Source organism: Ruditapes philippinarum, unplaced genomic scaffold (genome assembly GCF_026571515.1).
Source record: "Ruditapes philippinarum isolate M1 unplaced genomic scaffold, ASM2657151v2 ctg1069_1_1_1_1, whole genome shotgun sequence".
Classification (NCBI taxonomy): domain Eukaryota; kingdom Metazoa; phylum Mollusca; class Bivalvia; order Venerida; family Veneridae; genus Ruditapes; species Ruditapes philippinarum.
In genome coordinates, this window is record NW_026851644.1 from 1 (window position 1) to 205,133 (window position 205,133).

Here is a 205,133-nt window from a genome sequence, read left to right on the forward strand (position 1 = left end):
CGTCCGAAAACTTTGCTTTAAATGACATCTCCTATAAACCACTGAGCCAATTTCATCCAAACTTCCCCGGGAATTTCCTTTTGGTGGTCCCCTTTAAAAATTTTTCAAAGAATTTAATTCCATGCAGAACTTGTTGCCATGGGAAACCAAAAAAAAAAAAACTTTAAATATCTTTTTTTAAAAAAACCAAAAAGAGCTAAGCTTAATATTTGGCATAAACTTTCTAGTGATGTCTCCCAAGTTTGTTCAAAAAAAACCCCTGGGGTCAAAATTGGCCCCCCCCGGGGGGGGGGTCATTGATTTTCCCTATATGATTAGAAAAAACTTAAAAATTTTCTTTTAAAAACCCCAAACTAGAGCTAAATTTTTGCATAAAATTTCTAAGGGGAGTCTCCCAATTTGTTCAAAAAAAAACCCGGGGTCAAATTCCCCCCCCCCTGGTTCATATTTTCCCAATCAATATAAAAACTTAAAAAATCTTCTTTTAAAAAAACCTAAGGCTAAGCTTAGAATTTGCATAAAACTTTTCAGTAAATTTCAACCAATTTTGTTCAAAAAAAGCCCGGGGGTCAAAATTGCCCCCCCCCAGGGGTCATGTTTTTCCCCTATATGCATATAGTAAATATTTAAAAATCTTCTTTTAAAGACCCAAAGACTAACAAAGATATTAAGCAAAACATCTTTAGTGAGTGTCACCAAGTTTGTTCAAATTAAACCCTGGGGCAAAAGGGCCCCCCCCCGGGGCATGATTTTCCCTATACGTATAAAAAAAACTTTAAAAAATTTTTTTTTAAAGAACCAAAACTAAGTTAGATTTTGGCATAAACATCTTTAGAATTCTCCCAAGTTTGTTCAAAAAAAACCCGGGGGTCAAAATTGACCCCGCCCCAGGGGCATAGATTTTCCTAATGCAAAATAGTAAAAACTTAAAAAACTTCTTTTAAAAAACCCAAAAAGAGCTAGAGCAAAAGATTTTTAGCATGAAACATCTTCTAATGAGTGTCTACCAAGTTTGTCAAATAAAATCCCTGGGTCAAAATGGCCCCGCCAGGGGTCATTGATTTTCCCTATAGTGCAATATAGTAAAAACTTAAATAAATCTTCTGATTAAAGAACTCAAGACTAGAGCTAATATATTAGCATGCAAAATGTTCTAATGGTGTCTACCAAGTATGTTCAAAATAAAAACCCTGCGGGGGTTTTTCAAAATAAAACTGGGGGCCCCCCCGGGGGCCCCCGGGGCGGGGTCCCATTGGGGATTTCTTATATTGCTATAGCAAAACTAAAAATCTTCTGGAAAAACCCAAAGCTAGAGTTTAGATATTAAGCATGAAACATCTTTAAGTAAAATATCTAACAAAGTTTGTTAAAATAAACGCCCGGTGCGGGCAAAACTGGCCCTCCCAGGATATTCATTGTTTTTAACTATAATGGTTTATAGTAAAACTTTAAAAATCTTCTTTTAAAAACCCAATGAGCTAGAACTAAGAGTTTAGCATTGAAACATCTTTTTATGGTGTTCTACCAAGTCTGTTCACAATAAACAAATAAAAGCCCTTGGGGTAAAAATTGACCCGTGTGGTGGGGGGCCTAATACAGGTGAGCTACCTCAGGCGCCATCATGCCCTCTTGTTTTTTTTGCCAACTACTTGCCGAATTAAATGTTTTATTTTATGCCTGTAAACACTAACTGTAAAGCAAGGTTGTTTACAAATCGTTCTCAGGTAGGTAAGGGAGCTTAGAAACTCCCGGTGTCCCAACAAGTTTTGACATGTGCGAAGCATTCAAATATTTTATGTATCCGCATATTACAGAAGACAGACAATATGATATTTTGTAAAACTGTGTTTGCATAGAGCTTACTGCTCCTTTTCTAACCAGAAAGAAAACAATATAACACAATGAAGAAGTAAGACACAAATAAAATATTACACCTCTTGGCATTTGTCATAGGCTACTGTATCATTATAGTGTAGCAGAAGAAAGGTTACAGTTGAAAAGACACTGTTTTAGTACTAAAAATACTAGTTTTGTGGTGCAAAATATTCCCTTTTAATGTATATTTAAATTAAAAGCCCCTACGTAAGCTACAGTCAAAATTGCCTGGTTTGGTAAGTAAACGTAAAATTAAAAAAAAAAAAAATCTTCTCTAAATCTACAAGAGCTAAAGCTTAGTTTCCATAGCAACCAGTGACTTCATAGCAACCATTGACTTTTCATAGTAAACTGTAAGTTTTCATAGCAACCAGCAAACATTATTTTTCCATAGCAACAAGTGAATCAACCAATGAATTTCATTATTAAGCAGCACTTGAACTTCCAAGGGAACCATTTATTTTGTGTAGCAAACAGTTTCAATTTTTATGGAACTGTTGTTCTCCCTTAGCAGTAGCAACCATTTAAGTTTTTACTCATGCACTATTTCAGATACAAATATGAACTCTGTGATTTAAGTTTAAGATTTTATTTCTGCATCATTCATACCAGTAGTTTACAATATTACTTGTTCCTTGTCATGGAGAATATTCATATTTAGGTTAGCGATATCAGGGCCATCATGGCCCTCTTGTTTATTTTAGGGTCATTCTATTACAAAATCATACTATTCTTTGTTTTGCTAATTAGTTGTGTGTTTTTTTCCTGCAGATTTTAATAGCAAAATGCATGTATTTTTAAAATAGTTGAATGGCGAGTGTTATAATGAAAATTACTAAAAACTGAATTTTGATCAGCAAAGCATTTGGACATAAATTAAGGACTTACTGTTTTCACCAAAATGCTAAACTAGTACATTACATACATGTAAGTAATCAGTTGGACTTTCTTTTCTGCATACATGTATGTATTGTCAAATACGCCATTGTTCCTTTTACTAACACAAACTTTTAATTTACTTACAGGTGCTAGAGAAATAGATTTCAGCATGTCAAATCATGGTAAGTGTTACAGAAAAATTAATATTGTTTGAAATTTTATTACATTATAGAAATAGTAGTTTGATACTTTCATTGTAGTTTTGCATGTAGCATTGTCAAGTTAACCTATACTAATGTTACATGAATAGTTTACTCTATTGTCTTGAAGGCTTTGCCTCAATGTGACCATTGACCTTCAGCATTGAAGAATTATGTCTTTCTCTAGGCTCAGGTCTCAGGCGAGCTCTCTTAAGGGCTTCAGATGTTTTTTCCCCTATGAGTTCTAACAAAACATTTAATCTTACATTCCTCTTTATTCTAAATCCTAATTTGTTGATGAAAAGTGCATTAATAATGATCAAAAGTAAATTATTACGTTAAGCTATTTTCTTTTAAGGTATATAGACAGTTAAGAAATTTTTTTGCCAATTTTGACAAAATGGAACGATTATTGTTCCTTTTTTTATCAATGTGAGTAGAACCACCAAAGTTTTGTAAGTTCAAGCTGGGTAGCTTCCTCTCATGAATGAATCCAAATTGAACCCAAAGGGGTGAGTAAATGCTCCAGAAAGTTTTATAGGAGCATAATAAATATGATATAAGGTACCAGTTTTTAAATATTCTTATAAACTAAAGGGGAGGGGGGGGGGCTGCGGGTCGGGGGGCGGACTTTCGTTTAGTGTTACAGAATATTCTTGTTGAAAATATTTCTTTTTAATGTTAGCTATTTTTAATTTTACTCTTTTCTAGACTACAGTCCAGGTGACCTTGTATGGGCTAAGGTTGACGGTCACCCTTACTGGCCAAGTCTGGTGTGTAATAGCCCTCAAGATCACACACATTCCAAGATTACAAAAAAAGGCATTCAGATTCATGTACAGTTCTTTTCCTCACCATGGACCCGTGCTTGGGTTAAAGTCAAGTAAGTATTGTCAGTATATTTTTTTTTCGGTGATGTTAATCGTAGATAACTTTTGCTGTATACACATTTTAGCATACCAAACAAGGCTTTTTTTATTTTTATTTTTTTTAGTTCGCTTTTGTTTTTTTATCTTTTTTACATCAGTTTATCTTTTAAAGATCAGTTCTATTTGTTTGTTTTTGTTGAGACTTTGTATACGCTTAGTAAAGATTGTCCATTCTGAATAGTTTCAGTTTTTGTTTTGTTTGTTGTTATTTATTTTTTGTGATTTTGTTTTGCTTGTTTGTTTGTTTTGTTTTTTTTATACAACAGGAAGGTTTTAGTTTTACATACACTTATACAAACATATAACCGATATTTTTACTACTTACTTTTGTTTGAAATGACATCACATTGGTTTAAACATTTACAAAAAAATGTATTGTATATGGAGACATTTGTTTACTACTGACAGCTGTTAAATTTGTACAATGTGCATTTGAATAACATCAGTTTGATTGGGAGGTTGTGTCTTAATAATCATAAAATCTATATCAATCGTCTGTGATCACTGTGGCTGTGAAAATATACTTGAGTAGATGTTTACCATGTTTACATTGTAAGTAAATTATTACAAATGGAAAAAATATTTACAATAGCATGATACAATGTAAGTATAAAATTATGTGTTAAAGGGACTCCACTGAGGTTAAAAAGCCTAAGACCATAACATTTGAATTTCTTACATAAATGAGCTGGGGCACTTTAAACAGAAATATATGCAAAGATAGTTAAGAAATATACTTTGAAATAAATTGAAAATTATATTTTTATGCTTTTCTTAGCAAAGTGTTTAAAAGCTTTTCATTTTGGGTCATTTTTTGTACAACTTGAACGATAAAAATATTCTGGAAAAAGGAGTGCGCAAATGACAAAGATTAGTGGTCTAAACCTACATAAAATGGTACATTTATCTGGAAAAAATATTTTCAGTGCCATCATGTCAAAAAACCTCAGTGGAGTGAGTCCCTTTAAGTGCTAAGATAATGTTTTCTTTGGAGAAAAAATGTGTGTGTGTTTTTTGTTGTTGTTTTTTTATTGATATTAATATATAATGGAGTAGCCTTCAATTCACTCAGATCTTGAATCTAATTTTAGATGAGTTTATAACAGAGAATTATTTTTTCATAATAATTCTTAAAGGGACTCCCACTGAAAGGGTTTTGACATTGAAGGGACTGGATATATTTTTATCGAAAAATTGCATACTTTTTTGATATATGTCTTGACCAATATGTGTGTGCAAAAATTTTCATATTATTCGCTTAACTCTATTTTTTCCTAGAGTAATCATTTTAATTGTGTAAACAGCCTAGAAAAGAAAAAGTGTTTAAATGCTTTTAACTCTTATTATAAGAAAAGAGTTGATTTTCAGTTTAAATCTGAGTATTTTTTTTTTAAGAATTTTTAAGTTCCGTGGGAGACATGTATTTATGTTTTTAGGCTTTTGGAAATCGGTGGAGCCCCCTTTTTTAAAGCTCTGCGCTCTTCAAGACTCATGCCAATTTTTAATGATAGTTTATAGGAGTGTTTCAAAATAAAAAAATATAGTCAAGAATCTTGCATTTAATGGCTAGAAAAAAAATAGCCATCTAGCCAAAACATGCATTAAATGTACCATGTGACCCAATTTTATACCAAAAGTTTAAAAGTGGAAATTTTTATGCCCCCACAATGTGGGAACATATAGCGTTGCACTTGTCCGTCCGTCCGTCTGTACGTCCCCGAAATCTTGTGAATGCAACTCCTCTTAAACCGGATGGCAGATTTTTGCTTAAACTACAGGGATGAACAACCTAATGTGTAGAATGGTATAAAGGAAGGGAATTTTGCTCGGCGACCAAATTTAACAGAATTATGGCCCTTTGTTGATTTTTTCACTATATACTATGTAGAAATTTTGTGAACGCAACTCCTCTTAAACCTGATGGCAGATTTTGCTTAAACTTCCTGGGATGAACAACCTTAATGTGTAGATGGCAGTAAAGGAAGGAATTTTGCTGCGACCAAATTTAACAGAATTATGGCCCTTTGTTGATTTTTACACTATATACTATGTAGAAATTTTGTGAACGCAACTCCTCTTAAACCGGATGGCAGATTTTGCTTAAACTTCCAGGGATTAACAACCTTAATGTGTAGATGGTAGTAAAGGAAGGAATTTTTGCTGCGACCAAATTTAACAGAATTATGGCCCTTTGTTGATTTTTAGTTTTCAACTTGTAGCACATGTAGTCCAAAAAATATTTGACCTAGAGTCATAAGATTGACAGAACAGTGGCGTGTGGGGGCATCCGTGTTCTATGGAAACATTTCTAGTTTTTTCACTATAGAATCTGCATTTGATTGTTACTATTTTTAGAACATAGCAATTATTTTATGTGTTACAGAAGTGTTAGACCATTTGCTGGTAGGAAGATAGATGACTGTAAACCGGGAGGTATTTTCTACTCCAACAAAAAAGCTCTCTGGTTAGCTGTTGAGGAGGCAGAGAAAGCCGAGTTCATGACCTTGAAGGTAATGTCACATCAATGTCAGGTAATGTCACATCAATGTCAGCTCAATAACTTTATACAAATGTTACTATAAGGCATGCTGTCTTAAACCTAGTAGAGAGGATGGTCATGGCCAGTAGATGACCTCTAATTTTTTTAAGGTCATTAGGTCAGAAGTCAAAGTCACAGTGACACTTAGTACACTTAGTGGAAAATCTTTGTCGGACCATTAGCTTGAAAAGAATATGCTTTAATAGGTTGTGAAACTTGATGGGGATATTACCCATGGCCGGTAGATGAACCCTATTTAATTGATATAGGGTCATTATGTCAAAAGGTCAAGGTCACAATGACACTTGTGTAATATTCTTGTCTGATCAATAATTTGGTTTGTTTTCCTGTACCCATCACATTTTAACATTGCACATCTTAAAACAGTACATACTTTGTGTGTGTAATACTCCAACATGTGGAGCTCGTGTGAATATGACACAAAGAAGGGTGCAATTAGTAATCTATATAAAAACATTAATGGGATTTATAACCATATTAGGCAATGTGTCACTGGTACATGTATGATTATTATAAGAAACAAATTTTTGTATAATTCATGCAGTATCAAGTGAACAGTGACCTTGAATAATACTTGTATTATTACTGGCGGTCATTCATATTCTTTTATGTTCCCCCTCCCCCGCCCAGTAGGAAAATTGTCAAATTTTTAATCCAGAGAGGTTGGTTATTTGATTCTTGGACAAGGTGAGATCTCTCAGTGACCATTAATCTAGGACATTGAGTCTTGAGGTCATTTGTCCCTTACTGATGATGCAGAAATCATGTGGGATTAGTAGTTGCTCACTTATGGAGAAACTTATAATTACTGGTTAGTTATTTAGAAGGGCAACCAAGTTGGATGGACCGCTAATATCAATAATGTGTTAAAATGGGCCTAAAAACAGACATGCATACAATTCGTCCTCTTTTTTACTGGCAAGTTATCTGGAAAAGCCACCAAGATGGATGTACCGCAAATACCAATAATTTGTTAAAATTGGCTTAATAAAACAGACAAACAAACTTGCAAATAATTCTCATATTCTAGAAAGTGTTCATTTTTCTTGGAAAAGGTTAAGAATATATCAGTTCTATGTTTGATAAATAAAGAATGAAGGATTGTATAAGCTTTTAAGAATGGTTAAGTTAAACCTAAAAAAAACTGCAAATTTTACCTCCCCCCCCCCCCCCCCCCCAGCTAATTGAGCGCGTCTTTTCAGAAGAAGTATGGCTGAAAATGTAAATCTGCATGCCTCTAAATCAGCCAAAATATTTCAAGAAAATCAACGTTGAGATAAATGTACTAAGATTTTAAGATGTTGTTTCACAATTTAAGAAAGAATTTTCATAATATATGCAATTAAAGACTGATTTTGCAGTATTTGTCACCATTATTTCTACTTGTGACTAAAGCTGTTTTTTACTGCTTGACTAATGCAGTAAGAGGTATTTTTGCATAATCTGACAATTTTTTGGGTAATTTTCATAGATTTTAAGTGCTGTTTTCTATGTAAAATTACCTTTTTTTGTTCGCTTGATGATTCTTTACTTTTTAATCTATTTTAAAAAAGAATTCATGAAAATAAGCAAGGATCTGGAGTCATGCTGCTTTAATAACAATTTTTACAAGATCATTTTATATTATGAAGAATATGTAATAATTTGAGCCGTGTCATGACAAAACCATCATAATGGGTTTGCGACCAGCATGGATCCAGACCAGCCTGCACATCCGCGCAGTCTGATAAGGATCCATGCTGTTTGCTATCAGTTTCTCTACTTGTAATAGGGCTTGTAAGCGAACAGCATGGATCCTGATCAGACTGCGCGGATGCGCAGGCTGGTCGGCTGGTCTGAATCCATGCTGGTCGCAAACCCATTATGTTGGTTTTGTTATGACGCGTCTCACTTTAAGAGTATGATCATTTAGGAGAGATTACAACTGATGATTGCTAGTCCATGCAAGGATGATGATGAATCTGATGATGAAGAAGACGATGACGACGATGATGATTATGATGATGATGACGATATATTGAAGGACAACAAAAAGCACAAGCCTATTACAAAGCAATCTACCAAACAGCCTCAAGCAAAGAAAAGGAAAGCTGAAAAAGGTAGGATTTTAAACAATTTTTTCTATTTAAAGTAGTGACCTTGACCTTGAACCCAGGGGTCACAAAGCCATAATCTAGGTAAGATTACTAGTAAGTAATTATCAATATACAATGTACATTTACCTAAGATGTCTGAGTAGGTACAATGCTAAAAATTGACAAAATTAGGTAGTTTTTATAGTTTTGATAACATTTTTCATTACCAATTATTGGTCAATCACCATTATATTATTCAATCATTTAAAATATATTTCTGTCTCAGCTAATCATGACAGCCAAAGAAAAAAAAGAAATGTGCATAATGTCACTAAATGTATATATCTAATAATAAAGGAATTGTCCAATTTGTTACTGTCCTGTAACTGAGCCAAGTTGTACAGACTGATTTTTTTATATGTTTGACCTTGGTTTATGTCTCAGTATCATTCAAAGTAGTGTTCAGGTATCACAGATGTTACAGAAACAGTGATCAATTGTTTGCACATCTGTTCTTTATGTAATAATGCATTGAGTACCTAACAGCTTGCAATTTGAAAAAGTGTCTTCTTGCTAAGTTCAATATGGAGATCATCCTTTTTGTAATCCAAGGGTCACTGGTATGATCCTTGAGTGAGGCGAAATTTCTTCAGGACAACTTGTAGGTGGACAGTCTTAAGGTCATTTGTTTCTCACCGCTAAGTCAGACATGATATGGGATTAGTATTTGGTCACTTGTGCAGAGAAATTTCGTAATTACTGGTAATAGTAATCTAGGAAAACCAGTTATGTGGACCAGCCACTGAGATATGAACAAAAATTTGTTAAAATAGTTATAAAATACAAACAAACAAATGTTAAAAAATGTGTATAATAAGTAATAAATGGTCAAGTATTGGTAAGCAGAACAAAAGAAAGCTGCAGTATATGGTTCATATATTCAAAATATTAAGCAAGTTACAGGTTAATTTTGTATATAAATATTTTAAAACCAATCACAGGTTAATTTTGTATATAAATATTTTAAAACCAATCACATGTTAATTTTGTATATAAATATTTTAGAACCATTCACAGGTTAATTTGTATATAAATATTTTAGAACCATTCACAGGTTAATTTGTATATAAATATTTTAGAACCATTCACAGGTTAATCTGTATATAAATATTTTAGAACCGTTCACAGGTTAATTTGTATATAAATATTTTAGAACCAATCAAGCCCAACAAGATGAGGAAGACATCTACGAGCCCGCAAAAAATGAAGATGACATCTTCTAACCCTCCAGGTATGTTTTATTTTCCTTGGAAAAATGTTTTCTCACTTTAGCACATCTAGAAACTTCTTTCACTACATGTTTTAATTGGCAGAGGTTTTAATTAAAAGATGTTTTAACTGTAACTAAAATGCCTCCAGATAACAGTATAAGGAAAAAATCACTAAAACAAAATTTGTTAATGGTAATCGTGTTGAGTGATATTAGCGAATGATAGATATAAAGTGTTGGGTCAGTGATTTAGTTGAATAAATAAGTTTTAAGATGCATTACATGAAAACTTAAAACAACGTTACATTTCTTACATTAGTTTGGAGGTATACAAGTTATAAGTTTATATGACTCTAATAAATATTAGGGCATTCTTCATACATGTAGCTAGGTGTTTTCAAATGTAGTGATTGGAATTATTGGTTTAAGTTCAACTAGAAATAATGATATTTGAACTCTTGGGGGTGAGCGGTGGGGGCAAATTTTAATATGTGCATATAAATCCGCTTAGAAATTAGTTCTTACAAAGGTAATATTATCTAAAGATATTTGTTCACTTTATCAACCTAACATATGTATGGGGTGCATTAGATTCAGTAGTTTAACCAGATAGAGTTGTACACATGTTTATAAGCTGCACATGTTTTGTTTTTTAAAGCAGCACGCCTCCAGATTGATTACGGTATTTCAATGTTTTTAATAAAAAGATTTTTCATTTTTTGTTTTGTCAAGCGTACAGATAAAGTAACCTCAGCTGGCATAAGGCACTTGGATTACACTAGACCTAGAATTTGTCAAAAAAAAAAAAGCATCTTTCACTAAGTAACAGGGTAGAAATATCAAGATGTTAAAGGAACTCCACTTATTTCTAAAAGCCTAAAATTTTAAATTCTAACATAGATAAAGTGAAGCAATTCAATATCAAAAGCCCTGCAATGGATAATAAAGAAATATACCCGAAAAATAAATTAATTTTTTTTTGTGTGTGGTTTTTAGCCAAGTGCAATGATTTTCATTTTTGGGTCATTTTGCACAATTAAAATGATTTTTCAGGAAAAACCAGATGGGGGAATGATCTGAAAATTTGCAGACAAGCTATTGGTCCAGACATACGTCAAATAGAACATGAATCTCGGATAAATATTTCTAGTCTCTTCACGTAAAAAAAACTCAGTGGAGACCCTTTAACACTAAATTCAGTCATACTTTGCCATACATCTTGTATAGGAGTGTGTGTAAATGTTTATAGATTTTAAGAACTTTTATTAATTTTTTTTTAAACTTAAAAATTTCTCATCTGAAGGCAAGCAGCTTTAAGAATTGTTTTACTAACATTGTTATTACAGTATCACAGTCATTTAAAATTGGAAAATCAAGGATTCCCAAGCACTGGAAGACTGCTTATGTCTTGATGAACACAAATGATGTACCAGAAGATCTCACGCCAGATAATTTTATTACAGTAAAAGGTAAAATTGAATATGTTGTAATGAACATGAAGTGAACCCAAGTCACTTTATAATGTAATGACTGTATAGTGAAATAATGTTCCTTTATAATGTAAAGACTGAAACTGAAATCATAATGTAATTACTGTGTAGTGAAATCATGTCACTTTATTATGTAAAGACTGTGTAGTGAAGTCATGTCTCTTTATAATGTAATTACAGTGTCACTTTATGATATAATGACTGTATAGTGAAATCATGTTCCTTTATAATGTAAAGACTGAAACTGAAATCATAATGTAATTACTGTGTAGTGAAATAATGTCACTTTATAATGTAATGACTGTGTAGTGAAATAATGTCTCTTTAAAATGTAATTACAGTGTCACTTTATAATATAATGACTGTGTCTTTTAATAATGTAATGGCTGTGTAGTGAAATCATGTCACTTTATAATGAACATGTAATGACAGTGGTGTGAAATCATGTCACTTTTTAATTTAAGACTGTGTAGTGAAAATCATGTCACTTTATAATGTTATGACTGTCTACTGTAGTGAAATCATCTACCTTTATAATATAAAGACATGAAGTGAAAGCATAATGTAATGACTGAAGCAAAATCATATCACTCTTTAATATAATGACTGTGTAGTGAAATCATGTCACTTTTTAATTTAATTACTGTAGTGTAAAATCATGTCACTTTATAATGTTATTACTACACAGTGAAATCATGTCACTTTATAATATAATGACTGTGGAGTTAAATCATGTCTCTTTATAATGTAAAGACATTAAGTGAAATCATGTCACTTTATAATGTAATTACTATGAAGTTAAATTATGTCCGTGTCACTTTTTGCTGTTTTAAGAAACTATTGGAATGTATTGAAATTATGTCACTACCTCTTTTTAATGTTTAACATGACTACTGGCATTTAGTGAAGTCATGAAACTTTATTTTAAAAAGACAAGGAAGTGAAATTATATCTGTCACTCTATGCTGCAATGACTATGAAATGACATGTTGGCATTGTCATTTTGTGTTGTAATGAATGTAAGATATAAAGTCATGTCATTTAAGCAGTACTGACTATAAAGTGAAGTCATGTTTTGCAATAATGAATTTAAGTTGAAATGTCACTTGTCACTTTTTGCTTTAATGACTGTTAAAAAATTATGTCACTGTTAATTTATGCTACAGTATCATTCTATGAGGTGATGTCATGTCACTTTATAGTAAAATGACATAGAACTTAAATCATGTCACTTTATTTTGAAATTACAAAGAAGTGAATTCCTGTCACATTATGTTGAAATGACAAAGAAATTAAATCATGCTACTTTGTGTTGAAATGACAAAGAAGTTAAGTGAAATCATGTCACCAACCTTTCATGCTAATTTACATGGCTAGAGATATGTACTGAAATCATGTCACTTAATGTTGAAATGACAAAGAAGTGAAATCATGTCACTTTATGCTGAAATGTCAAAGAAGTTAAATCATGTCACATTATTTTGAAATGATATAGAAGTGAAATCATGTCACTTCATGTTGAAATGATAAAGAAGTCAAATCATGTCACTGCCATATTATGCTGATTTAAATGACTAAAGGTATATATTGAAATAATGTCACTTTATGCTGCAATGAAAGTAAGTTGAAGTTATGTCATTTTAAGGGGAGCAATGGCCTAGTGGTTAAGGTGTCTGCCTCTCAACCCAGGGATCATGGGTTTGAGCCCTAATCGGGTCACGACCATGTTTTTTCATATGACACCAGTACTGGTTGGTTCCACTCGAAAGTGATTAATATAAGTTGCAAAAACTTGTTTCTCAATCGAGCTTAAATAAATATGTTTAAACCAATGTCACTTTAAACTGTAATGACTATGAAGTGAAAATATATGTATGTTTCTTTATGCTGTAAAGAATGTAAGGTGAAGTCTATAATAAAAACTATATTGACATTTAAATAAGGAAGTTATGGTGTTTCTTATCAAACTTTTATCTTTATACAATGTCTTTGTTTCCCTTTTCTTAAAAGACTATATCCCCCTTATCTGATATGTAGTTTTACTAACAATGTTGAGAGAACTTGACCTTATCTGTTTTGGTAAAATCAACTGATGATAATATATCATTGCATGTATGAGGCTTTACAAATATTTTAAGATTTTAAGATTCGGAAATCTTTCTTTTTTAAAAAGATTTATATTATGTATTTCAAGGTTAAAACATGCAGGTTTATCATGGTTTACAAAAACAAGTTAAAGTTTAAGAAAATAAACATTTCAAAGTTTTTAAACAATCCTTTTGTTTACTAACATTTCATTGTTTAAAAAAGGCAAAACAGTAAGTTTTTAAAAGATGACAATATTGGATAATTTTCAAATGTTTTTTTTTTTTGCTGCAAACTTATGAAAAATTAAGATATATTATATATTATAAATGCATGTAGTTAAAATGTAATATATTAAATAGCTTTAATCTGGTTTGCTTATATTTCAAGATTTACTATTGTTTTCATGTTTTTGAACTGTTATGTTGTTCACAGATATTCTAGGGGTTCTACTTGCTGTATTTCTTTAAAAAAACGTTATTTTCTTTACTACAGATACAATAAGATTTATAAATCCAAGAAAAATATAAATTTTGATTTGATTTCATGGTTTAAAGTTTTGCTTTACTTATAGGCATACCAAAAGTTTTCAAGGTCTTACAAAATATTGTATTTTTCAACCTATGAAAGAACATAATATGTAGCATTGAATGATCCTGATTCAAAGTATTGAACTGAAAAAAAATTGTTGATTTTTTTCCAGTGTCGGTCATGTTGTCCCTCTTGTTTATTTTCGTGTAACTACTTGAAATGTTATAATGTTGGTTTGAATGATTTATTTATAGCATTGCCTATAAAGAAGGAACATATTGAGCTAGAGCTGCCTGAAGAGAGTGATGAATACAATGATTTAGATTCAGAAGATGAAATTCTGGACTCCGATGAGGATCCTGGATGGTCACCAGGTAACATTTTGGTATAGTTAAAAAATGAACTCTTAGTTTTGGCTATATACAATTAACAGTCTACTATAAATGTCTGCAAAAAAGTGATCCCTCAGAAGCATTAATATAAGCAAAATTACTTGAAAATTGCAGACTTGGTTTGATTGAGTCTGTACATAATAATTAAAAAAAATGACTTTGTTTGTCAGGGAAGTCATTAAGAAGGAAAGCTTGACTACTAACCTACTCACTCTTTAGATAACTAAAAAAGTAGGATGGGGACCCTACCATTTGCGCTAGCGTAAATTTTCCTTCTTTGCCTTAATATGGATTACACTAATCCCATAAACATCTATAACTTTAACATTAATATCATATGAAATTTTAAAATTACATATTTCTTGCACATCCTAGTACTAGTAAAATGGTATAATTTTTATGTACACAGAAGTAGAAAAGTCTGATGATGATATACTTGAAGATGAACCGGATCTACCAGACTCAGATGATGAAAGTGTAGAGGACTCTGATGAAGACCCCGGCTGGTCACCGTCCAAGGTAAACAGTTCTGTATGATATCATATAGTTTATTTTGATTTTATAATGGGAAGTCATCACTTTAGTGCAGTAATGGGTTAAGTAATAGAAAGAGCATCAAAACAAATCATTGGGCATGCTCTGGAGTGCAGGTAACTAATACCTGCACTCCAGCATGTATATGTATATGATTTAACTCTGTTACATTTTCAACGGAAAGGTCCCCAAACTATGATACACCTCCTATTAAAGTAAAATAATGAGTTAACCCATTACTACACTAAGGTGACAAAATGTCCTACTCATGTTGATGTTAATACAACACAATGTTACAGCTTTCCAACGGTTTTACACCTTCACTTATCATTAATCACTGAAAATATTCCAATATATCTCTTTTTGGACATAATTGTAGGTTACTGATCAAGATGCGAGGTCCAAAAGCTCTAACATGGACTTTAGCTGAATATAACCCCTATTGTTTAGTATTTTGTAATCTTCAACTTAAAAAAACTTAGGTGGTTGCTTTTATTTTTATAGTTAAGCAAAATTCCTGGTTAATGTTTTGCATGAAAGTTCTATATCCATAACCAATGGAAGTATGCACTTGAATATACACACATTTCTTTATATATTGGTCACATTCCAAGATCCATAAGTATAATTGAATTATTTGTCTTTATTTAAGTGAATTGGTCTATAATGGTAGGTCTGTATACAATACATGTATCTGTGAAATTTTTATGGAAAAGGATCCCATTGTAGACCAATCCACTTTAACATAAAAATTTCTTGATAATGTTTTGCATGCAAGTTCCATCTCCAATACTACTGTGAATGTGTTCACTTGAAATTCCACATACATTGTACCTTCTTGGTGTTTCAATTCGATCCATAGACAAGACCAATAACCTTTATATGGATTGTCACTGAATTATTCCTATTTTTGAACTGAGATAATTCCTACATGGTTCTTAATCTACAATCATGCACTGAAAACAGTTGAGCACCCTGTCTCTGTCGTAAAAATTGTCAAGGCAGCACTTCTAGTCATCATTACTTTTCATCTCTGTGTATTATACATATGGTACTTTGAAATGGAGAAATTATTTGAGAAATTTGTGACTTTATAGTGACAGCTTGTTTTATAAATGTGGAAGGAAACTTTCAAAGTTTTCCATGTACATTGGCCAGCCACTAGTCATTCATGGTTTGATAATGACCTATTGATCATTAAGAATGTACCTGCATTGAAAGTACTTCTTATATAAATGCACTTTTTCATTTTTAGAACAAGAAACAGACAGAAAAGAGACCTAAACAATTTAGACTGATAGGCAAACAGAAAACTGGACAAAAAACATCTCCTAAATCTAAACAAAAATCAGCACCTAAAACCAGGTAAAATGATGGGACTGGAAATAATCTTTTTGAGATTATTGTTCCATTGATGTTGTTCTAGACTGATAATTTGTGTGCAAAATTTCAGATCATTTGCTCACTTTGTTTTTCCTGAATAATTATTTTAATTAATTGTGAAACTGACTCAAAATTGTAAAGTGTTGCAACGTTTTTACTTAACATAGGTTATTCCTTTACTTTTCACCTTATCTTAGCATTCCTATTGCTTTAACAGCATTAGACCTTTCATAACTTGCCTGTTACTGCTGCTGGTGTAACTCTCTTAGTGAAGGTGAAGTCTTTTATTTTCATAAAGCTATTTAACTAGCAATCTCATTAAAATCAGATCATCATTTTTGCTTCGTTTGCCAGTTAGGATATGGTTTTAATGAGATTGTTTAGCTATATATATTTTACGACTCATTTGTGTTAGTGTTAACCCTTAGCCCCCCTTGTGGCTGAGGGGTTGCCTTTAAGTATCGAGGCATCAGAATTGCAGCCAATATTTATCCCTTAGTGATTGTCATAGGCAACTAAATGTGTTTTAATTACTGATGTCTATTCTCCCTTAGGTCCAGCAGGTGAGGTGGTTTTGATCCCTGGTTTTGCTTAAAGTTTGTAACACCGAGGTTAGTCAAAATCATCTCATAACAGTCTCCTATTTTGGTGCCATATGACCTTAATTATGTTGGCGTGCAGTAAAACCAAACTAACTAACCTTCAACCTGTTGGTGGGAACTGATTCTGTGCAACCAGTGCAGACCAAGATCAGTCTACAGTTTGCTATTTAGACTGTACATTTGTTAACATTTTCCAAAAAAGATGCATGGTTTTGTCAAGATTGAAAGATAGACAAATCTATTTAAGATTAATAATTAGGGTGGTATGAGTTACATAAAAATGGAGGTTAAATATTTTATTGACTCATAATTTTAGTCAAAAAAGTACGGCAACAGTATCACAGAAGAAGACCGCATCTCAAGTAAAGAAAACTGCAAGTACAGTATCAGACAAACCTGCAGCTACTAGTGGCAGTGCTGTACCTGCAAACAAACAAAATCGTAATGTTGTAATTACTGATAACAGCCCAACAGGTTTCTTGGTAAGATATTTATTATATTTTATATAGTTTATTTAGGGATTGATTTTTATCACACTTGTGACTCACATGGATTCATTCTTGTGAGGAAAGGGCAACTGAGGTGTACCTTGACTAGTAAAGCTGCAAAATGACCTTATGACCTTTATAGTGTCTGTGTGATTTAAACCAGGAAAAAAAACCCTAAAGATTATCTTATTATTAAAACAGTCATTGTTCATTTCCACTTTATGACATGCTTGTGGCAGGTTTTCTTTCAGGACTCGATTGAATTTAAGTTAGAGAATAGAGAGAGAGCTATCATACTCACCATGGGGCCGGCGTCTCCCTTTGGTTCAATTTTTGTGTGCATGTTGGTATCTCCAAAAGTACTGAAGAGAATGGGTTGAAACTTCACACACTTATTTAGTAGATAATAGGAGCTCACTTTAAAAGATCCATAGCTCTAAACATGGACTTTTCAGAAATATGGCCCATTTTGAATTTCTGAACTTAGAAAATTTTACATTATCCAGGCTCTTGTTTTACTACTAAGCACTGAAAATAGTTGAGCATGCTGTCCCACTGATTGATATCCCTTGTAAAAGAACATGATTCTAGTTGGTAGTTCTGTTAAAATATTTTTAAATGTATATTATTTTTGTGTATATGAGTTTATATGAATTTGAGATTATTTGTTTAGACAGTCTTGTTTTGTTTTCAACAGCCTGAAATTGGAGACTTTGTTCTGGAAAAAGAAGAATGTCAAGATGGAAACATACCATACTTGTGGCGTTACAAAAGAGGTGGTCTTATACAGAAGTATGAACGAATGGAAGAGGATGGAAAAGTCTTCTATCAAAATGTTCTTAGTGTAAGTAATTATGTCTTTGCTAAAGTAATTATGGTGTGAAAGATTGCAGTTACTGTGGAATGGATTTAGGTGGAAATATAGCCCTTGGTGGACTTACAAAATTCCTGATTAAAGTTTTGGTTTGAGGTATTCACTTGAACCTTTACACATCCCTTCTGGTTCATTGGATTGTGGATCAGTATCCAAGAGCCATAACTCTAGCATGGATTTTTTTTCTTCTGAATTATAGCCCTTTGTAAACTTAACATTTTTGATGATAATAGTTTTGCCTGCTGTATTTACTTCACAATTATATGTTGAAATTCAGACAGGTCTTCTAGATAATAATAATAGGTTAATTTCCTAACTTATTTTTCAAAACCTTTAATATAACAAAACTGCTATATTTATACACACCCAAAAATGTACAGAATTTTTTTTAACAATGCAGAGAAATTTAGCATCCATGTCCTTACTCCTATGGATATATTTTTATTGTTAATTTTTTTTTTCTGTTATATTTCAGTTTTCAGACTGGTGGGCTTGTTTTGCTCATAGATATCAGAAAGTTGAAACTCAGACGCTATATAGGTACAAAAATCTAGAGAAAGTAGAAATAACTAAACAGCCTGTTATTGAACCTGTGCCTGAAATGTAAGTTATTTATAGTTTTGGCAATAAGTAATACATGTACGTTACTTTGCTTTAAGATTGGGTTTTACGTTGCACTGACACAGCATAGGTTATATGGCTATGTTCCAGCTTAACTGGTGGAGGCAGTCCTTAGGTGCCTTTCTGTGCATTATTTTAGTCATGAACGTGCACCTGAGTAGAACCACTGATGTTTCGTAAGCTAGCTGGATAGCTTCCTCACATGAAAGTATCCTATATGTCCCTGTCAGCATTCTTATCCACAGCGGTACGGGGCAAGTGGTTTGAAGTCAACGACCTTAAATTGGCAATAAGTAATACATGAACATTACATCATATATTAGGCTAGCACCTTGTAAAGTTTTTGTGTAATTGTAAAGAATTCAACAATTCTGTCTTACTTGTTTTTATTTCAGTTTAGGAAATAAGCAACAACAAAAAATTTCAGAGATTAAAAAGTTTGACAATTCTGCTTTGGAATTGTCTTAGGGCATATAATAGAATTCAAAATCCTTTTCTTGCTGGCTTTTTGCATTGAACATAACCTTAGCTGTCTTTTTTACCTGCACCCATGACTTATGTCAGTGGCCAACCAGTTATACCATATTGGCTAGCCCATCAGCAGTATTTGTTTTGTCATTTTAATTTTTACCAGAAAGCAAAATCTTGATTTCATAATTTTTAGCGCATCAAGTCCAGCTGCTCCGAAAGGAAATTCTTCCCAAAGTACTGATAATAACAACAAAGAAACTACCAATAATAAAAATAAAACAACAGAAAGAATGCAGGAACAAGAGATTTCCTCTACTACTCAGGACACTGGTACAGATATCCCCGACAGAGCATTCCAGGTAAGATAACTCTAGAATCATCAATCAATACATGGTAGGAATTATCTCCCCTTTTAATTAAACAAAAGACATACATGTAATGGTCAATAACTTAATTATTCCAATAAATTCGTTTTTGTTAGATGAATTTGGTATAATTTCTATAAATTCATTTTATGGAAATAATTCAATATTCTTTTTGGATTCATATTCCTCTTTGTTTCAAAATCAGAAGTTTCATTTTAACCTCAACTGAGAACAAAGTGTGTTGTCACTTGTTTTACATAAACTGTAATAGTAAACATAAAAAAACCTCCTCCTCCAAAACTACAATGCCCAGGGTATAGTTATTTAGCATGTACCATCACTTTGTGGTCCTTAACAAAAGGTTTATAAAAATTATGCCCCTGGGGTAAAAAAAATGGCCATTCCCCTGGGGCCTGTTAATTTATGGAACTTAAATACACATTTAATAATTCTTTTATTGATTTTGCCTTGTGGATACAAAAATTATATAAATCATACTTACTGGGTGAAAAATGAAAAGCAAAAATTACCTACTTTTGCATTGAAAAATTATGAGGTGAATCTCAGGTGAGTGATTTCAGGCCATTATGGCTCTCTTGTTTGTATTTCAGATTGGTCAGTTTGTTCTAGACATGAAAGATAAGAGAAATGTTGACAATTTCCCAATTTGGAAAATAGAAAGCCAAATTCTACTGAAGAAATATGAGCCAGTGTTTAAAAATGGAAGAATGCGTCACAGGCCAGTGAAAACAGTGAGCACTTTTAACGTTATGATTTTTGACAGATTATGTGGTTGTCAGCATACAACCATTAATATACAGTCATATAATCTGTTAAAAATATCTTTAACAAATTGGTATTACCTTATAATTAAATTTGTTGATAGAAAATTAATAAAAATTTGAATCAGCTACCTGTAAATATATAGAAATATAAATGTTTAAGATTATCTAATGAAAAATTATGTAACAAATACATATATGTGTGTGGTATTTCTGTGTGATGAAATTTATATGATATTTCATTATAAATGTTATAATTATGATATAACAGCATGATGAAAATGATAATATTCAAATATCATAATTATTTCAGTGTTGTGGGTGAAATTATATTATTTCAGTATTAAATGACTATGTATATTATTTCAGTATAATATACAGTACAGACTCTAAAGAGTAACACCTTTTAAAGGCAACGATTTTGTTTGTTGCTCTGCAGAGTTGTTGCTTTTATTGGAGGTTAAATCTGTTGCGAAGTCTTAACGTTAGAAAATATAGAAACTGTTGCTGTAAAATAGTAGTTTAAATATTTCAGTTTGAGATTATTATGCCTTTTCAGTACAGCATAATTATACTATTTCAGTAAAAACTAATTATAATATTTCAGTATAATGATTTACTGTTATACTTACAGTCAGCTTCTTCATTATTTTTTTTCAAGGAATTTCATAAACTTAAATAGTATGATAGTCATAAAGCACCTTGATACATGTTTTCTAGATATTATGATTTGATCATTATTGGCAACATTTTTAGCTTGACTATTCGATAAGAATAAGAAGAGCTATTGCAGTCACCCGAGCGTCGGCGTCGGCGTAACCACTTATGTTAAAGTTTTTGTAATAGTTCAAATATTTTCAAAGTCCATTGACATATGGCTTTGAAACTTTGCACACTTGTTCACCATCATGACCCCAACCTGTAGACAGGAGGAGGTAACTCTATCAAGCATTTTGACAGAATTATGCCCCTTTTTCGACTTAGAATTTACGTTAAAGTTTTTGTAATAGTTCAAATATTTTCAAAGTCCATAGACATATGGCTTTGAAACTTTTCACACTTGTTCACCATCATGACCCCAACCTGTAGACAGGAGGAGGTAACTCTATCAAGCATTTTGACAGAATTATGCCCCTGTTTCGACTTAGAATTTACGTTAAAGTTTTTGTAATAGTTCAAATATTTTCAAAGTCCATTGACATATGGCTTTGAAACTTTGCACACTTGTTCAACATCATGACCCCAACCTGTAAACAGGAGGAGGTAACTCTATCAAGCATTTTGACAGAATTATGCCTCTTTTTCGACTTAGAATTTACGTTAAAGTTTTTGTGATAGCTCAAATATTTTCAAAGTCCATTGACATATGGCTTTGTAACTTTGCACACTTGTTCACCATCATAACCCCAACCTGTAAACAGGAGGAGGTAACTGTATCAAGCATTTTTTTTACTATCAAGCACTAAGAATAGTCGAGCGTTGCTGTCCTACCGACAGCTCTTGTAGTATGAGATAATTATACTTTTTCAAGATAATACATATATATATATATATACTTTTTCAGTATGGCATAATTATACTATTTCGGTAAAAAATAATTATAATATTTTAGTATAAGATCATTATAATATTTCAGTATGAGATAATTCTGCTATTTCAGTATGAGATAATTATACTGTTTCAGTATGAGATAATTATACTATTTCAGTATGAGATAATTATACTATTTCAGTGTGAGATAATTATACTATTTCAGTATAGGGGATATAAAGATATCAGCAAGCATTATCTGAGTATAACAGTAAATCGTTGTATGAATGAACCTGGTGAAGAACATGTGGAGGTTACCGAGGATACGAAACCAAAAATTACACTCACTTCTACGTAAGTACATGTATAATCTTATTTACTATATGCACACAAAGGGCATTTGTATTGTTAAGTGTAAGATCAAAATATATATTATAAGCTATTCAAATTCTGTCAATAATAGTTCTAGTACAGTGATATTGTATTTTGATAGGGATTTGGGGGGGGGGACTCAAGCTTTGATTAGTGTATGCCATTGACTGGGCAATTTTGGCTGTGCACAACTTTTAATTAATTTTATCATGGGATTTCATAAATTTTTATAAAATGAATGCCATTAAGTGCCTTGAGACATGTTTTCTGGATGAAATTTTAGTGATTTCATCATTATTGGCAAAATTACAGTCTTTTGTTGTTGTTATTTTTCTTTACATAATTATGCAATATTAGAGAAAATCTGGTTTTGTGACAATTTCATATTAAATATAAGAGGCAAAACATGCCTTTATGACAATATTATGCTAAATATTAGTGGAAAGACCATGTTATAATGACAATTTCATACAAACTATTAGCAGAAATCCTGATTTTATGACAATTTAGTGCTAAATGATATTAAAGGGAGGAAAACCTGATTTTATGACAATTTAGTGCTAAATGATATTAAAGGGAGGAAAACCTGATTTTATGACAATATTATGCTAAATATTTCTGGAGAGGCCATGTTATAGTGATAATTTCATACAAACTATTAGCAGAAATACTGATTTTATGACAATTTAGTGCTAAATGATATTAAAGGGAGGAAAACCTGATTTTATGACAATATTATGGTAAATATTAGACAGAAAACTTGGTTTTATGACAACATCATGCTTAATATTAGACCTTGTCTTATGACAGTATTATGCAAAATATTAGAGGCAAAATCAAGTTTTATGACAATTTCACACTAACTGTAATATGGAAAACCTTGTTTTATAACACTTTCATACTAAATACCAGAATTAAGGTAAAAAGCTAGTTTTATGGCAATATCATAGTATATGTTTTAGTTAATTTTCTGTATTATTTTACAGTATGGAGGAGGAATATGAGAAGAATCCATTGTTACGTCATTTCTATGTTTACATGCAAGTGTTCTTAAGTCAAGCATTAGAGCCAGGATTCCTGGATGAAGTCAGAAAAACAAATGGTATGTATGGGTAAAATGTAAAGGAAAATATATGATGAAATACCAGAAATTTGGAGTTTTCATACAGTTTGATTTGTTTTCAAAAGAATTCTTAGATTGTAAACAATTTAAAAAAAAAAGCACAAGAACAAAAATGTAACATCTATATGATATTATCTTCTTTATTGTAGTTCAATGTATGCTAAATCATTGTAAATGTTGTTAGATTGTTATGCCCCCTGTACTTTGGCAGGGAGGGCATAAAGTTATGTCCTTTTAAGCACTTCATAAAGATGGTTGATAAATGCTTGACTGCTGTTATAAAGTGGCTTTTCTGACAAATCTCCATTGTTCATATTCACTAGATCAAATGTTATATATAGAGCCAAACTTTTAATGTGTTTGCTTTATCTCTCTTGCTAGATCCTACATACATATTTCCTCTGGGAGAGATAGATAAAATAGTTGACCAAAAAACTGTAAATATTGAGAGAAAAGTGAAGTGGACAAATAGAGTAAAGGTAAGTAACTCCTCATGAAGTTTTGGGATGGATTTGGTGGGGTGTAATTTATCCTTTTTTTAGGAGAGATTTAACCTTTTACCCCATGAGCATATTGCGAAAAATGGCCTTTTTCATTGAAAAGCCTCCTGTAACAAGTTCAAACTGCTATGAAACTATGAAAAATGCTTCAATACTGATGAAACTTGGCACAAATTTGTCTAGACCATAGCCTCTGTAACAGCATGCTCAATCGTAAATGTCCTGTTACCATGGCAACGGGAGGACGTCTCAAAATTGCCAAAAATCACTATTTTGCATTGTTTTTTTCCATCAAAACTGATTTCAAATTGCTGCAACTTCTCAATGAATTGAGATAGAGTAAAAGGCTTTTCAGCGTTGGTTTCTAGTTACCCTAAGATCAACCTGAGGCCATTTTTAGCCTGTTACATGTCCAAAATTTTCTTGGCGATGAGAGGGACTATCGCCTCCCTTCAAACCCCCCAAACAGAAGGGGGCACATCACCCTTCTGGCAACCCCCTGATGTAACATTTGGATGGGGGTGGCGCAAAAGAGTGGTCACTTTTTTTAACTATTGGTCAATGGTCAATTTAAAAGATCTCTACACTCATATTATTGTTATGTTTACAGGATGCTTTGAAGAAATGTCCGTATCTTAGAGAAGTAAACAAACCAGATGATAAAAGAAAGTGCGAGGTTGGTATATCTAGATATTGGTAAAATACAATTAAGATAGAGCTTGAGACAGGTGTTCTATACTTCTGCATTTGTTCCCCATTTCAAGTTGAGTCATACCTTTACCGATAAAGAGTTATCTTAAAAGACTTTAGTATACAGTAAAAGTCACTGAAGCACAAAAACACTTGCTCGCATGGCTGTGGGTTTGAACCTTTGAAAGTCATAACTATTCTTTCATATGAGTACACTATCTAGCTAGCAAACAGAAGGTTGGTAGTTGTACACAGGTGCCTTCTTGTGCTTAAAGTAATTAGGATTTTATATTAGACATGGGCAAATTATTTGAAAAAGCTGGGACCAAAACTATTTTTATCAACGTCAGACAGTGCAGTAAATGTAGTGCGGGGAACTAATACCTGCACTCCAGTTAATGCACTGTACATGTATGGGTATACATCTTATCAATATTTTCAGTAGAAAGGTCTCCAAATTATGATACAATAAATTTGTTATTTTTGGTCTTAGGAAAAAATAAAAACCATCTTCTTGCAGCTTAGTTTGATAGTTTTTATTTCCTGTTATGCTTGTCTTTACCCTTAACCTGCTGAATTTCTAAAATGGATTTCTAAAACAAAAGTCAATCACATTTTTTTGGCAGGAGCGGAGGTCTTTTATTTAGAGATTTGAAATAATTATATGTTAAATAATATATATAGTAAATATTTATATATTGACATTGTTACATTATTTATATATATTGACAGGCTTTAGCTCACAGTGATGAACTAGTGGAGGAGTCAGTGTTTCTGTTTGGATCAGATTATGATAAAGATACATTAAAACACTCAGGAAATAGTCATCCATGTCAGGTAATTAGTTCTTCCCATTATTCAATATCTATTATTTACATTCAGTAGCTGCTTCTTATTTCTATAATGTTCAACTGTCAACAGTGTATTGACCACTGTCTATCCAACTAGCTTAATGATCGTTGGTCCTTTCATGCCTGAAATAATGCACTGGAAGGGCACCTTAGGTCTTCCTCCATTAGTAAAGCTGGAAAGTCATCAAATGTCCTTTTCAGTATTGGTGAGACACAAAACCAAACTCAACAATGCATGCAGCCCCCCCCCCCCCCCCCCCCCCCCCCCCCCCCCCCCCCCTCAAAAAAGGATCAGTGTCTAATATTATATATCCTGTCTAAGATGATTAAGTATGACCTGTCAAAATTTAAATGTTAGATTGCTCAAAATACATGTAATTTGGATATGAAATAAATAGGTCATATAATAAATTAACCTACAAAGGTCTGTAAAATACAGGATACTTTCATTTTACTTTGAGCTTAATATATAAGATTTTAATGTTAATGGGGGAAAAAGTCCGAGTATATAGGCTTATGTTTCATTATTTGAAAAAGTACAAAGTAATTATAAAGTTGAACTTTGTTTTATTTTCAGGAATTTAAGATAGGAAAGACAGCTGTGAAACATATGAGTACATATCATCAGCTGTGTCACTTCAAATATAACCTCTATGATAAATGTTTAGCAAAGGTAACTAATTCAATAACATCATATATTCTTACATGTTGTCAATGATTTATGTAAATAAAAATTCCTGAACTTTCATGAGAAATATAAAAAAATAATAAGATGTTAGGAATTATATCTATTTTCCATGTTTGTGATAAACTTATGGTTACTGTTTTGGATTTTTTTCCACTGTAGCATATTTTAGAAATATATTTTAAACTCCCCTTTTCAAAGAAAAGCTGAGCTATTGTCATAACCTACTCAGCAACATCGACATTTTTTAAATCTTTATGGTTAAACTTTTTGGTTGTAGTTTTGTTAATAGTCATTAAGTTAAATACGAACAGCATTATACCGGTTTACCAAGCAGCAATGAGAAAAATAAAGCATGCATTGCTGCTCCTCGGAACAGTCATGGTGAAGTTTTAAATTAATAATCAATATTCATAAAGTTTGGCTAAAAAAAACCCCTAACTCAACCTAATTTGATATAATTGCCAAATATATTCATGAAATATTTATGTTTTTTTGGTGACCATTTTTTAGATCAAATTGATTCGTGACAGTAAAGAAGGTGGTGTGGAAGTGGAGAAGATAATGGATGAATGTCTGGGTAATAAAGCATGGGTCATTCAGGTAAATATCTAATCTTTGTGTAAGAAACACAACATCTTTTAATATTGTTTATTGCTCTATATGTTACAAATTCATTGAACCATGTTTTCTCGTAGAAAGCAGACTTGAAAGTTGTTTTAGCTAGCTAGATAGCTTTCCGACATGAAAGTTCCAGTGGGATTCAAACCCGCAACAGTGGGGCAGGGAGCAAGTGGTTTGATTTCAACACAATTACTCTGTCATAAACGTCTGTACAATCAGTAATGTTTTGTTTGTTTTTGAGTAGCGAATGTCTTTCCAATGAACTGGATCAAACATAGCCAAACAAAAATTGCATTCATGTGGCTAACAGGTTTTAAGTTTGCATCACATGCAGGGCAGAAATTGTTTCAGATGCATTAGCCTATTTGTGTAATTAATTTAAAATGTTTGTAAGTAAGTAAATATAAATATTTGAAATTTTGATTGCTGTTTATTTAAAAAAAAAACTTGTAATTTTTGTATATTTCAGAACTTTGAGGATTTTATGACACTGGTGGAGATGACGTGACTTTAGCGACGTCACCAAAAGTCAAACTTGCTTCCAACGTAACTCATGACATATACTTAATACACACATTACAATGTACATGTACTTACACAGGGATATTATGTCAGTAGTGTAACTGTAGATATAGTTAACACATCTATCTATACATGTGTATGCACGTGTAAAGTATAAACATGTGCATAAGGTCATTAAACGATGTGACTGTATTGCTTACATATCATTTTTGATATTTTAGTGTAAATTTTGTGCTCAAATGTGTATAGCTGGATATGTGAACCAGCTATCTTATCTGTCTACTTATCTACTTGGATCTTATTCAGAATATTGTTTTATCAGCTTGGTTTCCAAGAAAAAGTCAAGCTATTAATATTGCTGCATTGTTGATGTTGTCATGCAAAAACTTTTATGAAGCCCATTATTCAAACAGCCAGAATACTGAGCAAACTGACTGATCTTTTCCCTACTAGTAAATCCACTAAGATTTTTTTCATTAAATTTTAACCATCAAAAAGATGTATTTTTAGAAATTAAATATATAACAATGCATTTCAGTTTGAAATTGTAACTCTGAATGTCTTTGAATATAGATTTCAGATTTGAACAGAGAGTGATCTACCTGCCCTTTGTGTTCAACATCATATTCTATAATTATATAGACCGGATTTATGTTTTAATTGAAATTTTTTACATGTTTTTTGGCCAAAAGTATGGTTCCTCTGTTAATATACCTGATTTATGTACACATGTATTAATTCTGAGACTTTGCTATTATAAGCAGAATGACTGATGATTGATAACTAAGATAGATGAGGATATAAAAGTTGGAAAGAAGCAGATAGCTTTCAGAAGTGGCGTTTTTTTTTGGCAAAAGTCTTGGAGAATTTGTTTTGACTATTTCTTTTTACATGTGTAATTGCTCTAATTATGACATTTGTTTTATTTATGCATGTCTTAATAATGTCATTGTTTTTTATGCTCGTTAACTGTTTTCGGATTTTACTCTTTAAAACAATGTCATTGAAAACTGAGGTATGTTTGTTAATATATATGTTCATTGTTTTTACCGCGTCAACATGAGTCATTGAAATTATTGGTAATGTCGTGTATTTAGTATTTTACTCAATCAATGTATTTGTATTTATCATACTTGTCATATAGTTTACTCGATAATGTTCAATTCATGTTTTACTATAAATGTTATTGTTTTATCATGCTGTCAATTCCATTAAAAGGGTTTTTACTCATAATCATAATTTCATCATAATTTACTCATAATGTCATTGTATTTGTCTCATAATGTCATTGTATTTTACTCATTATCATAACATCATCATATTTTACTTATTATGTCATTGTATTTTACTCATAATGTCATTGTATATAGGATGCCATTGCATTAAGTTCATAATATTCATTGTATTTTGACCCATGTCATTGCATTATTAAATATGTTTCTCTTTTCTTTTGTCACATTCTGACATATAAACCCATTCTCAATGACAAAAAAAACCCCTACTTTTTTCCTAAAACGGTGCTAAGAAATGCCAAATAGCTAAAACATCATTACCTGGGTGATTTTCTTGTCGTTATATTTACCTAATTCCATGACACAAAAAGTCCAAATTGGGCATGTCTGGATACATATGCAAAGGGTGAGAGAGAAAAAACATGTCTATGCATATAAGTTGATTGCTTCATTGTATTGTACTTTGCTGGTATTTTTGCTGCTGTTTAACTTTAATTTTGATAATGATGGCATTATTCTCAACTTGACACATGTATATTTGTATAATGGTACTTTCTTCAAGGTCTGATATTAACTTCTTCATTTAGCTTTCTGATGTAAAATTATTTGGTGCCTCCATGCTTTTTATATTTTTTTGTCTTATATTTTTAGATAATTTTGTAAAAACATCTGCTTTTGTAACAAATATTTTTGTGTATTTTATTTGTCATGGAAGACTGTTTCAGAAACAGCATTGTAATGATTTCAGGTCAATTAAGCACACAGTATTAGTGTTACAAGTAACTATGCCATCTGTCCATACTTTTGTTTGACTCGCTTTATGCCAACTGTGTCCACACTTCTCCAAGTTACTTCATGCCAAATGTGTTCACACTTCTTCACCACACTTTATGCCATCTGTGTCCACACTACTCCAACTCACTTTATGACATCTGTATCCACACTACTCCAACTCACTTCATTCCATCTGTGTCCACACTTCTCCAACTCACTTTATGCCATCTGTGTCCACACTACTCCAACTCACTTTATGACATCTGTGTCAACACTACTCCAACTCTATGACATCTGTATCCACACTTCTCCAACTCACTTCATGCCATCTGTGTCCACACTACTCTAACTCACTTCATGCCAACTGTGTCCACACAACTCCAACTCACTTCATGCCATCTGTGTCCACACTACTCTAACTCACTTTATGCCATCTGTGTCCACACCTCTAACTCACTTCATGCCAACTGTGTCCACATTACTCCAACTAAGTTCATGCCATCTGTGTCCACACTTCTTCACCACACTTTTTCCATTTGTCCACACTTACTCAGCCATTCATTCCACTATTTAGTTGGACCAGATTGTATACATATTTGTTCGACTGTTTAAATTTTGCCTTTTGACACTGAAATGCATTAATCTACAAATGGATTATTCCAGTTTACTAATTTACTAATAGAATCTTCTGAATCAAATTTTGGGCAAGTGTTTACAAAGAGGATATTGAATGAGTAGGTTTAATACTAAATTTATTGAACGAGTTGAATAAAATCCTATTATGCGAGCCTCTGGCGAGCATAATATTGTTTTATTCAACGAGTTCAATTTAAGTATTGAATCTACATGAGTATAATATTCTATTTATCACATATATAATATAAGAATGGTAAACTGTTAACAAGAGAGTCATTTTTATTTGACACGCCTATAGTGTAACGCTAACATTAGCTCGCTTTAATGCTATATTTATAGCGCAAATGACGTCACGTCAAAGTATTATTACACTAGTGTAATATCGTTTAGTGTAATATCATTTTTTATACGCCCGTTTGAAAAACGGGACGTATTATGGGAACGCCCCTGGCGGGCGGCGGGCGGTCGGGCGGCGGGCGGGCAGCGTCCAATTTTGTCCGGAGCATATCTCCTACATGTATGGAGGGATTTTAATGAAACTTCATATAAATGTTCACCACTATGAGGAGCAGTGTCGCGCACATGAACCAGGTCTCTAGGTCAAGGTCAAGGTCACACTTAGAGCTCATTGAAAAAAATGCTTGTCCGGAGCAAAACTTCCACATGTATAGAGGGATTTCAATATTACTTGGCACAAATGTTCACCATTGTGAGGCGGAGTGTCGCGTGCAAGATTCAGGTCCTTGCGGCCAAGGTCAAGGTCACACATAGAGGTCAAAGTTCAGATAAAAATATGAAGATGTGTATATGGACCCATTTAGTCATCATTAATTGAGGGATTGTAACACAAATGGTCATTATCAAGACTATGGCTGTGATACATATAATTTAGGTCAATATATACAAGGTCAAGGTCACTAAAGATGATGAAATATCCAGATTTTGTAAATAGAATTTAATCAAAGGGAGACAACAAAGTTATTACTTTGTTCATAAATGACTTACACAATTACTCCCCTTGATCTAAAAATAGAATTTAATCAAAGGCATGAAATAATCCTCTTTCTTGGACTTGAGTATGTTGTAAAGAATGTAACATTTATTTACACATGTTTCATTCATTGGTCAAGATTCTTAACTGTGATATAACTATGGTGTTCTGTAGACTTGGTATTTGTTCATAAAGATCATACAGTAATTACCTTATCAAATGTAAATACTTTTCTCATAGAAATTTAATTATATTTTAATTTTCAAGTAAATATCAGTTCAGCTCATTCAAAGATTAAGAATTGTAATGAAAATGTATTTCCCTAGAAATTAAAATCTTAAATCAGAATTTTTTAGTTATTAAATTACATGTACTTTTTATACGCCCGTTTAAAAAAAAGATAAAAATATGAAGATGTGTATAGGGACGATTTAATCATCATTTATTGAGGGATTGTAACACAAATGGTCATTATAATGACTACGGCTGTGACACATGTACTTTTAGGTCAATATATGCAAGGTCAAGGTCACTAAAGATGGTGAAATATCCAGATTTTGTCTGGAGCATATCTCATACATGTTTGGAAGAAATTTTTATAATACTTTATGGAAATGTTCACCACCATGATATGTATTGCTCCATGCATGATCCAGGTCTCCAGGTCAAAGGTCAAGGTCACACTTAGAGCTCATTGAAAAACGCTTGTCCGGAGCAAAAACTTCTACATTCATAGGGGTTTTCAATATAACTTGGCACAAATGTTCACCATTGTGAGGCTGAGTGTCGCATGCAAAATTCAGATCCTGCGACCAAAGTCAAGGTTACACTTAGAGGTCAAAGTTCAGATAAAAATTTAAAGATGGTTATAGGGACCATTGAGTCATCATTTATTGATGGATTGTAGCACAAATGGTAACTATCATGACTACAGGTGTTACACATTTAATTTAGGTTAATATTTGCAAGGTCAAGGTCACTGGAGATGATTAAATATCCAGATGTTGTCCGGAGCATATTTTCTACATGCATGGAGGAATTTTAATGTTACTTTTATAGAATTGTTCACCACCATGAGACGTAGTGCCCTGCACATAAACCAAGTCTCTAGGTCAAAGGTGAAGGTCACAGTTAGAGCTCATAGAAAAACACTTGTCTGGAGCAAAACTTCTACATGCATAGAGGGATTTCAATATAATTTGGCACAAATGTTCATCATTGTGAGGCTGAGTGCCGTGCATAAAATTCAGGTCCCTGCAACCAAGGTCAAGGTCACACATTCTGTGCATATCTTCCCTATTGATTTGTTTTAAGTTTCATTTAACAACACAGTGCAAAGAATAAAAACTTGCTTGCTAGATAACACTTATCCATAATGCCCCCATCTCCATCTAAAGCTTTTTCGTAAACGGGCGTATTTTGTGACTATGGCACCCTTGTTATAAATGGCTTTATTGCACTCCTGCAACACGGTTAATGTGATAAACTAATTTAACAGGGTATGGGTTTAACACTCTTATTATGGGCAGCAGTTGTTTAGCCGGTTAAATGTTTGCCTCGCAACCTAGTGATTGTGGATTTCTGCTCTTCCTGTGTCAACACCATGCTTCCTCATATGACACCAGTACTGTTTAGTTACACAAATCAGACTTGAAATTGGTTGGAATAAGGTTCAAGCTTTCTTTATAACCTAGCTAAAATAAATGTTTCAGTTAAATTACATCCTTGTAAGATAATAGGTTTGTTCTATCATTGTAGTAACAGTATTTTTACTTCTGTCCCTCATCTACCCCGTCAATGCTGTAGTTTATACTAACAAACTGCATAGGAATATTCATTATTCGTGATTGTTACATACCATTTAAAGCTTCTTTTATTTTTTAGCTCGACTATTCGATAAGAATAAGTAGAGCTATTGTTGTCACCCGAGCGTCGGCGTTGGTGTCTGCGTCGGCGTAACCACTTATGTTAAAGTTTTTGTAATAGTTCAAATATTTTCAAAGTCCATTGACATATGGCTTTGAAACTTGGCACACTTGTTCACCATCATGACCCCAACCTGTAGACAGGAGGAGGTAACTGTATCAAGCATTTTGACAGAATTATGCCCCTTTTTCGACTTAGAATTTACGTTAAAGTTTTTGTAATAGTTCAAATATTTTCAAAGTCCATTGACATATGGCTTTGAAACTTTGCACACTTGTTCACCATCATGACCCCAACCTGTAGACAGGAGGAGGTAACTGTATCAAGAATTTTGACAGAATTATGCCCCTTTTTCGACTTAGAATTTACGTTAAAGTTTTTGTAATAGTTCAAATATTTTCAAAGTCCATTGACATATGGCTTTGAAACTTTGCACACTTGTTCACCATCATTACCCCGACCTGTAAACAGGAGGAGGTAATTGTATCAAGCATTTTTTTTTACTATCAAGCACTAAGAATAGTCGAGCGTTGCTGTCCTACCGACAGCTCTTGTTTAAAAATATTCTTTCAAAGAGGTTGCTGTAAAATTTCAAAAACCAACAGTCATATTTTCTTTGTGTTTACTCAGTTTGTTCACATATGACAGTCTTTCAAATAGATAGAACCTGTTACCCTGCAGAAGAAAACAGATAAAGTCCCATCTTGATTTGTTTTAGTGTATTTGAGATTCAAATCAAGCTTCTGTTGTGATATACATGTACACATATTGTGTACAGTCATTTGTAATAGTTTCTCAAATTTTGTATTATTTTATAAAGTTACAGTAGATTTTGATAATCTTTTTGCTATCTTTTTTTCCTTTTTCCATGGTCATTTTTTTACTATTTTGTCTTCTCTTTCCACAATCATGGTTTTATTAAATCAAAGTAAATTTGTCTGAGTAATTTTAGAGAGAATTATTTGTATGAAATTGTATTCATAATACAACATTTATGTTTACTACATGTGTTTTTTTTTAAACTGTAATAGATCGTTTTAAAGCTAGTAGAGAAATTGATTTTTTTATTGTTTCAACAATTACATTATTTGAGACTGTCAGCTTTTCTTGGGAGGAGGGGGGAGTTAAAAATAAGTTCTGACTGAACAGCAAACAGTGCAGACCATACTGATGTGCTTTATGATCAGGGTCTGCACTCGTCATATAGGTATATTTTTGTAGCAGCAAGCAGACTACGGGTTAAATCATTTGTAGACAATTATCATATAGGCAGCCATTTTTTGTGACGATAGCTTATGAGCAAATAGGTAGTCATTGGAATAAATTTCATGAAAACTAAAAAAAAATCACTCAAATTATTTTGTGATTGATGACCTTATGTGCAAGTTGTTTCCGTGGTTACAATGTTTACACTTTTGAACATTCCAGTTAGATCAGTTAATATGGCAGGTAAATACATTGTGTTTTTATGCCAGTATATTAGTGCTATGTAAACAGTGTATAGTGCTGGAGATTTTAAAGATATACATGTACTATGCTCATCCTTGAGTAAAATATTTTAATCACAGAAATTTATTGAAATACATGTATGAAATTCTTACTGAATATGTACAATTTGAATAAAAGAATGAGTAAACTATGCATGGGAAGCTGCATTCCCTATAACAGGTCAAGCAAAGTTGGTACTATTTAAAAAAAAAAAAACCTGCCATTTTTTTTAAATAACAATATATTCATATTCATCTTTTCCACTTATAGTGTGTTGAGATTTAAACACAACATATCTAGTTTGTGTGAAGTCAAAACATGTTTATTATATGTTTACATAGAGACTGTGTAGCAGTAATCAATATTTTTTAATATCAAATTTGAGCATAGTATATCTTTAACAAAGTAAACAGCATTATTGCCAGATTCAGTTTTCTTTCCAACCATTTAGATTATTATAGTGGTTTCTTGTTTGATGCCAGATTAAAGCAGATTTTTAAATCGAAATGCTCACCCATATAATTGTTTTGTGAGAAGCACCTGGCTAAAAAAATTTTATTTTATTATTTCTGGTTTTTAAAATTTGGATCAGAACATTTTTTGATAATTATTGACATGTACCATACTGGTAAGACAACATGGTTATGCTTTATTTTCAAGGGCAGGCTTTTATTATTACATTGTAAAGCATACAGATGACTAAACAAGGGAGACAATCTGTTTTATGTTGTGTTTATGTAAAATCTAAAGTTGCCTTATTTGTTGTTTATGCACAAGTCAATTGTAGTCTAGGCCCTCCGACCAACGGGGAATGGAGTGTACTCTAACTTATGGGTTTTCAAACCCAGTCCGGGACCATCAGTTGGTAAATTTTCCACCAAATACCCCTGCAATGCAAGTTAGAAATTCTGGCTATTTTGGTGCCTAAACAAAACTACACATTGCCCTGGTAGTGCAGGGACATATTGAAATGAATCCTCAGCTTATTTTCCCCACCCTTCCCTAGGGGTGAGGGGGTCAGATCGTGTAACAATTGATTAGTGCATGTTTAAATGCTAAAATCATTACTGCGTGTAGTTTAGTCATAGCCATTATTTTTGTAGCTTCAGAAATGTCATTTTCATGGTTTATAAATTTGTCTTCTTGTTTTTTTGGTTTTTACTGTGAAGACTTTTTAAGTCTACACAGGTGATTATTAGAAATGTTTTTTTAAATCTTTGCAATAAAGTTTATGAAATATTTGAGATGTATATTTTGATTATTTTATCTGTGTATGTCTAGTGATGGCACTGGCATTAAGTAATGTTTGAAAGTCCCACCTGATATTTTTCTTTGATGTCTGGCATTAGGTCCGATGTTCATTTGTTTCTCGTTCTCGCTGCTGATTTAGAAATCATGTGAGACTAAAAGCAACTTTGCGTAGAAATAGTTAATTATGGTTAGTTATCCTAGAAAGACAGTTAGGTAGAATGACCGGCGGGATATGGCCAAAAATATGTTAAAATTGACATAAAAACAAGCAAACCCTCTCCAATCACTTACTACAATGCCACAATCTATGTCACGTGATCAGATGTTGTGATCAGATGTTGCCTTACGTTTTGCAATGATACAGTCTACATCATTCACAACCATTAATATGCAGAATATTTTATTTGTTCCTTAAGAGAAATTAAGACATTGTATAGAATGTATTTATGAAAAAGACAAAGAGTGTTTCTGATAGGACACGGCCATTATCATGCACATGTTTAATTACAATAAAAACCATATATATACTGTACAAAACAAGATTTTTTACCAATAATTAATTACTAGAATATGATCCAATCTTATTTTAATATGAAAGCTGTTTTTACAAAATGTAGATCTTACTAGTAAGGCCCCTGGCATCAAAATTGGCCATATTGTGGCCACTTCACTTAGTTTACATAGACTTGTATAGGAAAACATAAACAGCAGTGTTATGTCATAGAGCTTAGATAATTGGCAGGAAGTATTGCATTGTTGACCTCTACAAATGTTATATAAATCGTGCTGTTATGGTAAAAAATTGCTCTGCGGCAATGTGTCCCAATTACCTACTTCTGCATTGAAAAATTATGTCCTCCTCTAGCAATGGATATCGGGAAAGCAATCAATGGTCACCGTGACCTTGTTTTCCTGTTCTGATACATTGTAGTTTTGAATGCAATCAAAGAAGCCTTCCAAGCAAGTATCAGGTTCGTCATGATCGTACCTATAAACTTTCTTGGAAATGGAAGATATCGGGAGACACCCCGCGTATACCTAGGAGACAGGGAGTAGACTCGTTATCCCCTCGCACGTCTCCCCAAGTAGACCCATTTTCTTGAATATAATTACACAATGGCCGAAAACTTTAATATAACTTGTTTTGAAAAAAAAACAATCGTTCATTTTTGGTATTCTATTACAGTTTCCAAAAAGTTACTGATTGCCCATATAGCTATGAATACAGTTTGTCTTAGTTAAGTTAGACATGTACAACTGTATGTCTGAATATAATAATGTTTTCTCTGTAACAGAGCTCTACCAAGGCACATTGAGGAGGCTTTTCATTTGACTAATTCTAAGGATAGAATAAAAACTTAAAAAAGAAATATACATGACTTTTTTAATCTGCACATCAAATTTTACAATATTTATATCTAAAATAAAAAAGTACACTAGATTTAGCAAAAGAAAAAAAAACAACATAATAATTCATGTATAATTAGAACTACTAAGCAGGATAATTTACGAAAGAAAATATCCCCCGTCAAGTCCGCGCCTCTTGAATGTTTGCCATCTGATTGGATCATCTTGTGGTTCGAACAAAAAATGCGCGGGAAACAAGAAATTCAGAAGCCAATAACGTCCGTAAACAGCACGTACTTTTCCGGACAGGTCTCGAGAATCATATATATCTATTTTGTTAACTATTTCAAAGGAAGTATTTCCAGTTGTTATCCATTTATATGCTTGAAATAATGAGAAAGTACTGAATATCAGGTAAACTAACAACATCCATCCTAGAATAATAAGAAACGCATCTCTATAGTGTACAAAGCCGAGTAATCCCCGCACAATAGTTACAGGGTAAAATAAATCGTAGTATTGAACTTTCGGCACCACAATAGAAAATCCATAAGGTATGGCATGCACGGATGCAAAAAATGTTGCAAGCACCGCATAAAACAAAAATGTTGAAAAGTAACGAAGATTTCTGTATCCTACACACGTTGCTGCCACGTAACAATGGTGGTCTCTTTTCAAAATACATTTCTTACACAAGATACAATGATGAGCACGGGGTGGATTGGGTCTGTTACACGTAATACATTGAGACCAAGTAAAATATGGCATCACTGATTTATCTATCCCTTCCAGCGTATTAGCTCTAGCATTGGTACCGTACTCAGGCTTGCATTCATTTTCCTGCAGGGACATTACATCTTTACGTTGTCTACTAAAATTAACGCTGCAGTTTTCCCTCCCGTCGTAGATTGGCATCCCTCTATCAAACAGAACCGGCGGGGCTCCGTATATAGCTGGATCGTACGTCGAGTCAACAAATGTTAAAAATAACCAATTAATAAACAACTCTGTGGCTAGAAAACATCCTAGACATTGAACAGCTGTGGTGACCCAGGGGTCGTAGTCACTGTACAAATATGGTATTGCCCGAAACACTCCCCATCCGGCAATGCCGACAAGAGCAAATATGTAGCTAACTGGTGCTATGCGATTTAAAATCCCCGGATCCGTAGCAACGTGAACGAATCCTTGTAATATTCTCTTCGGTAAACGCAAACATGTCTTCATTGTTACTCGTTATAAACTGAAAATATAATGGAAAATGAATTAAAGATTACGGATTGTTGAACATCTGACAAACAATGTTTCTTTTTAAATTAATTAAATAGTTACACAGGTAACTAATAGCTGTCTTTTTCTGTGCCACTCTTATTATTTACGTCACCATGATAAAAAATTTGTAGATTAAACTTTAAAAAATGTAAATTTAGTACAATTTGAAGATTTATTTAACATTTTTGCACTCTTAGGTGTGGTACTCCACCCTACAGAAAGAGAAAAACATTATTATTTTATTTTCGTAAACCTTAACACTGAAGCGTATATTAAAGAAAATCGAATTTCAGCTTGTAAAAATACATACTAACCTCACAGCACTAAAATAAGGAAACAATGTCAGTGCAATCAATTAACTTTATTTCTATATTAAATTTAAGTGTTTCTACGCGTGAAAAAGGTAAGTGGTGCCAGGTTCTTTCAAATACATGTCCATGCATATGGTTTTATTACCATTCACCATTTTTGCAATGCTAAATTCCCATAGACCAATGGGAGTTACTCTTACTGTTAATTCAAGTAAGAAAATTGTAATTATTTCACAGTAAAAAATAAAAATAAGCCCCTATAGAAACACTGTCTCAATGAAGTATTTGTTCGGTGTAATAAAATAAATAACTCATAGGTTTGTGCGTAACAGCAAAAATATCATCCCTCGTAAAAATACTGTTACCCGAGGCGTATTCTCCTTGGGATGGTATTTTTGCATGGCGAAAAACGCAACCTTGCGAAATACAGCCATTATTGAATACAAGCGTACGCATTTCAGGGCAGTGATTTGAATTGATTACCTCAACAATATTGATCAATTCTTTTCATGTTGATTCTAGTTCTTTACAGTGAAAAGTTATATATCAAACTGTATTTAAGTGAAGCGATTTTACTTCATAATCAATTCAATATCTTGAAGAAAAAAATCGTCATTGAGAACAGAAACTAGGGCAATACAGTATGACAAATACGGAGTATATTAATTAACAAAACTATACTGTAGTGTAGACTATTAGTATGTTTAGCCAAAACTGGAATTCAGAAAACATACCTCAGCATTATATTTGTTAATCCATTTCGTTGAAGATCACTACAAGTGCCATTCGTATATAAATATTTGCATAACTTTAACAGAATATTTAAACGAATCAGTTCAATCACTGTTTATAGTGTGATACGCGAATTTAGAACAGAAACGGAAACCACGTGCAGTACATAATTTATGACTACATCTTTCATGCGATATTTTTCTGGAGGAATCAATTAAATAAGACATTGAATTTGTATGTGTACAACGAATATTTATTGGCAATATTGCAACAGCGCACAATTTGTATATAAATTAATTAAATATTACTTTATCTCCTAATAGAGTGTATAAAGGTGTATTCTTTGAACACATATGTGAAAAGCATAACACTAGTATCTTTAGGAAGCAAATTTTGTTTTCTAATCGAGTCAACACGTCTTCTCTTTTTTAACTTAGTTTAACACTCCATTTTCTTTTGATATGATTGTTAGCGCGTTTGTATTCATGACGGTTATTGTCTACGCCTTTATATACGGCCATTTTACTGGATCGTCGACAGGCTCGAACACATAATGTAACGGGATAATAAAGTTTAATATCCAGTAATTTCCGAACACAGATCTTAATTTACCAAATATTCCCCTTGTGTCAGTTAATTCCATTTTGTATCCATTTTCAAATGTTGTTTTTCCAGTATTTATTAATTCCGCAACTACTTGAAGAAAAGAAATCGCCCACATCAAAAATGCTAACAGAATCCAGCCTAGCACGATGAATATTGCGTGCTTCATGTCTATATAACCAAACATTGCACGTGTAACTGCGATCGGAAATATGAAGTCAAAGTAACTCGTGTAAGGTAGCACGTCATAATAATAGTAAGGTAGCGCATGTAACGTAGCAAAAGTTGTGGCCACTGCACCCCAGAATAAAAATACTGTAAAATGTCGCATATTTCTATAACCTATACAAGCTCCGGACACAAAGCAATGATGGTCTCGCTTCAAAACGCACGTGTTACACATGGGACAGTGGTGACATCTAGGTGGACGTGGTCTATTGCAACGTAAACATGGTGTCCATGAGAAATATGGATAAGCAGTTCTTTTAGGCGGCTCTTCTGCGGATGTTGGCATCTCAGAAGCAACATACATAAGACTTCCATTGTTGCCCATATCTATAGCTGTTGCATCCTTCCTCCCGTGGTTATTGATTATTCCATTGTTCTGATTTTCGTCTGCTTTATCAAGACGACTTATATTCTGACCCATTAAAACCCCGTCCGGCATGATACCGTCACGGAACGGGTTATAGCTAGTGTCCACATATCTAATGCACAACCAGTTTACTATCATTTCCATTGCTAGGAAACAACCAAGCAAACGCACGTAAAATATCACATTGTCACTATAATTTTCATAAAGGTATGGTATCGCAAATATTACTCCAATTCCGCCAACACCACTTAGTCCAATGGCGAAACAGAACTGAGATATTCTGTTAAGAAACCATACATCGGACACTATCCTGAGAACCGCTCGTTTGAGTCGCCGCAAGTCATCTTTTATTCCTTTACTCTCGCTTGGCATCTTCCCGCCTGAAAACGTGTCATGTATATCAATATTTGATTCACTTTGAAGACATAGACCTACTATTTTTCTCAAATTATTTTTAACTTTATGATACATGTTAGTTTATTTGAAAAATTATATCATAATCTTCATTAGTATTGTTTTTCATCTAAAATATACATTTACATGTATATGAAATAAAATACATTCGTTTTTAAAATATCCCATTCTAATACATGAAAAATCACGTGACGTAACTTTAAATAAATTAACTTACCCTGAAAATCCCACTTCGTGAACTATCAATATGAAATAACCATACTTCAAATGTGGGAAGTGATTTGCTAAAGAACGTGTATATACCGAACTGTATGGAAAACCAATACAGCGAGAGATCAATGACTATGAATGTATTATATCTATATACCTTGTTAGACTAAATAAGCTGGTCCGATATTGACTAGTCGAACCATGTACCCCGGGACACATAACAAACTCTTGTTTACACTGACGGATCGATTTTTAGTCAATCACTCTTGTTAATCATGTATCGCGTGAAAAATATATTGACACGTTCGGGCAGGTAAAATGTTTAAAAATAAGATTATTGTAGAATATGGTTATGCATGGATAGTTTAGTTGTAATATAATCAACAAGTTTGCAGATTAGTCTGTTAGAATGCTCATCTCCGTGACATACAAGTAAACGATCATATTTATATTCATTGTTCGATTTCTTTTTAATTATGTTAAAAGCATTTTAATCAAATTTAACAAAGTTACATTTTTACACAGATAAGAGATTCCATTATAATAGTTCAGCTATTTTTTTCCCCATTTACAATATTAGTGTGGATTTCATTTTTTTTATCATTAAACTTTCTTGAAAATAAATCTGTACATGTGCCCACACTGATTCAGAAATACCTGCGTATTTTTTTGTTTTTACGTTATTTCTAATTTCAAATCTGCAAATCTGTTGAATTAAAGTAACGCCGTAATGAGATTTGCTGCGATAAACGTGTTGATGTATTATAAACGACCACATAATATCGCCGTTATGAACATTTGTTACGATAACCGTGTTAGTACAAGTATTATATTACCAAATTGCATCGCCGTTATGAGCAATAGTTACGATAACCGTGTTGGTACGTGTATTATAAATACCATATAACATCGCCGATATGAACATTAGTTACGATAACCGTGTTGGTACGTGTATTATAAATACCATGTAACATCGCCACTATAAGCATTAGTTACGATAACCGTGTCGGTACGTGTATTATAAATACCATATAGCATCGCCGATATGAACATTAGTTACGATAACCGTGTTGGTACGTGTATTATAAATACCATGTAACATCGCCACTATAAGCATTAGTTACGATAACCGTGTCGGTACGTGTATTATAAATACCATATAGCATCGCCGATATGAACATTAGTTACGATAACCGTGTCGGTACGTGTATTATAAATACCATGTAACATCGCCGATATGAACATTAGTTACGATAACCGTGTTGGTACGTGTATTATAAATACCATGTAACATCGCCACTATAAGCATTAGTTACGATAATCGTGTTGGTACGTGTGTTATATATTCCATATAACATCGCCGTTATGAACATAAGTTACGATAACTGTGTTGGTACGTGTGTTATATATACCATATGGTAACATCGCCGTTATGAACATTAGTTACGATAACTGTGTTGGTACGTGTGTTAAATATTCCATATAACATCGCCGTTATGAACATAAGTTACGATAACCGTGTTGGTACGTGCGTTATATATTCCATATAACATCGCCGTTATGAGCTTTTGTTACGATAACCGTGTTAATGTTATATAAACACCACGTAATACCGCCGTGCAATAATCGTTTTAACGTAGGCCTTTTATAAACGCCATATAATATCGCCGTTATCAACATTTGTCACGATAACCGTGTTGGTGTATGATAAAAACCGCATAATATCGTCGACATTTGCAGTCATAACCGTGTTAGTGTATTATAAACAGTACATAATATCTTTGTTTTGAACATTAGTGACATTAACCCTGTACATAGCAGTAATTTCCGTCCGTGTAAGTTCAAGAAGTTCACCCTTTAATTAGCACCAGTAAGTAAGTAGCTTTGAAACAATCAATTTGTCTTTCCATTGATTATCATATAAACAATGCATACCATTTGGCATGATCTTTATTTGTCTGGAAGCAATTTGACACAATTCACTTAATTAGTTGTTTCCGATCAATACATACTAGATCAACTTATTGTTCAAGAAAATAAAGAATAATATCAGTTAAAGTGGAACTCTGCAGGACTGGATATTTCTAACCTCCCCTGTAAATGTGTGTTAACTAATATTTTTTATATTTTAATTTTCTTCGAAGAAAAGTTAGAAGTACAACATGTGACAGCTGTAATCAATATTAACGATATCGCCGTATCGATTTACTGTTTTATCGATCGATTACCGATATAAATTCAAAAATCGATAACAGTTCTTAAATCGATAATTTTACTCAGAAAAACTTCATGAAATAAGTAAACAGTATTCTGGAGTAATAGGCCCATGTTTGGTCCCTATGACGGTCATAAAATAATCATATATAATACACAGTAAAATAAATAATCGCAGTTCTTTTATATGTTTTTGTTTAGTTTATATTTTATATTCCTATTTCACTTTTGTCTTCACAGCGAAGGAAAGTATCTCAGAAAGAATGCAGACGACATAAACGACATAATAGAAACTGTAAATGCTATAATTAATGCACATTGCTTGAATAACAATGATAAAATGAAAATTGATGTATGAGTGGAATATAAATGGTAACATTCGATATTTCGATTCATGACCGATATTATTTGTCATTATCGATATATCATCGTTATGCCTTAACAGCTTAACATATATGTATCACATGCCAATGTCAAAGGCTGCAAAAATAACTAAAGATGAATGTACATTATCAATAATTGTTTTATTTCAAATAAATATAAGAACACATTTCTTATTTAATTGATGATTGGATAAATAAACACACCATCTTGGTTAACATTTAGATAAAGAACACATGCACAATGGGGGCAAGAGCGATGACAAGTTCAAGCATGACACATCAATGCAAAATGGAATAAAAGGCTTCAATATTTTGTATCACTAATTAAGACACCTTAAGCAAATAACCATAACCATGGTGTAAATGAAAATTATATGACGAAAAATAGAAATACAAACATTTAGTGCAATATTATATTACATCACAAGTATCGGAATTATTCTTTAGAGAGTATAGTTGTTAATAAATATACCATTTGTCAATTTTATTAATTTCACTACGAATTGTAAAATGAGCCGTGTCACGACAAAACCAACATAATGGGTTTGCGACCAGCATGGATCCATGCAGACCAGCCTTTCCCCGTTGATGAATTGTGACATACTGGGCGACAATAACAGTAATTTCCATAAAGTCATATTTCATAATTGAGCCGTGTCTGATCAGGATCCATGCTGTTCGCTGTCAGTTTCTCCACTTGTAATAGAATAACTGTTGATAAGCGAACAGCATGGATCCTGATCAGTCTGCGCGGAGGTGCAGGCTGGTCTGGATCCATGCTGGTCGCAAACCCATTATGCTGGTTTTGTCATGACACGGCTCAAATCATTTTCTTAAGATATGGATAACAAGATTGTTTCATTTTAAGTTTAAGCATTGTTCTCGCAATGTATATCAGACCCTTTAAGATTTTTTAAATTTCCAAAGTCTGTAAAGTGTGTAATTGAATTAAAAAAGGGGTTTTTTATGAAGCCCCTTTTGATATGTTGACTGTATGTATGTCGTTATTATGCAAAATCAAGAAAAATATTCAGAGATTAAGGACTCACGAAGAATCCTTTTCGGGTAATCGAACTCCTTTCATGAAACTTGAACAAACCTGAATTAGGTTTACATTTTGTACCAGTCAATTTTGTGATCTCACAATTTCCGATCCTAGAAACATACTGCCGGGCACACTACTTGCGTTACCGTAATACTCGTTTTACGGGCTCGCTGAAATCTTTTATTGAGGTTACGCCTTTACAAATGGCCAGTTTATTGGATCGTCATCAGGTTCATATAGAAATTGTAGAGGAATTATGAAGTTTAATATCCAATATTTGCCGTAAACTGATCTTAACTTATCGTTCAGATTTCGTCTGTCCGTTAACTCCATCTTGTTATCTGCTTCGAAAGTCGTTTTACCTAACATTATCAAATTAACAACTATTTTCAGAAAAGAAGTAGCCCAGTACAAAAATGTTATTAGAATCCAAGAAAGCGTAACGAATAACGCGTATCTTAAACATATGTATCCGAGTAAATATCTTGCAATAGCCACCGGAAATAGCACGTCAAAGAAACTCGTGTTTTGTATCACGTGATAATAATAGTACGGGAGTGCGTGCACAGTTGAAAATATAGTGGCAACTGTTGCCCAAAATAAAAACACTGAAAAATGTCTGAGATTTCTATATCCAATACACGAACCTGCAAAGTGGCAATGGTGATCACGTTTCAAAACACATATATTACACTGGGGACAATGATGACACCGTGGTGGGCGTGGCCTATTACATCGTAAACACGGCGTCCACGAAAAATACGGATAAGCAGTCCTTTTGGGAAGATCGTCGGCAGTCTTTGGCATTTCTGTAGCCACGTACATCACGCTCCCTGACTTTCTTTGATTTAAACCATTCGTTTTACGTTTGTTTTCATTCACTGGTTTACTTTCCGGAACACTTGCAGGCAATCTACTGATATTCTGACCCATTTGTATGCCCTCCGGTAAGGTACCATGACGGTCTGGATCGTATCTATTGTCTATAAATTTCATGCACAACCAATTAATGAACATTTGAAATGCAACAAAAAGTCCAAAAGCACGTGCAATAAGAACGGCGGTATCACCGAAGTCTGTGTAAAGATGAGGTATAGCGAAGAGAATGCCAAACATAGCTATTCCTACAAGACCAATTATAAAGCAAGACTGTGAAAATCTGTCCAGAAATAATACATCATTCACCAGTCTTCGAAATCTTATCCGTAGACCACCTATCATCTCGGTGCAAAAGTTCTGCATTTTTCTCCTCTGAAAGTGAAATGAAAACAATATAGGTAACGAACTTAACCAATGTTTCATGCTATATCAACACACGATTAATATAAAAACAAATCGGTATTAATTAGATAGCGTTCAAATTATATAACATCTCTATAAATTACATGTCAATTTACATGTTTAAATGTAATAAAGCGTACCGGTTCCGTAACTGAATACTAATATCAAAATAATGAAATTCAACTTAATTAGATTAAATTAAAAAAATAACAAACAACAATAACAACAGAAACAAAAACAACCCCATAACAAAAACAAACATTACCTTCAAATGTTCTGACTGTCCTGTGCAAATATTTATCTTCAAAGCGTGTCATGTACAGAAATGTCCACGATATTTAGTTATATTAAAGTTTAAGCTTCGGTTTGGAAAGATAATATTCCATTGTTAAACGATTTGTTGACATATAATGTGTCATAACATGCCTTAAACCTCTCCGGATAATTAAAGATAGATTAATAATTCAATAAACACAAACTTGCCTTTTATAAACCTATTGGAAATGTATCTACTTATGTTTAAAAGGACTTCAACGAGTTTAAATATACAGGTTTAAATATAAAGGTTTAAATAATTGATAAAAGTTTAAATGACAACAAAAGTTAATTATAAATAATAAACATGAAATTTATAGTAAAACGATATTTCTGTTAATTTGTTTAACGTACTTAAACTCAAATTGATTATGTACAGAGAGATTTAAACTTGTTTTAACTCGATGAAAATTTGTACCCATATGCATGTACATGTATTGTTACTACCCGACAAATAAATAAATACAATCGCATCATCTCGGCCATTTCCGTCAAACTTCGGATAAGGACAAGTAAAGAACGGATGTACCTATATACGCTAAGAAACTGAACATGTAAAACAAATAGTACTTTAATGCCAAATTTATACCAATGTATCGAGTAAAATCCACCTAAATTATGTATATTTATTATAACAATACATTATTTACATATGATTATGGTTGTAGAAACAATTCGGATTCGATTATAACTGTTCATCAATAGGCATTTTTAAATTGATTATGGATGTCAAACACAATGTCAAGTGGAGCGGTGCTCTAGTTATTAACTGGTCTATTCTAGCCAGAGATCCTTGGCTCGAACTCTACTTACCTCTTATGCCAGCAGGACTTGTTAATTCCTGGGAGACGACCAAAAGAGGCATTAAGTTCAGTTTTTATGACAATCAGGCTTATATAGATATACATGTATGTCACATAGTGAAAAATGCTTTTGTCATAACAATTATTTCACATTGGCTTGATGTATGAATCATTTCTAGGTGCATTTTATTCCACCTAGGTGTTTCAAACAGTCTGTAAGAACAAGTAACGGTTAATGTCATTGATGATGTTTTGATTAAATAACTCAGGAAACGTTATAACAATTATTTTACGTATGGAGCACAGGCTATATTTACATCGCGAGTATATGTATAATTTACAAAAGATGGCCATATTTAAGAAATAGTGCAAATCACAGGACCTTACAGCATTATAATGACCTATCAGTTAGCCCCAAACCTTTAACTTATCGAGCTTATAAAACTATTTTCAAACATCGAAGAATATGTAAACTATGAACTGTAAATATGTGTGCACATTACATGTATATATAATCATTTAAATATATATATTCATTTCTTATTGAAAAAATTGACTTAAACTGTATAGAAAATAAATTTCTAATTACCTCCCTTTATTTACATAAAATGTTTAATTCGGTAATATATTTATAAATAATGCTTTTTGGAACTTACAAAATTGATAAATCTTCATTTGAACATTATATGTATGATATAAAACATAAAAAAATTGTGTTACAGGATCTTTAAATGTTTTTGGCTAACTAGGAGGCCACACTATAACATGTATAATGTTATGAGGACCGAAGTACATGTGTGCTGTTTCTTATATTAAACCGCACTTTCCTGGAACATAATCATAAAAGTTATATTAATTCAATCACATAATACAATTAGAGAAGAAAATCTGCAGATAAGTAAGTTACATCAATACTGCTAACTAAAATTGTCAGTCGGCTCGCATACGAAGATTAAAAAAAAATATTAAAAATGTCTTCGATTATAGAATAGATCAAATTACAATTTGACACCGAAACAATGTTCCCCGAGTATCTTGCTACGTGAATGGAATAGTAAACTAGAAACAAAAACTTTCCATTCATATACCAATGATCCACGGTGTATAATCGTTCCGGGCTGATTTGGAATACTTTCCCTTTCCTGAACTGATTTGGATTTATTGGCACCGGTCGATCCAGATAAAATGAATTTTTAGCTTGACAAGGTAAGAAAATATATAAAATAAACACATTTACATCTTTAAGGAACGGGAAAATATTCCAAATCAGCCCGGAACGATTACGCACCGTGTGATCGTGTTCTATAATTACAACAGATATGGCTCTCTTTATATGGCTACGTGCTGAATTCCACTTAATATTTCCTACATTGTGTTTTAATAATTTAGATGATAAAGAAAACGCCTTATGATGACCAAGTCACTGGTGGACTATTGCTGAAAGAGTATTTTCATTATCCCCCATGAACCTAGTCTGCAATGTTCACGTAATTTTGTTATGATTAATGCTTCTGAGGGATCAACTTCTTTCCAGATTTCTTTTTATCTTAACCAATCGAATGGTGGGTAATTATCTTATCACCTAAGAATTACTTTTTGTTGCACTTTATCACTTTAAGTCGCAAAGTCGCAAATATAAGGCGAAGCCATTTAATGCAGAACGAACTTTCAGTATGGTGGTAACAACGATTGACTCTGTTTGATGTTTCTATTACCTTTTCTTTGTATGGATTTTTACGTCGCACCAACACTGTCATATATATATGGCGACTATCCAGCTTTAGTGGTGGGGGAAAACCTCAGGTGCCCGTCCGTGAAGTATTCTGGGCAGAGGCAGGTACCTGAATAGCTTCATAACTTTTCAATAACTATCCAGGATATAAAAATAAACAAAACAACATTGTGAAAATGAAATGCCAATTTATTGTAAATAAAGCATACAGTCAAACATATACATGTATAAAACACTGTTGACTAAATTGTACCTAAATATCTATGCAAATACATTGTATGTACCTAAATATCTATGTAAATATCATGTATTTTATTTTTGTAAAATACGCATAAACGTTTAGTTTAAAAATACCATAACATTGTTTTTTGTTTTGTTATTAATATCATATACAGTTTTAGAAATAATTTTAGAGTGTTATTCAGAATTAAAATATTTACTTTAAATATGAGGCATAGATATGCTTTCTAAAGAACATACTTGTTTTGTATGTTTGGCGAAGCATAATATCCCATAATCAAATAATTAAATTACTGTGTTATCTGCAATCTAGAAAAAGGGCTAACAATTTGAGAGCAACAAAAACATCAATACATGTGAAAATCGTAGACTGTTTGATTGTGTAAGTGAGTACACAGTACACAGTTTACTATTTATATATAATTATGTATATATACAAATTATAGCGTCATAATTCTTTAAATTTCACTGCTGTTCACATACAAGTATTTTAATACAAATGTTAAAAGTATCAAAATATCTTGACGTATGACACAGTTCCAGCGGAACCAAATCAACCAAAATTATTTTCGTTTCCAAAACGAACGACGATATTTTTTGGGGAAATTCAAATAAAATGAGACTCTGATCAATTTATAATTAAGCTTTAACTATTGTGGACACAATCTGCCTACTACTATTCTTGTGTGTAATATTTCTTGTATTTGTTTATCTATAATTATCAGATAAAAATGAAGAATTATAACAACATCAATAACGTTAATATTTTTCATTTGTCAAATATTAATTATTCATATTTTTGTATAACTGTCCGTCCGTAATGCAATCGGTAGTCAAACTTTTACTCTTAAAACTTACGACGCACAGATCTTTGTAAAAAATCAGCGACATATGCTAAAATAATATGTACTAGCGCCAAACTGTAAACCGAGACTGTAAACCGCGTCAAATACATGGAAAAACGCTCCAGCGAGCATCCTAGAATTCCGGGGGAGCATGCCCCGTACCCTTTAAAGACCAAAATGCCCGCACGGGCCTGAGTTTCCAAAAACAACTATAAACATGCTAAACAGACTTTTTATTCATTTAATCAAAAAGAACGTCTCCATAATAATCTTTTTTTATTTCCTAATACCTCTTGGTAACATAACATGATGGCTTAAAATTTTTAATTCTTGAATGTACTAGTACTTGAGCTCGTGCCATCCTTAAATGAATAATTACAAACGCTAAATACAATAACATACCATCAACTTAGCAAGGTTAGTATCAGATGAGAATATGCATATGCAAATCAATGAAAATCAAACTTTTTCAAAAACGATATGGTTATAAAATGTAAATTGCAGAAGGCATTTTTGCAAATGGCAAAGTAATGGTTCAATAAGATAAATAGCATTTTTGTCTTGGTGGCTGTATGGAGACATTCCAGGTTATTTTCTGAACTGGTTTACATTGCCTGGTGTTGAATGAATTCTTCTTTTATTTCAGTGAAAATGAACAACATACAGCCGAACCGGAGAAATAGTAAGGCTTGCTTTCTTATAATTCAGTTCTTCCGCTAATAATAATAATAATAATAATAATAATAATAATAATAGTAATAATACAATGTAATAGTAATAATAATATTGATAATAATAATAATAATAATAATAATAATAATAATAATAATAATAATAATTTATTTATTTTTTACACTTTTCGAAAGTTAATGAATTTGCCATATAGAAGAACGATCCTTTGATTATAATCTAATGCTCTTTGGCAATTTTATTTTTATGTTAAATTTATTTTCAAATCTTTATAAGAAAAATTATAGTGATTACATACATTTTGTATGGAAGTCAAATACTTTTTTGATTACATTTTGTAACATATTCGACACATTATTGCACGATATGCTCTTAGCTCTTCTTTTTACAGTTGTTTTACATCAAACATGCCCTAGTCCATCATTAAAATATTTTCGAAAAATGTTTGATGTAAGCAAATGCTAATGGACGTGAACGTAGACTGCACACACCACCATTGTCCATGAACAGACTCATTTAAACAGATCCTAAAACCATTTTATTATTGCAATTCTTGTCGATTTTAAGGTTTCCATGTCTTTTATTTAACTCACTGTTAGCCTTGCTTAAAGTTTGGCGACAGACAAAAAAAGAGGTGTATGTTACTTTCTTTGTATTTCGATACAACGTTTTTGGCTTTAATTTGACATTATATGTGATTCTTAACGCGGTTTATATTATCAAAACACTTACATCCTTTCAGACGACAATATGAATGTTTTTCTGTCGGTATTTGGAGCACTTGTGATAATTCTACGAAATTTGAACACGCGTTGCTTGCGAACGTTGAGATCATCAACGTAAATTGTAAACTTAGGTGACTTTTTAAGAATCTCTATAATTTCCTTGAAATCTTTTGTGTCATCGACGGTAAGGTTTTCAAGACATACATCAAACTCATGTTGTAAATTTTCTATAGAGTCAAAAAGTAATCGCAATGCGGTGGTTGATATTGTCACACCTGTTAATGTAACCAATCTCACATTTTCTGAATTCAGGCTAATAACTCTATTGCCCAAGTTGATTTCTCGAAAGTGTATATAAGCTATTTGCTATAACTTTGGAAGGGATTGCAGCATTGCGCAAATATCGTCATGTCTAAGACAATACAAAGTCTGAAGTTTTTCTGATTTTTGAAAATCTGAAAACATCTGCGTTAGAATATGAGACGATAGCTTTCCAATCCAGCACTCCTCTAAATTCAGTGCATTCATCTTTAATGACATTACTGGTACACGGTCTAATCCAAAAACTTGAAGATTAGTGTGAAGTGACAAATCTAATAAATGACCTTTACACTTATGTTTTCTTTGCTCTCTACATTCTACATAATACAGAACTATCTGCTTCATTTCAGTTTTCCTACTGAGGAAGTTAAAAAGCAAATCCATGTCACCGTGATCCAAAATCAATGACGCAAGAGTTATGACTTGCAAATTTTTCATACGTGATATTATCTTTATATGTTCACGTTCAAATGTTGATTCTCTATTGTGGTATATGTAGGATGTTTTTCCAAACTCGAAAGAACACAGGTCTAAGCAATGTATTGTGTCTTTATTTTGTCTCAATAAAGACTGAAGAATAAAAACTGGTGGGATGCTCCTTAACTCTAACTTTTCGAGATGACGGATATTTCTAACACCGAGTCCGTCTAATACTCGTTTAGCTTCAGCACCAGAAGCACATTCTCTGATACACAAGGATCTAATACATTGAACGTATTTTTCGACAGAATGGCTTACAACTTGAATGTTTTCATCCGATTTTGTATCCGAGTCGATGATAATGTCTTCAAGTTGAAAGGTTACCTCACTATGACCACAATCAAAGCTTTCCTTTGAACACTCAGTTGCTACACATTGATAAAATTTGACAGCTTTGGATTGTTCATCTGCACATCTTACAACGGAACTCATCTTTCTGAATTTGAAAATGCCGTCCTCTTTTTCTGTTGAAAATGATGGTTTAATAATTTCGCTTAAAAATGTTTGATTAAACCCATTTACAAATAAGAAGAAATCAAGCATATATGAATCATCAGATGTACAGTGAAATTTACTGATTACTGATTGTTTTGTCACTTTCAATATTCTTTGACCATGTTCCGATTGTGCATAGAGTGCTGCGAAGAACATCTGAAGTGATTTATTGTGAAACGTAAAAACGAAATGCCTAAAAGAAAATTGCAATGCGGTTTTGATCCTTATTAAAAATCCAAGCTTTAAGCATGTTTCAAGAGTTTCATTTTGCATGTATTTATCTATAATTGCCTTTTCAAATACAGAACTCGAGCTATCGATTAATAATGTTTCAAAAGCTAACTTTCCAATACAAAGGAGAAGCTCAAAATTCCTCTTACATTCATCATGCCACTGTAAACACGGAGGGCACCGTTCCAAAGTACGAAAATTGCAATTCAAATACCTTATCTTATCACGGCATCTGGCCAGTATCAGACTTACCATGCTGCAGTATAGTTCACATTTTGTTCTGCCTATAGTTTTACCGTCAAACAGCAAACACACAAGCTGCAAAATGATGTATGGATTGAATAGCAAGGTTTTATCAATTTTTGACGAAACAATTTTATTTCTGATTTCATCTTCTGATTTTTTATGAATGGTTTTACTATTCATAAAGGACACAGCTTTTGTAATAAGCTCACTAGATGTGTTTTGGTCTAGTTCGCATACGTTCACATGTCTATCAATCTGTCTACTTTTTAAGCCCAACGCATTGAACTTCCATTGACTGGAGGTCGTAATAAATGTGCAAAGTGGTCGATCTATCCTCCTAGGAATGAGGTCGGTTTTACACTTCGAACATTTATCAGGATGGATCCATTTGTCTAGCCCGTCAAGCATGATAAGGCATTTGTGATTATGTAAAACGTCTATCAAAAAGGTTTTGGAGTAATGTGCGTATCTTGATAATTTGGGTATGATCTGCTTTTCAATCATTTCGTCGATGTCACAAATATTGAAGCAACTTTCATCCAGTGGCAGCATGAACACACATTCAAATTGACGTAATGCATCAATATTTTCCTTTTCCTGCTGAGTGCACTTTTCCTTTGAATTTGATTTGCACCAAAGTTGGCAAATTCTCTTCAATAGTATTGTCTTTCCTACAGCAGTATTTGAAGTAATGTATATGTTTTTACATGGGTCGGACCCATTAAAGAGAATACTTCGATATGATTTGTTATAGATATCCGGCGGAGTGTCTTCAAGTTGATTAAAATCTTTTGATAAATCAACAGATTGAAGCTTTGGCTCGACATATAAATTTGAAAGTGCAACATCATGCTCTTCTATGAGTGGTGAAACGGATACTGTGTCGTACATATCTCTATAGTAACGAAGTAGGTCCTCCTTAAAATCTGTAAGAAATTAGATCATACATTCTGTATAATTATTCTTTAATAATCTAATTGAAATCCAAACCCTGTTTCTAAATTTCTATATAATTATTTTGCAATAACTTATGTCCGAAACTATATGTTGTAATAGCTCCGTGATGCGTAATTATTTAGACAGAACAGTTTGGAAAACAATGGAATAATAATAAAATATATTTAAACTTACTCTCAAACAATCGTCTAAATTGAAAATCAAAGATTTGCGGTGACATCATATTTTCTTCAGCTGCAAATAAAAACTTCCTTTTAATTCAAACGACGACAAGTGTATCCTTACAGAAGGCATGTTAAATTCAATAAAAATGATGACTGTCTTGTGATTCTTAATGGAAATCTGAGAAGAAAAAAATCACAATATCATTATGAATTCAAATATAATGTGTTGTAAGATTTTAACAAATACAGTGAAGGTGTTAGAATTATGTAAGCCCGTTATCAGCCCAAACACCAAAACTATAATTACAGACTCTGATTGAATAAAATAAATACGTGCATAGATAACAACCGCCAAACGTTCACACTGACAAGCACCAGTTTGTCTTTCAACTAGTATTAAGTGATTATCTTTAATACTCAAATGTAATCTCACATACTATTGTTATATGTTTATTTGCCCCGATGATTATACAAACCGGCAATAAATTAAAATGAGAAAATCCACTTAATGTCAATTATTTTTTTAGTATAATTTATGATCTATATATAAATGATTTATAGAAATGATAAAAAGTCCCGGAACATATATATTTAAAGGAAATCCACGTCACCGTGATCCAGATAAAGATAATATTTAAAACAATTATGATAACAAAATTATGCTAATTAAGTTATACACGTACAGTTACTAAATATATGTTGACGCATTTCTCCGGGTCTATCGCTTGAAGAAGTCGCGTTCTGAACAACTATGATGGTTTTGAAAGGTTTAACAGTCGATTGTATTTTTGACTTTGTTGTTTCTTTCACAAATTGTTTCAGCTTTTTCATTTCATGACCAGATGCACGCTCTATTTTTTGCACAGATTTCTTTACACAATTATTCAAGTATTTTGAGGTAGATTTATGCAGCTTCTGAATCTCGTCTTGTAATTCTCCTTTAATTTGCTTCGTCATTTCAATATTTGTTGCCTGTGTAGTCTTAATGAATTTAATTAAGGCATCGGTAATTCGTGTGTTTTCCTCTGCGTTCAGTGGCAAACCATTAATCTTTAACTGTAACAGAGAAAACTACCACTATTAATTTATAACGTATATTCCATTCCAATTGTTAATGATAACAATTTTTTCACATTGGATCGTAATGTTTTGAAGTTTTTTTATTAGGATTTTGTGCTGGGATTTACCTAGTTTAAATCCAAAATGAACTAACTGTATATAATACACTGTCATATGTACCAATTTTGTAAATATGTTAGCCTATATCAATTTGTGCGAAAACGCCAAACAATTTCCTAAAATCTGAACAGCTTCAATATATATATGCATCAAACAAAATTAAATTTCTTTCCTTTAACTATGACGTTTCTAAGATACCGTTCTTGAAATAATCGTGATTAAATGTGAGCATATACCCACGACCTTGTCAGTGTATAATTTTTTCTTTCATTCAGAGAATGTATAAAGCCAAACAACTTAGAATGTTTAAAGCCAAACATTCAATACATTAATTTCATGTTGTTCACATATCTTTATAACATATGTATAAGATGTAAATAAAAAAAACTTGTACTGTAATGTGCTACTATAACTTCCGTGTCTGTTGATAAAGAATAAGGTATGTATAACAAAGAGGAACCTTCAACAGTATTATGTTGGCGGGCCGGCTTAATAAATTTGTATATGTGTCAAGCAGAACAGTTTTACATGGAAAACCAAGAAACTTAATCTCACCTTTTTCAATTTGTTGACAGCCTCCTTAGCTTTGTTGTCAAGAATTAAGTACTTTGGATCAGAGAGAAGCTGTATCAATGTGCTAATGTGCAGAGCTAGGTCTGTATCTGATACTATAAGATTAGCTGAATGGCGAATGGTCCGTCCTATTTCACGTGCCTTGAATATTGAAACACATACATAGTACATTTAATACTCTTGAGTTCTTTCAAATGAGCATTTAATACAATACCATTTTTTAAAAGGAATATATGAAAAGTAGGAATGGTTTAATGTTCAACAAGTCAATGAATATTCATTTTGGATAGTTGTTCTATATTATTTTTGGATCAAACGTTTATTATTTCAGTTAGATATCTGGCCTACTGCTTAAAAAGATAAAATCTTAACACCTACCTCTACAAAGATGTTGGCCCTTTGGGAAAGATTCGCAGCTAACTTATTCTGGAATATCGTACAGTTGATAATCACATTGATAACTCCATTGAAATCTGTGTCTTGTATGGTCTGTACATTAGTGTAACCATCAAGAGACAAGTAGCATTTTAGAATCTGGAACGGATCACTGCAAAATTTCGTAGCATCGGCATTTTTCCACGATGGGTCTTGTTTCTTTTGTTTGTAGAATCTATGATTCGTTTGAATGTGATCCATCAGATCATTACAAATATTGTTTATGCATTTGATGTTCGATTTCCTGGCAGGAACATTTTTATCGTGAGCTTGACACTTTCCAAAGGGTGAAGGTTTACAGTATCCAGTGGTCCTACATGGTAATATATTAGCAGTTGTACAAGAATTACATGTTGAACCAGGTGGTTTATGGTTTTTAATTGCTATAGCAAACAATATGTCGGCTTGAAACTGTGTGATTTCATCCAATACAAAATCTTCAAGACCTTCCTTTGTGTAATTCAAAGCAACAAAGCTTTGAATCCAGTTTTGGAGACCCGAATCACTTGATTGTTGGGAGCTGGCAGCCATTCTAGCATAAAACCTATAAATAGCATACAAACTGTGTAGATTTGTTTCCAGATAATAATGGTCTGTTGTAAAAACGTTCAGTCCTTTACAAAAATTTAATACCTAAACGGAAAGGCCCAGATATTAAATAATACAAAATATCATCATAAGTGAGATGTATCGCTCAATTGCTATTGAAAGCAGTGAGTGTACAGAAGTATGATAAATTACCAAAAAGAAGTACATGTAAATCTATATTTCTATTTCCTTCGTTGCATGTTCTTTAACATTATACAGAAATAAAACTCAGAAACTGTTATTTTGATAGCTTTATTTGCATTGTTTAAATAAGCAACATTGCATATCCACCACAAAACAAAATCAAGTTGAAGTATATAGTTAAGTTTCTACGTAGCATTTATCTCTGGTTAATATAGTAAAAAAGAATTGGATTTAGATCAATTTTAATGACATGCAATGTAACGTCGACAGTAAAACGCCGGTTGCGTTGGTTCAAACCCCGTCTGAGACAAGCTGTTATTTACACCCATCGCTTAGTATGGGTTAGTGTCATGAACGGATTCGAATTGTTATGAATGATAATATTCCTTCATGCAACCGCGTAACAAATAGCTAAAGAATACCAGATGTCGTTTCCCGAAACTTGGCAGATGTTGGTTTTTCCAAGCTTATTCCACTGTATAAACAAGCTTTTAAAGCGCAAACGATTATCACCTCTTATTTCCAATGTTTTACTATTCATTAGGACAACACCATGGATTTATAACTACTGAAAAGTTTGTTTGTACAGACGTTTAACTGGGTAAGTAAAGACTACTATACTATATTTTAGCCATTTTCTGTTAAATGGAATTAAAATAGATTTCTATTATTCTTTTTTTATTGTTAATCACATTTGATATTTTATAACCAGCCAGTAGCTTTTTCATTTACAGCAAAGCGACATTTTAAATGAAAAAGACATCATTTCATTGAGATTTTATATGAATTGCATGATGAAGGACAACCCCCCCCCCCCAAAAAAAAAAACTATTTACAAAAATAAAAAGCAAATAATTTATCGTCGCAACGTCCATGAGAATGATAATGAAAATATATGTAAAAAAAGGAAATATTATTCAAAATTTGAAATTAGAATCAACTTCTACTTGTTTTATGGTACGTTTTGCCCTCCAAGAAAACTATGAATGTTTACGATGATCTTGTCTTATAAAATTTTTTGTGTAAATAACCGTTTACTTTTCTCAATACAGTTTTGATGGGCCTGATATCGTTTACAAAACATTACCATATTGTATGAAACTGCATTCAATGTAACACCAGAAGTAATATAAATCTTGTCATGAATTCTATGACCAGCAGATGATCACAGTTTTCTTACAGTATAAACAGTCATACTAAAATGTGAAAAGTGTAAAGCTTTGAAAATGCGTTACCACTTGAAAAATAGAACATACCACTCTGAGTCTCCTATAAATATTAATAAGTCCCAAACAGCTCCAAACAATGACTAGGTTTGAGTCTTTGGCTTATATTCGTTTAAAGATTATAGGCTAATTAATCGTTCCCTATAATACCTGGAAGCTCATCTTGGTGTGCATTTTCTTTAGATAGTAAATATGATTAAGAGATCAATTGTATATTAATTGGTTTGACTGAATTGTTCTAATGAATAGACCATACATTAAAACATGAACTAGACTTTGAAGCTCATCAATTCAATAATACAAAGCTTTTAAGTTAATCGTTGACTCTCAAATTTGTATATGTGTCCATAACAATTGCAAGTGCCTAATCTTTTCGTATCTAACCAGTTGAAAATATAAAATATTTTTGTTTGAATAAAACAATAACTTGAGATACACAGATACTATTGACAATAGAAACGTTAAATGGTATTTATATCTAAAAAAGCTACTATTCCGCACATGGTGGTTCAGGTTTAACAGTTTCAAAATACATAAAAGGTTATTTTATATTGCATGACAAAAAAGATTTTATAAGAAATACCGACTTGTTAAAGTTTGGGCACGTTTATCCTCGTATTATCAGTATAGTTTTACAAAATAACGTATGCAAAAAAGTCAACCTTTTCAATTAAGTCTCTAACTTAGACATGTTCTCAAGTAAAGTAGTATAGAATATTATTTTAGACCATTTGGGACGAAAGATTTGATAAATTTACTAAACTTTTATATTAACACTGTGTGATATTCAATGTTACAAATTGGATCTCCTAAAAATATAAATGAAAAGGAAAATTCAATTTCGGCAGTAATAAGTGAATAAATAAATAAATAAATAAATATATAAATAAATAAAAATAAAAAAATAAATAAATAAAAATAAATGTTAGAAATAATATTGATTATAGTGCAGAAAACAAACAAACAAAAAAACCCGCCTAAACAATAATGATCATGAATAGAAATATTGCCTAATGCAAAATACTAATATGGACACTAACAAAATAGAATAATATCTTATTAAACTTACTTTTAATATATCCTTCATTTTAACATGAAACATGAATCGTAATTTTGTCGCTATACACAAAGAAAAAATTCCAGTGTAAAATTGCCAAAAACACTGGCGTACCGGCTGTTACACATATACTCCCTCCGATGAAATAATAAAACAAAGGCAACGGTAATAAATACATTATTCTTTTTAAATATTGTAAAGATAACCTATGGTCTCCGCCTAGTCAATATACTATGTACTCTATGTTTTATAGCAAATTAGTCACATATGAGGCTTATTTCTGGATTCCACTGTTGTTTGTGAATTATATACTGTCTTCAACTCTTAACAATATTTAAGTTAAATGAGACAGGATTAATATGCTAGCCATCTACTTTTTTTCAAAAATCTTCACACTGTTGTAATACTGTTTAAATTGACCTATTTAAGAAGTCCTTGCTGCTGGTGGGTAGTACATCTTTAATCTGTCCCTCAAGAAATGAGGTCTTTGAGAATACAAAAAAACCCAAACAAACAAACTGTTATAGCCAAGTATCAAAGCCAAGTATCTAAATATAATTATTCATAAATTATACGTATATGTTTATAATAAATCATTTTATAACAAGATTTACATTTTGTTGTCCAGAATTATTTCATAAGAATATCCAAATAATACATTAATTTTCTATTGTTTAAATCAATATTTGAAACAAATACTAAAAACATGCCTTTGTAGACTAATCCAATTTAAGGACACTTTTACCCTACATCCCTTAATACATTCACACCAGCAAAATCCTCCGGGAAAGAATTGTGTTTTCCGTCCGTTTTGGTTATGTTTCTCTAACCAAATAACAGTCTTTTCTGCAAACCTTATAACTATTACATTTTGTGTATAAAAAGTAGGATTTAGAAATCCTTTTGAACGCTATATCCTTTCAGTTTTATTGTCAAACATAACACGAAATATGTAACCTATAAAACAGCAAGGTAAAGAAGAATATGAATTTCCGACGACGAATAAAAACTTTCTGAAAACCTCCAAACAAAAAAGCCAACAAAACATCAAGGTTATATATTTCATTTAGTATGTTATTGAGATATAACTACCACTATTACATGATATCATTTAGAATGGTAAAAATGGTAAACTAAAACTTTATCGAAAATGGCAAACTTGAAAATGTAATATGCCCAACTTCCTGTTCTTAGGTTGCATACTGACGTCTATGCTGAACATTTTCATTATTTAAAATAATAATGTTGCTTATATGGTATATTATGATAAATGTTGGTACTTTAAGATACTGGTAATTTCTAGTTAGTGTAAAATCAACGATATTGCTCTTTGTCATCTGAAGTGCATGCATACCCTAATTGATATGGTTTATTGAATTTACAGATCTAAAGTGCACACATATGCAATGTCATTGTTATGGTTGAATCAGTTTACAACAGGCTGTATAATTATCTCAAAACTCTTGCAACATTATTGACAGTAGTTGTACAGGTGAATTATATTATATCACAGTAAAATCCTTATAAAAATTTTGCGTGGATATAATAGGATATTGGTAGACTAAGGCAGGGATTTTATTTCAACTTAAGTTCAAACTTACTTACTGCAGCTACTCTATTCCTAATAAACAGAAATCATATGGAGAGAAATATTGTAAACCTTTTTTAAAGATTAAACTATTAACTTTATACCAAACTTAAAACAGTTTAATGTAGAACTAATTCGTTTTCATAAGTTGTTTGCCTTCCACGTTGATGATGCTTTTGTTTTATAGAACATTAATTATCACCAGCTGTAACAAAAGCTTTAAGATCTTTAAGTTTTAACTGATAAAGACATTGATCTACTTGTTTGATAGAAAATCTTGTCTAAATATTTCACACCCATAATGCATATACATGCATATATATAGAATTTTACCCGTTTCTTCATTGTTTTGAGACCAATTTTATGCATTTACTTTTCCTGTGTAAACCTTGTTAAGCGCTCTTTTTGTAAAGGTAATTCTATTGTTTCTGTTCTTTTTTATGTAAATATTCTTCTGTATGTTCTAGTATTTGTGTAAGGTAACCTGCGTTCTGGATGTTTTAAACCATTCAACTTGGTATTTGTTGATAATCAATAAACCTAGCTACAATCTCACATAAATATATAAGATTTACTGCCAAATTCTATATTTATTATTTATATCACAACATGGCTTGGTTAGTTATTTTTGTGATTAATAGAGCTGAGATTTAAATTCGCTAATTTGTAATCGTCAGATCTTGGGCTAACTAACAGTGTACAGCTTATTATGTAAAATCGTACAATTAAAAATATTTTATGATTAAAGTTCTATGCTCAATTAATTCCCAGCATATTTCACTTTACTAAACTTTTTACATCACATTATGGCTTAATTTTAAATATTTAAAGCTTTTATGTCACCTTATAAGATAAAATCCCTCACTTTTTGTTGACATATTTGATCATACAAAGAAGCTGATGACATGAGCCAATGAGCTGAAGACACGGGCAAGTAAGCCAAAAACACGGACCAGTAAAATAAAGACATGGGCAAGTAAACTGATGACTTCGGCAAGGTAGCCAAAAATAGGGAGAAAGTGGCTGAAGTCACGGGCCAGTAAGCTAAATATAGTTAGATGTACACAAGGGCGGGTCAGCCGATCACATAGGCCAGTAAGCTGGATGGGCCATGGGCCATATAGGCTACGGCGCGTAAGCTGAAAAACGTATCTGATGTTACTTTAAGTCACAGATATTAGTCGAAGACATTAAATGCAGAACAAGGTATCAATATTGTGGTAAACTAGAAATGTGTCCATAGGACACGGATGCCCCCACACGCCACTGTTCTGTCAATCTTATGACTCTAGGTCAAATATTTTTTGAACTACATGTGCCACAAGTTGAAAACTAAAAATCAACAAAGGGCCATAATTCTGTATAATTTGGTCGCAGCAAAAATTCCTTACTTTAAAACCATCTACACATTAAGGTTGTTCATCCCTGGAAATTTAAGCAAAATCTGCCATTTGGTTTAAGAGGAGTTGCATTCACAAAATTTCTACATAGTATATAGTGAAAAAATCAACAAAGGGCCATAATTCTGTAAAATTTGGTCGCAGCGAAAATTCCTTCCTTTACTACCATCTACACCTTAAGATTGCTCATCCTGTAAGTTTAAGCAAAATCTGCCACCCGGTTTAAGAGGAGTTGCGTTCACAAAATTTCTACATAGTATAATAGTGAAAAAAATCAACAAAGGGCCATAATTCTGTAAAATTTGGTCGCATCAAAAATTCCTTCCTTTACTACCATCTACACCTTAAGGTTGTTCATCCCTGTAAGTGTAAGCAAAATCTGCCATCCGGTTTAAGAGGAGCTTTGCGGTCATAAAATTTCTACATAGTATATATAGTGAAAAAATCAACAAAGGGCCATAAATTCTGTTTAAATTTTTGGTCCAGCAGCAAAAATTCCTTCCTTTACTGCCATCTACACATTAAGGTTGTTCATCCTGTAAGTTTAAGCAAAATCTGTCATCCGGTTTAAGAGGAGTTGCGTTCACAAAATTTCTATATAGTATCTAGTAAAAAATCAACAAAGGGCCATAATTCTCTTAAATTTGGTCACAGCAAAAAATTCCTTCCTTTACTACCATCTACATATTAAGGTTGTTCATCCCTGTAAGTTTAAGCAAAATCTGCCATCCGGTTTAAAGAGGAGTTGCGTTCACAAAGATTTCGGGACGTACGGACGGACGGACTGACGGACGGACGGACGGACAAGTGCAACGCTATATGCACCCACATTGTGGGGGCATATAAAGCAATAAAGCAATGGTTGACTGTCAAGGATTTCTCGTTTGATGTTTTCAATTACCTTTTTTGATTGGCATTTTTATTGTCGCAGCCAAACACGGTAATGGTCATCATGGCTACCTTTTAGCTTTACTGGTGGATGAAAACCTCAGGTTCCGTCAGTGAATTATTCATGTACGGAACAGGCACCTGTGTAGAACGCACCAACGTTCCGTAAGCCTAGTTAGTATATAGACGTTTTTTGTAACTTTTCAATAACTATCCAGGATATATAAATAAACAATAAAACCATTTTGAAAAAAAAATTGCCCCATTTACTGTAAATAAAGCATTGCCAGTAAAAAACATATAAAAACAATTTTAACTATGTTGAACTAGATTTGTACCTAAAAAATCTATGCATTATATATTTTTAGTAAAATACACATAAAAAGCTTTAGTTTACAAAACACGCTTAACGGTGTTGTTATTTGGTTTTGTTATAAATTTGTTATCAATATGCTGTGTAAGAAAATAAGTTGATTTTTTTTTAAAAAACAGACTTGTTTTTGTACATTTGACGGATTCATAAATACCCCGTAATAAAAAAAATTGAAATTAACTGAAAATCAACGCTTAAAATGTATTTGCAAATCTGGAAAAGGGGCTGATCCCTGAAAATGGTTACTGTTTGGATTTTTCTGTTCGTGATGAATAGAAAAGTGCCCAGTTTTCAAATAACTATAAACATGCTAAATAGAGTGTCGTTTCACTAATAATCTTTTTTATACCCAAAAACTTCCAGTAACATAAATTGATGGCTAAAAAGCTTTAAATTCTTGAATGTATTATTTGAGCTCGTACCATCCTTAAATGAATATATAGTTCTCCCCGCGGGTACCGCGTCCTTTCCCATTCCGGTGTAATCAGAAAATGTTGTTCTTTACACACTGAACGCCACCGGATAGTTTTCACCATTAAAGTGAAAGTGCTGCTTTTTTGAATTTGGATAGAAATTGTCAGAAATATTTTCATTTTAAATAAATTTCTGTCAATGATAGGAAAATCCAAAGCTGCCCGCATGTGTTGAAAATACTTCTTTTTACCCCATATTCACGAGTTAAACTGATAACTTCATGTTCTGACAAGTGAAGGTCATCTGCTGAAACTGTAGTGACGTCATATTCTGTTGAAAAAAATTAAACTGAAGCCAAAAATGGCCATCAATTAACATACCACGGTACCAAAGTGTTCTCCGTTTAAGCTCCCACTGAAAACATGGCTGACTGACCATAGATGTTTCTAATTTAAATCATTGAGTTACTCTATGTATGACATGTGTATTTTAAAGTCAAATTGCGACAGTTAGGCACAATTTAATAAAATAGTAAATACAAGTTCTTTTTATTTGTACAATTTGCTGGAATTAATAAGAACATTGGTACCGTAGGGGACCATCCTATACAAAATCCAATACAATAATTGTTGAAACCATCAGTTTAACAAGGTAAGTAGCACATTGGGATATGCATATTATTATCAATGCACTTAATGAAAACCAAACTTTTAAACGTCATAGTTATAAAGGATATATTACAAAAAACACTTTTGCATAGTAATGGTTCAATAAAGTAAATAGCACATTCTTTTTCTTGGTAAAGAAAACATTATTATTGTTATTATCTGAACTGTTATACATCGCCGGGCGCTGAATGTTTTCTTCTTTCATTTTAGTGAAAATGAACAACACACAGCCGAGCTTCTTTCAAGTGAACTGAGAAATTGTAAGGCCTGCTTTCTTATAATTAAGTATTGCTGCTTATCTTGGAATTTTAACGGCATATCACATTGAAAATTCCACTATGACCGCCGTATGAACTAATCCAGATTTCACCATTCTCCGTTTAAATGTTGAATTCTGCCGATGCCTGAAGGCGTGAACGGTAGACTGCGCCACTAAAGTCCATGAACAGACTCAATTAATTTTGCCATTATTGACGTCCTTTAAGGATTTCATGTCTTTTATTTGACTAATTGTTAGCATTGTTGAAAGTTTGGCGTCAGATACGAAAAAAAATGTATGTTATATTTCCAGGGTACATTCTTTGTTTTTCGATTCCACTTTATTTTTCGGCTTTGATTTGACATTATTTGTGATTTTCAACGTGATTTATATTGTCAAACACCTACATCCTTTCAGACGTCAAAATGAATGATTTTGTGTCGGTATCTTCAGCACTTGTGATAATTCTACGAAATTTGAACACACGTTGTTTGCGAACGTTTAGGCTATCATCGTAAATTGTAAACTTAGGCGACTTTCTTAGAATTTCTTTTATTTCACTGAAATCTTTTGTGTCACCCACGGTGACGTTTTCAAGACATATATCAAACTCATGTTGTAAATCCTCTATAGAGTCAAAAAGTAGTCGCAATGCGGTGCTTGACATTGTCACACCTGTTAACGTAACCAATCTCACATTTTTTGAATTTAGGCTTATAACTCTATTGCTTAAGGTATTAGGACCCTAATGGGCACTATAAGGAACTGATAAATTTACATCATAGGTCAGATGAATACCTTAAAGTACACCCGTATGCAAAATTTAAACAAAGTTTACCGTACGGAAATCAAGTTATGGCCACTTTTCTGAACTCAAGCTAGGATGTTATGAGGGCCCTTTTTTAGAAATGAGGAACCTTTAAATAATCTGCGATAACTTTCTAATGAAAAATGTTTTCCCATTAATTTTTGGTAAGAAACAAATAGTACCATTCAGCTAACAATCCACATAAGCAAAATTATGGTTTCTACATAAAATTTATGAAATCTGTACAAAAATGTTACCCTACCCCACCCATTTTTACCGCGTGTCTGACCATTTTTCTACTTTGGGAGCCTAATTAAAAAAATTCTTAAAATTTACCCAAATGAGTGCCTGTTTTCAAAGTTTCCTTACATTTTTAAAAAAGTGTATTGGTTGATCTTGTAAAATATGAAATACTTTAACCGTCTAGTTTTGATTATATTACACTTTGAAAATATCAGGTATCATATTTATTACTAGATTTAGCATAATTTAGCCAATAAATACCTATATAAATTAAAAAATCAAAATTAAACATTTCTTTCTTTCCAAGTGGGACATGAGAGATACATAAATAATGTTAAAAGAAAAAAAAAGAAAGAAAAAAAAAGTTGACCCTTCTGGGGATTGAACCCATGGCCCTCATTTTCAATGTAGTTAACAGTAGTTCTAGCCTATTTGAATACTCTTCAACGCGGAGGTAATGCATTAGGGTGCTAATACCTTAAGTTTATCTCTCGGAAATGTATATAAGCTATTTGATATAACTTTGGAAGGGATCGCAGCATTGCACAAATATCGTCATGTCTAAGGCAATACAAAGTCTGAAGTTTTTTTGACTTTTGCAGATCTGCAAACATCTGAGATAAAATGTGAGACGATAGCTTTCCAATCCAGCACTCCTCTAAATTCAATGCATTCATTTTTAATGTCGTCACTGGGACACGGTCTAGTCCAAAAACTTGAAGATTAGTGTGAACTGACAAATCTACTGGGTGTCCATTACAGTTATGCTTTCTTTGCTATCTACATTCGATATAATACAGAACTATCTGCTTCATTTCAGTTTTCATGCTGAGGAAGCGAAAAAGTGAATCCATGTCACCGTGATCCAAAATCAATGACGCAAGAGTTATGACTTGCAAATTTTTCATACCGGATATTACCTTTATATGTTCACGTTCAAATGTTAATTCTCTATTGTGGTATATGTAGGATGTTTTTCCAAATTCGAAAGAACACAGGTCTAAACAATATAATGTGTCTTTATTTTGTCTCAATAAAGACAGAAGAATGAAAACTGGCGGGATGCTCCTTATCTCTAATTTTTCGAGATGACGGATATTGCTAACACCAAGCCCGACTAATATTCGTTTAGCTTCAGCACCAGAAGCACATTCTCTGATACACAAAGATCTAATACGGTGAACGTATTTTTCGATACAATGTCTTACAACTTGAATGTTTTCATTCGACTTTGTATCCGAGTCGATGATAATATCTTCAAGTTGAAAGGTTACCTCACTATGACCACAATTCAAGCTTTCCTTTGAACATTCAGTTGCTACACATTGATAAAATTGGACAGCTTTGGATTGTTCATCTGCACATCTTACAACAGAACTCATCTTTCTGAATTTGAGAACGCCGTCCTCTGTTTCTGCTGAAATTGATTGTTTAATAATTTCGCTCAAAAAATCAAAAATGTTTGATTAAACCCATTAAAGAACAAGAAGAAATCAAGCATATCTGAATCATCAGATGTACAGTGAAATTTACTGATTACTGATTGTTTTGTCTCTTTCAATATGCTTTGACCATGTTCCGATTGTGCATAGAGTGCTGCGAAGAAAATCTGAAGTGATTTATTGTGAAACGTAAAAACGAATTGCCTAAAAGAAAATTGCAATGCAGTTTTGATCCTTATTAAAAATCCAAGCTTTAAGCATGTTTCAAGAGTTTCATTTTGCATGTATTTATCTATAATTGCCTTTTCAAATACAGAGCTCGAGCTATCGATGAATAATGTTCCAAAAGCTAAATTCCAATACAAAGGAGAAGCACAAAATTCCTCTTACATTCATCATGACACTGTAAACACGGAGGGCACCGTTCCAAAGTACGAAAATTGCAATTCAAATACCTTATCTTATCACGACATCTGGCCAATATCAGACTTACCATGCTGCAGTACAGTTCACATTTTGTTCTGCCTATAGTTTTACCGTCAAACAGCAAACATACAAGCTGCAAAATGATATACGGATTGAATAGCAAGGTTTTATCAATTTTAGACGAAACTATTTTATTTTTGATTTCTTCTTCTGATTTTTTATGAATGGTTTTACTATTAATAAAGGATACAGCTTTTGTAATAAGTTCACAAGATGTGTTTTGGTCTAGTTCACATACGTTCACATGTCTATCAATTTGTGTATCTTTTAAGATCAAAGTGTTGAACTTCCATCGAGAGGAGGTTGTAATTATTGTGCCATGGGGCCGAACTCTCTTCCCAGGAATGAGGTCTGTTTTACACTTTTGGGAACAGTTACCTGGATGGGTCCATTCGTCTAGCCCGTCAAGCATGATAAGGCATTTGTGATTATGTAAAATGTCTATAAGAAATTTTTACGAGTAATGTTTGTGTCTTGATAAATTAGGTAGGATCTGCTTTTCAATCATTTTGTCAATGTCACAAATATCGGCGTCACTTTGATCTAGTGCCAGCATAAACACAAACTCAAAGTGACGCAGTGCGTCAATCTTTTCTTTTTCCAGTTAAGTACACTGTTCCATTGATTGAGACTTGCACCAAAGTTGGCAAACTCTCTTCAACAGTATTGTCTTTCCTACAGCAGCGTTTGAAGTGATATAAATGTTTTTACATGGATTGGGTCCATTAAAGAAAATATCTTGATATGATTTGATATATGTGTCCGGAGAAGTTTCCGCAAGGTGATTATAATCCTTGAACAAATCTATATGTTGAAATTTTGGCTCGACATATAACCTTGAAAGTGCAATACCATGCTCTTCTATGAGTGGTAAAACGGATACTCTGTCATACATATCTCTATAGTAACGAAGAAGATCCTTCCTAAAATCTGTAAAAAAATAAATCATACATTCTATATTAATACTCTAATTGATATCTAAGTACCATATCACAACTTTTATGCAATAAGTTATATTTCAATAACTCAGTGATACGTAATTATTAGACCGATTTGTTCGAAGAATGGAATAATAATAAAACCTATATATACGTACCCTCGCACACTCGTCTAAATTCATAATCAAAGCTGTGCGGTGGCGGTGAAATCATATTTTTTTCAGCTGCAAACAAGAAGTAAAAGTTTTAATTCGAAAACCGACATGTGTATCATTACAAAAGGCATGTTAAGTTCAATAAAAATGATGTCTATTTTGTAATTCAAATTTTCACCAACTTCTTTATGAAAATCTGAGGGGAAGAACAATCGAGTCATACACTATTTCATTATGATTTCAAAAATAATATGCTGTTAGATTTTAACAAAAGCAGTAAAGATGATTTGAGTTCGTTATTAAGCGCAAACACCAAAACTACAATTGCAGTCTGTTGTTGAATGACAAAACATGTGCATAGATAACAACTGTTTACAATAACAAGCACAAGCTTGTCTTTCAGTTAGTATCAAATAATTATCCTTGCTTTAATACTCAAACGTAATCTAAAATATATAAAAAGAAATCACCAGCTCATATTCAAAACAATGATAATTATAAAGTAGTTATACATTTACTAAAAATCTGTTGCCGCATTCCTCCGTGTCTGTCGATTGAAGAATTCATGTTCTCAACATCTATGATGGTTTTGAAAGGTTTAACTGTTACAGCTGACTGTATTTCTGACTTTGTTTCTTTTGCAAATTGTTTCAGCTTTTTCATTTCATGACTAGATGCACGTTCTATCTTTTGCACAGATTTCTTTACATAATTATTCAAGTATTTTGAGGTAGATTTTTGCAGCTTCTGAATCGCGTCTAGTAATTCTCTTTTGATTAGCTCCGTCATTTCAATATTTTTTGCCTCTGTAGTCTTAATGAATTTAATTAAGGCATCGGTAATTCGTGTGTTATCAACTGCGTTCAGTGGCAAACCGTTTGTTTTAAGCTGTAACAGAAAAAACTACAATTTTAATTTCTAAGTAGTCACAGTTGAAACGTCATCGTAATATATGTTTAGAAGCTTTTTATATTTATTTCTTTGCTGGGAATTTCCTAGTTTTAATTTTAACTGATAAATTGTTTGTATACAGTAGAAAGTACTTGAATGCTACACATCATTATGTATGTTACGAAACTTGATATGCCATTGCCTATTACAGGTATATATTAAAATACGTACCTGCTTATTATTAGAAACTGCAGTACTGTATCATTTCTTTTGTTATAAGTATGCTATCGTTATATCAGCAATGATTTTTTTGCATCTTACTTGCTAAATTGTTGACTAAATGTTACAGGGATTAAAACATACCAATATTATAATGTTTAATTAAGTTGTTCTAGTTTTGAAATTCTATTTTTCTCTACTATATAATTGAATACACCCTTTGCTGTTGTTTTTCAATCACTTAGATATCAGTATATGTATTCTTGTTTTTGCTGTTTTACTTTGTTTATCTTTTATAATTTAGCCTCTTTTTCTTTTAAGATTTAATCTTCAAGGAAAATATCTCACATTCAAGATTTTGAATTGTATTTGTATTTAGTTGTGCTTCGTATTAGTTTTTCTCTCGAGCAATTAAATGTTTTTGTTTTCTTCAATGTTATTATTCTCTTGATCGTAATAATAAAGCATTCACACAAAACACTTTTGTTTTGACAAACATTGAAGCTATATATGAGATGAACATGAGCAGCACAAGACAGGGCATAATACGCCCCAATGTAAATTTGTTTTCGTAATCAAATTTTGTTTTTAAATTAGGATATAGACCCAACTAAACCTAATTATCCTTATGAAACAATATGAACTTCAAGATGGAGGCATTTGCATGATTCGTAAAATTTTGTTGAGGTCATTTATATGCTATATGCAAAATTTAAGAGGCGTGGTGTTTATCCACAAAAAGAAAAGATAACTTTTGTAGAACTTTACAAATTGAGTTTTCGTCTCTCTTGTTTCACAAAATAAGCCTTAAATGTTAAATTAATTAATTATATAAGTTTATATTAGTCAAATCACCCCCGGACGTGATTAATATTAGTTTTGCAGAAGTTCAAAGGGTAATGCTACATGCTAAATAACTTAGCTCTTCACATTGTAGTTTTACAAAATAAGTGACCCAATGGTGTTCAATATTGAAGCAAGTGGCAAGATTAATATCATTTGTGTAGAGGCCAGCAGGACAATGCGACATATCAAATATTTAAACGCTGGTTATTGTAATTCACCAAAATATGAGTAAAGTGTGCTTTTCTCTGAAAAACTATAATATTAAAGAAGTAACCACGGAGAGGAGCCAATATCGACCTAAGGGAATGATTTTAAAAAGCCGATGAAGCATGGGTAGTATAAGTCTTCTTCAGCTAATGGAAACACGTACTGGCATATCTTCAAAAGTATCAATATGTTCGCCCATGTCTATTTGTGTAAAGAAGCGACACATTTAAAAAAAAATCTTAACTAATTACAATATATATATTACAATATATGCATGAAAATTCTTTCCTTTAGCTATGACGTTTCCATGATACTGTTTTTGAAATAATTGTAATTAAATATGAGCACATATACACAACCTTATCAGTGTATAATTTCTTTCAAACAGAGAATGCTTAAAGACAAATTACATTCAATACATTAATTTCATGTTGTTTTTATTATGTATGTATACGATAGAAATAAAACACTTAGGGAATTAGGTATGTAATAACAAAGAGGAACCTTCATCTGTATTATGATAGCGGGCGGGCTTAATAAATTTGTATCGGTGTCAAGCAGAACAGTTTAACAGGGTTAACCAAAACACTTAATCTCACCTTTTTCAATTTGGTTACAGCATCCTTAGCTTTGTTGTCAAGAATTAAGTACTTTGGATCAGAGAGAAGCTGTATCAAAGTGTTAATGTGCTGAGTTAGGTCTGTATCTGATACTATAAGATTAGCTGAATGGCGAATGGTCCGTCCTATTTCACGTGCCTGGAATATTGAAATTTCGTTGAAATGCACATTTAAAACAATACCATTTCTTAAAAGAAATACATGTAAAGTAGAAATGGTTTGATGTTTAACAAGTCAATGAATATTGATATTAGATAGTTGTTCTTTATTATGTTTGATCAAATATTTGTTATTCTTGTACTACTTAAAAAGTTAAAAACTTAGCACCTACCTCTACAAAGATGTTGGGCCTTTTGGAAAGATTTGCAGCTAACTTATTCTGGAATATCGTACAGTTGATAATCACATTAATTACTCCATTGAAATCTGTGTCTCTTATGGTCTGCACATTAGTGTAACCATCAAGAGACAAGTAGCATTTTCGAATTTGGAACGGATCACTGCAAAATTTCGTAGCATCGGCATTTTTCTACGATGGGTCTTGTTTATTAGGTTGGTAGAATCTATGATTCCTTCGAATGTGATCCCTCAGATCTTTACAAATATTGTTTATGCGTGTGATTTCAATTTCCTGGCAGAATCCGTTTCTTTGTGAGGTTTACACTTGCCAATGGGTGTACAGTATCCAGTGGTCTTACATAGTAATATATTAGCAGTTGTGCAAGAATTACATGTTGAACCAGATGGTAAATGGTTTTTAGTTGCTATAGCAAACAATATGTCGGCTTGAAACTGTGTTATCTCATCCAATACAAAATCTTCAAGACCTTCCTTTGTGTAATTCAAAGCAACAAAGCTTTGAATCCAGTTCTGGAGACCCGAATCACTTGATTGTTGGGAGCTAGCAGCCATTCTAGCATAAAATCAATAAATAACATAAGAAGTGTGCAGATTTGTTTCAAGATATGTAATGTATGTTGTTAAACAGTGCAGTTCTTTACAAAATCTTGAATACCTAAACGAAAGGCCTAGATATTAAATGATACAAAAAATCATCATAATAGATATGTATCGCTCAATTGCTATTGAAAGCAGTGAGTAGGTCAGAAGTATGATAACGTACTAATAAGAAGTACAAGAAGTACATGTAAATCTATATTTCTATTTGTTTGGTTTTTAAGTTTTTTTACATTATACAGAAACTCAGAAAGTTTTTAAACTGTTATTTTGACAGCTTTATTTGCATTGTTTAAATAAGCAACATTGCATATCCATGACAAAACAAAATCAAGTTGAATATACATTGTAGTCAAGTTTCTACGTAATATTTATCTTTTATTAATATATTAAAAAGAATTGGATTCATGTATATATATATTTAAACAAACTTAAACTGAGCAGATAAATTTAAATGATATGCAATGTAACGTCGATAGTTAAACGTCGGTTACGTTGGTTTAAACCCCGTCTGAGCCAAGCTGTTCTTTACACCCATTGCTAAGTATGGGTCAGTGCCAGGAACGGATTCGAATTGTTAGGGATAATAATATTCCTTCATGCAACCGTTTAACAAATAGCTAAAGAATACCAGATGTCGTTTCCCGAAACTTGGCAGATGTTGGTTTTTCCAAGCTTATACCACTGTATAAACAAGCTTTTAAAGCGCAAACGATTATCAACCTCTTATTTCCAATATAATTACTATTAATTAGGACAACACCATGGATTTATAACTGAAAAAGTTTGTTTGTACCGACGTTAAACTGGGTAATTGCTGAGTAACTCTGATAGTAATGTAATATTTGAATAGGTTCGTGTTTGAAAAGAACATACATTTTGCTCTATGATTTATAGAAAAGCGACATTTCATTGAGGAGTTATATGAATTGCATGATGAAGGACAACCCCCCCCCCCCAAAAAAAAAAAAAAAAAAAAAAAAACTGTTTACAAAAATAAAAAGCAAATAATTTATCGTCGAAACGTTCTTGAGTATGATAATAAAAATACATGTAAAGAAAAGAGGGAAATATTATTCAAATTTGAAATTACTCATAAAAGTTTTGCTTCTACTTGTCTAAGGATTACGTTTTGTGCTCCAACAAAACTATGAATGTTTAAGATGTTCTTGTCTTATAAAATATTTTGTGTAAATGACCGTTAACTTTTCTCAATAAAATTTATATGTTTACAAAACATGACCATATTGTATGAAACTGCATTCAATGTAACACTAGAAGTAATATAAATCTTGTCATGAATTCTATGACCAGCAGATGATCACAGTTTTCTTACAATATAAACAGTCACGCTAAAATGTGAAAAGTGTAAAGCTTTGAAAATGCGTTACCACTTGAAAAATACCACTCCGAGTCTCCTATAAATATAAATAAGTCCCAAACAGCTCCGAACAATGACCAGGTCTTAGCCTTTGGCTTCTATTCGTTAAAAGATTATAGGCTAATTAATCGTTCCCTATAATACCTGGAAGCTCATCTTGGTGTGCACTTTCTTTAGATAGTAAATATGATAAAGAGACCAATTGTACAATTTTACTGAATTGTTCTAATGAATAGACCGTACATTAACACATGAACAAGAATAAGAAGAACAAACCTTTTAAGTTTACCGTTGACACTCAAATGTGTATACGTGTTCATAACAATTGTAATGTGATCTATTGCAAGTGTCTAATCTTTTTGTCTATAACCAATTTAAAATATAAAATATTTTTGTTTGGATAAAACAATAACTTGAGAAACACAGATACTATGGACAATAGAAAAGTTAAATGGTCTTTATATGTAATAAAGCTACTATTCCGCACATGGTGGCTCAGGTTTAACAGTTTCAAAATACACAAAAGGTTTTTTATATTGCATGACAAAAAAGATTATATAAGAAATACCGGCTTGTTAAAGTGTGGGCACGTTTATCCTCGTATAATCTTAATCCGTTATCAGTATAGTTTTACAGATCGAATAACGCATGCAAAAAAGGTCAACTTTTTCAATTTAGTCTCTAACAAAGATATATTCTCAAGTAACGTTATTACAAGTATAAACATATTTTTAGACCATTTGGAACGAAAGATTTGATAATTTTACTAAACTTTTATATTAATACTGCGTGATATTCAATGTTGCAAATTGGATCTCCTAAAATATAAATGAAAAAAAAATCAATTTCGGCAGTAATAAGTGAATAAATGATTAAATAAAATAAGTAAATAAATAAATAAATAAATAAATGTTAGTAATAATATTGATCATAGTGCAGAAAACAAACATACAAACACCCCCGCCTAAACAATAATGATAATAAATAAAAATATTGCCTATTGCAAATACTAAGATGGACACTAACAAAATAGAATAATATCTTATTAAACTTACTTTTAATATATCCTTCATTCTAACATGAAACATGAATCGTAATTTTGTCGCTTTACACAAAGAAAAAATCCGGTGTAAAACTGCCAAAAACATTGGCGTACTGGCTGTTGCACATACACTCCCTCCGATGAAATAATAAAACAAAGGCAACGGTAATAAATACATTATTCTTTTTTAAATTTTGTAAAGATAACCTATGGTCTCCGCCTAGTCAATTGTTGTACTCTTTGTTTTAGGCCTATAGCAAATCAGTCACATATAAGGCTTATTTCTGGATTCCATTGTTCTTTATGAATTATATACTGTCAATATTTAAGTTAAATGAGACAGGATTAATATGCTAGCCATCTACTTTTTTCAAAAAAATCTTCATACTGTTGTAATACTGTTTAAATTGACCTATTTAAGAACTTCTGGCTGCTGGTGGGTAGTACATCTTTAATCCTTCCCTCAAGAAATGAGGTCCTGGAGAATACAAAAAACCCCAAACAATCAAACTTTTAAAGTAATCATATAACACACAAAAACTACACAGTTGCAAGATGTACACTTTGAATACGACCAATCAAACTAGAAATGACTAAAACTGGGTCACTCATAAGACTACAACAGGTTGGGTCTAACGGGGTGACACCCTATCACAGACTATAACACCACAGTTTTTAAGTTATATCTTTATCTATATAATAACTTGATATCAATCTTAAACCAATCCTAAACAGTGTAATCACGTCATCCAGTATGCAATTTATTCATGCAAGGCGTCAACATAACGCCATTTAAAATAACATGGATAAGGAACACCAATGTGAACAATATACAGTATAGACTAATTCATAAGAGTTTAAATTCAAAATATTTATTGAAAAAGGTATACAGTATCTTATACAAGTTTTCTTTCTTGAAATTTCTTATCTTTTTTTTTATTTAGGAACAGTAGGGTACGGAATACAAAAGCCAGATACGAAAATCTCCGCTTGGGAAATAGCGTTAGTGATTTCCATTATGTTGCCTTCATTTTGATGCGGAAAACCCCACTTTTCAGGCCTACGATCTTCGTGGTCATTTCATACATAACACTACTCGAAGCCAGTGTTAAATAGTCGTTAAACATGGATCAGACCGAAATTACATCTTAAATTCTCTAGGGCGCGGAAAAAATACATGCTTCGAAGCAATCTGGCTAAAGTTAGTGACATATACTTGACATACGAAAAGGTAGACCATGTGATCACTTCCTAAGGGCTTGATAAACATATTTGATATGAAAAGTTTTCGTGGCCGAAAAATCATCATTTCTTCTCCGTAGCAGCCTAGCAGACTATAGTTAGAGGTACAAACAAGACATATGGAAACGGCGAGAAAATACATTATAATATTATAATAATAATAATTATCACTTCTTAAAGAAGAGTTGCTTTTTTCGGCCAGAGACCGTGTTTTTTTGTGTTTTTTTTTACTTCCTGTGAAATATACAGGGAAGAGCTTATTTAAAATTTCATTGGTCATTTAAAATGTCAATCTATCATCTCGAAATCTGATTGGTCATTGCAAAGTTGTTAAAGTAACATAAAGAATGTTTCTGACATGGTATACGCGTCTAATTTCAAATTAATATAAAAGAGTTCTGGAAACAACCTATCCACATGCATAAGTTCTTTAACTATCAAATTAAATTTTAGTAATTTACGTTTTGTTTAACTGTGTCATCTCCTACACATTATGAGTTTCGTTTTACTATGCATCCTTGAACAGATTATTTTACGCTGCTTTAATGAGATAATATGCATTTTGTCAAAAATTAACGAAACCACCACTTAAAATGCAAACAGAACGTTTCGTCTCCAAACCAAATCGGTCCACTTGTAAAAATTGTTCAAGTTCGGCCGAGTATCTTTTTAAAGGTACTTCTTCTTTTCTGTATCAAACATGTTTCTTATGCCATGAGAAAGTGATTTTAATTAAAAGTATACAAGATTCATGGCAGCCTAGCCATCCAGCAGCCGGGGAAGTTGGCAGCTTAGCAGCCTTTAGCTATTGTCATATACTACACATATGAAAACGGCCGAAATGTATTATTGTCACTTCCTAAAAACATAAGAAGAAGAATTGATATGAAAATTATTTCTAGACCGCTGAAAAATAAATAAGCTTCATAGCAGCCTAAAGAAGTGACATAGACAAGACACACTCTGGAACGGACTAAATTTATTATAAATATTTCATTATTTTCTTATGGAATTTATGATAGTCAACGGTCAAATTAGGCATAACAAGAATCTATAAACGAGTTCTCAATGTCCACCGCTTAAGGGAGTTTTACATTAAGCACAAATTGTGCTGTTTCAAAGGAATGAGGTATAGATCTAGACTTTCAGTGCAAAATTTTGATTAATGCTAGATCTGCACATGCAATTCATTAAAGAAAAAAATAAATTCATTAGAGAAATTATTCCTGCGTATGTGCCAACAAAAATACATTTGTATAGTTGTAGTTTCTATTTCAAAATCACAAAATGTGACAAATACAAAATAAATACAGGAAATAGAGTATACTTCGAGTCCAGTCAATACTCAAGTTTCAAGCGGAGAAAGACGCAAAGATCAGTCTTTAATCAAAAGAACGACCCTCACCCCTTCCGTATTGTGTATTTAGATATTTTTGGATGAAATATTGAGAAATATTGATTAAATAAAATGTGCATTTTCATTTTACCGTAATTTCACTTTAAAAATTTATTTGTCACTGCAGTAAAACATATTTTCCGTATTTTCAGTGGTGTATTGCCGGACTACTTTCTTTTAAATTCAGCCAGTACACAAAATTTAACGGAAATTCTTATAAATTGTACTGTCAAAATAAAAAGAAATATATATATAATAAACAGGTTCATCAAGTTGTTTTAATACATACAGGATTGAGGTATGAACATTATCATATTTCACACGTGGATACCGTCACTCATGATTTTTTTATAACACTCAATGAAAAAGAATCCTGTATTTATATTTAGAGAACAAACATAAATAGCCAATAGAACCATCGATAGAAACATTCTGAAGGCTTTTCCAGTCGGTTGAAAAAAGAAAAGAACTGTTGCAGTTGTAGAAACATTTTGAAAATAACTAATTCTGAAAAGGTTGATATTTCTTGTGTTTATCTTATTTCATTTTATAGTTTGCAAGAGAAAAACAGAGTATTAATAGTGAAAAAAATGTGAAATTAAACTGGGTTTGACGATGGCTGCCAGGTTGGTTTATTGCGTCATAGCCAGAACCAACCGGACGCTCTGTCTCTCTCTCTGTGCATCTTTGTAAAGAGCATGTGCTGCGGTTTTCCGGGATCCTCCTTTAATGCCCACTGCATTTTCCAAACTTTAAGAGATGGAAAGTGTAATATATTGACTCGCTATTGGTCAGCTAGTATTAGCCACTAGCTGATAAGCCCCGCCTAAATTCACCTGGCATCACCTCTTTGTAGGATCATTAGTAAATAGATTTTGAAATCGAACGGCTGCGTTGTTTAATCTCTCTACCCATACTTGTCCAGTAACTATGATATAGCAGACATTACATTGGCGACGAGGATGATTGGATAATACTTTTCACTAATTCAATTAATTCTAGAGGACTTGTTAATAATAAGTTCAGTGATAAAGTTATTGTGGCTATTTTCAAGAATCAAGGATTAATATAAATTATTTCAAGATGGCATCTTTTGAACTGCCGACGCCACAGCCTTTCAAAGTTATTGGACAAAGTACCAACTTATCCAGTTCATGGGACAATTACATCAAACGTTTTGAATATTATATACAGGCAGCCGGAATCACAAAAGACGAAAGGAAAAATGCTCTCCTATTACACCTGGGAGGAGAAGAATTACAAGACATATATGAGACATCAATCCGTCAAGAAAATGAATATAGCCAAACAGTCAGGGATTTACCTCATTACTTTAATCCAAGGAAAAACATAGCATATGAAACACATATATTTAGACAGGAAAAACAACACTCAGATGAAACTGTAGACGATTACATTATAAGACTAAAAAACTCTCAGTATATTGTGATTTTCCAGAAGATACGGCAGACGACATGATTCGCGATCAAATTATAGAACATTGTACTTCAAAAGAATTAAAGATCAGATTTCTACGCGAACAAGACCTAACATTAGAAAAAATTCAACATATTGCCCGCACAACAGAACTTGCAAACTTGCATGCCAATGAAATACAACAGTCTACAAGAAATCAACACAAATTAGATTATACCTATCAAGATGACGTAAATCATGTTAAACACAAATCAACTAGACAGCGGAAGCAGTACCAGCTAAGAGCCAGACCAGCACCAAAACCGACACAATTCAAGAGTTGCTACCGTTGCGGAGGAAAAGGTCATTCTGGTCACGAATGTCTTAAATCTCGAAATATTACTTGTCGTAAATGCCACAAGCTTGGACATTATGCAAATATGTGCAAATCCCGAAAAAGCAAAGTGCACTACGTGAACGATCATCAAGAAAAGGTACATGTTCAACAAGAATAATGTGTATTCAACATAAATTCAAAATATCAGTCACCATATGTGCAAGTTGAAATAGAAGGAATTAAATGTAAATTGCTCATAGATTCTGGAGCTAGTGCTAACTGCCTAGATCGCGCAACCTTTGAAAAAGTGAAAACGAAATCAACATCACTTCACAAATGACATTCAAAGATCTACCCTTATGCTAAAAAAATACCTTTGAAAGTCCTTGGAATTGCAGAAATGAAAACGAAATTAAATGAAAAGGAAACTAAAATGAAATTTCACATTACTGATAAAGAATGCACACCACTATTAGGACAGCAAACTGCAGTTGATCTAGGATTACTTAAATTCTGCATAAACAATGTGAATACAAATCAAAATAACATGGATAATATTTTATCAGAGTTCAGTGACAGATTTCAAGGATTGGGAAAACTCAAAGATTTCCAGCTACAGCTACAGATCAACAAAGATGCTAAGCCCATTGCACAGCCAAATCGCAGAATACCTTTCAAAATGCGACAGCAAGTCAGAGAAAAAATAAAACAACTACTAGATTCTGACGTCATAGAAAAAGTTGAAGGTGCTACACCATGGGTGTCACCCCTGGTAATTATTCCAAAAAGCAATGGAGACATAAGAATTTGTGTAGACATGAGACAAGCAAATACAGCAGTTGAACGTGAACGGTTTGCAATGACGAACATTGACGAAACATTAAAAGAACTTAGTGGAGCCAAATTCTTCACTAAACTAGATCTTAAATGAGGTATCACCAGATAGAGCTCGACCCACAATCAAGAAAAAATAACAACATTTGTTACAAACGACGGGATATATCGCTATCGTCGACTTATGTTTGGAATTTCCTGTGCTTCAGAAGTCTACCAACGTATAATACAACATACACTTCAAGACATACCGAATTGCAAAAATATTTCGGATAATATAATTGGTATATGGCGCAACAAAAGAACAACATGACGCTATGCGTAAAGTTCTACAACGCCTTAGAGACAAAAATCTAACTCTGAACAAAAGTAAATGTGAATTCTGCAAGACAACCATCACATTTATGGGTCACACCCTCACCGCTGATGAACTCGTGTCACATGATGAAAAAATAAAGGCAGTGCTAAAAACAACCCCTCATGTATTCATAGGATCCGCATCTGCATCCTTGTTATTAAAATTGTTAGAAAAAAAGTACCGCACTTTGAAAGAAAGAAAAATGACACAAAAGTAAGAAAAGTGGACTCGTACAAAAAAATGAAGAAATATGCAGACAGACAGGCATATACTCGGATTATAACATATAAACTTGGACAGAAAGTGCTTATTCTAAACAAACCTCAAGGAAAATTAGACTCAAAATGGAATAATGAAATATACATTGTTATTGGACAAAAGGGAAATCAAGTGAAATTAAAATCAAGACACAATGACATTTTGAGAAGGCATATCACTCAGAACCGTCCATTTTACCAGAGAGAAACTGTCAGACAAATTCTTAATGAAAACAAACTGACCATACAGACTAACCATTAAACTAAGAAAATTAATGACATGTTTCAGGAAATGATTGCTTTAAATAAAAATTGCAATAAATGCTATCATTCAAACTACTAGAGAAAACATTAAGATTAATCAGTGTAATATTATTTCTGAGACTGTTTACAAAATGTCTAAACTTTATTGCTCTGGAAACGACGTCATGCGTCTTAGATAAATGACCACTATTATTTACAAATGACATGCCAGATTATGTTCATGATTATAATGCTTTTATTTCAGGGTTTTGAGTTCATGAACTTTTTAAACTACTTGCATGTTATTCTTCTGAGAAAAAGGCGGATGTAATATATTGACTCGCTATTGGTCAGCTAGTATTAGCCACTATCTGATAAGCCCCGCCTAAATTCACCTGGCATCACCTCTCTGTAAGATCATTAGTAAATAGATTTAGAAACCAGACGGCTGCGTTGTTTAATCTCTCTACCCATACCTGTCCAGTAACTATGATAAAGCAGACATTACAGAAAGCCTCTGCACCCAACTTGTACTGGGAAGATCCATGTCTAACAGCCTCTATCTCTACAAGTATCCGCCAAGTCTTGGTATTTTCCATTCTTGATCTCATACGACTCTTCTACTCTCTATACCTAAGGGACAGTGTGTTCCACCATTACCATCAACTTCTGAGACCTTGACAAAACTATGTCCGGCCGCAGGGATGTGTGAGTCTCTTCCTCTGGGATCTTTCGTTTCTTCCCAAGGTCTACCAACATTTCCCAGTTCTTATAATCATGTAAAATGCCAGTACTTGTTGAATTAGCAGACTTCTTCTTCCACTATTGATAAAAGATGTCCTGTCTGATTGAACGGTATGTCTATCTTTTTCTTTTTCTCAAGGATATCCGCCATTTCATAAAGAACTTGGTCATGGTGCCATGTGTATCGTCCTTGGGAAAGTGTGGTATTACATGATGACATGATGTGGCGTAATGATCATACATTTACGCAAAATTGAAAGCTGGGATCTTATGATATCTTCCACAATTTAAGATTTTTCGGAGAGTGAAGTATGTCGTAAACAGTTCTAAGGAGAAAAGTCAAATGAAGTGGTTCACATCGCCACACCGCCTGTACGGTTATCTTCCTCTCTGTTAAGTTCCATTTCACGCAGTTCCCCTGGGATCCATCTTGATGGCCGAGTTTCATCTTCTGTTCTCCTTAGTTCTGTCTGCACCATTGATCCTTCCGCCACTTTGTCAGAATCTCTTTATCGCTGTTTGTACTTGATACCTAACCCTCTACCATTTTTTGTTGTTCATACAATATCCTGGAGCTTTAAACTACTTTCAGCATGTTCTACTGCCTACTTCACTGATAATTTTCTCCCAGTTCTTACTTCAATGCCTTCACTACTTATTATCTCATCAGACCAGTCAATCATATAGTGTAAGCAGCAGCCGTGTTAGCAACTTTATACATTTCAACCAGTGAGTTGAATTGCATCTGTAGGTTTGACCACCACCTATATAAGCCAAAACTGGTGAGTGATGGAGGGAGCCGAGCTATCTCCTTAGATGCTTGCTAACCGACTGCTCCAGCTCCTCAAAGTTGGTTTCAATATAAATCCGAAGAATTGTTTGATAGTTTAAATATGATTAACTTTCCTGTGATTTCACTCCAAGTTTGCTTCGTTCTGTCCATAGATCATGAATAAATTGATACTCATCACAAGACAATATTTTTCTCGATTTCAATTATGCTTTATATAAATAACTGTATGTGTTGAATAAAAAATTTTCATGACGTGTAGTTGTTATTATCATTCGATGATAAATGACAAAAAGTATTTATGCTGGCATGATATACAGTCCCTCAATATTTCAATAAGGAATTGTCAGTTGCAAAATGGTATTGTGATCTTATAATGAACATTCGTCATACTATGACTGGTGAACCTTTCATACTTACAGTTTAGGTTTTTGCATAATTAACAGTCTTAAATATTGACAAGATGATCAGGCCACCATATTAACCATATGAGCAGTGGCTGAAATTTGATAAAAATAACAGTTATTATAAATGGCACAATGAACAAATCTTCTTATATTCATAATTGGCATTTACAATTTCAGGTATTTGACGCTTGAAGAAAAGCAACTAAAACTCTATCAAAAACATTCTGTCTACAGTTCTGAACATATCCTCCAAATCAGTGCCCTCAGCGCTTTGTTTTAATAACTTTTACATTTTCTTCTTGACCAACGTGTAATGTATTCTCGTATGATCACAGACTGCCACTCATGTTAATTAATATTTCCTTCACGTGACTAGACTCGTATGTCAAAATCTGTAAAAAATGTAATAATGCCAAAAGAATCCTACTTGTCAGCTTATGATTTTTAAATCCGATTACACTTATGTATTTTCTTGGTAAAGTTTATAATAAATGCATCTTATAAACATATGTTCCTTTGCAAAGAATTATTGATGTTTCATAATCAGATTTTTGTAAGCCTTAAACGTCAATAAAAAGGTGTTTACATGTATGTTAATATCCTCATTTCCTCTTTAATTGCCTAAATAGTGGGTGTCAATCTTTATTGTTCTTCCATCATATCATAATATGTAATTTATGAAATCTTTTATTTCATTTCGTTTAGTGACTTGAATACTTCTTTGATAATCTTAAAATGTGGACACATTAGATTCTTATACTTCAAATAGAAACTAATTTAAACCTTAATCACTGAGTTTGTGATTTTATATATAGTAGTAACTTTGATATCGTTTTCTTTAAATCTACGAGAGCTATTGCCAAGGTCTTGACATGAAATATTATCTAGTAGACCTCTGCTAAGCTATGGGGTCAAATAGGTCCATTTTGAAGGGGGTAATGACATTTCCTTCTGTTGCAAATACAGTCTAACTTGCCCATGCGACCACGTATATTAGGCGACTTTTGTCTTATGCGGCCAGTTTAAATTCATCCTCGATCATTTTCTCTCTATATCTATAATGTATTAAGCGACTTTTGCTCAACGCAACCAACGACCGCCAATTAGTCAGCTAATTGAGATCAATCTTTTCATTTAACGACCGCTTTTAACTGTCAAGTAATTGTGTTTTCAGAGAACAACGCCTCCTAATGTCACAAATGTCAACAATCAAAACACAAAATATTAATGTGTGAAAAAATATATTTCCCAAACAGTTTTAGCGTTTGCAAATAAACTTAAGTATACACGTGACGTGTATTATCCAATAATATCGATAAAACAATGCAACGCTCCGCCCCTACTGAGATGGTGTATTCGCTTCGCTGTCGATATTTAGACTGAATTGAATTAATCTGTGTCATTTTATGTCATGTACGACCGTAAAAGTAGAAACAACGAAAGGAAAATCTACATGGTTTCGTACCTAGTATTTCGATATTTTACCATCGTACTTTTGACTTATCATCGTACCTTTGACTTTTTAACATAGTGGTTTCGTTATTTCAATTTTTTTACGATCGAATTTTCGTGTTTTGATTGGTTTGAGTTATGTGTGTTCTCAATAACAGGACTCCGCTATAACATAACCGATGAGAATGGAATACGAAATAATTCTATGTACATGTCAACAAATGAGTCCCTTTGGACTTTTTGACTTAAAGTGAAAACTGGCAAAATATTTTCTTAACACGTCAAGGCTTATTGAATAGATACCACAAAGGGCAGAGGTAAATAGAAGTACTAGAAAAGAGTAGATATGTTAATAACAATTGGAACGGAACAGACAATGAAAACGCACCTACACTTAACCGAAAACAAACGAAAACAAAAAAAGAACAAAAACAAAAATCTCTTGTCTACATTTTTTCAAGGGAATATTATAATTTAATGCCACATGTCCATCTTATCAGAAGTACATTTATTCTTCAACATTTTGAATAGTGTAATCATTGATAACGACGCTGCCGATCAAAAGCAATTAAAAATGAAATCAAATCTAAAAAGGGAAACATTGCATCAATCCACTAAAACAGCTCTCCCATGCACTATTTCATATCGACATTCTTAATGTAACTACATGTTTTCACATACAATTATGCAAATTATTCCGATAATAAAGAATTTTCTTAAAGAAACTTCTCATTGCATTTGATAATAGATCGTTTTACGATAGAGTTTCGAAATTTGAGTAGGAAAAGTACAATATATTATTTAACAGATATAATGGTATTATCGGTATATAAAAAAGATAATTACAACCAAATTTCAATATGATGATACAAAGAATGAAAGAGAAAAAAAAAAGAAAAAATATGATACGATATTAAAATAAATAGACAGCGATTTGTAGTAGAGGGATTAGGAAAACGCTCGAAGAATAATCTTAAGAACTTTTTTTTTTGATGCAACACATGTTGCAATCTAGAAAATAATTTTCGTAATATGCGTGTGCATTTTTTGCTAATAATGTAAGCGTTTTCCTAATCCCTCTTTATTTATACAGAATAGAGTAATAATGAGGACTGCATGTTTTCGCATAAAGTTTTGGTCTATTCGATCATTGCTAGCTATAGTTACATATTTAGCTTTGCTTCGTTGTTTCTTTGATGAACCAGGAAGGTCTTTATTATATCGAAAACAAATAATAAAAGGAGATAAATCTTATCGTTAGTAATTTGTTTGCTGCTTATGTTTGTGGGGTTTTCACTTATTAACATAGTTTTTAATTTATTTGTTAAAATACAAATACATGAAAGTGATTGTGTCGATTATTATATCAAACAATGTTGTACAAGAATGGCAGTTCCGAAGATTTTGCATTATGTGTGGTATGGGCTAAAAGTCAAATTTGATTTTTATGGATTTCTTTGTTTTATAAGTGCTTTACGATTCGTCCGTCCCTGCTTGATATTGATCCATGGAAATATTTTACCGCAAGGTTTATATTGGAAGTTTATTATAAATATATATCCGAATATAATTCACGCTGAAAGACTTATAGAATCCAATTAAATATTCGGAAAGAAAGTGAAACACATCAATAATTTAAATGATGTTATTCGTATTGAAGCCTTGTTGAAGTACTTATGAGGGATGTTGACTTGTTACGACAGTATCCATGCACTATGTCTTATTTAAGACCACATTTTCACCTTGGTTCTTCGTATATTATGGCAGAACGAAGCTCCACGTTTATGCAAAAATGTGATTCCTACTCCTATGGTGCTATGCGATACCCTTACATGTTGGCTACACATTTCACAGATTTAATACACGTTGAAAATGAGACAATTTCAAGACCTTACAGTCCGCATGTTGTTGCAATATTTAAACATGGACTTCGTCCGTTTGATTGGTCAAAACTTTACGGTGTTCATCTTTACAGCAGAAAGAATGAGGAAGCTGAGAACGAGATGGTATTAGAGACCTAAATACAACGTTTGGAGCTATTGCTCGGCACATAATATTTGGAATTAAAGAACTATGCTCTAATTAAAATCCACTATAGGCAGTACTTGTATAAAGTTTTATTAATTCGTGATATTTACGGCCAATTAAGATTAATTCTGATTAAAAGAACGATATTTAAAAAATCACTAAATTGATAGTAGAAAATACATGATAAAATATAACGTGAATTTTAAAGCAGTTCTTATGTACATACTGTGTGACATTGCTATAGTGAAGCACAAAAAATGGAATACTTATTCTGTTAACAAACACTATATTGATTAAACGACCTATTGTAAATTAGTTGATGGCAACGCTTTGTGTCATTCATAATTGATGACAATTAATATGGTAGACTATTACCTGTACCAGAAAAAGAGCATTCCTACTTATAACCAATAGATTTGCTACGCAAGTTTAAAACACGTAGGTTACAGATAATGAATTTAAGTGCTACAGATACGACTTATATTAAGATATACGAAGTATATTAGGTTATTGCCTTGCAATTTCTGGAATAAAGGTATAGATGAACATCAGAATAACTGAGATAAGTCTCTATATCACAATCAATAAACAAACAGAAATGTCAAATGTTTCAATTAACCGATTTTACTGGATATCAGTTCTATTGGAGTTCGATATCGGAACAAAATTTAATTGAACTGGGGGGAGGTCGCTGAAATTTTAAACAAGCAAAATCAAACATTAATATATGTTTTTAATTCAATACACACTACATTGCAAGTATATAACTCTTAAAACATATCACGTTCAACCTTAACCTGCTTGAACCGAAAGTGATCAGCCTTTGCCACCATTATAAAGCCAGACCGGCGTTCATGCATATCTGTGCACTCCGACAAGGTTCTACACTTTCTGTATTTTGATATTATGATCTATTCAACATTTTCCAAATTCAAAACAGGAAATTTTCTTACACTAATTCAGCTCGTTAATGATATTTTTTCGACACACATTAGTTTTTTAGAAACACGGCTGACATATCAGTAATGAGAATAAAAGCTAAAAGAAAAATATCCCGGCATAATTGCATTTGAATTCTTGAAGCCGTACCTCCAATTGTACAGGTCTTTAAAACAGTTTGCCAAACGAGGCCCTTACTTGTAGGGTGAATACAACGCGTGACTTGTTGTGAAATGGTTATGGTATGACCATGTTTGTTAACACAATATATATACAAATTAATATCATTTGGGTACAAGAATATAGTTTATGTTATTTGAAAGCTATTTCACTGATTCCCCACCATTCGTCTCCAAAATGATCATACAAATAATTGTTGTGAGTAAGGTCAAGACAGTAAAAAGATAAAAGTTGAATTTCTCCGACATGATCACCATGTCTTCATATGTGTATTCAATATGTTCGTCTATGCTATCATCCTCTGGTTTATCAGTTTCATTTTCAGCCCAAGCGGTGCCTTTACTTTTTGGTAAGTCAATTTTCTCTTGGCTGACAACTTGAGTCTCTTTGATACCATGTACATCTTTTACCTCGGACAAGGCATCACCTCTGGGTCTTCGTCTGAAAACGAGAGCGGATTTAGATTGCAAACAATAATAAAATATTCGTTTGACTGATGCTGTTTTGGTCCTAAAATTGTATTAACGTAATGCTTACCATATAGCATAAGTGATATTTTATATGAAACGTTACATCAACGGTTTACTTCGTGTCCACGATATATGTATTGTTTTCACAACATACGTGTAATATCTTGTTCACAAAATATAATATTCTGTTCCAACGATATAATAACTCGTTTCGACAACAATAATATAGACATGTATCAGAAAATAAAAAAGAAATTCACATGATACCTCGGTAACTTCCTATAATACATGTAATTCACTTTACCCTGACATAATGAATTTCTTTTGTACGGATCACCAATAACCTAAAACAATTTAAATACAATTAAATTGCATCCGCCAATTTCAAACAGAAATCCATTTGCAGGAATTAGTGTGGTCGCTAAGTAAACGATTACTATACACAACAACTATAAATGTTAATAAAAGATAAAACAACTGTCATTGTATTACAAGTATCAACGGATGGAGGGTGATAGTTTACAAGGAGCCTTTGTATTATAGATGAAAAACAATACTTTGGAATTTGTACATTGTACTAAAATATACATTTCCTGCATTGTAATGTTAGAACCAACAACACAAGCATCACTAACGCTAGAACAGAGAGAGATTACTAGTACGAGTATTCTGGAACCAAAACTTAACAACAAAACAAACACAAAACCCTAAAAAACGTCCAGAATGACAAAAAATGAAAAATGTGAAAAGATCGGTTTGATTGAGCCTGTTTATGGACGATATTGGTGCAAGCTACCATCCACGTCCCACCTAGCACGGACTAAAGCAGAATTCACCATTTAAACAAAAACAAAATATGGCGAAAGGGGATCAGAGGATATGAAGTCTGCATATCACAGATAAGACGTCAAAAATGTTATTTAAGAAACATGCAACATATCCTAAGGGTGATTATACAGTATTCAAGTAGGAGGGATACTGGAACATTCCTGCAGTATGACCGATCTTGTTCTGACAGCTTATATTTTACATTTTGATATCGAAATCCCTTATTTTTGTTTAAATAAAAGCTTCAATTTCAAAACAAGACAAATAAATGACATAGATTCAGCGGAAAAAAATGAATACGAACCTGTATTTTGTTAGCTTAGCAAGAAGCCGGACAGTTTTCTTGCATGTTGTACCCATGATGTAAGTCTTATTATGGAGCTCATGAACTCTGCATACAAGCACCGTGACCAGTGTTTGTACAGAACACAGAATAAATGTCATTAATAAATAGACACCTGAAATTAAATATAATTAAATGCTTAATATATATGATAACTTGCATACAAATCATATCGATAAAGTCTGCATTTTCTTATTTGTCGTTTATTTATTGAATGCCGTTCTTCCTCAAATGAAAAGAACTCAGGGTTGCGTTTTATAGAAAGTGTCGTAGGTGTATCCTAAAGTCTAGGACATAAAACCAACTTTAGTACTATCTTAAGACTGTTTCAATAAATGTTTTTATCTTCAGTCAAAGACGGAAGAGGGCGTCCGTGGCCGAGTGGTTAAGGTCGTTGACTTTAAACCACTTGCCCCTCACCACTGTGGGTTCGTATCCCGACAGGGACTTTAGATTCTTTCATGTGAGGAAGCTATCCAGCTAGCTAACGGAACGTCGATGGTTCTACTCAGGTGTTTGTTCGTGCCTGAAATAATGCACGGAAGGGCACCTGAGGTCTTACTCCACCAGTAAAGCTGTAACGTCGCGATATGACCTATACTGTGTCGATGTGACGTAAAACCCAAAAACAAACAAAGACGGAAGACAAAAATTAAATTCATTATAATGCTGATAAAAGTCAAGAAATGCAATGACAGATTTTTATATTAACAAGGTGTTGTTGCTTATCTTTATTGCTATTCAGAAATTAAAAGAGTCATAAAATAAAAGTCTTCTATGAAATGTAAAATTGGCTCACTTTTGGTCTCAAGACTGATTTCAGACTAAGGACTTTCTATTTAACACAGCCAATGTGTGTATTATATACTAGCCAAAGCAATCAATCGCGCTATGATAGGATGATTGAGTACACAATTTTATACCGTGTTTATTATATATGTCATCGTAATTGATGGAGATAAGGCATTACGAGAAGTACATGTAAAAACAAAAATATCTGATAAACAAATGTGTTCATTTCATTTTTATAGTAATTGAATAGAAATAGAAATATATAAAAATAAATTCTTTTTTATCCAGTCCATATCTGTTGATGTTGTACTAAGTTGTAAACATTGGCTGCAAAATGATGTGTTCATCAATATATATGCTTTAGAAATTAAGATTGTTAACACACGTTATTGATGCATATATAACTTACTCAAAACGCAGATATGAGTTGATGTCGGCGGTATATTGTCTGAAACTATTGTCATAACAACCGACAATGACAATAAAATTGTCAGCGCAAAGCTAATCTTTTCTCCGCTTTCTACCGGCAGAATGAAAACAAATGGCGCCATCGTAGCAAGAATTATAACTGGGAGGAGCATGTTCAACAGATAGTATGAATACTTTCTCTTCAGTTCAAGAGTGAAATCTATTGCTGCCAGCTGGTAACCACTGATTGATCTAAAAACAATCAAGTTAAAACAAACATAACAATCGAGTTTAAAAGTCAGTGTATGTTGTCAGTTTCCGGACGCAAAGAAACAAAGTATTGACAAAAGGGGGAAGTAACAAAATATTACCGTTTAGAGATGCTGTATTCATATTTTCATACAGAAAACAAGGATGTTGTTAATCAATACGAGCATTTGCTTGAGTCAATAAAAAACGAAAAGCTAACAATACAAAACTGAAACCAATTGTTTTCATGCATCATATAGTATTAGTATGTTTTAACGATAAATGTATACTTTTTAATTATGTCCAAATGCTGACAGGTCTAAATAATGCTTGCTCGTACATTTACACTAAAATATTACATTTGCGTAGGCAAATGAGGGTACTAAAGGACTGGATGATGAAAACATATAAGAAAGCAAACCTGTAGAAATTTGAAAGACTCAATCACAACAAGTCTTCAATTTCATGGTTTTGCAAAACTCAAGTTACAAAAGTTGTTTTAACATTTCAGGAATATGTCAGTTTACAAAAGCAAATGTTGAGTGCGTGGTGGCAGCTGTTAAATATTGGTTGCTTGACGTTTATCTCAGTGTTCTGATAAATTCCTGGTTCTAAGGAATCATTGACTCCAGTACAAAATTAGTGAAGTATTCAATACAGGTTAAGCTGGTGCTAAAGGTCATGTAAGATGTTTCATTTTTCATTTTGAAACCTGTGCATGTTTATTGTTCATAATTGTCCCATTTTTTTAAAACAGTGATGTTAACACTTTGCTTACCTTGTTCTGTTTGTTACTGATGTCCCAGTGACTTCCCATTCGCCGTGTTCCTCATAAATGTCAAGGTTGATGGTTTGTGACATTGCACCAAGGTCTATCATAAATTCAAGAAACAACCAAGACGAAACCTTCAATAAAAATCATTGTTTTTACAACTTTACTGATTAATATTCAACAGACAAGTTTGTCAGTGTACTTGTGCAGAGACGAACACATTTGAATTGATTGTCTGCAAAATTTCGTTTTCCTTAATTTTATAACGCTATAAGAATTAATGAATGATGTTTCGAGAATTTTGTGAAAAAAACTCGATGCGTGCAACAATTCACTGCTCATTACAATAGCATCAAAATGCTGTATTTACATTTTTCAGTGTCCTGTTTGAATGTGTCATAATTGCTTGTCTAGTTTTTTTGTTTTTGTTTTTTTTTTAATGAGGGGTTAGACCAGTATTTGGGTCCAAAGTTTCAGATCATTCGCTCACTCTGTTTTTTTTTTATTTCAAAATACTGAAGGAAAATATCGCATGACTGTGACATGAATGGTGATACGCCTAAGGCATTGATTGTAGTAAATGTTGTTTTGAAATAATTATTTTTTCAGATAAATATGTTCTTTAAGTGGTGACAATTAATGTCAAAGCAATAGTAGGTGAAAAAAAATCTTACCACTAACTTGCAGCTTTGTGAATCAAATGGATAGTATTTAATGTTGACTGTGCATTGTGCTACAAAACTGGCAGGTGCCATCCATACGACATCCCCTGTTGAAGCCACATATACAGGAGAACTTGCGAAATCAGAATTGTCACCTAGTATCTTTAGTTCGTCAGCTCTGAAATTTGTTTATTTTTTAACAAAATATATACACAAGTTTATTCAGGTTAATGTTTTTAAACGATATAATTTCAAAATGGTATACACACACACACACACACACACACACACACGCACACGCACACGCACACGCACACACACACACACACACACACACACGATACAAACAGTATACGATGAACAAACAAGAATAGAAACTGTAAAGAAAGAAGAACAAAAATATAGTTGAAAATATAAATAAAAACACGAACGTTTAAAATGAGTGTGTGAGCGTTTATTAATATATTAAACTTTTCAGAAACTGGTAATTACATAAAATTAATATCGAATGTACGATTTTATGGTTTAAGAAACAAATGATTGAAAGAAAAATGTGAGGTTGGTTCTAGAAACCTACGCGTTGATAGGACAAGGCGATCTTGATTGTAACTAAAACATAACTTACGCATTACTCAAAACTAATGGCGGGATCCATATGTCAGAAAGTCTAAACATAGAAGCCGTTATATTTCCGTAATTTGAAGGTGTCCATTGCAATCGGTCATCCTTCCAGTCCTGAAAAAAAAACGTTTGAAATTATGTAGAAAAAGAAATATGACAACATAAAATGTGTATGTATGTTTTTTGTTTTATTAATTTACTAAAACTATTACTTAAAATATGATAAACAAGATCAACAAGGAAAGACTTTGTTTGTTTGATTAATCAGTCTTTCTTTTCTATCATAGATATGAGAAATTTAACTAATCTTTCAAGGTCATTGGACTGACTGTGTAACTTTGTTTGGGGATTATACATTTTTCCAACAGTATAAAGCCATGTCAATCCGTTAGTAGCAATTTTTCCGGCCAAAGGCAATCTAAAAATATCAGTTTGACTTCCTGTAATATCTACATAGAAGTAATGAATTTAAGAAGAAAATGTCATGGTATCATTGATAATTTTTACATTTTACATTGCTTTTTACTGCAAATTTACATGTGATTTGGTATCTTTTATTAAGATTCAGTATATTGAATAAGTACGCCGAATTGTGTATTACTTTTTGACGTCTCTTCCAGTAAACAAGTATACCTGGTGAAGAATTCTAGTCGTTTTATAAAACAATTATTATATTTTTAAGTTGAAACTGGAGTTGATTTCTATATTCAAACTTACATTTGTCATTTTAAAAGTATTGGGAGTCCCATTGGCCATTCTGATATAAAATGTAAAGGAAAGCTATTGTTTATTTTGATTATTTTTTATAACATTGAATGCACTGTTTTGAATGCAAAGCACGGCAAATCAATTAAAAATTTTTGCAAACATAAATTTTGCATATTTATGTAATACAACTACATCTTGTTTTGTTTTGTAAGATATATACTAATTTTCCTATATTGTAATTATAGTCACAGTCATATGGTAATTAGTGTATATGAGACATGTATATATTTTTATTGGAGCATTTGATTTGACCAAATGTGAGATAAAAACAGCTAATAGTTTTAAAATATTTATCTACATTGTAAAAATGGTGTAACATTTTTGTTAACTCGTGAAAGGTAAAGGAGACTTTTCTTGCAACCGTTGAACTGACACGTCACGACCCATATTTTCTGTATACATGGATATATGGTTCTTTTTATTTTCAATGAACCAGATAAGTGCCTTTAAATCACAATTGTTTACTTACAATTAAAAGAAACCCCATACTGAATAAACGTTGAGTTACAATGTCCTGAAAATATAGAATGAAATTATGAAATATAAAGTTAACAAACAACATATTTGCATGAAAACTGCCTTTCGATTTTACCAGTCAAACAGATTATAATGAGGCTATTTATACTCTTGTATCAAATTTAACGGACTGAATTTAAATCTCTCCAATGTTTTTTATTTTTATTCTACATAGACATTACAGAGCCCTGTTTTGCTCAGTATGAATAGACGGTTGTATCGAGGCTTTCTGCAAAGAAATACAATGACTGCATTGTCATTGATTCCAACACTTTTAAATGTTTAAAAATTGAGTATTGCTCAAGCCAGTGCTAGGGGGCGTTAGTGATGGTGCACTTTTTCATTGTCCCTCATGTACAAACTCAATCAAACCGAGTCTCAAATTTTCATGTAATTTTGTTGTGATTAATGCTTCCGAGATATCACACTTTATCCCGATAATTTCACAAACTGTATCTTTAATGTTGTCTTCATATTTTGGAGCATCCATTATGCCATAAATCAAACTGTTTTATAGTTAAGATTTTTGTGTTGAAAAATTTCACTTTCAAACACAGATAATATTTGTATATTAGTTAAAACGTGTTACATGTAAATGTAATTATAATTTAACAGCCGCTAGATAAAATATATTTTATCTAAAATGTCTTAATAATTTATTTTTATTCAACTATGATAAGTGTCAACTTTTTGTTAACGTACAAATTTGCTTAAATATCTTACCGACTTGAATGAGTTTTGGCGTTGTATGTTTTTGCATTTTTTGCAATGTCGAATTAATAAAAGAAAAACTGCCAAAGTAAACTTTTGCCATGAACATATTTTTCCTGTTTGCAATGGCAAATACTTCGTGTATGTTTTTGAAAACGATAAAATAAAGATTTGTTCTTTTAATCATTTAATAAAATGTGATAATCGTATTTGCAATTTAATAAAGCATACATGTATACTATTCATATTGATTTTTTTTTTTTTGAAGTTACCAAATTAAATGCAGTATTCTTGCAACGTTTCTTTCATATGCTCTGCAAGATTTATTGAATTATTGAATTATATTTTATAAAACACGAGGTATTACATTCCTCAAATAGTAATATGGAATAGAGCTAAAGAAAGCCAAAAAAATCGACAAAACTGAAACCTACCAGTTCAGTTATATGCAACAGTCCAAATTCCAACAAAAGGTTTGTTTGTGACTGTGGTCTTTGTTTCTTATCGTAATTAGCCAACATGTCTCTTTGTAACGTAGTTGTATCATTTACTGTGTAGACTCTCTGACTGGCTACTTCTTCTTGGAAAATGCTAAGACAACATACTGAAATGAACACATCGTTAACTTATTAAGATATAGAGGATATTTGTTTGTTTGTGTGTAAAGAAATTTAATTTCATCGAGTGGGCTTTAAAAACAGTATTCTCACGAGTGGCGTAGCCACGAGTGAGAATACTGTTTTTAAAATTCACGAGATGAAATAAAAATACATCTTACACAACAAACAAACAAATTTTCTTTTTATTTTATGCTTAACAACATGTAAAAACGAAATTTCCATAATTTTAACGTTGATAATAAAATCTGTTTTCCCGTAATTGCTTTATGGTAAAGTCCGAACAATGTTTAGATATTTAATTCATTTTCTAAACGTTGTCTATTCAGGTCTTTGACACAAAGTTTAAGCTTTTTTGTGAAAAAAAGAGTTGTTATTCTTGATTAATTAGTTATTTATCTTTACTACTGAAACATTTCAAAAGATTCTCTATCTACGAAAAAGATAAATTTGTAGGCAAAGACCAACAGACATGATAAAAAATTATATTTGTAATATAAATGATATTAAAAACTTAAAAAGACTTCATGTGCAGATCTACATGAATATTTGAAAAATTTATTCAATTGAAATGATGTTTTTAAATGTACAAAAATGTAACACATAATAAAGGGCGAATTGTGCACTAGTTGTGAAAAAATAAAACTTAGAACATGGCATATGAAATAAATACGATTCCTTTTAAACCTGGTATTGAGGTTCTGCTTATAAAAATATTGCCGCCAAATGCCGCAGTTATCAAATTTTAAATCAAATATTACACATTAGTATGAAGTGTGAAGATAATCTAAGGAAACATTAATATGGCTGTAAAAGTTGAAAATTACCACAAAACGTTATTTGACCCTGTTAAAGGACGTTCGCTAAAGTTGTCATAAAGTAAACACCTCCGTATAAAAAGACATTTACATTTTGGCGACAATATTGGATTTTTTACTAGCTGAATTCCGGGCTTCAATAAAATGAAAAAAACCTTTACTTTCTGTCTGTTTTTTCACATAAAGTTACCAATGATTTCAAGGATAACAAGTATATTAATCACTAGTATAATCAAAAATGATAAAATGGATGTGGGAACATTCACTTACTTTATTTTTCAACATTGGTTAGGAAACCTGATTTAAAACAAAGAGCTAATTGAATAGTCTTTCCTCAAAAAGAACTAGAAATTAAGCACATGTTTCAGTGCATTTCTTCTACTTTAAGCATATGGTCAAAAATGCACGATTATGTCACGGGTACTGGATTTTGTAAGATTGTTGATCACAGATGGAGTTTACATTAGGCACATAATGAAAAAACGGAGGCAATATATTTTTCGTCGTATTTTCTTAACGCGCCAAAGGCAAATTGTAACAGGAAACTGTTCCCAAGATCATATGTTTTAAGAACATTACGGTGAACAAAATGCCCCCAAAGTTAGTATGATAAAATTAACTGGCCCACAGCCTTAGAGAACGATAAAAATTGCGAATATAAGTGAAATGCTTGTTTGCCAATCCATGTATATTGTGGTGTAAAATGACACATGCTTGTGAATTTGTTAAAAGAAATATATTTAAACTAAAATTTGCGAAAACATGTGGCCGAACATTTCTACTTATCCAATGAACAAGTTTTCGCACTTCAAGTCAAATCGAATCTCTGAATATCAAATACCTAGTCTTATGATCAAACATGCAATCATCTATACTGATAACATTTCATGTTAAATATCAATACATTATATAAACCCTAGAATGTAACCTTTATAGAAATTTACAAACTAGTAATTGTTCTGTAATTGTCAACCAGGGATATTTATTAAACTGGACTTGATTTCTATCACCCCGTCAGGACAAATTATTTTTAATTAAGGACTTTATTTCTGAAAGAAACAAAATCAATTTTCATAATTGTCAATCGTTGTTTTGATAGATTGCATCGCAAATTGTCGGGTATTGCTTGGTGTATCAATAAATTCCGTACTGGTTCGCAAATATTTGCATTGTTTCGTTTCAACGTTTTTAAAAGGTGTTTCATTACAAAATATTGATGATTTCTATAATGCTTTATTAATCATGAAAAGTAAATAATTAATACCTAACTCATTAACTGATAACGGCTATGAAACATTACTCGTTTGTGATTCGTTTATGACATTCAATATTTTTATTGCCCACGTCTTTTATATAAGCAACAATCAATATAAATAATTAGAAAACATATCATCTACGTAGCATGAGTCTATAATGTTCTAAAAAGCTATTCGCTCTCATTATCCTGATAACTACCAATACGTTTTCAATGGAATTTGCAACTAACGTTAATGCTATATTTATCGTTTGAAAAATGTTTTGCATTCCTGTCCAGAAAAAGATAATAATTTATGAATTTATGCTTTAATCGAATCGTCAACGGGGATTTGATTCCTTAATATTATAAAAGAGAAGAATTTACAAAGCGCGCTTTATACAAACAGAGGTTGTCTGACTATAGAACATTTTTGCTTTTCTGAAGGAAGCAGTATAATTTCTCTTACAGTAGAATTAGCCCTTTATATTCTAGTAAAGCGTGATTTTTTATAAACACAGCACTTTTGACCTTAAAATTATATAGTATAAAATTATAGTAACCTTTAATTCAGCCCCAAAAGTTGAATGGACCTTAACTTCTGGCTGATTATTGTGACTAAATTTTGAATAAGAAAATACTTAGTAAGTTATATGTTAACTTTTAGATATGCGTAATTAATTTAATAGTTGAAGAACATATTATCAGGATAGATTAATAATCTTAATATATCCAATTTTAGTAACAAAACCACGCTTAATTGTCTAAATGGATTAGATTATGTTAATAGATTTATAAAAGATTAAAACAGATTAAAACACAGCGATATGGCCGGTATTTTAGATAAATGTAACAAAAACTTTTAATCTAAGGTATTAGGTGCCTTATGCAGAACCTCCTTCTGACAAATATTTATTTTCAGTGAGGATACTGAGTTTACTTGGTGCGTGGGTTCAAGCCTGTATTTGGGACCATGTGTTCTTACATTTCATTTTTGGGTCTTGGTAGATAATGGTTTATTTTTTTAATTCTTTTAAAAAATGTCAAATTAAGAATTTTTTGCAATTTGCTTTATACTTTTTACTGCTAATTGAGTGAAAATAAGGTATCTTCACAACTTTAAAGTGATAATGTCTACAATGGGCACGGCACATTTTACATAATTATTTCAAATATTAATTAAACAGCCAATAGAAATGTATAGTTTGGATATATTTTATGAAATGTTGCTTGAAATAAGATGCCGATAAAGTGCTAAGTGTTATTTATATGATGTTTGCATTGACATTATCATGTCTCAGTCAATCTCAGTTATTAATTCAGATATGATTTTCTTTGGTGTTGGTTGGTTTTATTTGACAACTATGGTTGTTTCTAACATCTTCTATAGTAAGATTGTTTGTGTCGAGAATATGATAAAGTTTAAAAATGTAAGGTTTTAGATGACTTTTGATTCATTGTCAATTATACATCAAATACCTTAACAAATAATAGCCAAGACAAAGAACGGACCTATAAGCCGTCTTTGTATGAATAACCTTTAGTTTGATAATTAAATCATTTCATAAAAATCTATAACATTTTCACAAAATTAATGTTCAGACATTCAAAACTTCGCTCACTGATTGCTGGCTGATTGTCTGATGAAACATATCATTTGTGCTTGTTTATGTCGGATTCATTTTCTTTTAGTATTTTATCAAATTAATTAATTACTATCAAAATGCGGCGACGACAGTTCTAATATATTTATCTATTCATGCTAAAAAAAAGTGGAGACTTACCTACAATGCATGCAATTACACGTATACCCATCTTAAAAGTTGTATAATTCAAGTCCAAATTACGCCGATATTATTTAAACATTTTAACAATCATATACTTATAGCAATAACGTCGTTTCCTTTTTACACTCTCACTGTTTCCATTTCAAGTGTGAAATACAATATCGATTAAATACGCCTGATCAAGTGTCACAAAAAAATATTATTTTATTTAAAATGTGTTTAGTTGTTTACTTGTAAGTGAAATGTTCTACTTAAAGCTATTGAAAGTTAAAGTAATTAATTACTTTACTATACTTTACTTAAGCACTGGATCTGCGCAGACTGACGTCATAATAATTCATTCATTGAAAAAAGACGCGCTTGTTAATTGAAATCGTTATTGGTTTATTCAAGCTTTCGGAAACGATCTTAATTACTTGTTTAAATGCATGTTTTCATTACTTTACATTGTTCAAATGTTCTGAATATTGACTAGATTAAACGAGACTAAGTACACGAAAAATCATGGCATTTTTGTAAAACAGGATTAACTGCGGAATGACAAGATTTATTTTGCCAGCACTTAATAAACATTGAAGTACATTAAAACTTCTGACGTACATTAGTCTGACACTTCGGGGCAGATTTTAAATTTCCTGCTTTGTTGCAAAACGTTTCCTTTTAGATTCTTGCAAACACATGGGAAGTCAAAAATAATAGCTCTGAAACAATTACAATAACAGATTCTTGCAAACACATGGGAAGTCAAAACTAACAGCTCACTTATGTCCTTGAATGAAGTCTTGCAACCCCAGGTTCAGGGTTTGATCCATACAGGGTAACAACAACCATGTCTCCTCATATGTCTTCAGTTTTTGGAAGCAGAAAGTGAATCATGTATAAAACTTGCAAAAACTTGTCTCACAATTAAGTAAAAATACTGTAACATCTGCAACTGCAGTATTCAGCATTTTCAGGGATACTTCTGAAGACATAAATTCTATGAGAATGTAATTCACTTTTGGTATACTGTCAAACATAGACAAGTCATTGACTTCTCACATGCCATCCTGAAATAACAAAAACCTGACTAATTATAAATGAAACAATATAGTGTATATGATGATTTTAATGAACAGAAATGAACTACAATTAAATTGTTATATAGTGTTGCACAGCTATTTGGTGCATATATAGTATTGTTCTTCATGTAAGAACTATGTAAGCAATATATTACAGTCTATATATCATGTACATGTAGCAGTAACATTCATCTTAAACATGACTAAAATAATCTAAATCTACATTATGTGCATGTATTGTGGTGAAGACACCTCACTTTATATTTCCATTATGTGCATGTATTGTGGTGAAGACACCTCTCTTTATATTTCACAAAATAGATTATTTAATATTGAATACTTTAAAATATACATGCTTACCCAATTGAAGTGTTTTTCTATCTTGACCAATACAGTACAGTTGATACAAAGTGATTGTCTTTTTCACTCCATACCCCTGGTGCTCAATAGGGCAAAGATGTCACACGTTGTGCCTCATTTCTAACAATAGTTTAGTATATTCATCAGCAAATAGATGAAATACCTATGTGTTCTGAAAATAATGTATATATACTTTAAGAGCGTAACATTGTTTTCAGTACATTAGACAGAGTATTTGCATAAAACAATACAGATAATAAGATCTCATCTGACATTGTATATAAAATGCTAAATTGCAAATAAGTTACATTGCTTCCAACAGCAATTCAGGAAATTTATCATTATCATTTTTTTTATAAAAAGGGTTGAGAATGGTCAGTTCATGATGATTATTTACATATGTATACAATGATTACAATCATAGTAAATCATTTGATCTTTAAAACAAGTTTCAAAACACACGTACATTTTCTTGTGGTCTTGAAGAATATGGCTATAACATTCTGGATATTATCTGCTTCAAAATTCTTATGAAGATGTTAAATGTATGTTGGCTGTCAGACCTAAAAACTACAACACAAACTATTTCATCATTAAAAAAGAACTGGCTCATAAATGTTAAAAATATCGTGGCAGCGGGGCTTCTGTTAGTGAAAGTTTGGGAGTCATACACTCCTTGATTTTGGCTTCTAAAATAATGCTTTTCCTTCTTTACCTATATTTAAAGTGACTTCCAATTACACACATTTTGCAGTCTTTGACTGCCAATGTTTGGAACTTAATGGAAGCCCTGCTCGTAGAATATGCATTATTGTATTTCAAAAGCAGCATGCAGTAGATCTACAGGGATAATGTTTTCTTTACTAAATTGGATCTTTAATTGTAATAGAAATTCATTTGTCAATAATTACAGTACTGGTACATTACTGTACAGTAGCCTTGTCATATATTGCCTTTAAAATTTACACTGACTTTTTAGAAATATTTTATACAGTATAAATCTACTTGATGTAGATCTATATCAAGCTCTTTCATTGAAAACAAACTGGAAAATATGTTAAAGTTGTGTCCAGTAATATATTTGTCCCAGTGATGTAGAAAAATATAAACAAAAATTAAGTGGCAACTTTTGTTTTATCACTTGTTTAATTTTTTCATTGCAGCCGGGACTTTTATTTATTTTGTAATGTAACCAATGTCTAATTTAGAAAATAAAGTTAACAATAATTTTCTATAAAGACCATGACAAATACAAATCGATTTCAATAAAAAATGTATCCCAAAAAATTGTCGGTCATGACCTGACCTAGATGCCTGCCATATTTATTTATAAACCAGTTCAAGTGTCTTGGTCCCATTTATTTAATTGTTTAAACTGTAAAAATTCGATGATTATTCAAAAATAGCATAAATAATTAAAGATGCACTAAACTTCATAATTATTTAATTAAACCTCCAAATCTGCAGTAAATGGAACTGACGTACATGTATGTAAATGGTAGAGACTCTACATGACTGTGTTTACTCGCTGACCTGACTCCTGATTCTAAATATAGATGTTTGGGTTAACAGTACATGTTTATCGTAGGCTGTTGAAAAATGGGTATACATAAAAATTGACCTAAACACCAATTTGTTGTTAATTTTCCACAAGGTAGAACATTTACACAACGTGTTGGAAGGGCGAACATTTAATTAACAAATATACTAATTAACTAAACCGATGATGAAAAGATAAAGAAATATTCACCGAAAAACAGATAATGAATTTATCAATTGGAAAAACAAACTACAAATAAGAATAACATCGTTTAATCACACAAATGTCAAAAAGCAAAACTCTACTTAGTGTCGGTAAAAAAAGTATATATATATACTTATATATCACTGGCTAAGCAAATTTCCATTTGCTTAAGATTCAAACTGTTATAGCCAAGTATACTAGCCAGTTATCTAGATATAATTATTCATCAATTATACGAATATGTTTATAATAAATCATTTTATAACACGATTGACATTTTGATGTCCAGAAATGTTTCATAAGAATATCCAAGTAATACATTTGTATTGTTTAAATCAATATTTGAAACAAATATTTAAAACATGCCTTTGTAGACTAATCCAATTTAAGTACACTTTGACCCTACATCTCTAAATACATTCACACAAGCAAAGTCTTCCGGGAAAAAATTGTGTTTTCCATCCGTTTTGGTTATGTTGACAGATTTCTTTAATCACATAACCGTATTTTCTGCAAAGCTTATAACTATCATTTTGTGTATAAAAAGTAGGATTTAAAAAACTATATTTTTGAACGCTGTATCCATAAAGGTTTTATTGTCAATCATATAGTTTATAAGCAAAATGCTTATACCATTTCCAAAACACCAGTCAGAAGTAATACGAAATATGTAACCTATAAAACAGCTAAGTAAAGAAGAATATGAATTTCCGACGAATAAGAAAAACTTCCGAACAAAAAAACAAAAACAAAACAAACAAAACTAAAAACATCAAGAATATTTATATCATTAAGTATGCTAATGAGATATAAAAAATGCTTTCTCATAACCCTACCACTATTACATGATATACTTTAGAATGGTAAAAATGGTAAACTTAAACTTTATCGAATATGGCAAACTTGAAAATGTAATATGCCCAACTTCCTGTTCTTAGGCTGCAGTGGGGAATGCATACTGACATCCATGCTGAACATTATTTAGAATAATAATGTTGCATATATGGTATATCATGATTAATGTTGGTACTTGAAAATACTGGTAATTTCTAGTGTAAAATCAACGATATTGCTCTTTGTCATCTAAAGTGCATGCATACCCGAATTGATATGGTTGATTCAGTTTACAGATCTAAATTGCACACATATGCAATGTCATTGTTATGGTTAAATCAGTTTACAACAGGCTGTATAATTATCTCAAAACTCTTCCAATATTATTGGCAGTAGTTGTACAGGTGAATTATATTATATCACAGTAAAATCCTTATAAAAATTTTGCGTGGATATAATAGGATATTGGTAGACTAAGGTAAGGATTTTATTTCGACTTAAGTTCAAGTTTACTTACTGCAGCTACTCTATTCCTAATAAACAGAAATCATATGGAGCGTATACTGTAAACTTTTTTTAAGATTAAACTTTTAACTTACCAAACTTAAACACTTAAAAGTAGAACTAATCGTTTTCATAAGTTGTTTGCCTTCCACGTTGATGATGCTTTTGTTTTATAGAACATTAATTATCACCAGCTGTAACAAAAGCTTTAAGATATTTAAGTTTAAACTTTTAATGACATTGATCTACTTAGTTTGATAGAAAATCTTGACTATTTACACATGCAGAAATATTCTAAATAAAATATGTTTAAACCAAATCTTGACTAAATATTTCACACCCATAATGCATATACATAATACGTATATAGTATGATAATTTCTTGATTAGTTATTAATTTAAATTAATTTTAAAGCTTTTATATCACCTTATAAAATAAAATCCCTCACTTTCTGTTTACATATTTGATCATACAAAGAAGCTGATGACATGAGCCAATAAGCTGAAGACACGGGCAAGTAAGCCAAAAACACGGACCAGTAAAATAAAGACATGGGCAAGTACACTGTTGACTTCGGCAAGGTAGCCAAAGATAGGGAGAAAGTGGCTGAAGTCACGGGCCAGTAAGCTAAATATATTTAGATGTACACAAGGGCGGGTCAGCCGATCACATAGGCCAATAAGCTGAATGGGCAATGGGCCATATAGGCTACGGCGCGTAAACTGAAAAACGGATCTGATGTTACTTTAAGTCACAGATATTAGTCGAAGACATTAAATGCAGAACAAGGTATCAATATTGTGGTAAAAAATGCAATAAAGCAATGATTGACTCTGTCAAGGATTTCTCGTTTGATGTTTTCAATTACCTTTTTTGATTGGATTTTTATGTCGCAGCAACACGGTAATGGTCATATGGCTACCTTTTAGCTTTACTGGTGGATGAAAACCTCAGGTTCCGTCAGTGAATTATTTCATGTACGGACAGGCACCTGTGTAGAACCACCAACGTTCCGTAAGCTAGTTAGATAGTTTTTTGTAACTTTTCAATAACTATCCAGGATATATAAATAAACAATAAAACATTTTGAAAATGAAATGCCCATTTACTGTAAATAAATCATGCAGTAAAACATATAAAAACAATTTACTATGTTGACTAGATTGTACCTAAAAAATCTATGCATTATATATTTTAGTAAAATACACATAAAAGCTTAGTTTACAAAATACCTTAACGTTGTTATTTGTTTTGTTATTTGTGTTATTATATGCTGCGTTAGAAATAAGTTTAGATTGTTATTGAGAATTTGAATATTCACTTTAAATATAAGACATGGATATGCTTTTTAAAATAACAGACTTGTTTTGTACATTTGACGGATCATAATACCCCGTAATCAAAATAATGAAATTACTGAAAATCACGCTTAATTGTATTTGCAATCTGGAAAAGGGGCTGATCCCTTGAAAATGGTACTGTTTGATTGAGTCTGTTCGTGATGATAGAAAGTGCCCAGTTTTCAAATAACTATAAACATGCTAAATAGAGTGTCGTTTTATATATTTTAATAATACGTTTCACTAATAATCTTTTTTATACCCAAAAACTTCCGGTAACATAACTTGATGGCGAAAAAGCTTTAAATTCTTGAATGTATTACTTGAGCTCGTACCATCCTTAAATGATTATATAGTTCTCCCCGCGGGTACCGCGTCCTTTCCCATTCCGGTGTAATCAGAAAATGTTGTTCTTTACACACTTAACTCCACCAGATACTGTTTTTACCATTAAAGTGAAAGTGGAAGAGCTGCTTTTTTTAATTTGGATAGAAATTGTCAGAAATATTTTCATTTCAAATAAATTTCTGTCAATGATAGGAAAATCCAAAGCTGCCCGCATATGTTGAAAATACTTCTTTATTTTACCCCATATTCACCAGTTAAAATGATAACTTCATGTTCTGACAAGTGAAGGTCATCTGCTGAAACTGTAGTGACGTCATATTCAAGCCAAAAAGGGCCATCAACTAACATACCACGGTACCATTGTGCTCTCCGTTTAAGCTCCCACTCAAAACATGGCTGACTGACCATAGATGTTTCTAATTAAATCATTGAGTTACTCTATGTATGACATGTGTATTTTAAAGTCAACTTGCGACAGTTAGACACAATTTAATAAAATAGTAAATACAAGTTCTTTTTATTTGTACAATTTGCTGGAACTAATAAGAACATTGGTACCATAGGGGACCATCCTATACAAAAACCAATACAATAATTATTGAAACCATCAGTTTAACAAGGTAAGTAGCACATTGGGATAGGCATATTATTATCAATGCACTTAATGAAAACCAAACTTTTAAATTTCATAGTTATAAAGGATATATTACAAAAAAACACAGTTGCATAGCAATGGTTCAATAAAATAAATAGCACATTCTTTTTCTTGGTAAAGAAAACATTATTATTGTTATTATCTGAACTGTTATACATCGCCGGGCGCTGAGTGTTTTCTTCTTTCATTTTAGTGAAAATGAACAGCACACAGCCGAGCTTCTTTCAAGTGAACTGAGAAATTGTAAGGCCTGCTTTCTTATAATTAAGTATTGCTGCTTATCATAGAATTGCAACGGCATGTCACATTAAAAATTCCTCAATGACCGCAGTATGAACTCATCTGCGGGCGTTTATAAATCCAGATTTCACTATTCCCCGTTTCAATGTTGAATTATGCCGATGCCAGGAGGTGTGAACGGTAGACTGCACCACTATAGTCCATGAACAGGCTCAATCAAATAAACCCTATAACTTTTTTAACGTTTGCCATTCTTGACGTCCTTTAAGGTTTTCATGTCTTTTATTTGACTCATTGTTAGCCTTGTTGAAAGTTTGGCGACAAACACAAAAATATATGAATGTTATATTTCCAGGTTACATTCTTTGTATACCGATACCAGTTTATTTTTCGGCTTTGATTTGACATTATTGGTGATTTTCCAACGTGGTTTATATTACCAAACACCTACATCCTTTCAGACGACAAAATGAATGTTTTTCTGTCGGTATCTTTAGCACTTGTGATAATTCTACGAAATTTGAACACACGTTGCTTGCGAACGTTTACGCCATCAACGTAAACTGTAAACTTAGGAGACTTTCTTATAATTTCTTTTATTTCACTGAAATCTTTTGTGTCATCCACGGTAACGTTTTCAAGACATACATCAAACTCATGTTGTAAATGCTCTATAGAATCAAAAAGATATCGCAATGCGGTGGTTGACATTGTCATACCTGATAACGTAACCAATCTCACATTTTTTGAACTCAGTCTTATAACTCTACTGCCTAAGTTGATCTCTCGAAAGTTTATATAAGCTATTTGATAAAACTTTGGAAGGGATTTTAGCATTGCACAAATATCGTCATGTCTAAGACAATACAAAGTCTGAAGTTTTACTGATCTTTGGAGATCTGCAAACATCTGAGATAAAATATGAGAAGATAGCTTTCCAATCCAGCACTCCTCTATATTCAGTGCATTCATCTTTAATGTCGTCACTGGTACACGGTCTAATCCAAAAACTTGAAGATAAGTATGGAGTTCCAAATCTAATAAATGACCTTTACAATTATGTTTTCTTTGCTCTCTACATTCGACATAATACAGAACTATCTGCTTCATTTCAGTTTTCCTGCTGAGGAAAAGAAGAAGGAAATCCATATCATCGTGGTCCAAAAGCAATGACGCAAGAGTTATGACTTGCAAGCTTTTCATACGTGATATTATCTTTATATGTTCACGTTCAAATTTTGATTCTCTATTGTGGTATATATAGGATGTTTTTCCAAATTCGAAAGAACACAGGTCTAAGCAACGTAATGTGTCTTTAATCTGTCTCAATAATGTCTGAAGAATAAGAACTGGTGGGATGCTCCTTAACTCTAACTTTTCGAGATGATGTATATTTCTTACACCAAGTCCATTTAATATTCGTTTAGCTTCAACTCCAGAAGCACATTCTCTGATACACAGTGATTTAATATGGTAAACGTATTTTTCGACACAATGTCTTACAACTTCAATGTTTTCATCCGACTTTGTATCAGAGTCGATGATAATGTCTTCAAGTTGAAAAGCTACCTCACCATGACCACACTCCAAGCTTTCATTTAAACACTCAGTTGCAACACATTGATAAAATTTAACAGCTTTGGATTGTTCATCTGCAGATCTTACAACGGAACTCAACTTTCTGAATTTGAAAATGCCATCCTCTGTTTCTGCTGAAATTGATGGTTTAATAATTTTGCACAAAAATGTTTGGTTAAACCCATTTACAAACAGGAAGAAATCAAGCATATCTGAATCATCAGATGTACCGTGGAATCTACGGATGACTGATTGTTTTGTTCCTTTCCATATTCTTTGACCATGTTCCGATTGTGCATAGAGTGCTGCGAAGAACATCTGAAGTGATTTATTGTGAAACGTGAAAACGAATTGCCTAGAAGAATATCGCAATGCAGGTTTTATCTTTATTAATAATCCAAGCTCTAAGCATGTTTCAAGAGTTTCATTTGAGATGTAATTATCTATAATTGCTTTTCCAAATACAGAACTTGAGCTATCGATGAATAATGTTCCAAAAGCTAACTTTCCAATAGAAAGGAGAAGCCCAAAATTTCTCTTACATTCATCATGACACTGTAAACATTGTGGGCACCGTTCTGAAGTACGAAAATTGCAATTCAAATACCTTATCTTATCACGACATCTGGCCAATATCAGACTCATCATGCTGCCGTATTGTTCACATTTAGTTCTGCCTATAGTTATGCCGTCAAACAGCAAACACACAAGCTGCAAAATGATGTATGGATTGAATAGCAAGGTTTTATCAATTTTAGACGAAACTATTTTATTTCTGATTTGTTCTTCTGATTTTTTATTTCTTGTTTTGCTATTCATAAAGGACACAGCTTTTGTAATAAGCTCACTAGATGTGTTTTGATCTAGTTCGCATACGTTCACATGTCTATCAATTTGTGTATCTTTTAAGATCAAAGTGTTGAACTTCCATCGAGAGGAGGTTGTAATTATTGTGCAATAGGGTCGAACTTTCCTCCTTGGAATGAGGTCTGTCTTACACTTTTGGGAACAGTTACATGGATGGATCCATTTGTCTAGCCCGTCAAGCATAATTAGGCATTTGTGATTATGTAAAACCTCTATTAGAAATTTTTCCGAGTAGTGTACGTGTCTTGATAAATAAGGTAAGATCTGCTTTTGAATCATTTCGTCAATGTCACAAATATCGGCGTCACTTTCATCTAATGCCAGCATGAACACAAACTCATAGTGACGCAGTGCATCAACCTTTTCTTTTTCCTGTTCAGTACACTGTTCCTTTGATTGAGACTTGCACCATAGTTGGCAAATTCTTTTCAACAGTATTGTCTTTCCTACAGCAGCGTTTGAAGTGATATAAATGTTTTTACATTGATTGGGTCCATTAAAGAAAATATCTCGAAATGATTTGATATAGGTGTCCGGAGAAGTTTCTTCAAGCTGATTATGATCCGTCGATAAATCTATATGTTGAAGTTTTGGTTCGACATATAAACTTGAAAGTTCTACATTATGATCATTTATAAGGGGTGACAATGTTGCTGAGCAGTACATCGTTCCATAGTGGAGGAGAAGATCGTTCCTAAATTCTGTAAAGAAATAAAAACACCACAAATTATATATTGATGATTGAATTGTTTGAATATCAATTAACGGTATCATAAATTCTTGTGTGAAATATGTTGTAATGTTACATTATTTTTGTGACTGAAAAGTGAAGAGCATTGCGATAAGAGAATATGTATGTATTATACGCACCCTCAAACAGACATCGATATTCGAAATCAAAACTTGTCGGGGACATCATATTTTCTTCAGCTAAAAAACAAGTGAAACCTATTTATCAGAAAGGCGACAAATATATTATTGCAAAAGGTTTATCAAAATTTAATATATGTAAAATACTATTCATGCAAACTAATCAGATGAATTTTTGTGAAAAATGCTTGTTTATATTTATCTAAAAACATATATTCATGTAATTAAAAATGCGACTTAAATCGTTAAACTTAAAATGGCTAAACCAGACATAATTATTATGATTTAAAAAATGTGTTGAAAGTTTTTAACATTACTGTAAACATGGGAAAATGATCTAAAACTCCGAGGTCTTTCTCCTGGGCTTCCGACGCTAATAGTTACTGAATGTCTCGAATGTCCCGTGTACTTAACATCAATACAGGTTATAAACGGCTTTGCAGCTGCATTTATTTTTGTTTCTGTTTCCCTTCCAGCTCTTTCAATTTTGTCCAATACATGATCGGATTTACGTTCTATTTTTTGTACAGCTTTTTTAACGTAATTCTTGAAGTTTGTTTTGGTAGTTTTCAGCAATTTTTGAATCTCTTCCTGTAATGTGCAGAATTGCAATGTGATTTGCTCCTTCATTTTCTCTGTCATTTCAATATTTTCTGCCGCCGAAGTCTTTATAAAACTAGTCAAGGCATCGGCAATTCGTTTATTTTCTTCCTCGTTAAATGGTAAACCTTTTGCTTTCAACTGTAATTGTAAAAAATGCCTTTTTGAATTACAATGAATATATTCCATGTTACGTTTGTTTTTCTTCAATGTCGTATTTATTGTATTTGTTGCCATTTATCGTCTGACTAAAAGTTATAGAATAACAAAACAAACCGAGTGAGAAGTTTACAATTGTTATAAAACTATGAAAAAGTACATATTGCTTTAGTCTTTTAAACTATAGTATATGCATTTATCTGGCGTCTGTATATATGAAACAGATAACCATGTATGTTAACAGTTCAAAGTCTAAAAGTAAATTTGTAATACAGATACAGACATCATGCTAATTTAAAGCAAAGTAACATATTACAGACTTCTAGTATGATTTAACACTCATTTCATTTGTTGTTAGACCCAGCTTATTAGTACAAATGTCATATATTTTGAGCGATTCAATTTGAACTATTTTGCTAAAAACAGCGTGCATTATGATAAATTAAATCATTCTACTTGACTTGTATGTGTCATTTTTATGAACAAAGATAATGATTGACATGTATTGTCCTATGATAATTTCGGGCGAAGTATCAGCAACACATTTTCTCCGGTGTTTTATGCGTGTGTATGGTGATTAAGGTGTGTGATATTCAAACTACACTTTCAGTTTGGAAACAATGTGAAAGAAAGACGAGTTGATGGAGTTTTGAATTGGTTCGTAATCAAGTTTCGAGTTATAGTCTTTTAAAAAACATTTTCTGTGTTTCATTGCGAAATATCTGTGTTTTCTATAAAAATATATTTGTTCTATATATAAAAAGTTTTCGTTTTATTTAACAGAATATAATAAAAAGATAATTTTGTTAGAACATTTAAGTTGTCTTACCCAACTTGTATTAAATATTTTTATGAGCACTAATATTTATTCTTTGAAACCCGCGAGTTGAAATACCCTTTTTTAAGTCGTTTAATATATTATATGTTATTTTGGTTTTGGAGTGATATATGTGGATATATTACCTGCTAAGATTTTATATCACCCGAGCCGTTAGGCGAGGGTGATATTTTATCTTGGCAGGTAATATATCCACATATATCACTCCAAAACCAAAATAATAATTTTATTACCCTTCCCCTGCCGAGTTTAGACGATTTTTTAAAAAAATCATTGCTGTTTCAAATGAAACGTCGAAATAAGATTCCCTTTAAGGTACCTCTTCGTCACAACATGACGTCACATAAATACATGACGTATTTTTCCCGTACCTGACGAACGTAAACAAGAGAAAAGGAGTAGTCTATTGAACGCACTTTTTTGTAATTAATATCAAGCTTTCACAAGGTCATATTTGTTTTCAATACTGATGGTAATATGTATCATTACTCTACTTTGGTAAATATTTATCATTTGACAGTTAAAAAGTGCTTGTAAATCGGAATTTACACCGCGTAAAATCGAACCGTACGCGCATCACCTCAGCGCATGTTGTTTACAACGTTGGGTACCCAACGGGGAAATTTAGTGTGTATATTACCCGTCTGGCTCGGTTATATCAATTTCTTTTGGGTGATCAATATCCAATCAAAAAGACGGAAAAAATCTGGAAGGGTAATAAATATATATATTCTTTTCTATTTTGCTATATTTAAGCGAAATAAATTTGCATATGATCATATTTATTTTGTATTTATTTCATACCAAATAAAGTGTGACTGCTCAAAGTATTCTTCTTCCATATCTTAACCTTTTTATTGTAATTTGTGGATTACAATTGATGTTTCGTATTTGTTGAGAAACTTAAGAATAATCATAATCTTGTCTTTCAATCACCCAAAATATGTATACATTCTACTTGAGTGTTTACTTGATTACTTGTGGTTTTTTTTAAATAACGAGGGAAATAACTGGCATTTATGTTTTACGATAATAGTTGTAAGAGTTGTGCTTGTTTATTGTTGCTCTCATGCAGTAAATTAATTTCTTTAATGTCGTTCCTTTGATCGCCATAATAAAGCTTAGTTACACAAATATCTTTTAGATAAGTTTTTAGTGAACTTGAAACTTAGGGGTAAAATAAGTACACGTACATTTGCACCGTGATGTGCAAACGATTCTACTAATTTAAAGGATAGGGATATGACTGCCGATAACGCAATTAACTTTATTATCACCATCCTTGATTGATATAAAAAAGGTTAGCAAACGAACGGATGTCACAAAAAGGGTGCTTGATTTGTATATTGGGCTACATCAATTTGCATCGGTTCTAAGCAAATTAAGTGTGACTGCATAAACAAAAAAAAATATTTTTTAAACTCACCTTTTGCAATTTGACAACAGCTTCCTTAGCCTTGTTGTCATACAATAAATATTTCGGATCAGAGAGGAGCTGTATCAAAGTGTCGATGTGCTTGGTTAGGTCTATATCAGATACTGAAAGATCGGCTGAATGGCGAATAGCCCGACCTATCTTACGTGCCTAGAATAACGAAAAACATATAATACACATGACTGCGTTAGAATGCCCATTTTAATACAATATTATTTCTTTAGGAAAGATGTGAAAAAGTAAGGCAGATTTTATGTTCAAAAAGTCAATTGATATTCATTTATTTATATTCAGAAGAATTGTTCCATATTATTTTTGATCACAACAATTCAATTAGATATCGTACCCAGTGCTCAATTAAGAATAAAAAACTTACATCTTCAAAGACGTTTTGGTCTTGGAAAAGTTTTGCAGCTAACTTATTCTGGAATATCGTACAGTTGATGGTCACATTGATAATTCCATTAAAGTCAGTCCCTTGTATGGTCTGTATATTTTTGTAACCTTCGGGAGGCATATAACATTTTAAAATCTGAAATGGATTACTACAAAATTTCGTAGCATCGGCATTTGTCCACGATGGTTCATTTTTATTAGGTTGGAAGTATCTATGCTTCCTTCGAATGTTTTCTCTCATATCTTTACAAATATTGTTTACGCATGGGATGTCTGATTTCCGCGCAGGATCTTTCACATTGTGAACTTTACATCTTCCAACGGGTGTACAGTATCCAATGGTCTTACAATGTAACAGATTAGCCGTTGTGCAAGAATTACATGTTGCACCTGGAGATAATTGGTTTTTAAGTGTTATTGCAGTCAGTGTGTCTCTTTTAAACTGTGTGCTCTCCTCCATTACAAAATCTTCAAGGCCCTCTTTTGTGTAACACAAAGCAACACAGCTTTGTATCCAGTTCTGGCGACCTGCATCACTTGTTTGTAGGGAACAAGTAGCCATTCTTGCAGTTTAACCGACAAACCACCTTGAAGCGTACCACCTATATATAAAATAAGAACTTTATATTTATATCAAACAAGTCGAACAAGTATGAATCCTGAACGATTCTTATATCCTGAATATACGGAAACACATGCACACGCACACCACCACCCACGCGCACGCACGCAGCCACCCACCCCCCACACATTTTGACAACAAATGTATATTGTGCTCTATGTAGATTATTTGCGTTTTCTGAGTCCAAATAATCCATATGAAAATCCTTTTATATTTGATCTTATCTAGCCTCGTTTTCATTTTCCGATTCCAAAAGTCTGATATCAAATCGATATTGTACTCGAAATCACCATATCTGTTAAATTATGGAAAACATTAATTGAATAAAAAGCAGAGAATTTATACATTGCTGAGTACCATACAAATAATATTGAACACGTTCACAAATGCACCTCCTATATTGGCCTCGGCAATTTTGTTTTGTTTTATCAGTGTGTCCTTATCCAATTTTGTTTTGCGATGTACTTAACAATTCATAACCCCATTGCATCAATATTTTACTTTCTTGTTCCTATAGAATCGTATTATGCCTGTAATGCAGATAATATTAGAACTTAAAGACGTTTTCGGGAGTTTTCATATAGACATATAGGCAAAATTAAAAGTGTTCAATAGAATTTCTTTAAACTTGGCACTTTGTTAGAATATGATAACAGGAACATTTTAAGCGAAACAAAATTGGGTCACCGTTTTCGTTCTTTTTCAACAGGAAATTTTTAACAACAGAAACTTTCATCTACAGTTTTACATGAGGTATTTTCGGCTTATTGATAGGAATGTAAACACACTGGTGGGTCAGACGAGTTTTTGAAGCAATTCAACAAAATAGTAGATTGATCTCCAAATAAATCAATTAACAATAGCTCTTAATTTATCACAAATGTCAAGTAGCTTTATATCGTTGACTCGCATGATGACGTTGGTGAATTTCATTATACCTGTCTAAAATTCAGGTAACAGTTTCCAATTGTATTGTTAAATAATGTTTCACCATATCAATATGACATGCAATTTTTTTATGATTTTTTTTAATGTATCATTTTTTTTGTTTACTTTACACGCTTAACATCCTAAATTTGGTCACTTTGAAATTCATCCTAAATTTTTCATTTCAGTGTGTGTTCAGTGTGTGTTCTACTTTACGTAACTATCTGGGACTATAATAATAACTACTGTAAGTCCCGGAAACCATTTCTCTTTAAATTTGACATGAAGAAACAAAAAAACAAAAACAACAGGATATATTACTACATTAGTCCCTTTTATACTATTTTTTTTTACTGTTTGTATATTTGTTACAATAATAATGAAATAAAAAAACAGACTATGTTCATTTGACTACTGTTTTGTATGTTCCAAAGAAAATACATTTAATATTCGAAATTCTAGTAAGCCTACCAAAGTTTATGATGAACAATGTCTTTCATATACAATTCTGACAAGTACAAATGTTGCTGCAATTGAGAAGCTCCGCGCAAGAAAGACATTGTTCATCATGAACTTTTGTAGGGATGCTAGAGATTAGAATATTAAATGTATTTTCTCTGGAACATACAAAACAGTAGTCAAATGAACAATGTCTTGGAGGTCTATCTACTATTTTGTTGAATTGCTAAAAAAAACCCTACATTCCTATCAATAAACCAATAACAACTCATGTTAAAACTGCAGACAAAAGTTTCTGTTGTTAAATGTCACAATATTCGGCAAATCAACATTCCACTCACACTACCATAAAAGCAAAATATAGAACAGCAAAAATTCGGGAAATCAGGGTCGACTTCTAGTAGGGTTTAAAGTATACTACTACTAGACCTGTTTACTGTCGCACAACGTCAAAATAAAAGCGACATAAAGTTACGGAAGGCAGAACTAGGTCGATTTAAATATTCACGGTAAAAAATGTCATAAGTGCAATGAGGGACCGGAAATAACCTAGGAAAAGACAATTTTAAAATTATAAAACTATGATATAACAATTCGTTTTCTATAAATTCATAAAGAGTTTATTGTTTGAATATGATTGCATTTCATTTCCTGCATAGTTCTCCAGTTCGTTATATATATCCATAGCGCAACACGAATGGCCGTTTTATTAATTCAGTCTATAAATAGATTTTCGGACTTTCATCTATTTGAAGTTTTCGAATTCATGTACAGCAATAAAACAATTATAACCCACTGTGTACTACAAGATAATCAATATTTTCCTGTAGAAGATACAAATGTAAGAAATAAATTACCGACTTTGAGTTTATTTTTTCTTTTGTCTTTTATACTGCCTTCCCAGCGATGTATGCGTGAAATTTGTTTCCATTCTCATTCATTAATTAGACATGCTGCGATCATAGATAATATAATTATTACTTTTCTTAAAAGAAATCGAAAGGAATTCTTAATTCCGAATTTATTTTCAGCTGTAAATCGAAGGGATTAATTGATAAAAATCGGGTCCATAGACAAAAAGTAGTGAACACAAATAGGTTAAGTTTTACTAATGTGCATGATAAAAGAAAGTTATGATAAAGTGTGTTGATTTTAAAGAAACATATCAGAAAATGATTAATTGTCTAAGAAATTAAAACATTTAGATTTTTTGCCAGCTGCTGTTTTTGAAAAAGGGGAAAAAGAATATTTTGCATTGAGAATGACTTCTCACTCAAAATCTCCGTGTACTCAAATTAAAAAAACGTGCGAGCCATGGGGCTCATAATTGTTATATTTGGTGGCAAGGTTGACGAAGTAATATTTCGTGAAAACGAATTAAGTCTCGGGGAAAAAAGTGTTGAAAATGTCACCTTAGAGGCTTCGTGTATACTTTTACGATTACAATACAATCAGCAAACGAGTCACGCGTGTGTTGTACAGAACACAAAAAATGGTGGCTATAGTCCGTCCCGAAGGGAATTAGTGAAATTATGCATGCATCCTGAAAGCAACAACATCAAGATAACAAAGAAAACTAAAGTTATGTGAAAAATATGTGTTTTAAAGCCAAATTTGAATGAAACCTTTCTTGTATTTTGGTCCTGTAACAGTTATATATCAGAATTATAACAATGCAGTGAATTCACTGTCTCATTAAACGAGTAAACGAACGTTTTTATGTATGAAATAGAAGGACCTATAATTGTGTGTAAAAATGTTGGTTTCCAAATTCAAACATAACCTGTATTCTACGATGTTTCACCTTTTTACCAAAAACATTACTATTCATTACATTGTTGAAAATTATCAGCTAGAAACCATCGATATTGTAAGAAAGAGAAAATTGTCAAATCTGGGTAAAAATTAGTGGTCTCATTTAAACTCTGAACTTGATCAAATGCAATCCCAAGCAAGACCTCTAAATCTACTTGATATATGCCAAGTTTTTGATGACAGTATCTCATTCAAATGCCTTGTTAATGTCCGTAAATCATGTTTCTAATTTTAATAGAGTAGATCAGTGACATTGAACTCGACCCTATGGGGACCAAAAGCAATTTCAAGCGAAGTCTCAACAAAAGCCTTCTTTAAACTATATCTCATTCTTGGCTCTAGCTATCGTCCAAAAACGACTTTTCTATTTTTCAGCTATTTTTCAGTAACAGTGAGATTGACCTCCCCTGTAATGGTCCAAGAACAATCCCAGGTAACCGTTACATTGACATTGAACCGAGGGGGTTTAAAGAAATTCCAAGCAAGGTTTTTACAAAAGATTGCTATATACCAAGAGTTTGATTATAATATCTCATTCCTTACTCCAATCAGAATCTTTCAGATCAGAAATATTTGAAAGACCCTGCTCTAGTTATTGTCTAGAAACCATTTTCTAAGTTACAGTGATTTTAATCTTGACCCATCCTCGGTAACCCAGGCTATTTACCATATACCAGTATCAAATGTAGTATATACGGATTGTGTACCGTTGGTTCCGCTCCCAGGGAATACAAAGTCAGTATCTCAAGTTTCCATAGGTTATGTAGTCTATATGTTATAGACAACTTTAATAAACTTTTAAAGCAGGCAACACAACCCAAATATCCAAGTTGGAATATTGTTACCGTGCAAATTTAAACATCTACAATGTAAGAACGAAATACCACATACAAACTAATAAATGGTCTGAACGATCTTGAAAAAGATAAAGGAACGTTATATGTCTGAATGAATGTGCTAGTACCTGTTTACATTTTACAACAACGTTGATTTTACATTGAAAAAGAGAATAAATGGAAAGCCAAAAAGGTCAATGCACACGGCAATGTCAGAAATTTAATATTCAAAAACGATTTCTATTCACATTTAAATAAATATTTTAATTCAAAATTGAAGAACAAACTGTCTGACAAAAGTTATATATTGATTATTTGCATTGTATTCAAATCTGAAATTGAGAAAACATTAAACAGATTTTTTTGACTGAAATCAATATCTGTCAAAAATGAAAGCCACCCATTCAATGTTTGCAGGCCCACAGACGTTCTGTAAATTTACACCACATATCAAATTCGCTTGATACTTGTTAAACAATAATCTTACAGTATATCCAATGAATTGAACATTTTATAAAAAATTTATGTATAGTTAAATTGAAAAATGTAGACAGACAATAGTCAATAGAATCGAATAGTGGTCTGAATTATAGTGTCATATGAAAGCCAGCGCGTTTTATCTTGAAACGAAAACGATGCAAAGCGGGACAGTACGATGGTGGCAATACAATGACGTAACAAGACGGTACGATGGTGACAGTCCATCGTACTGTCGTATTGTCAATAGCGTACTGTCGCACTGTCACCATCGTTCTTTTTCAATTATTCTGTCATCATCGTACTGTCGTATTATCACCATTATACTATCACCAATGTACTGTCGCGCTTCAACACCGTTCTGACGTTTTCCAGTCAAGCTAGGACAAACATTTCACTCAGCATGGCGTAGATGAAGATAAGTGCCTTTTAAATTATTCTTATGACATGGTCAACGTTTTCTCAAGGTTAAAATTTTATTATGTGCATGCTTAATAGACATTTGCGGCTTATAATGAGGAACAGGGATTGAGGATCGAAGACAAGTTATATAAAGGGATAATCTCAAAATAATATAACATTTTATATTAAACAAGGTTTCTATATAATGGATATTACCAGCATTGTCAACGATAATTTGTGTTTGTATTACGTGATATTGTCTTTGTCCTGAATAATATTATTCCTGCATGTGGCTTTACTTTAGGTGATGATGTCCCATCAATAGCCCTGACCGCCAAATGTACCCGCATTTGTTTAATGAGAACATCGTTTCAAATTAAAACATGGAATTTAAGCCTGGATCCCGTCTTTCACTGACGATACACTTATACCTTTTTTTTCAAAAATGTTCTGACGATAGTGTTTAGTGCCTTTTTGGGATGTTTTATTTAAAGAATAGTGTAAGTGTTCCGGGTATCTCTTAACGTAACTCGAAGAACTTGTATCTATGTGTGCATTTGAAATACATTTCAATTCTGTCACTTCAGTGATAATCATGGTGGGATTATAAGCAAGCAAAAATCCTAGTACCGAAATATTAAGTAAGCATGATTAAGAGAAACGATAAAACGACATAAATCATCATGAATCAGAACTTTACCCTAATCTGCACCAAATTCTTAATATATTTTGACATCGTATATAAAAATAGCTTTCAAACCCTGGTAATTGCAATAAAATTCATCATTGTCTATTTAATTTACTGATGCATTATGCTGATGTATTTTTAATATTCCATATATAATTTATATCCTCCATAAGGCTTTTAGTAGACAGTCTTCTTCGACTGAAAAAGGTTATTAGTTCAAGTCAAGTGATACCAAATACATGAAAAATGGTACTGACAGCTCCTGGCTTGGCGCTCAGCATTGAAATAGAAGTGAATAATGTTTAATATATCGAAGTCAAGCAATAGCCCACCTCTGTTCCATGTGGGAAATTACATCGTGCACTGGTAAGAGAACCTGCTCAGACCGAAAATTGCTATAGACGGACTATCAGTATATGACGGAAAAGTGTTGAAATATCTGGAAAAAGTGATCCCTCGGAAACATTAAAAACAGCAAAATAAATCATGAAAATGCAGACTCGGTTTAACTGGGTTGTACATGATGGAAAATAAACAGTGCAACAACCCTCACACCCCCTAGCATCGACTTAAGCGGGACTCAACTCTCAGCACTTAAAAGTGCTGAACTCAATTATCCTAAAGGACCAGAAAAATATAGTAACACTGAAGTGAAGTACGGGGCACCTTTTTACGACTGCCACACGGCACTTGACACCTGCTGTTTGATGTATAAATATCGCGTTAAACACTGATTCAGTACCTCACTCCATTTCAATTTCACATTTCAATATTTTCAAAATTATTGCCAGCGCTTTAGGCCTACAACGTCTTGATAGACGTCTTTTGAGTTAAGGATTAAGTGCCAAAAAAAACGCAGTTAAGTGCAATCTCTATGGAAAGCCCGGGTATCTAAACCAAGGGCAAGCTTAAGCGGCTCACGTGCAGCAGTCATTGCTAGGTCAAGCTCCGATAAATCTTAACAGATGTATAAATGAGGGCTGACCAGCAGCTTCACTCCCGCCTAGTCACGAGACAACTCGAACACGGACCAGGCCCACGTGAACTGCACAACCGAGGCCGTAGTCAAGACGTCAAGATTTCCGTGCTCAAACTACCAATCGTTATATCATCATCAAAGGACGAAACTATTGATGCACGTCAGCGCACTTGACAAAACAACCGTCAACGTAAACGACCATTGCTGAGCTTATGAGCAAAGTTCCGAATTTATGTAGGGAACTTGGCATCAGTTCGTCTTGCAATTACTTAAATGAAAATTAAGGAAAGAAACGCAGTTAGATATCCTGGCCTTATTTTTAAGTGCTCATAATATGTGTTGAGATAATCCCACAATATTAAACGTAACTGTTCCTCGATAATCGTTCCCGACATTATGTCGCAAATGTCTAATAGGAAGACGACAGTACGGTGGTTACTGTTCGACAGTATGATGGTGCAATACGATAGTAAGATGGTGACAGTACGATGTTGACAGTACAATAGTGACAGTACAACAGTACGATGGTGAAAGTACAATAGCGAGGTGGTGAAAATTCGACAGTACGATGGTAATAGTACGATAGTGACTATCACCATTGGACTTTCACCATTGGACTATCACCATTGGACTATCACCATTGTAATGTCGTGCTTCGCTGTCGTACTGTCTAAATTGTACTGTCATACTGTTACCGTCTTATTATCGCACTTTGCCATCATCCTTCGTGCTTTGCGCTTCATTCTTATAGAAAACTCACTGGTCCTATCAGAACAGCTTACTGAACACTATGACTAAAGAAATTAAAGGAGAGGCAATGCTAAAGTTTGATGACTTAAGTCACTATTTACTGTTTTACATTTTTTTACCTTTGTTTTTTTTACCTTTTACCTATGCTGTTTAACAGAAAACTTTTATTATATTACTCTTGATATGGAGTGAATCCAACTTTGCTATCAAAACATTCTAGCACTAAAGCTGCACGCCTCCAAATGAGCAAAGAAATATTTCAATATAATCAAGTCTGAGAAACACGTACTAAGATTTTAGGAAAAGTAAATAGATTAAAAATGATATTCATAATTTTCTTTTTGTGTGCGATTAATGACCGATTTTCAGTCTTTATAACTATATTTATACTGCGTTACTAACGCAGTGAGGACTGTTTTGGCATATTTTGACATCTTATTTTGGTAATTTACATGGGGTGTAAGTGCCATTGATAATGTGTAAATTGCATTCGATTGGTAACTTCACAATATTATACTGTTAAACACACTTTCAAATTTTCATGAAAATTAGTTTGAGAAATAAAATAAGATTGTATCATAGTTTGGGGACCTTTCTGTTAAAAATGTGTCCGAGTTAAATCGTATACATATACATGCACAGTCCGTTCACAGGAGTGCAGGTATAAGTTACCCGCATTCCTGAAGCATGCCCCCATTTTAATTTTGCCTTATTTCGGGGGTTTTCTTATTGTGGACGGGCAGAGAAAGGGGGGAAAGCGAACAGAAAATATCATATTCCAGGATGTTCCGTTCATTGTTTACATTTTTACCGGGGTTTCATAATTGTGACAAAAGGGGAACGTGCTTTTTATGTATTTGACTATGATACAAAAAGAGAAAGAACACCAAAAACTCGGGGAAATCTGATTAATACTCGGGAGCTACGCCCCCTCTTACAAATCAGATAGCATCGTGTTTCGATGCTCTGTCTATTACTTCTTCCACTCCGGTATATTTTTATTTATTAAGGTTTCCGACAAGACTGGACTGAAAATATTTTTTTCCCAAAATAGATCTTGAAAAAGGGCTCGGGGGCCCAAAATTTTTTTTGTGCACACTTTCCAAAATATTTATGAATAAAAAATTTCCCAAAGACAAACGACCCGGGGCTTTAAAAACACGAAAAAAAAATCAAATCGATTTTCAATTCTGATTATATATTATCTTTCTTATCTTTTGCAAAATTATATATACGTTTCTGGCTTTCCTGTGCCCAAGTTGATACATGTAAGAAGTTCAAAGTTTATGTTTTAGGATTGGAACGAAACTTTTATTTAATTGTGTATCTTAAGAATCCTTTTGACATAGCTTTTCATTTTATTTAAAGATATTTTACAAATGATACACAAAAAAGAAGAAAAAGATTAAACTTTACTTACTGTTAATAATCCTTCATTTTAGTGTGAAGTATGCGTCGAGTGGAAAGAATGCACTAATGCCAAGGTAACAATCATGTGACTTAATTTTTATATATAGAGACATGTTACTTATGCAAATGAATACGTAACCAATACGTTGACAATCTTATTATAACAAAGGAAGTATATCAAAAACATTTTCGATTCTTTTTTTTCTATTCCGATTTAAACAATAAGACGAAAAAAGAATGTGTAATCGAATATATTTCCAAAGCCTTGAGTTTTTATGATTAAATTTTCTATTCAGCTAGATGTGTTAAGCCGGGTCTAAGATTGGTTATGATTTGGTAAAACGTCTTTTCAATTGATCATGTGACTTCATTCTATGTATAGAGATGTATGCAATCAATGAAGAAATGGACTATACGTTGACAAATGTTAACTATGGAAACCTTTAAGCGTCATTTGAATTTTAAGCTTTACTCTTTATGTTTGAACGTTATGATTTCGAAAAGTATTAGGCGAGATTTTATGCTCATCGTAGATGACGAGGAAGACAAAGGCGAGAAAACAAGAAAGAAAATCATTATTTTATAGCTGATGATAAAGGTGTTTCGTAACCATATGTTTGCGTCTGTTTAGGTTGCACCTTTGCCATAAATGTTGTTATTGTACTTTGTGTGGCAGTTAAATTCTACCTGGAAAAATATGGCTTAATTTCATACATGAATTTGAAATATGAAATAATGAGATGTTTATGTTTGTTATTTAGGCAGATGAAATTTAAGCTAAAGTGTAGAATAAAATAAATAAAGACTAAAGAGTACATCCAGGAAATCGAAAGGTTAAAGGTTTATTAAAGAGACCCGGACTGATAAGTTTTAGAAATGCTTTGCCGTATGCGCAGGTGTAACGAAGTAAATATTTATATTTCGTTAATAATATCACACCTCTTTACGAAGTAAAGTGAACTATCTGTAACCATCTTCCGCTCAACCATCTCAGAAAATGAGCACTTTGAGTATGAAGCATGCACTAGCAATATTGAAAATAGTGAGAAATGAAGAATCCCTAAAGAACGCACAAAACGACAAAATTGAAAATATGAAAATATTGCAGACTCGGTTTGATTGAGCCTGTTCATGGACGGTAATGGAAAATGCTAGTTACCGTCCACACCCCCTAGCACCGGCTTAAGCAGTATTCAACATTTAGCATGGACTAGTAAAACTTGGAATTTTGTAACATCTGCTTGATTTGTTCATACGACGGTTATCATGGAACAGTCAATATACCGTAGCATGTTAGTGTCATTCCTTGAAAGTAGAAGAATGAGTGTGACCTAAACGAGAAAACAATGGGCGGAACTTAATAAAATTGAATTTTGAAAGGGGAACAGAAGTTATGAACTTGCATATCACAGATAAAATTTAAAAGAGCAGACCACATATCTTATGGGTCATTTAACAATATTCAAGTGAGGAATATTGGAAACATCCAACTAGAAAATAGCCGAATAGAAAGGACTAAAATACCACAAGCATAACTGTAGTGTAGGTCAATAGAAAGGCCATGAAAATGTCACATTTAGAGGTCATTGAAAAACGCTTGTCCGGAGCAAAACTTTTACATGCATAGCGGGATTTCAGTATATCTTGGAACAAGTGTTCACCGTTTTAAGGCTGAAGAGTGTCGCATGCAAAATTCAGGTCCCTGTGGTCAATGCCAAGGTCACACATTGGGGTTAAAGTTCTGATTAAAATATTAAAATGTGTATTCGGACCATTTAGTCATCACTTATTCAGGGATCAAAAAATAAATGGTCATTATTAGAAAAAAACCGAATAGAAAATACTATAACACCACAAGCACAACTAAAGTGAAGGTCAATGGAAAGGCCATGGAAATATCACACTTATTGGAACAAAACTGTTAAATGCATAGCGGGATTTCAGTATAACTTGGCACAAATGGTCACCGTTGTAAGGCTGATGATTGTCGCATGTAATATTTAGGTCCCTGTGGCCAAGGTCAAGGTCACACATTGGGGTTAAAGTTCAGACAAAAATATCAAAATATGTATTCGGACCATTTAGTGATGATTTATTGAGGGGTTAAAACATAAATAGTCATTATCCTGACTACGGGTGTGAAACATGTCATTTAGGTTAATATATGCAAGGTCAAGTTCACTAAATGTGATAAAATATAGAAATTTTGCCCAGAGCTTATCTCCTACAAATATGGAGGGATACGAATGAAACTTCATAGAAATGTTCACCACTATGAGAAGCAGTGTCATGCGCATAAGCCAGGTCTCTAGGTCAAAGGTCAAGATCACACTTAGAGGTAACTGAAAAACGCTTGTCCGAAGCAAAACTTGCTGCAAAAGCAACAACAGTTTCAAGCTTCCGGTAGATAATAATAAGCTTAAATAAGATGGGGTTTAATATTCTACAGATTTTCTGGGGGGGGGGGGGGTCATTTTTCTTCAGAGGGGGTCAGTATGTTTTAAAAAGGGGTCAAGTTTGTATAGATTATTGACCGGGGTGTTTATTATTCTAAATTGTGGTCACTTTACCCGTTACACCGGATGTCCGTGAAGTACGCGGGCTAACGGGCTAGCAATCTAACAGTATGAACTGAGCGGGCTAGCAGTCTAGCGGGCTAAACAGTGTGAACTGGGCGGGCTAGCAGCCTAGCGGTGTAACAGTGTGAACTGGGCGGGCTAGCAGTTCCTAGCGGGCTAACAGTGTGAACTGGGCGGCTAGCAGTCTAGTTTAGCGGGCTAACAGTGTGAACTGGGCGGGCTAGCAGTCTAGCGGAATGGCAGTGTTGAACTGGGCGGACTGGCGGGCCAGCGGGCTAAAATCTAAAACTTTATTGATTGAACATAAAAATGTTATGATACATTACCTGGCAGTGTGAAGTGGGCGGGCTAACAGTGTAGCGGGCTAGCAGTGTGAACTGGGCGGGCTGGCGGGCCAGCGCGGCTAAAATCTAAAACATAATTGATTGAACATAAAAACGTTTATGATACATTACCTTGCAGTGTGAAGTGGGCGGGCTAGCAGTGTAGCGGGCTAGCAGTGTGAACTGGGCGGGCTGGCGGGCCAGCGGGCTAAAATCTAAAACTTTATTGATTCAACATTAAAACCTCATGATACATTCCTAACAGTGTGAATAGGACGGGCTGACAGTGTAGCGGGCTAGCAGTGTGAACTGGGCGGGCTGGCGGGCCAGCGGGCTAAAATCTTAAACTTTATTGATTGAACATAAAAATGTTATGATACATTACCTGGCAGTGTGAAGTGGTGTGAAGTGGGCGGGCTAACAGTGTAGCGGGATAGCAGTGTGAACAGGGCGGGCTGGCGGGCCAGCGGGCTTAAATCTAAAACTTTATTGATTGAACATTAAAAACCCCATGATACATTTCCTAACAGTGTGAATTGGACGGGCTGACAGTGTAGCGGGCTAAGCAGTGTGAACTGGGCGGGCTGGCGGGCCAGCGGGCTAAAATCTAAAACTTTATTGATTGAACATAAAAAATGTTATGATACATTACCTGGCAGTGTGAAGTGGGCGGCTAACAGTGTAGGCGGGCTAGCAGTGTGAACTTGGCGGGCCAGCGGGCTAAAATCTAAAACTTTATTGATTGAACATAAAACGTTATGATACATTACCTGGCAGTGTGAAGTGGGCGGGCTAGCAGTGTAGCGGGATAGCAGTGTGAACTGGGCGGGCTGGCGGGCCAGCGGGCTAAAATCTAAAACTTTATTGATTCAACATTAAAACCTTATGATACATTTCCTAACAGTATGAATAGGACGGGCTGACAGTGTAGCAGGCTAGCAGTGTGAACTGGGCGGGCTGGCGGGCCAGCGGGCTAAAATTTAAAGGTTTATTGATTGAACATAAAAATGTTATGATACATTACCTGGCAGTGTGAAGTGGGCGGGCTTACAGTGTAGCGGGCTAGCAGTGTGAACTGGGCGGGCTTGCGGGCCAGCGGGTTAAACTCTAAAACTTCACTGATTCAACATGAAAACGTTATGATACAATACCTGGCAGTGTGAAATGGGCTGGCTAACAGTGAAGCGGGCTGGCAGTGTGAACTGGGCGGGCTGGCGGGCCAGCGGGCAAAACTTTAATATTTAATGGAATCACATTAAAAACACATGATACATTTCCTAGCAGTGTGAAGTGGGCGGGCTAATAGTTAAGCGGGCTAGCAGTATGACATGGACGGGCTGGCGGGCAAGCGGGCTAAAATCTAAAACTTAACTACATGTAACTGAACATGAGAACGTTATAATACATTACCGGGCAGTGTGAAGCGGACGGGCTAACAGTGTAGCGGGCTAGCAGTGTGAACTGGGCGGGCTGGCGGGCCAGCGGGATAAACTTAAATACTTAATTGAATCTACATAAAAGCCACATTATTCATTTTCCTAGCAGTGTGAACTGGGCGGGCTAACAGTGTAGCGGGCTTGCAGTGGGTGAACTGGGCGGGCTGGCGGGCCAGCGTGCTAAACTCTAATACTTAATTGAATCAAACATTTAAAACCTCATGATTTACATTTCCTAGCAGTGTGAACTGGAGGGCTAACAGTGTAGCGGGATAGCAGTGTGAACTGGGGCGGGCTGGCGGGCCAGCGGGCTAAACTCTAAAAACTTTACTGAATGAATATGAAAACGTTATAATACATTTCCTAGCAATGTGAACTGGGAGGGCTAACAGTGTAGCGGGCTAGCAGTGTGAACTGGGCGGGCTGGCGGGCCAGCGGGCTAAACTCTAAAACTTTACTGAATGAATATGAAAACGTTATGATACATTACCCGGCAGTGTGAAATGGACGGGCTAACAGTGTGACGGGCTAGCAGTGTGAACTGGGCGGGCTGGCGGGCCAGCGGGCTAAAATCTTAAACTTTATTGATTGAACATAAAAAACGTTATGATACATTACATGGCAGTGTGAAGTGGGCGGGCTAGCAGTGTAGCGGGCTAGCAGTGTGAACTGGGCGGGCTGGCGGGCCAGCGGGCTAAAATCTAAAACTTGCTAGCTTGCTACACTGTCAGCCCGATTGAACATAAAAACCTCATGATACATTTCCTAGCAGTGTGAATTGGACGGGCTGACAGTGTAGCGGGCTAGCAGTGTGAACTGGGCGGGCTTGCGGGCCAGCGGGCTAAAATCTAAAACTTTATTGATTGAACATTGAAAAATCTTGATACATTTTTTAGCAGTGTGAATTAGACGGGCTGACAGTGTAGCGGTGCATTCACACTGCCGGGTAATGTATCATAACGTTTTCATATTCATTCAGTAAAGTTAAAACGGGCTAAAATCTAAAACTTTATTGATTGAACATAAAAACGTTACGATACATTACCTGGCAGTGTGAAGTGGGCGGGCTAACAGTGTAGCGGGCTAGCAGTGTGAACTTGGCGGGCTGGCGGGCCAGCGGGCTAAAATCTTAAACTTTATTGATTGAACATAAAAACGTTATGATGCATTACATGGCAGTGTGAAGTGGGCGGGCTAGCAGTGTAGCGGGCTAGCAGTGTGAACTGGGCGGGCTGGCGGGCCAGCGGGCTAAAATCTAAAACTTTATTGATTCAACATTAAAACCTCACGATACATGTTACACCGGCTTATTTTGGTATGCACTTGTCGCATTAATAGGTTTATTCGCCGCTAGTATGCTAGGAGTGAACTGGAACAAATCACATTAATGCAAGTAAGGTGAAGTCTTATTATTGAAAAAATCTGATTAGAAATTTGATAAAAATACCCACACGGCATGTGTCGTTTCATAGTACCAACCATGTTATCGTAGCCATTTGTAACATATCATAACACTGATGTAATTTCATAGTGTAATACCTATTCTCGCTCTCTGTTCTTAAAATTTCAGAACAAAAATAAGGTATATTTTTCAACTGTGTAAGTAAGTAAGTATGAGTAGCATACGTATGTATTTTAAGTACGCTCCACTTGTTAGATCGTTTTACCGGCGTGTTAAGGTGATTAGGATTGTTTTTCAAGTCATGATTATGTGATTGTTTGACATCTAAAGTTAAAGTCAAAGTTAAATGTTGATGCTGCACATCAAAGAAGCCGCCAAATGATATGAACAGTCATGGGTAATGTACAAAAACAGCCTTGAAAACTGTTTTCTATTACAGTGGAATATCAGAAACACTAAACTATTTTCTTGGTATGCTATTGCTGTTTAATAAGTTGCATATTTTTGTAAAAAGTAGAACCTAATGCATAAATTCACAAAATAATGCCATGTCTGAAATTCCGAATAATGATGGCGACATCACGTATGGCAATACGTAACTTTAATTACTTTAACCTGTAGCAGGATAGACTAACCCCGTGGCGACAGATTGCAAAGCTATCACAACCTGGCTTCGCAAGTTTCTCTCCTTTTTATGCTACTTATATATGTAGAGCTGAAGCTTGGACTCACTTAGTTTTCCTTTATTATAATGTGTATCAAGTAATTATACAAAGTAACTACCAAACTCTATCAACAAATTTACTGTAATAATTATAGTTTATATATACTTTTAATAAAAATGACTTGATCAATAGATGAGAGATTGAGTCGTAGCATGGCTTTGTATCCTTTGCTACCAGATATGCCTAAATCTAATCGTTTATATAAATTTTCTTACAGTTTCAGAACAACCAATATTATAACATATTATTTCAAACATGTGGTAATTAAGAAAAAATGTCAAAACCAACTTAATTGAATTCTGTTACCTAACATCTCCTCAATAATGACAAATATAGTAGTAAATAATATGCTGAAAATAAACTGTGTTTCAAAATGTAACAAATCATATTTTCTTGCATCAATAAAAAAGAGGAATAAGAAAATCATAACCTAAGCGGTTAGAAATTAGAACATCAACATAATACACAAAAAGGGAAACAACCTGCCCTACTACAATCATTGGAATATAGACTGACTCTTTGACACGATATTTATTAGGTAAAAAAAGATTAAAATAAAAAGAATATGATATTTAAACATGGAACTATTACTTGAGTTGAATGTTTATTTTAATTCCCTAAAACTCGGTGACATTTTGAACTGAACATCAGAAAAACTATTTTTACCAGAAACTCTGAAAACAGTGTAATAATTGTTGAAACAACAAAAAAAGCAAGATCAAAATGTTCCCAATTGCTGAATTGACGAATGCATATCTACTGGGACGGAAGATATCTTTCTGTCCCAGATATCTACTAGCCGCTGCGTGCACGTGACGTCTAATAATGATCAATAACCTAAGCGACGTTCACAGAATGCAGCTATAAGTCTCGAAATGCTAAGTCAAACAATTCGAATACTTGGATTTCCAACATATTTTGTAAACGATATATTATGCAATCACTGGTATTCACTAAGATGTTCTTAAAATTTGCTTTAAGAAACATCGTGCATTTCTCTGTTAAATTTTGTTATGATTCCTCCTTGTACAAATTTCAGTTAACAAATTTTGCTTAATACCAGTTTTATCCTTCATTTTATGATACATTCTCAGCAGCAAACTTGTATGGAAAAGAATCGTGTTTTACATCCCGGTTTTGTTATGTTCACAGATTTCTCTGAAGGCTCCAATTTCATCAAGGAAGCTTATTATTATTACATTTTGTTAAAACAAAACAATTAGCACGTTAAAGGCTTAACCGTTTCACTTTTATTCTCAATCATATAGTTTATATTATGATCTGTAAAAACGGTCACTCGTGGTACTAAATAGGCTACATATAAAAGTGTATAATAATGCTGAGCATGACTTTAATAGTGTCGTGTCTTAAATACTGCTTTAGCCGGTGCTAAGGGGCGTGAACGGTAGCTTGCTCGTTCAAGTACCGTCCATGAACAGGCTCAATCGTACCGCGCCTGCAACATTTTCAACGGTGTCGTTTTTAGTTTTTTTGGTTTCCTTTTCTATCTGTTTTGGTATCTAATTTCCAAAGATTACATCAGGATCTCTCATTTTACCACTTGTTTAATTTGATATGTTAATGAGATATAGAATATTATGTTACGTCCCTCATATCCCTGTCATTATTACATGATAACATTTAAAATGGGAAAAATGGTAACATTAAACATGGCAGGCTTTTTGCGGGAGTGGTGCATGCATAATGACGTCCATGTTGAATTCAACATTTGATGATGGTAATTAAGTAAATGTGTATTACTTATTATATGGTATCATATCCTGAATTGTGAAACATGATAAAACTTATTATTTTTAGACATACTATTTTTAAATGTAAAATAAACTTCTTTTGAGTACAGACATAGAAGATATTGTGATGTTTAAACTGTAGGTAAACACAATATTAATACATAGTGTCAGCTTTTTAAAGAAGAAACAAAACAAATTAACTTGAACAGTTATATAGGAAATGTAGATCCAATAGTTAGTTTGTGCATGCTCTTAATCTAAGTAGACAGATCAGATGCAGCAAGAATTGTGTACATTTCAATAATGTTTTGCAATAAAAATATTTAACCTAAAGTTGAGCATAGTATATCTTTAAGTACTCGTATTTATATAGTATTTTTAAGGTTATACATTATTGTTCTTTATCATCTCATCTTACATGCATGAATACCCAATATTATGGTTATGGTTGAGTAAGATTACAACAAGTTGTATAGTTAGCACAAAATTACTGCTATTGTCAGCTATTGTAGCGGTGTATTATTTTACAACGCAGTAAAATCTTCATAAAATACATGTAATTTTGTGTATATTATAGGATATTATTAAACTGAGGTAAGGATTTCATTTCTACTTTAGTTGAAAGTTACTTCCTGTAGCTACTCTATTCCTAATTAATAGAAAACATATGGTGCATATTTTGTAAACTTTGTAAGATACAACTTTTTAACTTCAGTCTATCAGTCATTAAAATTTTAGAGTTTCTTTACTTTTGCCTTCTACGTTGACGATGCTTTTGTTTTAAGACCAATAATAATCATCAGCTTTAAAAAAATCTATTAGATATTTAAGTAAAACTTCTTATTGACAATTATTCTTTATTTTGATGGAAAATCTTGACTTAATAATTTACACCCATAAGACAGATTATGATAATGTCTTTGTTAGTTATCAGACGGAAATTTCACCCGTTTCTTCGTTGTTTGGGACCACCCTTGTGCATTTCCCCTCCGTTAACCATGTTACGCGCTCTTTTTGTAAAGCTAATATTCTATTTTTAATGTTCCTTTCTATGATCATGTTCTTAATTCTTTATGTTCTAGTATCTGTGCAAGGTTACCTGCGTTCTAGATGTTTGTAACCACTCAACTTGATATTTGTTAATAATCGATAAACCTTAGTTCTCACATAAATATATACTATTTACTGCCATAGTCTATGTAATAGTTTATGATTTATATCATAATATGATATGGTTAATTATGTTTATCCGATTACTAGAGCTAAGATTTAAATTCGTGTTATTGTAATCTTCAGACCATAGACCAACTAATAGTGTACATGTGTTTATGTAAAATAGTATATATACTCTTATTTATAATATTGTTTTGCTTTGCTTTGTTTAATTCATTCCCAGCTTATTTCACTGATTTATCAAACGTTTTTTCTTCTCTTTATGGCTTCATTTTTAAAATTTACATTAAGGCTTTTTTCAGGTATAATTCGACAAAGATATTTACAAAATAAGCAGGAATCTTTTATTCAAGTAAATAAATAGTTCATTTTATTACAGTGCTTAATTTCTGAAGGAGAAAAGTTACCAAACAAAATGGCATCGGAAGGAAAATTATATCCAACAGCAGCAAAGGTCAGAATTATATTGTATCATATAAATGTCTCATTTACGAGGAAGTAAATAAGATTTTTATATGACCTAAATGTAGTTGCAATAGCAGTCTATAAAATCGTGTAGTATCATATTCACTGGCTGAAATGGATTTTCCCAAACTAAAAATAGATTGAGACTCATTTTCAATGACTGTTAATTACGTGTGCACATAAAAAGAAATTTTTGCGGTTTTTTTGGGCATATTTCTCTCATAAAATGTCATTACTTTACTATATTAGCTAAGTGTTAAAATGCAATTATGCGTATAAACTGGAATAACTTTTGTTTCGCACTTGACGTCATATTGTTTAAGTGCATCCTTTTTCACTTTTTGCCCTTCAATGAAACAGGCAAAAGTTGTATGAAGCTATACTTTTTGTGATCGCCTCGGTCAATACATGTATGTCATCTGCCGGCAAATATCACATCAAATTTAATGCCTTCTAGTTATTTTATAATAATGCTGATATTTGCATATTTTATTTTAGTTGTGAATACTATACACTTATTTACTCAATAATTGTATAGTATTCACAACGAAAATAAAATATGCAAGTATATCGGTATTATTATAAAATTACTAATTTTTACTCTTTTTTTTTAAATGTTTCATCGACCTATATTATCAACAAATTAACATTAATTAACATAGTTGTTTTTCGGCCGAATGCCGTCTAAAATAAGTTTGACTTCCTGTAAAATTTCCAGGGAAGAACTTAATATCAGTAGAATTTCTATTGGTAATTTTAAAATGACAATCTTAAATCCAGGAATCTCAGTGGCTATTCTAAAATAGGTAAATCTCTGTGGTGTTTAGTCTTTCAGATAATTAAGTCCTGTTAAACCATGTTTCCTCCAACAAATTATCTTACATTGCTTTTAAAACCTCATTATTGAATTATAAACATTTTCAAGAATAACGAGACACTAATAACGTGCTTGACCACATAAACTCATGCGCATGAAAATATCGAAAAACACACACATAAAAACAACGACTTTTTACAATACTCTTAGATATGTTAAATAAGTGATTGATGTCCAATTAATATAATCTTCAAAATTTTCAAATACTTTTGCATAATTATAAAATTTTTATATAACCGCCCACAATTCAATGGTTGCCAATTGTAATTGCTTTTCAAAAGTGTTTTAGATTACACAGTTAGTTTACTTGCGTACTTTTTGGATTTTATGTCTTTCAGTATTTCCACCGGTGTTGCATATATGTTGCATCTAGTAACGACATTTACAAACTTTCTGTTATAACTGCGATTTGATTATACTGCAGTTGCTGAAGTAATTCTCTTTAAATCTAAGTATGCATATTGGTAAATATGTTCTGATTCAATCTTAACCAACATGTATAATAAAAAAACGATATACACCCAGATAAAAATTAATTGAAGTGAATATTTCGAAGATCGAATATTTCGAAGACAGAATCACAACTTTAAATTTGCATCTGTAATTACTCGCCATTATAAAATCATTTAACATGCACTGCTAAAATTTCTTAATCATTGCAAAAACCCTAAATGAATTTTACAAGTAAAAGCAGATTTATCTTGACCAAGTATCTTTTTTAAATGCATATTGTAAGAACACTCCCTGTATGGTTGCATTTGGTCTGTTTTGGTAGTCAAATAATTTTAAGAGGTAATAGCTTAAAAATACGTGCTAAATTTCCTTAAACTCGACTATTTCTTCATGTTAAACATTTATTTACGGATTTAATAATTAGTAATAATAACCAAGAGTTGTATAAATGTAAGGTTGATCATGTTACACAATTTTAGGTCTTTCCAGGGTGTTATTATTTATTAGTAAAGGGATATTTAACTGAAATGTGATACCATGTAGTAAGAAAATGAGATATCATTGAAGATTTAGTATAACGATTGCATTTTTCTACATGACCACGCATTCGGATGAACTTCACTTCAGATCATAAAAGGTCATCAGTACTAAAAATAATTCTGTGATAACACATATGTACAGATCATCCGATAAATCACAATATTAATCAGTTTTGAACCAGACCAAATATTTTTACAAACTTGTATTTTCGTTGTCAATAAACATTTTCTTCAACATATTAAATATTAATTTTATTTAACATTCCGTTTAAAAAACAGCTATATATGACATAATATTATAACGAGAGTTGTTGGTATTTTTAAAATTTGAAGTTGGCAAATTACACGCTTTGGTTTTCTTTTTCCAACTTAGTATGAGCCTATCAAAGTGGAGGGATTGAAGGAAGGTGATACAAAGTATTGGTGCAGATGTGGACTTAGTAAGAATCAGCCTTGGTGTGATGGTATGTAGAATTGTTCACATTGTAAACAACAATATTCTGATGTTCTGTCTAATGATCCACGAATTCAAAAGTGTGTTGTCCATAACCGTCCAATTCATGAAATAATGGAGATGTAAAATATTTTCACGATCTAAGACTATACACTTAAACATGCATAAGCACTGGTACCGTGACAAACAAAGCTCCGAGTCAGTGCGTTTATTGCTGTATCATGTGAAAAAATAAGATGACGAATTTCAATAATGTTTGAAAGGATTTCAATTTTTGAAACTTTTTATTTATCGAACAGAAGATATGCAAGCGACTGTGTTGCTCAGTCTGTAGTATTGCAGAACGATGATGTATAATTATAAGACTTGTCTTTCATCGTTTTCCATTCTTACCTTGATATTCTGGCTTCATTGTAAACAAATTGTAAATCGGAAATAAATGCAGTCATAAAAAACAAATAAATGAAGCCGTTTTATTGTACGGCACACTTTCTGGGAGATGGAACGTTTTCGAATTTTATTATTCATATCCTATTTGGAGAATATCATAAAGTTCTTGAAGAACATATAATAACTTCTAGAATGCTTATATTTTCTAGCACTCATCGTATACATTAGCAGAAAAATTGAAACTTGTAATCATATTTACTTACTACTTTCTAAACCTTATTCGAGCAATATCACTTATTTGTTGAGTGGTTTTTAGAGGATTTGTCAGAACCTTTAAAAATCTTAACATATTTTTAAAAACATTCTCAGACGATATAAGAAAAGTTTAAATTGAAATTTTATTTTTGTGACATATCACTAATGATATACTGAGTCTGTTGATATTATAAAAGTCGAATTATTTTCGGTTTATTTTGAAACCATAGGGTCACACAAAGGAACAGCGATAACTCCGATGAAGTGGACAGTTCCAAAAACACAAGATGCTTACTATCTGTGTGCATGTAAACAAACAAAGAATGAACCACTATGTGATGGTAACCATAAGAACGCAAAGGAGATTCTTGGTGAACAGGCTGTGAAGTGCGAGGATAAGAACAACCACAATAAAAACTGTGCACTTTGCACACGCTGTGGTTGGAACCCAAATCTTGAGTTTTAAATCATATATTCAAAGTATTTAGTATATTCCATATATTTCTAGAGAGCTATTTTTTGTAATAGTAATGCATTCTACATTTAACTAAAATGTGTCCTAATTAATTGTGTTTGTTTTATATAAGTATGATAAAAATTGTTATAGTAATAAACCTTACAAATGTAAATAATGTTGCTTTAATATTAGTTTCATATCAAAATCCTTTGAAACTTTCACGGTGATTTGTCTTGTTCATAGGTTTATGACAAAAATAGTAGCTTATTTATCAAACTGATTTAGTTGTATTGTAGTATTAAACAGTCTGCTTAACATATTTGGGAATGCAGATTTCACAAGGGCAATGACAAAAATAAATACCAAAATAACGAATAATTGGACTTGACTTGGTATTATTGATGAAAATGTTACACTCACTAGCATCGGCTGAGGTATTAAATCCTAAACACTAAAATCGATGACTCTAAAGAACTCTTTTAATGTAGCATATTTCAAAAATCTGAGGTACCCGTTACAGCATGGTAGTTGACTCTCCACCTATATAAAATGACTGAACAATACACATGCATTACATAATATGTATCATGACACGTGCTCGAAGTTTGCAACGTGTGTTCGTTGGTATTGCATCCCTGGTTCTGACCCAATTATATCTTGCATTATCAACAGAGCCTATTCAAGCTTGAGAACATCAGTGCTGTTAAAAGTTGAGTGTTGTAAATTTTTAACATTAATACAGAACAAAATTACAACCGCTGTTGTGATGATAAATAACACGATAGTGGATTGGACATTTCACATTTTATCATTTACCACAAAATATATTATAAAGCTTTGACATCACCTTATAAGATAAAATCTCTCATTTTCTGTAAACATATTTGGTCATACAATGAAGCTGATGAAATGAGTCAGAAAACTGATGTCCTGAGCCAATTAAATGAAGGCACGGGTCAGTAAGCCGGAAACGAAAGCATGGCCTGTAACATAAGAAATGTGCAATTCGGCTGACGACTTGGGCAAGGAAGCTTTAGACGGGGGGAAGGGGGCGATTACGGGCCTGTAAGCTAAAGACACGGGCCAGTAAGATGAAGACATAGACCAGTTAAATGTTGATAGGGACGTGTAAGCCAATGACAAAGGTCAATATGCTGAAGACATAGAAGCTGATGTAATTAGCCAATTAGCTAAAGATATTTAGCAGGTAGCTGAAAACACGGATCCGGTAGCTGATGAAACTGATCTGGACGATGAAGATACAGTCCCGGTAGCTGTAGATACGGATCGGGTAGCTGAATGCATTGGCCAGTAAGCTGAAGTGTTGCGCTGAAGAGACGGATCAGATAGCTGAAGTCTACGCAAGTGAAATGCTAATACATGCAACGTTTTTTTGTACATATACATTGCACGGACGTTGCACATACAAAAAAAAATATTCTACCAAACCGATAACCGGCATCTATATATATAATTATATCATATAAAAACCTTTTTCTAAATTTTGATCAGCATGCTTCTCTTATTTCTTGATTTATTTGAATTTCAACTCTCCAAGTGTCAGTTATCAAGTTTTTTTTACAGCAGCCTATTTTTTTTAGATATTTGCCTCTTAAACTATGTTTTAATGTTCGAATAAATACCAATTAAAGATATGTTCTGCCATAGTTATCCATAAATTATATAATAATATAATTTTATAATAAAATATAATGCAACCCAGTTTGCTTTGAAACATGATGTTTATTGATACATATTTTGCTTAATGGACAATGTAGAAATGTGCAAACTATTTATGAAATGCAAATATTTGAAAATAAAATTCTTGATTAATACGCATATAAAAATTTGAAGATAAAATTCTTGATTAATACGCATATTTTTTTTATTAACTTGTGAAAATAAGTAAATTAAGCAAAAGCGAAACAACAGGGCCAAGATGGCCCTAGATCGCTCACCTGACCCATCATTACATTATAGTTCAAGCGATATCAAAAATATCAGATGTATATCAGCTGATATCAACAATCAATTTAGCATCAAGAATTACACCCCTGGTCCAAAGTTCAAATCTGTATGTCAAAAACAACAACAAGAAAGTAGGTCAAATGCTATCAAAAATAAAAAAAAATTCAGATAATCGGCATCAGAAATTAACCCTTGGTCCAAATTCTATGACTAATGTCAAAAAGCAAGAAAATATATCTAATGATATCAATTATATCAAATGTACGTCAGCAAATATAAAAATTCAATTTGGCATCAAAAATTAAAATTATCACTATGGTCCAAATTTTAAGTCTGTACGTCAAAAAATAAAAGAGTAGGTCAAGTTAAAATTATCAAAGTATAGAAATATAAAAAAGTAGACCAGCATACTTTTCTGCGTCAGAAATTACACCCCTAGTTGAAATTCAAGTCTGTACTTAAAAGACACGTGTAACTAAGTCAAACGACATAATAAATATCGAAAGTAGGTCATTTGATATTAAAGTTAAATTCTGCATCACAAATTACATTTATGGTCCAAATTTCAAGTCAGTTTGATGACGATTGAGTCAAAAGTGTGACCAATAGAGTGATAAAAGGTTTTTCAATATTTGGACGGTGTGACCTAATTTTAGACCCCAGGTGACCCATATTTGAACTTGAACTGGATATCATTTAAACAATCTTTCAGATCAGGATATTTGGATCAAAGCAACTGCCACTAGTGTTAACAACATTTTTTCCATTTTAAGCTCCGGTGACCAGGTTTGTAATCCAAAATGACCCATGTTCGTACTGATCTATGCAATTGCCTACACAAGCATCCTGACAAAGTTTGATGACAATTGAGTGAACATATGTTTAATTGAGTGTTTACAAGGTTTTTCCATATTAAGGTAGTGTGACCTTGTTTTTGACCCTAGGAGACCCATATTCGAACTTGACCTAGAAATCATAAAAAAACTGTCGGATCAATTTCCAGGATCAAAACAGTAGCCACTAGAGTGCTAACACGATTTTACTTTTTGAGCTCCTGTTACCTAGTTTTTCATCATGTTCGACCTCATCCCATCCGAGCAATTACCTAGAGAAGCATCCTGACAAAGTTTGATGATGATTGAGGCAAAAAATGGGACCAATAGAGTTTTACCGAACAAATGTGGACGGACGACAGGCGATGGACGACGGACATTCGACGATCCTAAAATCTCACCCTGAGCTAACTCAGGTGAGCTAAAAAGTATTAATATGTATACATGAATTTATAATTATTTTGAAAATAGCAATAACAAGTGAATTTATCTGTTCCTGATTTTTACATTTTGGTCGTGTATATATACGTTTAAAAGATATTTATATTAATAATATCAGTCTCAGCGGTGTTTATCGGCTATTTAACAACGGTGGTTTGTATTCTTTTACGATGGTTAATTCCTCGACTCAAAAACGACATTTATGTGATTACTCCACGATATATGCCCCTCAGTCCGATCGATAGTATTTCGATTCTAAAAACACACAATAAGGGAGATCTTCTACGCTACCATTTAGATAAAGAATAAAATTTCCGCTGCTGATTTCCGTATTCGGCTGTTTTATTCTACACTATATCCACGTATACATCATAGTGAAACTTTTAAGAAAAAACTTTCATTTTAGTATAAACTCCCAAAGTTTTAAACAATATAACTTACATATCAGATCGTGTTATATAGTGTTAAACCCGATACAAGCAAAATCATCTTCAATTCACATCCATTTAATCTTTAATATGACGCCATATTATTGTGTGCTTTGGCTGACGTCATTTTGTTGGTTATGAATGGTGTAGGATTCTTGAAATAAATTCAGTGAAAGAAAGATAATATGCAAAAAAAAAAAAATATGCAAAACTTGCCACCGAAGTTTCAGTGAGATTTTATATTAGCATGGAATGAAAATTAAACATAACAAAAACGGAAAATATCAATAAATTGCTTAACTGATATTGCTAAAGTTTATCAATGTAATCGGAGGGGGTAAATGAATATAAAATTTAGTCACAGTAACATGTAGTCCCTAAGCGGCGTTTATTGGTTAAGTCATAACCCGGTTAAAACACATCCAAGATACAATGTAACTCAAAATAAGGTCATTCAGTTTTGGACTTAAATGTAATTCATTTATAAAGCCCGATTTATACATATTCGAGTATCTTAAATGGAGCTACATTGAGGTTTCAATACATTAAACATAAAATTTCATTTTTTACATAAATCATTTGGTGCACATGAAATGGACAAAGATGAAAAAGGCAAGGAAAAGATATACTCAGAATCTAAAGTCGATTTTTTTGGTGGCTGTAGGGGTGATTAATAGTATGACTCGTTTACACCTTTAAGGCCGTTAAAATAACATTAATTTATTATTGTGAAAAAAACAAATGAGCCAATGATCTGAAATAGTACATACAAACCTTAATGAAGTAGTACACTTTTCTCATAAAATAATATTGCCAATCCCTTCATGTCTGAAAACTTAAACGAGATCCCTTTAAACCATCTTGTGAAATTTCAACGTTATGAGAAAGTTTTAAGGTCGTTTAGATAAAAAATTATTGCGTGAAAAACAAAATGTGCAAATGATCTGAAATAATGCACATAAGTTACTAGTGCAGACTTTAATGAAATGGTTCACATTTCTTATAAAATAATATTTCTAGTATCTTATGTCTAAAAACCTAAACGGAGTGCCTTTAAAAACACATGTTGTGAAAGTTCAAATTTACGAAATGTTTCTAAATATTTTGTAAACAAAACAAAAAATCAAACAAAACACTTGTTCGTTCATAGTAATTGTAGTAAAATGGGTAATTCATGATGATTGATATTTTTCGGTACAGCAAGTCAATCTGCATATTAAATTCTATATTTTTGATTTAGTAATCTCATCATCCCGAACCTTAAAATATCATATTTACATTTTGTAAAACAAGTTTTATACAAATATCGACATCATAGTACTGACAACAAAATTTTCCATTTTAAATAAAAAGTACTACACTGGCGGAGACAAAGGTAAGTGTTAGCGGTTAGCAATGAAATGAAGTGAGTATTAGTACAATATTTATCAGACAGTGTTATGACAAATGATTACAATCCAAAGCGTCTTTAGTATAACAGTAAAACCAAAGACAGTAAGCAAAACACTATAAGATACATGCTTGCCCTTTCCAAAATGGTAAAAAGTTTTGATGGCTAAATGACCTTTAACAAAATAAATCTCTACGTTACAATTGACACTATTTAACTCATCATAATTTGTTTCACTTGCAGCAACAACCTGTTTCTCGTCAAGCTGCAAGCTAGCGAAATATTTGTAACAAATAAACAAAATATTAATAAAGTTCAAATAAACAAAGATTATCCTTATTTCAAGTGTTTTTTTTCGCTCTTATATCTAGAACCTGTTGTCATTTTTGTCATTAGTGCTGTATGTTGGTCTAGCATGGGATCCATAATACGGCTGGCTGTACTGCAACAAGTGAAACATATTTCTTTTATTAAGCATTTTGCGTAAATCCCTATTATCTGAACTTATGTATAACGTAAAATGTTATGCCACGTAAATTTACCCTAATAAATTGACGTTTGTCAGTACTAAGTGTATGATAAATATATATTAAGGGAAAAAGTAATATTCGTAGTTTCAATTTCATTGATTTCATTCTTACAAAATGTTTTGCAATTAAAACAAAGAAAATTTTAATATAAAGATATATTTCGATATGTCGTAAAAAATAAAACATCACAGTTTCAAAAAGAAGTCGACGTTATAAAATATAACTAGCTCAATAATAATCGTATTTTTAATAAAAAGATTTTGTTACTTACGGCAGATTCGTTTTCGCCATGTCTAAACATCGCAGGTCCTGTGGAAAGGTCCCTCCAATTACGCGGTGTCCATCTTTTGGGGAATGTATCCGAAGCCAGACCTATTTAGTAGATATAAACCAATTTAGTAGATATGCAATAGACAAATATGTGTGTTTGTATATTTTGTGTTAAAGTAGCACGCCTCCAGAGTCATGCTTATTTTTCATGAAACTTATGAAAATGTGTTATTAAAAGTAAAAAAGTGTTAAGTGAACCACATTGCAAAAAGCACTTACAACTAAATTAAAATGTAAATTACCAAAAAATAGGCCAAAATAGCTTTAACTGCGTAAGTAACGCGGTAGAAAAAATTGGTCATAATTATCACATAACATGGAAATTATTATTTCTATCTAGAGTCTAATTACTTTTCTCAAAATCTCAATATTTTTCTCAAGTTTGTATTTTTTTAATATTTTGGATTACCTAGAGGCATGAAATCTAAAAATATGAATTATCTCAGGTCAGGTGCATATAAAGGTTTTAAAATATATAATATAATTATTTCTAATTTTTTATTACCTGAAATGTAATCCCTTAAAAAATTAATGGCAGTTCTTTACACGAAAAGTATTTTCGAATCTATTAATATAGCTTTATGCTTAGTGTTAAAATTATAAGTATATAATGTTACCTTCGCGCCACCGACGCACCTTGTCCATATCTGAGACATTTCCATGTGTATCACGATAATTGGCAGCTCTTTTCGACCTTAATAACAGTAAATATTATATAACTGAACAAAAATGTATCATAGCATCAACACATGAATAAATTTCACCAATTCAGCAAGATTATCGTCTAGTTTTTCTGTTTAAGTATCGCATATCTTAATATGTTATGATATCCTTACAAAATCGTACAAAAGGTCTATGGTTATTTTTAACAAGATATAGATTAATAGGATTCAAGATGAAAACAAAACAAAAGATAACATGTTACCTTCGGATGTCCTGTTTCCTCATTTTATGTTTCCTTGACAGATGGCGCACGAACACAACGGTAATGACAACCATGATAACAACAAATATTCCAACAGCAGATAATCCAATGATAACTGACCAGTTAACTTTTGATTTAAAAGTGAGAGATAAAAAAGTTATAAATTCAATATTTCCAGAGTATTTACATACAAATATAAACAATAATTACAGAAAAGTATCTTGTCCGGTACTTGAAAATAAACAACGTAAAGTAAACATCGTCTTTGTTCATTATCAGTTGATAGTTTATTAAAAAATGCAACATAATTTAATGTCACAAATGTAGAATTATTATAATATGGCAGATAAAAATATGTGACTTGTTAATACAGTATAGACTCTAGTATGATTAAACTTTCCATCCCGTATTGTCTGAATAATAAACTTAAACAAATAATTTACAAAAGAAAAGCTGTATTTACTAGAATATATTTACTTACCCTCATTGTCTTCATATTCTAGTCTGTAAGTGAATATATGATTTCTTATCTATTTGATTTATATTCAGTGTATAGTTTTAAAAAACCTTTTTACTAATTTATTTCAGTTCTTTGAGTTTGTAATTTTAACCCTTGTTAAAATCCCCTTACCCTTTTTTTGAAAACCCAGAAAATTAACCCCAAAATGAGGTAAAATTTTTTGCTACTTAAAAAAGCGGTTTGCCCGTGACGGATTTTTTAAACTCCCCCAGAGTAACCCTTTAAAGATTTCAGTTCAAAACCATTTAGGCCTTTCCCCCAAAGGGTTTATCTATATTTCATTTCCAGTTAAAAAATTTGAATTAAGTTACTTTTCAGTTTAAAAATTTTAGGGAAAAAACAACCTTTACTTTGGAAAAGGGAAAACAAAAATGTTATTTTTTTATGAAAAACTTTTTTAAAATTTGTAATCTTAAATGTTTAAATATAATTAAAAGTTTTTTTAAACAGCATTAAACCCTACCTGAAAATGGGAAATTTTTTTTCTCAACTCTGCACCGGTAGCCTTGTTTACAACTGCCGACAGTTGCTTTGTACAATTCACATGGTTTCAGGTCCTTATACATCGCTTTAGAAACAATAAAAAAGCTGTGATTTTAACTGAGTAGAATCGATACATGTATGTTTATACATAAAATCATAAATGATACATTTCGACATATAGAAATGTTGTTTTTCATCAGACAAAATTCGTTTACGTTAAAGATGTATTCAGAAAAGGTATTTTGCAGTATTAACATCGATATTTGGTATGACTTGTTCATATTTCTCGTACACATGCGTTTCTGTTTTTTTTTCATTATGTGGTTCTTAGGTGAGGGACCATATCACACAAAACATTGTCTCCTTATCCATACACTGTTAATTGAGTACGTTGTTATAGCTTATCAAGGAAACTTACCTGATGTAACACTGACTTTTGTCCGTACACAGTTAATTGTGTTACCCTGGTTCTAAAAATCAAAGGACAGCTTTTTTTAAATTTGCAGCATCGTCCTCGTTCAGTTCCCCGTACACAACAGTTTAATAATCCGCAATTGATACTTCCAATCCTTAAAAGAGAGCACATGATTCAAATTATATACCAAATTCATCTTTATCAAAAAACTCAATACTTTCAGTTGTTTCAATCGATGAACAGTTAGACGTGACCTGAGTAAAAAATGGAATCCCATAACTTAAAAGTGGGAAGGAGAACAGCATGCATATCTCATATTGCTACAAAAGCAACATTAGGCTAGTGCAATTATGAGAACCAAATCACAATAAAATATTTGCTAACTGTTAAAATCATAAAATACTGTTAAAATCATAAAATACTGTTAAAATCAAATGGACAAGAACATTATATATATATATATATATATATATATATATATATATATATATATATATTATAGAGAGAGAGAGAGAGAGAGAGAGAGAGAGAGAGATACACACCACATTGAAATGCAATATTGACGATATATATACAATTAGGGATTGTATAGTGAGTATTAAATGTTTTAAACTAGTGAACGAAGAGGAAAAGCAAGGACTGAGAGAATAAACGGATGTATCTTTAAGGATTTTTTTTAAATTGGTCATTTATTCAATTTCCTATGGTATATTTTATAAAATTACCATCTGAGCAAAAACACATAGAACTGTAAATACAACTGTAAAGATCCGAAAAAAAACCACACACATCTATATGATGGATTGTTTACAAATCAACATATGCAATAATAGGTAGTGTACGTAGGAATTACTCAAACATTTCATTGAGGAGTGTAGAAAATTAGCTTGTGAAGTAACTAGGTAACAAAAAGAATGACGTGGCTACAGTCTGAACAAGAGTAAAGTGGTGGATTGAAGAAAGTACTCACAAATGGACGGTACAGAATGTTAGTACAATTTTAGATCAAAAGTGATCAGTTAGACACATGACTATTTTACTTTCTTAAAAATCTTTTTAGCTCTTAATTTCACCTCACCTTTTTTATTTTAATTAATAAAAATGATGTTTTTTGTTTGTTTGTTATTTTATCAACAGGAAATAAATTAGAAAACACGATATCCTCATAGGTTTGTAAGCTTAAAGCAATCCTGGATGCAATTCATGTATTGGAATTCTGTTTGTTAATATGGAAAAAGAAATGAATATTGTTTAAACCACATGGCAACTAAAGTAATAGAATTTTATCGGAAATATGTATTTAAAACTTAAAATTACATTTTGTTTGAATATTAAATACAAACAAAATAGATTCAACAAATATCTTAATTGATGATATGATGGTTAAGAGAGTCGTTGTACAAGTATGTTAAATATATCATTGCAAAGTTACCTTATATCATTTATTACTATTTCAATCAAGCCAGCAATATATGTCTTGTAGAAGTCCAACAGCTGAAGCAGATGAAGAGTTAATACATAAACTACTAACATATAAATCATTTACAAATTATTTTACTATTTTTTTTACTATTTTTTTCCTATATTTATCAAATATTTCAATAATGCGTGACTATATATCTTTTTTGTGACTGTTATAAAGTATATAAAAACGTGTCATATTCTCATCTTCATTTTGTCTTTACTGTAACTTTCTTCTAAATAACTTAACATGACGTTAAGAAAAAATAAATTTTGGATTGACACGTCCCACTATACAACAATGTTAAATGTATTGAATGTAACGATAGCTAAATTGACACAATAAAGCTGAGAAAATGCGACGATTTTAAATTAAAACAACTAACTGTAGAAAGTATTTCATTTTTTATTTCGTTGTATATGTCAGCGGCTTGAAGATTGGTATCAGCTGGGAGGTCGTAGTCTAATATGAGTGAATGCCTAAAAACGAACTGCCTATAATGATATAGTTAGACAGAGACAACATATAAGTATAATATTACTGTGATTTTTTCTGATATAATGTACAGTTTGAGCCAAAAATCAATAATCATATAAAACCTTTTTTTTTTTAAATTAAATTTTTATATTCACAACAAATTACAAATACAATTTACGTGCTACCAAAGAAACATAAATGTTAGAAACAATAAGAAATTAAAAATGCTTCTATAACAATTGAATTATTATAGAATATTTCACATTGTTTTATAAGTATATGTTAACGAAATATGAGTACAACCTAAGTATATGTTAACGAAAAACAACCTTTACAGGAACTGCAGTTGTCGTTAAACTCTCTGAAAACAAAAACGGAAATTTAATTAGATTTTGAGAGTTGCAATCAATAAGATACTTACTTTCGTACCGATCAACCATCACTTATAATATGAAAGAAAAGTTACAGTAGCAGTATTAGAGTGAAGTTGAGATAAATATACCATTGTTTATACCTTACAAAAATATATTTCGAGATTATGTGAATGTACCGTAGAGTAAAAGAGGCAAATACATTTGTAGTTTTCTAATATCTTAATTAAATTGTGTAAATATTTGTAAAAAAAAACAAGTAGTAAATAAACTTTGTAAAGGTAGCTGATACGTTTACCTTTTATACAGGCACCGTCAAACGATTTCGTAAAACCCCTTAGGCAGTAACAAAGAAAAGAACCAAATGTGTTAACACACGTTGTATCACTGACAGTTGAACAGGTTCTACTATCTTCACATTCATTTACATCATCATTACAGCTGTCACCATACCAACCGGCTTTACATTTGCATTGTCCCGTCATTATGTCACATGCTTGGTTTTCACTTAATGAATTAGTTATGTTGCAGCCACACATGTCTGAGCAGTTTTTACCATATGTGTTCCCAGTGCATTCTAAAACATGCAAATTTAACATAACAAACCATGTTCATAACACAATAACATAATGAAAGTCGATAGAAAACAGATTTACAATTATGAATACATTATAACATTAGATATGAAATTATTAAATAACCATTTTTAATCTTAAACAATTTTAGCTAAAGTTTAATAGAAAAAATATATATTTAAACGTCATACCTTCACATTCTTTATACCCAATATCCTGGAATCCTGTCTTGCATATGCACATATATGAACCGATAGTGTTGTTGCAGGTAGAGTTTGTCTTTCCATCGCATAGACTGCTGTTGGTCAAGCATTCATTTACATCAACTGTACAGTTCTCGCCAGTCCATTCCTTAGTCATAGAAAATATAAGGATTTGTATAATGATTAAGAATTGGAATTTCTTTTGACATTTCTAATGCGCATCGCAAATTATTTTTAAGTTAGTTGCAGTATTAAACTTTAAAGCATTGTTGTCGTAGAGTCTACGTAAAGGGAATGATTTGAATGTCTTTATCAAAGAAGGTTCATTGGTTTGAAATGTAAACTCATATTTTTCATACGACATTCAGAAATATTGAATAAATAAACATTTGAATTTAAATAATTTTATGACGATATGAGCTAAAAGATAGAAGATATACGTTTTGAGAAACTATGAAATACCTTCAAACAAGTGCAATCACCAGTAACATGATTACAAATGTCGGTGTTATCTTTAATACATGCGCAATCCATGCTACAGTTATTACCAAAGTGCCACATGTTACATTCTGTAATATATAATGCAATATAATATATTATGCTTTTAAAATGAATTTGTTAACGCCAAAATCAATTGTTTATATATTCGAATAGTTTCTCCTACCTTTGATGCAATTAGACTTTTAAAATTAGTTACTTGTACATAACGTGACAACAACTATTACATAGCATTATAATATTACGAATATGTTTATTCAAACCCATAACATATCATTTTCATAAAACTGTTCATTATGCTATAAGAATAAATGCGCGGGTAAAGCAATATTTGAAATGTTTATCAAGTATAAACAATATATTTTGCAATGGTCGAATACTTAATCACATTGCTGAAAAAAATTACAACTATTATACATAAGCTATGACATAGAAATACAAATTAACAAATCTACCTTCACATTTGTTTTTTCCATCGTCCTTAAATCCTGTATCACATACACATTTATATGAACCGATGGTATTGTTGCAGGTAGAGTTTGTCTTTATATCACAAAGATTTTTGTTGTTTAAACATTCATCTACATCTGTATCGCAGTTTTCCTCTGTCCATTCCTAAGTCAAAGTCGAAAATACAGGCAACATAATGGTTTGTATATGCATTTAAGTAACTGAAACTTTGATTATTTACGTCAACTTTGTCAGTTGGATATAAAAATATGTACAAATTTATATTGTTTTTTTTTTTGACAAGATGGATTAAATTCTCTCCATTATGGAATGTTTTCTGTTTCAAATTGTTTAAATGAATATATTTCCGATTCATACACTTACTACTATCGATAGGAAAAAGATTGAAAATACTTTGAATTGATTACGAGTGTCACGTTACGAATAAATAATTTGCGGTTCGGGGCAAAAAAAAATCATAATAATGATCGGCACTCTGTAAATACACGTGCACAATGACAAAAATCATGTCTCTGCAGATGTGAATACACAGAATAGGTACCTTTAAACAAGAGCAAGCACCAGTAATATGGTCACATGTATCGGTGTTGTCCTTATCGCACGTGCACTCTGTGCTACACTCATTCCCGAAGTACCATTTGCTACATTCTAAGGCATATATACTATTTGTTGAATTTCCTTGTAATAGTTAGATGAATTAATTTAATTTAAGAACTTTTTAAAACCTTTATTCATTTGTAAACACATTCCTTTATTTCTGCATAATATGTACAATTATGAACGGCATAATTTTAATTATCGCATGATATTATCCAATATATTCTTTAGAAAACGTCTAACTGAATTATTTAAAAATATGTGATCTGCAAATATTTGTTATGTTTTCTGTATAACAATAATTAATAAGATATGCATAAAAAATGTCTAGCTATTGTTAAATTCTTTTTTAAAATTTTTAAATGTCTAAGCTTAATATGCAGAAAAAATGTTTTGGGTTTTAAATTTCCTTACCTTTCCCCATTTGGGTTTTTTCCATAGTCCTTAAGCCCCCGTATTTTCCCAAAAAAAAATACCCAACCAGCACTTTCGTTGCATTAGAGTTTTCCTTTTCACACAAAGGGCTGTATTTTTAGAATTTTATCTAAAATCCAATCACAGTTATCAACCCGGGCCAAACCCTTCCGGGAAAAAATAAGGGGGAAGGGAAAGCTTAGAATTCAAAGTGAATAAGCAAATAGAAATTTTAAAGTTTTTTAAAAAAAAACATAAAGGTTACCCCTTTTTTTAAAACTTTTAAAATTTGGGGTTTAAATTTTAAGTTTTTTAAAATTTAGGTAAAAAAATTTTATATATATTTTAAGAACAGATAACATGTATATTTGACAAAATCATTCCAAGAGAGTATCAATACGAATAAGATACAAACATACAAACATTTAATAAAGATTATTTGTTTTGATTGATAAAGTTTCACTAATTCAGTATAATAATATCCATTTGTGATATATAAAAACAGAAAAGATTAACATGTACCTTTGAACAAGTGCATTTACCAGTAACAAGATCGCACGACTCGGTGTTGTCTTTATCGCATGTGCACTCTGTGCTACACTCATTTCCAAAGAACCATTTGTTACATTCTACAACATTAACTGTTTGTTTTAATTTTCTGCTTATAATTAGTGCAATTCATTTAATTTAGAAGTTTTAAAACCGTCACTCATTCTTACTTCGTAAACAAATCACATTTCATTTGCTACATAAGAAGTGCAATTTTGAAAGACATGAATTTTTTTACCATATGCCGTTGATAATTATATCTTTATTAAGCATGTATAAAGACAAGTCCATATGAAAGCATGACTTAAGAAATGATAAATAAAGTTTTGTTGTGTTTTCTGTATGAGAATAAACAACGGCAGTGGTTAATAAGTAGAAAGATATACATCACAATTTTAAGTTATTAATTTTACAATAACTTAAGCATAATTGTATGTTTATCGTGACATTGTTTTAACTACCTTTTCAACTTTTTTTTGTAAAGTTATGAAGTAAAACAAATAGATCCAAGAATATTACCTTTGCATTTGTTACTTCCATCGTCTTTGAAGCCAGTATTGCATACACATGAATAAGAACCGATGGTATTGTTGCATGTAGAGTTTGCCATTTCATCACAAAGATGGTCATTGTTCAAACATTCGTCTACGTCCATATTACAGTTGTCACCAGTCCATCCCTTCGTTACAAATAAGGGCAATAAAAGTATTTAATTCCATTTAGACAAAGAAACATTCCATGTTTGTCAAACCAGCCTTTCCATAACTTAATTTGAGGATTAAGCGTGTGTTTTTAAATATTTATGTATTATATATGATTTCATATAAATTTTTACAATTGATTAAATATAAATGCCAATAACATGTTAAGGGTAAGATGCGCATACACAAAATAAATATAGATTATTTGTATAAATAGATACAACTTTACATTATATTAAATATAGCTATATCCATCTGAGATATAAATGCAGAAGAAAAAGTAATAAAAGTACCTTTGAACAAGTGCATTTACCAGTTACATGATCACATATGTCAGTGTTATCTTTATTACACGAACATTCTTTACTGCAATTATCTCCAAAGAACCAGCTGCTACATTCTATCAAATACCAAATATCACACATACATTTATTTTATTTGACTGAAAGAAGTCAACCGAAAAAAAGGTAGCACAATAAGATTGTTATGTTATTATGTTTTAAATGACTCTTTACTCGTATCATAGTGTGTGTCCGAACAGTGACTGAAAAAATATTTCAATAACATATTTTGTATATATTTGTCATGCGGTACAGTATGAATGAGACCGATTTTGGTTTGGTTTTAAGTCACATTGACACCGTAAATGTCCCCCCGACTAGAACCAATTATCACCCAAAAGCTTGATGGAAAAGATAGCAGATAGCTTTATTACAAAATATAATATAATGTCCCTGGCAGGTATAGGCGCCAATGTGTTAGAGGTCAAAGTCGACAAAGTCATCTTCTCATTTCTATTCATATGATCGCTATACACACAAATCTGATATACGAATTAGTAAGTAATTTGAAATCAATCAAATGCACTTTTTCTTTTATTGCAGTGCAAGACATGACTCTTAGCTTATAAGCAAATTTCATTTATGTCAATAATATGTTTGTATTATAAAAAATAATTTTTCTTGTTTCAGTTTAACCATACCAGAGCATTCTCCATTATTTGCCTCAATGTATCCTGTATTACAGTCACATCCAAAACTTCCGACCGTATTGTTACACACAGAGTTACTCTGACAAATATTGTCGATTTCACATTCATTCACATCATCCTTGCAGATAGTACCCTTCCAACCTGGCTTACACCTACATAATCCAGTGACCGGGTTACAGTGCTCAGTGTTTGTCGTATGACATGAACACACTGATTCGCAATTTGCTCCAAATTTCCAGATATCGCATTCTGTAAATGTGAACAGCATGACATAGAAATGCAGAAATACATTCGAATACAAGTGTTTCATTAGACCGATCTAAAAACATCATCATAATATTACATGTATACATAATTATAGATACACAATAAGTTTAAGGTAAAAACATTTCAAGAAAAAAGTAAATTCGTTAAGATATCATGCAAAACTAAGCAAAACCTGTGCATATATCATCCTCGTCTCTAAGGCCGTCGTTACACAAACACTTGTATGAACCATTTTCGTTCTTGCAGGTAGAATTGTCCTTATATTCACATATTGTTTTATTTTCTTCACATTCGTCTATGTCGACATTACACAACACGCCGGTCCAGCCCTTAGAAAACAAATAACTCTATATACAACCAATGAATGGATGATTAAGTTACGGATTAAAATCTTATGCATTGAACTTTCACAATTGTATCTTGTACTCACTTCTAAATAAAAGTGAAGCTTTGATTTAACCCTTTCAGACACCATGTTATTTAGTGGATATATATATACGTTCAATCATATTCGTTTCGTACATAGAACTAGTATTGGTTGATTTAAAGATACTTTAAGATTTTATTTATCATATAAAAGAACAAATATTTCATAACGTATAGAATCGATACAAAAAAGGAGATTGGAAGTTACATTAACTTATTGAAGTATTTAAAATTAGAACTGGCGATAATATGCACACTGATAATTAGTTTTGGAGGTGATGTAAGCAAAACAGGTAAAGAACTAAACCGAATCCATTTTGTTTTGTTTAGATGATGTATATACAGTGTGCTTATATAGTGTTTGGCATAGCAATTTGTTTAAACCCATTTTAAATCTGTTTCTGGTATGAAAACAATTTTTGTAAGAATGGCTTAATATCATTTCAATAAAATTTACATAATCAACTTTCATTAATTTTTTTGATTTAACTTCTCACCTGGCTGCAAGTACAACTACCATTTACATGATTACACTCAAGTGTTCCTTTAGGGATGCAGTCGCATACCTTGCTGCAGTTTTCCCCATAATACGGATTGTCGCAGTCTGAAGGTATGTTATAACATATATTAACTCATAGAATATATTAACTTCATATGGTCTAACAAAAACTATAAAATGATATTTATATGGGGAAATTATTCCCAAAATTATATGATTTTCGAAATTATTTTTGTTGTCTTTCTAAAATGGTTTAAGATTTTATGTCGTACCTTTGCATATGTTGCCGTTAATCAATTGGTATCCAATGTCACATAAACAGTCGAAACTTCCATAAGAGTTTTCACAATATGAATTTTCCTGGCATATTCCTTCATCGATACATTCATCAACATCTTCGGTGCATTCAGAGCCCTTCCATTCCTTGGCGCATATGCAATCACCAGTTCTGGAATCACATCTCTCAGAATTCGGCACATGACAAGAACAATTATGTGCACATTCAAATCCGTATGTCCATTCTCCACAGGCTGTAAAGCATATAATACTCAGTAAAATGCTCGGACATTTTTTTTCAAATTGTTAAAAGTCAAACATTAAGGACCTCTATTTTATATATTGTAATGTCAAAAAGAAAGCTGTTTTACTCACCAACGCAAGATTTCCGATCAGTTACGTTTAGATAAAATCCGGGCTCACATGAACAGATGAAACCTCCGTATGTGTTATTACAATTGTGATCACATGTGTTGTTCTTCTTGCATTCATCAACGTCTGTAAGAAGGAATAAATGGAGCATTTTAGTCCTGGACCCGATATGATTTAAAGCTAATATCCTACACACTGAAGTTTGGGCTTTTTAAACTAAACTAACTGTCATCAAAAGATAAAATTTCACCACAGGCTCGTTCATTTATATAGAACTAGATTATAAATACATGTCTTTACTGACAAATAAATATTTTTGTAAAGTATTTGCAATGTTTAACACGCCGTTATTTTAAATGTGCAATAACTTGGCTAAACAATCAACAATCAACAATCGACATTCAATGTCTAGCTAGACAATCAACATTCAGCTCAACATTTGATCTATAATAATAATCAAAGAATTCTCAAAGTGAATGTTGAGCTAGACAATCAACAATCAGCTAGACATTCGAAAATTTCTTATGTCGAGCTAGACAATCGACATTCAGCTCAACATTCGACATTTAATAATTATCAAAGTATTCTTAAAAAGAATGTTTAGCTAGACAATCAACAATCAGCTAGACATTCGAAAATTTCTTATGTCGAGCTAGACAATCGACATTCAGCTCAACATTCGACCTGTAATAATTATCAAAGTATCCTCAAAGTGAATGTTGAGCTAGACAATCAACAATCAGCTAGACTTTCGATAATTTCTTATGTCGAGCTAGACAATCGACATTCAGCTCAACATTCGACCTGTAATAATTATCAAAGTATTCTTAAAGTGAATGTTGAGCTAGACAATCAACAATCAGCTAGACATTCGAATTTTTTTATGTCGAGCTAGACAATCGACATTCAGCCCAACATTCACTTGAAGAATTGTTTAATTATTATTATAGATCGAATGTTGACCTGAATGCCGATTGTCTAGCTCGACATAAGAAATTTTCGAATGTCTAGCTGATTGTTGATTGTCTAGCTCAATATTCACTTTAAGAATACTTTGATAATTATTACAGGTCGAATGTTGAGCTGAATGTCGATTGTCAAGCTCGACATATGAATTTTTCGAATGTCTAGCTGATTGTTGATTGTTTTGCTCAATATTTACTTTGATAATTTTTTGATTATCATTATTGATCGAATGTTGAGCTGAATGTTGATTGTCTAGCTCAACATTCACTTTGAGAATTCTTTGATTATTATTATAGAACGAATGTTGAGCTGAATGTTGATTGTCTAGCTCGACATAAGAAATTATCGAATGTCTAGCTGATTGTTGATTGTCTAGCTCAACATTCACTTTAAGGATACTTTGATAATTATTACACGTCGAATGTTGAGCTGAATGACGATTGTCTAGCTCGACATAAGCAATTTTCGAATGTCTAGCTGATTGTTGATTGTCTAGCTAAACATTCACTTTTAGAAAACCTCGATCATTATTATAGATCGAATGTTGAGCTAAATGTCGATTGTCTAGCTCGACATAAGAAATTTTCGAATGTCTAGCTGATTGTTGATTGTCTAGCTCAACATTCACTTTAAGGAAACTTCGATCATTTTTTTGATCGAATGTTGAGCTGAATGTCGATTGTCTACCTCGACATAAGAAATTTTCGAATGTCTAGCTGATTGTTGATTGTCTAGCTCAACATTCACTTTAAGGGTACTTTGATAATTATTACAGGTCGAATGTTGAGCTGAATGTCGATTGTCTAGCTCGAGTTAAGCAATTTTTGAATGTCTAGCTGATTGTTGATTGTCTAGCTAAACATTCATTGTAAGAATACTTCGATAATTAATATAGATCGAATGTTGAGCTGAATGTCAATTGTCTAGATCGACATAAGAAATTTTCAAAAGTCTAGCTGATTGTTGAATATCTAGCTCAACATTCACTTTAAGAAAACTTCGATCATTTTTTTGATCGAATGTTGAGCTGAATGCTGATTGTCTAGCTCGACATAAGAAATTTTCGAATGTCTAGCTGATTGTTGATTGTCTAGCTCAACGTTCACTTTAAGAATACTTTGATAATTATTAAAAGTCGAATGTTGAGCTGAATGTCGATTGTTTAGCTCGACATATGAATTTTTCGAATGTCTAGCTGATTGTTGATTGTCTAGCTCAATATTCAATTTGAGAATTTTTTGATTATCATTATAGATCGAAAGTTGAGCTGAATGTTGATTGTCTAGCTCGACATTAGAACTTTTCGAATGTCTAGCTGATTGTTGATTGTCTAGCTCAACATTCTCTTTGAGAATTCTTTGATTATCATTATAGATCGAATGTTGAGCTGAATGTTGATTGTCTAGCTCGACATTAGAAATTATCGAATGTCTAGCTGATTGTTGATTGTCTAACTCAACATTCACTTTAAGGATACTTTGATAATTATTACACGTCGAATGTTGAGCTGATGGTCGATTGTCTAGCTCGACATAAGCAATTTTCGAATGTCTAGCTGATTGTTGATTGTCTAGCTAAACATTCACTTTTAGAAAACCTCGATCATTATTATAGATCGAATGTTGAGCTAAATGTCGATTGTCTAGCTCGACATAAGAAATTTTCGAATGTCTAGCTGATTGTTGATTGACTAGCTCAACATTCACTTTAATAAAACCTCGATCATTTTTTTTGATCGAATGTTAAGCTGAATGACGATTGTCTAGCTCGACATAAGAAATTTTCGAATGTCTAGCTGATTGTTGATTGTCTATCTCAACATTCACTTTAAGGATACTTTGATTATTATTACAGGTCGAATGTTGAGCTGAATGTTGATTGTCTAGCTCGATATAAGAAATTTTCGAATGTCTAGCTGATTGTTGATTGTCTAGCTAAACATTCATTTTAAGATTACTTCGATAATTATTACAGGTTGAATGTTGAGCTGAATGTCGATTGTCTAGCTCGACATAAGAAATTTTCGAATGTCTAGCTGATTGTTGATTAACTGGCTCAACATTCACTTTAAGAATACTTTGATAATTATTAAAAGTCGAATGTTGAGCTGAATGTCGATTGTCTAGCTCGACATAAGAAATTTTCGAATGTCTAGCAGATTGTTGATTTTCTAGCTCAACATTCACTTTGAGAATTATTTGATCATTATTAGAGATCGAATGTCTAGCTGATTGTTGATTTTCTATCTCAACATTCACTTGAAGGATACTTTGATAATTATTACAGGTCGAATGTTGAGCTGAATGTCGATTTTCTAGCTTGACATAAGAAATTTTCGAATGTCTAGCTGACTGTTAATTGTCTAGCTAAACATTCATTTTAAGAAAACTTCGATAATTATTACCGGTCGTATGTTGAGCTGAATGTCGATTGTCTAGCTCGATATAAGAAATTTTCGAATGTCTAGCTGATTGTTGATTGTCTAGCTCAACATTCATTTTAAGAATACTTTAATAATTATTACAAGTCGAATGTTGAGCTGAATGTCGATTGTCTAGCTCGACATAAGAAATTATCGAAAGTCTAGCTGATTGTTGATTGTCTAGCTCAACATTCACTTTAAGGATACCTTGATAATTATTACAAGTCGAATGTTGAGCTGAATGTCGATTGTCTAGCTCGACATAAGAAATTTTCGAATGTCTAGCTGATTGTTGATTGTCTTGCTCAACATTCATTTTAAGAAAACCTCGATGATTATTATAGATCGAATGTTGAGCTGAATGTCGATTGTCTAGCTCGACATAAGAAAGTTTCGAGTGTCTAGCTGTTTGTTGATTGTCTAGCTCAACATTCACTTTAAGTATACTTTGATAATTATTACACGTCGAATGTTGAGCTGATGGTCGATTGTCTAGCTCGACATAAGCAATTTTCGAATGTCTAGCTGATTGTTGATTGTCTAGCTAAACATTCACTTTTAGAAAACCTCGATCATTATTATAGATCGAATGTTGAGCTAAATGTCGATTGTCTAGCTCGACATAAAAAATTTTCGAATGTCTAGCTGATTGTTGATTGACTAGCTCAACATTCACTTTAATAAAACCTCGATCATTTTTTTGATCGAATGTTAAGCTGAATGTTGATTGTCTAGCTCGACATAAGAAATTTTCGAATGTCTAGCTGATTGTTGATTGTCTATCTCAACATTCACTTTAAGGATACTTTGATTATTATTACAGGTCGATTGTTGAGCTGAATGTTGATTGTCTAGCTCGACATAAGAAATTTTCGAATGTCTAGCTGATTGTTGATTAACTTGCTCAACATTCACTTTAAGAATACTTTTATAATTATTAAAAGTCGAATGTTGAGCTTAATGTCGATTGTCTAGCTCGACATAAGAAATTTTCGAATGTCTAGCAGATTGTTGATTGTCTAGCTCAACATTCACTTTGAGAATTATTTGATCATTACTAGAGATCGAATGTCTAGCTGATTGTTGATTTTCTATCTCAACATTCACTTTAAGGATACTTTGATAATTATTACACGTCGAATGTTGAGCTGAATGTCGATTTTCTAGCTTGACATAAGCAATTTTCGAATGTCTAGCTGATTGTTGATTGTCTAGCTAAACATTCACTTTTAGAAAACCTCGATCATTATTATAGATCGAATGTTGAGCTAAATGTCGATTGTCTAGCTCGACATAAGAAATTTTCGAATGTCTAGCTGATTGTTGATTGACTAGCTCAACATTCACTTTAATAAAACCTCGATCACTTTTTTGATCGAATGTTAAGCTGAATGTCGATTGTCTAGCTCGACATAAGAAATTTTCGAATGTCTAGCTGATTGTTGATTGTCTATCTCAACATTCACTTTAAGGATACTTTGATTATTATTACAGGTCGATTGTTGAGCTGAATGTTGATTGTCTAGCTCGACATAAGAAATTTTCGAATGTCTAGCTGATTGTTGATTAACTTGCTCAACATTCACTTTAAGAATACTTTTATAATTATTAAAAGTCGAATGTTGAGCTGAATGTCGATTGTCTAGCTCGACATAAGAAATTTTCGAATGTCTAGCAGATTGTTGATTGTCTAGCTCAACATTCACTTTGAGAATTATTTGATCATTACTAGAGATCGAATGTCTAGCTGATTGTTGATTTTCTATCTCAACATTCACTTTAAGGATACTTTGATAATTATTACAGGTCGAATGTTGAGCTGAATGTCGATTTTCTAGCTTGACATAAGAAATTTTCGAATGTCTAGCTGACTGTTAATTGTCTAGCTAAACATTCATTTTAAGAATACTTCGATAATTATTACAGGTCGTATGTTGAGCTGAATGTCGATTGTCTAGCTCGATATAAGAAGTTTTCGAATGTCTAGCTGATTGTCTAGCTCAACATTCACTTTAAGGATACTTTGATAATTATTACAAGTCGAATGTTGAGCTGAATGTCGATTGTCTAGCTCGACATAAGAAATTTTCGAATGTCTAGCTGATTGTTGATGGTCTAGCTCAACATTCACTTTGAGAATTGTTTGATTATTATTATAGACCGAATGTTGAGCTGAATGTTGATTGTCTAGCTCGACATAAGAACTTTTCGAATGTCTAGCTGATTGTTGATTGTCTTGCTCAACATTCATTTTAAGAAAACCTCGATGATTATTATAGATCGAATGTTGAGCTGAATGTCGATTGTCTAGCTCGACATAAGAAAGTTTCGAGTGTCTAGCTGTTGTTGATTGTCTAGCTCAACATTTACTTAATGAATACTTTGATAATTATTACAGGTCAAATGTTGAGCTGAATGTCGATTGTCTAGCTCGACATAAGAAATTATCGAATGCATTGTCTAGCTCAACATTCACTTTAAGGATACTTTGATAATTATTACAGGTCGAATGTTGAGCTGAATGTCGATTGCCTAGCTCGACATAAGAAATTTTCGAATGTCTAGCTTAATGATGATTGTCTAGCTCAACATTCACTTTAAGGATACTTTGATAATTATTACAGGTCGAATGTTGAGCTGTATGTCGATTGCCTAGCTCGACATAAGGAATTTTCGAATGTCTAGCTAGCTTAATGATGATTGTCTAGCTAAACATTCATTTTAAGAATACTTTGATAATTATTACAAGTCGAATGTTGAGCTGAATGTCGATTGTCTAGCTCGACATAAGAACTTTTCGAATGTCTACTTGATTGTTGATTGTCTAGCTCAACATTCACTTTGAGAATTCTTTGATTATTATTATAGATCGAATGTTGAGCTGAATGTTGATTGTCTAGCTAGACATTTGTCGATTGTTGATTGTTGATTGTTTAGCCAAGTTATTAAACATACGTTGCAACGTTTAATTATTTCGATATTGACTTAAATGATCAACACAACCGTAACCTGGTTGCAAGTAGGTCAGTTGGTTGCTGATAGAACTATTGTACGCTTGGTAATGTTTTTATCCTGCAGTCGATTGCTGCACAATGCATCATAGAAAAATATGTCTATAAAAATGTTGAACTGCATATATTATTTTGTTATGAAAGAAAATATCAACGAAGGTGAGCGATGTTTACTAAACGCAGACCCGAGCAAACCAAAATGTGCTTCACTGGCATAATAGAACATTATTATTATAGAATAATAGTGGCAGTACGAGTATTCTAGTAATACCTTGGCAATCTCCTCCCGACATGTAGAAACCAGAAAAACATGCACATTCGTAGCTACCGGGTAAATTCAAACATTTCTGTCCGCAACTATTTTTCTCATTATCTAAGCACTCATTGAAATCTACAACAACAAAAAAATCAACAACATTAAAATATAAAAAAACACTTGATCTGACAATGAACTAATCTGTAATATGTCTTCACATTCATTGCACGATTTAATATTTTTCATGTGTTATCATTTAAATTATATTTAGTGGATTACCAGTGCAAATCCCACTTTGTTCCAGAAAACCATCTTTACAGATGCACTCATATGAACCGATATTGTTTCGACAAATTGAGTTAGCCTTAAAATCACAAATACTGCTGTTGCTTGAACACTCATTTACATCTTCCAAACAATCTTGTCCCTGCCATCTCTAAATTAGACAACAACAAAGTTAAGTTAGTTGTATATAGCATGCAATGAAAAACATGACGTAGCTTTGCAAAAGGAGTAGAATAAGTCGATAATGCTTTACGGTCCTCAAATATGTAACGAATATATGCCAAGTTCTAATGCTTGTCAGTTATTCATCAAATATTACGAGGCAAGTAGACGCATTCTCAACAAGAAAGACATTCCCTTTTAAGAAAATGACTGTTGAATAACAATTTAACATGGAATCAAGTAAGTATATATTTTAACATAACTCAACAATAGTCTAGTGTTTTTAATGACATGACGGTTATTTATTCAATTAATTAAAAATGCATTGACCTTTTATAAAAATGTTAAGGAATGTAATGTTAAACGTTTATACAAATAAATAACATTAGCAAAATACCTGATTACAAGTACATGAGCCTGTCTCATGATTACAATCTTCAGTGTTTTCAATATTGCAAGTACATTCGCGAGCGCAGTCTTCTCCAAAATGACGACTATCACATTCTTAAAAATAAACATGTAATGGTTGATATAGGTATCCGTGAGGTCATAATGTATTTTGACAAAGAAAACTAATACAGGTGTAACGCTGTCAAATTGTTGCATATTTTAAATTATATCGGTCTTCCAAAGGATTTAAAAACATTTATTCATGTTGGAGTAGCTCACATTTCAATACTTATTTGCTTTCTCATCGCATTATTTCTTTCAAGAAATAATACATTTCAGACAAACACAAAATAATACAACTATAACAAACCTTCGCATCGTTTAGCTCCTGTCTTTACATACCCGGCGTTACATTTGCACATGTAACTCCCGTCTGAGTTCAGACATGCTGACTTAGTTGGACAAGCAGTATTATTTAAGCATTCATCTACGTCATCTTCACAACTTGCACCCTCCCAACCGGATTTACATACACACGTCCCAGTTGCAGGGTCACACCGTTCAGAGTTTGATTCGTCACAAGAACAATCTGATTGGCAATCAAAGCCATACTTCCATGCTTCACACTCTATGAATAAAGGTTTTAATACTGGTGTATATCCACAATATTGCGGTTTGGGAAATCTACGCAAGTTTCAAGCAAAAGCTAACATCTATCTAGTATTAGATATTTGAAATTATATTTTTGATCATAATAAAAAATTTCTAAGGCATAGTAAAAAACCTATAAGATAAACTAAAATTAGTTTGAAAGTATCTTAGAAAGTTATATCATTTAAAATTTTGGTTGTTACGATACCTTTGCATGTAATGTTATCATCTCGTAACTGGAACCCAGTTTTACAACTACATACAAAACTGCCGGCAGTATTATTGCATAGACTGTCACATGGCTGAACACTTGGCAGGCATTCGTCAACATCTAGTATAAGATTTAATAGTTACAATACAATAAACAATTTATTATGTAATGAACAAAGCAAGAAAGTACATATTTTAAATTCGAAGCTCAAAGTATCATTATAATATTACTTACTATATCAATCTATATAAAACAATAAATTTCAGTTGGTATGACGCCTTTATGGCGTTTATTATCAAATGTAATAACATGACATACAGTTTTATTAAGATAAAGCAAATAAACCGGTTCGTAATATTTAACATGATAGAAAACGTTTATAATTCCAATCTTTTTCTATAATTTTCAGTCTTGAAAAAATTCTGTCTGTCGGACCATGTTACTTGTCCACATAAAATATTGTATACATATTAATAAAATCAAATCAGATTTTGTCTTTTTAAATATATATAAGACAATAATATTGCATGAATCTTGTCATGGTGCACTCAAATGTACCATTACTCATCTAGTAACCAGCATATTTGTGTACATGATTAGATTAAATCAGCGAGTTTAACTTTAAATAGATTTAAAAAATATATATTCTATTGCAAGAAACAACGTTTCATCAACCATTCTTTCATATAGATTAGTAAAATAGCAGGTTATAAATCTAACGAAAAGGAAAAACAGATATTACAATTGATAATAATCGATGATAAAAAGCCATATGTAGTTAATAAAAACGTTGTAAAAAAGTACAAAATATTGTAATATCATTTTTGACAGAATTTTGTATTTTTCCTTCTCAAACACTATTTATTTTTCTCAATTTACAATCAAACAAACGTATTGTTCTAACTTCATGTTTAACGTTATATGTTTTGGTGATAAGCCAGAAAAACATGACTGCGTTCGTAACTAATGAAAACGCCTATTTAAAAGTTGTTTGTTACATATTACCTTCGCAACTATCTCCACTCGGTTCAAATCCTCTCGAACATGTACAACTTACTGTCCCATTATTTATGTAACATGACGCATGCGCGGGACATGTCTTGCTTTGGTCTTCATTACATTCAGACTCCGCTAGAAACAAATATAGACTATTATATTCATATATTCAAAATGTATTTTGCAAATTGTTTGCTCTTTTTCCTCTTTTTTGTCCGATTTAAAATGATAATTTATTCTGTTTCAAAATGTTATGGCTTTGTGGAATAACTTTATATAACTTCAATATAAACTGCAAGTTGTATCATGCGTCTGTTAAATAGTTTTGTGTTAAATGTATATAATCAATTTTTTGAAATACATGTAAATCAATGTTGAATTCATTGTTTTCCTCATACTTGTTTGAAACATACTTCATGTGTTATACATATATATTAAATATTTTGTAATGAAATGCGTTTGTTTTGTTATTTCTATTTTTTCATTTTTGTAAGAACTGAATCATAATAGGCTTACAGAAAGCAGATACACATTTTTAATTATCTAAGTTCCGCAAATGATTTTATTTTTAAGCCCTGACATCATACACAATGTAGCTTTGACCGTCGTGATCTCGTAACGTTACTTGTAATGACAATTTGCTCGTTTGCAAGACGATAAATCATAATCTCGATTTAAAATAAGAACTTACGTCTACAAGTTTTTCTATCAGACAACTGAAGCTTGAAGCCTTCCTCACATGAACATAAATAACTGCCAACGGTGTTTTCACAAATTTGACCACACCCATGTCTACTTGTACATTCATTGACATCTGGTATAATTAATTCATTTTGATTATCTCATTCTTAACACTCAAATAGAATATTACTAATCTTAAAATTTGTTTGCGAAACATTTGCCAACATAATTGAATACTATAATACAGCATAATAATAAATAAGAAATAAATATGACTGTGCAGTTATAATACTATTTTTAACAGTTAATTATTAATAGAATGTTAATAATTGATAATTTACTTATTTCACAAACTCAAATAGATTATTGGTTTGTGACGTTACCTATACATTTTCCATTTCTAAATTGAAAACCTTTGTGGCAGCTACATCTGAAGCTACCGTTTGTATTCATACATTGTTGGTCACATGAGTTCAGCTGTAAATCAGAGCATTCATCGATATCTGGAATTATTGAAAGAAAAATTACAACGAGTTCTTATATTTTTCTTTTTGAATAAATAACGAATTCTATTTACGACACTTAAACAGAAATTTAAAAATGCTTGCGCGTGAAACAAACGTTTCTTTTTATCTAAACTACCATTCAATAAAGCAACATAAGTTATTGTTTTAGTTTATAACAATATTTGCATCATCTGCATTTTTATTAACGATAACATAAAAACACACATTAAATTACCCAAGCATTTCCCGGTGCTATTTTCATATCCGGTTTGACATAAGCATGTAGCACTCCCCAGAAGGTTTACACACATGGTATTTTGGGCAGGACAATAGATTTGTTCTGTTTCACATTCGTTGATATCGATGTCACATTTATCACCAACCCATCCGTGTTGACACACACAACCTTAATACATAGTGCAAAACATTTTGTTTTTGTTAAAAACGAAAATCGTGTAGAAAATGGATATCATGTCTTACTTAAATTCTAATGAATGAACACTGTTATTTTTTAACTTAACTATTTAATATTTATGAAAAACTTAAATTCCAGTTTTACATAAACTATTTAAAAAATGTTCAGTTTATAGATGAATCACACGACCAATGTCCGCAATGTACAGTGCATCGGGAAAATTCATTGAAATATTTATTGATAAGATCAATTTGTATTTTTGTTTACAGTTAATATCTCAAAAGCGCATAACTTACCCTTTATTTTATCACAAAATCCATTAAGACAGCTGCATTCATGCAAACAGTTCTTGCCATAGTGATAGTCATCACATTCTATTATTAAAGAGATTTATTGATAATATTTACGTTTCTTATTTATATTAACTGACTTTTTTACCAAATGATAATTCAAAATACTCACTGATAATTTGAGACAAATTATTTGTATGTAATTTATACTGTCATGTTGTTTTAGAGTCAGGTAAATGTTTCAAAAATAAACACTATATATATTCAGGGGATTGATTTATTTTCTTTTGATATTAGATAATTGTCAAAGCTACAGACAACCGCATTTTATATATCACTTTGGCTTTTAAAATCAATTCATATTCCAATTGAATATAATATCTGATATGGATATTAAAAGTCGCCTAGTACATTCGATCAGAGATGATCGTTCAGCAAGACATTATTGATGTGTTTGTGGTATTTCTAAGTTTCAACATTTTGGCATTATCTAGTTGTGTGGTTCCAAAATTCCTATTTGAATTATGTTGAATCACCCTTAGGATATGTTGCCTGCTTTCCTTTAACATATTCTCTGTGAAATGCAGGCTTCATAACAACTCATCACCTTTCAAAATTCCATTTTCTTTAGTTCCGCCCATTGTTTTCTCGTTTAGGACACATGCTTTCTATTAATTTGGGACCATATGCCGCATTTTATGGAAAGACACGGAAGTGTAACATTAAAAGTTCCACGATAACCGCCGTATGAACACATCTGCTGATGTTTCTTAGTTAAAAATTTTACCATTTCATGTATAAATGTTGAAGTCTGCTTAAGTCGGTGCTAGGAGGCACGAGCGGTAGTTTGCACTCGAAAGCACCGTTCATTGACAGGCTCAATCAAACCGAGTCAGCATCATTTTTATATTTTACCGTTTGGACTTTCTTTATGGATTCTTATTTTGTCTATTTTAGACAATGATATTTTCTTCTTTTTTTTTTTACTTTTTAAGTAAAATATTATTATAACAATCATAATAATTCAATTGTTTTTTTATTATTTTTTTGAAAAAGAGAATTCATATAAAATGTTTACTGAGGCAATTGTTAATAAATAAAAAGAAAAGTGGAATACCTGAACAAGTCCTGCCGTCATTTTCAAGTTGTGTACCTACTGGACACTCGCAATTATAAGATCCAGCCGTATTTATACACGTAGCATTGATATGGCATTTATTGTCTGCATCATTCTCACACTCATTTATATCTGAAATACCAAGTGAGTGAAATTATAATGAAAAAAAATTAAATGTTGATACTGCACATCAAAGACGCCGCCCAATGATGTGAACAGTCAGTCAGCATTGAAAATCGTTTTCTATTACAGTTGAATATCCGAAGTACAAATCAATTTTTCTCCATGTTCTTGGTATGTGCTCGTTGTTTAATTATAAAGTTGCCCTGGTTCCCTTCCGCCCCGTCAACGAAGACTAAATGCTAGCACACAGAGCATCATATTAAATTTGGCGACAATTTAAAGCGCAGCCGAACTTCAACAGAGTCGGAGCAAATGAAGTAAGTGACACTGCCTCAGTCGTTACCTCTCTCAACGGTTAAGTTTAGAGCGATCGACTATAGACTGGCTCAATGGCACGTTATTCATTATGTAGATAAAAATTAGATAATGATAAAAATCATACGATGTACGGACAAGAAAAATGAAAACTGTTCTATGCAAAGATTTCATTTCAAAAGAAAAGTCCCAACTGAAATTATTTAGTAAAAGTGACAGTTATAAAACAGAAAAACTGAAAACAGTCTTAAAATATACTTTTCATTTCTTATGGAATTCAAACATAATTTTGTGATAAACTTAAACTTTTAAATTCACTTGCCTAGTGTTTTTGTTATACATTTGACTAATGGAATTTACAGGAGTTACAGCCTGATTGAAATAAATATGACCCGAAGCGCTAGCCGATGATTATATTTATGTCCGCAAGGCTATATTTACCACATATATCCCGACAACAAATTGTATTACGAATATATTACTATTTTAAGAAGTGCGGGAAAGGCGGAGGTAAATAAGATGATGTAGCCATTTAACGCTACGGGAGTGTTGCACACTATCAGGGGAACGCACCCATGAAGTATAAATACATTGACTTTTCATGATATATACGGCATCATAATTCAATTGTATTGCTTAAAGTGACATTATGTTCAAGTGAAAATGATAAGTACACATTTGAAAGACTAAATAATCTTAAATTTTGCCATAATTGAGTTCAATTTTACTTGGCAAAAAATAATATAGAATCCAAACGACCCCCGGAAATGTCTATAAATATCGTTCATTTTTTTAAAGAGTGGGGCAGTCTTTTAATAATTGAAGTACATTTTTGTTATATCATTAACATTTCATTATCAAATTTTGTCATTCATCATTATAACCATTTCAATCCAACTTGTCACCGACAAAAATGAGCATAATGTCACTTTAATACAGAATTTGAATATTACATATTTAAGTGCGGTATAATTGTTGTACCTGAACACGTTTCATTATCAGGATCCAAATTGAAACCTTTCATACAAGCACACGATGCATCTTCACTTGCCAACACACAGAAATGTGAGCACGTCAGGTTATTGATACTCAAGCATGCATCAGACACTGGAAATATTATTAGAAAGATAAGTAAAACTACATCTGATAAACAACCGAATTTTGATGTAACTCAAAATATGAATCATTTAGCATGTTGAAACAAATTATTGTCCTAAATAATCATTGCTACTTTAAAGAGCGTCTGGAACATTTTATCAAACAGTTTTTGATTTAAAGTGTAAATGTTATCCAGTCAGACAAGGATCCGACAGCGGCGAATCTAGTATAGATTCAGGGCTTTGATTCCTTCATAAAGATATAAACAAATAGTAATTGCAATAATTATGCTACTATCAAGCGCCCGAAATTGAACATACATATATGTATTGACACTTGTACAAATAGAATCGAATCAATACAACAGTGCAATGGACATATACGAAACATAGATAAAAGCTCCGATAAAATGTATGTCCAGCAGTTTCCTTTGTTTTAAATTTAGATACATTGTGAATAAAAACGTCAATTACATTTAGCACAAGTACGTCTATCATCATTGAGAGAGTACCCAAAATGACAGAGGCAGGAATAAAAGCCCGGATTATTTATACATCTTTGCTCACACTTGTCCAAACCCAATTCACATTCGTCTACATCTACAATATAAACAATATGAAAATATAAGAAATGTGCCCATATTAAACTATAACATGATCACACAGGGATCACTTTTTATCCACTTAGATATTTATCCGTACCGCAGTAACCATTAGAAAAAGAACACAGTTTGTGTCAGCACAACCATATCTTTATTACTAGAAATAGTAATTTACAGCGTATTACTACAAATGACAACTGTCAGATAATCGGTTTTTGGCTCGACGTCTAGGTGGTGATGCTTTTATTTACTTGTAAGCAAGTGGTACAGAGATCAAATCGAAGGAAAAACAGGATGTCTTTAGAAACATTTGTGTTTTTCTGTTTGAGTTTGAATGGTTCAAAAGGAAGGCTGGATACATACAATTGCAGTTGATATTTTTCAAAACAATAGATAAATTCGATGGCCTTTAAAGTTCGCTTATTTGTTCATTTATAAATGTAATTGTTCCTCAGATTTTATACAAACATTGAAAACAGATATTATACGTCTTCAATAATAATCATTTTGTTATAAATATTTTCTCTTGACCGAGTAAAATCAAACAACTGTACTAAATATACAAACAATATCATACAACGTATTATGTTACGACAAAACGAGGACATTTTCAATTTCGACCTGGTTGTTTTACATGATAGACTTAGAAAAAACTAATGACCAAGTTAACATGACGAATAAATTGAAAATATGGTAAAGTCAGTTTGCTTTCCAGCTTCTCATATATGCATTTCAATTGATTAGACTAATAATAAAATTCAAATACTCTAAGCGTAAATTCTGTAGAAAGTACCTGTGCAGGATGTTCCATTTAGCCTGGTATATCCGTCTCTGCATTTGCAGGAATAACTTCCCACAGAGTTTGTACAATTCTGCTCACAATCATTGAGCTGTGGATCAGTGCATTCGTCTATGTCTAAGAAAAAATGTTTTTTGTAAATTTGATACAATATCCGTCACAAACATTGTTTAGAAGAAAGTAGTTGAACTGCAGATAGAAGTTGTACTACTTTGAAATGAGAAAAAAGCTCTTGTCTTTTCTATATTGCATATTTGGATTTTGAAGTTTTTAAATATAATAATAGTTAAATGGGTTAAGGTAGAAACAACAGTAAAAAGTTTGTCATAACAGACAGTGTTTCATTTTCAGTATAATATTCTGATCAGTGTTATAGGATTACTGTGGTTACAAACACTATGCTTTTAAATATCTTACAGTAAACATACCTTCACATTTTTGGTCATCTGTCAGTTGATATCCAGACCGACAGATGCACGTATAAGAGCCTAGACTATTGACACAAGTTTTCAATGGATCATCACATTGATCTAGCGTTGCAACACATTCATTAATGTCATTATCACATTTGTCTCCCTGCCAACCAGGTTTGCATATACAACCTTTAATTGGGTCGCATCTATCTGCACCACGACCTGTACAAACACATTTGTTTGCACAGTTTTCTCCCCAATAAGGAACAACACAAGCTTCAATAATAATTGATAAATATGTCTGATTGGATAGAAGTCATATTGATTTTAAGAAAATCAATTAAGAGGGTTTTTCTATCATGCAGTTAGTAAAGACTATTTCTACAAATAAAGATAACACCAATAAACCTCTTAATATATCATTCCATAACACAATGCATACAAAACTATGTGGTCCTTTTATTGTAAGCCAAAGCAAATCGGGGCATGGCGAATGCTCAACAAAAATAATGGAATCGTAAATATAAATTAACTAAAAAACCAGTAATGACAAAATGTATTTATGTATTTATTGGAAAAAGTTTGAGATAGAAAACCACAAACAAACGAAATTTTGTTATTAGCTATTGTAAAATACAAATTTCATACCTTTACATGTAGTTGAACCGTAAAGCTTATATCCGATGAAACAAACACACTCAAAACTTCCATTAGTATTAACACAGTCATGTGGACAAACACCTCTGTTGCATTCATCTATGTCTTAATAGGAAAAATATCTCAATTGATTAATTAAAGTTTTGTTCATTCATAAATGAAATAGTATTACATAAATCAGGATCTAATAGTGAAATAACACATTTTATTTTGTAATACAATTAAAGCTAGAAGTCATTGATTCAATGACTGTACGATGCTTAATGCAAACCTTTTTTATACCTCTATTGATTGTTAGACGTTTCTTTAAAATGTGATGCAGGATAGAATTTGATTTCTGGACGCTGATTACCCTCTGATTGCTCTCTATCACTATAATATCCTTAAATCGTTTCAACATATTCTCAGAAAAGCATTAGTTACTACTTTAAAGGGCGATATTTAAAATATAAGTAACGGAGAGTGATTGTTTTAACTTCCTTCAATGATCGTTACAACTGTATGGAGTTTCAAATAAGATTAAAGATACTTAAGAAGTTATACTCAGGGCAAGCTTTGATAATTATTAAAAGGTATTGTAACGGGAGATGCATAAGTTAAGCAAGGCAAAACTATGTCTCCGGTACTCTGCACACCCTTCCACTCATCTCTACACTGTCTTAGGTTTCAATCAGTTTCATTTCATACTTTTTAAGCTTTTCTCCGACAACTAGTGTAACTAGATCAGTTTGCTTCCAGATTTTTATATAATTTTGTTGATCCACAATAGGATGTACAGAAAGAAGGCCTTAACTTCATGATATATTGATGTATGCAGTACGAAATATAGTTAAAAGTATTTTCTAATTATATAAGCGACTTAAATACTGTTAAAGACTACACACGAAGACGGACAATAATACACTTATACTGATATAAGTTTTTAGTAACAAAAATTAACACAGGCTACGACCTTTGTATTTGTAGTACCCTTTATGACTTTTGAAACATTAACTTCCGTCTATATCAGTAGAAAAGAATTTAACCCATAATCATTAAATAAGGTGTAAGGCAACTTCTGTGACTATCACAGGAAGAATCAACCCAACTTTATCATAATTATTAGACAACTTTTATATTTGTTTATGATAAATATCTAATTCTTCCAGTCCAGAAACTTATCTTATATCTTTAAGTTCTTTACAGATTTACAAAAGTTACTAAATGTCAACACAGGTGTAATAAATATACCTTTGCAAATTGTTTTAGTTTCATCGAGTTCAAACCCGTCAGTACAGAAACATTCGGCTATTCCATCAATTTTCCTACAGCCACTTGAGCCAGTACAGACTATCTTTTCTGAGTCAGTGCAACTTCCTTCATCTATATTATGCATTTATAAGTGTTCATAAATATTATCAATTTAATTCCATGTTTACGTTTATGGACTGTGTAAACAAGTCTGTTGTATTAATATAATTTAATGAATACTGACAAAAAAATATTTGAAGCGAGGATACTTATGATTTTATAACGTAAGTAATAAGATATTTGACTGCGCATTCTTGAAAGCGACTACTTTGGTATAACATTCCAAATAAAGCATCACTTTACAGATTCTGAGAGGACCAAAACTTTAAATATTTTGTTTATGATTGATGGATTTCGTGTGTATTTGACTATATCCGCTTATATTGCAGTAACCATTTTTTTCTCAATACACTTTACAATATAAATGTAACTTCAAGCTGTTAAATAATCCAAAAGACAATACATAAACATTTTTACCTGAAGTTTCTGTACATGTCCATGTAGAAAAATCAAATTTGAACCCCGTAAAACATTGACACGAGAATCCTCCTTCGTTGTTCACACATTCATGCGTGCAATTATGTAAGGCTACGTCACATTCATTGATGTCTGAAAAACATGTTTTGTTATAAATATATTATTTCAACAATACATGTATATTGCTGATAACAAATCTCTTCAAGCTGAATTTTATTAACACAATTAAAAAACTGTTTGTTCAAGGATTTATGAAACATATATTCATTTATTTTACTTTAACAATGCGTCTTGGTAAACTATGAATTTCTGATAATGAATATATAAGTTTATTTCTCGAAACATTTATTTTATTAATATTTGTTTTATCATTTGCCTATAGTTTAATTGTATCATACTCGAGAATCTGCGAGTTAATGAACTTCTTCTCAGTACCTTTACACTTGCTTTTGTTTTCACTATCCACCTTATAACCACCTCTGCACGAGCACTCAAAGCTTCCTTCTGTATTAGTGCAGACTTGATCACAAATATTTCCATTATCTGCACATTCGTCAACATCTTAAAGAGAGTATTTAAGATTAAAATAAAATAACCAATTTTGTAAAAACTATGACATTATTTTTTCATTTGTCGAAGTTTTTGTGCACCAAAGAAAAAGATATCCAACAGGTGTTCTTTAGGACAAACTATACAATATATGAAAAATTAGTAAATGAATACAATACGTAGATGTCAATTTGAGCCAAGACTCCTTCAATCCCCTGTTTTAAAAAATAAAAATTAGGTATAAGTAACAAATAATGGAAAAATGGAAAATCAACACACCTAAAATTCAACTGATTAAATAGGCTATTTTGAGAAAGGCTGTATAAATGTCCGTACTTACTTATCTCGATAGTGTCCAAAATTTTTTAGTTTCTCTCTTTTTAGCAATTTTGTTATTCTAGCAAAGCGGCACCACTCTATTAATTACAGGCCAAACATAGTTTTCAAATTTCCTCTAATTATTCATATTGTCTCTTCTCAGCTTATTGTTAAGCTGCCTATGCTTGTATATCATATAAAAGGTTTCAATTATGTTATTTTAATTCGACAATCAGTTCAAACAAACAAATAAGCATGTTCGCTCACTGAGTCACTTAATGTTTTAGATATAGTTTTTAATATATTTAGTGCTAAATAACCTTGAATATTGAATATTGGTATTTTACACATTGTTATATAAGTAACACGATTACAATTCGACTTAAATTTGTAGCAAATCTAAAATAGGAGGTCAAGTTTCAGAAGGAAGAGAATTTCAGTATTAGATTGAAGTAGAATTTCAGTACAAGCGAATATAGCAAACATTAGATAATCGCGAAAAAAACCCCAAAAAAAACCCCATAATATATAGTATATTTTTAATAAATATTACATGTATAATCATTTTTTGTTGAAGGCAAATTCAAAATTAATAATAATGAAAATCTACATTGATTTTCCTTTATGTATTGTTAAAAAAGTCTGCAAATGTGCACAAGGGTGATATATACAAAAGATACCTATGCATTCGTTTTCGGTATCTGCTTTATAACCAGTTGGGCACGGTCCACAAGTATATGTCCGATTTTGTTTCTTCTGCTCGTTAGCTGTAAGCGACTGACAAGTTCTTTGTAGTGAACATGGATTTGCTGCGCATCCGTCAAAATCATTCTCACAATCGTCTCCTGTGAAATAATTCAGACAATGGTAACTTTTGTTAAGTAAGTGGTGCTTTTAGTAATAAGAAGACTTAACCAATTATAAAAGCACAGCACTAATTATATGAAATAAAAAAGACCATGAAGGTTATAAAATAACAAGATGATTAGTTTTAATATTTCAGTGCAAAGTGCTAAAGAAATTATATTTTTCGATCTTAGTTTGTGGCTAGATTATATTTTCCACTACAAAAATTCTCACCTTGATATTGCGGCTCACATATACATTTGGCATATTTAAAATTGTCTCCACCAAATTTATCCTCACGTGTTTCATTGCTGCACACGCCATGACCATTACACAGTGTACAAAGAACGATATTTAACACGAAACTTGGTGATGAGCGACCATTTTTGTTTCTCGTTGCAATGCTGCATTATAAGAAAGTGTTTATAAAATGTGTGAAACAATATTGTTTGTAAAAGTTCTAAAGTTGATGTTTCTTGTAAAATGGGTCACCACTAAAGAAATAATTAACATTTATAAAAGTATATTAAGAGAGAATACACATATATATATCCCTTGTGTTCCAATAATTTACTTTAACGGGCAAAATTTTACCAGTTAGATCATTAAGATAATATCATGAATCATGAAGAAAAAAGTTTACCGAATTTAATGGTTATGGAGATCGTAAAATATTAACTGTAAATATCATTGGTACGTACATGTATATTAATAGGGTTTCTGATGCATAAATGAAACAGATATATGAAACATACAAATGCTATGCATAATACGTACCGAATCTTCACAGGGTCATCGTTTGTTTGGATGTATGTGACTGATGAAGATGAAATATTTATCTTTGCATCAACACTGTTTTCTATGAAGTAGACTTCATCATCAAAACCAAAATTGATGCGGCAGCTTACATTTTGACCTTTCGTAGCATATATGTCCTCACATCCAGAAAGCGTAGGCACTGTAATTTCTGGAATTATATTTACGTTTAATAAAAGAAAAGAAAATTAATAACTTTGAAATATGTACTACTTTTGCTTACCATTATGGAGATACCTATTTCAAATAAAATAGTCATTTGTCAATAAAATGAAAGTAGAAAGTGAAAATCGATCATAATACCGAGTTCAGCCGTAGTAGAGTCTGATTCCCCTCTGATGATGCTGGTTTGGTTAGCTATTTCCATTTTCTCAGTAAATACGAGGTCGAAAATACATTCGATATTTTGTGAGCCGTTACAGGCTTTTTCCGCTTCCAATATTTTGTCAGGATCAGCTTCATCAAGAAACCGTGGAATATAAGAGTCATTATGGAAATCAAAATGCGACTTGCCGTCTTCATAAATAAATGCGGAGTCATTTGCATTGATCGACCCTTAAATAAACAAATGTCTTGAATCATAAATGAAGATAAAAATAAGTCTAATATGCTTTTACAATTTCTTAAAACATATTCAAATAATAGATTTACACCTTATCATGTATAAATTTCATTTTGCTATAGAAAAGTCATAGGACAATGGGGTTCACGAGTTAGCAATGGACGATTTCTAACTCTCCCATGCACCATCTAAGTATTTTTATTCTCAAGACTAAATTATCGGGAACATGACCACGGAAAATCAAGGAACATTCCAACATCGAGACGAGCTATATGGCAACTATTTAGTTGCTGAACAACACGTAACATCTCCAGCATTAGTTTGTAAAAGCTTCTATGAAAAGTAAGAACGTCAAAATATTCACAATAGACAATCATTTAGATTATAACAAAGCGAATACAATGTTCATCTTATGTGCAATGACTACATTTAATTTATACTAATTTTGGACATACATGTCTTTCCGTATTCAAAAACTTCCCGTTCTGTAAGATTTCCTCTCAGGACAGTTCCATTTGGCATTGCAAAGTCATTCTCAGGATTACCATCATAGTTTCCCAATAATCCAGTTGTCAGCCCATGTAATACCTTTGGCACCCCGGTGTTAAGAGAAAGCATTTCTACGCTAACGGATATATTGAGAGATATACCTGCAATTTCAATTATTTAACAAGAAACATATTTTCAATCTCAGAAGTCACATGGCCGCTCGATTAAAACAAATGGTTTTAATTCGTGTTGATTTTTAAAGATAAACTTTGGTCTATATATCAAAACAAATGATATGTCTAGAAATATGTACAACTGTCAGAAAACAGGCACTACACTGATTTGTCAAACCAACTATCAATTTAAAGCTCAAATACTTACAAATTATTGGAAATAAAACGTATCTTTAACATAATTAAAGTACACTGGACAGTTCAGAGATGTAAATTAAAGGATTTGTCAAATGAGACGATAGTCAAATTCTTTACCACTTGTTGGAAATAAAATGCTTAGAATATCATCTCTTTTTGAAATAATCAAAGTCCCTCCTCCGGACGGTTCCTCAGGAATATAAACAAATGGATTTTCTGGATCAGTACTTGCATAGAACTGGCTGGTGATGTCAGCTTTGTTGGCGTAAATAATCATACCTAATAAAGAATAAAGCAATATAATGCATTTAATGAGGATTGTACGAACATATAACATTAATGGATTCGTAATCTCTGTATTACTATGATTCAAAAAGAGTGCATTTGCAATGGTCAATCATAAGATACATTTTATTGACAAATTACCTTTTCAAAGCATGCCACATGGTTGTTATGATTGCTTTAAGACTACTTTATTATTCAATATTTTGATTAACTATTTTGAAGACTATTCTAATATAGCTGAAAGGATATCGAAAGCTTAAAAAGATAATCAAGTATATATAGCTATATTTTGGCAAAATTTTGTCAAAAGTCAGATTTAAACATTTGTCACAACACGGCAGCAATCAGCCAATTTGTTAGAATTCTAGGTTTTCTTATGAATCTGATAAGAAAATGGATGTTTCTAATAAAAGAGTATGTTCATTACTGTTGAATATAAATAGAAAGTTCTTGCATGTTCGAAATTCAATACGAATAATCGCAATTTGTAAAAAAATATAAATTGTTGAATACAACCTTAATGATTTATTCAATTGTTGTTTTTTTTATTCTAAGGCAATTACCTTTGACAATTAACTTTAATGAAGATAAGGTAAAAATGTTTGAGATATTTTTATAACTACACTCTTTTATTCTATTTACTATTTCTTTACAGCAGAAACGTCATAATGAAGTGCTCAATCTGCCGTAAATGCCGTGTAATTCAAGATCGGATCAATCAGATATCTCATGCGCTGTGGCATATACTCATCATTAACATTGCTTGGAATATTACACTACACAGTGTTGTACTAGCGTTATAAGTTAACGACCTAAAATGTTGACTGATTCATTTTAATAATATTAAAAACAAATCGTTAATGCTTCAAAGCAAAAAACAGCCACTCGGTTAACAGCTGTGTAATTATTATAAAAAGCATGCTTTTTTCGGTTAACATGTAATTATTCAGGTTGCAAACCGTGTAACGTTTTCTGAAATTTTCATTTGAATTAATATAATTGAAATATTTATGAAATGTTGTAATATTGAATTTAAAGTTTTTACGTACTTTATACGAGTATAGATTAGATAAAATAATTATTGTTAGAATTTAAAAAAATACCTCCAATATGGCTGTACCCTAAGAAGTAAATGACAAATGTTCAAACTGATTGCTAAGCGGTTAAATTTCTTTGGAAAACAGTAAAATAACATATGACAGTTTGTTCATGAACGTTTAATTCTGTTCATGTATATCAAATAACAAATACATTCTAGTTACCACCCCATTGGGAATATAACTTTTAATTACAAAGTCATTTTACTGTTAATAATGTTTTGGTTTTTTACACATTTAACTCACACTATGCAATATTTTTAGTGTCGTGTAAGTCCATTTTACAAATTATATCCAAATGAGATTTAACATAGGTTTAACAGAATTTGAAAAAAAATGTTAGAAATGTGTTGAAAAATATAATAACTATATATAATGCCAAACTTCATTTAGATGTTTAGAAACTTTCAGTCTTTATAAGTTTACTATATTCCAGTCTGAACAGTTTTCAGATTATTTTTTTTTTCAAACCATGTCTTTAATTTTCAAAGAAAATTGTTGGTTCTATTGGCTCTAAAATGTAACCCTTTTCCAGTTTTTTATACTGTTTATTATTCTTATTTATCTAAGTTAGGTGAATTTAATAAAGCTGTTAATAGCATTAAGTAGTTAATACCATACCGCGAAATGTCAATTTATTTATATACCAAATACTGTTTTTGTCAGTTCATTAATTTCTCCTGTTGTAGTAATAATATTAGAAAACTTTTTAGTTCAGTAGATAAAGAAGCAAAGTAAACATTTCGAGGGGACACCATAGCTTTATTTAGCCAATTTAATGCAAGTTTATTGTGAATCAAAATATACTAGAATTCACTCATTTTACTCACTCTTTTGTCTATGAAAATCAAAATAAAGATCGTAAACGTACGCTTTGAGTAAATGTTTGTAACATACTGTTAAAATAACATAACCTGTGTCATATAAACGTGATAAGAAAAATTACCTGTTTTCGCTTTATTAAGCTCAACATGGAGGGAAGCATTTGAGGATTCTTTCACGGCAAATGCGCTAAATACTGTTGCATCTGATAGTTTACCATCCTGTTTAAGTGCCCTTTCAGTTCTTGCTTGGATGTCGAGAGTAAAGTTATCGGTGTCAACATGTAATAACGTATACTCGCCAAGACCGTTGAATGTAAAATTCTTTCTATCTAAAGTTATAAAGTGTGGATCGCCCCAAAATATACCTAAAATAATAAAACGATTTGTTATTAAAGGAACACGGAACTGTTGCTATATGGTTATAATGTATGCACTGTTCAAGCAAACCGGTCCCTACCTTCCTACCTAGACACTACTTTCCCTTTTAAGTGTTTTCTACATCGTCATAAAAGAATGCAAATTAAATAGTAATATATACCTTCACATGTTTTTTTCATTTCATTATTTAAATAGAATCATATATAAATAATAGTCTTACAAAAATAATCACTTGCACGTGTGCGCACACACATACATACATACATACATACACACATACATACATACATACATACATACCAAAGTTATATGGAGAGGAAGCATAGCACGACCCTGTTGGTCTAAGCTCATAAAATAAGTTGCAATGATTCGAGAAAACACAGCATTTCGTCTTGTAGATAACATCATTCAAAATATGTTGTAATGGATAGCGTGGGTGGTAAAGTTGAAATCCCCCAGCAAAGGGACGTTCATATACCCAAAGCCATGTCTTAACGTCGTAACAACACGACTGAAAATGAATTTTGTATAATATAAGATTAGAAAAGATAATTAAATTTAACACAGAAAGTATTATGTCAGACCTTTTAATACTTAATATATATACTGAATATTGCGTTGCAATTAAGTATTTGATATTATTATACCGTCAGTTATTCAGTTTATTCTTCTTCACAACTTACTTTTCCATACTGTCTAAAATTTCCAGCATGAAGCATATCCACACAGATATGATTCACATCCCGCCGCCATCTTTGTAAACCTATTTTCCAAAACCAAGGGTCGAAACGAGACAGCCATATATCACATGGACATTCTGGCATAAGACTTGCAAGGTAATCTAGGTTCTTCTTGTTGTCATAATTTTCGTTATACCAATTAATACAATCAACAGCATCGTTTTGATGATTCATGTTGAGTTGATGCAAGGGTTTAAAGACAAGTCCAGCAACATCTAAAGGTAATAAAAGTGTCAGTTTATTGTTTTTGTACTATAGACTCAAACAAAATATTTAATATGGCCATAGAAGGTTAACATATTTCAGGTGTATTCATGTATAAGTTTTATCATTATGGTCTTTATCAGTTTATGTTATACTAATAGTGTTAAACAAAGAAAGGCGATGATGTTTAAATGGTACCGTCTTCTGTTGATGACACCTCCGGCTGTGAGTCTAGTTGTAGCGCTTGAGAGGTGAATGAATAGGGATGTATAAATGATATTCCCGAATCAACATTTTGAACATTATGGCCAACCCATATTGGTACGCTTGATGCGAACTCCGAGTCATTTGGTCCCCAATTCATTAAGCCATGCCCATAAATATAAAACACGTACGTTGACTTCCCGTCTGATACTAAAACTGCCTGGAATGTGGATTTCTAAAAAAGAATTATAAATGTTGAACCATGTGATGTGAAAGTAAACAAAATGTGTCCTTAATCCGTGTTACACTTCAACCTCAACGAGTCAGTTATACTTTTATTTTGGTCGTATTTTAAAATATATAGCGTGTATCTCATCAGCACTGTCAATCCTTAATCGGTTAATGACATTGTTGTTACTGATTTAAAAGCTTATAGATACGATTTTGTCATAAAAGCGATTATTTAAGAATAAAAACCGGAAACAAAACAAAAAGAAGAACAAAAACAAAGAACAAAATATTTCTAAAGCAGACGGCGCAAATATGCATTTTTATTCCATACACATTGACTGCCTTAAATGAGAAAATATTTCAATCTGTTAAGGGAAATAATAAAACACGACTGGATTTATTTGGCAAGATGCAAAAGGAATAAAAAAATAAAAAATGTATTTTTTTAATTATTTTTTCCAAATATTTTATATAGTAACATATATTTTCTGATGAAACATTTGTAACTAAGTCATATTTGACACATTAGCCAGTAAAAATGCAATCAATCAGTGTGAAAAATTCAGGAGACATCTATTCTAATTCACGTCCCAGTTCAAAACTGTACCTCATATATGTAATCATATTTATATTAAAATGCACGCACCTTTGTAGAATCAAATCCTGCAACTGTTGTCTTAGCTTCATGCCAGGTAGCTATCATTACAAAGCTTGCATCAAATGTTTCCTTATCCCCAAACTTTATCACAATATTCTCTATGTAAGATATCAATTCTTCGTCCTCTTTCATTTTGTCATACGAGTTCAAGATATCATATGATCTAAAGTAAACAGGGCCTGATGTTCTTTTATCAATGGGACCATAGAATGGTGCTATGATGGTTTCTTCGCCGTTTGTCACAATACTGTTTGCATTTTCTGGCGGGGTCGGGTTTGTATATTTGTTATCAAAGCTTACAAAGCCATAGGAACACACCTTCAAAAACAGCGATGCATAATGCGGATAATTGATTTAAAACAATAAACTATAAAATATCCAAAGTTAAAGATTTCTTATATGGTAAAAACTTAATATATTCTGTAGTAGTCTAACCATATTCCATCTCATTTAAAAACAACAAAACATACTTTTCAATATCAATTACACAACAGCACAAGATAAATAGAAGCAAAAATAAAACTTTAAAATACAGGCCCGCCTGTGATGAAATCTACAGTAACTCAATACAAGCATTACGAGGGGTGTTCAATTTCATATGAAACAGTTTTAAAACCTGCCTAATTATTTACTCTTATGTGTTTTATTGCAATAGATACTCAATCTAAGATCCATTGTTAATCATTCTTCATCTTTTTTACCAGCTTTAAAAGTCTGGTGTATGCATGACTGCTCAAATTTATTCCATTCGTCTGTGAGCCTAAGACAGGACATGATATAAATCTTGCGATTATGTAGCCTACGTTCATTATATCCTAGACACCAAAGTCAATGGAGCTGCATCTCTGGGCTTTGTGGCAAAGCCAGGTACAAATGCATCTAATTTTACAAACTTTACTTCGTTTGGTTCAAACGTAGCAAACACGACGTCAACCTTAAATACAGCCCACATAAAACATAGCCTCATCTGTGGTGACAACGTTTTTACATTTTCCACAGTTAAGTCGGAGATATAGACGCCATGATCGAGTATGTCGTTACTAAGCTGTCATTTCTCTTTGTGTAGGAGGATTTACAACATAATGATATAACATAATTTACGTACGACGTCAGCAGGAGCTGCTGTGCGACGTTTAGTAAAATAACCACTTTTACCTGTTTGGGGTATGTTTTTTTTAATAGCACCTTGATCATGTCGAATGCAATGCACAGTAACAGTAGAAACATTATGTCCCATCTATTTATTGATAACATGTCTTACAATGATTCTGTTTGGACATTTGTGTTTGCTTAAAAGGTAATAATGCCCTCAACTACATCAATTATTTTTGGTCTTACAACATTTAATTTTCAACTCCAATGTGAGATGGGTATATGTATAATACACTACTTAACATGAATAAATCGTTTTGTATGAGTTTTTGTAAGCTATAAGATCTTAAAACGTGTTTTGATTGTGTTTCATAATAAATTTAACGCATGTCGTATTTTTCTTTTTTATCTCGTGTCAAATTGCCACGTTTTTAATCAAATCATTGAATCATTTTAAACGTTCTGTGTTTCTTATTTTCTGAAATGATTATCTTTAAAAAATAGAATACTTTTTTTAAAACAATAGTCAGTATTATCATTTTATTGCTTACAATATAAAGAATGTTTACTTTTGTCTAATAATGTCAGTACGTCAATTGCATACTTACAAACAAATGTTTACGCATTGAACCAGACACGGGCATTCCGGGTAGGAAAGATATATCAGGTCCACAAACTTCAGTGTCTGATATAAAGTGATCCCCTTCATCAGTCCCGTAAGGTAACAGCGGCACTTATGAAATGTAAAAAACAAAAACATCAAATGACAATAGAATATGACTTTAAGTCAAGTCAATGTTTGAATAGTACGAATTCGTCAGGGTTTATTTTTTTGTTTAAAACTCTAAACTGCACTGATTTCCCTCGTATTCACCGGCAGATTCGATAAGAAATTATAAGATTATTAATAAGGTTTTAAAATATAAGAAATATCGACATGGAGTTTCTTACTGGTAAATATCATTAGTATTTGCTTAAAAGTCACTATTTGTATAAGTTTAGATAAATTCGTAAGATCACCATTCGTTATTACTTAATACTTAAATGGGCTTTCAAATGGGATTATATCTCTTGATGAATATAACGGACATGGTATTGCACGATAAATAATATTATGTGTTAATATGTTTACTATGTTTAAATATCTAAATATACGAATAGATATACCATACACACTCGGAATATCCGTAAACTAAATACTTCTATCCTATATTAAGAGCTTACTTTTATCACATATCTTTGATTTGCTGTCAAATATTCCTGTGAGGCATTTACATGCTGAGTTAATACACAATGAATCGGCCATCAAACAATATTCTTTACTAAGGCAAGGTCCTCCAACGTCGGCTGAAAACAAAAGTATAAGTATCAAAGGACTTCGTTACTACATATGAAAGTGTAAACGTTTGTAATGCAAGAAAACGTTTAGAAAAAAACAAAAGTGCAAACTTCTTATCGGAAATAATAAGACAGTTGCAAAATAATTTGCTTTTGTTCGGTTTTCTCAGGAACAAACATTTGAACTTAAATGTTTTAATATGGTAAGGTAACAACAAACTTGTTTTGTCATATTATTGACTGGAATATGATGCAATATTTGCCTAAAAGTCTAGATTTGTATGCTTGAACATATTAGATGATAAATATTAATGAAACCATTGCAAATAATGGAAATGACATATATCCTCACTCACATTTTATCACGCAGGTTGGAGACTCACTACTCCACTTGCCATCGTCTCCACAAGTACTAGTTTTTTCTCCAACCAAAAGATATCCCTCATTACAGCTGAATGTCACTGCGGAGTTATACTCATTACCGACAGAATCATCCATGGTACCATGTAGAGGCACATTATGCTTTTCACAAACTGTCATTCGATAATGTGTTAATTCACAAACATAATATAATGCTGTCATGTATACATGTTTTTTTGTTCTCCTTAAAACCGATTGAAATTATTTTAACGATGAGCTTTTATCATATTTACTGTTTCACAAATGCTTGATATCTAATCATTTTAAAGATCCTGTAACTCAATTCTTTAATGTTTTATATCATAAATATAATACTCAAATGAAGATTTATCAATATTGTAAGTTCCAAAAAGCATTATTTGTAAAGATATTACCGAATTTACATTTTCCTATAAAGTCTCAGTCAATGTTTCATTAAGAAATGAACACATATCTTTTAATTTGATTACATGTAATGTGGACAGATATTTGCAGTACCTATTATACATATTCTTCGATGTTTGAAAAATGTTTTAGAAGCATATCTTCATGTATATACATATATAAAATTTCACTTAAGTGTGGTAACAACCTTAATTACAACATACAGGATCTTTAACAATTCTTTTAATCGATGACTAGCATGCTTTAAATATTACGTCAAACAACATTTACCAATTAAAGGACATTTCGGTGATGCACTCCAATTCCCTCCATTTATACACGTGATAAAACTGTCACCTTCTATGTTGTATCCGGTATTACATTCTATCTTTACATAATTGCCAAAAACAAACTCGTCATCTCCATCAGTGTCAGTGATTTTACCATTGTCCGGGGAAGGATCATGGCATACTTTAACATATTGTTAAATGGTATTAATAGTCAGCATTACGAAAAATAATTATATTGTAGCCAATGATTAAAATCTTAAGATATAATAGCACAGGCGTTACTTCATTAAAGGTAAACATCAATTATTAATAACAGGAAACTATTACATATTTTTCTAATTTACAAGAAACTCCATACACTTAGCAAGGAACAACTTAAGATGTGTTTACATGTTTACAAATACCTACTTTAAAGGCTTAAATTTAAATATCGTATCTTTTATACAAATGCTATCATGAATTGTAGTGCATCTGCTTGCACGAGTCACAAGTAAAGAAAGATATTATTTTTATTGATTTTATATATGTTTATTTGAAATCACATAAAGAGAAAAAGTTTTTTATTCGTATACGAGGTCTGATAAAAAAAATCCGACCCGATATACTTCTAGCCACTACAATGACAGTTAAACACGAGCATGCAGTGCACCCCTCCAGAGAAATTCAAAAGGGTGCCATCAGCAGAGAAGATGATGGCTTCAATTTTTTGGGATAGTCATGATTGACTATTTCGTGCAAGGTCGTATCATAAACCGTACGTACTATGCAGACAAATTGAGACGTATGCGCCAATAAATCGCACGAAAAAGGAGGGACAAACTGACTCAAGTTGCGACGGCTGCTGCAACTGACTGCGGCTTTGAAATTCTTCCCCATCCCACATATTTTCCGGACTTGGTCCCCTCCGACTTTTACCTGTTTCCGAAACTGAAAACCAAGCTTCGTGAATCAATGAAGGTGTAATGGATGCGGTCAATGAGTTCTTTGAGGCCCAAAATAGTGACTTCAATTTTAAGGTCTAAACAAGTTGGAGTCCAGGTGGGCAAAGTGCCATTAGTTGGGTTCTCTGACTACCGGAAGTTTATTGGGCTGAGAACGTTTTGATCTATCCTCGTATAGACGTTGTTTCATTGAATAGTAAGATGTAAACATGTATCTGTAATAAGTACCTTGTATTTGACATGATACTGTTTCGTTCCATCCAGTTTTTGTACAATTAATTTCTGAAGAACCTTGTAAATCATAGCCTTCATCACACTTGACAGTAGCTAATGATCCAATACTTGTACCAAGTGATGTATTCACTTCACCATTCACTATTGGGAACTGTCCACAATCTAAACATGGTAGATAACGTTAACATACTTTCATTATTTAATCGTTTTTAATAATTAGTATATATGCATAAAACTTAACGGATGAATTTGATAATCATCTGTTTTACCTGATGTATCGCATACTGGATAATCTGTCCATGTTTCATTTTCTTGGCATTTGACGACTGATGATCCTGTAAGGTTATATCCAGGCTCACATGTTATCTCTAACACTGTATTATATGTTGTATTTGTGCTATTTGCAGAGCCCTTGTCAGGAACAGGATTACCACAATCTGGTTAAAAAATGAATAAAAAACAAAACTTTTTATTGCATACAAAGTTACGTGACAATTTTAATACATTTAGATTGAGAAAAGAGTATAAACTTAGAAAATACAATTATTCCATAGTTTTAAAATATATGTGAAATATAAAAAAAGTTGTAAAAACTAAAAAAAGGGTACTAGGTTCTAAAACTCTCTTTTTTCATTTCATTTCTTTTGAATCATTACCTTTATTTAATACTTAGCCAATCAAAAGTTTAAGATTATCTAGGGTTAATCTACTTACAGACTGTTCATTGAAATTCTAGAATAACATTTAAATTTAGAATTCTTTAATTTCTTACCAACAATTTCGCAGTCATTCCACTTTTCCCATGAGCCATTGGATAGACACATAACATTTGAATTCACTTTTGGGTTATAACCTGTCCAACAACTTATACTCGCTGATTCACCAAATGTAGTTTTGTTTCCAATCAATGTCACAATGGCATTATTTGGCTTTGGTACTTTACAATCTAAAAATGTGTTAAACAACTATTACAATAATAACATTTCGTATATCAATTGACATGTGGCTTTATAATACAGATTCTTATCATAAGTTTTGAAAAGTATCAATGTTAACTTTATAATGTAGATTCGTACCGTTTAAGCTAATGAAGATTCAGTAAGAAGTTTTAAATGGATAAATGCATTTTCTGTTTTCGTATATTATTATAGTTAATTAAATATACCCGATTTAAGCGCCATGCATCTCTTAATAGACAAATACAATTGTGTAATTCCACATCATCGAATATATTAAAACCTATGTTTACATACAATAAAGCATATTTTATCGCAATCAGAATGAAATAAAAGCATATTGATATTTTTGTTAATGATTTAATGATACCAAATGTACTGTAAAGTTATAGAAAAGAAAAATAGTTCCATAGACAATGTTTTTATAACATGAGGTTTCTACCAACGATGTCACAGGCTGGGTTTTGTGTCCAAGTTCCATTGGATTGACATGTTATAACTGCTCGACCTGATAATGTATAACCATTGTCACATGATATCAAAGCAACAGTTCCGTTTGTACTTTCTGTCGTGTTAACTTTCCCATTGTCAGGTGTTGGATCACCACAATCTAATTATTGATACAATAAAACCTTTGAGGTAAAGTTTTAAATGAAGCTATTATATCTATCTAAAACACATAGATCAAACAGCCACAGTATATTAAATTAAAATGATTACGTTATGCTCTAAAAAGGTTATGAGCGAATGATATCTACAATTTTACAAAAAATGGTTACAACAGTGATAACAATGTATAGTTATAATACTAAACATTTGTTTTTTATGATAACAATACATTGTAAAACTTCGTACGTTAATTATGTAATCGTTCATAAAACACGATTTTATTTGTTCAGTATGTAAATTTCATTTTCACATGACTAAATGAAAGTTATCTTGAGCTCCTATGTGTCATATTTATATGTTTTGATACTGATTTATATTTGTTATGATATCTAGTTACCAATTAGTTTACAGCTAGGTTTATTCGACCACTCTCCATTTATCTGACATATGATATCACTGTTACCATCCAGCATGTAATCTTCATCACAAGAGACATGGACTGCAGCACCATAATTAGTCTTTGATGAGTTTGTAAAACCATTGCCTGGTGTTGGATCACCACAATCTTCAGAAAAAATGTATAGCATATTGTAACAAGTGTATAAGCTACAACTTTCAATTGTTATTAAAGTTGTTATGATAATAAGGAGTCTAGAATACTGAATGTTTTAAATGAGGTTTCTATTTCAAGTATTCTAAAGAAATCTATTCTAAGGGAAGAATACATTATATATCAAATTGAATACATCCCTCATATCATTGTTCAGTTCTTACAATGTGCAATGTTTGAATAACGATGAGTACGTCTTTATGGTGGAATCCGCCCGTGTCGCTCAATAGGGAGAGCATTAGATTTAAAACCCAGAGGCAAATATCTACTTAACGAATGATTTTGGACATTTAGTCGAATGGTTATTTGTCTCTCATCTCTGATTGAATTATCATTTGAGATTCGATGAATTGTTTATTATTGGACAGGATTATGAACTGACCGCCTAGAAATTCAGACAAATGTGTTGAAATCGGCGTAAAACAAAGAAATAAAACAAACAAATTGTTTATGAAAAAAATAAATTTCAGTTATAACATGTGTACTCGAAATGTACGTAATCATACAAACCTGTGCATACAACAGCTATATCGTCATCATGGTTACAATTATCATATGTTTCGTACGTGCAGTTGTTTAAATGTTTGGAATCTTCTTGACAACTTAGATCATCAATAAATATTGGCCCTTTACCTGCTCCAAAATGTGCGCTAGCGTAAAATCCCATAGCTGGCCTGCAAATTAATTACTTTTTAATGAATCAAACATGTTCATTTCATAAAAGACTAGAGACTAATTTCATCACATATGATTAATTTGACAGTGCGTTAATTATAAATGATGTTTACGCTAATAATCTTTCAATGGTTATGTTTTATTATAGTTTTATGACGACAATAAATTTCTGCATACATCGTCTTCATTAGAATTCCGTTAAGAAAAGTAAACACCAAGCGACTGTTCTAATTTTCAGCATTTACCTCAAATGTATCTTTTAGATAGTACACCATTTCATGTAATTGCTAAATGATACAAATTGTTATAAGAACACTCTTATGACGGTCTAAAAGGAAATATGCCGCTTACGGGTATCCGAGCATTTGACATATAACATTAGCTTCTTTCATTCCGAAAGAATCATCACAAACTGTTCCCCACGTATCCAAAGACTTGATCTCGACCCTACCAGCTGTTGAATTTGGTCCGTTAACAAGCCGTATGTCTGTGAGATCCAGTGGATAATCTGTATAAAACTTGCATATTACAAAGCCGTAAGAGAATAGCTGCTCGACCACAAGTATCTTTTGAATAGCGTTTCTTGCATTTACTTATCATATTTTACAATTTCAATTCTTTTTTTCATTTTGCACTTTATCACCTCAATTAGTATTTCTTCCACATTGTGTTTAAAAGTTATTTTGATAACATATATCTTAATATATTTTCACTACAATTGCTTGGGCATTCCTTTGCTGTGGTATATATAAAGGCTGAATTGCAATATATAAATTACAAAGTTAAATAATGTAAAATCTTACGTAATGAAATTGTTAAATTAATAACTCCAGAATTTACTTTTATACGCGTCATATAATTTCAATTATACATACTGTACTCTTGACACTCCCCCTCTGTAACCCACTCTTGTGTTTGATTATTACAGGTTAGTTTTAGTTTTCCAACGTAAGTCTTGTAGTATGAGCAATCCGCAAACAAACTCGTGTCATTATAGGTGAAAAAATCAACGCCCCAGAAAAATATATCCGGTTGTCCACATTCTGATAGAAAATAAACAATTCATTGCCAAAATATAAAATTTCTGAATAGAAAATACGAAAGAATAATTGAATGTTTTTAAAAGAATATGTATTTAAATAGGGAAAAGTAAGAGAAGTTCGGCAAATCAATATTGTTATTGCATTAAATGAGCAGAATAACAGATAACATATGTGTCTGTGTAAATTGAAAAAATGCAGGTTATTAATATCATTGTGGAGCGTTTAAACGAAAGGGAATATATTGTAAGTTAAAAACTTTCAACAAATCCGTTTGAAGATCTGCTACAATCAAATTTAATATTCAATGCATTGAATAGTTTTGGAGTAAAGCCTTAGGCAAAAAAAAGTTGTAAAAAAGTTATGTTATTTTATGTTTAGACCATTTGAAATACTTCAACAATACACAATTTTGTATTATCATTTATTAAAATTTCAAGGTTATGGTCAGACTTTTGAGTCCTTTTCGACTTATCTCCCTGTCAAATAAAATTCAAACATAGAAAGAGATACTTAAAAGACATTCTCGATATATTTTATGTTCTTTTTACTCTGTTTCTATTTACCATTTTAAGTGTCACCACATCAATAGTTTGTAAAGCTCCAGACAAATAAAAGTATGTATGAAAAGGAAAGCTTAGAAATCGACCAGTTAGCATGGTGTTTAATTCTGTATTTTCGTCAACACCATGTACCTATGTTTCAAGCTGTAGATCAATACCTTGAATTATTTTGGAGTAATATACCCTGAACAACAAAAAATAAATGTAACGGACAATCCGAACAATTGACCATATGGTGACTAATATTTGTTTGTCGGCTGTTAAAAGTTATACAAATGAACATAAACAATGACATACCGTTGCAAACAACTGAGATATCTCTTGAATGACTGCATTCATTCAGAAACAAATATTTACAATCACTCAGTGTATAACCGTTACTGTCGCAAAATAGCTGATCAATAAACACAGGACCACTGCCTTCTCCATATATTGCACCTGTAAAATACTGGGCTGCCCTGCAAAATTTAGAGAGTGGACCATTGCTAGACTCTTAAGCTAAATAGATTAGAATTTATGATAAGATAAAACAAACGCTTTTCTAATAGCTTTTATTTTTTTTATAAAAATCAATCAAAAATGTGATTACTATTTTTTAATGAATCTGTTTAGCACAAGACAATCGAATTATCGTATATACATTGCAAATTCATTGAATCAGGGAAGCCTTTGAACAGCAGTTTTTTGATTTGTCAAGCACAATGCTTAGTTTCCTTTCAAAAAGTGTTTTATCATGTGTAATGCCTTCTCAATTCATGTTAGGAGACTTTTACAGCTGCAACTTACTTTTTTAATAAAGTACACGGTATAATAAAAAGCAAATTTCAGTAAATTGATAAAATGTATGTATTGGTGAAGAATAAGAATGTTTACAAATGATATTTTAAATACCTTAGACCAAGAAGCCGGCAAAATAAATCTGCAGCAAGGATGTTGAAATTTTCGTCGCAAATTGTGCCCCAAATATCGTTTACTTTGATTTCTGCACGTCCATCATTTACACTTGTACCATTTACTAGTCTAGCATCTGTTATATTTAATTTTGGTCCTGTAAACGTTTAATTTATGTATATTATATACTGTTGAAATAATAGGGGCTATTTCGATGATCTAAATTTCTTATACAAAGATTTATAACTTTAATCTGTAAATCATGACTTCACACATTTAAATTTGTAGATACTGCAGAATATTTCCCTAACTTAGACGTGCTACGAGGGATGATCCGAAATAATGTACTAGACTTTTGCTGTAAAAAGTTTTTGTTGAATTTGCCGTATGCAAAAAATACACCATCATGAATTGAAACATGTTAAGTATATACTTTGAAAATATAAGATAAAAAAAATCAGCTATTGAAACCTAAATATAAAAACTGGTTTCAATTGTATGCCGTCGATTTCGTTTTGCGCTTCATTAAGTCACAACATGTGTACCAGACGACTTTGTGTTCATATTTGTATACAAATTTATTTCACTCGATTACGATGAGTTTATTGTAGGAAAATGCCTGTTAACAATTGTAAGTTTATGCAACACTCTTACTTGTAGCAGCACGTTGACCTTAAAAGGGCCAGAACCGCAAATCCGTAAGTTGTTTCATCGTGGATTATAAACTGGATCCATGTCAAGAGAATACGGATTAATATATGTTTTATTTATCTCTGATTAATTTTCAAATTGTCTGTAGGTGCCTAAAAGCTCGACCTGGGGTTAGTATCTCGAAGCTATCGTTATATTTGCGTTTACGAACGTGCTGACGATTGACGGAAGGTTGGTGAACGAGAGACTAGCGCGGGTATCTCGAAAGCGATAGTTAAGCAATCGTTCGTTCCTTACTCGTTAGTTATTAACGATTGAATTATGTAAACATTTGAATACCGCGAACAGTGTGTTAAAGCAGGAAGGAATGGTCGTAACAAAACGTTAACCAAGAACAAGATTGCATTTGAGAAAAATGCTATGCCACCGCATGATTCAAATTTCATAGCTGTACATCAAAGGACAAGAAAGTAGGTCAAATCATCAAAATCTAGGTCAAAGTTCAATTTTACAACTAAAACTGTGCACATGGTCAAAATGTCATTGCTGTACATCAAAGGATAAGAAAGTAGGTCACTGTCCCCTTGGGCAAGGCATAATTTTAAACCAAGGGTTTAATAACAATCTTGATACAGGTCCACCAAACAACATTTCAAGTCAAATATCTAAGCTATAGCTTTCTCCCATTCAGAAAACATTTGTTTTATTTTCTGTTTTTACTACGTGTACATAATGAGAATCACTGCCCCCGGGCAGGGCCAATTTTTGACATTTGAACAACTTTGGTAGAGGACCTATAGATGATATTATATATCAAAGCTCTATGCGTTGAACCTTCAGACAAAAATATTTTTTTTTACTATATGTACATAATGAAAATCAATGACCCCCGGGGCGGAACCAATTTTGACCCCAGGGCTATAATTTGAACAATCTTGCTAGAGGTTCACTACACAATGTTTCATGCAAAATATCTTAACTCTATCCTTTGTAAATTTAGAGAAGATGATTTTTTAAGTTTTAACTATATACATATAAGATAAACCTCTGGCTCCCAGGGGTTGGGCTAATTTTGACACAAGAGGCAAAATTTGAACAACTTTGATAGAGTACCTTTAGATGATATTATTTAACAAATATTAAAGCTCTAGGCATTGTACCTTCAGGCAATAAGATTTTTTTATTTTTTACTATATGTATGTATTGAAATCAATGACCCCAGGGCTATAATTTGAACAATCTTGCTAGAGATTTACAACTCAATGTTTCATGCAAAATATCTAACCTCAAGCATTTGTCAATTGCTAGAAGAATTTTTTTAAAGTTTTTACTATATACACATAAGGAAAACCAATGACCCCAGGGGCGGGGCCGATTTTGACCCCAGGGCTATAATTTGAACAATCTACCAGCCAATGCCTTATGCAAAATATCTAAGCTCTAGGCCTTTTGGGTCTTTACAAGAAGGTGTTTTAAGTTTTTACTATATGTACATATAGCGAAAACCAATGACCCTGGGGCTGGGCCGACTTTGACCCAAGGGCTATAGTTTGAACAATCTTGGTAAGGGTCTACCAGATGATGTCTTATGCAAAATATCTAAGCTCTAGGCCTTTTGGGTTTTTACAAGAAGGTTTTTTTAAGTTTTTACTATATGTACATAGTGAAAATCAATGACCCCCGGGGCGGGGCCAATTTTGACCCAAGGGCTATAATTTGAACACTCTTGTTAGAGGTCTACCAGACAATGCCTTATGCAAAATATCTAAGCTCTAGGCCTTTTGGGTCTTTACAAGAAGATTTTTTAAATTTATTCTTATAATTCCTTTTGGTTGCCATGGCAAGCAGATTTCTGCATGGAATGAAATTCTTTGAACAACTTTGGAAGCCCTTCACCCAAGGAACAATCCTGCCAAGTTTGGTTGAAATTGGACTAGTGGTTTTTCACAAGAAGATTTTTTAAGTTCACTATATAATCTATATAACACGCACACGCACACGCACACGCACACGCACGCACACACACACACACACACACACACACACACACACACACAGGTGAATCGCTATATGCCACCGCATCGCGATGCTGCGGTGGCATAAAAATTGCAAATGTTGAAAATGAAACTGACGTGATTACTATTGAAAGGTAAAAACTTAAAATAGCAACAGCAAGACTAGTAACTAAGGGAAAACGACTGTAGACTGACGATTGTGCAGTAAAGGCTGCAAGTGGAAATCAGACATTTTAAACACTTTACTAAGTCAAAACAAATATTCTGGCCGAGCTTCTTCTCAATACCCTCCCTCATTTTTTTCAGGCTACAGCAATTAACATGTTTCAGGGTGTAAGTATACTCTCAAGATTCAAACTTGAAAAATGTTGCTTTCATGGATGAAATATTGGAATTGCAAATATCTAAATGAATGTAAATAGCGAACATTCAGTCGTCATAATGTCTATTTTGAATACTAGTAGTCTGTTTATTTAAACACATATCAGGACAATAAATTAAGATTCAAGTTAGTCCATAAATCGGCTTAGTATACAATGTAAACGCTTTATCTCACCATAATTAATCTAGAATTCTTTTTTCTTATGTAAGTTAAAAAAACGATCGTGATATACCAGTGACAATGCTTATTTCTATGATAATGATGATGCTACAACGTCGACAGCGAGGATGGGTTAAGTTTTAAAGAAATATTAAGATATTTTTCGTTTGAGTGAAATATAGAATATGTTCACGAAACATGATAAATTTCCATATATTTTCATGAGCTGGAAATCTTAATTTTACTCTTTAAAAAGAACTTCCGATTTCGAAGCTTTATAAATTCGTTATAAATATTCCTGACAAGTTATATGGCCGTATATAAACGGTTGTTTGCAATATAAACCTCGCCTGACGGCTCGGGTTATATTTACAAACAACCGTTTATATAAGGTCACGCAACCTGTCTAATATTAAAAAATATTATTTTCAGTGGATATTCACTAAGTTCACTTCAGTGTTGTTATATTTTTCTGGTCCTTCGGGATCATTGATGCCAGCAGTATTAAGTGTTGAGAATTGAGTATCGCTCAAGCCAGTGCTAGGGGGCGTCAGGGATGTTGCACGTATTCATTATCCCTCATGTACAGACTCAATCAAACCGAGTCAGCAGTTCTCTTGTAATTTTGTTGTGATTAATGCTTCCAAGGTATCACTTTGTTTCCAGATTTTTATATAATCTTCTGTTAATTTATTGATAAATTTTCATTTTGTCTTTAACAAAGGATTGTGAAAGGATTATGTATTACAAATCTAAATATAGCAAGTAAAAATATAACAGCTGGTGTTGGCAAGAGCAAAATATTTCAATCTTTTACGTTAAACAAACAAAATTTCCATATATGTCATGCCTATCTGTTGTACTGATTTTTGCAGCGTAACGTAATGCATTTTATCACACACCCGTGCCGATTTTGCGGCTCCGTAAATATGGTATTGCACGGCCGTGCATATATTTTGACGTGACGTTATTAGCGTTATACAAACAGTGTAAAGACGCGCTAAATGCTAGCGTTATACTATAGGCGTGTCAATAAAAAATGACTCTTATTTCACTTTAAACGGTCTTTATTTTTGGTATATAATAAATAGAATATTAAATTCGTGTAAGTTCATTACTGAATTTATTGCACTCGTTGAGTAAAATAATATTCTGCTCGCCAGAGGCTCGCATAATATAATTTTATTCAACTCGTGCAATAGATTCAGTATTGAACTTACACTCATTCAATATCCTCTATTTTCTTCATGTCATTAAATCATTACATCACATGTAACTTTTTGAAATATAATTCTGTAAAAAGTACCGAATTTTGTTACATTTTTAACATTATGTACATGCAAATATTTATTTATATTGTCTTGTGCAAAATTACACATTTCAGAGTTTATTCCTTTCGGTGCTTCAGTTATTATATGAATTTTTTTCATCTGTATTTAAATATACATCTTCATGTAAACTAAAAGAGCTCTTACATATGTTTAATATGTGAGAAAAAGAAATAAAATATCATGTTTATGTAGGTTCATAATTTTTATCAATAAGGTGATATAATTATCATTTTTTTGTGTATTTTAAATTGGAAGTATTCTTCCTTTTGTGCCAAAGTGATAGTAACGAGAGCTATACGACACCTTCAATGTAACCGTTAATAATTGGGCATTTTAACGATTATTCGTTAATTACGAGAGTTTCGAGATACCAGCAAACGAGAGGCATACGACAGTCGTAATGCTAACGATAGCTTCGAGATACTGACCCCAGTTCTGTAATCGTAAATCGTGTATAACATATTTACGTCACTTTAATCATTTGTCTTTTCAACATTCCTATTTGTTAAAGAATTCTTACACACTTTTTCCTTCCGATTGAATCAATTATGTTTAGTGTTTATTTTCATATTTCATGAGATAAAAGCAGAACAACAACATTTCGAAGATAAAACCACTGGTATTACTATGAACATTGCTTTAAAATTGCAAAATTCAGATTACTTTATTGTTTTATATGTATTTCTGGTAGTGTTGATGCATAACGAGATTAAAGGTATTAATGAATAAATAACATAAAAGTTTCCTATTTCTTATACTTTGTTATGAAAGCATCTGCATATCGAACAGTAGTGTGGCTTTATCTGGCGCTTATATCATTTGAATATTTATTATTTATTAAATTGAACCATATGTAACTAAACATGTGCCGCAAAATTGTACATGTATACACCGCATACGTGTTACTATGATACTAGAATCGCATGGCGCACTTGCAATTATAACTAAATTTATTATTTTCATATGAAGTATTCTGCTTTATTTCAATGTATTGTTTATTAAATTTGAAGCACATATGTCAAAGCAACAGCAAATTCTATTTTATTTTGGAAAACACCTCGTAAATGTTCAAAAAAGAAGAAAACACATTTTAAATGCAAAATAATTTTTCTTTTTGCTTGATTTAAAGAGCTTTGTGTAGGTTACAGGTTTAACTAAATAAAGATTATAAAGAAATGAAATATGTACAGCTTCTCTTTTCTTAATCTATGAATTTAGACTAAAATGCTAAGTACAAAATTTAATAAAGATATCAAATATCTTGTGATAGGATTACTCTGTACCAGAGGGTGGCAACTTAAAAGAGTTCAAGAAACACAATGCTTTCTGAGACATAATAGTTCAAATCATCTACGATTAAACACCCGTACTTAGCATTTTCTGATATGTGCGAGGAACACGTTTTTACCTTTACAAACTATTTCAAAGAGACATTAGGTCCATCAAAATGTATATAGTGAGTAAACCATAAATAACTCAAATTACCCACGAACATTTCCATTAATAAAAGTTAAATATATGTTATCCTAAATTAGGAAAATGTGGCTGTCCCAGCTAAATTTCAACAAACCTTTACAGTGCATTACCCGTCCATTACAATTGATAAGGCAACATGTTGCGCTTATTTTCGAAGCTGTTACTTTAAAAGTTTGAATAAGCTGGGAAAACCCAAATGATCTGAATTCGAAGTAAGTCTATAACAATCGTAATGTACCAGTAACATTCAATTTATAAAAGAGACTGGGGCAGTTTTTATCAGTTTGTTTCCAGATTTTTATACTTCACAACAGCAGGTGTCAAGTGTTGTGTGGCAGCTGTAAAAAGTTGCCCCGTACTTCACTTGAGTGTTGTTATATTTTTCTGGTCTTTCGGGATCATTGATGCCAGCACTATTAAGTGTTGAGAATTGAGTACCGCTCAAGCCGGTGCTAGGGGGCGTAAGGGATGCTGCACCTATTCATTATCCCTCATGTACAGACTCTATCAAACCGAGTCTGCAATTCTTATGTACTTTTGTTGTGATTAATGCTTCCGAGAGGTCCCTTTGTTTCCAGATTTTTATATTTCATCATAAGCATATTTCGATATCAACTGTTGGTCAATCACCATTATAACAGTAAATGTTTTGAAATATATCTTTAATTCAGCTCAACTTCACAATGAAAAAAGCTAATATCAATTTCTTTACAATTTACAATTACCGTAACACATGACGGTCGCATCGTTGTTATGGCCACAGTTATAGTAATTATCTACCGAATATCGACATTGGTTGAAATTGTTGTATGGCGGGGAGCATTCTAACCTGTCCATATAGATTGGTCCACTTCCTTGGTTCCAAAAGGATGAGATATACCTACATGCAAAAAAGCATCAAATAAGACATATTTGAAAGATATGATTGGGCAGAAATTATTTAAGTTGTAAGTAATTTCAGGTTTCCTAATATAATGAGCAGTTGTACGGCTTGTTCCCGTGTTAATAGAAGCTTCTTGTTTTAAATAATAATGTCCCCTACGCCAATCTCGCCGTATTGTATTTGAAAAACACAATTTCTTTAAATAGTGCTTTGCAGGGTTTTGTTACATTGAGCATATACCCAAAATTACTGGCAAGAAGGTTTGATTTATATTTACATACAAGGAAGGTAGGTATTCAATTGGTATAAAATATAGTAAATAAGAATCCCTAAAGAAAGCCTAACACGGCAGAAATTGAAAATGTTGCAGGCTCGGTTTGACTGAGCCTGTTCATACATGCATGTTGATATTCATCATGAGTAATGCTTCTATGAAAGTTTCCTTTCTTGTTTAATTTATAGGAAGGATCACATGTCTTAGGCTTAATTGTAAACTGAAATGAAATATCTAGAAACTCAGCATTTTTCTAAAATAATACCATGCAGTTTAGCATATATATATATATATATATATATATATATATATATATATAATAGCCCTGGTGACAAATTTGTCGCAGCATAGATGAATATAATCGACCGAAGCATCTGAAGCTTAAAACAAGTGTTAACAAAGTTTTTACACATGTTCTGCAACAACTTTAATGTTAAAGAAAAATGCATTCTATACAATAGCCATGGGACATCGGTCAAGTTAAAATATTTTTGTAACCTTAAATATACCTTGTGTCGATTGGTGTTAATATTACAAAACGTTCGATATATTTATTGGTTTAAAAAGGTGATAGTTTTCAACACAAAAATCGATGTTATTGTTTTAAAAGGTGATAGTTCAAAACACAAAAGGACCGAGATTGCCCTAGATTGCTCACCTGACCCATCGAATTCATCCGAGCAATTACCTAGACAAGCATTCTGACCAAGTTTCATGACAGGTGAGTCAAAAATGTGACCACTAGAGTGTTAACAAGGTTTTTAGACATTTGTGCAGTGTGACCTAGTCATACTAATTTCCAAGTTATTTGGATCAAAACAGTAGCCACTAGAGTGTTCAGAATTTTCTATTTTAAGCTCCTATGACATAGTTGTTCATCTGAGATGACCTATGCTCGAACACATCTAAGCAATAAGATAGACAAGCATCCTGACCAAGTTTGATTACAATAGAGTAAAAAATGTGACCACTAAAGTGTTAAGAAGGTCTTTCCATATTTGGACAGTGTGACCTAGTTTTTGACCCAAGGTGACCCATATTCGAACTTGACCTAGAAATCATAAAAACAAACTTTCAGACCAATTTCCTGAATGTTTGGATCAATAATGTAGCCACTAGAGTGTTAAGTATTTTCTATTTTAAGCTCCTGTGACCTAGTTTTTCATTTGAGATGACCGATGTTCAAACATATTCGAGCAAATACCTAGACAAGCAACCTGACCAAGTTTGATGACAATTTAGTAAAAGTGTGACCACTAAAGTGTTAACAAGGGTTTTCCATGTTTGGGCGGTGTGACCTAGTTTTTGACCAAAGGTGACCCATATTCGAACTTGACCTAGGAATTTTCAGACCAATTTCCTTGATATTTCGATCAAAACAGTAGCAACTAGAGTGTTAACTGGATTTCTATTTTTAGCTCCTGTGACCTATTTTTTTATTCGAGATGACCCATTTTCAAACATATCCGAGCAAATACCTAGGCAAGCATCTTTACAAAGTTTGATGACAAATGGGTCAAAATGTGACTACAAGAGTGTTAACAAGGTTTTTCTGTTTTTAGCTCCTTTGACCTAGTTTTTCATTCGAGATGACCCATTTTCGAACTCATTCGAGCAATAACCTATACAAGCATCCTGAAAAGGGTGGATGATGATTGAGTCAAAATGTGACCACTAGAGTGTTAACAAGGTTTTTTCTATTTTTAGCTTCTGTGACCTAGTGTTTTATCCGAGATGACCCATGTTCGAATCATCCGAGCAATAACCTAGACAAGCATCCAGACAAACTTTGATGATGATTGAGGCAAAATTGTGACCACTAGAGTGTTAACGAAAAATATGGACGAACGACGGACGGCAGACGACGGACATTCAACGATCCTAAAAGCTCAGCCTGAGCTACCTAAGGTGAGCTAAAAAGCAAAAAGGTGAAAAATCACACTTTTAAAATTATAAATATGGCAAATCGGCGTTAAAGCCATTTTCATTAAAAATATCTCTTTTGGAATGCATCTGGAGCAATAATTAAATAATGTGCGATTAAAATTTCCTTACTTAGCTTTAAATTTACACTTTTAGTTGTAGGTATAGCTCAAAATTGCAAATTATTTAATTTCTCCAATTGTTTTTTCTTTAAGACACAAACATTATATTACTCGGAGACCATACACCACATTTCATGGTTTGTAATGTAACTTTGTATGGACATTTCAACTTCTCCCTTTCGTTTTCACAGGGAGGGGGTAACTTACGTACCAATCTAATTGTTTTCGTATAATGGAGATTCATTGTCGAAAAATGTACATGCATTAATTATTTGTAGGCTTATCATATTACCTCTGATATATTAAATCATTCTGCCTCAATCTTTTGTTCTTGAAAAGTTAACTTTATTCTCGTTGTGTGCCTTATTGTATCATAATTTGTTACGAATATGTCATACACATTATTTCAATAGATGAAGCTATTAGGCTAGACATTTATTTCATCCAATCGACATGAATTTCGGTGTTAAATGATAATAATACGCATTTCGGAAATGTAATGTAGGACGCAATTGTTGTCAATCATGATATTTGCAAAACGAAGAGAGTCTTTTTACTTTATCCGTAACTTTTGAGGTTTGCCCTCGTATAATCGGGATTATCAAATTACTAGAAACAAAAACAAACACGGTTTGCGTATAACTCAGAATATACATATGTATTTCATATGTACTAATGTAGGATATAAAATTAGTAAAGTACAAACCTCAGATCTGACATTAAACAGTGCAAAACCTAAATATGTTTACACCTAGAAATAAGTCAAGCACACCCCGGAAATTTATAACTGGTTGCGATTAAAAGCACTGTCATGAGACGACGCCTTAATTGAGCAAAGAAGAAGTATTGTGATAAGGTGTATTATGCCATATTGAGGTATCAGTTGTGGACATGTCAAAATTGAAGCGAAATGCCAGTTGTGAGGAGATGGGTTGAGGTTATCATTCGGACACATTGCAGATACATGCATTATAAAAATTGGCCACAGAATGTCATTTAATCGTCAACATTTACCAAAAATATCCGCCAGTAAATTTTTATGTAAACGCCCCACCACAATACTTATAAACACTAACATTTTTAGTAAAAAAACAACACATTTGCTTATGCTTCAATAATTGGTTCAAAGTCAACAACACTCAAAATTAACTGGTTTATGATTGCTTAATTGGAACCGCTACTTATCATATTACTATTTCTTAGTTCAATTAAGTCGTCATCTAATGACAGTGCTTTCAGTCACAACCATGAGCATTAGTAATTTCTAGGTGTATATGTTATAGTTGATAAAATTCGTACAAACTGGCTTCTCCGACGATTATAACCCTAAATTTGAACACTTTAACTCCAAGCAGTTGATTTAGTTATTTAAGAATTGAAGACTTATCGCGGTAAGCAAACATTTTGTAATGTAAAAAATGAGCTAATGCTTACGTGGAAAGTCCAAGAATACCACAGATGGTATAAGCTCCAGACCAGTAGAATCGGGTCCGACAGACAGTTCCCCATGTTTCGTTGACCTTCAATTCTACTCTTCCGTGATATGGTCCGTTTGTTCCTGCTAATCTGATGTCCGTGATGTTTAATTGATATCCTTCAAGTAAAAACGCCAATTTTAGATTATCAAACGACAACATATCGATTTATTTTGATCATAGTATTTTACACCTTTTTGTTTAATTAATGAAGAAAAAAACTTATTAAACCGTCTTTTAATTAAAAAATAAATGTCATTTCTATCACAAGAGCTGCACAGACCTTAACCAACCACGATTAAAATATTCAAAAGCGTACGTCCGCATATTTAAATTAAAGTTTAAGAAGGTGAACAACTTGCAGTAAGAAATATAGCAGTGTAAGAAAAAAAATATCATTCATAGTCGCTTTTTAAAAATTGAAAAAATACAACATACTATTATAATTTTTACACTCTTTAGATATTTAAATACCTGTGCACTCTACTGCAACGTCATCGTAATGTGTGCAATTATTTGATATCTCGTAACTGCATTCGTTTATATGTGACTCTGTGCCATCACATATCATGTTGCTTACATAAATTGGACCACTTCCTACTTTACTGTAATGGCTTGCCTTCACGAAGAAGCTTTTATATCTGTTAAGAAAATAAGAAGGTTAAAGAAAAAACAACATAAAGAAATTACACTATCAAAACGTAGACTTTCTGCTATCAGACTTGCAATGTTTGAATAGCTACAAAATTCATATAATGGTGTAAAATAATTTAGATATCATCACTTTTGATACTTTCAAACTCTTTACAACATACCAAGAAAAACAAAATACCTTTTCAGCATTAAAGTACTTACTGTAAACCAAACATATTACATATAACATGTGCATCAGCAGAATCAAAACCTGTATCACAAATCGTGCCCCATGTCCCGTTTACTTTCAGTTCAACACGTCCTTCGGTGGGTCTATGTCCGCCATGCAGAGCAATGTCTTCTATTTGTAATGGGTGTTCTACAAACAATTACAATATTGCATTACTTTTCGTTAATTGAGACATATCATTTGAAGTTTTTTTCTTGTTTCTACAAAAATGAGACTGAACTATCACTTTCAATTTATACTATAAGAAATAATTTTTTTAAGAAATATATAAAATAATGCTTAAAGGTTATGTTTACCAATATATGGAGTGCATCTTTGTTCCTGAAACCAGTTATTATCTTCAAGGCATGTCATCGTTACTTGGTTTGGCCGTGATCCTTTGTGGCAAGCAATAGTTAACACATTTCCATTGAATGAAACAGGTTGTCCGTTGTAAATTGTAGGTAAGCCACATGCTTTAAATTATATTGTCAATGATTATGTTTTTTTTTTATTTCAAAAAGCGTTTCATATTTCTAAGTTCTAGCAGGCCATTTGCATATAAAAATATATATTATTAGATAAGATTCGCTTTTAGAAACACAAAATGATAATATATGCGTTTCATAACTCTAACTCTTAAGTTTGCTACTGGCAGAAGCAATGTATATTCAATAACTATTTTACTTTTTTTCACACGGATTTTATGAAAGCATTTCATTAACATGTCGCTCATTAAAGGGAGACACAGGCAAAATTTTCATTTCTTAGTTTTGAATTTTTCATTCATTATTCTGTAAATGCCTTTAAAATGAATATATTAGACAGTCAATGGAACAAAAAAAAATTCCATATAAAGAATAAAATGGTGGTTTCATAACTTGACCCGCGTGGGTCAGGTTAAAGCGCTATTATTTCGCAATATTTGTCAAAGTGAACTCTGGAAACGTTAAAGAACATTTCAAATGAATGACATAGACTTGTTTCAATCATACAATTTCCAAAATATCTATTATTGTAACTTAAAGAGTTGGTTCAAGTCACCTGACTCGTTTTAAAACTATTTGGTGATTCTATTGGCGTCTAAATTTGGTTAACATGAATAGATGCATTTACGTTTCATACCCAAAATATATAAAATTCAAACAGAAATTCATGCTGAAACTTCAAGAACCGTCATTTTAGCCTGATTTGAGTAAATACGATCATTTTAATATTTTTGTCATTATTTTGCCTGAATATCCCTTTAAGCTTGTAACCTTACAAAAATGTTAATTTTTTTAACTTTACTTATGCCATTTTAAATGTTTACGAGTATATAAGATAGCTATTAGTTTCCAATAACATTTCAAAATATCCAAATTTATCGATTTAATTAAGTTTGTTTTAGTCAGCTGTATGCAATAACTTACTTGTACAAGCTATAGATAAATCGTAGGTATGTGAAGAATAAGGTCTGTATGGTGAAAAACCAGTACACCTGCTTATGTGACTCTTTTCACTGTAACAGTAGAGCTCCCGTAAAAATATAGGCCCTGTCCCTTGTCCATATATTGCAGACGTGAAATACATTGCTAGACTAAAATGTAAAAAGGGTTACTTTTATTGTCAGATACTTTTGTTTATACATTCAGAAATATTTGTCATATGCATCCTTGATATGCTTTCCAAAAACATGATATTACGCAATCGAAAATTCGTATCATCCACTTGTCCGGAAGAAGCGAAATATTTTTTCGGAAAAAGAAAGTATTTTCTTAATAAACAATATCAAGAACGATATTGTCAACTTTCAAAAAATGTATACAATACTTATACAAGTGACCTTAACTGTATTAAACATTATTTTTCATCATTTGAAAGCATTCAATATTACGATTATTTGCAGGAATAGTTGCATGTACAACAGCACTAATGTATTTTCCCTGCTGCATTTGCAAGAGTCTTAAACATTGCACTTATACATCATATTAGATGTAGACATACTTAATGAACTATCACCTTGATTCTAAATAGAACGTTAGCATAGTACTTAAAACGTTATAAACAAACAATGTCATTATTTCTTTTAAATTTTCGCTTTTCTTGTGTTTTTTCTCTGAATATTCCCGTAATTGAAATCAATACAAGAGACTATAGCTCAATACAATGTTTCTAAACTGTTGTAAACTCCTTTGCTAAAATTTACACGAGCTTTTTGAAAACGCATTTTAAAGGGTTATCTATACATAACAATATCTAATTGACTATGGATAAAATACTTTGATAGGCTATCTATTGAAACAAACTTGAATGTCTTATGTATGAATGACAATTTTAATGAGCTTTCTATGGATATCGAGTTTTTTAACCTTAAAGACACTTATGTCAAAAAAGAAAAGAAATCTGGTTACGGTGCTCAGATTATGATGATGGGAAATTGTTATTTGAAAAATATAAATGTACCTTTAAGAATGTATATATTAACTCATTACTGACCTTGTATTGTGCGTGTTACATATCGTGCGAGCATCATACATATCAACATATCTCGCATCAATTGTTCCCCATTGACCATTAACATACATCTCTATACGACCATCATAAGGTCCTGTGCCATTAACAAGTCTGGTATTTGTTATCTGTGTCATTTGCCATTCTAAAATAAATGTATCGGTTAGGACATACACGTACAGTATATCAAATATCGTTAGTAAATCAACAAGGACAGGCGGAGTTCAATGAATCAACCCCAACACAATCCAGCAACAACAACACTGGCCACGGAGGGGGACACACACCAACACTGAGCGCCGAACAATCCCTTGAGAATGAAAATATAACAACATTGATTGCCTGCATGGGGAACATTTTACAGCCACCAAACGACACAAACAACACGGTGGTGAAAGAAATATTGTACTTACATTAATTGCCTTATATTATTTAAGTTGAAGTTGTATTTACATATCTAAGATTCAAGAAAATGTAAAACTGAACCATTTAATTATGTACAAAAATTCCTTTGAAATATGTTTTTGCTTCGATTATTGACAATAGTTAAATTCAATGCTTTGAAATGTTTAGAATATCGTTAATAGAACTTATGGCATATAAAAATTCCTTTTTGTTTCGTACATTGACAAGTAATAAGCGTGCTTTGAAATATTTACAATATCCTTATAATAACTATAATTATAATATTTTATTTTGTTATTGCTACAGAACTTTGTGTTTGTGCGTATCGCAAAACAACTTTAGAAGATGAGAAGCACTGTATTTTATGTTTATGGATTAAATGTAAATTAAACGTTCGATATATATACCGTATAATGTATTTCAATATCAAAAAATGAAAATGTCTAGTTTTCTTTAGGAGCAATTCAGAAAACTGGTTTACACGTATGTAACTATGTACAGTTATAATTTTTGTACAACAATAAAGTTGTTGAAAATCACAGCACAAAAAAGAATAAGATACATAACGTAAA

The 205,133-nt window shown here is 32.3% G+C and overlaps 9 protein-coding genes and 2 long non-coding RNA genes across 13 annotated transcripts; 2 read left to right on the forward strand and 9 right to left on the reverse strand.

Moving 5' to 3' along the window:
* Positions 1–2,923: 2,923 nt before the first annotated feature.
* Positions 2,924–28,076, forward strand: LOC132728880 (uncharacterized; the record flags this gene model as incomplete). The annotated part of the gene is given in 22 exon segments (XM_060714617.1): positions 2,924–2,936; positions 3,666–3,837; positions 6,267–6,393; positions 8,356–8,542; positions 9,732–9,809; positions 11,135–11,257; positions 14,149–14,268; positions 14,696–14,805; positions 16,076–16,185; positions 17,122–17,287; positions 17,991–18,137; positions 18,643–18,770; positions 19,453–19,618; positions 20,236–20,376; positions 22,163–22,290; positions 23,295–23,410; positions 23,813–23,910; positions 24,542–24,607; positions 25,354–25,458; positions 26,050–26,145; positions 26,671–26,760; positions 27,251–28,076. Coding segments are annotated over 22 exon segments (2,526 nt in total). The 3' UTR covers positions 27,290–28,076.
* Positions 28,077–36,977: 8,901 nt separating this feature from the next.
* Positions 36,978–39,418, reverse strand: LOC132729125 (uncharacterized). Its single transcript, XM_060714899.1, has 2 exons — positions 39,266–39,418; positions 36,978–38,191 (listed from the first exon to the last, which is right to left on the reverse strand). The coding sequence occupies exon 2, from the start codon at positions 38,173–38,175 to the stop codon at positions 37,108–37,110; it is 1,068 nt and encodes a 355-aa protein (XP_060570882.1). The 5' UTR covers positions 38,176–38,191; positions 39,266–39,418; the 3' UTR covers positions 36,978–37,107.
* Positions 39,419–39,706: 288 nt separating this feature from the next.
* Positions 39,707–41,374, reverse strand: LOC132728959 (palmitoyltransferase ZDHHC16A-like). Of its 2 annotated transcripts, none has more exons than XM_060714794.1 (2): positions 41,243–41,374; positions 39,707–40,841 (listed from the first exon to the last, which is right to left on the reverse strand). In XM_060714794.1, exon 2 carries the CDS (start codon positions 40,831–40,833, stop codon positions 39,763–39,765), a length of 1,071 nt encoding a protein of 356 aa, XP_060570777.1. In that variant the 5' UTR covers positions 40,834–40,841; positions 41,243–41,374; the 3' UTR covers positions 39,707–39,762. The 2 variants fall into 2 exon arrangements, with proteins under 2 accessions (XP_060570777.1, XP_060570703.1); XM_060714720.1 differs by lacking the exon at positions 41,243–41,374 and adding an exon at positions 41,093–41,231.
* Positions 41,375–44,677: 3,303 nt separating this feature from the next.
* On the reverse strand, positions 44,678–46,622 carry LOC132728717 (palmitoyltransferase ZDHHC20-B-like). Its single transcript, XM_060714425.1, has 2 exons — positions 46,274–46,622; positions 44,678–45,978 (listed from the first exon to the last, which is right to left on the reverse strand). The coding sequence occupies exon 2, from the start codon at positions 45,967–45,969 to the stop codon at positions 44,917–44,919; it is 1,053 nt and encodes a 350-aa protein (XP_060570408.1). The 5' UTR covers positions 45,970–45,978; positions 46,274–46,622; the 3' UTR covers positions 44,678–44,916.
* Positions 46,623–87,498: 40,876 nt separating this feature from the next.
* LOC132729230 (neuronal acetylcholine receptor subunit alpha-2-like) lies at positions 87,499–99,870 on the reverse strand. 2 transcript variants are annotated; one of them, XM_060715057.1, is made up of 9 exons: positions 99,500–99,870; positions 95,477–95,646; positions 94,285–94,329; positions 93,052–93,161; positions 92,439–92,604; positions 91,771–91,898; positions 90,745–90,995; positions 89,505–89,658; positions 87,499–88,343 (listed from the first exon to the last, which is right to left on the reverse strand). In XM_060715057.1, the coding sequence occupies exons 1-9, from the start codon at positions 99,504–99,506 to the stop codon at positions 88,046–88,048; spliced, it is 1,329 nt and encodes a 442-aa protein (XP_060571040.1). In that variant the 5' UTR covers positions 99,507–99,870; the 3' UTR covers positions 87,499–88,045. The 2 variants fall into 2 exon arrangements, with proteins under 2 accessions (XP_060571040.1, XP_060570968.1); XM_060714985.1 differs by having other exon boundaries at positions 99,496–99,867.
* Positions 99,871–106,017: 6,147 nt separating this feature from the next.
* LOC132729371 (uncharacterized) lies at positions 106,018–123,008 on the reverse strand. The gene is made up of 6 exons (XM_060715172.1): positions 122,704–123,008; positions 113,309–113,930; positions 112,924–113,082; positions 110,218–110,641; positions 109,901–109,960; positions 106,018–109,731 (listed from the first exon to the last, which is right to left on the reverse strand). Exons 2-6 carry the CDS (start codon positions 113,888–113,890, stop codon positions 107,033–107,035), a joined length of 3,924 nt encoding a protein of 1,307 aa, XP_060571155.1. The 5' UTR covers positions 113,891–113,930; positions 122,704–123,008; the 3' UTR covers positions 106,018–107,032.
* Positions 123,009–131,392: 8,384 nt separating this feature from the next.
* On the forward strand, positions 131,393–136,142 carry LOC132729467 (CDGSH iron-sulfur domain-containing protein 3, mitochondrial-like). Its single transcript, XM_060715270.1, has 4 exons — positions 131,393–131,503; positions 132,462–132,536; positions 134,790–134,880; positions 135,746–136,142. The coding sequence occupies exons 2-4, from the start codon at positions 132,498–132,500 to the stop codon at positions 135,979–135,981; spliced, it is 366 nt and encodes a 121-aa protein (XP_060571253.1). The 5' UTR covers positions 131,393–131,503; positions 132,462–132,497; the 3' UTR covers positions 135,982–136,142.
* A 5,282-nt stretch (positions 136,143–141,424) lies between these two features.
* LOC132729561 (uncharacterized) lies at positions 141,425–142,717 on the reverse strand. Its single transcript, XR_009625642.1, has 3 exons — positions 142,510–142,717; positions 141,834–141,934; positions 141,425–141,474 (listed from the first exon to the last, which is right to left on the reverse strand). It is a non-coding gene; the product is annotated as an uncharacterized LOC132729561 (long non-coding RNA).
* Positions 142,718–145,675: 2,958 nt separating this feature from the next.
* Positions 145,676–146,191, reverse strand: LOC132728824 (uncharacterized). The gene is made up of 2 exons (XR_009625535.1): positions 146,083–146,191; positions 145,676–145,729 (listed from the first exon to the last, which is right to left on the reverse strand). It is a non-coding gene; the product is annotated as an uncharacterized LOC132728824 (long non-coding RNA).
* Positions 146,192–146,488: 297 nt separating this feature from the next.
* Positions 146,489–149,313, reverse strand: LOC132729707 (protein draper-like). Its single transcript, XM_060715564.1, has 7 exons — positions 149,304–149,313; positions 148,834–148,970; positions 148,277–148,436; positions 147,786–147,892; positions 147,312–147,471; positions 146,844–147,122; positions 146,489–146,535 (listed from the first exon to the last, which is right to left on the reverse strand). Exons 1-7 carry the CDS (start codon positions 149,311–149,313, stop codon positions 146,489–146,491), a joined length of 900 nt encoding a protein of 299 aa, XP_060571547.1.
* A 452-nt stretch (positions 149,314–149,765) lies between these two features.
* On the reverse strand, positions 149,766–204,295 carry LOC132729805 (uncharacterized). The gene is made up of 59 exons (XM_060715666.1): positions 204,142–204,295; positions 203,076–203,242; positions 201,981–202,139; positions 201,657–201,813; positions 201,276–201,442; positions 200,761–200,920; positions 196,850–197,004; positions 190,111–190,267; positions 189,517–189,677; positions 188,492–188,659; positions 187,968–188,124; positions 187,452–187,615; positions 186,729–186,896; positions 186,165–186,332; positions 185,539–185,712; positions 185,036–185,203; positions 184,761–184,928; positions 183,593–183,772; positions 182,875–183,051; positions 182,405–182,527; positions 181,789–181,913; positions 180,077–180,406; positions 179,194–179,434; positions 178,735–179,006; positions 178,352–178,562; positions 177,796–178,038; positions 175,585–175,746; positions 175,063–175,257; positions 174,349–174,600; positions 174,007–174,196; positions 173,464–173,633; positions 173,064–173,228; positions 171,952–172,077; positions 171,517–171,648; positions 170,980–171,111; positions 169,741–169,854; positions 169,108–169,368; positions 168,674–168,796; positions 167,753–167,878; positions 167,163–167,288; positions 165,744–165,875; positions 164,633–164,710; positions 164,157–164,327; positions 163,799–163,918; positions 163,426–163,548; positions 162,744–162,869; positions 161,736–161,858; positions 161,247–161,504; positions 160,884–160,990; positions 160,319–160,475; positions 160,055–160,174; positions 153,388–153,510; positions 153,009–153,266; positions 152,735–152,841; positions 151,984–152,140; positions 151,536–151,793; positions 150,847–150,953; positions 150,372–150,531; positions 149,766–149,932 (listed from the first exon to the last, which is right to left on the reverse strand). Exons 1-59 carry the CDS (start codon positions 204,291–204,293, stop codon positions 149,766–149,768), a joined length of 9,798 nt encoding a protein of 3,265 aa, XP_060571649.1. The 5' UTR covers positions 204,294–204,295.
* Positions 204,296–205,133: the final 838 nt, after the last annotated feature.

Coding starts and splice junctions, on each gene's coding strand:
- LOC132729125 (XM_060714899.1), bottom strand. CDS start 38,175: ATGAAGACATGTTTGCGTTTACCGAAGAGAATATTACAAGGATTCGTT.
- LOC132728959 (XM_060714794.1), bottom strand. CDS start 40,833: ATGCCAAGCGAGAGTAAAGGAATAAAAGATGACTTGCGGCGACTCAAA.
- LOC132728717 (XM_060714425.1), bottom strand. CDS start 45,969: ATGCAGAACTTTTGCACCGAGATGATAGGTGGTCTACGGATAAGATTT.
- LOC132729230 (XM_060714985.1), bottom strand. CDS start 99,526: ATGGGTATACGTGTAATTGCATGCATTGTAG. Junction 89,659..90,744: donor AACTCATATCTGCGTTTTGA/GTAAGTTATATA, acceptor ATTTAATTTCAG/GTGTCTATTTATTAATGACA. Junction 88,344..89,504: donor GCTAAGCTAACAAAATACAG/GTTCGTATTCAT, acceptor TCTCGTTTTCAG/ACGAAGACCCAGAGGTGATG.
- LOC132729371 (XM_060715172.1), bottom strand. CDS start 113,890: ATGGCTACTTGTTCCCTACAAACAAGTGATGCAGGTCGCCAGAACTGG. Junction 110,642..112,923: donor CTGTTGTCAAATTGCAAAAG/GTGAGTTTAAAA, acceptor TTACAATTACAG/TTGAAAGCAAAAGGTTTACC. Junction 109,961..110,217: donor ATCATTTTCCCATGTTTACA/GTAATGTTAAAA, acceptor CTTGTTTTTTAG/CTGAAGAAAATATGATGTCC.
- LOC132729467 (XM_060715270.1), top strand. CDS start 132,498: ATGGCATCGGAAGGAAAATTATATCCAACAGCAGCAAAG. Junction 132,537..134,789: donor TATATCCAACAGCAGCAAAG/GTCAGAATTATA, acceptor TTTCCAACTTAG/TATGAGCCTATCAAAGTGGA. Junction 134,881..135,745: donor GAATCAGCCTTGGTGTGATG/GTATGTAGAATT, acceptor TTGAAACCATAG/GGTCACACAAAGGAACAGCG.
- LOC132729707 (XM_060715564.1), bottom strand. Junction 148,437..148,833: donor GTGCTTGCTCTTGTTTAAAG/GTACCTATTCTG, acceptor ACTTTGACTTAG/GAATGGACAGAGGAAAACTG. Junction 147,472..147,785: donor GTGATTGCACTTGTTTGAAG/GTATTTCATAGT, acceptor TCTATGACTAAG/GAATGGACTGGCGAGAACTG.
- LOC132729805 (XM_060715666.1), bottom strand. CDS start 204,293: ATGACACAGATAACAAATACCAGACTTGTTAATGGCACAGGACCTTAT. Junction 179,007..179,193: donor GGTGTCATCAACAGAAGACG/GTACCATTTAAA, acceptor TATTACCTTTAG/ATGTTGCTGGACTTGTCTTT. Junction 174,601..175,062: donor TTTTGAATACGGAAAGACAT/GTATGTCCAAAA, acceptor TGTTTATTTAAG/GGTCGATCAATGCAAATGAC.